This window comes from Erpetoichthys calabaricus, chromosome 4 (assembly GCF_900747795.2).
Source record: "Erpetoichthys calabaricus chromosome 4, fErpCal1.3, whole genome shotgun sequence".
NCBI lineage: Eukaryota > Metazoa > Chordata > Cladistia > Polypteriformes > Polypteridae > Erpetoichthys > Erpetoichthys calabaricus.
In genome coordinates this window covers 83,934,611-84,222,968 of record NC_041397.2, presented here as the reverse complement: position 1 = coordinate 84,222,968, position 288,358 = coordinate 83,934,611, and the positions used below count along the sequence as shown (strand labels likewise).

General features: G+C 38.4%; 2 protein-coding genes across 5 annotated transcripts; both read left to right on the top strand.

The window, feature by feature from the left end:
- The first annotated feature begins 30,061 nt into the window (after window positions 1-30,061).
- Window positions 30,062-107,382, top strand: scel (sciellin). The gene is made up of 33 exons (XM_051926600.1): window positions 30,062-30,268; window positions 49,016-49,076; window positions 52,532-52,637; window positions 54,109-54,171; window positions 55,115-55,180; window positions 60,668-60,700; window positions 62,157-62,180; window positions 63,142-63,174; window positions 64,694-64,759; window positions 65,751-65,819; window positions 66,467-66,529; window positions 69,704-69,781; window positions 75,965-76,039; window positions 78,424-78,492; window positions 83,530-83,607; window positions 83,828-83,905; window positions 87,634-87,666; window positions 90,179-90,247; window positions 90,451-90,519; window positions 90,742-90,810; window positions 90,925-90,999; window positions 92,381-92,449; window positions 92,808-92,861; window positions 94,939-94,971; window positions 95,055-95,135; window positions 97,747-97,812; window positions 97,895-97,975; window positions 99,419-99,496; window positions 100,907-100,972; window positions 102,986-103,057; window positions 103,170-103,278; window positions 106,642-106,744; window positions 106,841-107,382. The coding sequence occupies exons 1-33, from the start codon at window positions 30,062-30,064 to the stop codon at window positions 106,855-106,857; spliced, it is 2,313 nt and encodes a 770-aa protein (XP_051782560.1). The 3' UTR covers window positions 106,858-107,382.
- A 48,131-nt stretch (window positions 107,383-155,513) lies between these two features.
- On the top strand, window positions 155,514-268,409 carry slain1a (SLAIN motif family, member 1a). Of its 4 annotated transcripts, XM_028799582.2 has the most exons (10): window positions 155,514-156,188; window positions 210,206-210,345; window positions 242,266-242,412; window positions 244,285-244,401; window positions 244,656-244,805; window positions 246,704-247,051; window positions 254,207-254,239; window positions 258,459-258,605; window positions 265,830-266,112; window positions 267,448-268,409. In XM_028799582.2, exons 1-10 carry the CDS (start codon window positions 155,743-155,745, stop codon window positions 267,521-267,523), a joined length of 1,887 nt encoding a protein of 628 aa, XP_028655415.1. In that variant the 5' UTR covers window positions 155,514-155,742; the 3' UTR covers window positions 267,524-268,409. The 4 variants fall into 4 exon arrangements, with proteins under 4 accessions (XP_028655415.1, XP_028655417.1, XP_028655416.1 ...); XM_028799584.2 differs by lacking the exon at window positions 244,285-244,401; XM_028799583.2 differs by lacking the exon at window positions 254,207-254,239.
- Window positions 268,410-288,358: the final 19,949 nt, after the last annotated feature.

Below are 288,358 nucleotides of genomic sequence, written 5' to 3'. Positions count from 1 at the left end.
GAATAGATAATTTGCTTTTCTGCCTTGCCATTATAACCGATTGCGTTGAAGGGTGAGTTAGCACTGAGAGTGTCACGGGGTGGTATAGAGAAAGGATGTGCACAGTAGGAGTAATTATTGAGCGAGTGGTGTGGAGGGGAGTGGTCAAGGCTGAATAACATGTACACAATGGAAAACTTTTTAATATACTGGAGACATAATAATAATAAAAAACTTTTCCCAAGAGAAAAGTTAAGGGAAATTAGGGAGTGGTTTCCCCTATACTTTCTCATATACTCAGATATGGGGATGGATATTTGAGGAGTGAACCACAAGAGAATGATTATATTTTTATATTATGCACATTACAGAACCATCAAAAACTAATCAAATCAAATTAATAATATATTGAACAATCATTATAAAAGTAAAGTTGAATAAATCAGACTCTGCAGCTACATGAATAAGAGGTGAAATACCACTTCTGGTTAACAGAAAAAGCCCAAAATTTGATAGAAATCTACATTTTGTAACTAATACTTCTATTCAAAATTTGGCTGACCTAAGTGGAAGCTTACTCAAGTTATCATGTTTACATACACACACTCACACAGACAGACACACGCACACACACACAAAGACATAATTCTAAAAATGGTATTTTCGGACTCAGGGAAGTCTAAACAATCGAGATTTAAGATCTTGAAATAGAATTTTGGGAGGAATCCAATACTTTTCCTATACTTCACATACAAGAAAGTCAGGGAAGTCTAAAATGTCACACTTCATCAAAATCTCAACATCGAATCTTTGGACGATTACAATACTGTCCCTATACTTCATATAAGAGAAAGTAAAAACATAATTCCTCACAACCCACATTAATATTATTCCCAGGAGAGATAAGAAATAAAATTTTCAAACTTCACAACAATGTGATTGCAACAACTGGCATCCTACTTTTTGAAAATGAAATACGGTTCCTTAAACAAAATAGCCCACTGTAATCCATACTATTGCTAGTTCAGTCCTCACTGTATAACCCTGGCCTGGTCACATAACATTCTCTGTCAAATTCAAAACAGTTACAACAGAAGAATCCAATAATAAACCTTGCAATGAACCTTATGTTGTGCTCACTATGAACAGATGCTGGATAAAATACACTGTAGGTATTCTGAGTAGGATTGTCTAATATACTTCTTTTGGCTCTGTGTTAAAGTATTTTATTCTGATTGTCTTAACCTCAAAACTTAGTCTCTGTGATTTTTTTCTTTTGTCTGAAACACAAAATAATAAAGTATTACAAAATAGTGAGAATGGCAAAATCAGAAGGGCTTGATTGTCTTCCTGGTGGAATTTCAGCTTTGGCGGACAGCAGCTAACTTGGCACAATAAATAAAATCTGTCTGTACTTGATGTTCCATTGGCCTATTGTGGATGTATTTTTATATGTGTATATCGTTCAGTTTATTTTATTTTTTTTTTATTTTGTCTTTTCAAATGACCTTTGGGGGTCAGAGTGTAGGGTCAGCCATTGTATATCACCCCGGAGCAATTTTCAGGTTAAGGGTCTTGCTTAAGGTCACAGAGCCGCCTCTTCACCGACATCCTACAAGAACAGAGCACAGCCTTTATTTTGTGTTGACAAATTTTGATTTGCTCATAACTGGATGACTGCTGTTGTTGTGTGCTTGAGCCTATGATTACATGTTTGCTGATTAAGAGTTGCCAACGGGAGGGCTGAGAGGAACAGATCTTTATAGTGTAAGAAATTAAGAAAAAATATTCAGGCTGCAATAATGATAATTTAGGATGGCACTGGAATTGGCAGTAATATTGGCTTGATATTGTATATGATGTATCATAAGAATCTATTCTTGGTCTGCTGCTTTTTTCAGTCTACATGTTTCCATTAGGCCAGATTATCTCAAAACACAAGGTGAGCTACCACAGCTATGCAGATGACATGTAGCTGTATTTATTGATACTACCTGATGACCCTGACACTCTTGGCTCTCTGATACAATGTCTTAGCAGAATTTCTACATGGATGAGCAGCAACTTTCTCAAACTAAATAAGGAAAAACAGAAATCTTAGTGATTAGCAAAACTGGAAATAGAAAGGGTGTTAGAAATAAAGAATTTAGGTGTAATCATGAACTTTGATCTAAACTTTAAATTGCACATTAACCATATTACTAAGGCTGCATTTTTTCACTAAAGGAATAATGCAAATGTTATTCATCTTATATCATTACAAAACACTGAAAAATTTTGTCTTTTGTTTTTAGTTGGCTAGATTACTGTAATGCTCTCCTTACAGTCCTACCTAAATAAGACATCAATTGGTTGCAACTAGTGCAGAAAGCAGATGGCAGAATCTCAACTAGAAAAAGAAAGTCTGAGCACATCTCAGCAGTTTTAGCATTGTTACCCATGTCATTTTGAATTGACTTTTAAACACTACTAATGGTGTATAAAGCCATAAATAATCTTACTCCTTCCGATAGGGAAAATACAGAAATCCTTATAAAACCAGCAGACAAAGGGAGTGTCTTAGTTATCATGAACACATCTGACTATATACAGGAGACAATTGTCCAGTACAATACATTATTACAAACTACAGGAAGAGCCCACAGATCTCTATAAGAAGGAACTGAAAAAGATAGTAAGTTGCTTTCCTCTTGTCATCAGAGATCATGTAAACAGTTTAATTCACGAGAACCTCAAAATGGGTTACTTCTACATGCTTACTAAGATCCACAAAGAAGGGAACGCATGAAGGCCTATAATTGAAAATTTGTTTCCCTACAGAAAATGTTTCAGGATGGGTGGAGCACATCCTTAAACCACTCATCCACAATACAACCAGCTACATCCAGGACACGACTGATTTCCTAAATAAACTGTCTGGTATAGGCCCTTTACCTGAAGGAACCTTACTGGTCGCAATGGATGTTGAGGCACTTTAAACAAACATCCCCCATGATGATGGCATATTGGCATGTGAAACGTACCTTAAACAACATAATTTACCAACGGAGTCAGTTATACAAATGATAAAATTCACTGTGACACAAAACCTATTCTCATTTGATCAAGACTTCTACTTGCAGCAAATGGGGACTACAATGGGCTGTCGGTTTGCACCTCACTATGCAAACCTATTTATGGCAAAATCAGAGGAGGATTCTATGTCAACGTGTATCTTAAAATCAATGTTGTATATTTGTTACATAGATGATATCTTCATAATGTGGACTGTCAGTGAGAAGGACCTCCATTTTCATAACGAACCTAACTCTGACCATCCCAACATAAATATGAACCTTAATTACTCAAAAACAGGAGTCAGCTTCCTTGACACCACCATTCAACTGAAGGACAACACCCTTGTAACTTCTGTTTTTCACAAACCAACAGACAGACGGACCTACCTGAGAAGTGATAGCTTCCACCCCAAGCATATAAGGCATTCCATTATTTTCAGCCAAGCATTACGTTACAACCATATTTGCTCAGATCTGACAGACTGGGATAAACAACTGATTATGTCCAGTAATTTGAGGCTGATGACAGGCAGACATTCAATGATAGACACTAAGGCCAGAAATTGTGTCAATTGCACAGTAGGTTTTTTACTGATAATCGACTCCAACAACTTGTACAAACATATGTCCCCAAACCCCACTGCAGCACCCCTGCTGCCTAGGAATACTGCCCAAACATTATTATATTTATTTCAATACATAATACAACTGTAGGAGCTTAGACAAGATTTCATCAGCCAAGGTTATACTCCCAAAACAACAGACACTCAAATAAGAAGAGCTATTGCCATACCCAGAGACCACCTTCTGGAATATAAAAACAAAGACAACAAAAACTGCATCCCGCTTGTTGTCACCTATAACCCACATCTTGAAGCACCTCGAAAAATTATAACAGAATTTCAGCCAATACTGGCATACAGACAACTACTAAACCTGCCGCAATTAATTGTCCGAAGCTCCCTGGGTGAACCAACAGAAAATGTCACATCTTCCTGCCTACAGAAAAAGATGCAAAATTTGTCTTTACATTTATGATACAGATCATGTAGTTATACCACACTTCTGACTAGAACATCGCATAAAGGGATCATTTTTCTGCAGGTCATCTAATGTCGTTTGCCTAATTCTGAGTATGAGATGTCCTGACATTGCTCTGTACAGTATGTGGGAGAAACTGAACAAACACTCCGCCAAAGAATGCATTTACACAGGTTCCACATTGAGAATGGCAATAGGGATGTTCCTGTAGCAGCCCACTTCAACAGCCATGGATACTGTGAGAGGGACTTTAAAGTCACAGTGCTTATGGGCAACTTCAGAACACAGCAAGAGAGAAAAGAATAGGAAGTTAAACTCTTGCTAAAATTTAACACATTAAAACAATGTTTAAATAGAGAGAAGAGTTTTATAAGAAGATATGAGGATTGTTTACATCTCTCGGATTGACACAGGCAACCCGACTTCAGCAACACATTGTATGGAAAACCTCATCAGAAACTTCAAAAGACTTTGTTGGGCAGTTATCTTATCCAACAATCTTGACTATACATTGTTCTCCTCTCTTGCTAAATGAATCTTAGCTTGAAGAGGTCTGTTAATTTTTTGATGTCTCACTTAAAGTTTTTCCAATGTTGTATCTGTCCTTGTGTCTATATAAACACAGGGAACTCCAGTTTCTGTATTACATCTTGCCTGAAGAAGGGGTCTGAGTTGTCTTGAAAGCTTGCATTTTGTAATCTTTTTAGTTAGTCAATAAAAGGTGTCACTTTGCTTGACTTCTCATTTTATCCGTAATGGCTAACATGGTACAACACCCTACTACTCCCTACTCCCTTGCAACTCCAACAGCCAAGCTTAAAAGAAGTGTTGAGGCGGCGTTTTGTTGTTCTAAAGATCTGGAATACTTTACCAGTAGAGATGCGGCAGTCTAATACTGTGAAACATATAAAAAAAAACTCCTAGGAACCCACTTTTTTAATTTGCCTTTTTTTTGTAGCTGCATTTTGGATGTACTCTTAATAAACTTTATAGGCATGGAATTATCATACTGTTCAGGGATTTGTAGCCTTTACTTTCACCACCTGACCGGGGTGTTGTGAGCCTATGATGTCTCTCAGATGAAGCCTGGAAGCAATGGGGAATGATTTAAGGAAATTAATGTTAGGTAGAATGCTCAGTGAGGGTTCGGTGATCTTTTGGCCATGAAACCCCTGCAGATTTTGTTTTTTCTCCAGCTTAACCAGAGTTCTTTTGGTTTTTTTTCTGTCCTCCTGGCCATCTGACCTTAGCATCATACTCATTTTTACAGATTTACATTGTGAGAGTGTAAATGAGGACACTACCCTTCTGTTAATTATATATCTATGTTTTTATAAGATTGTATGTTTTTTGGTACTTATTCATTAATATTCTTACTCAATCTTTTTTGAATTTTCTTTTTTGTAACTTTCTCTTTGACATCTTGTTAAGCACTTTTAGCTACACTCTTTGTATAAAAATGTGCTATATATACGAAGGACGTTCAAAAAGTTTTCGCACTTTTATACTTTCGTTGGAAACGGTGAAGGCGGGAGAAGTAGTAATTGGGCTTTAAAAAGTTGGTACGATGCTGGGAAAATTCCATCACAAAGGAAGGTGACTACGTAGAAAAGTGATGTAATTTGTTTTTGAAATTCTTAGTAAATAGAGTTAAAGAAAAGTGCAGAAACGTTTTGAACATCCCTCATATAAATGTTGTTATAAACAAACTAATTTTTAAGGGAACATGTGGCCACTGCAAAATATACCCAACAACTGGGCTATCTCCACTGATGGACATCACTAACATAGTAAAACAAAAATAAGAAATTAAGTGCAATTGCTTTCAAACTCAGTAAGTTTTATCTGTCTCTGTCTTTTAACAAAGTACCTTCACTTATGTTAAGTCCACGAGCAGGGCGTAATACATGTAAGTATACTTTTATATGAAGGCTCCCAGTTCTGACCGAAAGTCTACACTAAGAAGGAAGAGAGGTAGGTTTGTTTTTTTCCCAGCATATTTTACTCAAATTTAGGAGTCCTGTTATGCTGTAGATTCCTAATGAATGATTAATACTACAGCAAAGAAATTATTTGAGAATTAAATTTTAATCAATTTAATGGACAGTGATTAAGCAAATTAAATAAAGCTACCATTACTCTTACAAGCATACCAGCCAGTTGCCTTCCTTGAAGCATTCAGTCTGCTGAGAATGTCTCATTTACATTGGATTGAGGTGGAATGATGATGCTATGTACACACAGAAGTGAACGTTTGTGATCTGTGAGCCACCTCTTTGAGAGCTGTATAAGCGTGAGCATGTATTTTATAAAACAGTATTGCAAGGTGGACTTCCAAAGAGAGTGATAAGGCGTGGCAGTGGAGTAAACAAGTCCACTTCATGTTTGTGGAGGTTCATGTTGTCTTCCCAAATCCTGAAGGTAAGGATGAAGAGTTAATTGGCACTTCATCAAAATTTGATATTTGTGGGGTTTCCTGGAAGAAGATCAACGTTACATGCATTTATAAAGCAGGGACCGTATATCTGATTTATTATTTCACAGGCTGATTTTAAAGTTGATAAGTTGAAGGTGAAATACTACAAGGAATTAACTAAATTTATGTGGAACAACAGAAACCTGATAACACCAAACCGAGTGTGAGTGCACCTGTCCAAAGCCATGTGGTGTCTTGTGCCTGACATGACTCCTCAGTATTACAGAACCTTAGAAAACTCAAAAACGCAGGCACCGCAATATCTTTCATAGAATGTGCAAGTATCCAAATTTAGATACATTTTTAAATTGTGTTCTTTACTCTTAGTATGGAAATCTACAAAATTTATTTTTACACAAAACGAGTTTAGCAAATAATATTGAATTGAAACTTCAGGTTATTACAGTACATATAATAGTGTCCAGAGCTCCAGCTGCTCATTGATTTTGCTGATGCTATTAAAATATTTCTGCTGCTCTGAGTCACACAAGTGCAGTTTTTAATATTTTTTTTCACACAGCAGCATGAATCATTTTGACTAAAGGAAACATCGGTCAATAATAGAAATAGGATTAGAACTGATTTTAGTCAGCACAATTGACATAAGCCTATTTTATGATTGTGTTAACTTAATCAAATACATTAAAAAACAGGTATCATAATTTTAAAAAAGTTTAAATATTTGTCTTTTATACTTTAATTCAGTAGATGGGTTTTATGAAACACCAAATGCTTTATTAAAAAGGGACACTAGTGTTTAAATTTTACTATAACACCTTGCACTGTTTTATTAAAATCAGGGAAATCTGCAAAGAAGACTATAAAAAATATTAACCCAGGACTGATGTTTTTCTCTGTTTTAGTTATTTATTCATTTCCATTGATCAGATCCATGACCGCTCACTTGGTTGCTTTTATTTCTGCAGGCTCGCACCATATTTTTGCAAATTCAAATAAAACTTAAGATCCTTTGTACTGAGGATGTTGCTGCATAACCATTGTTATCCACACCCGCTCAAACTATTTGGTCTGCATATTTTACTGTCATTATTATGTACTCTTCGAGATTGTTGGGTTATAGAAATATTTACAGGAAGAGGAATTTTAATTTCAATAGAAGCACAACCTTAACCACATATACCTTGAAGGAAAAAATCGCACTGTATGCCAAATTTTTTTTTTCTTTTCACGAGAAAAAACACTCAATCTGTGCATTCTTACAAAACTTTTGATAATACCAACAAAATATTTTGAAGCATACTGAAACGAGTAACTCATTTTATCTCAAAACAGACTGCAGCCATGGACTCAATGTCTACCTTAGGATCAGCAGTGATGTTCCATACCATTCAAGTGTTACTCTACTAATATTTAAGGACCCATCATACACCATGAAGAACAAACCCCACACGATTACACATGGCTGACAACAGGCATGATGGATCCATAGACTCGTGATTTTTGCTTTATCCTAGTTTGGCTGTCATTGTGAATCAGCAAGAACTAGGATTCATTAGAGCAGGTGATTCTTTTCCAGTCCGCCATCATCCTGAGCTTTTGATCCTTAACCCACTGAAATCACAATTTTTGTCTTTTAGCTAATAGGAATGGAACTCAACTGAGCTATTGGCTATTTCCTGTACATGACAAGGTGTAATGATTAGTCTTTTCTGAGCAGCTTTCACAGTAGGGTTCACATGGAACACATCTGGTGTGAAGAAGTTGCACCTTAATAGTCAGAAACTATATTAGTCATTTTAGTCGATAAAGTTATTCTTTGGTTGATTGCAGCATTCTGCATTCCATGTGCCATGTGGATCCAAGTTCATGCCTGGAGAGTCCAGTGGGGACGACCTGTTAAAGGAGCGCTCCCTGAACAAAGACATCCTGGTTACAAGTGCATTCAGCAGTTAGCTGAGTGATTGTGACCACTCTGGTACTCCATGTCATGCCATTTTCTCATCAACAGTTGTATGTCTATAGAGTCGATTTTGTAACACTGTTATGTGTGAAAACTCTAACAGGACTGCTGTTTCTGAAAACCTTCATGCCAGCATTTCTGACTCTCACTGCAATCAAGCATTCCAATGACTCTAAATCAACTGCACACACAAATAATCCAATCTTAAGAGCGTAATGTCTGCACATACAGTATGATGCTGCAACTGAAGTAGGAATAGCAGGCCACAGAGAAAAGCAGCTAACAAAGAGACTCCATCTCACCTTACACCTGCTTGTAATATGAATGGAAGGAAGAATTAATACAAGTAAGATATACCAACTATACAGAAATAACACAATCACTTTAAATTCAACTAATCTGAAGCAATCAGAAGAGCAAAACCTGAAAGGGTAGTAGTCTATCCCAGCGATTCACTGTAATTTGGTTCCATCTACTGGAAGTTTTTTGTTCTTGCAGTCATAAATGTTTACAGTATACAGATTTAAAATTGTTCCTTGTTAAAAGGTCTGTGCATCACTCTAAGATTTAATGCATTTTTTTGAATGCAACATTCAAAATCTTGACAAGGGCAACTGTTACAACAGTACACAGGTAAGTGGAATACAAAAATGACACTTTTTAAGAGGGCTTTTTTTATCTTTCATCCATTTTTATTAACCTTCTTCCTGAGTTGTTTTTAATTGTGTTTCTTTGTATTTCATGTTTTTTTTGTTTGTATATCATTCTGTGTCTTATTTATTGTGCCATACTTGTACTTTATTATATTGTACTTTGGGCTTATAGGTGAAATTATGCTTCACAATTATAAATGGAACTCTTTGGGGTTTGAGTGATTGAATGTGCTTCCCCTGAGATGGAAAAGTACCCCTGTCCAGGGTGATTTCCAGCTGTCTACCCAGTCTTTCTAAGAAAGTATAAGGCTCTCTGATACTGAATTGGATATAAGGCATAAGAATCTATATATAAATTGATTATTTTTGTTAACTGTAATCTATTATTGGCTTGTTTTACTTTTACACATTTTTACTCTTTCTGGTTTTATATTTGCTGTATAGTGCTTTTATTTGTATTCAATTGAAGTATGGCAATATAAGCATATTTTCACATGAAATGAAAGAATATGCAACAAAGTCATAACTGATCACTGCAGTCTCTACATATGGCAATGAAACTTGGACTTTGTATAATGTCATATTTTCAAACCTACTTAATCCAAATCAGGAGCTATTTCTGGCAGTAGTGGGCACAAAGCTAGAAACAACCATAAATAAAACAAAATATTAATCCACATATACGTATACTATATATTATATACAATTAGATACTATATATATATATATATATATATATATATATTGTGATGGATGGTCAGCTAAATATTCCGGCCCACCCCTCCAGGCCGCCAGGTAGAGCTCTCCCAACAGCATGGAGGTTCCCCGAATTCCAGCAGGGCCTCATGGACCTTGTAGTTTGTATGCGCAGCCCTGCTGGATACCATGGGGGCCACCAGGAGTCGCTGTAAGGGGGCTGTCAGACTGTTATGTGCCCTATAACCTGGAAGTACGTCCTGGTCACATGAACAGCAGAAATGACGTACTTCCAGGTTGAAGAAAAGGACTTTTACCCTGACCCGGAAGTAATAAGGACTTGTGAATTGTTGGACAGGAACACCTCCGGGTCAGGGGGTATAAAAGGACTCTGGGAAAGCCCAGACACTGAGCTGAGCTGGGAGGAAGGGTGGTGAAGTGTCTGGGAAAGGAGGATTGGTATTTGTAGTGATTATTATATGTGTAGTGTGGAGTGGAGGGTGCTTTGTGCACGTAATTATTATAAAATAAATAAGTCTTGGACTTTTACCTGGTGTTTGGCGTGGTACCTGAGGGTTCAAGAGGTCGATAAAAGCCTCTACTGCTACTATATACAACCCCAAATCAGAAAAAGTTGGGACAGTGTGGAAAATGTGAATAAAAAAAGAAAAAAGCAAGTTATAAATTCTCCTCAAATTTTATTTCATTGCAGACAGTATGAACAAAATAATTCATGTTTTTTTTTTGTCAACATCATTTGATTTGTAAATAAATATCCATTCTTGCCATTCAGGCTTGCAAAACATTCCAAAAAAAGTTGGGATGGGGGCAATTAAGGGGTAGTAATGAGGTATAATAACTAAATAATGATGTGATTTGAAACTGGTGATGTTAACAGGTGATTGCAATCATGATTCGGTACAAAAGCAGCATCGAGGAAAGGCCTACTCCTTTAGGAGTAAAGATGGGCAGAGGATCGCCAGTTTGCCACCAAGAGCGGGCAAAAATCTTTGAAATGATGAAGAAAAACGTTTCTCAAAGACAGATAGGAAGATATTTGGGCATTTCTCCCTCTACAGTGCATAACATAGTGAAAAGAATCAGGGAATCTGGAGAAATTACCGTGCGCAAAGGCCAAGGGCGCAAGCCTAAACTGAATGGCCGTGATCTCCGAGCCCTCAGACGGCACTGCATTAAAAACCGTCATTCATCAATAAATGATATAACTGTGTGGGCTCAGGACTACTTCAGGAAGTCACTCTCAAGCACTACAGTACGTAGTTACATTAGGAAATGCCAGCTAAAACTGTACTGTGCCAAAAGGAAGCCCTACATAAATAGTGTCCAGAAGCGCCGTCGACTTCTCTGGGCTCGGAGGCATCTGGGATGGTCCATTGTGCAGTGGAAACGTGTATTGTGGTCAGACGAATCGGTTTTTCACTTTTTTTTTGGAAGAAATGGACGCCGTGTGCTGCGGACCAAAGAGGAAAAGGACCATCCAGACTGTTACCAGATACAAGTCCAAAAGCCAGGGTCTGTCATGGTATGGGGTTGTGTCAGTGCCTTCGGCAAAGGTAACTTGCACTTCTGTGATGGCACCATCAATGCTGAGAAGTATATCTCAGTTTTGGAGGAACAAATGCTGCCTTCAAGACAACGTCTTTTCCAGGGACGCCCATGCTTATTTCAGCAAGACAATGCCAAACCACATACTGCGCGAATAACAAAGGCATGGCTGCGTAAGAAGAGGGTGCGGATGCTTGACTGGCCTGCCTGCAGCCCTGATTTGTCTCCTATAGAGAATGTTTGGCGCATTTTGAAACGAAAAATGCGTCAACGAAGACCCCGTACTGTTGCGCACCTAAAATGTTGTTTGCAGGAAGAATGGGACAAACTAACACCTGTAACACTTAGTCACTTGATTTCTTCAATGCCTAAACGTCTTTTAAGTGTTGTTAAAAGACAGTGGAATTGTACAAAGTGGTAAATGCTGTACTGTCCCAACTTTTTTTGAAATGTGTTGCAAGCCTGAATGGCAAGAATGGATATTTATTTACAAATTAAATGATGTTGACAAAAAAAAAACATGAATTATTTTGTGTTCATACTGTCTGCAATGAAATAAAATTTGAGGAGAATTTATAACTTGCTTTTTTCTTTTTTTATTCAAATTTTCCAAACTGTTCCAACTTTTTCTGATTTGGGGTTGTATATATATATACTGTATATATATTTATAGTTTTTTTTGTGCTACCTGTCTTAGACGAGTTGAAATCCAGCATTAACATTTGCAGTGCACAATGCAATGTATCTGTCTCTGTCATATGCTATTTGGATTGGGCCTCTTAAAAGCAACATTAATGTTTGTGATATGGCATCTATTAATAATAATAATAATTCATTACATTTATATAGTGCTTTTCTCAGTACTCAAAGCACTATCCACACAGGGAGGAACCGGGAAGCGAACCCATAATCTTCCACAGTCTCCTTACTGTAAAGCAGCAACACTACCACTGCGCCACCTGTGAGGAAATCCAATACAGTTTATTGCTAAAAATGTTTGTGATATGCCATCTTTTGGAATGGCAGAGAAATACTGTATCAAGTAGAAAGACACAGACATTTATCCTTTCATAAAGGTGGTGAGAAAGGAGAGTTGGGGGCAGCCACCCATATACTTGAAATTGCCTGTCAAAATTGAAGAGTTGGTTTTGCAAGTCTTTACAGACATCAGTCCAAAACAGAACTGGTAGGCAGACAAAAACATGGTGGTTTTAAAGCTGGGCAGGAAAAATTACTTCATCCGGGCAGGAAGCAGAAGTAATGTTATTGGGCCCAGAACCAAAGTGACGTCATTGAGACCAGGCAGAATTTCCAATGTTCGGTCTGGAGAGGAAAAAGAGAAAGGATCAGTGTACTCTGCCATCCCCTGGTCCGGTTTGGAATTATCCTTTTTTAGCTGCGCACGTGTGTGACAGTGGATATATATTGTCACACACATGTGTTTAGGAGACAACTAATAGGCTTGAGTACATGTAATTCCACGCCAGACCAGGGGGTGGCGAAGTGAACTAATTCTCCCTCTCGATCTTTTACAGACCATTCTAGGAAAATCCTGCATGGCTCTGGGGCAGCCAACAACGTCACTTCTGGTTCTGGTCCTGATGACATCACTTCCCCTACTGGCCTTTAAAGCTGCCATCTTGTGGATAATAAGGCAGTTCTGTTTTGGACTCGATTGTGTGAACATGTCAATGTTTTTGCAACAGTTTTGCAGCCGGGAAAAAATTATCCCAAACCTTCGCAATGTCTGATGGTCATTCTTCTTACAATATATATATATTACAATATATATGACAATATCCATCCATAAATCCATTATCCAACCCACTATATCATAACACAGGGTCACAGAGGTCTGCTGGAGCCAATCCCAGCCAACACAGGGCACAAGGCAGGAACCAATCCCGGACAGGGTGCCAACCCACCACAGTATATATATATATATATATATATATATATATATATATATATATATATATATATATATATATATATATATATACAGGTATATATATATATATATATATAGTAAGATGGACACTTTATAGCACCTGACCAGACACAGATTGGACACGGAAGGCACGTGTAAAATAAACAAACTTTTATTTTTCTTCGTCTGTGGGTTACACCTTCCCCATACCCAAAGACACAACACTGTAACAAGCACTTAAGCACACAAGTAATTACAAGCACTCATCGTCCTCTTTTCAACCACCACTCCTCCTCCTCAGCAAGCTTTGTCCTCCTTCCACCTGACTCTGGCCGCTGAGTGGTGGTCGCTGGCTCTCTTTTATTGGGTAACCCACAGAGCTGCACAGAACTCCAACCCCCATGAAGCCCTGGGGGAATCCAAGGCACCGCTGCAACCCAGGGAGGCTGCCATCTAGCGTCCAGGGGGAGATACTGGGCTTCCCACCCTTGTCCCCCCAGATGTGGTGTCCCGGCCAGGCATGGGCCCCGGCCATCTGTCACAATATATATATAAATGTGTGTGTGTGTGTATTTGTGTAGTCATACATGCCTCTAAGGTATGTGATACCAGCCTGAGTTGATAGGGGGCGCTGTTGCTAATCATGTCCTCTCCTGTTTCTCCCACAGCACAGATTAGACACCCAGTAAGGGCACCTGATTTGCTCCTTCCTTAACAACAGGCCACTGTACCATGGCAGCAAAGCAACAAAATGGCAGCACCCACGAAAAACAAAATGGTTTTAAAAAAACACAGAAATAATCTAGTGACCTTAAAACTAACTTGAAACAAAGAAATATTACATTTTAAGTCCTTGGGTATCAAAAACCTAGACATGAAGTAAAATTATTACATATAATTTCAAGAAGTCACAAGAAAAAGTTAAATAAAAATACTTTCTATAACCTTGCACTTTGCCTTGGTTGCAAAAATGATTAATCTTCCAGTTTTTATATACATAAAAACAGCCATATGCCTCACTCCTTCCACTGGCAGAATACTAATCTGCTGGCTAGAGGTGAGTTAGGAGCATGGGCACAACTTGTGGCGTTACAAGAAAAGCCAGATTAGAGAGAATTGGAAAGTAAGACTGAGAGTGAAGAGGGCATCTAAAGTGGGTGTTATTAGTTTGTTCCTTTTCTCAAATTTTATTAGAGTCCCTGTATCAATTTGGGTATTTTTACATTTGTTTTGTTTTGGTTTTTTTGGGTCTATTTTTTTGGACCATTTCATCCTACATTTTGTAAATTCCTTTTGCTAGGGCTAATGCATTAGTTGTTAGGGGTGTGTCCTTAGAGGTCATGATCTTTGACCATGATGCAATGGGATTAAAGTTCTCCCATAATTTCACTTTCACATCTAACCTGTGGATTTAAAAAGCAAATCTCTACTTATTTTCCCTAACTTTTCTATCTTTGATTCTGGGTATTTTTGACCTTTGCTCTTGTTTTTTGGCCTCAAATATGTGTCTCACATTATGGCTTAAGCGCTCATTATTATTGATCTCCTGGTATTGACTCTTTTCTGGTTTTGCTCTTCTCCTGGCTCATTCTCAAACCTTGTTTGTTCATAGGCCTAACAGTGGACATGTGGGTGAGGAACTCCATTTGGTGGACAGAGTTAAGCGCCTGTCTAGGTAGGCCTGCAGAAACTGCAATTATTTCTGCATTGTACTCTGATTATTTGCAACGTTGTACTCTCCCATTGTTTATTTAACCCCAGTGATTAATTATTTAATTAATGTCCTACTCTTTTTATTATTGTTTGCTTCATTAGCATTATTTTAGATATGAGAGCTGCTACCACAGAGCCCCATCTTCATGACACAACTTATACTGACATACAAAACAACTCCCTGCCGGGGTGAGGCCTATTTACTTTCCCGACTCTTTCAGAAGTGTAAATGAAATCATTTTAAAAAGCAACTATGGAAAAAGTTTATCTTTATAAATTGCAATGTGCTACTTTTTAAATATACAAATTTATTTTAAAATGATAATTCAATTCACATATCAAAGTTGCTTAATACAGTTTAGCATTGAAAGAGCCAAATACTAACCCAAGACAGGAACCAGCACTGGGTCAAGTGAAGTCAGGGCACACTCACTCCTGCTGAGTCACCAGTGATGCTAATTCAACAAAGATGGTGGGATTCAAACTCAGAAATCTGAATCAGTGTCACCCTGTTTCCCACAAAGCATTCCAAAGAGTTGAGGTATTCACATTTTTAAACAAAGCACACTAGTAATAGGAAAGGAGAGTGAATGCATCTGAAACATGCAGTGATCTGGGTGTGCCCTGTTTATTGTAGTCTGCCTGATCAGACACAAAAGATAAGGTTAAAGAGTGAAAAGTCAAAATACTGGAACTCTGAATATTAACTGGTTTCATTTTTCAATTAGAAACAATAATAGTCAAAGGTGTGTAATGTACTTAATGTATTTAATGCTATGAATAGCATAGGCCTGTACAATGCAAAATGTGCCTGGTTTTGACAACTGTGTTTGTGTGGTGATGGTGGGTTTTCTATTTTATTTTAATTATTCTCTTGCTTTTCTAATAAATGAGGGTTAAATATAAGTGTTTGCATGTGTTTGCAGTGCTTGTATATGCAAACACTTATCTCTGGATGGATGAAATTTAGGCAGTGGAACATAGGAGGGCTAATGTGATGCTATTTGAACACACAATGGGAGGTCTGAAAATCCAAAATACACCTTATGAGTAGGATTTAGAAGTCGTAGTGGACTCGACATTTTCAACTGCCAGACAGTGTTCAGACACCAATAAGAAGGCTAACAGAATTTAGGTTATATACCATGGTGTGTGGAGTACAAGTCCAAGGAGATTATGCTCTAGCTTTATAACACACTGGTGAGGCCTCATCTGGAGTACTGTGTGCAGTTTTGGTCTCCAGACTACAAAAAGGACAAAGTAGCATAGAGACGAGGCTTGTTTCAGGGCTACAGGGGATAAATTACAAAGAAAGATTAAAAGAGCTGAGCCTTTGCAGTTTAAGTGAAAGAAGATAAAGAGGAGACACGATTGAGACTGCTACTTTAAAATGAGTTCATCAAGAATACAGAAATTTCACACAAACATTAGGAAGTTTTACTTCACACAGAGAACCGTAAACACTTGAAATAAGCTACCAGTAGTGTGGTGGGACTTTTAAAATTAGACTTGATGTTTTTTTTACAAGAATTAATTAGATAGGACTGGCGAGCTTTGTTGGATTGAATGGTCTGTTCTCGTCCAGATTGTTCTAATGTTCTAATAACAGCTGCACAGAAGCAGAGTACAGTAGGTGTGCAGCTGTAAACGCTGAGTTGTATAAAAGGACACTCTATTATCTTATAACTGTACTGTGTATTTTGGCAGGTTTATTCAAAGTTCTTAAAAGTGATAGTAACAGTCTGGACTAGAATAAAGTTAAAGATGCAGGCCTACTTTTTTAGACAGTTTATCACTTTTGCCTAGAATATTTGGTCTTTATTATTCAGGACTCTTTGGGTGCTGAAATTAACAATCAGGCTGCATTTCTAAGAAGAAGAAGATATTTCTGCCTAAAATGTATGGTATATCTTGGCTGTCTAGATAACTTCTACGTATAGGGCTTGACAGATTTTATTAAAATGATATTGTATGTCTGCAGTGGGCTGGCGCCCTGCCCAGGGTTTGTTCCTACCTTGCTCCCTGTGTTGGCTGGGATTGGCTCCAGTAGACCCCTGTGACCCTGTGTTATGATATAGCGGGTTGGATAATGGATGGATGGATGGATATTGTATGTTTTTACACATTTCACATTAAGGTAGCACAAATTAAGCCAATCTTTTATAAGTTGTTTCCATTCCTCAGAGTGAGATATTGGGACAGCTTACCTATTAGCTGAACAAACAAGTTTAATACACTGAATGGTTTCCTCTCATTTGTAAAATTTCTTATGTTCTAACTGAAGTAGTGCTAATCTTCGCTGATCTTGTTATGACTGAACTAATGCCCAGTTGTTGTCTCCTCATTTACGCCTGATCTAGGACTTCATAAGTCTATAATCAGTCAGAATTATAGCCCTTTAAGACCTTTATGGTGATGTTTTCATTATTAAATATGCTAATAAAGCACCAGGAGTATATACAGAGGTAAAAAATAAAATAAACAGAAGGATGAACAAAAAAATTAAACATATGACGTAGGAATAAAAACAAAGGAATAAAAAGCAAAACAGTGTGATGGACACAGAATATGGAGTAAAATACAAGACATCCAAGGGTGAACACTGAGTAAAGAATAAAAACATGAGATTGATCGACTAAGCATATGAAATACAATGACAGAAATGAATGGGCACTGAATTAGGAATAAAACATAAAAATGAGGTACAGTCATGGCCGAAATTATCGGCACCCCTGGAATTTTCCCAGAAAATGCACCATTTCTCCCAGAAAATTGTTGCAATTACAAATGTTTTGGTATAAACATGTTTATTTCCTTTATGTGCATTGGAACAATACAAAAAAACAGAGAAAAAAAGCCAAATCTGACATCATTTCAAACAAAACTCAAAAACCGGGCTTGACAAAATTATTGGCACCCTCAACTTAATATTTGGTTGCACGCCCTTTGGAAAAAACAACTGAAATCAAGCGCTTCCTATAACCACCAACAAGCTTGTTACACCTCTCAACTGGAATTTCCAACCACTCTTCTTTTGCAAACTGCTCAAGGTCTCTCAGATTTGAAGGGCGTCTTCTCCCAACAGCAATTTTGAGATCTCTCCATAAGTGCTCAATCGGATTTAGATCCAGACTCATTGCTGGCCACTTCAGAACTCTCCAGCGCTTTGTCTTCAACCATTTCTGGGTGCTTTTAGAGGTATGTTTAGTTTCATTGTCCTGCTGGAACACCCATGACCTCTGACACAGACCCAGCTTTCTGACGCTGGGCCCTACATTGTGCCCCAATATCTTTTGGTAGTCTTCAGATTTCATGATGCCTTGCACACAGTCAAGGCATCCAGTGCCAGAGGCAGCAAAACATCCCCAAAACATCTTAGAACCTCCACTATGTTTGACTGTAGGTACTGTGTTTTTTTGTTCGTAGGCCTCATTCCGTTTTCTGTAAACAGTAGAATGATGAGCTTTACCAAAAAGCTCTACCTTGGCCTCATCTGTCCACAAGACGTTCGCCCAGAAGGATTTTGGCTTCCTCAAGTACATTTTGGCAAACTCCAGACTGGCTTTTTTATGTTTCTGTGTCAGCAGTGGGGTCCTCCTGGCTCTCCTGCCATAGCGTTTCATTTCGTTCAGATGTCGACAGATAGTTCGAGCTGAGACTGTTGCACCCTGAGTCTGCAGATCAGCTTGAATATGTTTTGAAGTTGACTGGGGCTGTTTATCCACCATTTGGACTATCCTTCGTTGCAGTCTTTTATCAATTTTTCTCTTCCGTCCACGTCCAGGGAGATTAGCTACAGTGCCATGTGTTGTGAACTTCTTGATTATGTTGCGCACAGTGGACAAAGGAACATGAAGATCTCTGGAGATGGACTTGTAGCCTTGAGGTTGTTGATATTTTCCCACAATTTTTGTTCTCAAGTCCTCAGACAATTCTCTGCTCTTCTTTCTGTTCTCCATGCTTAGTGTGGCACACTCACACACAACAGAAAGGTTGAGTCAACTTTTCTCCATTTTAACTGGCTTCAGGTGTGATTGCTATATTGCCAGCACCGGTTTCTTGCCACAGGTGAGTTCAAACGAGCATCATATGCTTGAAATAAAACAATTTACCCACAATTTTGAAAAGGTGCCAATAATTTTGTCCGGCCCATTTTTGGAGTTCTGTGTGACATGATGTCAGATTTGGCTTTTTTTCTCTGTTTTTTATGTTGTTCCAATGCACATAAAGGAAATAAACATGTGTATACCAAAACATTTGTAATTGCAACAATTTTCTGGGAGAAATGGTGCATTTTCTGGGAAAATTCCAGGGGTGCCGATAATTTCGGCCATGACTGTAGATGGGCGCTTAATAAAGAATAGAATAAGTGAATGGACAGAGAGAAAATGAATAAGGAATATAATACAAAAACAGATGAAGACTGAATATGGAATAAAACATTCACAAAAATGTATAGAAAAAGAATCACAAATAATATACAAGAAATGGGAGGACATTGAATATCTTTCATTATACTAAGGCTATTACCACTATACCCTTGAACACAGCACTCTATGCATGACATCATCTTTCTCCGAGAATAAAAACCAAATGAGTCTATTTTGAGCAAAAGTCACAAACTAGTGACACTGATGATATATATCTTCCTGCAGATATCCCAGGTTTGCTAAATGTGTACTTTTCAAATATTTTTGAAGTATTCAGCAGGCATACTATATAGATGCTCCACACCCTTTTAAAGGGAATAATGATATGCTAATCTTGTGAGTGTTTTGCAATCTCTGCATGCTGATTTATTGAAATACCAGAAATAGCACAGAAACCAAATTCCTGTCCACCCAGATGTTTGTAAAGCAAAATATATAATCATGAAAAGTAAACAAACATGTTCATAGCAATGCATCCCATAACTCTTCAAGATCTGCAGAACTGCATACTGAAGTAACCTGATTTTCTCTTTAAAGAATCTCCAATGCAGAACATATAATGATTTAAAATTAAACACACCCAGATTAACACACAAGACTCAAACACATACTAATATGGCAACATTATTAGGCATAATAAAAACTGGCAGGGTGGGTACACAAATAAACAAAGATAAAAAAAAAACCTGCCTGTCTGAGCTTGACTAAAACAGACTTTGAACCCCTGTCTTCTCAGTGGAGCAGCTCACCCTGTTGCCCATCACAGCACCTCCCGCCTCTTCCTGTCTCCTCTGAAACTTTGCATTCAGTTAACCTCCAGCAGAGTTTTAAACTTCTCCCTGAGTTACTTCCAGCCTATCCCAGCAATTAGTTCTGCAGTTGGGACGGCCCTCTATGCCTCCGCTCAGAAAAAGTCGGGAAGGTAAGGAAAACGCAAATAAAAACAGAAAGCAGTAATTAGTAAATGATAGTAAATTATCTTTGACCTGAAAACATTTTAGCAGCCCATTATTTGATTTTACAACTAATGAATTTTATTGTTTTTCCAAAAAGAAATGCTTACTTTGATTTTGATATTTGCAGCATATTTCAAAAAAAGTTTGGACAGCAAAGTATTTACCACTTTGTAACATTGCCTTTCCTTCTCACAACACTTAATATATTTTTTAGGTACTAAAAAAAAAATTTATTGACTATTTCAGGCATATTTTTTCCCATTCTTCTTCTAAATAAGACTTAAGGTATGTAACAGTATGGGGTTTTTGTTCTTGCATTTTGTATTTCGAAATATAGCACATATTCCCAAGTGGGGACAGGTCAGGACTGCAGGCAGGCTAGTAGAGCACTCGCACCCTCTTCCTATACAGCCATGCCTTTGTAATGTGTACAGAACGTGGTTTTGTACAGTCTTGCTGAAATATGCATGGGCGTCAATGGAAGAGTTGTTGACTTGAAGGCAGCAAAGGTTGCTCCAAAATGTTTTTGTACTTTTCTGCATTAATGTTACATTCACAGAAGTGCAAGTTACCCTTACCCAGGGCACTGTCAAATGTCAGTCCGAATGGTCATTTTCTTCTTTGGTCAGGAGGACATGATGTACATTTCTTCCAAAAAACCCTGAAATATTGATTTGTCTGACCACAGTAGACATTTCCACTGTGTGATGGTCCATCCCAGATGCCAAGTCCACAGCACTTCTGAACACTGCTAACATATGGCTTCCTTTTTGCACAGTACAGTTGTAACCAGCATTTGTGGATGTCACTATGTATTCTGTTACTTAATAATGGTTTATCAAAAAACTCCTGAGTCCGTGTGGTCATATCACTTATTGATAAATGGCGGTTCTTGATGCAGTGCCGTCTGAGGGATCGGAGATCACGAGCAGTCAGCTTAGCCTTGTGCCCTTGCCCTTTATGAACCAAAATATCTCCAGATTTCTTGAATCTTTTAATTATATTATGCACTGTTAATGGTGAAATACCCAAATCCTTTCTGATTTGTCTTTGAAAAACATTGTCTTTAAACTATAGAAAGAATCTTGGCGATTTTGGGCCCATCCTTGGTTCTAAAGGACCAGAAGCAGCTTTTATCATGATTAATCAAAGCATGATTACAATCACCTGTCAAACATCATCTGCTTCTATTCACATCATTATTTTCTTTTTTGAACTCATTATTGACCCTAAATTACCCTATCCCAACTCTTTTTGGAATGTGTTGCAGGTTCTCAATGGCAAGAATGGATGTATATTTACTAAAAATGAAGCTGACCAGACTAAACATTAAAAATCTTGCATTTGTACTGCTTGTGATGGATTACAAGTCAAAGTAAATTTTAAAATTAATGCTTTCTATTTTTATTTGCATTTTCCATAGCATCCCAACATTTTTCAGCTAGAGTTATATCTTCTCCTGGGACAGCAGGTTAGAACTTTATCAGGTGTTCCCTGATACCACAAAACCTCTGAACTTTCTGTTGGCTTTTCAGGGTCGGGTCTCCAAGGTGGCAGCCCAACCCATCTGAAGGACAATACAATCTGTTATATTCCCTTGTGGACTTTGTGTCGTCTAGTAGCCACAAGGTATTTCCATCTCTGATGTTTCCTCCTTGACCTCCGTCTTTCACTTGAAAGTGGGCCACCGGAATGCTAGGGTTCTGAAAGAATATATGCTTCCTTCTGGGCTGCTTCTCTCACCTCCATACATGATAGATAGATAGATACATAGATAGATAGATAGATAGATAGATAGATAGATAGATAGATAGATAGATAGATAGATAGATAGATAGATAGATAGATAGATAGATAGATAGATAGATAGATAGATACTGTTAATTATTGGGGTCTCCCACATATCCATGTTTATTAGCTGCAAGGCTAATAAAGAAACAAAAAAAACACAAAAATGAGGCTAATAAAGAAACAAAAACAATAATGATCATAACCAAGCATGGCTATATTTTAGTCAGGCATTTTCAGTGATTCTGTGGACAAATGTGGTGCCAACAGTATGTGTCTGAAACTGAATGCCTACTTCTGGCTATCATCCTCATTGCTTCATTTTGGTATGCGCCCCCAACCCCCAGTCCATGCAAGCATTGAACAAAGTAAGAGCAAGGACACACCAGTGATGAACCCTAGAATAAAATGGGAGAAATGCAGAGGTTCTGCCTCCACTCTGCACAGCACTCACAGTACCAGTGTACAGGTCAGCCATGATATCCAGCAACTTTGGACGGATCACGCAAAGTCTCAGGATGTCCAACAGGACAACTCGATCAACTGAGTCGAACACTTTACAAAATCTGACAAAGGCTGCAAAGAAACTCTGCCGATATTCATATTTCCATTCGATGAAAAAGGGGTGTGTGGTGCTCCTGGTATCTATGCGAAAGGGCGAAGGTCTAAGTCTTCAGAGTCCTGGTGCTTCCCATTTTGCTATATGGTTACGATGCATGGAAGCTATCCAGTGACCTGAGATGAAGACTGAACTCCTTCAGAACTGTGTCTAGTCAGAGAATCCTTGGGTACCATTGGTTTGACTTTGTGTGGAATGAGCGGTTGCTCACAGAGTCCTAAATGAGACACATTACGTGCATTGTGAGTGAGCGTCAGTTAGGACACTATAGCCATGTGACGTGATTCCCTCAGGGTGATCTGGCTTGCAGGATCCTCACTGTTAAGGACCCAAGTGGCGGGACCAGGCCAAGAGGACACCCACATAACACCTGGCCGTGGCAGATAGTAATTTCCAGAGGGTGGGACTAGACCACTTGCCAGCCTTGGAGGTTGCAAATTGGGATCCCAAGCTGTTTTGTTGTGTGTTGGGGGCGGCAATGCGCTGTACCAGTGCATACTTCCCAATCTGACCTAACCTGTATGGTGTTTGCATGCTGTCTGCAAGGTAGTGGTGCATTTATCTGGAAACTCTGGACACAAGTACGGACTGGAAGAAGGGCAGTCAACTAGCTGCAGTTGGATGAACTCCATACTTTAGGTGGGGGGTAAATGTTGAATCCAGTGGGATCAAGCCTACAGACAGTAGGACAAGTATAAATGGACTTCCTCAAAACACTTTAAGAAACTCTACTAGACCTCCCCTCCTTTAACCGTCACCTTATCGTGGTGGAGGGGTTTGCGTGTCCCAATGATCCTAGGAGCTCTGTTGTCCGGGGCTTTATGCCCCTGGTAGGGCCACCCAAGGCAAACTGATCCTAGGTGAGGGATGAGACAAAGAGCGGTTAAACAAACCTCCTATGAAGAAAAACAATTTTGGACGGCGTTTTCCCTTGCCCGGACGCGGGTCACCGGGGGCCCACTCTGGAGCCAGGCCTGGAGGTGGGGCTCGATGGCGAGTGCCTGGTGGCCGGGCCTGCACCCACGGGGCTCGGCCGGGCACAGCCCGAAGAGGCAACGTGGGTCCCCCTTCCCATGGGCTCACCACCTATGGGAGGGGCCAAGGAGGTCGGGTGCAGTGTGAGTTGGGTGGTGGCCGAAGGCGGGGACCTTGGCGGTCCGATCCTCGGCTACAGAAACTGGCTCTTGGGACGTGGAATGTCATCTCTCTGAAGGGGAAGGAGCCTGAGCTAGTGCGCAAAGTTGAGAGGTTCCGGCTAGATATAGTCGGACTCACCTCGACGCACAGCTTGGACTCTGGAACCAATCTCCTTGAGAGGGGCTGGACTCTGTACCACTCTGGAGTTGCCCCCGGTGAGAGGCGCAGAGCAGGTGTGGGTATACTTATTGCCCCCCAACTTGGAGCCTGTACATTGGGGTTTACTCCGGTGGACGAGAGGGTAGCCTCCCTTCGCCTTCGGGTGGGGGGGACGGGTCCTAACTGTTGTTTGTGCGTATGCACCGAACAGCAGTTCGGAGTACCCACCCTTTTTGGAGTCCCTGGAGGGGGTGCTAGAGGGCATACCTTCTGGGGACTCCCTCGTTCTGCTGGGAGACTTCAATGCTCACGTGGGCAATGACAGTGAGACCTGGAAGGGCGTGATTGGGAGGAATGGCCCCCCTGATCTGAACCCGAGCGGTGTTTTGTTATTGGACTTCTGTGCTTGTCACGGATTGTCCATAACGAACACCATGTTCAAGCATAGGGGTGTTCATATGTGCACTTGGCACCAGGACACCCTAGGCCTCAGTTCGATGATCGACTTTGTGGTCGTGTCGTCGGACTTGAGGCCACATGTCTTGGACACTCGGGTGAAGAGAGGGGCGGAGCTGTCAACTGATCACCACCTGGTGGTGAGTTGGCTTCGATGGTGGGGGAGGATGCCGGTCAGGCGTGGTAGGCCTAAACGTGTTGTGAGGGTCTGCTGGGAACGTCTGGCAGAGCCCCCTGTCAGAAGTAGCTTCAACTCCCACCTCCGGCAGAACTTCGACCACATCCCGAGGGAGGTGGGGGACATTGAGTCCGAATGGGCCATGTTCCGTGCCTCTATTGTTGAGGCAGCTGACCGGAGCTGTGGCCGTAAGGTGGTCGGTGCCTGTCGTGGCGGCAATCCCCGAACCCGTTGGTGGACACCGGCGGTGAAGGATGCCGTCAAGCTGAAGAAGGAGTCCTACAGGACCCTTTTGTCCTGTGGGACCCCGGAGGCAGCTGATAGGTACCGGCAGGCAAAGCGGAATGCGGCTTTGGTGGTTGCTGAGGCAAAAACACGGGCGTGGGAGGAGTTTGGGGAGGCCATGGAGAACGACTTTCGGACGGCTTCGAGGAGATTCTGGTCCACCATCCGGCATCTCAGGAAGGGGAAGCAGTGCAGTGTCAACACTGTATATGGTGGGGATGGTGCGCTGCTGACCTCGACTCGGGACGTTGTGGGTTGGTGGGGGGAATACTTCGAAGACCTCCTCAATCCCATTAACATGCCTTCCAATGAAGAAGCAGAGCCTGGGGACTCAGAGGTGGGCTCCCCCATCTCTGGGACTGAGGTCACCGAGGTGGTCAAAAAACTCCTTGGTGGCAGGGCCCCGGGGGTGGATGAGATACGCCCGGAGTTCCTCAAGGCTCTTGATGTTGTAGGACTGTCTTGGCTGACACGCCTCTGCAACATCGCATGGACATCAGGGACAGTGCCTCTGGATTGGCAGACCAGGGTGGTGGTCCCCCTCTTTAAGAAGGGGGATCGGAGGGTGTGTTCCAACTACAGAGGGATCACACTCCTCAGCCTCCCTGGAAAAGTCTATTCAGGGGTCCTGGAGAGGAGGGTCCGTCGGATAGTCGAGCCTCGGATTCAGGAGGAACAGTGTGGTTTTCGTCCTGGTCGCGGAACAGTGGACCAGCTCTATACCCTTAGCAGGGTCCTGGAGGGTGCATGGGAGTTTGCACAACCAGTCTACATGTGTTTTGTGGACTTGGAAAAGGCATTCGACCGTGTCCCTCGGGGAATCCTGTGGGGGTACTCTGAGAGTATGGGGTACCGGCCCCCCTGATAAGGGCTGTTCAGTCCCTGTACGATCGGTGCCAGAGCTTGGTCCGCATTGCCGGCAGTAAGTCGAACCCGTTTCCAGTGAGAGTTGGACTCCGCCAGGGCTGCCCTTTGTCACCGATTCTGTCCATAACTTTTATGGACAGAATTTCTAGGCGCAGCCAGGGTGTTGAGGGGGTCCGGTTTGGTGGGCTCAGGATTGGGTCACTGCTTTTTGCAGATGATGTTGTCCTGTTTGCTTCATCAGGCCGTGATCTTCAGCTCTCTCTGGATCGGTTCGCAGCCGAGTGTGAAGCGGCTGGGATGAGAATCAGCACCTCCAAATCCGAGACCATGGTCCTCAGCCGGAAAAGGGTGGAGTGCCCTCTCAGGGTTGGTAGCGAGATCCTGCCCCAAGTGGAGGAGTTCAAGTATCTCGGGGTCTTGTTCACGAGTGAGGGAAGAACGGAGCGTGAGATCGACAGGCGGATCGGTGCGGCATCCGCAGTAATGCGGGCGCTGCATCGGTCTGTCGTGGTGAAAAAGGAGCTGAGCCGCAAGGCGAAGCTCTCAATTTACCAGTCGATCTATGTTCCTATCCTCACCTATGGTCATGAGCTATGGGTAGTGACCGAAAGAACGAGATCGCGAATACAAGCGGCTGAAATGAGTTTCCTCCGCAGGGTGTCTGGACTTTCCCTTAAAGATAGGGTGAGAAGCTCAGTCATCCGGGAGGGGCTCAGAGTAGAGCCACTGCTCCTCCGCATCGAGAGGAGTCAGATGAGGTGGCTCGGGCATCTGATCAGGATGCCTCCTGGACGCCTCCCTGGTGAGGTGTTCCGGGCACGTCTAACCGGGAGGAGGCCCCGGGGAAGACCCAGGACACGCTGGAGGGACTATGTCTCCCAGCTGGCCTGAGAACGCCTTGGGATTCTCCCGGAAGAGCTAGAAGAAGTGGCCGGGGAGAGGGAAGTCTGGGCATCTCTGCTCAAGCTGCTGCCCCCGCGACCCGACCTCGGATAAGCAGGAGACGATGGATGGATGGATGGATGGATACTAGACCCTTATATATTGCTGAAAGAGCCTTGTAGACTTCTATTGTTTGACTAGACTTGATAAACCTTGTATCATTTTGTCTTTGAAAACATAGTTTGGTTCTTAAATCAGTTCTGTTTCTGATGGTCAGAGCACCCCTCATGATGCTGCAGTATTAAGAACAAAAAATGTGTACTGTGAATGAAAAGACAAACCTGTTGGGGGTCCAGGGGACACCCCATTAAAGTCTAGATTGACACATGTAATGAGATAGATGCTTATAAGGTACCTATTGTCAGCTCCGTGGTTATGAGGAGCACCACAAAATAATGTCAGTCTATGGTGGAGCTACATCTAGTTCGGCAAGGCTCTACTGGGTACTGGTTTAAGGGAGCACCAGGAAAACTTATGGTCATAAGTCCGACACCATAGATGACATATTACTGCCACCCAAGAGTAATTTTTTTGTTCCTTTTGAACATTTTCTTATTTTTGCCAGTTCAGCCTATTGCAGTTTAAATGGTGTTTTCAATCTGGGCTGCCAACATCTCTCAAAATTTCCTCCTTCTTTGTCTTGCATGCTCTATTCTGTTATGTCAAAAATGTACCTTTTAGCTTATCAATATCTGGATAGTTGTCAAAAAAGAATGTAGAGAACGCTGAGATTTATGGAATGTCAGGTTGTTTTTTTTTACATCACAGCAAGTCAACCAACCTTTGAACCGTAGAGGAAACTCCATTACAGTAGAGTAATCAGTACAATAAGAATAAAAACAAACAAATAAAAATACAATACAGCATAGGCAGATGCCATAAAGAGATAAGAACTGCTAATTTTGCCAGCAAACTGAGCTTTAGGAATAAGACATGCTACAATATGAACCTCTTAAAAAAGGAGACGTGACAGAGTTTACTCCACAAAGATCAGCATGTGTAGAACGTTCACGGCCAGCACACTGACTCAGAATGCAGCATGGTGGCAGTGTCATTACTACCAAAAGAGTTTTAGAATGAAGGTAAAAGTTAAGATTAATAGCTATAATGACCTACTTAAAGCTGCAGTAGGTTTAAAATGTATCAATCCACACATTTGCTAAAGTGATTTTTTTATCTGTGGGTCACAGAGAGTGTCACTCATTTCTTATCTTTGGCAGGATGGGGTGCAAGCAAGTACCAATCCTGGATGGTAGACTCTAATTTGGGCATCATGAAAAATTATAATGCTAGCTCTTATAATATGACAGGCAACCTAATATTGAGAAGAAAACTGAAGTTGAAATGTGAAGACAGGCAATGTGACAGGAAGCATTCTCACACAACTGTGAGGAAACAGAATTAATATCCCACCTAGATTGCAAAAGGGTTCAAAATTAACTTTAAATTTTCCACATAAGTAAGATTTTCAACACCCATAAAAGTTCTGGTAATCTTTTGTCTGCCTTTTTCTGCTCCTCAGCTGCACCATCACGGAACAAGCACTGCGATTCTTATGAAATAAAGTTCAATCACACCACACACTCTTCTCTCCATTGAACCTGCATAATCCATTTCAGGGTTGTGAGAAACTGGAGGTCATCCCAGCAGCCCTGGGGCTAAAAACAGAAATCAGGTCAGTTTGGAAATGACAAATAACTTTACAAGCACACTTGGGATTTGGGAAGAAACCGGAGTATCTGATAAAAATCCCACATTGGCTTGCAAAAAGTGTCCAGACACATCTTTAACACGTAAATGCAATAGAATATCCACCACAATAAAAGGATAAGTGTCTGTGTGTCCATCCTGTTGTTATGTCTCTGTCATTCCAACGGATGACACATCTCAAACGGTGTAGTAATGAACTGAATTTGGCATCACAAACATTTGTAGTATTGCATTTTATTATTACAAATGTTTGTGATACGCCATCTGTTGGAAAGAAAAGCACAATGAATTTTATTGTTATACTGTATGTCTTGTAATTTTCTAACCAACTTGATCCAGACCAGGGTCAAAGGAGGTGTTGGTGCCTGTCCCAGCCAAGATAAAAGGCAGGAACAAACCCTGGACAGGGTGCCCACCCATTCCAATTTTATTACTATATGAATTACAAAATGCATTCCAAAAGATGGTGCACTGCAACATTAATGCTGAGGTCTACGTTGATCATCTTAGACAGGTAGCACAGCTAGTGGCTATATAAATTCTTATTACTTTGTTGAGTTGCATGTTTTGTGTTTGAAGGGTCAGAGTCATGAGAGAGTAAAGTCCATTATTTCAGCCTGTTTACTGTCAGTATGAAGTTAACACGGTCTCCATGCCCCCTAGTGGACCCACAGAGCAGAACAGTTGCTAACTAGAGTGTTTGTTTTCCTGTCTTTTGTACTCAATAAGCTCAATTATAATGTTAATGGGCTTTCTTTCATTTGCGTAAATAATGGATAGTGTGAATGTTTTTGTCATTGCCTTATAGTTAGAAACTTGTGTGAATGGACTGAACCTGTACTCCTTGAAGCGAACTATACAAAAAAAAAAAATGTAATTGAATGGGATTGGCTACTCCAAAATAAGAACAAATGCAGTAGTATATTGCTGTGATTTTTGTTTTGTTGCACTTTGTTTAATTTTATTATAGTATATTTACAAATGAATGTAAATGGTTGTTAAAGAAGGAATGATGCATTGAAGTAAGTTAAGTTGAATTGAATTGAAGGGTTGTGTCTTCGGTATTCATGAAGTTACTGGAGAAGTGAACAGATGCTGGTGCACCCCTTATCGAGTGCATTCCTCTTTACCATTTACAAATTTCAAATTGTGGACATACTCTTGTCATGAAAATTGTATGTCCACATACAAGCCCAAGCAGAAGAACTACCCATTCTCATCACATTTGGAGCCTGACATTTTTCGTCAGTGACACATTGTTCTCTCTCTGTCTGTGTTACACAATTCTCTTTGAGTTAGCGTCCCCTTCATTACCCTGGAATTGTTTTATCAACAACATGACACCATTAATTTTGAGAGGTGCTACCAATTGACTTTGTCAGACTGTGATTTTCACTTGTGAATATTCCAAAGAAGAAAGATGTTTATTTGTGTGTGACGGTTGCTCACAGTGATCAGTTTGACACCTCATCAGACGACTTTTGCAGCAGTCAATGAGCCGGCATGCATCGATTCTCTGGAGTAGATGGTGTCTGGCAGGCGCAGAGAAGTGACATTTCAGGTTTGAGTAGTTTCAGGCACACCCATTCTGCTCCACCTCGTGCCGCCACCCTGAATGAGTCAGGTATCAAATTTTTAGTGGCAATCACAGGAAGGATTCCTGAGGAGATCGACACAGAGACTGTAACAGACAGGCAATTCTACAAGCAGGTGAGTTCTTGCTATCTCCTTTAATGTGATTTCTTTAATCTACCCTCAGTACTATTTGACACTGACTAATAACAATTTAGCTTATGACAATTTTGTTTTTTACTGGCCTTAAGGTTTCTGAAAATTGCACTGCAAGGTGTAAAGTCCAAGTTCCCAAACCTCAGGTAGACTGGGGTTAATGTATGTAATTATGAGTGTGTCCTAACAAGTGTGTTTTTCCAGTAAGTCTGTCACCTATTTTAATGTGACTTGATATCTATAATCACTAAGTGTCTTATTTTATTATTTTGTGTAACACTAGGCCTTTTCCAGATTTCTAAATGAAGGTCAATTTTGGCTCCGTTCTTGTTTGACAGAAGGGTATGGGGTATCATTGTTTTTTATAAATGAAAATGTATGAGAACAAGCAATAGAGTTCAGCTGACTTTTTAGCTTTTATGTAAGTGTAAACAGTTTGTGACAGTATCTGCGTGTTAAAGTGGCAGTTAGAATACCTGGGTGTACTCGGTCCCACCTTGACAAACCAGTCAGGGCTGCAGGCGTCACTGAGGATCCTGAGAATTTGTTTCATTGTTTTTGTTTGCACATTTCCTCCTGGGTGTTTCAAAAATCTCACATATGTACAGAATGACATTCCTACCTATCCATTACAGAGAGCTTCCATTAAACACTTCTACTTTTAATTCTGTTAATTGATGCACAGTTTCAGCAATTTAATATGTTTTGCAATTCTCTCAGTTTGCATTTATATGTATGTACAGCACTATGTGAGGAGAAACACGTTACAAGGAAACTTTTTATAGGGTAGCATGAATGTTGTTGTTAAGCCAAAGTTTTGTCCCAGGCTCAAATAAAGTTTTCTTTAATTTAATATTTTTGCTATTTGTGAAATAAAATTTATATATTTAGTTATTGATAATGTGTCCTCTTGTGTGTTGTGTGTACTGACTAAAAAGACAGTCGTATAAGAGAAAAACACTGAGTGAGGATCAGGAGAAAAAGCTGAATCAAATATCAAGCAAAGATTGAAACCAGAAGTCAAAACAAATCGTAAACCAAAATTCTGAGTCAAAAGACAATGCTTTGTTTCAATAACCAGTAATCAGAATATTAGAGAAAATAAATCATTAGGTTTGGTTCAATTTTGGAATACAAGTAGCTGTTTAGGGGGAATCTTTATACGTGTGCACTGATGACATCACAAATGGCACAGTCCCAATGCAGAATGGGAGAATCCCCACGGAATCAACAGATGCAAAAGCCACAAAATAGTTTCACTCACACCAGAATGGTTTTGGTAAAAAAAATAATCGACACTAATGTGGAAGCTTGAAATAATATTCCAAATAACACCAAGACAAGATAACTAAGCTAAAACATAATGTTTTGAATATTGTTTATTAATTATGTTATGTGTATATTATGTCTATTTAGGTTTTAATGCAGACTTAAAGTAGACTATCTGGTGACAGGGCCATGATGACAGTCAGCTTTATTTATTTGAGTGAGTGTCAGGATCCTCCAGACTGGCATTGTGAAGTAAAGTGTTGTATTATTGGATTTTCTGTTTTTTTCTGAATTTTTCTACTACTTATTGGATTTTGCTTTTGGTTTACGGATTGGATTTGTTTGTCTTGGGTTACCTTTTTAGGTAAACCGATTTTGCATTAGTTTTCTCAAGCTTTGCTATATTTGGTCTTCTTATATTTAATATTAATAAATAATTTATTTATAGGTGGATTGGCGATTCTAAATTGGCCCTAGTGTGTGCTTGGTGTGTGGGTGTGTTTGTGTGTGTCCTGCGGTGGGTTGGCACCCTGCCTGGGATTGGTTCCTGCCTTGTGCCCTGTGTTGGCTGGGATTGGCTCCAGCAGACCCCCGTGACCCTGTGTTCGGATTCAGCGGGTTGGAAAATGGATGGATAAAGATCTATCATTAACATAGTCCATTTATGCCAGTGATTTTAATAATTTCCTTTACCATGATTGGCACTTTTGATACATTTTGGACATTTAGGATATTTTTTTGAACTTCAAAAAACTCTTCCCCATTATTGGGGCCTGGCCAAGAAAGCCTCCCAATAGATTTTGGTGTCTGGATGCATGAGGTGAGGCCTATTTTGGGAGCAGGACTCCGTGAGTTCTGGCTTGTGTGTTTTAAAGCCTTAATACCCTTTTCACAATTTTGTGTTGCAGTGTTTACAACATAGGTGTCAATTACAGTATTTTAATTGCATATTTCCCTCATGCTCTTATCTGGGAGACCTAGAGGAATACAAGGGAGTTGCACAGTGAGTCAGAGCCAGAACTTGAAGTAGCAAGCTTGGGGTTTCAAGTTTGATGACTTAGACCTGAGAAAACACTACCTGGGTGGATTTTACATTTGTTGTACCAGTTACTCCTGTTCCCCTCCCACTTGCACATTGCATATTTGTTAGACTACCTGGCTCCAAATTTGCCTTTTTGGGCGAGTGTCTGTCCCACATATACAGTGGCCTATTTTCAACTTAGATCTAATGCTGGAAGGATGGGCCTTGGATCATCTTACAGTTGTAAAACTGAAATAGATTGGTTCAGGAAATTGATACATGAATGGATGCATTATTAGAAATTTTTCTTTGGCTGACACCTTTATCCACAGCAACTTACAACATTTCAAATACAACTTTTTACATTGCCAATTGGATCACACATTGGTGAAGTGACTTGTTCTTGGTCACATGGTGTCAGTAGCCAGATTTGAACCCACAGCCTCAGAGTTTGAAGTCCCAAGCCTTAACTAATATAATAAATACACTGTTTGCCTTGCCATGTATAGATAGACAAATTCCTATAATCTGAATGGATTTATTCTTATCATTTTGAGATGAGATGGTTAAGTGACTCGTTCAGAATATTAATAGCGGCTTGGTCCACCACCCAGTGACTGAAATATCTAAGCTACTGGCAGAATGTCTGGTCTGGTGGTCTTTTTGTTGCCCATTTGGATTGTTGTTAAACTATTGGTTTGCTTGGGAGCTAGATGCGAAATTACATTACAAATGATCTCAGTATAATTACAGAATCTTAACAGTTCTCTAGTATAATATTCCTCACTTTAGCATTAACTTGTCTGCTTTGTTTATTCAGATGTTAGCTGTGCTCACCATCTAAGACAAGTTGAAATCTAAGTAATCAAATTAGATCTCAGCGTTAATGCTTGCAGTGCATCATCTACTGGAATTTATTTTTAATGTATGTGTAATAAAATGCATTGCATTTGTTATTCCAACATTACTACAAATATTTGTGATGCACCATCGCATGATATGACCAATTCAGTGTATAAGTCTCTGTTGTATGTCTTTTGGTAAAAGATTCATAACAGCAGTGTTAATCTCTGTAATGCGCCATCTGTTGAAATGAGAAATGTAATGTATTTTATTACTACTAATTTTTGATATTTACCATCTGTTGTAATGAGATAGACATACAGTGGTGTGAAAAACTATTTGCCCCCTTCCTGATTTCTTATTCTTTTGCATGTTTGTCACACAAAATGTTTCTGATCATCAAACACATTTAACCATTAGTCAAATATAACACAAGTAAACACAAAATGCAGTTTTTAAATGATGGTTTTTATTATTTAGGGAGAAAAAAAATCCAAACCTACATGGCCCTGTGTGAAAAAGTAATTGCCCCCTTGTTAAAAAATAACCTAACTGTGGTGTATCACACCTGAGTTCAATTTCCGTAGCCACCCCCAGGCCTGATTACTGCCACACCTGTTTCAATCAAGAAATCACTTAAATAGGAGCTGCCTGACACAGAGAAGTAGACCAAAAGCACCTCAAAAGCTAGACATCATGCCAAGATCCAAAGAAATTCAGGAACAAATGAGAACAGAAGTAATTGAGATCTATGAGTCTGGTAAAGGTTATAAAGCCATTTCTAAAGCTTTGGGACTCCAGCGAACCACAGTGAGAGCCATTATCCACAAATGGCAAAAACGTGGAACAGTGGTGAACCTTCCCAGGAGTGGCCGGCCGACCAAAATTACCCCAAGAGCGCAGAGACGACTCATCCAAGAGGTCACAAAAGACCCCAGGACAACGTCTAAAGAACTGCAGGCCTCACTTGCCTCAATTAAGGTCAGTGTTCACGACTCCACCATAAGAAAGAGACTGGGCAAAAACGGCCTGCATGGCAGATTTCCAAGACGCAATCCACTGTTAAGCAAAAAGAACATTAGGGCTCGTCTCAATTTTGCTAAGAAACATCTCAATGATTGCCAAGACTTTTGGGAAAATACCTTGTGGACTGATGAGTCAAAAGTTGAACTTTTTGGAAGGCAAATGTCCCGTTACATCTGGCGTAAAAGGAACACAGCATTTCAGAAAAAGAACATCATACCAACAGTAAAATATGGTGGTGGTAGTGTGATGGTCTGGGGTTGTTTTGCTGCTTCAGGACCTGGAAGGCTTGCTGTGATAGATGGAACCATGAATTCTACTGTCTACCAAAAAATCCTGAAGGAGAATGTCCGGCCATCTGTTCGTCAACTCAAGCTGAAGCGATCTTGGGTGCTGCAACAGGACAATGACCCAAAACACACCAGCAAATCCACCTCTGAATGGCTGAAGAAAAACAAAATGAAGACTTTGGAGTGGCCTAGTCAAAGTCCTGACCTGAATCCAATTGAGATGCTATGGCATGACCTTAAAAAGGCGGTTCATGCTAGAAAACCCTCAAATAAAGCTGAATTACAACAATTTTGCAAAGATGAGTGGGCCAAAATTCCTCCAGAGCACTGTAAAAGACTCATTGCAAGTTATCGCAAACGCTTGATTGCAGTTATTGCTGCTAAGGGTGGCCCAACCAGTTATTAGGTTCAGGGGGCAATTACTTTTTCACACAGGGCCATGTAGGTTTGGATTTTTTTTTCTCCCTAAATAATAAAAACCACCATTTACAAACTGCATTTTGTGTTTACTTGTGTTATATTTGACTAATGGTTAAATGTGTTTGATGATCAGAAACATTTTGTGTGACAAACAAGCAAAAGAATAAGAAATCAGGAAGGGGGCAAATAGTTTTTCACACCACTGTAGCAACCAAACCGAAAGACAGATACACAGACACTTATTAAGGTGGATAACACCTTTACCGAATTAAAACATTCCTTCTTGACAGTCTATGTATTTGTATTGCTTTGGGTTGAAATCCAGTTTGCTTTATTAAATCTTTTTTTAATGTTATTTCTCACCAACAGATTTATATAAAACAAAAATCAATTGCTTGCTTGACTTATTTTAGTGGCTTTTAATCCTTTATTCACCATATACAGTTTGTTGTATTAGGAATGTGTCATTTTTTTGCATACCTCAACTTATTCTACAGAGAGTTTTGGGGTCAGAGTGCAGGGTCAGCTATTTGTACAGCACCCCTGAAACAATTACAAGTTAACGGCCTTGCTCAAGGGCCCAACAGAGTAGCATTCCTTCCGTCACTGCCAGGATTCCAACCGGCAACCTCTGAGTTACCAGCCCAGATCTTTTTCCTTGCTAGAAAGAATGTATTACGGTCGATTTGGCCCTGACAATTTTAATATGCCCCAAAGTGTATGATATTAATTATGCACATTAAGAAAATGCATCAGATCCACCATATGGGGTGATGGCAAGCTCCCTTAATTTATGCTTAGATTTGTTTCTGTTATGTGCTGCACACATGGCGTCACCTTGCACATGTAACAAAGCTAATGACAATGTGGCTAACACTCCACTTTATTAAAGCCAGATCCTCTTTGAACATGTTGCAAGTGTATGTCTCCAAATGTTCATCAAATGCCTTCAGTGTTTGGCTCTGGATTCCACTTACAATTGAAAATTGCTCTGTTCACCTCAAGTTCATAGTGACACTGACAATAAGGCTTGGATGTCAAGCAAAGGGGCATGCTTCAGGCACTTATATACACACCCATATACACTCTGGCCTCGATGATCCTTTTCTAGGATTTCTATCTCCACCCAAGAGTCCATCAACCCGGCATCAGATGAAGTAAGACAATAAATTGAAAGTATTTGCATTTTCGTTTTCTAGAAAAAACAAACAAAACAAAAAAAAAATCATAAACTCTTACCTATCATATAGCAAGTTGAAGTTTCATGACGTGAGGTGAATGATTATGTACGAGCTCCTCATCACCGTGCAGTGGTCTTCCTCCTCTCTGAAAAGAGTTTATCATTATTTTGTGGGCCAATCTTGGAAATGCTGTGTCTTTATGTGGCAGGCTGGTGTTAGGGGCGGCTAGTTGGAAATGTTAAAACGGAGAAAGATTTCAGTAGGATGTCACCTGTGGATGTGTCTACTGGGGATAACTGGGGGTATTCTTGAACCATCACAGAACCAAAATGAATGTGCCAAGATGCCAAAATTCTTGTAACAAAAAGACTTTAAAAAAAGGAAATAAAGCACGCAGAGCACAATGGGAGTTGCTAGACGAAAAAACTGGGATATAACATCAGAATCCATATATATATATATATATATATATATATATATATATATATATATATATATATATCTTCTTATATAATATGCTACCGTGGCTGTCCATTTGTCTGTCCAGGATTTTAAATCATCTGTAGCTTGCAAACCGTTTGAACTATTGACCTGAAATTTGGTACACATATACTTCGTGAGAACTACTATCCGCTTTCAGGGTGATGATTAACCTCCAAGGTTATTCCTCTTTTTATTTTATTTTATTGTAGAATCAACTCTTGGCAGCGGCCAGCAGGGCGGCTGTGCGGCACATTCATATGGCCGCTGTTCTCATCCCTACCACCTTTGCCATCACTTCCTCTACCTCTTCATATTTTAAATCATTCTTGAGACAGACTGAACACTTAAGTGCCAGCTTATGAGAAAAATGATTGCAACACGAAAACTGACTTAATCAGTGTTAACGCGAAAAGATGTGGAGAAAAGAAGAGCTGCTCAGGAAGCAGCAAGCACATCATCCTCTGAGCAAACGAATGCTAAATGTACAGAGAAAGAGTAAGAAAATTATAAGTCAAGTGCATTCATTGCAAGTTATCGTGCAGTCCGCCATTACTGGTATATATATATATATATATATATATATATATATGGGAGGACCGGGGGAACAAGAGCCAGAGCCAGGACTTCATGGGAGTTGGAGTTTGATATAAACCTGTTGGGATCCGCAGGTGCCGCAATGGGGGTTCCTGCAGCAAGAGTTGGTGAGCCATTATGGGCAATTCTTCCTCCACAACTGGAAGTGCTGCCGGAAATGCGTAATCAAACACCTGGAGCACTTCCGGGTGAACTATATAAAGGACCAGCAGTTTCAGTGCTTACTGGGACTGTGTTGTGCCTGTGAGAAACGGGGAAGGCGTTTTCCACATGGTGAAGAATAAATAAAAAACATTTATTTGTTTTATAAGTATGCCTCCCGTGTCTGTCTGTGTCAGGACAGGTGTTGATAGGCCTTTTTGTTTATATATATATATATATATATATATATATATATATAGTGATATGGTGGTGATCAAAATCAGTAACACTAACGGAAGATTACTGCTTGCTTCTGTTTAATATTGGTTTAACACAATAATATAACAGTCAAAAGAGAGCTATACTTGGCCAAAGAATGATGCAGTCGGGGTTTCCTGCAATGGGCACTTGTCCAGTCTTTGACCGAGAGTCGAATAGCATGTTGTCCTACACATGGGCAGGAGCGATGTCTTCCATCCCTCTGTAGGTAAGCTCTGCTGTTTTGGGCAGTGGCTAAGTATTTATACATTTCCTACAGTTCAAGAGTCTGAAACACGATCATTCAAGCTCCAAACATGGGTATGTTCTGGTTTGCTGGTTCATCAATCACAGAAAATAGAACAGCCACTTTAAACCAGAAACTGAACTTTTGGGTCACTGCACACTCCTTCTTTGCCTGAATATCCTGCTTTGATTTGTTTGCTTATCTTCTTGTCATATTGCTAACCTAGTGAATCTGTCTCCCCGTCGATCAACCAGCTTGTCTCGTGTGTTATGTGAGAGGCACATATCCTTTCTGTCAGCCATCTTACCTAAATATATCTGGTTTCTGTTCATATGAATAAAAACAGATACAATGAAATAAACTTTAAGTGTTGTACTTTAAACGTTGGCTATCTCAGCCCCACAAACAAATTCTAAAGTCTTCACTCCTCTCCTATTACTTCCTCTCATTATTGTGGCCTTTCTAATCCCCTCCATTTGAACCCTTGTCCTGACTCACCACCCAGAAGCCCATAATAAACAAGCTGCTTTAGACCTCATATTGAACTTACTTCTGGGGCAAACTCCAGCGATACATAGAGGGGTCACACATGTGTTGTGATACCCCTGAGAAGTAAAGAGGCCACCAAGTGGCTTGTATTCTGCTCTGTATGACAAAGAGGGCTCCTTGCTGTCATCTGGCAAATATTACATTTTGTGTTTATGGTGCATTTTTGTTTCACATATATATATATATATATATATATATATATATATATATATATAAGTATTTCTGATTATTGTGTAGTGCACTGGGCTCATATGTAGGAGTGGGTTTAATAAGTGTAAATTAAAATTCAAATCTACTGGAGCAGCAAATGTTTTTGTGTGTTACTTACGGTATATTTACCTGCTTCCAACTTCTTACATTTGTTTCCTTGGAGTCAATACTCTAGTGATATTCACTACAACAAAGGAAACTACAACCCCTGGTGGTATTCTGTCTCAGCCTGGCATGCTGATAAAAAACTGTTCCTGCCAGGGACTTTTGATCTGAAATTAGAAGGTTCTAGCATGGCTCTGCTCTTATCCTGAGGTGGTCTCTTTACCCTGCAGTGTAATTCCTGACTGGGCACTGCTTTACACTACTTTAAGATTTCATGTAAATGTCATGCTGTGTATCATCAAATTTAAAGAGTTAGCTCACTCTTTCGCTATTGTACTTTTTAATCTTTAACATAACATGTTGGTCAAAACCAAACATGTTTGCAGGGGTTCATTTAGCATTGAATTGTGATAATTATATTTATTTCATTAGACATATGTTATTACAAGACTGGCAGCTGTCTCCTCTGAAGAAAGACATAGATTAGAAATTTTTAGGCAGATCATATTATCCTCAGCAATATGAAGCAAGCGAACACTGCGTTCTGTACCAGTAAAAAGAAGTGGATAGTTGGCATGCAACACATAACACTATTTTGAATTTCTTAAATATCTAAACAGTTCTTTTTTGATTGTTTATTTTCTGTACCTCCTTTTTAAGACAGGGGAAATGAAGGAACCCACCGAGATGGGGTGGCTGTTCATTACTGGGCACATTTACTTGAGCAGTCTACGATTATTCAATGTAACCCTCATATCTTCGACTGGACAGGACTCCAGAGCAAACGTGTTTATGCTGCCATTACTACCCAGCTGTTTTGCTTGCAGGCACACATTTATATACAGTATATACTCTTCCCCTCTCTCTCCATATATATAGATATGAATGTGTGTGTGTGTGTAAAACTATCCAGTGTAAAACAAATCATCATTACCTAACTTAGTAAACAACACATAAATCAACAGACAAAAGGACAGATAAATGAAAATGGTAATAATGTGAGCCAGCTTTTTCTTGATGGTGCCACCCTATCATATTGCATTTCTAGGAGACAATATTGTTTTGTATTCAATTTTTTTTAGTTTTATCCTTGAATTAATAGTGCTATGATTGCCTGGAGGTATAATCAGAAGAATGAAACCAGGAAAATAGAAACCAAAGAACAAACAAGCAAGTATATAGTCAGGGAAAGGCAAGAGGGCAAAAACCAGAAGGTAGAAAGACAAAGATGATCTTCAAAACCAGGGCAATAAACTAAAAATGCAGTAAATGAACAAAAGTGAAGGTGGTAACACTAATATCTTCTTAGAAGTGCTTTTGAACTTCCTCTGCACTAGTAAAAGAAAGGGTAAAGTGATCTAATACTGGGATGCTTGTACAGCAAACATTTAAAGTGAGTGTGTGAAGACATCACAAGTAGCAACGATGGAGATGACATCATATCAACAGATGCTGCTGGCCCCAGGTGTCCCTCCAATCCTGAATCCCATCCTAAGGTCACTTGCCTATTACAAGGAGTAGGAGAAGGCCCTGTGTAAATAAAAGAAGACCTTTGCTGCCACCCATCAACATGGAGGTCACTTAATCTAAATCCTTCCAGTTCTTGTTATTCAGTGAGATCAGGGTGCTTAACAGGCAGAATCCTCCTATTAACAAAAGGTCAACCAACTCTTGTAAATACTGGATTGACTGCCCTCTGCTACCTCGGGGAATCGTATTGCTTACTTCACAAGGGCACACTTGTTTCTTCTGCTTATGGGCACCCTTACTATCAGCCCTTTGAAAGCACCCTATAAAAATAAAGTTCATAGCACTCCCTAATAATAGTAGACCAATATATAAACATGGCAATATACTAGATACTGTAGATAAATAAATAAGTAATTAATAATCAATACATATTTGTGCAGAAATAGCAAATTAAAGAGTATACGTATTTAGTCTGGGAAGGATGTCTTGAATTGCATTACAGTAGCAGGCAGAAAAGACCCTCAGAGGTGCTTCTTAGCACATCATGGTGGAGTGAGCCTGTGACTTAAAGTGCTCCAAGATAGCACCTCCTGGAGGGGATGGAGGAGATTTTTCATGATGACATTCAGTTTTGCCATCATCATTTTTTCTACAACAGTTTCCAGCATGTTCATGGTTAGGACTGTGATGGAGCAGACTTTCCTGATAAGATTGTCCAGGCATTATGTCTTTTAAACTCAAGTTGCTTCCCAGGAGACCACAGTATAGAACAATACACTGGCTACTACGGACTGCTAAAACATCTCAGTTGGCTTGCTGGATACATCAAAACTCCAGAGTCTCTTCAGGAAGTACAGTCTACTCTGTCCTTTTTTGCTGTTTAGGTGAACTCCCAGATACTTGTAGCTCTGCACCTCTTCCATGCCCTCCCTTTGAATGATGACTGGTCTCAGAGGCTCCTTGGCACATTAGTGGTCCGCCATCAACTGTTTTGTCTTGTTGGATGTTGAGCTGCAGGTTCTTCTCCCTGCACCGCAAGACAATGTCTTCCACAAGCCTCCTGTACTCTGTCTTTTTCATTATTAATGCAGTGTGTTATGGAGAAGTCACCTAAGAACTTCTGTAGATAGCAGGCACTGGTTTTGTACCTCAAGTCCATTGTGTAGAGGGTAAACAGGAAGGGAGACAGGACAGTTTCCTGAGGTGCACCAATATCACACACCCCCATTTCTGACAAATACTTGCTCATCATCACAAACTGATGTCTGTTACACAAGCAGTCCATGATCCAGGAGATTGTGGGGGAATCAAAATGCATAGTCTTCCCTAGTCCATAAGGCCGAATGGTGTTAAAGGCACCAGAAAGATCAAAAAATATTATTCTGACTGTGGTGCCAGCTTTGTCCGTGGGAGTAGGCACTGTGGAGTATGTAGATTAGAGGATCTGGCATACCATGTTTGTGAAGAAAAAGCTCTAACTTAAAAAATGCTAAACTTACCTTTTAAGGGATCACCCCATCCCTATAAAAACAAGCTGGGAATCGATGTCCTGGACTGCTCCTTCGAATGTGCACTGTGGTGGTATTATCATTTTCTTTGTTTTTTTTCAATGGTTCTTGACTTTTTGCTTCTTTCCTTGATTATTCTTCAGGATTTTGATTTGGATCCTTTTGTTGTATACTCTTATTTCTGTCAATCGATGCTACTTTTATGAAGATCTTTTACGACCTCGCTCTATACAAGCCAGGGGTTGATGGTGATCCCCACCCTCATGGAGCATTTTGAGAGTGTTTTTGGACTCACAAAATATTTTTTTTCTATCTTTGAGAGTGAAGCACATTTTTGCCACATGTAGGCTGAAGCCTGGCACTCAAGTAGACATGAGGCTGTCCTTTGTGTGCACATTTTCTGGACAGACCTTGCGACCAAATCAATTACAGCTATATTTTGGAGGTTTCAAGCTTACAAGTTTCATCAATGAAGAAAAAAACAAATAAATAATAATACTATGTTGGCACTTTTGATTTGTTATACTCAGTTTTTTTTAGCAAAATGTAGGATTTGACCAAGACTCAGCACAAATATCACTAAATTACATCTAATGGTGTTTTAAACTACTTTCTTCTCTTAACAGACTATGAAATCACACTGGTTTGTGTGATTGTGTGGTTTGTAAGCAGTGGCACTTTTTCTATGAGACTGTCTACTTCAATGTAATACAAAAGTGAATTTTAGTGAACAGGAATGCCCTTTTACTCTCACTGTTCAGTGCCTTCTTCGGAGCACAACAACTCTGGCAGCTCCTTTGAACTTGCGACACCTATAATCAATCATCAGATTAGCGACTGATTTTAGGTTTTAATGAAACTTCTTGCTCAATTAGGCAGCTGAGCATTGTGGACGCAATATCAATGAAATGAACTGACATGTGACTGATTTCATTGGCCTTTTATGTAGTTGTGTATTATTATGTACACATCTTTGTGAACCATTCACCATCTCGGAAATGTTCTTGTGGTTTTAGTGCCTTGCAGTGCACTAATGCTTTATCCTTAGACCCCCAATGTTCTATCTAACATTATATTAAGAAATAACCTAAAAGCCTAATGCAGCAGGAGGAAGTCTGTGGTTCTTAGGTTTTTCTTCGTGCTACGGACCAGTCATTTTATCAAGGATGTATTGGTCATTATTATCTACTAAAGACAATTAATATATCATTCTTAAATGGATAAGGTTTACAAAACAAAATGTAATTCAAGACCAATTATTTTTGGCCAGATGCATGTACAGTGTATAAAGCTGAGAACTGTAAAAAGTGCCAGGTCAGGGTCAAAGCTGCACTGAATAAGGGATGCTATGCCATAGAAAGAGGGCCCTACACATCCTTGTCTTTGAAACAGATAGTTTAGGCAAGGGTAATAGACATGGCTGTACAAGGAACATAAACGGCAGAGTGTAATGACAACTCCAGAAATGGATGACAGGTGGCAGCATCGCTCTTGTTATAATGGGCAGGTGACTTGGGGGGTGTCTGCTCCTTTTAGAGATCTGGGGTTCTGGATGGCATGGGAATGTACAAATATTTGTAGGATGGCTAAGGAAAGGGTCAGGAGCATGGCCTCAGTTGTTCTGGAGGGCAGTTCTGACCAAGGAAATGGTTACATGACTGATTAAGCTTGGAGTTGGGAAGACAAGTTTGGGGAAACAGAGGTCGGGGGGACACAGGCAGCCAACTCAATTCAAGTAACTTTATTATCATACCATTCATACACAGCATTGCATCCTACGATGGTAGGAAATAACATTCTCCGAGACCGCAGTGCAACATATACATAAATACAGGACAACTGCAAGACAACAAAAGAATTATACTATAATATAAATAGATAAATAAATCATTATTTGAAATAGATAGTAAAAATGAATAAATAATAACATCAAATAATAATAAAAACAACAGTAGTAACAAATGTACTACATATAGCAGGATATGAAAACAAGGGGACAGCACGGAGTTCAGAGTCTGGGTAGCCAAGGAGTAGCAGCTGTTGCAGAACCTGGTAGTACTGGTTTGGATGCTACAGTACCTTCTTCCAGATGGAAGTAGGACAAAGAGACAGTGGGAGGGGTAATTCATAATGCCATAGGCTTTGCAGATGCAATGCTTTACAGAGATACCCCAATGATCTCTTCTGCTGTGTGCATGATCCATTGTACTGTAGGACCTTACTGTCAAAGATACTGCACTTCCCTAACCAGACTGTGATGCAGCTGGTCAGAATGCTCTAGACAGTACCACTGTAGAATGTGATGAAAATGGAGAGAGGAAGAGCTGGGAAGGAATGTGTTTGGTTTAATACCGGGGTAAAATGTGAATCAGCAAATCTATCTAATAGAAAGTAGATAGTCCCAGAGGGCCATCAGATTTGTTTTACTTTGAGATACTTCATCCATTATAAACCCTCTTCATATGTCTTTACCTTTCAGCCACTTGGTTATTTGTTTTTATGGATGGCTCAAAGGTATCATAGGTGGGAATGGGCTCTTAGGAACTATGATGGTCACCTGTCTAGGCTAAACAAAAGCTAAGCAGATGTAAATTTCATCAGTGTATGTTGTTTTTGTCAGTATTTTTTTAGCATCATGGCTTAAACGGTGTACAGCATTAAGTTTTTAATTATTTTTTTATATAATTTTCCACAGAATGAATTGATTTGACCAGGATTAATGTCCTGTGGCTTTGTACTGGGGTCCATCTCCTGGCATAAGGGAGGGCTGTGTGCCCACAACCAATGTGGGCCCTCCCAAACCCTATTAGAGAACTGGGTGAAGAGGGATGGGACACCAAACTAGGAGTGATTTGAGGTCCTAAAAGGGCTAGAAATGGGTGGGGAGAATGATTTTCCTGTAAATGTAACCTTTCAGATTAGTATAACTTAGCATATCAGTGGTTATCACTGCTGCTTTAAAGTTCCCACAATGGGTTGCTGCCTTTGAGTTTGTTCATTCCATTTCTACATATGTAGGATTTTTTTGGGCTGTTCAGGTTTGCCTCCCTCATCTCAAAGACACCTAATATGTTAAACTGATGGCTGCTGTCTAAGCGAGTGTCTATGTGTGTGTATGAGTGTGGCCTGTGATGAACTGCAGTAAACACAGCACACAAACAACAGGAAACAGGAACAATCCCTGGATAGGTTTCCAGTCCAAAACAGGGTGAACACACACACACACACACACACACACATACAACTAAATAACCAACCAATGCCAAATCACCTATTTTCAGACTGTAGGAGGAAACCAGAGCACCCAAACGAAAGCCATGCAGACATGGGGAGAAAATGCAAACTCTATGCACAAAGCACTTGTGACTTGAATTCTGGTCTCCTTGTTTAGGAGGCAGCAGCACTATCACTGTGCCACTGTGTCGCCCCACCATGAAGCCAGAAAAATCAGATACTTACAGGTCCCAGCATCAGGGTGGTCCTGCCTCCTGGGGCTCTACCCACAAAGTACAATGACAATTAAAGATACAATGCATAAATACTAAACAATATTTAAATAGAGAAAATACTTCAAACAGAACAATGAAAAGGAAAGTAAACAGAAGGCAAGGAATAAACCCTGACTGTGATAGAACAGAATTATGGGGCACCAATACAGTAACCACCTTGCCACCCTATTATTATTATTACTAGCTGTGCTACCCATCTAAGACAGGCTGAATTGAAATAATCAACATAGACCTTAGTGTTAACATTTGCAGTGCACCATGCAATCCCTATTTTTGGTACACTGTATTCATCCCTCTGTTATATGCCATTCGGTATGGGAGTCATAAAAGCAGTGTTAATGTTTGTGATGCATCATCTATTAGAACGATAAATGCAATGCATTTTGCTGCTAAAAATGTTTGTAATGTGCCATCTTTTGGAATGACAGAGACTTAGCAGTCCTGCGGTGGGTTGGCACCCTGCCCAGGATTGGTTCCTGCCTTGTGCCCTGTGTTGGCTGGGATTGGCTCCAGCAGACCCCCGTGACCCTGTGTTCGGATTCAGCGGGTTAGAAAATGGATGGATGGATGGAGACTTAGCATCTGGATGGACACACAGAAAGACAAACAGACACTTATCTTTTTGTTAAGGTGGATTATCATTAGGGCGGCATGGCGGTGCAGTGGTAGCGCTACTGCCTCGCACTAAGGAGACCCGGGTTCACTTCCCGGGTCCTCCCTGCATGGAGTTTGCATGTTCTCCCTTTGTCTGCGTGGGTTTCCTCCGGGCGCTCTAGTTTCCTCCCACAGTCCAAAGACATGCAGGTTAGGTGGATTGGCAATTCTAAATTGGCCCTAGTGTGTGGTTTGTGTGTGTCCTGTGGTGGGTTGGCACTCTGCCCGGGATTGATTCCTGCCTTGTGCCCTGTGTTGGCTGGGATTGGCTCCAGCAGACCCCCGTGACCCTGTGTTTGGATTCAGCGGGTTGGAAAATGGATGGATTATTATTATTGCTTGTACTACTTTAATTATTATTAGCAACATATATGACATAATAACTGCAGAATCTGGCAGACAGGTGAATGCACTTTTTATCCACAATAAAGGAACAAAGGTTATTAAGTTCATTCAGAGAAAACTGTTTATTTTGCACGCAAATATAATCCGCCTATTACTTAATATAGTCGATAATGTAAATAATGAAAACAATATATCCGGAACATGTGTACAGAATTTGAAATGTTTGCAGTTCTGGGAATATTTTTAGTTAAAACTTGAGCTTTAATTAAACATTAACTATGGTGCCTATTAATCCCTGACAGTGTATACTTTTGCTAAATATGCTGCCTTTTTCTAAAGTGCTTGTGATTAGGGCTTGGTTCGAATTACTTGCTAAACCTACATTTTTTCACCATTCTTTGCTGTCTGTAAGTCTAACTTTATTAACTCTAAACCCAAGCCTAATATTATCCACTTTTGAAAAAACGGCATAAGTTCTCTCACAACCATAATTTATGAATAATTACAGGAAAACCTACAGGTACATTTTTAAATTTCCATGCCACTCTAAATTTTTACACTCCAATATTTCATCACTTTTTAAAGAAGTGTTCAGTGGCCCACTGAATGAAAAACAATCGCCTGCTCTTGTGCCCTGAGGATTTGCTTTCTTGACACTGATGTTGAAGACTGTCATTTGAGGCTGATGACTCCTCAGAGCTGATCTTTGCCTTTTGTTTGTGGAAACCTACTTATACTTTAGGAAATCTGATTGACAGATATGATCTGAAATAAAAAGGCCCAGATTTTTGTCTAAAAATCCAGACAGTCATTTTTCAGCTGGATTAACCTTCATTTAGTTACTTATGCTTTGTTAGTGTTTTAAATGGTTTAACCTTTGCAGCAATGCAGCAAGTTCATCACACAATGCAAGAACAGACTTGACGTCATTCAAAGATCAAAAAAGACACATTCAGTCAATAAGGAGCATTGTCAGGGCATAAAAGGCACTGCATAGCAGGGACTGCAAACAGAGGAGTTTAAAGTGCAGTATAGGGGCACCTGGGTTAGAGATGTACTGGATATCACAATGAGCCAGAACTTTGAATACAAACGTCATTTAAGTAGGAGCTAGACTGCCATTAATGGAATGTGATTATGATAATGACAGTTGTAAATCACAGTGCCTTGAAGGGTCCGTCTGTATGCCATACACTGTAGAGTGTAATTGCAATTGAAGTGGGTTTATGCATCCTTACTGTAACAGATTTGAAAACAAAGTCATATTTGTCATATTTTTGTGAGAATAGTAGTTTTGTCTTGCATTTTGCAGACTGCCTACTTCTCGGATGTAAGTAGTGCTTAATTTATAAATCACGAGGTGCCGGAGGTCATAGTGACTGTCAGGCAGCAGAATAGGGGTGCGCTGACAATGGCAACTTAGGTACTGCAGCACAGTGCTATTGCGTTAAATTACATCCTTGGCCTAATAAATGCATGAAATCAGTATAGTTTACGCTATTATATTGTCACACGCATATTAGCATTACATGTGGATATCTTGAAATCTTAAATTGCTCCACTGTCCGCACTCTCTATAGCACACTCATATGAGAGTTTCCGCTCTGCTCAGCCTCTTCTGATGCTTCTTCATTCTAAATTTCCTCACTCCTTTACCTCTTAACCTACATGTCAGTATTTACATCCACTACACTAGAGTCCATCCATCCATCCATCCATTTTCCAACCCGCTGAATCCGAACACAGGGTCACGGGGGTCTGCTGGAGCCAATCCCAGCCAACACAGGGCACAAGGCAGGAACCAATCCCGGGCAGGGTGCCAACCCACCACAGGACACACACAAACACACCCACACACCAAGCACACACTAGGGCCAATTTAGAATCGCCAATCCACCTAGAGTCACTCTTTTTTTCTTAGCTACACTGACCTGACAGTTTATTTTGATTTGCGCAGCCTCCAGTGGATTTGAAACACTTTTCTGCTTTTTCACATTATCTACGTAAAAAGGGCAGCACGATGGCACAGTGGTAGCGCTGCTGCCTCACAGTAAGGAGACCTAGGTTCGCTTCCTGGGTCCACCCAGTGTGGAGTTTGCATGTTCTCTCCGTGTCTGCGTGGGTTTCCTCCGGGTGCTCCAGTTTCCTCCCACAGTCTAAAGACATGCAGGTTAGGTGCAATGGCAATCCTAAATTGTGCTTGGTGTGTGAGTGTGTGTGTGCCCTGTGGTGGGCTGGCACTCTGCCCGGGATTTGCTACTGCCTTGCACCCTATGTTGGGTGAGATTGGCTCCAGCAGACCCCCGTGACCCTGTAGTTAGGATATAGCGTGTTGAATAATGACTGGCTATGTAAAAAACAGGAATACTGTTATCCAGACTACTTTTATAAAGTTTTAATAAAGTCTACATAATAAACTTTGTTAATTTAAACATTGTTGATTTTGGTGGTCCTGCAGCAGAGAAAGAACAAAATTAGAGGAGTAGAAGCTCCAGTATCACTGAAGCTGTAGATGTAACACAGCACCTTTACTGGAGGGTCATCTATTGCATGTTTTGTTCAGAACAGACAAGCAGCATTTTAATTGTTTTTTTCTTTTTCTCTTTTAGATCAGACGCCTAGCTGGAAAGATGTCTTCTATATTCAAAAAAACAAATGACTCTGACATAGGTAAGATAATTCTTTCTGAATCATTCAGTTTAGTTTACATTTTGTTAATTTTTCTATTATTGTTGTTCATTTTCTGTTAGCTTATTTTCTTGGTTTAAATAGGCTTGTCTCTCTTTTTTTTTTAATGTCATTAAATATTTTTGTGTTTTGATGGAAGAGGGAGCAATACTCCCAAACGGATCACAAGGCCATGGTGCTGCAAATCACCCTCCTTATTTAGGGGACTCGCAGCCCCTGCATGTTTGCAGTAGTATTAACATTGGTTTGTGTTCTTCTGCTCCCATTTTGTTCCCTTATGCATTTTTTGTTTGTAACTCTTTTGACTTTTACTTTCAGCTTACTCCTGTTCAGACTTTTAGATTTTTACTTAGGATTTTGATTATTGGATTCTGGACCCCTGGTTTGGTGTTGTAAATTGTTTCCCTTATTACTCTGTATATACACACACACACACACACGAGTATTGCGCAAAAGTATTAGGCACTTTAGTTCATAAACATACTTGTCTTAGAAGATTATTTTTTATTGTTTCAATAGAAAAAGTATATTTTAGAATTCCAAACGTTCCTTTTGGGGCGGCATGGTGGCGCAGTGGGTAGTGCTGCTGCCTCGCAGTTGGGAGACCTGGGGACCTGGGTTCGCTTCCTGGGTCCTCCCTCCATGGAGTTTGCATGTTCTCCCTGTGTCTGCGTGGGTTTCCTCCGGGCGCTCCGGTTTCCTCCCACAGTCCAAAGACATGCTGGTTAGGTGCATTGGCAATTCTAAATTGGCCCTAGTGTGTGCTTGGTTTGTGTGTGTCCTGTGGTGGGTTGGCACCCTGCCTGGGATTGGTTCCTGCCTTGTGCCCTGTGTTGTCTGGGATTGGCTCCAGCAGACCCCCGTGACCCTGTGTTTGGATTCAGCGGGTTGGAAAATGGATGGATGGAAACGTTCCTTTTGCAAAATGTGCAGTAATACAATAAGATATTTTATATTAAAGAAAGAAAAAATATTCATAGACAACTTTACAGTTAAAAATAATGAAATATTTGGAGGCATATAGCCCGGTGCTTGATTAACCTCCTTAGCATTACAGTAGACCCGAGTGTTACTTGGGCTGTGAAAACCGGGCTAAACGCATTAGTCCCGAGTGTCACTTGAGCAACTATACAGATGCATCTTGCGTAAGCATTAGAACCGAGAATCACTCGGGCTGTAAACGTGCTGTCAGTGCTGCCATTCTTTGGAGAAATTATGTCTGAGTGTAGGTTTTCATTAATTATGAAATATCTGCACTTTACCAACAATGAAGACTTTGATGAGAATACCCATCCAGCACCCAAAATGAAGAACATTTTGGAGATATACCAGACGATTGTAGTAAAATTTTGGAGCGTTTACATTCTGGACCATGATGTTAGGTGGCTTGTAAGGCCATGGATACAATACATTGCATCAAAAAAAGCAAGATTTGGCATAAAGCTTTACGAGCTTTGTGAATCTAAAATGAGATCGTATGGTCCTCACAAAGCCCTGAGCTCAACATGATTTAGCCAGTCTGGGACTACTTGCAGAGACAGAAGTATTTAAGACAGCCAAGGTCTATAGTGGAGCTGTGGCAAGTTTTTTGAGAGGCTTAGAACATAAAACTACTGTATGTCAGTACAATGCAATTTTGATCTGTGCAATTTTGATTTGTAGCATTGTTACACTATTTGATAAGGCAGCTACTGTATCTATATTAATAAAAGGCAAAGCCCTCACTGACACACTCATCACTAATTCTCAAACTTCCCGTGTAGGCAGAAGGCTGAAATTTGGCAGGCTCATTCCTTACAGCTTACTTACAAAAGTTAAGCAGGTTTCATTTCGAAATTCTACGCATAACGGTCATAACTGAATCCTACTTACGTACATATATACGTCCATAGCCTGCAGCTTGGTCGCCGTGTGAGGCAGGGTTGTGTCCTGCGTCCTGCATCCCCCGGCCTCCCACGTAGTTGGCTGCCTGCCTATATTGCGTCACCCATCCCATGCCTCCCACGTAGTTGGCTGCCTGCCTATTTTACACGTTTGGAGAACTGCCAATGCCTCTTAAACATCTTAGATTCACAGGTGACGATTTGAGTAGTGGACACTTTGATGTTTATGAATGTTTCAACTCTCAAAAGCTGGATGCGAAGTTATCGATGAAACCGGTTGTATGCTTACAACTCTTGACAGATGCCGAATGTCACTTCAACACAACAAGTCCTGCAAATACTAATGTAATTGAAACAAACCATGAAACTCAAACCGATTATGACAGCAGCAATCCAAGCTGTGAGAAAACAGTAAAAAGGAGACGTGTCAGACGTCACGGTACATTTTCTGATGCAGCTAGATGGAAACAACTTTGTGACGCTGCCGCCAAATACTCGCAGAAAAATCCACAAGTTAATAGACACGCTGTCGCTAAATACTCGCAGGCAAATCCACAAGTTCATAGAGACGCTGCCCCTAAACACTCGCAGGCAAATCCACAAGTTAACAGAGACGCTGCCGCTAAATATTCGCACGCAAATCCACAAGTTAATAGAGCTTCTGTTTCTAGGTACGATCCCAATAATAAAAAGCAGCTCATACGAAAACAACAGGTTTGGCTCAAAAAAGCCGATTGTGGATTTGCGTACAGCCACCGAAACTTTGTAACGGCACGAGACTTCAGGTCACGTGTCTGCAAAAGAACCTAATTGAGGCAACTATTTTTACTGGCAGTGGCTCAGGGGAGAGAGTTTTTATTCCTCGCATCCCAGTTATACCTTCTGATCTCCCATTTCAATTCTAACACTTCCAATTTCCAGTAAGGCTCTGCTTCGTAATGACAATTAATAAGTCTCAGGGACAAACCCTACAAAAGGTTGGCATTGATTTGAGGCAAGAATACTTTTCACATGGCCAACTGTACGTTGCATGCTCAAGAGTAAGCTCAGCGCACAGCTTGGTCATATTACAACCGGAGGGCCGAACTGACAACGTGGTATACAAAGAGATCCTTCACAAATAATTATTTATATATTTTCCCTCAGTTTAAAAATGTTTACTTTTCTTTTTAATAACAATTTTAAGGCAGTACTTCGCCGCTGCAAAGCTAGTATTGAATATATTGATTGGAGTGAGTAACTGGAGGGAGCAGCAGATGCTTATGTGCTAATAGTTTTGTAATTTCCTAAATTGTTTTCATCGTCAGCTGTTACTTTTTAGAAGTGAAATGTCATTTGTTTCGCAATTTGTTTGTGCAGTGAAACACTGAGTTTTGGTGCAAATTCATTTTTGCACGAAATGTTTCACTTCTTGTTGATTTCAATGTTTTTTTTAATTCTGTTAGTCCATTTGTATTAATTACTACATACCAGTTTAATTACATTTGAAGCTAAACTGTGCAATATTTGAAAACAGTGAATTACAGTTCAATGTTTTGTTTCCTTCTCTTGCAGACAAAAATAAAAATGACAGAAGCCGAGTCATTCAAGACAGCAAGAGGAAGACAGCTGTTCTTCAAGATAACAGCTGGATAAGGAATAGACAAGACGAGGAGGTTGTGTAAGTGCAGTATCAAGACAGAAACACAGAACCAAAACCTAATGCTTTTTGTATGTCATAAAGTCTGTAAATGCAAACATAAAAAGGTCAATTTTTTCCTCATTTGCTATGAGTTACCAACTTCTAATCTAACTGTCATTGTTTTCTATGTGACTTTTAGAGTTCTTATTTGAATGGACAATGAGTGGAAGCGATAAATGAAATAGAATTGGGTGAGTTTACATGCACATACAAAAAGCAAGATAAGTTCAGTAACCTGGTTAAGGCAGAAACTGGGTTTCTATTAAAAACTGGGTTATTAAAGTGCATGTAAACAAACTCATTGACTGATTAAATTAAGAAAAAAATGTAAAACATTCTTATCAAAAGTGAGGTCATATGAAAATGGAAAATTCTTTCATGCACACACAGTAACTGACCACATAAAGTCATGTAAATGATTTTATATTAATATACTGTACTATTCTTTTAGTGATCTCACAAGCAATGATATGAATCAAACCAGCCCAATCTATCCACCTCTCATTTTTTAAGTATATGTGTTGTATATTTTATACACTTTGAATACCTCCCTTTTTATGTCTTCGATGGTAGAGATCTATTTTCCTTATTCTGTGACGGTATATATATTATTGAGTTGACGGTGTTATGGATTAATAAAGGTTGATTGTTACATCTGTCACTTCATCTCATTTTCATTCCATCAGACTCAATGAGGTGGGGTGGGCAAAAAAACAACCCATCAATACTATGAATTACAGGAAACAGTGCTAGACAGAGTGTCAGTCTATCACGGGGCTGACACTCACAGAGGGGGTGATCTGGATTTAGCAGTTAACCTAACATGCACATCAGTGAGAAAGTAGAACCCATGCAGACACAAGAGCCACATGCAAACTACACATGGAGAACAAGAGATCATGGGATTCAAACCCAGGACATTGTATCCGTTCGGTGGCAGCACCAGTCTCTGAACCACCCATGTATGTTACTTATCATCTTCAGTTCTATGATGAAACTTACTAGCAGGCAGATAGTTGGTAGACTAGCAAGAAGACCCAGCTGTGAATAGTCACAGTTCAGAATAGATTAGGCGCAAGCAGGTTTCCATTTTGTTATTACTGAAATAATGCTAGATAAGATAGATACAGCATAAATAAATAACCAAGTTTGGGTTTTATAAGGAGTTTAAGTACAACACAAGACTTACTGGTCTTAATAAAAGCATATCAGCAAAAGTGGCTCTTGTTGCTTTACTTTACCATAAATTATAAACCATTGATGTTTGTTTTATTTATTTATATGTGCATGATTTAATTTCTCAAATAGAGATATATCATGATATGACTCTAAAAAAATCCAAGACATATGATTGGAATCCCCTAAAAAGAAACATTTTTAGCCCTGATACTCATATATGTCTAAAATTTGGGAAACCAACTTTGAGAGCTTTTTTTATTTTGTTTTGTAGAAAAGATGAAAACTTTGGAAAGACTATTCTTCACCGATATAAATCTGAAGATTCCCTTGGACAGTAAGTAAATCTGCAACATTGATAGTGTAGTGATAAGGGTGTCTAAAATATTCGCTTCAGTGGAAACAAATTCCTTCTATAACATAATTTCTAGCTTCTTAACAGACCTGCATGCTAAAATTCAGAAAAGATGCTCAACCAACTTGTTGAATGCTTCACTGATCCCTTTTTTGCAGTATAGCTCTTTTCAATGTAAACTTCATTCCACAGATGCTGATCATTGAAGGTTTTTACAGAACAAAGTTTCAAATTTATTCTGGATTTACTTCATTCTGTATTTTTAACAGGCTGTAAAGTAGCTGAGGTGCATATAATACACACTTTTTGTCATAAAATCACACTACGATCCATCCCAGAATGCACATTTTCCCTTTTTGTTTGTAGCACCGCCACTACCTTTAACCCATCCACAATGAAAATGCTGTCGAATACACCAAGTGTTCTATCATGCAACACCACAATCCATTCCAGGCCAAACAGTTTGCACTATGGCAACAGTGCCACCACTACAAATTATTATAAGGTTTTAGATATTAATGTCTCAGATTAAAAATGTGTCCTGCAAGACTGTAACAAGAGGAACGAGTTCAAAAAGGGAGACATATCTTGTTATTTTGTTGCTACAAACTGTCACAACAGAATACTATCCAGTTGTATTTCATTCAAAGTTAGAATCTTAAATGACTTTGTGTCACAAAATGATTCTTTTTGTTCTGTCAGTTTAAATCATTTCAGAATTATTGAACATTTTGCATGTGAAGAGCTTAACAGTCTGTTTCATTGCATCATGAAGTGAATATCAAATTTCTGTTTATGCAAAAAATTTAGTTTTCTTTGTTGATTTTGAAAGTAAATAAATTTAAGCTACACCTATTATGTGAGACTTAGTTCTATTAACATTGAAACCTATTAATACATAATATACACAATGTTCTTGACACAGAAACAACAGTCCCCAAGCTGATGAAAGAGATGGATCAACTCCATCTGTAACAAAATTAATGAAAAGGTAAGAAAACTTAATTTTACAAATTCTGTTACTCCTGGTTCTACTGACCTAAAGACCATGTTTTTTTTTAATTCACTACAGATTCCCTATTGTTTGTTTGAAATGCTTGTGGCCAGAAGTATTTTGGAATTTGAATTTTTTTATATTAGAACTAGAGGCCAGCGTGGGTATGTGTACAAGTAAGAAAATACCAATAACCCTGTGAGTATGGGTTATGAGACGCTCATAGGCAATGTCATGTTTGGGAGAAAAAGCTGTGGGTCTCCACAGGCATGGACTTAATGTTCATATTATTCCACAATAGTGTAAACTAACAAGGGTACTTGGTGCTGCCCAAGGTGGCGGTGTGGGTTCACAGACTAAATTTTGGGACAAAACATTACCTAACATTACAAATGGGGAATCTGTGCAAAATGGGTTCAACCGTGTGCACTTGCATACTGGTCAAAAACATAGAAGCGCACATTCAGTTTTATGTGATAGAGGTGCATTTCAAATGCATGTTCTATTCCAGTATACAGTAATATATACAATGGATATCCAAAAGTTTCATCCATTCAGGAGACTTTCAATTATTTTTAAATGGTGATGCATGCTTTTTGCAATCTAAGACGCTTATGACTTCTGTTTTACTACTAAGAAGTACAGGAGGCTTAATAATAATACACTCTTTATCCAACGAAAGCATTTTACTATACGCAAACACTCAAGTATAAATATGATTTATTTATAAAATAAATGTTGTAATAGAGGGTGGCGCAGTGGGGAGCGCTGCTGCCTCGCAGTTGGGAGATCTGGGGACCTGGGTTCGCTTCCCGGGTCCTCCCTGCGTGGAGTTTACATGTTCTCCCCGTGTCTGCGTGGGTTTCCTCCCACAGTCCAAAGACATGCAGGTTAGGTGGATTGCGATTCTAAATTGGTACTTGGTGTTTGTGTGTGTCCTGCGGTGGGTTGGCACCCTGCCTGGGATTGGTTCCTGCCTTGTGCCCTGTGTTGGCTGGGATTAGCTCCCCATGACCCTGTGTTTGGATTCAGCGGGTTGGAAAATGGATGGATGGATGTTGTAATAGACTAGTGTTTGATCTAGTGTTTTCAAAAGTTACATTATGATTTAACTTTGCCATTTCTCTGTATCTGTCCTAAACTGTTGATGCATTTTTTGGCCTCCCTAACCGTATGTGTGAGTCGTATTTGGTGATAAAAATACTTAAAAAATTTTTTTTTTGAAATTCAGGTATGGGATAGTGGAAAAGTGAAATAAGAGTGCTTAATGTCCAAGCCTTTCCCATATAGCAGCTTGCACCACACTTACTTAATGCCTCCTCTAACAGCCCTCTGATTTTTCCTAGAATGTGCTCTTCTCTAAAGCTAATGCCAAACAGTGTTGTTAGAGCCTCTGGTACTGAGAGACCACCAGCATCATTGGTAGCACAGAAGAAATTTCTGAAATGCATTCATGTTTTTGTGAGATATAATGAAAGACAATGAAAAAAAATAACTGAATAATGAAATGCAAAGAACAAAATTTTAAACTGGACTTGAAAGTAACAAGACTTCAAATCCAAGCAAAGTGCTGTTCATTAGGTGAACTTACTGGGGATGTTTACTTCCTTCTCAACAGCAGGTGGACAAACAAAACTGGAAATATACAGCTCTGTGCTGCTTAATGTCTGTTCGTGCAACATCGGACTGCATATATGAACATCCACAGTCCCATAAGGTTATAATAGAGTTTAGAAATCCCTATTGGAGAACAGGACATAGCAGACGTAACTGAAAGTAGCAAATGCAACAGCTTCCTGCATGCAGTATGTATATCTCATGTCTCTCATATACAAAGCGATTGAGCTGACAGTACTATACTGAGCTTTCTATCGTTATTTCTCTACAAATAAAAAGTTTACCATACAACAGTGCATGCTACAACTTGTAGGAAGCAGCACCCAATCATGCGTATTGCACTGCTTTGCAGTGTTGCCTCTCTGTATGAAAACAGGTACACTACAGTATCCCATATAACTTTGCTAAGTACTGTATAAATATGGTGTTTACACAACGTCCAAATCTCATAATATCCTATTTTACAGAACAGACTGAAAAAACTGAAGTTTGCTATTATTAAAGTAACACAGCATAATGATAGATTAAACACAGCATAATGTTCTTAAGTCTGTTGAAAATAATTCAGAGGTCCACTTCTCTCTGAACTGGATCTGTGAGTTAATCTGATCATTACAAGAAAAACTAATGCTAGGACAGGTCAAGTGATGAATGAAACTTGCAGAGTTCGCTTGCTGTGAGTTCGGAGAAATCATGGAAATGTTCAAAAACTTCACTGAACTCGGCATAATACATTGAAATCATAGATCATACAATGAATCCGTGCAGAACAACAATGTATTTTCATAATATTCACATTATGGTCAACTAATGACCCCTAAACGCATGTGGGGTGCAAACCCCGCTGAAGTAGTAACATCATGCATGTAAAAAACATATCAAGCAGTGACATGAAATGAGAAGTGGACTATGCTTACAGTACACCTGCGTGAAAGTTCTGTGGTTGACTGCTACAGCTCTGTGATGTCACAAAGGATTCGCAAAGCATCATCAGGCACTGAGAAAAATGTTTGTCCAAGCTGGCCACACAGTGAATTTCATTGAAAATATTTGATGAACAACGCCATTGGTGAATACAGCATATTCTCTTTGAAAAACACTTTGGTGAGGTTCACCGATCAACACTAGTTTGTATCTCATGCAGATACAGATATTTCATAAATAATTTCATAGCTGTGAATTACCTGAAGCTGACTGTATTGATACAAGCAGTTTCTGGATTATTGAGATTTGAAAAAGGACCAGAAGATGCAAAACACACCAGAATCATGGTCAAAAAGGCAGACAGAGGTCGTGAACAAGGAGGCACAAAGATCGAGACGCCAAAAACAAAAAGCAGACTAGGGCCTACCTGAAATCCAACAAACACTTCATTCTTCATATATTCCCTACATTTATTAACTGGGGGATAGCGAATGAAATGAACACCACCATCTTTATAGTGTCATATCCTCTGACATCAATAGCATGACCCAATATGTCACAGGATGTGTAAACAATGGAGTTGACATAAATTAAACTTTTTGTAATTCTAATCTAAATGAAAAATGAACTATAAAAATAGAATTCCTAACGTAAAAAATTATGATCAGACTATAATCATACATTTTAAATAATCCAAATACTACACTAACTAAATATGTCAGGGTAGAGATATACTAAATTTGGTTATGAGAAAACTTGAAGATGTGAAGTGAATTCTGTTTCCCTTGATTTCTACCGATTTAAATGAAACAATTCTCTGCAATCAACTTCATCAGTGTCTTAGAGAATTTTGAAGACCTGGATGCAGTACACAAACAGCCTTCTCTGTTTAGTACTAAAGAGTTGGAGTCCCCCATCCTGTCAGAGTAGGACATGATCCGTAGTCCCAGGCTGCACTTGGTTGCTATGACTTTTTGAAGTGTTACGATTTATTCACAAACCAGAGGGCCAAAACCACCAAAAACCTTGGCTCAAAACAAACTTATTATTTTAACCATTTATTAAACAACAAAGAAGAAAGAACTGAAATACCAAGTAGAAAATCTAAGTTACATAAATAATAAATCAAAGAAAGGAATGAAATACAGAAGTACTGAAAAAATAATATTTAACGTATACCTAACCAAGAAAATAAACAAAAACCTACTGAAAACTAAATAATATTAGCAAGTTCTTTCAAGAAGACTTTAAAAACAAAACACTAAATATCCTCAAATCCAAAACTGAAAAATCCTAATTACTAAAACATAAGTCCAAAGATGGAAAATGGAAAAAAAAATTAAAATGGACAAATGACCACAAATTATAATAAAAAGGGAACTGAAGAACACAAAGGAGTCTTACATAGGTCTCTCAGGTAACTGCTGCTTTATTTAACCGACTCTGGCCTTTCACCCTTTTCATCATGCCTGGAATTGTTCCCTCGTCACCACTCATTTTTCATCTGCATATCATATCTTGTAATTCCATTTTTAATTAATCCTTACCTCTTTTCCTGATGCATCTCAACACTGACTCTCCACTCTATATGCTTTATATTCATCAAGGCATATACAGTACATAGTATTCACAGCATATATACTAGACAATAATAGATGATGTAAAAAATGTCTCCTACATTTTATGAATAAAATTTGATTCAACTCCTTTAAGAATGAGTCTGAGTCAATCTCAAATAGCAGAAGGCCATTTGCTAAAAATTAATATTTGTATATTTTTTAGTCAATCAAAAATAATTCACCCAAAAATGTATTTTTATATGTTATTTACCCCATGTACTTCCCATATTTTGCTTTTAGCCTAATGTTTCAGGAGCAGAAGGCAAATACTATTTTACATTGCTTTGTATGTACTGTAGGTTATTGACCATCAACATTGTATAATGATATTAATAACTCTTAACTTAAAAACACCTCAACATCATAGTGATGTATCCAAGTTTCTTCCCTTGTTATGATATGCTTCTGAAATTTTTCCTAGTCTAAATTCATTACCTTCAGATTCTTAGTTGAACATTAGCTCCAGTGTTTTTTAGGTCAAACAATTACCCCTTCAATAAAGTTTAGGGTGATGCTGACCTCTTTGAATCTGTTATCTGATTCACCTACACAATATTTAATTGTATAAAGGAATACTCCACCCAAAACTTATATTTTTTTACATATTACTTACCTCTTGTAGTTTGTAGCGGTTACTGAGAAAAAAAAGTTAATCTTATATTTTCATAAAGAATGGAGAGAAAAAACAGTATGTTATAACAGAAGCCAGAAGTGGCAAATAATGTGAAAGCTCCTTTATGGGAGTAACTTTGTGAACTGAACAATGGACTCTTGACCAACGATGGAGTAAATCCCAAGAAGGTTTAGTTTTCTGTATATGATGTGCATTGATTATTCTGGAAGTAACTATTTAACAATGTTTTATCTAAAAAGCATGTGTTTGGTACATTTTGTGCATACCACTGGACAACTGATGTGTGGAATATGTGATACAAGCAATGTAAGATTTTTTTCTGTTTTCCTTGGAAGTTTTTCACACTGTCGAACAGCATTGGTCATTATTGTCTTCTATTATGTCATGCATTTTTTTCTCTCCATTCTGAAGATATGAGATTAAACTTTTTTCTCAGCCACTACTGCAAATTATATGGGGTACAAGATCACATCACATTCTGGGGATTTCTGCTGTACAACTCACCCTTTCTGACTTACAAGATTCAAAAATAAAATTAAAGTGTATTTACTTTATGTTCACTTTGACCAGAATCTGTTACAAGAACCTATAAAATGTTAATATTAAGCACATGCTATTCATATACTCATAAAAAGCCTCTTTATTATAAAACAATCAAACTAATAGTTCTTAATATTTCCACATTTATAGATTTAGTTCCAGTGAACAGCTTCCTACTGGAAAGTAAGTATTTTTTCAAAGTATATTAAATTGTATAGTTTTTGCTCATTGTATTTGTAATCTACATAATGTAAAGCTTGCAACAGCTATAATTTTAAATAATTACAACAAATGTAATCAATGGCATTTGAATGAGCTACAGAGAGTTAAAGGCAAGAATGAAATATTTACAGTTTGTGGGATAAAAAGCACAATCTCAGGACTGAGACTCAGTGCTGTAGTTGCAGTTTTCAAGTTCAAACCGTACTCTGGCACATATGCACATGCATCAGCTCAAAAAACATTATCCTCACAGTGAACTTTTGGAATTATACAAACTCAAGGTCAGGAATGAGTTCTGTAGGAGGTAGTCATGCAAAATGATAATAACAGCATTTGACCAAAGTTTGCTTCTCTTTTTAGATTTTTGCAACATGAGTAGAAAAATGGAATTCAGGCTTTATGTAGTTTTAGAATTACCAATATCGTCAGTTTTTTAAAATGGCTTTGGTAAAGCTTTTTTTTAATTGGCCTTGGTATAGAAGTAGAATTTTCCTGCTCATTTAGCTCTTTAGGTCTTAACAGCGTTAATGTTTCTTCAGTTCTTCAGTCTGTCATAATGGTGACTGTGCTTCATTTAATGACTTGTTTAACATCTGAAAGTTTTAAGATACAGTACTTATATTAAATAATATAAGAAATCGTATTGATTTATTCAATGGTTGCAGGTCTCAGAGCTTCAGGATTCATTTTTTCTGTGCATTGTGCATATTCCTGTAGTGTTTGTATGCATTTTTCCCCAGGTATTCTGGTTTTGCTTCCAAATCCCAATAAAGTGGAGATTAGGTTAATTTGTAACTTTAAAAAAGTAGAGTGCAAATGTGCGCACAAGTACGATATGCAAAAGGACTGGCATCTCTTCTAGAGTTCATTGTGGCATTGTACCAGATAAAGGGAAATAATTTTATTTGGTTACATTTGGGAATCTGTACAAAATTTAGTTATCAAATATTTTTTTCTGCAAATATAGTTTAATGGACAAATTATGAGAAATTATCAGTTTTTTAATTTACATAATGTAGCTTAAGATTTTAATTTAACTCACCTACACAACAGGCCACTTTAATGTCATCAGTCAACATAACCTGCGTGTCTTTGAGATGCGTGAAGAAAGTAGCGTACGCCAACCTACCTACAATATACGCGGGAGAATGTGCAAACTAAAGCTAAACAGAGAATATACTGGAGCTCGATCCAAGTGCTTTGGAGTTGTGACAAATAACCTTAACCACTGTGCTGCTCTCTTATATTACTGCAGTCATTTGGTTTTGATAAAGGAGGTTCTACTTCAGAGTGTATCTGCAAAACAGAACAAAAAATAGACATAAATGTTGTTTCTTTCTTTATTTTTTAGTGTGGAAATATTTTATATGTTCTCTTTTTTATTTGAAATATGTTTTTTATTTCTTTTTTTTATTAGAGACACAGATGACAAATATAAAAGGTAGGAGCATATTCTATACAAGGGTGAACATGAATTTTAATATATTGTATATCATTTAAAAATTATACAGACTAGCATACAAAGGTCATTTGATAAGTTTAGTAAATTTCTATGAGGTGGCACCACAATTCATTTGGTGATGTTACGGCTAGCAAGTATGACTCTTCAAACTGGTTCAGGCCAAATTTCAGCCATAAGTGACGCGTTGTTTACATTCTACACACGTTTGAAGTGATTTTTTCCAAAAAATGGCGTTTAACTTGCTTTTTTTAACATACCTATTTTGAAAATCTTACTATAATATTTCTAATTTTTACTTTTTTCATATATGTCAATCTATCTGTCTATCCTTCTCGCTCTCTCTCTCTCTTTATACACACACAAATACATATAACACCCTATGAAGCTGGAGTCTCAGTATGTAGCTTTGTTTAGTTATGCTAAAGTAGAGAACAAAAAAAAAAAAAAAAATAAGAGAACCAAGAGTAAAGACCATTGTAGTCATGGAGTAACAAAGTTTAATTTGCATCTGAGGCCCACAATTTGTCAACAAAAGCTACTGGTTCATAAATGAATGCTGACCTCTGGGGTTTTGCAGTCTTATGTAGTCATTCCAGCAGAAGAAGCAGGGTGTCCACCACAGCACAGGAGGTGACATCATACTTCTTGGGAATTATCCACCTAATCAGGTTTAAAGGGGTTACCATCTGTACATTTCCTTTCCCTGTGGACATAATGCCTACCAGCTTTGAGCCTTGAAATTGATCCAATAGCACTTGTGTATAGAAATAATATATATATATATATATATATATATATATATATATATATATATATATAAAACAAAACAAGCCGTGACAGAAGACTCTCAATATTGACATTAAGACTCATTGTTTTATAATATCAGCCATATAAGTAACTAAATACAAAAAAATGTGTTTTTTTTTTTTTTTTTACACAGGCAATCTTCAACGAAACTAGAGGAACCAAAGATGTAAGTGATTTGCTTATTAAATGTAAAAACCGTCAAGTAAAATTAGCAATTAATTAATGATAGCTTTAATTTAAAAAGACATATTGACACAATCATAATCTTTACCTTTGTATAAAGAACTTGCAATTTACTTGTGACTTTATTCTAATTGTACATTTAATCATAAAACCCCTTCTAAGAAACGATCAAGATTGTAATAATAGAAGATGAAATAATAAAACACATGTGTAGTGATTGGGAATTGTTATGAATTGTTTGGCTTTAATAAATGGTTTATAAATGGTTTGAAACTTCAGAGAATCTTTTGGGGTAATGATTTTCTTTAATGTTTTACTATAGAAGGCATTCATATTTTTTAATGTTATGTTTAATGTTTGCTGTGACTCCATTTTGTTTTCCTTGTGTAAGCCACCATCTTGCAATTTGGTTGTTTTGGGGTTTTTTTTTATTGTAAAAGCCGCTGTTGTTGCATCACAGGTGCAAACTTTGCAAGTCCTCACTGTGTGAGTGTTAGTAGTTGAGATTATGGACAGGATCTACACACTTTGATTTGCAGTATGTGATTTTAGTTGTGATTTCCTGGTAAAGTTTTATTGCTATGAAATTCTGACTAGTTTTTGGTTTAATCTGTTTTTTGGGCTTGACGAACGTTTAAAGAATTACAGTTTTGTCCTTATTTCGTAATTGTTACCATCCAAACCTGTGTCCTTCTTTTCTTCCTATTAAGGGCACTACAAGTCGCTTTTCTTTATTTCATTCACACACATATTCTGAACATTGGTCTACTTTTTATTCAATAAATGACCAAGTAAAATCTATTTAGGCATTGCTTGCCACCCAAAGTTAGACTTGTTTCATTATTAGGACCTTTGAGGACAGGATGATTTGTTTATTTGATGTTTTTTGAAGCCGTAGATGGTGAAAGACGGTTGATTTTTTCACATCGAGAGTTAGGTGAACAGAGACTCACAAGCTGTGATGGACTGAATAGTCCATTCTTGCCATAATCGTTGTGATGCTTCAGTCACTTTATAATGACTGCAGCTAAGATGTGAGCTGACTGCAATAGATGTTTCTTTGGCTGTCTACAGAGTATGATAACCAGAAGAATTCAATATATAGAAGGAAATATTTCCACCCCATTTTACTAATGTAAGCAGTCTCTTACAGATACCTTTAAAATACAAGGAATACAAATAAAAATGAATACAACAGACTGAGAAAAAGGGTCACGTGAAGCTTTTTAGGTAGTTTGGTGATCTTTTTGTTTTGAACATAGTGGCAGTTTAAAAATAAAACTAAAAATTAGTTCATTGAAACAGGAGCTGTCTGACATATCCAATCAGTTCCCTAGCATTCTTGAAACCAGGCCCCTGTGTTGACATAGCACCTTTATGTTTGGTTTCGTAAAAGACACAAACTCAGAGCATAATGAATAGTGAAAGAAAATAGTTTTATTTTTTAAATGTTTTAATATGAATCTGTGGAAACTATAATCATTTTTGTTTTTTAAATGTAGGACAATATTAACTTCTAACCCATTTACATCTGGATTGAAAAGTACAGAGATGGAGACAAAAACAAGGTACAATCATTAAACTACAACAATGTGAGGTAGTTTTTTTAATATCTATTTCATAGTAGCAAACTACTGTACAGTATAATGCATCGAGTCGCTCATTTATAAACCCGTTGTTTCCAGTTGAGCCATACAAGAAGCCTATATGAACAAAGTTAAAACGTATCATTGTCACACAAAAGAAAATTCAGCAAGTAACTGAACCAAGATATAATAATGGTTAAAAAGGTAGAAAAACAAAAAACAAAACACCAGAAAGTGATTAAAACATGACATAATCAGTAGGATTCCAGAGTTTTGCAACCTGATAGTCCACCTTAGTGGTAGGGGTGTTGTACCGTGTTAGTAATTATGGATGCAATGAGAAGTCAAGCAAAATGACACCTTTTGTTGGCTAACTAAAAAGATTACAATATGCAAGCTGATGAGGCAACTCAGGCCCCTTCTTCAGACTAGATGTGTCATTTTGCTTGACTTCTCATAGTCCACCTTAGTAAAAGGATAAGTGACGGTGTGTCTGTCTGTGTATTTGTCCGGTTGCTATGTTTCTGACATTCCAAAAGATGGCACATCACAAACATGTTTATTATAAAATGCATTACATTTGTAATTTCAATAGATGGCACATCACAAACATTGCTTTTATGAATCCCATACCAAATGGCATATACCAGAGACATAGGAATTGCATGGGGCACTTCAAATGCAAAGAAAAAAATAAATGACTAGCTAAAAAAAAAAGAGATCAATTCAAAATAAAATGACCAAGTGATTCTGATACAAATAGGGATGAAAATCAGCAGCCACAGTGGTCCTTCAGGACTGAACCTGAGAACCACTGACCAGAGGTTTTCTAGAAAAGAACACTATTGGAAAAGAAAAAGATTTATACATTACTGATGGTTTATGTACCTTTAATTTGAAGTTTTTATGTTTTAATTTTCCACTAGGTGTTTAGTTGAGATTAATTTATTTTAAAATTATCTTTTTGATTAAGCATTTCTTCTAGGTCAGCTCCAGATGGACAGAATGCTTCTGTAATGCCACAAGTGAAATCTCCAGTCAGGTGAGTGTTCTAAATACACATTTAAGATAAAGGAGGAATATATTTTATACACAGACAACAAGGCTTACTTTCTCTCTGTTAAATCAATGCATGGCTTTTGTTCATGCCATCATCTATCTATCTATCTATCTAAGGCATTAATTAGTAAATGAAAATGTATCTTTTTTTCATTTGCCATAAATTACTAGCTGCAACGAATATGGTTTGCTGAAACACAAATAAAGCATCAGTATAACAGCAACATTCATCAGAGGCCTTTCAAGTTATACAGCAAATAAACCAACAACATAGGGTTCATAAGACTCACAGGTCAAAATGATAGGTTAATGCACCTCACTGCTTGTGCCTCAAGTACTACTATGCAACCTGACAGGCTTAATCTTGATAGACCTAAGTTATTTTCTAGCTGGGAGAAGGTTGTACCGCCGGATATGAAGTCTCTGTATAGGACGCCACTTAGAATAAAGATTGATTTCATTGATCAATCAAGTGAATGATTGTTGGGTAGTGGGTGGCTTTTGCAGCACCTTGGCACAGAGTAATAGGAAGGAAATAACACTTAATAAAATCGGCAAAGAAAACATTCATTTAAATTATTGATTTGCTTTTATCCAAAATGAAATATGTATTTTTTTCTTAATTTGCAGATCCGACTCCACAGAAACCAAAAGGCCATCACTGTATGCTTCAAAATATGACAACGCACCAAGGTATGGGTTTTATATTTGACTTTTTTCAAGCAAAATCTCATCTCAAAATTCAATTTTGTCTCCTGCAACAACATAGACACACAGTTTGTGTAAAATGTGATGTCAAATGTATATAAAAAATTACTTAGGTTTCATTTTAAAAGCATAATGGATTTATATAATTCTTTATTTTATATATATTCATATTTTGGCATATATTCAAGTGTGTGTGAGTATCCTAGAGTGGTTTGCCTATGCTTTTGACAACACCAACAACCACAACATTTATTTATATAGCACATTTTCATACAAGTGATGTAGGTCAAAGTGCTTTACAAGATGAAGAAATAAAAAAGAAAAAATATGCAAATTGGGCAATACTAATTAACAAAGAATAAAGTAAGGTCAGATGGCCAGGGAGGACAAAAAAAAACAAAAAAAGAAATCTCCAGAGGGCTGAAGAAAAAAAAAAAACAAAATCTGCAGGGGTCCCAGACCACAAACCGCCCAGTCCCCTCTAGGCATTTTACCTAAATGATCTACATCAGTCCTCATGGTTTTCAGGCTTCACGTGGAAGAATTAGACGATGATGGTCATGTGGACCTCTGGCTCATAATTTGACTTATAATTTGAACATTTGTACAAGCTTTCTTGTACTTATTACTGGTTTACTCTGATGGGTTGCAGACTTCTACTGATATTATATATAATGTGCAATATTTACTGCTATTTCTTCAGAGATCTGTCTGAACATCCTTATTTCTATCTTTTCTAAAAATAAACAGTTTGCAGGTCATACCGTCTTGTTGTGCAGTGGAGATGATGTGTGACACAACAGAATTGAAATTGATTTTTGGATTTTGAACTTGATCTTCACTTTTATCATTTGAAAACAGCTGACTAAATAGGAATATAACCCCAAGAGTTTCCTCTACTGTATTTATTTTAGTTAGGAAATAAGAACAGCTGACTGTGAATTTAATGCTGAGCAGTTCGTGCTATGAAAAATCACGACTTTGTATTTCTGTATGTTTCTGTTGGCTATGACCTATTTGAATAAAAATCACTTTTTGTTCCTTAATGAGCAAACAAGTCAACTGGAAAAATAACAAAAACTGAACAAGAATGCAGAACACTTTAAATGTTAATGATAAAAAAGCTTACTAGATGAACAAGGGTTGAAAATATCTGAAAGCGTTACAAACCATTATGATTTTGTAAATCTATGCTTCCTTTGTTTTGCTTTAAACTTTCGTAGCTGCCTGCTGTATAAATTCATTACTGGTGAATTCATGCTTGATGAAAACCTATTTAACTATTTACTATTGGTTGACTTCCAGATTCTAGAGTAAAATGGCTGAGGCTAAGTAACACCCATAACAATTCTTAAATGTTTTCAGGTAGCTGTGTGGCAAGCTAATATCGGCGTGTGCCGTTTTCAGTAGAGGACAAGTGTTAGGATATCACGCTAATTGCCTTCTGAAAAGCCAATCACTGATGACTGAGCAGAAGGCAGCATATACTGTACTTGTTTTCCATTTTTTTTTTATCTGAGTCTCATTGCCAGAAAATACTAATTAACTGACGTGATGTCTATCAATTTAGAGATAAGCTCAAATTAATTCAATAAATTCAAGTTATTCTAATCAAATGCACTTCTATTTTTAAGGTCATTCTACTATACGCTATCAATTAAAAAAAACACACATCTGCATGAGTCAAAAACACAGGAAAAGTCAAATAAAGTTAAAAAATGAAAATGTCATATTAATCATTATAAATCAGTTCTTTACGGCACAAAGGCTGAATCCGAGACACCACTAGGTTATGACCATTAGATTATTTTTCCTCTTATGTCATATTGTTGCTGTTTTATTAGAATTAAGTTACACCCAAACTTTGTAAACTAAATCAGTGTATCCATTTTGAAATATCTTTAATATCAAATCCTATTTTCAGTGACATTTTAGGGTTTGTCTCCTAAATTAAAATGTAGAAATTATGAAATTATTTTTATCTGTGTCTTGTAAATGTATTATAGGTTTGCATTATTTCAGGTCACAAAAAATTAATTAATAAACGGAGACCTTGATTTACATTGCTGCAAATATGATGTGCATGCAATAGCTAAGAGAAAAGTATGCTATACTCCATTTATCTATTAAGTGTATTATAATTTACTATGTCACATTTTTGTAATTTTAGATTCATCATTTCCTTTGTATGGTTACATATAAATGTTTAAGAAATGAATTGCCAAAATGCTATAGAATTGCGAGTAAAAGCATGCCTGTTAATTTACTTTTCATGTTCTGATCACTGCATGTCATATATGGTAAACACCAAACATATTAAACATACTAAATTGTGCTCTTAAAAACTCTATAAAAACCATAACAATGAATTATACAGAATTAAATTTTATTGTGAAATACATATATGAAGTCAAAAGAGGCCGATGGACTGCTGACAAAATATGACACATGTGCTCTAACCTTGTATAACTTTTCTTTGATTGTGAAACTTTCTGAGATGCTGGAAATTGCAATTGTGCAACATCAACCTTTTGTATCATTGTGACAGCGACATCAAATGTTCTTTCTTCTGATGATTACATGATAGCAATGGGGATAACAACCATACACTAAGTCCTTCAAAAATGGAAACCCCCATAAGATAGTAAAAATAAAACTGAAACAGAATACTATAGAAAAACAGGTGAAGATAAACTGCAAAAAAAGACAAAAAAAGAAAAACAAAACCCCAGAGCGGAACCTGTGACTATCTTAGAGTGGTCTGTCTATGATTTTGGCTCAAATCTACACAGCAGGACCTACAACACAACATATAAAAAAATACCCAAAAAACTATACAAGAATTCTGGGGCATTGGTTTTAGCCATAGGTGTGACATGACTGAAGCAGAATAATGTTCTAAGGGAAATATGAAACACTGAAAAAGTCTCACAGGTATTTCGTAAAATGTTAAAGAGATAAAGGCACTTGATCAATGCAAAGCTTATAACAAACACAGCTTTGATTCTAACACATTTGTACTGTCTGTCTATAATTCCCATGCTAAGCATCTCCATTGTTTTTAATGAGAATGTGTGTATTTATATATAGAATACAATACTATTCCACTGTAAAAGTATACGACACAGGTTTAACCAAACCTTTTTATACTATTTAAAGAAAATCAGATGTTCAATCACCTGGTTATAGAGATGATTTGACAGATGTGACATCACCTACAGAGAAATTTGACAAAGGGTAAGAAAGCCTGTCTGAGCTAAATGCACGTGACTAACCCTTAGAAGTTGAACTATTTTCTACTAACAAATTATAGGGAGGAGAGTTGTGCATGTCTGTGGGGTGCATGCAATGTGTCAATGATGAATTTTTAGGCACAAATTGTAAATGCTAAAGGCTGGGGTTTATTGTTGGCAGAAGGTGAATATTTGAAAAGCCTATGGAAAGGAAGATGTGTTGTTTGCTTTACGTTCCATAGGTGGGCTTTAGTGGTACAATTTGTTTTTTTTTGTGGATTCTTAGCAGAAATAATATTTCACTGAAACTATTGCTTGTGGAGAAATTAAAATTAAATGAGTGAATGAAAAAAGGGAACACTTAAAGCAAAGAGATAAAGTGGAAATTATTCTAGAACAAGTATGAATGATGATACTTGACAGAAAGTACCGGCACAATTTAATAGTGAATGAGTCAAATTTTTCAGATGAGAGTCAGTAAAACTATTATTTATGTGGACATACAGATCAAAAGATTAAAGATAAATTTTGCATATTCAGTGTTTTTATATATACTTTGTGCTTTGGACAACCCTTTATATTAACAAGTGTAGAATACTGTAAAAGGGTTTATTTTATCAAAACTGCCAAAAAAATATTTAGAAAGCAAGAATAATGAAGTAAACACCTAATTTCCTTTTTTGTAAGTATGCAAAGGTTTTGGTTTCTGAAACTGGTTGGATCCCATATGAAAATGAAATATATTGCATTATATTATGAACCTATCAATATAATGTGAAATTCCATATGCACTAAACAAATGCATTTTCCTGCTCCTCATTTATTATTGTGAAACAGTGTGGCTTATATTCTGCAGCTTTATTAAGATGGGGGTTATCCTTTCATTTTATCATGCTTGTGATTTTGATCCTGTTCAGTCATTAATAAAACATAAGCAAGAAAAAGAGAACAAAGGCTGCTGGAAGGGCATGGCTGTCACAACCAGAAGGCATGTGAAAATAAAATAAACGTCTTCTGGTGGCAAAAAAGTGCCAACTAATTTAAGTTGTGAAAAGGAGGTACGGCATTTGCAGTCTGAAATCCCAAAGGATTCTAACATTAATGTATACAGCAGCACTATACAGAGAGGCTTCAAAGAGCATGCCTCCCCTATGGAGTCTGCACTGCACTGTCAGTATGGGCACCTCCATGTTTTAATGAATCTGTAATAGGTACAAACTCCACAGCGGTGAAAAAAAAACAAAGAAAGTGGCAAAAAACTGACTTAAGCCTAAAAATAAATAGATGTGAACAAAAACACAAATAAAAGAATGTACCAAAAATCTGGCAAAAAAGCAACACCTGCTAGGAACAACAACTGTCATAAACTGTTTGGATTTTTCCAAATGATTAGAAGACCTGGTGATTCCACTGTTTTGTACTCTGCTGTACTTTTGCATTCTTACTGTGCTTGGAAATATTGGAAATACTATCATGACGAACCTTCTGAGTGGTTCATCCCAGCAGGAGAATTTGGAGATTACTTTGTTACTCAAATTGACAATTTTGTGACATAGCTAACTGACATCTCACCTCATTTCATAATATAAAATAAATTATCAGCTCAGACAGAAATGGCACTTGGAGGTCTCAACACCAAATTTACGAGTTTCTTTTGCTTTTTATTTTTATTAATACAATTTAAGCAGATCTTTATTTTTGTACAGACTGAGCAGCAAATTAACAACAATCTGGTGTTTCTTCCAAACCACTGTCTGGAAGTGAAAGTGCACAGACTGAAGTGCAAGTTGTGATGTCACAAATGGGAATGTGAAAAATTCCCATAGCATGTGAATGTAATAGTTTAGTGGGCAGGCAAGTGTATGTGACTATGAAAAGTGTCACGTTAGCACACATTACATGCTGACCACTCATTGTGATTTCACCTTTGGTCCATGGAAGATCACCAGTCAAACAATACAAAAATGGAAAACCTGCTGATATATCTTGTCTCACAAGACAACGCGTTAAAAAAATTCTAGTGAATATCAGTGAAATCCTGTGCCGCAAAGGCTTACAGCCACAGAGCTTTTTCCCAAAACACCCGTCCCTAATCCCTTCAGTCCATGCATTAAACTAAACTGTTGAAATTTAGGTAGAGAGCAAATTAAACAGCATAAAAACTTGACAGTGAAAGTAAACAACAAACTAAAACTGCTCTTATTCATTCAGGTGCTCAGCGAGACAATGTAACTGAGGCTTAGTGATTAATTTGTACAGCGTATTAGAACAATCTAGGCAAGAACAGGCCATTCAGCTTGCCAGTCCTATCCAATTAATTCATCTAAAAAAACATCAAGTCTAATTTTAAAAGTCCCACCACACTACTTGGTAGCTTACTCTAAGTGTTTATGGTTCTCTGTGTAAAGAAAAACATCCTAACGTTTGTGCGAAAATTTACCCTGAACCAGTTTCCAACCGTGTCTCCGTGTTCTTGATGAACTAATTTTATAATAACAGTCTCAATACACTGGACTACTTCCCTTCATAATTTTGAACACTTCAATCATGTCACCTGTTGATCTTCTTTTGCTTAAACGGTATAGGCTAGGCTCATTCAATCTTTCTTCATAATTCATCCCCTGTAGCCCTGGAATCAGCCTAGTCTCTCTTCTCTGGACCTTTTCTAGGGCTGCTATGTCCTTTTTGTAGCCTGGAGACCAAAACTGTACACAGTACTCCAGATGAGGCCTCACCAGTGCATTATAAAGCTTGAGCATAACCTTCTTGGACTTGTACTGTACATCATGCTATATAACCTAATATTCTGTTAACCTTCTTAATGGTTTCTGAACACTGTCTGCAAGTTGATAGTATTGAGTCCACTACGACTCCTAAATCCTTCTCATAAGGTGTACTTTTGAATTTCAGGCCTCTCGTAGTGTATTCAGACCTAAAATTTTTACTTTACAATTACTCATCTTCTATAAATTAGACATACATTCACACATATATGTAGACCACCTCTGCTAAACTCATTTGAGAAATGTTTCTGTCTGCTATGATATCTTTCTGTCCTTTTGACTATTGCATTACTGTATGGCATAACAACAGAAAATTGACTTTAGATAGGCATTGTGGTCTGTGGAGATACAGCATGTTAAGAACACCACGGCTATTCTGGCATGGCATGTTTGCATTTACAATTAGATAGTGATGTTAACTTACTTTAGTTAATTGTTGGGATGTGCACTCAGAAGGCGGATGTTGTGCAGCCTTGTCCGTGCTTTACTGCTGTCGAAAGGTAGATTTGTTGATTCTGGTGTTTTGGCTACTGAAATCTGCATCTCCCATGGCTCCTCTTAACAGTGGTCGACTCCCACACTATCGTAACGCTGAACCACAGAGAGCGCACACAGCACTTAATTCAACGTTTTGTTGAGGTCTTCGGATGCCAATTGATTATCTGACGCTATTGAAAATTTTTTTGCTTACAACAGCCTACGTTTAATATTTTTGGACACTTTTGGACTGTTCTTCGTTAGTCGTTTCCCGCCTATTTGAACCATGTTAACTATAGCACTAGTGATTTGTCGTTCGCGAATTAGCCGGCTCTAAAGAGACGATTCTTTGTAGCGAACGAGAACAGCTGACTCCCGTCGGTGAGAGCCGAATCTTCAGCCGCTCCTGCTCAACTCTGTTGAGAATCCATGCAGGCAGGGGCGGGACTTTATTTTGATGGGCACACCATGCGGCCAATCACATGCAAAGAGAGAGTGTTCTCAAAAACAGGACAAATAATCACGGGGAGAAGAAATCGCATCAGCCCATCACAGCTGAGGCATCTGGTGTTTCTGAATACCAACCTGCACTAAAGACTTTTATCTAAAGTGTCATAATGTTATTACTTTGGCTTTTATTTATTGATTTGTTTGCTGTGGTTCTGTGTTCAGTTATTCATTTAAAAGTTTGATTAAAATGTTAAACAATAGTAACTGTATTTTTTATAACAAAAAATGCATAAAAATAAGGCTTTTATGAAAACACTGAATAAAAAATTGCTTACAAACACAAAAACCATTCATAATTGCTACATCGGGCTAAAATAGAAGGCTCCGAGTGATACTAAATTAAGAGCCATTTGGGAGCCGTAAAAGCCGTGCCAAAAGAGCCGAATCTTTGTAAAGAGCCGGGCCTCCCATCACTATAAAGCACCTCTGCTCATAACTATTTGAAATCACTGCCCCTGCTTTGAGTGCCGCCTTCTTAAGACATTGAATTGGCTTAGAAATGTGATACTCAGTGAGTCGTCAAATTGTCCCCCCCCCACCACCACCACACACACACACACACTTTTAAGCACAAGTGGATATTCTGACCGACAGTCACACAAGTGGGTGCTGCTGGCTGCAGGGTATCAGAGCTTCTTCCAACTGTTTAGTGCATTAAGTTAAAACCTTTTAGAATTTATAGACGATGCACTCCTTTATAGATCTTAGATTTAGACCTTTACGCAATATAAACTACATCAAGAGATTTCTAATAAATAAATGTGAAGAAACGCAGATAGGACTAAGCCTCATACTAAGTCACTGTCCAAAACAAACTTGTCTCCACCAACCAGTGATTCATCGAACAGGTGGTTAAAAATAAGGATACACAATAACAGCTGAGACTTTGACAGCAGTTTAAAAACATTTAAGACACAAATTCATCCCTTTCTCAAAATGATTTGTAGTTTGCTCTGATTTCACCTTAGAGGTTGTAGTCATTATCTTAGCCGCAGTATAAATAGAGAAATTATGCAGGATTAATAAATAAATTATCATCTCCATAAATTATCCTTTCCATTGTTTTTAGGTACAGCTCTGACAATATATTACTGGTAACTTTGGCTCTTAAATAACATTGTCTCGGACATGTCATCAATTTACACATGTGCAATGGTACTGTAGAAACGTTAAGGCATCTGCAGATGTGAAATGCCACATAATATAATAAGATTATCAATAAAATACCACAAAAGAAAGTAAGCCATAAATAAGGAAAATATCATACACTAAAAATGAGACAAAGGAAACAATATTTTAAATCCCCCAAATTGTTCCAAAATGGCTAAAAGTTTTTTTAGATATTCAAATGAGTTGTGGAGCTGAAAAAAATTGGTCTTTTTGTCCCCCTTTGACATATTTGTTACAGCTTTAGTTCTTTAAATTCAGTCCTTGTTTGGAAACCTTAAATAAATAGGCATACATTTAAACACTATAGAGAGAGTGGAGTCAATACATTTGAATAGTATGAAGGGTTCTTTTCTTAATGTCTAATTGACACATTTCGGTTAAAAGTTCTGTTCTGGAACACTGTAGATTCACCATAATGTGTTATTTGTTGTATTCCTATATACTGTATCAAAAAAGCAAATTCTTTGTCATTCAATGCAATGAGATGATTTATATGTATGTGTATTTTAAATTTATACTCATAAAAAGTGTATGAAAATTAGTTTAAAATGTATTTCAGTTTTCTTATAGAGTATAGTTACAGTGTCTGTATTTACAGTAAAAAGCAATCTACTGAAAAATACAATATTTTGATTTCCTGGAATACATTTTAAATACTGTATATATTTTCCTTCCAATAGGGCTTTCTTTAAAATGTTAGTGCATATGAAATATATTACATTTCCATATGGGAAAGTCAAACTTGCTTGCTTGCTTTTATTCTACAGTCTCCTATGCGGACTTCTAAATTTCTAATACGAGTATGTCCACTTTTTTTTAAAGAAATAAATTTTTCTGCTTTTTATTCTATGTACTGTATTTATATGACAGCAAGTGTTTTGGCATACAGTTTTAAGTGTGCAATGTCTGTTAGTATACACATCTCTGAATAAAACAATGATTAGTAAGTGTAGCATTTAACAAGTTAATATTTTCTCCAGACATATAGGTAGAATAAATGTTTTAAACTATGGTATTTCAGTTATGGGTCATTAAATCCAAGCAAGTCTGTTCACCTAAAACAACTGCAGTCAATGCCCAGGAAATTTATTTAAAATATTCGCTTTGTGAAACTTTTATTTTCAAATACACTAATGTTAATGCATGTGGACAAGAAATGATTTTTTAGTGCAATATTTAGCTTTTTGATGATTGTGTTTCTAAAATTGTTCAATATCTGATGACATAAACTGCATCTTTTTTTAAAGAAAACCAGCTCTTTTGAGTCCTAAACCTTCATCAGGAAGCATGGTGGCAGACATTAAGGGAAAATTCGCCAATGGGTAAGGATAGGTGCTGGTGGAAGGGGGTTTCAGTAGCCATTTAAGATTCTCGGGCATTCATATTGGGACTGATATTCTCAGTTATTGCTTTAATTAATGTAAATTGTTGGAAAAATATGTGGTAGGCACCATATCTGCAATGTGTGCTGTGTGAGACAGTACCGAATTTAAAATGGCATAATAACAGGTTGACACTGCCTGCACGTGAGTGAACAAACCTTCATTAGTCAGCCTTAGGTTTCACTGCATTGTAAGTGTGAATAAATCCCTGCCTCAAAATGGCCAGGAGTTCAAGCAAACAAAGAAATTTTTATTACTGTACATAATATAAACATACAGTATAGAAAAACATTTTCCACTTCCTGATTTCCCCTACTATTGCATATTTTAGACACTGAAAGATTTTATGTCTTCAAGCAAAATCTGACATTAGATAACAATCACCTAAATGAACAAATAACAAATAAATAACACTTTTTTACTTATGTCATTCCTTAAATAAACAACGTTATTCAGCACCAGAACCAATTGCCCCCTAGTTAAACTGGTTCAATTTAAAGGATAACTAGAGTCAGCTGATTGTGGAGTCATAAACGCTGAAGTTGTTTTGGCAATTTTTTTTTTACAATTATTCGCCTCTTACAATGCTCCCTTCAAGTCATTTTCACAGACTCAGCTACTCCTGGGAGGTCTGATTACAGTGTTTTGCATTTTGGAAGTTATGGCTCTTTCTGTGTTTTTGGGGAGACTTAGAAATGGCTCTGCAATCCAGTCAACACTCATGAGTAACTTTTGATTGTGGCATTTGTTGAAATTTGTATTGGGAGCCTGACTCTGGCGGTAAGGTTAAAAATAAATCACATTTATATTGAGTATGGCTGTGTTCAATCAGTTGACACAAATGATCCATTTAATTGTGCTGATTTAACTGAAACTAGTGATTCTGGTTGAAGACTAACAAAATTGTGTCAAAAATATACCACAGTAGAGGATATCAGAAAATTACAAATATTTTTTGTAGAAAGCTTCCTACCAAGACTACCTAAATATATAAAAATAGTGATTTTTACTGAGTAACTAAATACAAAGTTAGGATAAACATGGGGAGAATACTAAATGCAAATGTGAGCACAATTAAAACTTACAGGCACTCTTTGTCTATCTCAGCAGTTGTCCCCCATCACTTACCTCCTATCACTCACTTTCTTTTTATACTGGGCGGTCTTTTTCCTGCTTATGAGCTCTTGCTCCAACTCGCCCACAAAGCATACACTTAATGGACCTTCTGGCTTGAGACAGCATTAAACCCTTTCAAAAAGTCACTTCTGGTCAAACCCCAAAGCTTCTTCTGGAGCAGGGACACCACACAAGAACTTCCTCGAACTTTGACATTTGAATCACTGCATTCTTGGGCTCTACATGCTCCCAGATGTGCTTAAGCTTTAAGGCAGTTCCCTGGTGCCTGTCCTCTCAAAGAGAGATCCAATCCTTATTTTCTCAGGCTAAAGCCATGGACCTAAGAGTTATTTTATTCTTATTCCAGGCCTCCAGGTCCTTACCATTTTTCTATAAGGAGAGTCAGTTTCCATTAACTTCTGCCAGTTTCCCCTCAGGCCAAATTTCACTCTTTCTTTCCAGGCAAAGACACCCATTGCATTTTAAATATCTTACATGGCAACTCTTTCTCCTGCATTTAATGATGGCATGTGTCATCAGTGCTATGCCAATCCCCCTTTCTTTTCCTAGGGCTTTGCTGGGTCATGTAACAAAGTGTTTCTGCCAGATTTTGCAATGCATAGTGTACAAACTATAAACAGTCTACAAAATATCAAAGAGTACAGAAATCAGAAAGTGTCCAGAGAATGGGAAGGTGCCTTTCATCCTAGCCTTGTCCGCCGGTTCGTTTTTTTTCTTATTTTTTTTTTTAGTGTAATGTTGAGCTAACAAGCTTAGTTTCACATACTGCTGCTTTAATGAACATTCTTACAAATATTTTGCAAGAAACAAAAAGGCACTGCTGATGAGGATTCATTTGAGAGACACAAGGGTTTCCCAAAATACAATTTGGAGAGAGGCATGGTGGGATAGAACCCATGTTCATGTGAAGTTTGTCCAGGCGCTTGTAGTTTGCTCTCACATAGTAAAGATATGTAGGTTAGATGGACTGATAACTCCAAATAGGACCTGTCTGAGGGGGTTTTCATGTAGATGGATTATTTATTGGAATATTTACTGGATTATTATTTATTGAAAGCATACTTTTACAGTATGTTCAGATGTTTTTTGTGCTGGATAGATTTATTGCATGCAGTTGAAATATATAACCTCAGTATTTTTATTCAAAAATTCCACAAAGTTGTCTTTTATTCAATTTATGTTTTAAGAGCTGCAAGTACCCCATCCACTACTAAATCCAGTGAAATTGCTCTGAATAAGGCAAACTTGAAAGACGGGTAAGGGCTTTGTCATAGAATATTTTATTATTTATTGGAGTAATAACATTTACACGTTTCTAATCCTCCTTAATGGCAGTGCACCTTTTTTGTGCTTCAGCATCTTCAGCTTTTCTGCATTATTTGTCTATGTTTTAAATATTTTTCATATTTATTTAATATATTGCACTCTTAAGATGTTCTTTGTGAAGGTGCTGCTTTTACCAATTGTGTTGCTTCCCTTAGAAATATTCATTTGGACCAAATTACTTTCATAGCATAATACAATAGCTTTTCTCTACATGTAAAATTATTTTTTGGACTTCATAGTATGCTTGATAAACCTATACAGTTAAAGTAACCTGTCTCTGTTTGTTTTTAAAGTTTCTATGCACTAAAAACTAAAGCATTATAATGTTAGTGGCCATTGCAAGCCTCTTTCTCTAAACTACATTTCGTGAATCTTCTTTGGACTGTAAGGTCCAGTGACCAACACTCAAAGTTAGTAAAGCATTTTGACATGTGCACAGTATTAGTCTGTTTGGGATTACACAGGCTGCACTCTTTTTGTTTTCCTAATGGCACACAGTTTAAGATTAACTGACAGGCTACAGCAGCTTGCAAGCTTTGGTCCCTTCAGCGAATAACATAACAGATAAAATTTTGACCTTTTCTTAGTTTTGTGTTGGCTTTGGGCTTGTTTACTTTACAAGATATTAGTACTTCATTTTTCAAGATGTGATTTCACCAAGCTCACCAGTGTTTTAATTCAGAGGATTAGAGATGCGGACAACCTAAAGAGAGAAACAACCAACAAGCCAAAGTCAGTAACAGTAGCTAGAAATCAGGACAGAACCAGCATTCAAACAGTCAAACGCCCTGCCCGGGGTTTGTTTCCTGCCTTGCGCCCAGTGTTGGCTGGGATTGGCTCCAGCAGACCCCCGTGACCCTGTAGGTAAGATATAGTGGGTTGGATGATGGATGGAATTTCATTGCTTATCCCTCTGTTTTACACACAGACAGTGACACAGTGATTCTGGGGTTTGCACTGCTGCCTTTAATGATTTTGTGTGTGTTTGTCTGTGGAGTTTACGTTATTCTACTTGTGTCTGACAGGGTTTTTCAGCTAGTACTCTGTCTTTCCTCCCACAGCAACCCTGAACATGAGAGTAGGGTTATGCCACAGAGAACAGAGATAGGCTCCAGCCCCATGTTGTTATGAACCTCTGTGCAGAAGGAGCACAACTTGTTAGTATAGAAAATATATTGGAAGACGAATAACAAGTACAGAGAGTGAATTAAGCCATCATCTGGAAAAAGCAGTATAGTAACCTGAATGTCAGAGCCTAAATACTCAAAATGAGAGTCCTGGTCAAAAGCACAAGCACTGTTCCTAAAAGTATTTTTGTGTTTCTTATCCCTAGCTACAATAAGCAAAGGACTATTATTTGTTTTGTTTTTTTTTTTTAATAAATTTTGCAATGCCAGGACAATGCTCCTGTCACAACGCTTTCTTTAAAGGCCCCAACTGATGACATTGTAAAGTAATGATGCACATTACTTGACAGGTGCTAAGAAACAACATGACCATGTCCATGATCTGAAACACAACATAGTGATGTCCTACACCACAACAAAAGCACCCAGTGGGAGTAAAGCGGTCTTAAACTCTTATTGATAAAGATTGTTAACATTAAGAAAAACAAAAGCAACATGGACCAAACCTAGACAGATCATTCCATGCACTACAAAATTGCTCAGAATAACGACATCAGTAACAATGAGTTGGACTAGTGGATAAGAAGATAAATGGATAGATTATTGGTGACAAAATTATCATTGATAATATACCAATAAATTCTATAAATATACTCATATGTGGGTCATTTTAGTAACACAGAGCCCTAGAATACAATGGTTTCTCCTAAGTTGATTAAACTAATTTTTCAAAAACAATTATTCATGTTACATTTTTTGATTACATGCTCTTAACTAGGTTAAAAATTCTCTGAATAGTACAAGGGATTAAATAAGTAATTATTTTCTAAATTGGAAAATTAAAACTTTAACTCCTGGACACACTTCTTTCTTCTTCTTTTCTTATTATATATTTGGCAGACATCTCTACCCAAGGCAAGTCATAATATGTTAGCCTTGAGAGGCTTCAATTTAAATGTTTTCCGAATTAGTTAAACACTGTGTCAGATTTTGTTTAAAACCTCTCTCTTTTATTTACTTGTAGCCTCCAAATAGTGACATTATTCTGTGCTATTAAATGAATGGCTCCATGTGCCAGAGCAGTGCAATTAAACCACCATCTGTTTTATCTTAGCTCTGTCTTTCACAGCAGATTGTTTTAGTAATCAGGGTCTAATCCACCCACATGTATGGCTACTTAAAGTCATATCGGTCTGATAATCTGAGTAAAAAAATGTAGAGTGTTTTCTCAGAGACTAACTGCAGCATTCATTTTAAATAAACCTGTCCCATGTGAAGCATCTGTGGTGCTCGCTTTAGACCTGGATGAGTTCTGGTGGATTTTTGCTGGTCTGGTACGGGAACACATGTTGCAGTTACTTGGTCACCAGGTGATCCGGACTACACCCAATGGCATCACGTATCTTTAAGAGGTCACCTTCTGTTAAATAGCTTCATTCATTATAGCAGAAAACAGTTACAGTATATAGCAGTTCATCTCCTGTTTGAGTTTTTAAGGTTTTGATAGACCACCTATGGTCTTTAAATTGGCTCTGTTTGTAAACATTGCCAAGGTACGTGCTGCTGATGTTTAATTTAAATTACATTTGGAAATGCAACAAGTCTCTATTATTGAAGAAGTTACTGTACTTCATTTATCTAGCAGATATTATAATTAATAAAGAGATTATCACAGTGTGTGTAACCATGAAACTTTGCTCCTGGAATATCCAACCCTCCACCTATATTCTGAACCTGCTTAATCAGGTTTAAGCATCATAATTATTCAGAGTGGGCAGCATCAGGCACACATCAGAATCCAATAGCAAACCAAGCATTACTTCATTATACCTGTACATATTGCATTATGTGAAGAAAGCCATGTCAGCATGAGGACATCATCTGAACTCTATCGTGTAGATACCCAAGATAGAAACTGGACCGAGGTGACTGCATACAGTGCATTATATTACCACTTGCTTTAATTATCACCATTCATTAAATTATTTAGCAAATTTTATCTTTTTTGATACACCTACTTGAAATGAAGGGTATAGAATGTTAATTTATAGATATTACAGAATTACGAGTGGTGGTCACTAGGCCCTCTTTCTTTCTTTCTTTCTTTCTTTCTTTCTTTCTTTCTTTCTTTCTTTCTTTCTTTCTTAAAAGTGACACAATTCCTTTCAAAAAACATTTAGAAAACAACATTAAAAATGAGGATGCTGTAAATTTATTTGTAATATAATTGTTATGCATATGTTTTATATAAATTAAAGTTAATTAGCATTAATTACTACAAATGACCTGATGTTGCACTTATATTTATATATACTTGAGAAGGATACCTTAGGGTATCCTCTAATTTGAGATTTTCTTTTTAGTTTAGCCTCCTACTAAGTATTTCCCTTTGCTCCCTGCCAGTCTTTGGAACACCAACTTGTTCTTTAAGTACTTTTAGAAGAATCTGACCTGCTCCGTTTCTTATTATTTCATACGATGTATGTCATCATTGGCCATTAGTTACACACAAATAGCCCAATAGGTGTCACCCTTAAAATTTTACATATGAGACCATTGTTATCGTATGTACACTTGAAAATGTACATTCAAAGGTAGTTGAGTGTTTGCACAAATTAAAATAGTCAGTGTATCATTACTGATGTAGTAATTGATGACCTTCATGAGCAATAAAATCACAAGCTCTGCCATGGGGTGCAGAAATGTAGATCTTTTCAGACAATGACTGAATGTCATTTTGTACTGTAAGTTGTAGTAACTATTGGTTCACTTTTAATAGTACTATAAATCATATATCTTGTATATTTTTCTAGTTAGCTGATGGGGAACATAAAAAACTCTCTGGCTATCTTTTCTGTTAAATGTCGCCTGTCTTCATTAGTCTATGTTCATTATTACAGGTAACTTGTGATATTAGCCAACAATGTTCGACTATAAGAATAATAGTCAAAACAAAAGTGATATTGTTTATTATATGCACTTTCTCTTAATTCATATGAGCCTTGCTATCAGTTATCAAATGTCTGATAAATAGCATCCTATATGAATTAAGTGATCATGGGTTTGCATCTCGTGTCCTCCCTGCGTGGAGTTTGCAAAGCGCTTTGAGTAGTGAGAAAAGCACAATATAAATATAAAGAATTATTGTTATTATTATTACCGGTAATTAGTAAAAATGAACATACTTTATTTGCTGGAAATTCTCAGCCACCTCTCAAACTTGGCACACTAAACTTTTTCAGTTCAGCTCCTGGCAGTCACTAATTCCTCCTGTTCTCGTAAGGTTTCTGAGATGTAATTATCTATTTTCGGGATTCACTTTTTCTGATTGAATCAAGAAATTTTGTTTTACATGTTAAAATGAAATTGCATTGCAAATGTTAATCCTAATTATGCTAGGCCATTATTTCTTTTTATAATGTTGTAATTAAAATTAATGACATCAGCGGGAAAGGAAACAACTCAGAATATTACAAAATGAACTACTTCCTTGAGATCTTACTTTAAAGGATTTTAGCATTCCAATTTCTAGAAATGGGAGTTAAAAAAAGAATTGGTACAGTAGTTAGCGTATTTGTCCTACTGTTGGCCTGAATAACTGTTTGCTGACTGTCTCTGAAGGCACTCATGGAAGAAGCCTTCTTGTGCTCTTCTGATTATCATTCCATATAAGAAGCTTTTTTGCTACACTGTATTGCTTATCTGTGTCATTCTTATTTTTCTCAATTACTGTATATATGTTATCTGAATTAGTATTAATAATAATGTTAAATATTGTTATGTTTTAACATGTGTCACTAATTTTAACATGACTTCACTAATCCTCTCTTAAAATTAAAGAAAAGTGCCTCCAGTCTCCTCTGCTAAAACCAGTGAACTTATTGATGTATCCATGACCTCTCCAAGCTTGGAGAAGGGGTAAGGCCTGTTCTTCACTTATGATCTTTTACTAGATATTCATTTCACATTATTTAATCAAATACATGTAGTAGTCTTTTAAACCTTCTAATTTTAGCAATGGATGTTGATATTTATTAATAGCAAACTGTTTAATGTAAAACCTTCCTTAACAGCCTAACTCTCTCCTGTTACACTAATTTACTAAAACGTTTCCATTAATATTTTTTCCTCTTTAAAGCAATACTGGCTCTGTTTTAAATACTAAAACAGTTGGTCCCGCTGTTCAGTCTGCAACCACAGAGAAGAGCACAAAAGGGTAAGATCTGGTTTTTAACAGGCTCTTGTGATATGCTGAATCATTCCTTTCTAAAGATAAGGCTTATGGAACTTGAGGGGAATCACACAGTCTCTGCAATAAGATAATAAACAGAGTGTTGGTGAATTTGTTTTTCTTTTGACTACAAGCTGCTTTGGTGTGGTTTGGGAAAATAAACATGACTTCCTCTGTAAGCGTGCCGGTACAGAGAACAGAAATCTTGTTTATGGGTTATGTTTGCTATGAAAGCAATGTGTTTAATAACTCATGTGCCTTTAAGCATTTAGATTATTTAACATTACAAAAATCATTACTGGTAATTAAAAAAACATTTCAGGTATTAGAAATGGGGTGATTGACACTACAGGCATGAGATTGGTGAATGCAGAATGGTAAGCATGATACTTTGTGGCAAAGCATGGGGGAATCACAGGAGCAGGACATCCGAAAAGCATGAAAAATGCATGGTGAAATATAGTACTGCTTGACAGAGGCATGTTGGAAGTGTGACAGAGGCCCGGCCTGAACGGTGTTATTAAAGTTTGGCCAAAAAGTATCAAAGGACTCAGAGAAGCCTGAAGAAATGTGGTAAGGATTAAATATTAAACACTGCCTGATTGACCGTACAGTATTGCAACTATTTCAGGTTCTAATGTGGACCATTATCTGGCTATGCATTTCATTTACCTTGGTGGTCCAGAGTCTATCCTTGAGTGGAAGGCAGCAATCATCCCTCTATATGGTATACTCACTCATGCACATGGACAATTTAGTTTTCAATTAGATAATATTTTGAGGATATATGGAAAATTACGATTATTTCTCCACTGCTGACTCTCAGTGTATTATGTATTATAATACAGAGTCATCATCGTGTTGGCATACAATAATCTCCCTAAACATAACAGAACGGAACTTAAACTGGTATTAGGTAATGTCAGGGAATTTGGTTCTTCATCAGGAATAGAATTTCACTGCAAGAGGCACAGTGTTTAGTACAGCCGTTACAGAGGAAATGTAATATTATTCACTTTTTTATTCTTTCTTGAGATAATGGAAACATTTTGTTGGGGAAATGCAATATCATTAGCTTTTATATTTTTTTTTCATTGTTTTCTTGAGATAGCAGAATAATTCTTTTGTGATATTTAACTTTTGCTCCTGGCAAGCTTGCAAACCTGTGTGGACAACTTAACAACTGATAACAACAATGATAGCAGCTGATGAAATCACATAGAGATGTATTTTTGCTAGCAATGTAATTGTGTCGGGTGAGTTATTGTATGTTTGCTTTGTGCCAAACTAGTACAGCTAATGTAGGCGAATTTTCATTACCGAGATCTGATCTGACTATTTTTGGGTAGCCCCTTGAGTGCCCCGCCACTCACTACCACCACTAATGAAGTAAGCTGCAATAACTCCAGATTTACCTTTAGTGATGTATATTTGCATCCAGATGATATGGCGTAAGAAGCCATCAATGCATCCATTTACTGTGATATAAAAGGGTGTGAGTGTATCATAGCTGCCCATGTGCCAAATGTAATTTGGTCCCATTCTTCAGACTCTTCTGCATCTTCTTTGCAGAATGCCCTCTGAGTCCAGACATGAATGTACTTCATACACAAATTTTCTAGTGACCTACAATCCAGTCATTATATGATATCTAATAAGTTAAACATTAAGCTATATGTTTATCTTTGGGAAACGTTTTGATTTTCTCGAGATCTTGAGAAAATTATTGTATTTCTTTGAGAAAACAACAAAAGAAGTAATAACACTGCATGTCCTCCGCTTGAATTCCGTTCTAATGACTTTAATTTAACTGTGTAATGCATCCACTCTTCCTGTTTCTGTGTGTAGTTTCTCTGAGTACTCCAGTTTCCCTCTCATATCTCAAAAATTTCCACGTTAATTTAAAATGTGACTCTAAGTTGCCCAGTTGAGGGCGAATGTGCCCTGCGATGGGCTGGTGGTCTTGAATCCAATGCACCCTGAGTAGGATGCTACTTCCTGTGAACTTGCAATGTAAAACTGGTCACAGAAAATGGGGAGATGGGTGGAAAGAACTGCAAGAGGCACAAATGTCACAGTACATTTCAAACCGGGTACTTAACCCTCTGAAAGTTTGTAATTTTGTGTTTTCAAGCAATTTTGCATGATATACGATCTCGTATTTCAATGTCATTTTTAAAGTGTCAAACCAATTCCACAAATACAATTCATTTCAGAGATGGTCACTAAATTAATTTTTTGTGTCCTATTACATATTGAGTAGACATTGCCAAAAAGCGCAGAGAAATCACATTTAAGTGTCTTGTTATCCATATGTGAAAGAAAGATATGTAAGGTGAAGCTATTTGGCCTACACAAGATTGTCCAGATTGTGTTCTGACCTGTAAGCTGTACGGCAGTAGCATCCAACTGAGAAGGAAATGCCAGGGCAAACTCCAGAAAAAGACCATTCAGGTCATCACTTTTCTAGTAATCTGGACATGACCCACTGAAAAGGTCCAGGATTTTCTCTTCTAGGACTCATATAGAATACACTTTGTCCATTCTATGATTTCTTAATTTATAACCACAAAATATTTCTATTGAGCGTGTAACAGTGTAAAACATAAACAGAGAGTTTTTCATTATCACAGTAAGAAACACAGTAGCACTTTCATACTGTTTTGATAGCCCATGACTTGCTCTGTTGTTCCCAAAACTACTGTAATTCTCTTTGATGCCATGACTTGCTTTCCACTGGCCACAGCTTATTCAATAGTGCAGAACTTACGTGAGGCTGTGCCTCAGTGCTTCGTCTCCTTGAAGTTTTCATATACACATTTGTTTGGATCAAACAAATTAAAATCTTATTATTCCTGTCAACTTTCTAAAGCAGGGGTATCGAACTCTGGGACTGGAGGGCTGCAGTGGCTGCAGGTTTTCATTTTAACTATTTTCCTAATCAATGACCAGTTTTCACTGCTAATTAACTTCTTTTCCCTTCATTTTAATAGCCCTTTTTTAAGGATTCAGTCCTCTGAACTGATACTTTTCTTTGTTAAATGATAGCCAAACACAAATGAGATGTGAAACAAGCCAACAGATGACCAGCTAAATTGGGGCTTCAAACTCCAACCAATTTCACTCCAATCACTTTTTTAATGAGAAGCTGATTCTTGCTGTTAATTAAACCTGTTATTTAATTCCATGGCTTGCTGCTGCTCTTATTTTGCCACAGCCGACATTTTCAAAACTGTTGATTTTTAGTTTTTCCTTAGAACACCGTTAAAATGTTTTGAGGACCTGAGAGATCAACCTTACTGAGACCATCACCTTTCTTTATTTTCAGATACTATGAGATGGTCAAAGATGAGCTGGTCATGTGTTGGCTTGTTTTGTATCTCATTATTGTTTGGCTGCTAATTAAGGAAAATGAAACAACTAAGGGGCCTGAGTCAATTTAATTAAAATTAAGGCAAAAGAAGTTAATTAGCAGCAAAAACTGGTCACTAATGAAGAAGATGGTTAGAATGAAAACCTGTAGCCAGTGCAGCCCTCCAGGACCGGAGTCTGGTTCTAAGGGAAAAAGTCTCACCATTTTTATGAATTTCCCAGCATCTTAGTGTTTAATCCACATAACCCATTTCATCAAACCACATGTTACTGGGCCCAATCCAGGTTTTACATTTGTGGACTAATATTCTGATTGTGGAATTCATTTGTTTATGTTTCAGAACTTGGGAGCCAGTAAAAGCACCAGGCAGCAGGTAAGGATCTTTGTTTGCAATATTAGAGTACATGTTTGCCATATTATGAGCATGTGCAGAGTTCAATGTCCATCCAGCTTTTTGTTTTCAAGCCTACTTATTTTAATTCAGGATCACAGGGGGCTGGAGGCGATCTCAGCTGCTGGCTCAAGACATGAAGCAACTTTACATTCTGCATCAGCATTTCTAAACAGATCATATATTACTTTTCCCAGTCACTTCTTTTGAAAAGAAGGATATGGAAGTCTTCATCCTTATTAACATTGGTACTCAGGACATCCAGAGGTTAGGACCTATAATGTCACTGAATAGAGGATGTAAAGATCAAGGGTCAGGAACTTTCTGATTATCAGAGATTGAACAGAAACCTAAAAACTTTGATTTGGTCTGTATAGTCATAGTTTTCGTATTTATTCTTTATTTAGTGATTTGGCTTTACATTATGAGCTCTCTTGAATTTTGGTGAATGATCTTTTGATCTTTAGGAAGACGTCCCTTTAGTTTCTGCCACTTTATTGATGAATAAGGTTCATGTGAACTTTTATGGGAGATGGTACAGTATACTCAGAGCAGTGCTTCACATCATTTATATTTATATTTTTCTTCATATATTTTCCCCTATCCTTTATGATGGTGCAGGTCTTGTTTTCCGTTTTTCATTTTTCTCAGGTCCCTTTCCTTTATTGCTTTTTGTGGTTACAGAACTGAGTCCCATGAGTGAATTGCTACCCTCAGGTGATGAGGCCATTAAGGCCACATCTTTCTGGGAGATCTATTTAAGACACCTGCTGGTTACAGCTACTGGCCAAATGCTGTGGCATTGTCTATCATTTTGTGTTGTGTTCTTCTGCTTCCTTTGTACTCTGTTGTAAAATGTTTAGTGTGCTTAGAATGTTTAGTTGGGTATTTTTGGCTTTTCAGTTTGTTTTTTGATCTACAGGTCAGGTCAGGTTGATGAGCTTGCACTGGTACAGCACATTGCCACAGACACATGGTCCAGTCCCACCCTCTGGGAAAGACCCTCTATTTGCCACAGCCAAGTGTTACATGGGGGTCCCCTTGGTCTGGTCCAGCCACTTGGGTCCTCAACAATGAGGATCCTGTGAGCCGAATCGCCCTCTGGAAATCTCGCCACATGGCTGTAGTGCCATAACTGACACTTCCTCACAATGCAGGTAATGGGCCTTATTCGGGACTCTGTGAGCAACACAAAGTCAAACCAGAGGTTTCCAAGGATTCTCTGAAGAGGGACAGTATGGAAGGAGTCTAGTCTTCGTCTAAGGTCACTTGATAGCGTCCATGTCTCGCAACCATATAGCAAGACGGGAAGCACCAGGACTCTAAAGACTTGGACCTTCATCCTTTAGCATAGATATCGGGAACACCACACACCCCTTTCCAGTGATCTAATGACCACCGCATGCTATTCCAATCTGTCTACTGACTTCACAGGAACAATCACCATAGACATGAATGTCACTGCCGAGGTAAGTAAACCTCTCGATGAGGTTGACATCTCCTCTGCAGACAGACACATTACTGATGGCTGTGCCCAAGAGGTCTTGTTTTTTTTATCCAGGACACTCACAAGCCCAGACACTCAGACTCCTCACTCAGTCTCTCAAGAGTTCCAATCAGAGCCTCCATTGACTCTGTAAATATCACAGCATTGTTGGTAAAGTCAAGATTAGTGAATCCTTCTTCACCAACAGATGCCCCACAGCCATTGTACCCTATGACTCTGCCCAACACCCAGTCCGTGCAAGCATTGAACAAAGTAAGAGCAAGAACACACCCCTGACGAACCTCAGAATGAACTGGTAAAACAGAGAGTTTCTGCCTCCAATCTGCACAGCATTTACAGTACCAGTGTACAGGCTGGGCCATGATATCCAGCAATTTCTGGGGGATCCTGCAAAGTCTCAGGATCTCCCACAGGACAACTCGATCAACTGAGTCAAATGCTTTACTGAAATTGACAAAGGCTGCAAAGAAACTCTGCATTTGTGCTTGATGAGAACCATCAGTGCCAGGACACAGATTAATAAGGTGCAGTTCAGAAGGTGTTGGTTATAATTAATAAGGTGGGGTTTGGCATGACCAGCACATTTGAACCTCAACATTTAAATCCCCCTTACAAGTCCCCCCCACTTGCTACATATTGCCTTTGATTCCTATATTTCTAATAATTTTCCTCTGATGATGACACCTGGTAGGTTGTTGAAAGCTTAGGAATAAGAAAACTATTTTAAGATACTGTATGTGATTCATATTCCTTTGTGGATCTCTCTCTCTCTCTCTCTCTCTCTCTCTCTCTCTCTCTCTCTCTCTCTCTCTCTCTCTCTCTCTCTCTCTCTCTCTCTATATATATATATATATATATATATATATATATATATATATATATATATATATATACCGGTATATATATATATGTACAGATGTATAGATGCCAGGCTTTGAAGATCTCCTGTTTGTTAATTAATTAATGTCTTCACTTCTCATTTTTTAGAGATGTGGACATTGCAAAATCAGAATCTCCATCTAAGCCCTCTTCATCCTCATCATCTTTTTCTGTCAAGTAAGAAACAAATATTTTATCTCTCTCTCTCTCTCTCTCTGTATATATATATATATATATATATATATATATATATATATATATATATATATATATATATATACCGGTGTATATATATATATATATGTACAGATGTATAGATGCCAGGCTTTGAAGATCTCCTGTTTGTTAATTAATTAATGTCTTCACTTCTCATTTTTTAGAGATGTGGATATTACAAAATCAGAATCTCCATCTAAGCCCTCTTCATCCTCATCATCTTTTTCTGTCAAGTAAGAAACAAATATTTTATGAATCAACAAAATAATTGTCTCAAATATGTGAAAGTAAAATCCTAATTGAGTTCAAATCAAATTGAGTTCAAATCCCAATTTAAATAAGTTGAAAACTGCTAAGTGTGCAGGAATGTTGCTAATTTTAAAGAAGTCTGTTTGCTAAAGCCTAAAAATGCAACTCAGAACTTAAAGAATTTTTTGTTTCTTTATTCTCTACAGAGACATTGAATTTATTAAACCAGAGACTCCAGAAAAATCACCAACTTCCACTAAATTTTCTACAGCCAGGTAGGAATGAGATACAGTGAGATTTTCTGAGAGTATAAGTTTCCATTTAGAAAATCTCTGTGTTCTATATGATAATAATAAAATAATAATAATAATTTTCATTTTCATTTTTAGAGATCAAACTTATACAAAGTCAGATTCTTCGCCAAAGTCCTCTCTATTATCTTCATCTTCATCTTCTTTGACCAGGTATTTGGAAGAAATACAAATGTTTAATAAGCATGGTGTGAGAACAGATATACTGTACATTAACTTCAGTAAAAAAAAACATAACACTTAAAATGTGTGTGTGTTTTTATGTGTGTGTATATTTTATTTTATATAAACACAACCTCAAATCAGAAAAATTTGGGTTGGTATGGAAAATACAAATAAAAGAAAAACACAGCGACTCTTAAATTTACTTTGACTTTTATTTCATTGCAGGCAAATTTTTCATGTTTTGCCTGGTCAGCTTCATTTTGTTTGTTAATATACATCCATTCCAGCATTTCAGGCCTGCATATGTCAGAATAATCTTCAGATACAGGTGTAAATTTTTGGGGACCACAGCCAGCTAAAACCCATTTAAATAAGACTTTTCCAGCTCTATAGAAAAACAGCAGAGACAAAAGCAAGTGCCATTTGCACTGTCATTAACAGATCTGGTGCCGGGGAACTCCATCTCTTTTGCCTTCTTGGGTCGAATAACTTATTCTAGTCTGACTGTCTGTTGTGGAATATGACCCGGACACAGACAGGCAAACACATTTATTACAATGCTCCATAGTACAAAATCACTTCACAGACCCCAATACCCCAAAGTCCTGGCCAACACACACAATGCCTTCGCTCTATCTTCAGGCCGCCTTCTTGCCTCCTCCAGAGACCTCATCCTTCTTCCACCCAACTCAAGTCATCTTCTGAAGGGAGGCGGCCCCTTTAAATAAGCACCCGGATGTGCTCCAGGTGTGTCCCCGGCAATCTCCTACCGACACGCCCCAGTGTGGCAGAAGTGTCGGCTGTATCCCCGGAAGCACTCCGGGTGTCCCTGCTATTCTTCCCCCATTACTTCTAAGTTTGTGTGGCGGAAGTGCTGAGATCCAGGGTCCTACAGGTATTGGGGTGCCCCCTGGCGGTGACCACGGGCCCCTACAGGGTTGAGCTTCCCAGCTCTGTACCCGTGGCCCCCAGGGCGGTTGCCCCCTCGAGGTCTGGAGGAGGCACAAGCCCTCCTCCGGTCTTCTAGGGTGTCCCGGCTGGGTACCACCCCCATCCGGGTACCACACTGTTTATATGTGGCCTAATCCCAGAGGAGGTAGGATTTAGATCACTCTTTGGGGGTAGTGCCAGGCCTCTTCTCCAGGGAATGGCTCAGTGCTTCAGAAAAAGTAAAACATTTTGTTAGCAACAATGCACCCCCCGGCCTCAGTGTGGTATCAATGTGCTTACCTGAGCATCTCCAGCAGTCCCTATTCACACATGCGTGATTATAGATACACAGGAAAATGATGTCACTGAGTGAAAATGTCCATCACATCTTCATGTAGGGAATGCTACATGTTGGACACATTATTTTTTTTCTTTTCAGAGACCTGGATTTTACTAAACCTGAACCCCCACCAAGGTCACCTGCATCTTCCAATTCTTCCTCGCCCAGGTAAATAACAATCAGTGGGTAACATAAATTTCATTAACGATTAAATCATTCTCTTTGAAATGTAAAATATTCAATATAATTTATAAAAATGTATAATCAAATGTGTTTCCATAGTAATCAAACAACCTCAATTTCATACAGTGGCTTTTTCCCTTTAGAAGTACAGAGCTTTTCTTTGTTTAATTAAAGTTTGAGCTTGGCTGGGTTATGTGATTTGACCAGGAAACACATAGTGAGACTATGGTGAGGACTCAATGGATGGCTTTTTTGCTTTAGGTATAGTGGCAAAGAAACACACTATGTGCCAGTCGATATGTTTACATTTTTTCTATATTTTTTCATTTTTGTTTTCCTTCAGAGATCTGAATTCTGCCATGAGGGCCCAGTTGTCATCCATGCCCACGGTGAACAGGTAAACGAAAAAAATGAATCAACCAATATTATAACTTGGAGTTTTTATGTATGGATTTCTTTTATGATTAGTGATTATGATTATCTTGCCTGAAGAAGGGGCCTGAGTTGCCTAGAAAGCTTGCATATTGTAATCTTGCTTGACTTTTCATTACATTCATAATGGCTAACATGGTACAACACCCTAGTACTACATTTTATGATTAGGCAAAGCTATTTAGAACAATGAATTGAAGGCCATGCTTGCATGCACAGAATGACAAACGTCTGTCTTATTTTTTATTTTACATTTCTCTTCTGTTTTAACAACATGAGCTGCATGGAATTTGATTTAGTGAAGCTTATACAAGTAACACATAAATACACACATACTTGACATAAACATTGTAGTGGTAAAAATCCCTAATCTTTATATATAATACGCTACCGTGGCTGTTCGTTTGTCTGTCCAGGATTTTAAATCACCTGTAGCGCACAAACTGTTTCAACTGTTGACCTGAAATTTGGTACACATTTACTACATAACGTCTACTATCCGCTTTCGGGGTTATGATTGACCTCCAAGGTTATTCCTCTTTTTATTTTTATTTTATTTTATTGTAGAATCAACTTTCAGCATTGGCCGTATGGCGCATGTGTATGGGTGCCGTTCTCATCCCTACCACCTTCGCCGTCACTTCCCCTACCTCTTCATATCTTAAATCATTCTTGAGGCAGATTGAAGACTTAAGTGCCAGCTTAAGTGAAAAATTAAAGAAAACGTACTAAGTGACTGCAACACAAACACTGATTAATCAGTTTTAACATGAGAAGATGCCAACGAAAGAAGAGAAGAAGCGGGCTGCTAGGGTGGAGGAAAGAAGAGCTGCTCAGGAAGCAGCAAGCGCATCAACCTCTGAGCAAATGAATGCTAAACGTACAGAGAATGAAGATGAAAACTAGGAATGCTCAAGTCAAGTGTATTCACTGCTCGTTATCGTGCAGTGCGCCATTACTGGTTAATAATAATTCTGTTTTACCACATTCAATAGCCTGCTATTGACAACATTTATTGCTTAATTCAGAAAATAATCATTGGTAAATTAAAGATTTCTCAGCAGATGACTGTAGTAATACTTATATTTAAACTTACTTGCTTAGACTTAGTTCCTCTGCACCATATGGATATATTTAAACAAAGCATTGAAACTGTGAGATGTCTGAGGAGCCCAGTTTTCCATACACAATGGAGTGAATTTTTAAAAATACTTTGTGAAAGACATTTGTTTTTTTATTTTTGATTTATAGGTAACATTTGTACTCTTTTAAATAATGACCAGATCAATGTAAATTATTTGCTTTGCTTCAAATATGTATTTGTAGTGTTTCATTTTTCATAAAACAACAACAACAGCAGCACTAAAAATGATAATAATAATAATAATAATGCTCCAACCAGACAAGCATTGAAGACATGGCAAATTAAATTAAACAATCAACACAAAAATATAACTGTATCTCTCAGCTCTGAATGCTTTTCGAAATGCATTAAAACTTACGTTAACAATTTGTGTTAAACCTTAGTAAAAAACGATCCTCTGTTTTTCACTACCATCTGTGAGTCAAAAATGAAAGCAAAGTTTATTGTCACTGTACTATTTTGCAAATGCGTCATTCCTTTAAGATATCACAATCTTTTACAACAATATGATGTCATCACAAAAAAAGTTGAAAAAGTGCTTTCCTCATCAATTCCAATGCAAACATCAAACACTGACAATAAATATGTGCACTGTGATGTGGCTCTGTCTGTCACCCCAACACTGAACATATTTATGTAAGTCTTCACCTGAAGCCTGCAAGCAACTGACTGCCTGAGTGTGACCTGATTGTGATCATATCATTGACCACTGAAGTATGACAACTCATACAATAATCCTCAAATAAAAGTGTGATAATTAGAATACCCTTTTACTTTAAAAAGTGAAATAAACTTGCATAAAGGTTCCTGCATGCTGTGCCTTTGTATATTGAATGTATTCTCTTTTGACATTTTTTGTTATCAGAGAAAATAATTCAGGAAATTTGGATTCTTTCAGCAAATCTGGACCAGGCACAGCAACTACCATTAGGTAATTCTTCAAATGTACAATTGAAATGATCAGAATCTGTAATGTTATACTTAGTGTAAAGTGTATTTTTATTTCTTCACTAGGACAACTGAACACATTTATGACACAAATACTCCGTCCTCTACTACAACTTCATATTCCATCACCAGGAAAAGTGAACCAAGGTAAGGGCTCATTTATTCAAAAGAAATGTTGAGCTGTAAGCAAACTTCTCCAATACTTTCCTAAATCTGTACAAACAGTAAACCTGTCAGATAAGAGGAAATCCAACTACACAATGCAATGTTCAAAGGGATTTTTATTGGCCACAGAACATGGTAAAATGTATATAACTGGTCAAGTGATTGTTATTTATGAATACAGGCCAAATCTCCTGATAAATGAGAAACACAAACTGTTGTCAGATTGCATCCAGCCTCTTCTTAAAAGCTTACAAAATAGTGTGGCAAATGACCAAAAGATAGCAAGAAACATCCAGTTTTAGAATTGTGTCAAGTAGTTGCACCCTTAGTGAAAAAATGACAATGGAAATGGACAAGGATTGTTGCTTTGACATTGCTCTATTTACTCGATTTTGAAAATGAAACTATTTTGTAAACATTATAAAGATAACCTGACTACACAGAGTAATTGAGTTTACAAAGTTTGATCCCTCTGGTGGTTGTGTCTTGTGTGAAGAAACCTATAGTTCCTAAATTACAATGATCAGGTCTGGAAACTGAATCCCAACTGAACCAGAAGATTCTTGAACAATCTTAAATTCAGCTTTGGGCAGGAAAGCTCCCATATGATCTCCCCCAGCTACAAAATCAGCAAATCCCAGAGGCATGATTTGTCTTTCTATCTACCTCATTGTGTAAGCTGCATTAATAGACACAAACATCTATTTTCCCTTTCTGCCTTTAAAATATTGAGCTCCGTTGCTCCATCTGGGTTTCTAGATACTTATAATCACACATCCATCAAGAGTTGGGTTCCTTAACACTAGCAGGGACTCTCCTAATTGAGTTTATAGTTCTTTAACTTTAATTACATGTTTGCATTTGTTTAATTATTTCCTCCTTTTATATTCCTATTTTATTAATTTCATGTGCATTTTTACTTTCTCATATACAAAGTATAGGAAAAGTATTGGTATCCTCCAAAAATTCAATTTCGAGATTTTGATGAATCTCAACGTTTTAGACCTCCCTGAGTCCAAAAATATCATTTTTGGAATTATGTCTGTGTATCTGTCTGTGTGTGTATTGTAAAAATGTGCTATATATGCGCCCGACCCGACACAGATTGGACACGGAGGCACACGTATAAAATAAATAAACTTTTATTTTTCTTCAGCTGGAGGGCACGTCTTCCCTGTGTCCCCCAGCCACAACACAGTCCCAAGCACAATACAGCAATACCAAAACGCTCTCTCTCTCTCTCTCTCTGCACCACCACTCCTCCCAGGCAACCTTGTCCTCCTCCACCCGACTCTGGCCGCTGAGTGGTGGTCGCTGGCTCCCTTTTATTGGGCCCCCGTAAGTTTTCCAGGTGTTTGATTGCTGACATCCGGCTGCACTTCCGGGTGTGGTGGAACTAGAGCCCAGAAGGGTCCAACAGCTCCTGCTGCAGCACCCCCTGCGGTGCCTACGGAACCCAACAGGGCTGCACAGAACTCTAACCCCCATGATGCCCTGGGGGAGTCCGAGGCACCGCTGCAACCCAGGGAGGCTGCCATCTAGTGTCCAGGGGGAGATACTGGGTTTTCCATCCTTGCTCCCCTGGAAGATATCCTGCAGGGGTGTCCTGGCCGGGCGTGGGCTCTGGCCGCCTGCCACAGTATGTAAACACGATAACTTGAGTACACTTTCACTTATGTCAACCAAATTTTACATACAAGTATTAGGTACAAAACGTAGATTTCTATCAACTTTTGGGCTATTTCCGCTAACCAGAAGTGGTACTTTACCTGATCACATACTCAATTTTTTATTCATGCAGTTGCAGAGTCTGCTTTATTCAACTTTACTTTTATAATGATTGTTCACTATATTATTAATTTGATTTGATTTGTTGTTGATTGTTCTTTAATCAACAAAACAATAACAATACTGTATAATAAGACAATATAATCATTGTCTTGCGATTTATTCCTCAAATATCCATCCCCATATCTGAGTACCCTGTAAATGCTAAAGTTGCTCTGGATTTTGCTTGATCTAGCAGGATGAATGTTGGGCATGCGCTAAACCAAACACTGACAATTAAAAAGAACATAAGAACGTTTAGGAAGAGCACAAAGTCAGAATGTTTAACACTAAAACCTAATAAAAACAGCCTCATGATTTTGCCGTTTATTATTTTGCTGTAAAATATTGTTTCACTGATAAACTTTTGAAGCAGATATTTAGGGAATACTATGTGTTGATATCATCACATCCCATAATTGGTGGTGAAAAAGTGTTTCCTCATCAATTCCAATGCAAACATCAAACACTAACAATAAATGCATGCACTGTGATGTGGCTCTGTCTGTCACCCCTAGCACTGAACATATTTAAGTCTTAACGTGAAGCCTGCTAGCAACTGACTGCCTGAGTGGTGGAGTGTGACCTAATTGTGACCATATCATTGACCACTAAGTATGACAACTCATACAATAATCCTCAAATAAAAGTGTAATAATTAGAATACTCTTTTACTTTAAAATGTGAAATAAACTGGCATAAAAGTTTCTGCATGCTGTGCCTTTGTATATTGAATGTATTCTCTTTTGACATTTTTTGTTTTCAGGGAAAATAATTCAGGAAATTTGGATTCTTTCAGCAAATCTGGACCAGGCACAGCAACTACCATTCGGTAATTCCTCAAATGTACAATTGAACTGATCAGAATCTGTAATGTTATACTTAGTGTAAAGTGTATTTTTATTCTTCACTAGGACAACTGAACACACTTATGACACAAATACTCCGTCCTCTACTACAACTTCATATTCCATCACCAGGAAGAGTGAACCAAGGTAAGGGCTCATTTATTCTAAAGAAATGTTGAGCTGTAAGCAAACGTCTCCAATACTTTCCTAAATCTGTAGAAACAGTAAACCTGTCAGGTAGGAGGAAATCCAACTACACAATGCAGCATTCAAAGGGATTTTAATTGGCCGCAGAAGATGGTAAACTGTATATAACTGGTCAAGTGATTGTTATTTATGAATACAGGCCAAATCTCCTGATAACTGAGAAACACAAACTTTTATCAGATTGAATCTTTTTAAGAGATTTATCAGCCTCTTCTTAAATGTTTACAAAATAGTGCAGCAAATGACCAAAAGATAGCAAGAAACATCCAGTTTCAGAATTGTGTCAAGCAGTTGCACCCATAGTGAAAAAATGACAATGGAAATAGAAATGGATTGTTTCTTTGAGATTGCTCTAACACTTTTGAAAATGAAGTTCTTTTGTAAACATTTTAAAGATATATTGGCTACACAGAGTAATTAAGTTTACAAGGTTTGATCCCTCTGGTGGTTGTGTCTTGTGTGAAGAAATCTATGGTTCCTAAATTACAATGATCAGGTCTGGAAACTGAATCCCAACTGAACCAGAAGATTCTTGAACAATCATAAATTCAGCTTTGGGCAGGAAAGCTCCCATATGATCTCCCCCAGCTACAAGATCAGCAAATCCCAGGGGCACAATTTGTCTTTCTATCTATCTCATTGTGCAAAATGCTTTTTTAAGGACAACCATCAGTAAGCACATTCTAGAAAGTTGATTCTGTTCATCTGGACATAGTTTTTTTTTTCTTTTCCGATACGTTTCATCACTCATTCAAGTCACTTCCTCACTCACTTGGATGAGAGATGAAACGTATCGGGGAAAAAAACTATGTCCAGATGAACAGAATCAACTTTCTAGAATTTCCTTATCTGGATTATTGAGTATGCATCGAGACATCAGTAAGCACAGCTCTATTGACCTCTTACAGTGGTCCATCATAGGATACACACACACAAATTGTTAACAATCCACGTAGCAGCAAAGTTTGTGACTCTAAAGGAGATACAAGTCCAGTTTAATTTGTTTATAATATTGTTGAGTTACCCCTTTTATGTCTGAATAACCGTCAGCCCAGTGACATTTTACAAACTCTCTAAGGTTCATGAGCAAACGAAAACCTATCGAGGGAGCAAAGCAAATGAAAACACCAACATATTGTTGCATATTCACTGTCACAGACCCATTTGGCACATATTATAATATTAACTGCAAGTGCTGAAAACTCAGAGGCTGAGATAAAGAATATTTTTAGAATAATTTCTCAGTTTTGTAACTGGACTACACTCAGGTTAGTACCACTACATCGACAACTAATACAGTAGATTAACAGCTTTTATATTTAACCATCTATCTGTTCTCAAAGTGGCCATAAGACATTAAAATGCATTGTTTTCCTTTTTTAGAAGTGAATACAGTTATGACTTAATTGATGGAACAAGTCCTCGCAGCACTTCATATTCCAGCAACAAGTTTGATTCCAGGTAGGTAAAATTAACTTTGAGAAACCTTGTAAAATGGTGAGTGTCTGTGTGATGCGATACCACCATAATAAAATGATTAATAATTACATTTAGTGGCTACTTTATGATGACTCGGTTTTACAGTATCTATATTTGTAGATAATAAAGTTTTAGAACCCACATATTTTTTTTCCATTTTGTATTGAAATTTTGTATTGAACAGTTCACATCCAGTGAATAACCTGAAATAGTACAAATGTAAGTGGTAAACTGCCAGAGGTTAAAAAACCTAGTTTAGGTTAACAAAAAACTTTTCAGAATGATTCAAAAAAGTCGTTTTTTCAGGGAACAAGTAATATGTTAACAACATGACATTTTTCTGCAGCAGTGGAAGTTGATTAAGCTTTGAAAGTTAATGCAAGCAATTCCTACAAGTGTCCCAACTTTCAGTGATTACTTACAAACCCACTGTCTGTATAAAAAAAGTTCTGGAACAAAGGGTATTTCTACACTCTGAAGTATTATCTTGACAATATTGCACTGTATATATCGCTATGATGTTGGCAAGAAAAAGGAAATTAATAATGAAAGACAGACAAGCTTTTATAACCCTTAAAATATGGGTCTTTCCTTTAAAGAGATTGCAAAGGAAGTCAAGGTATCAGAGGGTAGCAGTTCATATTTAAACAATATCTTTGTTTTTTTGAAATGCAGAATTTCAAAGCAGAAATATCGTTGCTTTAAAATTTTTTAGAATCTATAGGATTTAGTGCTTTAATAAAATTCCTGATAAAATATATACAATACCCAATAACGGTATCAGAACTACTCTGACACCAGCATTTTACTGCCTTTAGAATGGAACATCTGTTATTCCAACAATACAATTGTCCACATGCCTTAGGTTGATATTAAATCATATTACAGAAAGATCTTTTATCTTTTGGCACATGGAGAATAACCCATTGACTGCCAAAAGGGTAAACATCAATACCCACCTACACAGAGTTTCAGTTCATTCAAAAGAAGTTTTCAGTTTTTGTACTCCAGGTCTTAAAAAATGATCAAGTTGAATATAACTTTTTTAATGTACAAATTATTTTGAGGGCGTCACAGTGGCACAGTGGAGTTTGCATGTTCTCTCTGTGTCTGCGTAGATTCCCTCCTGGTGCTCCAGTTTCCTCCCACAGTCCAAAGACATGCAGGTTAGGTGGACTGGCGATCCTAAATCATCCCTAGTGTGTGCCTGGTGTATGGGTGTGTGCGTGTGTGCCCTGCGGTGGGCTGGCGCCCTGCCCGGGGTTTGCTTCCTGCCTTGTGCCCTGTGTTGGCTGGGATTGGCTCCAGCAGACCCCTGTGACCCTATATATAGCAGGTTGGATAATGGATGGATGGATGGAAATTATCTTGATATTTCTTTTTGCATTACAGCTTCAATTTAAATTCTAGTCCTCCAGAAACATATGTGTACACGAAAACCTCCTTTGTGGAAAACAGGTATGGTATTTTGATTTTAACAATAAACACCCAGAATTGCATATCAATGGTAACACTAGCAGTACAAAATAGAACCTCATTGAAAATTTATGTAAATAATTTGTCATATTCTTCTCAAAAAAACAAATGATGAATAGCAAAGCACTTTGGAGACAAGTGTGTTTCTTGTGCTTAGCTTGCACATACAGTACATGCAATTTAATAATACTTCATTTTTGGACAGAATAAAAATGTAATATACTATGCAAAGGACAGTGTATTTACGTTTATGTAGAAATAATATTTAGGCATGTGAAAATAAAATAAAATTCTAGCTGCAGTATAGCACATGCGGCATGGGTGGGTGATATCTAGAGAAAGGCAGCATGGCAGTGTGGAGGGGCTGTGCAAGTCTGAAACAGGAGCTCCTAGATGAGACGTTCTTGTGGGCATTTGAACCAATAAGAAAGAGGCAGGTCAATGAACTCTTTGTATGCATGGCTCTAACGAGTATTGTATGTTTCTGCTTATTTGTACCCATGTATGCAATTGTGGATGCTCATTTTTAATTATTGCCATGTAAATGGAAGTTAAGAGATGGGGTCAAAAATTTGCTATTGCTTTAAACTCAGATTCTGATTGTATGATGTTCAAAACATTAAGTTGATTTTAGCATTTTATGTGTATGTGCGTCTGTGGAAACTTACGTACAATAATAACTTTAAAAAAATGTACATCATTTTTTCAAATACAGTAAGTTGCATCATGCTTGTCTTGTTACTGGTTTGAGTCCTATTGTTTTTTTTCTCCAGTTAGGTCCACTGAAAATATTTTCAAAAACTGTTTGACTTATGTTTGGCGATAACTACCATAGAAATTGTTTAAATTAACCTTGATTTTTATAGTCTGTTCTCATTTAGCTATAGGATCAGGGCCTATTGATTAAGAAAAAAACACTCCACAAGTAGTTTTTTGAGATAAGTTATTTAAATATACATGTACGCACTCATGGAAGCACACAGAGGCCCATGCAATTTTGCACACACATGCAGACACTCACACAATGAAATTTTTTTTTTTTTTGTTCTTTATTTCGTCTTATACGATTTCTCGTATTAGAAATTTGTTAGTTTTCGCATACGCCTTGGGGTCAGAGTGCAGGGTCAGCCATTGTACAGCACCCCTGGAGCAATTACAGGTTAAGGGTCTTGCTCAGGGGCCCAGCAGAGTAGGATCTCTTTTGGCAGTGACGGGGATTTGAACCAGCAACCTTCTGGATACCAGCGCAGATCCTTAGCCTCAGAGCCACCACTCCACCCTTAATTTATTAGTGAAGATAGCTGACAGCTTGTTTGTCTTACCAAAGTACATGCTGGATGATAAAGAGAAAGAAGAGAACACACAAACACACAACTAGGATTGCGACAGTGGACATGGACATAGGCATTTAGCCACCCCTATACCAATCTCGCTATCTGTGTAGCTTGTTTGTGTCATCTCACCAAAGGTGTTTTGTTTCAAATTAGATATTATTTAAATTGTTCACTTCATTTAATTTCCCGTTCATTTTACTTTGCATTTATTTGTGAACATAATAAGTGAATATATTTGATTGTATTATGTTGTAAAATCTTCTGTCGAGTGATTACCTGTGGTATCATTAAAGTGAGATTTACATGGAAATACTATATGGACCATTCCATACCATATTTTCCTGTTGTAATTGATTAAGATGCATACTGTACAATCCATGTTTGGATTTCCAGGGCTAGAAGTGGGAACTTCAAGGAGAAGCTACTTGGTGATGTGTTCAAGTGTAAAACTTGAAATTGGGTAACACAACAGATACAAACTTAAAGTAACTGACCATTAATGTAATGCATTCTGAAATAACTTTGGGATTTCTTGAGATTAAATTACTTAAACTTACCTGTAATTGCAGAGCTGTTAATTTTTTAGCCATGTACAATTAACCTTGTAAAGTCTTCTCAATCCTCATCGAGCTTAATATAAACATTTTTTTTTTCTTTATAGCAAACCACAAATAAATGTTAATGATAATGTTTCATCATCATCCATTAAGACAGTATATTCCACCTCTGACAGGTCAGTAATTTTTGACAATAATAGCAAAATAACATGTAACTTTATCAAATTTTAAAATACATTGTTAATGACATAATTAAAGTAAGAACTTTCCCTGATGTATTGCCTTCAGAAGCATCATTGATAAGGACTTGTGTACTTATTGCCGGAAACCACTTGGCATTGAGCCAAAGATGATCCTCAATGAGCTGCACATCAATTGCCATGCAACCTGTTTTAAGGTTAGTGACTGTCCACTCTTCAACATCACATGCCATAAGATTGTCATTTCATTCAGGCCTGAATTGTATCCATTGCCGGTAGACTAGGTTGTAACTACCCGTGACTCTGATGATAAATAAATGGGTATATTATCTGTGGTAGTCTACTGATTTTTAATACTCATTTCCAGCATAGTGCTGTAATGAACTCTAAGATGAAAATCATTGAAGCCACACTGAATTGATAGTTCAGCTCCACTTTTATTTGCAGTTTAAATAAAAACATCCACAACCTGTGAACTACAGTGTAAAATTCCCAACTGTTAGTATCTTGGGGAATTCATCTAAAACAACAAATTGAGCCCTCCTTCTGACTTTGTAACTAAAAAGTAACCTTTTCTTCTCAAGTCTATTTCTATTCACTCATGCCTATGACACTTGTTCTCCCTGCATGTTGCCTCTTCCTTGATCCCCCTCTCTCCTCTGACAACCCACAACCATTCACAGCAGCTCCACGGGATGTGTGACCCCAACAGAAAAGATCTTATACTCTTTTTGCAAAAGACCATTTATTTTGTCTGCCCGGGACAATGTAGAAAAACATTCCTTTTACAATGGCCCTATTTAGGAACTAAGTACAAAGCTTTGACAAGAAACATGCTTTCAAACCTGTTAAACTGACTTTTATACAAACACATCTTTTACGCTGCAGGTTGAACTAAATTCAATTTATTTTTTTCTAGCAGTGCTACGCTTAGAACTGCTGCCCCAAAGCTGCCATGTCCTGGATTGCATTCCCATGCTAGTTATTGTCTGCACAGACTTTTCAGTTTCCCAGTGTTCATGTGATTATTTTTGCAATAATCCAATTTTCTACCATATGTCAATGATATCTATATTAAGTTAACTGGTTACTTTACGGGCGGCACGCTGGCGCAGTGGTAGCGCTGCTGCCTCGCAGTTAGAAGATATGGGTTCGGTTCCCGGGTCCTGTCTGCGTGGAGTTTGCATGTTCTTGTGGGATTCCTCCCAAAGACATGTGGGTTAGGTGCATTGGTGATTCTAAATTGTCCCTGGTGTGTGTGTGGCCTGCGGTGGGCTGGTGCCCTGCCTGGGGTTTGTTTCCTTCCTTGTGCCCTGTGTTGGCTGGGATTGGCTCCAGCAGACCCCTGTGATCCTGTTTTATGCTACACCTGAGCACGACTGTATTCTTAAACATGGGATGCACTGCCATAATGTCCAGCTTTGGCTTCCACTTTAAAACTGATGCTGCCAGAAATGGTTCCAACTCACAATGAAAAAGCAGCTTCAGAAAGTGAAAGACTATACAAATGCTAACTGATAATTCTTCAGTCTTGTTCACCACCTCCATTTAAAGCAGAAAGGCACCCTGCCTTTCAGTTGCCCTGATTTGCTGTAGTAAAAGTTCAATCATCTGGAGATCTAAGAGGCTTCCAAGTGACTGGTGGCCAGTATCATTAAACAACCAATCATCCAATTAGTCAATAGATGTTTTTATACTGTGTTGATTCATTAGTATTCCACAAGAGAACAGCATTACAGTTCATAGTAAAATACGACAGTGTAGAACAACATCATTCACTCAGGATAAAACACAAGGAAACAAACATTGAAGAATCACAAAAGAAAGCATAAACTCAATCAATTAATACTAGGGGTGAGCATTATGTCAAAATAAGGATAACTAATTTACAATCTCAATGCATAATCATTCAAAATATTCCCATCAGTTAAAACCTACCATGCAGGTTGCAGCATCATTCAGTCTTGTTAGGATTTGCAAATTTGTTATTGCATGTTTCACAGATCTATCTATCTATCTATCTATCTATCTATCTATCTATCTATCTATCTATCTATCTATCTATCTATCTATCTATCTATCTATCTATCTATCTATCTATCTATCTATCTATCTATCTATCTATCTATGTTCTTCTCTGCTACATAATGAAATTTAGAGTAAACACAATATTGGTTTTACTTACCATCTTGAATTGATATGTTGGCTTTACCCTCCCATTGCAATATGCAATTATTCTGCTTTTAAAGTCTGAGTCCAAAATGTTGTGGAACTTACAGAAGTTGCCTGAACAATTAAGGCATGCCAAATTTGAAACTTCTTTTAAAAATTAAAACTCTGAAAAAAAAGCTGTGATAATGGAAAATACAGTTTAACCTCCCTTAAGTTAAAGGTAATGGAATGTTAGCTCTGTGTGACAATAGTATACCCTTACATTGAAGTTAGACAGCTGGAAAGAAACATGAACTGTAAGACAGAAGGACACGAATGTCATATAGGTTTCTGACTGTTGTGTATGTTATGTACATAAAAGCAGTGAATGAAATCACATATAGAAACCTTAAGAAATCTAACCTGGATACTTAGTCCTCATGCATAATAACCTTTTCCCCCATTTTGTGCAGGTATTATGAACTTTTTTTCCTTAATTTTTGTGTGAATTGTTTGCTTTGAGTTTCATTAAAATCTTTAAAAAGAAAACACTTTGGACTGTGCAGTTGTTTTAGGTACATTGAGTCATACTAGTGCTGGAATGCTCTTCTGGTAGCTGCATTTAAACTATTTTTGAACTACAGTATTTAGAAATCCTTGAAAAATGCAGGCTACACTGGGGTTTCATGCAGTTCCATAAGCAAAAAAAGTTTTGAGGGATGAAATAGTCCCACAGCTTACAGTTATGATATTTAGACAACACAATTCTCACCTAACAGTACCGGAAGTGTAGAGTCCACATAACGTGGATGGCACACACATTTTGGTCTTAATTAGAATGCTGTTAAATGAATGGTGAGCGAAGGGAGTGGTGAGCGCTTCCGTAGAAGATTACATTGGGGTGATGACCACTCCCAGGGATGAAAATGTCATGCCTGAGTGTTTTGACAATTCAGTTAAGTGGAAGGTTGGGGCATTTTAAGGTCTACTGAACAGTAGAGGGACAACTTAAGTCAGCAATATTGCACAAATACAGAAGATTGCATCATTTTGGTGGGTCAAAGATGAGCAAATCTTTGTGGTATAAGAACAAAAATTTCTAATAGGTACAATTTGGATGTAAAGGTTTATTTTTATTTGCTTTGTCTTGTGTGCTCGATCTCTAACGTTCTTAACAATACATAAATGTGTCTGTTAATTCTGTCACTAAATGTATTTGTGAAGATTTATTTTTATCATACTGCATCCTTAGTTATAAAAATAAATGTTGCTCAATTGAAGAAAGCAAGTGACTATTGCATGAGCTCAAAGTCATTGATCAAGTATTTAGCTGGTTACCACAAAGGAGTAGTGGTGATTTAGGGTATCTTCAGCTGCAGTAAAACCTTTTCATAATCCTCTTGTTGCAGTGTGAAGTATGCAGTGCTTCCCTGGGAAATATGAAGGCAGGTGACAGCTTATGGCTCTACAGGCAGACAGTGCACTGTGAAAACTGCTTTGGAATAACCAGAGGTATGGCAACTTGAGACAGTTGTATTGATTTAAGTGTTATAAAAATGATTTGCCTGGCAAAATTGTACTTTTTGTTCTTTTGCTGAATTTCTTTAGATAAATGGCGCATCTAGAAATGAAGAATGAAGTCTGTATGTGGAACTGAACTGAAACAAGCGCTTCATGGAACAAAACACTGCTTATGGCTGCACTAGTGAAGAAAATGTTTATTGGTGGTGGAAAAACTTACAGGTTCAAGGGTTTAAATACATAGTAGAGTGCAAATAATGCAACAGAGACAAAGGAAAAATATTAGGGTTTAATATATATGTTTTCTACATTTCTATGAAATAACCTTTGGGATTGTTAGGTAACAAAACATACTTGATTTGTTAAGTCAATAAAAGTAAATGTAGATCTATAGGTCCTAAGGGGTGAGGGCCATGAACACATAATATTGCATCTGCATTATCTTGCTTAATTTCCTACTCCAGTTCTATAAATGCCAGGGAAGTAAGGCTGTCATCACATACTATGTTTTTATTCATCTTGCTTGGAAAATTACTTTGTAACGCTTGTCTTGTGCTTGTATTATATATATATATATATATGTGTGTTCTCTAAAAATAATGATGTGCAAATAAATATTTTATGCATTCTTTGAGCATGTAAGATTCTTTATTAATATTGCTTAGTAACAGCATGCAAATACATTATTTCACTTTTTGCATTGTGAAGAAATAAAACACAGAACAAAAGGATAAAGAGTTGTGGGAATTCCCCCTATAATGTTGCCACTGGCAGAGTAAACACAAAGGACTGAAACTAAGGTCAATATTTGTAGAACAGACAACTGACAGCCAGAGATTTCTTCGTGGAATTTTTATGTAATAATGACAGGAAATGCAATATGGAGGAAATGGAAATGAGCTGACAGGAAATGATGTTTTTAACGGAAGTTGAAAGTGAAGTTATCAGAGGGGACAGAGGTGAAGTCATCGGAATGGGACCGGAAGTCCCATAAACCACTGATTACTCCAGTGGTTTATTGTCGTGATATTGAGGTGAGGGTGATTTTTATTCTTCTGTTGGTAAAAGCGTTAGTACTCTGTTCTAATCCCCCATCTTTTGTTCTTTCACGGTCTTTTGGGCCCTTTGGCTGTCCCCTAAATGCGCGTGTGTGACAGCATATAACATAATACTTCACATCACATCACTCTTGAATTTTCCCTTGGGATTAATAAAGTATCTATCTATCTATCTATCTATCTATCTATCTATCTATCTATCTATCTATCTATCTATCTATCTATCTATCTATCTATCTATCTATCTATCTATCTATCTATCTATCTATCTATCTATCTATCTATCTATCTATCTATCAAACATATATGTATGTTTGTCAGGCTATTTTTTTCAATTATACAGTAAACCACCTGAAAAATAAAAAGCTCATAGTCAAAATTCCTCCTTTCAAATTCTATTCACCTGGGGCTTACTTATTTTTTCACAATCATAGTCTTCTAATTGAGAACATCTTAACAAAAATAAGAAAAGCATTTTTTTACAGTTATTTTTTCTGTATTTCCTGTAAAGAAATAATTTGTGTTGTAAAATGGTGGCACTGTTTTAAGATGGTGATGTCTCACATCCTCAGTATATTGTGTTTGTTTGAAACTGACTTAGGGGAGATTTGAGTGACAGAGAGTATGCTTCAGTGTGTTTGGGGTAGTCATAAAACAGTCAGAGGTGAGGTGTCTTGGCCCTTGTCCAAGCTGACACACATTTTCTTGCACTTAGCACAATCTGGTCTTTGGCATTGTCCAATTTCTTTCCTGCCCTGGGCTAGCAAAGGTATTCATACTCTGAAAGATATTTTTGATGAACCAAGCCTGCAGACATCCTAGTCTCTAAGATCTTTCTTCTTCTTTTACTTAAAACTTAGATCTATTTTTAAAGCTCGTGGATTCTAATCTCGTCTGTTCTTGCCTCCCATCTTCTGTCTAAATTCTAGGTGTCCCCTATCCAGAATCCAATGCCAAACTTATTCTTTGTAAGACATCCCACCACCTTTTATCAATTAAGTCCATTTTGCACAAAGATCTTTCCTCTGCTTCTTCTATATCATGAAATTTAGTTTTTAAAAATGTATCCTTAATATCAAGACATCCTAATTATCAACAAACTCAATTTAACTTTCTTCACCCTTTTAATATTCTCCTCCATGCAAACAATATACCTGGGGATTGTCCTCTGATCGTCACTGTTACCTTTGCTCCCTGAACATGCCAGGCATATTCATGTACATGTTTTGGGACATCCCTTCTGTGTTCAGATTTCAGTTTAGTGTGTCTGATTTTCTTACTTCTATTCTTGCTGCTAACACCTCTTTGCTTCCCCACATTGGTCGTCTTCTAGACTTTTCTTCACTTCATTTGTTTGTTATCCAGTAAATGCTGTTTGCTTTTGGGACAACTGAAGCCACATTTCACTTACCTCTGACTGGAAATCTTCTGATTGCTTTTCTCTGTCTGTAAATCTTCTTTTGGTAACACTTTAGGTACTGCAAAAATGTATCTATTACTCATTTACTCTTATGAAACAAGACCTTAACAATGGCTTGCATTGGTCTTCATAACACTTACAAAAGATCAGTAGATAGGCTATTCATCTCTGTGTAGTTTGGTATTTGATATTCTTATAAAATTTGTTCTGAATATGAAGCATTCACAGGTCATATATTGAAATATGCAATATCAAGAGAAATATGTCTCACTTAGGACACTTTTGACCATTCCAAGGTGAAGTTATTTTAGTAGGCCACATTGCACACAAAAAAGCAAAAGACGCCTTCGTTAAGGTCTTGAAGAAGGGGTCTGAATTGCCATGAAAGCTTGCATATTGTAATCATTTTAGTTAGCCAATAAAAGGTGTCATTTTGCTTGACTTCTCACTAAGAGGAAATGAGTAATAGATTTATTTTTGTCAGCAAGGATCAATAGCACAATAGGTGTTTTCCCAACGAAGGACCTTTGTTTTCAATGACCAATGAGTTCTTGTACGATGTAGATCCTGGGCCATTTCATGTGTTGCATTCCCACCACACAACAGGAACTGCAAACTTTATGCAAAATATGTAACATACTTATTGCTTTGATGTGGTGTATGGTGTGGTGCACAAGGGAAGCAGCTATGAAGAGTGATGTGATGTGAAGTGTTATACAGTACAATTAGGAGTTCAAGGGTAACCCTGCACTTTATTGCTTCAAAGTGATCGCTACCTCATTATACCGATTGTTAGTTCATTGCAGTGCATGGTGCAACGCACAAAGGAGGAAGCTATGAAGAGTGATACAGTGTGAAGTGCAGTGCTCTGTCTTCACCAATAACTCTCCAAAATCCATACTAATAGATTTGTAAGGTGCTGCAAGTGCTTATGGTCAACCAATCAGCACAAATCCTCACCCAGGCTCAACCCATGATAGTTCCCGGTTGAATAAAAAGTACGTAACCATGGGGAGCAGCTATTAAAAGTAGCAGAAACCACAACAGGACCGATTTCCTGTGGTGGGAATGCTATGAAAGTCCAAGAATTTCTAAAAACTCCCTGGTTCCTGAAAAAAAGTTCTAGTGGTGGGAAAGTGCCTCGAGATAAATGATCTGATATGGTACAGCTAGCGTGTGCATGTAATAATAATAAATATAGCACTTTTCTCAGTACTCAAAGCACTATCAACACAGGGAGAAACCATGAAGCGAACCCACAATCATCCACAGTCTCCTTACTGCAAAGCAGCAGCACTACCACTGCACCACCTGTGATGTATACTGCATGGTACTGGCCACAGGAGTAAGGGGTTGGTGATCCACATGAGCTCTTTTTCTTTTTTTGTTGTTGTTTTCAATTTACAGTATTGCAGAGTTTAAAGGTTGAATTTTGTTAAGAGGTGGACGGCGGGCACTGAGTATAGGGCTATTTTTTCAGTGCATATTAAAATGGTTTATGATTCTCTTTTAAATGCTATGTTTGTTGGCTTTTGGTCTGTTCACCTTTGTTGTTGTCTCCTAGAGGTACTATTTTGTAAAGTCCTGGATTATTATTCTTGTTTTGCTGTTTGAATTCTTTTTGTTGATAAACTGTAATATTCCGAGAAATATTGTTTTGTTATTTGGGTTAGGGGGTTTCTTATGGTTCCCACCTCTCAGTTGAGGTTTAAAAGGTCTGGTTTTGAGTTAAGGGAAAGACGTCTTTTGTGTTTTGGGGAATGCCTTACTTTGCGTTTCACACCTTAGAGAAAGGGACCAAGCAAAGCAAGCCATAGAAAGAAAATACTGTAGATGACGGACACAGAGTAACTCAGACCAGAATCAGATTCACATATTTTAAAGGTATCAAATAAAAAGGGTTGGAAAGGTCCAATTCTTTTTGCTTTGATTTCTGAGTGGACTATAAATGTAATTTATTATTATTATTATTATTATTATTATAGCATTAATGGAAACTTCGAGAAACATGTACAGTATTTTAATGCATTATTTGGTTCTTTTAACATCATCATAATGCATTTTTTTTCTCCAATTGCAACTTATTTTAATATTTAATGTCAAAAAGAAGATTCTATATAGATGCATATCTGTGTCTGAGATGATAAAATTGAAAAATAACAGAAAATGAGGAATGCATAGAGAAGTCCTGCAGGAAAATCTGCTTCATTCCATAAGAGACCAAAAAGATGATGACACAGTACGTATCACCCAGGTTCATGGCATTAAGACCAAAACGTTTTCAGATACCTGTCCCACTGAGAACAAGTAGAAGGAGTGAAAAAATGTTGTTTAATAAAAGTCATCATTCAGTATGAAGGAACTTGAGCAATACTGCAGAAAAACAATATCTATGCAGAGGCTAATTTCAAGTCCTTCATTTTCTTTTCTTTTAAGGAGTTGGGATCAATAAGAGAAGAAAAACCATTAGAATTTGCATCTTTTCAGCATATAAAACTTAATAAAAAAGTGGAGTTTAGTCCTCTGAGATATTCACATCTCTGAAGGGTTCAAGAATTGGTTTAAAGCCAGATTCAAATTCAGTCTAATAGGAGAAATGCATATATGCACTACACATGAAGTATATTTGTGATTTTTTACAGTATGGCAGTGTGTGGTTTTAATTGTAATTTTTGTCCTAAGGCGCCTGGCTACTGATTGGCTGAAATTCCTTTAAGCCTATAAATGGCAGTCACTACAGCTGGTATCCATCTGTACTGATTTGAAACAGTAAATGCGTGCAGCCTCTAAACATTTTTATACTTTAATGCTTCAGTACACACATGTGCAGTATAGAAAATAAACTTGAGGGTAACAGACAGTCAGAGGTCAGAGTCATTCTGCTAAGCTTCTCATTAGATGTGCTGCCAGTGGTGCTAGTATAGGTCTGCACCCCTGATTGTAACTGGCACATACCTAAACAGAGTGGACACACATCTGCTTTTATTGAATGAATATTTTTTTATTAGTTCAGTGCTTCCCAAACTCGTTCCTGAGGTCCCAGTGTGGCATCAGGTTTTTGTTCCAAACAGCTTCTGTTTTTAATTGGACTCCTGGGCTAATTAAGTGGTAAAATATATATATATATATATATATATATATATATATATTTTATTAAAATGTACCAAGCAGTTATATGAGAATGGTGTATTTTTTTCTTTTTTACAATATTTTCATCTTGATTTTCATTCTACATTTCCATTTGTTCTAATTGTTTAATTAATCCATTATTTACTAATTATAATAGTTGCAGCCTTTCATGATTCAGTGTTGTCTGCCTGGGTGTCTGTTCTGCTCGTTTTTAATTGTCATTAATAAGATACAACGAAGGGGAAAACTGCATGGAGAAAGGGCAAAATACAATGAAATCAACAAAAGAGAGTTAAGCATTTAGATCTATAACAAAAACAGAAATATATGTCTTATAAATGTAAAAATCATGCTGCTGTGCTTTTCTGAATGTAGAATAAGAGAAAAAAATACCAGCTAATTAAATGAGATCAGCATTATCAGGTGTTGTCACTGATTAGGAATCTGGTTGGAACAAAAACCTGTAGCCACAGGGGGTCCACAGGACCACCGTTGGGAACCCCTGTATTAGACAGTTTGAAAAGTGTGAGCCTGTCTATACTATTCATCCATCACTAATGTCAGGCTTATTGTTTTAAAAATGATGCTAAAACAAACTGTTATTTTGTTTAAGAAACCAGTATAAAAACACACCTTGGGGTGTCAACATGGACTCTGGGAAATGTTAAAATGAACCTGGTTGTTAAAAATGATGAACTTCCACTAGTAATATCAAACCAAAATAAAAACAACACATCTCCCCGTCTGTGCCATGATAACACTGCAAAGACATTCATAAACCAAGGATAAGCCAACAGCATCAGGCCCAAGGCAGGCAACAATTCATCACATAGAACAACATTCAGTCCATCAATTGTACTACAAATGCTCACCTAAATCTGGACTATTCTTCGATCTTAATTATCTCACTTATAATATTAATGATGTTTTATTGTGGTAATGTTAAGTTAACCAGATTATTTTATTTTTCTTTTTTACTACTCAACGAAATTTGTGTATTCATGCCTTTAAAATATGTATGGTTTAATCACTGTGCTATGCTACTCGTCTAAGACAGGCTGAAATCGAAGTAATTAATGTACACCTCAGCGTTAATGTTTGCAGTACATTATGCAATGCCTGTGTCTCTGTTATATGCCATTATGCATTATAGAATTCATAAAAGACGTTTTAATGCTTGTGATGCACCATCTGCTGGAATGACAAATGCATTACCTTTTTACTAAAACTGTTTGTAATCTGTTGGAATGACTGAGACAATTATCCTTTTATTACAGTGGGGTGTTTTACAGAAATTTCTGCATGTGCTCTGAGCCTGTGACCCATGAAAAGCACAACAAAAAAAAATAAACTCAATCAAACTGAACTGAATCAAACTTGGATGCAATATAAAATCTACTTATGTACTAAGGATGTCCAGCTCTACGTGATTAACTCTCTTTAATGCATGTTGTTTACAGTTAAAATTACCTTATGTCTCAATAACATTAGTATTTGAATGAATTCAAGGCAAGGTGCCACAGTGGTAGCGCTTCTACCTCGCAGTTAGGAGACCTGGGTTTGCATCCCAGGTCCTCCCTGCATGGAGTTTGCATGTTCTCCCCGTGTCTGCATGGGTTTCCTCCCACAGTCCAAAGACATGCAGGTTAGGTGGATTAGCGATTCTAAATTGTCCCTAGTGCGTGCTTGGTGTGTGTGTGTGTCCTGCAGTGGGTTGGTGCCCTGCCTGGGATTTGTTCCTGCCTTGCACCCTGTGCTGGCTGGGATTGGCTCCAGCAGACCCCCGTAACCCTGTGTTAGGATATAGCGGGTTGGAAAATGGATGGATGGATGATTTCAAACTTCTTATAAACTAAATTCTTACAAGACAGACTTGCTTCTTCTGGAATCTCTTGGGCAAATCAAATAGCTTTGTTTCTTTTTGTTAAAATATTTCATTGTGTCAAGTCTTTCTAATTGTGGCACAACTTTACTTTTAAATCTGTCAGAATTTATACCTTCAATGCATACTTCATTTTAAATTCACAACAGGTAATCCCTGTCTCTTCTTGTCCAATGATGAGCCATAGATAGAGATAGATAGATAGATAGATAGATAGATAGATAGATAGATAGATAGATAGATAGATAGATAGATAGATAGATAGATAGATAGATAGATAGATAGATAGATACTGTAGCATTGCAACATAAGATAATTGTTCTTCTCTTTAATGGTCACTGTCTTCGTGGGCTTTGCATATTCTCTTTTTTGTTTGTGTCTTTTTGTCTCCTTACTTCCCAAAGACATTTATCTTAGCCCAATAGGCAACTCAAAAATGGGCAAGAGAGTGAATGTGTCCTACAATGGACTGGTGCCATTTCCAGGGTTTTGTTTCACCTGCTCAGATAAACATCAGATTTCTTTCACTCTGAAATGGATAAAGCAGATCTGAGGTTGTAATGTTTTGCTATGTTACATGTAATAATATTATTACAACAGGATTTAAATGGAACTTGTAGTCATTAGAATGAAAATTCTATTTGATGACCTCTCAGTGTCCCTGGATCAAAAAACACTAACATGCTCCCCTATATTTGTGTGTTGTGCCCCAGTTACCTGTGCAATGCAGGACTTTGATTGCATTCCTTTATTTAGGTTAAGACCCTAATACTGAACTTGTGTCTTATCACAATTAGTGTATGTACATTATGTGCTATTAAGCTATTAGTTGGGATTGTATTACCAAATGAGTGCTTATAGTTCAGGGGTACTCAACTCTGGTCCTGGAGGTTCTCAGTGGCTGCAGGTTTTTGCTTTAATCAGTTTTTTAATTAGAACCCATTTATTTACTGTTAAAGCAATATCTTATTTTTTGTTAACTTGTTTATTATGATTCAGAACCCTTAATTGCCTATCTTTGCTTTAAACAGCTGAATTTTGGTTTTAATTGATTGCCTGTTTTCTTAACTAGCCATCAGTTAATAAGGAGGTGCAAATGACAAAGGATCCACAAGCACTCCAGATAACTTTCTTCCAGGTAAACATGACTATATAGTCATAGATGGCACACTTTGGCTGACATCTCATTTGGGATGAATGGCTCCTTACCTGGAGGCCTATATCATGGAAGAAGAAGGACAGATGGGATCCTGACTGGGATGGTTAGTGGCATCTTTCCCAGCTAGGAGATCATTATAAGGTAAGGACAGAGGTAGATTGTCTCCCAGAGCCATGTGTTCCCACAGTACATTTCCTAGTGATATCCTTCTGGTATGGCTCCTGGTTGAACACCCACAAGGCTGCATTGATGTTGCAGCCATTTTGGGGTTCTTGGGTGCCACTAGGGGGAGCTGCAAAAGGCATGTTCTTCTGACACAGGGAAGTGCAATGTGGTAGTACCGGATGTTCTCCAGGTCTGGTATAAAGGAAGCTGCTCCACTTTACTCAGGAGAGTTGGAGTCATGTGGAAGAAGACAAAGCTCACCTGGAATGATTGGAGGAGAAAAGACAGAAGAGAATATGCTTGGCAGCAGATTGAGATAGAAGCCTTTGTGAAGGTATTTTGTTTAATAAAATACTCTATTTGAACAAAGGACTCATGTCTGTGAGGTGGTGGTTACAATATGCATCATTAAGTATGCATCATGCTAATAAAATTTTTTGAAGTAAATGAGAGAGAAAGGAATAGCCAAAAGGTACAAATCTGTTCTGGTCCACAAAATATATGGATAATGTTCTCAGAAAATTTAAAATGAAGACCATGTTATTCCAGCACTAACTTGAAGACAATCAGACCTGAAAGTAGTGGTTTGGATGTGTGTTTCCAGAGTGTGTGTCAGCATAGCTTTACTCCGTATTCACAGATTCAGATGACAGGTTCATCCTAGTACTTTATTTTCAAGGAAATGATCCTGCGGCTAACTCTGTCTTATTAGCAATTCAACTTATAAGAAAAGATGGTTGAATTATAATTATTCTTTTGATACTGTTTCAGATCTTTAGAATATACCTTAAATTAAAACAGCTAATGTTATGATTAGGTGCTTTATCAATTTTTTTTAGCTTTCCTTGAGATTTTACTAAAATTTCCCATTGCAGAATAATGTTTTGAAGATGAAAAAAAATCAGTTTTTAACATTCGTTTTATGCCTTAGATTATTTTTCACAATTTTCAAATTTTTTTTACACTCTCTTGTGAAGCCATTTTGTTTACTTTTGGATGCTGCCATTTTGTGGATTTTTTGTTGATGGTTGCTATGTGGTTGTTAGGCAAGGTCAGCTGGGAGTGTAGTGGAAAAGTCAACATCACACACTTCCTAGTTGTCTGAGATTGCGGGTAACACTTTCAAGAGGCTAATAAGAGTGATTTGTCTTTACTTATTTTTTGGTAATGCTTCTCTGCATGTACATTCCTAAGAATTTTGATTGATTTTTTTCAGAGTTAGAAGGCACTATTTATTGACTTATTGGTACTTATTGGCATGGTGTTTTGAAGGCATTTCATCTCCTGATCTTTCTTTCAAAAAAATTATACAGTTTCTGCCTGTTGCTTTGGGGGTCAGAACAGCTAAACATTTAAATGGGAAACAAATAAAACAGAATTAGGTAAATCCATTTAAGTTTTTGTTTTCCTTTTGCACAGACAAGTTCAGAAGAGTATCATAAGAACATAAGAAATTTGACAAACGAGAAAAGACCATTCAGTCCATCAGGCGTGTTTGTTTAGCTAATAGCTAAGCTGTTACCAGTATATCTCATCCACGTACTTCTAAAAGATTAAGCAGAGTTAAGCAAAGGTTAAGTAAAGATAAAAAGTTTCAGCATGATTTCAAACCTCTTATCCTATAAGAAAAATATCTTAGCTCCATTTCTTTTTATGAGGGAAGATATAGTTAATAAAACAGAAACATGCAATTCTCTTCCTGAAGAAATCCCAAAGGAATGTTCACACATTCTTACATAATTCACCTACTTTCTGGCACTTTTAAACTGATAAAAAATGTAAAAGTCATAAGAAGACCTTTCTTGTGGTCCACTTGAATCCCGGATGTTAAGGCTTAAACTAAGGCATGTTTTCATTCCGAAAGATTTTGTTGTCACTTTTCTATGGTTTCTTTTATGCTTAGTCTACCACGTGATTGAGGCACTGTGGTGTTCAAATGAAGGTGGGAGCCCCAGCTGTCCATGTGACCGACTGCATTGAATGCTCTGGGAGAAAAACAACAAGGAATGACTTACATTGTAGGTAGAATGTCCAATGGGGACTGAGTGGTCTTTAAGTCTTGGAACCCCTGCAGATTTTGTTTATTTCCCCAACTTTTTATTTTGTTATTTTTATTATTTGTGAATTTTTATTTTTTTTATTACATTTTTATTAAATGTGAATTTCCCCTTGGGATTAATAAAGTATCTATCTATCTATCTATCTATCTATCTATCTATCTATCTATCTATCTATCTATCTATCTATCTATCTATCTATCTATCTATCTATCTATCTATCTATCTATCTATCTATCTTATTTTTATTTCCTTTCCTCCCAGCCATCAGATCTTATCACTTGGGTGATCTTTAGAACAGTCCTCACAGGTGGCGCAGTGGTAGTGCTTGCTGCTTTGCAGTAAGGAGACTGTGGAAGATTGTGGGTTCGCTTCCCAGTTCCTCCCTGTGTGGATAGTGCTTTGAGTACTGAGAAAAGCACTATATAAATGTAATGAATTATTATTACAATCTATAGAATACGATATTATATATATGGACACTACTCCTACTACTCTTACTTACCACTAATTATATGTCTATGTTATTTACTGTAAACTGAAATTGATTGATTTTTTATTAGTTATCCATTATTATTCTTGCCTAATTTAATTTATATTTCTTTTCTTGCAACTATTTCTTTGACAACTTGTAAAGCACTTTGAGCTAAATCTTCTGCATGAAAATGTGTTATAGAAATAAATGTTGTTTTACTGTTGATTGCTAATTGGGAATCATTCATGCACACATCTGTTTGTGAATTTTATAATAAATGTACTATGCTGAATGTTTATAATCATAAAATATCTTAAAATTTAACTTAATTAAAAGGTTGCCCACAGCAAGGTGTCTAATGCATAATTTAATTGATAGTATAAACATAAAGTTTCAGATACAACACTATGCAAGCTTTCGAGGCAACTCAGGCCCCTTCTTCAGGCAAGGTGTACATGATGATTACATCTTGTCTGATGAAGACCCTGAGTTTCCTTGAAAGCTTGCATATTGTAATCTTTGTTAGTTAACCAATAAAAGGTGTCATCTTGCTTGACTTCTCACTGCCTTCATAAAAGCTAACACAGTACAACACCCTAGCACTACTAGATACAACACTCAAATTTCTATATAAATGTTGAGATTATTTTGTTGTCTACCTGGTAGTTCTGATGATTTTCACTATATAGCTATTGTGAAATGAGTAATGTTTGCACTGCCATATCTGTGTGTTCCAAGATGTCTAGAGGACATTACTGCTGAAGTCTTCCTATTTAAGGAACAACTTCAGTTGTAGAATTACAGGTGTTTCTCTTTTTAAGGAAGGAGTCCATGACCAACCCAGGAATCTTAAACTTCTAATCTCTTCGTTAGAAATCTGATAAAGTTGTGAACTATGGTGCATAATAATCTAGATGTAGCTACCTGAGACCAATTAGAAATCTACAGATTCCAAGCATGAAGTTCTCATGCAGTTTCACTTTGGGCAAAAGGCTGTGCTCTCTATCAAGAACATCTGCTGTAGGATGCTGACATGGAAGCTAGATCTCTAAATTACAAAAGTCAATAATATCACTCAGCGAGTGGGACCAGTCAGTTATAGGCTGGCATTTTCAGGTATTGTAAGGTAGCCTTTGGGTTTTTGTCCTCTCTTTTCACCTACTGGATTGTAAGTAGAACATCTGAAAACATAATGCAAATAATTTGTCAATTCACATCATCACGGGGGAACGCTTTGTGTCCTGGAAGAGATTTAAATAGATTAACATTTTGTAAGGAATTTGCATAGCTTGCTTCCACAATTAGCCTAAGTAAATGTATTTGGTAGCAGTGTTATTTGGTGGGGTTCTCTCTGAATCCTGTGCATGCATATGTAGTTTGTGTGGAGGCTAAAATAATGACTGAATTTTGCCTTTTATGCTTTTGCACTTTAATTGTGGCATGCCACATGAACCAGAAATAACATAGTTTTAAGTTCACAGCTGCAGAATTTGGGAATACTACTATAAAACCACTGCATTTTAAATTAGAAGTGCTTGAACCAAGATTTTGATTAAGAAAACAGCTATTTGGGAGAGTTTTGGATCTGGTTTTCCAGAAGCTAAATCTTGGATTTGGATTTTTTTTGGTCTTGACTGCTTGAAGGGAGAAGTGGGGTCACAAGCAATGAAATAACAAAAATGGGTTGTTGTTTCTAGGGGGCATCACATAGACGGCAGCAGGGTGACAGTGTGTGCTATACATGCCTCCTTGCTACACATTGGAAAGGTCAAGTAACTGGGGTCAAAAGCACTGCATGACCTGGTGTTACCAGAGGGAGCTCTAAGCATATGGCCACAGTGTTTCTGTATAGCCTAAACGATAATAAAAGTACCTGGCAATTCAATATGGCCTAATCTAACCATGACAGAAGACATGCTATAGTACTAAAAAAGTTTCATTCAGCCTAAAAAAACCCCAAACTTTTCCATTTTAGTTTCAGGATTGTATAATAATAACTGAGAGAAGTGAAGTATAATTAGTAATTAAATTCCGCAAACCCACATAGTAGCAGAGGTAGAAATATAATGGTCCTATTCAAAGGAGTGACATGTCATAGGAGTAACATAACAAAGGAGTGAAACCTCAGATATAAATTTCAAAGGAGTGACAACCATCCAACCAACCATCCAAGTGGTAGCAACGATTTTTTTTGGCGAGCGTATTTTCAGTTGTGTGTGGTAGGTGACTCAAATAAAATGTCACTCCTTTAATACGGTATTTATGTCACTCCTTTGATTATGTCACTCCTATGAAGTGTCACTTCTTCGATACAGACCCAAAATATAAACATCAAGAAATCAGACAGTGTAAGCTCTTTAATGAGAATTATTATTTTTTTCTGATCATAATCCTGGTGTAATACACTTATCTGTAAACAGGCTTTACTCCAAGAGTTACCCTAAATCTTAAAGTCCTGAATGTGCTCTGAAGATGCATGTGCATGTAAACTAGCCCTTGTTTACCTTCATTCAAAATTTGCATTGCAGTTGAAAACAAAGCGACTGACAGAGCCAATGCAAATTGCTGATTAGTCCAGTAGTAACACTTTGCATGTTTAAATTTGCATCCCATCTGTTCAAGTGTAAAAATGATCATTTCATATATCTCTGTGTCTGTGTGCATGTGAGCACAACGAGGCGGCATTAAATATTTACACATTTTTTAAAGAATATTATAACAATATGTATTGCTGTGTTGCTATTAAAAGTTTGTTTTATGTACACTTCATAATTGAGGTACTGCAGACAAATTCTTATTGCCTTCTTTTTCCACTGCAACTTTACAGACATTACACTAGACATTCTTTATATGAGATCTTGATATTTTTCAGGGTAAATGTAAGCTTCTTCTTCTTGTTCTTTTGGCTGCTCCCTTAGGGGTTGCCACAGCGGATCATCTTTTTTCCATATCTTCCTGTCCTCTACATCTGGCTCTGTTACACCCACCACCTGCATGTCAACCTTCTCTTAGGCCTTCCTCTTTTCCTCTTGCCTGGCAGCTCCATCCTTAGCATCATTTTCCCAATATACCCAGCATCTCTCCTCTGCACATGTCTAAACCAAGGCAATGTTGCCTCTCTAACTTTGTCTCCCAACCGTCCAACCTGAGCCGACCCTCTAATGTCCTCATTTCTAATCCTATCCATCCAATGCATATCTTAACATCCTTAAGTCTGCTCTCTCCAGCTCTGTCTCCTGCTTTCTGGTCAATGCCACTTTCTCCAACCCATATAACGTAGCTGGTCTCACTATCGTCCTGTAGATCTTCCCTTTCACTCTTGGTAATACCAGCAAAATAAAACTTAAGCTCACTTTGAACATGATGGCATCACAAGTATGCAGGTAGAGAACCACAGAGAATCTACACTTATGGGAGGTCATCTGTTGAGAGTAATGGAATTCTGCTTCCGTACTGACTATTGCAAACATTAAAATAACAAAAAATATTTCCAGATTTTTCAGAGTAGCTATCAGTGTTGTGGGCAAAAGATTTCATAAAATTCACAAAACAGGCAATTCATGCACAAAGAAACAAATCTTTATATATATATATAGTATTATTAGTATTTGTACTAGGACATTTTTTTTTAATTTAGTAATCCCAATTCAAGGTTTTGTGCATTGGGTGCAAGGTAGTCAGCAACTCTGGACAAGGTGTCAGCTTATTGAAGTTCACATGCTCCCAGACAGGACCAGTTTGGACTCACTAAGCAATGTAGTAATTACACCTTTGAGATGTAGGATAAGATGTTCTTAAATGTAAGGGCATATTTCAGTCATATGAAGTTGTCATTGTCTGCCTATGGAAAATTTCTTTTCAGAGTGAAACTGTTAGAATCTAGTCCATGAATATATGTGTATATACATTGTCAAACACACAGGGTGAGTGTCTTAAGGGGACTGGTTAATATGCGAGACGGGGAAGGTGGGCAGAGTGACACATTCTCTTATACAATTTCCGCTTTCACTCCTAGACTGGAGCAATGGGGTTGTGGCCATACTTATCTTCCCTGCAGAAAGAAAAGAAGACAACACAGTCCTGAGAGTAATGTTATGAACTGCCATTTGCAAATTAAATTTCATGTCCCTCTTTATTTTCCCCTTTTTGCCTAAAAAGGTTATATGTGATGTTTGAGCTAAGAGCCCAAACTTTTTACTTCACTGTGTGCTTTTGTTTACATCATATACACTATGTTTGCACATAGTGCATAATGTTTTATTATGTTTCAAAGTTATATTTTGCATTTATGTTGCATTTTTTATACTATTTGCAATTATTTTTTCATACAGTGTGTAAATAATTATATTCTGTTATTCTGTTTTTAATTGTTAATTATCTTCTTTTAATCTTTTTGTTATGGTGAGAACCTGCGGTACCTTAAACTATTTAAATCTTAGAAGGCCACAGCACTAGTGCAGTGGCATTAGCTTTAAGCTGTGTCATTCTGTTCCCATTTTGTGTTTTTTGTAAGTTTAGCAGTCTTTCAACCTTTGTTTTTGGCTTTTCAGGTTACTTGCTTTGTTATTTAGGATTGTGTTATTGGGTTTACATATTTTAGCTTAGTTATTATTTATAGATCATTTTGTGGTACATTTGAATTTTGAATTTCAGAATTTAGTCTTTTTATTGAATTAAAATTTTGAATGTAGTATTTTGCATTTGGTGGTGTCTTCTTATTGTTACAGTTTGTGACCAGCAATGGTACCAGAACCTATAAGGTGAATTACTGGCCCATGCTGTCACTCAGATGGAACAGGGAAAGGGAGAGATACCTTAGAGGCCTACCATTTAAAGGACAACTAAAGGCTCAGATAGGCTGAAACACTAGAGAGCCAGTACAGCCTAGCCAAATAGCACAGGAGAAAATGGAAATCCACCAGGACTTTGGATTTTTTTCCAGAAGTAGCCCTTGGATAGGGATGATACTTTCTTATGGTCAAAAGCTCTCCAGAGTTCAGATTAGGGATGAAAACAGACACTTAACTGGTGGATTGAGGGAGATAGAGAGAGAGAGAAAGAGGAGAAGATGGGAGGCATAAAGGGAAGTGCTTTGGTGTGGTAACATGGAGGATGTTCACCTCATCTGATAGACAGCATTTCAAGACTGATATATCCAGGCCTAGTGGTGATGGGGCTTTTTTGTTGTCCTGTTCTGATTAGTTGTATTTTGTCTTCTTCCTTTTGCGTTTCTCCTCCTTGAGACTTTTTCAAAAAAAGGTGGCACATTTGTGTACCTTCTTGGAGTATTTCTGGGTGCAAAATGCTTGCCTTTTTGTCAGAACCAGGTAAATATACATTTAGAGTGATTGGATATGTACCATTCAGCATTCAGATTTTTGCTGTGTTCATTTTTTCTCAATGCCAAGTTCAAACAGAATATTTATGTTCAGCACACATTGCTGTATATGGGAACAAATTAACTGTTATTTATATCTTACTATTAATTTCCTAATTAATTTTATTAGTTACAGACCATCAGTATGCTTTCAATATAACATCTTGTGATAAGAGGTCCATGGTGCAGTGTATATTTGTAAAGAATCTAGGTGGATTTGCCCCCTGCTCGCTTAACCCTAATGCCCCCCCCCTCCCCCAGCCTGTGCTACACGCCAGCCACTTTGCATCTCTGCCACTCTGAACACACACCAAGGCGATGCGGTCACTCCTCTGAAAACCCCTCTTAAACTGTGATACAATGGGGAAACAAATTGTTTTTTTTTACCTCCTCTTTGCTCGATCATCTGCTGGATTGCTGCTGCTGCCGTGCTGCATGATCTGCATCTGGCACGGCGCTTCAGACATTTAAAAGCCTGTACAGTAGCTGTTCTTTTGTCTCACTGCCTTGTCTCTCTCTTCTCCCCCAGACATCATCTGCTCCTGTTATGGGGTCCCGCTCCCGACGTGCCCATATGAAGAGGAAAATTTTCTATTCTTTTAATTGAGTGACGGAACTGTCCCCTCTGACTACACAGGGAGCTCGATTCACTCCTGAAAGAGACTTATGTTTGTTTGAAGTGTCTGAATAACGTTTCTGTCTCTAAAATCTCCTGTGCATCTGTGCAACTCTGTGACTCAAGTGTGACAGTGTATATAGATTTCACTTTCACCAAACAACAAATCTTTTAATTCTCCTGGATACGCCTCTTCATTGGGAAGAAACACTACTTTTCTCTGACCTAAAGTTTAAATCCAAACAATATATTCAATCTCTTTTGCTGAGTAATAATTTCCATTTGTTTGCACTAATGCGATCTTTACTATCATTTTTTGGAGACTTTTGAATTTTCGTACTTCCATTATAGCTAACCTGCTCTGCATGTGTATCGCGCCGACGTTTTTGAATTCTTTATAACGTTCTACTTTGTCATCTACTCTTTGTCTCGTGGGATGTGAAAGTGTCTCTCTGAGAAAGTCACATCTCGTCTCTCTGAAAGTCTCATCTTGTCCCAAGATTTTTTTGTTATAGAGAGATAATCATTTCCTGAGAGCAGACTAAGGGCAGGTGCAGGTGTGCACATGATGGCTCCACCCCGGGGTTGATTGTAGTGCTTGGCTGATCACACAATCACGTGAAAATGTGAGCAGATCAGTCAGGTACCTTATTCATACCTCAGTGTGAGTGGAGGGTGCAGATATACAGTATAAAGGAGCCTTTATGGCATGGCAAAGGTATAGGAGACAGAACAAAAAAGAACAGAAACAAGGAGAGAAAGACAGAAGAACAGAGAAAGAAACGGAGAGATAGACAGGATTGGGAGAACCCATGCAGACAGGAATGGAGTCAGGTAGCTGGGGGCGAGCCTCAGTGAGAGGAGCCTAGGGCTGATGAAGGTGCGCTCCAATTGAGCAATGATGGGGAGTAGTAGTGCCCTGTTATGTGGTGTCTCTCACAGACACCAAAGGACTAGTGATGAGAGATGTGTGTGTTGCTTGGCACAGCACCCCATATGGATGTTGAAGGCCTTGAAGTGGGAACCCAAGCCAGGAATTCAGGGTTAACTGCACCTGTCAGCGGGCATGTCCTCTTATTTTGAAGGTTTATTTAAGGTCATTTGTTGCACTGCATTTTCCTCAGCTCATCTTGGTTCATGACATTTTCAATAGTTTTGTGAGGGTCTGCTGGGAACGTCTGGCAGAGCCCCCTGTCAGAAGTAGCTTCAACTCCCACCTCCGGCAGAACTTCGACCACATCCCGAGGGAGGTGGGGGACATTGAGTCCGAATGGGCCATGTTCCGTGCCTCTATTGTTGAGGCAGCTGACCGGAGCTGTGGCCATAAGGTGGTCGGTGCCTGTCGTGGCGGCAATCCCCGAACCCGTTGGTGGACACCGGCGATGAAGGATGCCGTCAAGCTGAAGAAGGAGTCCTACAGGACCCTTTTGTCCTGTGGGACCCTGGAGGCAGCTGATAGGTACCGGCAGGCCAAGCGGAATGCGGCTTTGGTGGTTGCTGAGGCAAAAACTCGGGCGTCGGAGGAGTTTGGGGAGGCCATGGAGAATGACTTTCGGACGGCTTCGAGGAGATTCTGGTCGACCATCCGCCGTCTCAGGAAGGGGAAGCAGTGCAGTGTCAACACTGTATATGGTGGGGATGGTGCACTGCTGACCTCGACTCGGGACGTTGTGCGTCGGTGGGGGGAGTACTTCGAAGACCTCCTCAATCCCATTAACATGCCTTCCAATGAGGAAGCAGAGCCTGGGGACTCAGAGGTGGGCTCCCCCATCTCTGGGACTGAGGTCAGAGGTGGTCAAAAAACTCCTTGGTGGCAGGGCCCCGGGGGTGGATGAGATACGCCCGGAGTTCCTCAAGACTCTGGATGTTGTAGGACTGTCTTGGTTGACACGCCTCTGCAACATCGCATGGACATCAGGGACAGTGCCTCTGGATTGGCAGACCAGGGTGGTGGTCCCCCTCTTTAAGAAAGGGGATCGGAGAGTTTGTTCCAACTACAGAGGGATCACACTCCTCAGCCTCCCTGGAAAAGTCTATTCAGGGGTCCTGGAGAGGAGGGTCCGTCGGATAGTCGAGCCTCGGATTCAGGAGGAACAGTGTGGTTTTCGTCCTGGTCGCGGAACAGTGGACCAGCTCTATACCCTTAGCAGGGTCCTGGAGGGTGCATGGGAGTTTGCCCAACCAGTCTACATGTGTTTTGTGGACTTGGAAAAGGCATTCGACCATGTTCCTCAGGGAATCCTGTGGGGGGTACTCCGAGAGTATGGGGTACCGGCCCCCTTGATAAGGGCTGTTCGGTCCCTGTACGATCGTTGCCAGAGCCTGGTCCGCATTGCCGGCAGTAAGTCGAACCCGTTTCCAGTGAGAGTTGGACTCCGCCAGGGCTGCCCTTTGTCACCGATTCTGTTCATAACTTTTATGGACAGAATTTCTAGGCGCAGCCAGGGCGTTGAGGGGGTCCGGTTTGGTGGGCTCAGGATTGGGTCACTGCTTTTTGCAGATGATGTTGTCCTGTTTGCTTCATCAGGCCGTGATCTTCAGCTCTCTCTGGATCGGTTCACAGCCGAGTGTGAAGCGGCTGGGATGAGAATCAGCACCTCCAAATCCGAGACCATGGTCCTCAGCCGGAAAAGGGTGGAGTGCCCTCTCAGGGTTGGTAGCGAGATCCTGCCCCAAGTGGAGGAGTTCAAGTATCTCGGGGTCTTGTTCACGAGTGAGGGAAGAATGGAGCGTGAGATCGACAGGCGGATCGGTGCGGCATCCGCAGTAATGCGGGCTCTGCATCGGTCTGTCGTGGTGAAAAAGGAGCTGAGCTGCAAGGCGAAGCTCTCAATTTACCAGTCGATCTATGTTCCTACCCTCACCTATGGTCATGAGCTATGGGTAATGACCGAAAGAACGAGATCGCGAATACAAGCGGCTGAAATGAGTTTCCTCCGCAGGGTGTCTGGACTTTCCCTTAAAGATAGGGTGAGAAGCTCAGTCATCCGGGAGGGGCTCAGAGTAGAGCCGCTGCTCCTCCGCATCGAGAGGAGTCAGATGAGGTGGCTCGGGCATCTGATCAGGATGCCTCCTGGACGCCTCCCTGGTGAGGTGTTCCGGGCACGTCCAACCGGGAGGAGGCCCCGGGGAAGACCCAGGACACGCTGGAGGGACTATGTCTCCCGGCTGGCCTGGGAACGCCTTGGGATTCTCCCGGAAGAGCTAGAAGAAGTGGCCGGGGAGAGGGAAGTCTGGGCATCTCTTCTCAAGCTGCTGCCCCCGCGACCCGACCTCGGATAAGTGGGAGACAATGGATGGATGGATGGATGGATGGTTCACAGGTACTTAAAGGTAATAACTCTTTCAAGTTGACATCCATTGAAGACCAATGGTTGTACGTTTCAGCATTCTTTCTGAAGTCAATGAGCAGCTCTTTTGTTTTCCTCACATTAATTGGAGTTTCTATTCCTGGCACCACCTCTGCATCCTTTTAGCCTCTTCCACAAAATGAGGCACATTTTTAGAGGTGTCAATCAGTGCTGTACAATCTGCAAACGTGGCAGCTAAACAATTGCTGTCAGATCCACTCAAGCTTTTAGTATAGATAAAGAGCATAGGGACGATCATTGTGCCTTGTGGAGCTCCTATCTATTTATAATGGACTATAGAATTCTAATTATCAACCTTCACCAACTTCTCCCTGTTAAAGAGAAAATCCATAATCCATATGAACATTTAGGGGCCCACTTGTACCTCCATAGTTTATTGCTGGGGATATCAGGCTTCATGCTGTTAAAGGCTAAAGTTAAGTCAATAAACAGTATTCTCACAAATGTATAACTGGTATGGAGAACAGTCACAACAGCATCCTCTACTGAGCAGTTCTGTCTATATGCAATCTGCAATGGATCCAAAGAGGAGCTAACCTTTAATGTAAAGCAAGCAAGAAACAGCTGCTCCAGATATTTTGCTAAGAGTTTTGTAAGGGCCAATGCACAATAATCATTTAATTTAATTGGAATCAAATGATTTTTTGGAATTAGCTGATTTTCAGAGCTGTTCCAAAGCTTTGGCAATCTGTGCTCTTTGAAGGAAAATTTGAAAAGTTGACGCAGGATTCTTGAGAGCTCTCCAGAACATTTTTAGGGATCTTTCCCATAATTAGATCACTTCATGGAACTTTATGAGGCTTCACCTTCCTCAGAAATTTTCTCGCCTTCCCTTCAGCAAACCCTAACCCTAAGCCTAACCTAACCTAACACCATTCAGTGAAAGAAATTGGAAGCTTGATTGACGCTCTTCACTGGAGCTTTGTGCTTCCTGCTTTTGCAAAATTCTTTTGTCAAATTTCCTTCTGTGTTTTAAATTTTTATATTTACTTGAGATTTTGAAATTTTTGCATTTAATATTTGATTAATACTGTATTTTGGAACATATAATTACTAAATACTGAAGTTGTCTTTTATTACGTCATGGCTCTCACTTTATCAGCTTATCTTGTTATGTACTCCAATCAGTTTTTACATGGTGGCTAGTTATGCTTGTAGTGTGGCACCTTGGCATTTCCCTACAGGGAAGCAGATCCTGATGGCTTGTGTTGTGTGCAGTCCCAGCAGGAAGTGAACAGTAACAAAGATAAGACAAGCAAGATTGATGAGGATAAAGGCTGTGTCATTAAGAAAGACGATGGGATTTAACTGAGTCACCTCCTTTACCCGATACACAAAAAACAAGTCAAGGAATCACTATGTTCATTAAATCCACTAGAGCTATGGTCACTGTGGAGCGACATGCTCTAAACACACATTTGGTCTCGAGAAAAGTAATTTTTCTTTCATCTGTATGTTATATTTCAGGCAGAGTTCCCCCTATGGCTTAGAGTTAAATTCTTGTTTTGTCTTTTTTGTTCATTTTTAAATTAGTTTATTTATGGTACTCTTCCTTTTGTTAAACATTTGTTTCATTCCTTATACCTTTTGTGGTGTGTCTTGTGTTTTGTGGGCTGTTCCCCAAGAGGCGAGGACTCCTGCCATCACCACAACAAACTTCCCTCAGCCCTATAAAGCTGAGTACAACCTACAGTCCCCTGTGGTTCATTGAAATGCACTTGGGCATTGGTGAGTGTTTCTTTGAGCATTTAGCTGTGCTTTTTGTGATTTATTGGATATTTGACTTTATGTTCTGTTCTTGACTTCACTTTCTGTATTCTGTATTTTGACCTTGTTTGCTGGCATGTCTTGTGTTCAGGAAATTGCCTTTTGTGCCCCACAGAGCTTACTTTGTGTTCAGTTTGTTTTGTGAAGAATAGATTTTATTTTCTAAACATACCAAGTTTTTGCCATTGTCACTAGCTTGGGTTTTGATAATTTTCCCCTCTAGTAGGCATTTTGAGTAAAGTCAAGACTTGGTGTGCTTTGGGAACTGTCCGAGTTCATAACTCTGTGTTGACTACTTATTTTTGAGTATGGAAAAATAAACATTAAAAAGAGAATAAGTAAATTACCATATATACTCGCGTTCAAGTTCTCCCACAGATAAGTTGCGGCTTGATTTTACTGTTCAGTTTTCGGTATTTTATTATGTTGGTCGTATAAGTCGAATGCAGAAAACTCATGCTATTGGTCCAACTAAAACCCACCTGAGAGAGTAACCATGGAGCACACTGCCTTTTTTTTCTATGTATTGTGCCTACGTGACCACATGGTAATACCCAAACTATTCCAAAGCAACGTTTGCACTGTTTTGTGATTTTTGTATCTCACACCCTCAGGCACCTTTATTGTAAGAGCATCTCTTATCTACGATGGAATGTTTGATCAGAAGAACATCTGAAGTTGGTTTTAAGTAAAAAGTCGTTGAAGTGGTGAAAAAAATTGGTAACTGAGCTGCTGCAACAAAATTTGATGTGTCTGAGAAACTGGTATGAGATTGGAGGAAGGAAGAAGATGTAAAAAAAAAAAATGTAACTGTCGTATTTTTGAATGGGCGTATGAGTCGGTCTGATTTTGTGATTGGTTTTTCAGGTTTCAAGACCCAACTTATATGCAAGAATGTATGGTAGTTAACATTAAAATGTGATATTTTATATTGTAAAGCTGAGTAAAGATACAGGAAACGTAAAGTAGCTCCCATTTTCTTTAGGCAGGAAAGCCAGATAGAAGAACATGTTGCAAAGGAAAAAACTGCTTTATAAGGCATATAAGACTAATGACTGCAAAGTGAATCGTAGAGTGTATGAGAACATGAGGGCAACCATTAAGAAGGATATCAGGGAGGCTAAAAGACAGTTGGAGAGGAATATAGCAGATAAGGCGAAAGATGACCCTAAGAGATTCTTTTAGTATTTTAGTAGTAAAAGAACAGTCAAGGAGGAGGTCAAGTGCATCAGAAATAGTAAAGGGGAATTAAAAGATACAGACAGTGAAATAGCGGATGCCCTAAACTTACATTTTTCTGAGGTGTTTACAAGTGAGCAAGTAGATAACATCTCAGAGGTAACAGGGACTACTAAGGAGGTACTGAGGGATTTGGAAATTGTAGAGGTTAGAAGTGCTGCTCAGATTAAATAAACTGAAATCAAACAAATCACCAGGACCAGATAATATTTACCCTTGAGTTCTTAAGGAGGCTAGTGAGTACATATATAAACCCTTGACACATATTTTTAGGAAGTCACTTCGCACTGGAGAGATTCTGAAGGACTGGAAAATGGCAAATATCATCCCATTATATTAAAAGGGTGACAGATCACATTCAAGCAACTATAGGCCAGTAAGCTTAACATGCATCACAGGAAAATTAATGGAAGGAATTATTAAGGATAAGATTGAGCAACACCTGGCAAGGACAGGAGTTATTCTGAACAGTCAACATGGGTTCAGAAGAGGGAGGTCGTGTTTTACTAACATGCTGGAATTCTATGAGGAGGCAACAAAAGGATACGATCAGTATCAAGTAGAGCATATGATATTATTTATCTTGACTTTCAGAAAGCATTTGATAAGGTGCCGCATGAGAGGTTGGGCATCAAATTAAAAGAAGTGGGAGTTCAGGGTGATGTTTTTAGATGGGTGCAGAATTGGCTCAGACACAGGAAGCAGAGGGTGATGGTGCGAGGAACCTCATCAGAACTGGTCGATGTTAAGAGTGGTGTTCCACAGGGGTCAGTGCTATTTTTAATATATATAAATGATTTAGATAGGAATATAAGTAACAAGCTGGTTAAGTTTGCAGATGATACCAAGATAGGTGAATTAGCAGATAATTTGGAATCCGTTATATCATTACAGAAGGACTTGGATAGCATACAGGCTTGGACAGATTTGTGGCAGATGAAATTTAATGTCAGTAAATGTAAAGCATTACACATAGGAAGTAAAAATGTTAGGTCTGAATACACAATGGGCGGTTGGAAAATTGAGAGTACACCTTATGAGAAGGATTTAGGAGTCATAATGGACTCTAAGCTATCAACTTCCTGACAGTGTTCGGAAGCCTTTAGGAAGGCTAACAGAATGTTAGGTTATATAGCATGAAGTGTGGAGTACAAGTCCAAGGAGGTTATGCTCAACCTTTATAACACACTGGTGAGGATTCATCTTGAGTACTGTGTGCAGTTTTGGTCTCCAGGCTACAAAAAGGACATCGCAGCACTAGAAAAGGTCCAGAGAAGAGCGACTAGGCTGATTCCAGGAATACAGGGGTTGAATTATGAGGAAAGATTAAAAGGGCTAAGCCTATACAGTTTAAGAAAAAGAAGATTAAGAGGTGTCATGATTAAATTGTTTAAAATTATGAAGGGAATTTGTACAGTGGATCGAGACTGTTATTTTAAAATGAGTTCATCAAGAACACGGGGACACAGTTGGAAACTTGTTAAAGGTAAATTTCACACAAATATTAGGAAGTTTTACTTTACACAAAGAACAATAGGCACTTGGAATAAGCTACCAAGTAGTGTGGTAGACAGTAAGACATTGGGGACTTTCAAAACTTGACTTGATGTTTTTTTGGAAGAAATAAGTGGATAGGACTGGCGAGCTTTGTTGGGCTGAATGGCCTGTTCTCGTCTAGAGGGTTCTAATGTTCTAATGTTGCCGTGCGGCACGAACTCTATGAATCCTCTTGTTGTAACCACCAGAAATGGCTGTAAGGTTATTTTGTTTTTGTCTTGACAGTTTGAAATTTCATATTGATAAAGATTATTCCTTATAAAAGTAATTTTAAAGTTTGCAATATTACATGGCGGCTTGTTGCATAGTAGATATATGACATTAGACTTCTACTCATTGATACAGTATATTGCTGTGGAGCTGCTTACAGAATGTGCATTAGGTGACCTTTCTAATTAAAACTAATTGTCATATTTTTGTTTCTGTGCAGTTTGACTGGTATTCACCCAAGCTCTTTAATTCATTCTATTCCACTGGTACCTTTCCTGCTGTAGAAACAGATAATGGAGAGAAACGAATCAGGAGATTAATCAAAGCATTTGAGAGAGAAAAGCAAGTCAAAAACTGGATGATCAGCTAAATGTGTTATTAAAGCCTAAACATTAAGTGAAATCAAAGTCAAAAGATAATAGCTAAAAGCCAGAATTCACCATAATTACATGCACCAATAGTTTTAGCTTCTCCACAATCTCACTGTACTGCCTGATCTGAACAGAAAGATTTTTGCAAAGGATCAGAAAAGAAAACTTAGTCAGAGATACACAAACTTCATTAACCAGAAGGCAATCCTATCTTTCTTCAAAACAAAAAAGGCAAAATAAAATCATAGTCAAAAGTCAGAAAGAAAGAGGACCTTATAAGAAAATTCAACCAAAACATCTACAATGAGTTTATCCAATCCCAGAAAAATCAGAAGTAAAATCAGCAATCTTTAAATACTTGCATTGATGGCATCATTATCGCACTGTCCAGGTGAATTGGGGTAAATATTAAGCGAACAACATGAAATCCACAAAATAGCAGCACTCGTTGTCCATACAAAATGGAGTTTAAAAATAATTTATTTTTTAATAAAGCCTAGGTAGACTAGGGTACTGCGGTGGGCTGGCACCCTGCCCGGGGTTTCTTTCCTGCCTTGTGCCCTGTGTTGGCTAGGATTGGCTCCAGCAGACCCCCTTGACCCTGTAGTTAGGATATAGTGGGATGGATAATGGATGGATGGATAGACTATTTAAAAAACAAACTGCAAAAATGTATTCCTTGGGTCTGAAAACCCCTTAAAAGACATAGAAAAGACCATGATCATATTAGAAAAGTGCACAAAAAATGAAAGAAAAATCCTATCATAGTACTGTACTTGGATATGTCATGATTTAGGCTGAAAATTGATGCTTTGTAGTATTTTTCTTTAAGAGACACCATATTGTGTACCATTGTCAGGGTCATGTCCCTCATTTCTAGGGGCAGAATCTCTAGGGTTGTAACCTTGACTTAATCAACAACTGGCATAAAAGGTCATCCTTTCACTTGGAACCTTATCCAATCTGTGGATAAAATCCTTAATTTAATTTTAATCTGCTGTGTGTTTTCTCTTCTTGTATTGCCTGGTTTTGACTTATTGCTTTTAATTTGACCTTGATTTTGACTCTCTTATTTTTATTTTCTTTTGTTTTGTCTTTTGCACGCTTCTCCTGGCCAACTTGACAGCACCCCTTCTGAACACTTACTCAGGCTAATTAAATTGGCCAAGAAGGCACAGGAGCTGGGATTATTCATTTATATAAGTTTCTGGGAGTATTGTGTTTTCTGTTTTTTTTTCCACTGTTTTATTGAGCTCTGTTTAAAGGATTCTGATTTTTATTTTTTCTATTGGGTCTTTCTGTTTAGGATTGCATTTTTAGGCAACTCCATTGTGCTTCTTTTTGCTCTTTTGAGGTTTTCTTTGCATTTTTCCAATTTGTGTCAAATAAATTCTTTGACCTATAAAATATTCTTTGCTTTCCCTTTAATAGACGCTGAGGGTTTATAGTGACCCACCTATTTCATGGTAGTTGTTTGTCAATTCCCCATTTTTAGGTCTTCTCTAGTTGAAATCAGCAGGCACCCTTAGGAGTCAGCTTGAAGTCAACTGAACCTCTGTTGGCCACAACAAGTAGGATTCTGTCCTGCTCCTTGGCTTGTTTGAGGTGACCTCTGACCTATTTTGTCTTAAATAAACTCCAAATCACAACATTTTTAAAGATGCTTAAAGTGCAATAATGTCATGGTTCTGCTTGTTTATAGTTTTTTTTTTTTGTATTCTCTGTTTAATTTCCTTATTTGTGTCTTCTTTGTTCAATTTCAAGTATTGTCTATATCAGAGGTCCCCAACTCCGGTCCTGGAGGCCCCCGGTGGCGGAAAGGCTTTCATTTTAACCCTTTTCTCAATTAGTGACCTGTTTTTACTCCTGATTAACTTCGTTTGAATTAATTGTATTTAACTTGCTCTTAAAGACTCAGACCCCTTAATTGTTTCTTTTTCCTTTAGTTAGCAGCCAAACAATAATGAGATACAAAATGAACCAAAACATGACCAACATTGTCGATCATACAATATCTGAAAATAAAGAAAGGCGAAGGTCTCAGGAATGTTGATCTGCTCAGGTCCACAAAACATTTTAACTGTGCTTTTTACAAAAGAGAAAATCAACACTTTTGGAAATGTATGCTACTGCACAGTAAGAGCAGTAACAAGCCATGGAATTAAAGAGCGGGTTTACTTAACAACAAGACTCAGCGCCAAGCAACTGGTTGGAGTGAAATTGCTTGGAGTCTGAGGCCCTGAATTAGTTGGTCTTGTGCTGGCTCACTTGGTTCCCATTTCATTTCTGTTTGGGTGCCATTTAAGGAAAGATATGAAGCAATTCAGAGGAACGGTGAAGAAATTCAGGGGAACAAATCTTAAAAAAACAAGTCAATTAAAATTAATTCAAAAGAAGTCAATTATCAACAAAAACAGGTCACTAATTAAGATATGGATTAGAATGAAAACCTGCAGCCACTGGAGCCCTCCAGGACTGGAGTTGGAAGCCCCTGGTCTATATGTTTATTATATTTATAGAATACAGTATGTATAATTTCTCATAATTATGTAGGCACAGTATGCTTCTCTGTGTGGTTATGTGTTCTCTTGGGTCTTGTGCTTTGTGGGTAGTCCTTCAGGAGATAGGATCATCTGTTTGTGTTCATGTTTGAACTGCCCCCAGACTTATAAAGCCTGGGGAGACCCACTGATCTAATGTGGTTCATTGATATTCATGCTTGGTGTTCTGTTGTGTTTTTGGAATGTTACTGTTAATTTGATTATCTGGACTTCTGACCTCTGCTCTGTTTTTGACCACGATAATTGGATCCTGCATTGCGACTGTGTTTGCTATCAGAGTGCCTTCAGGTACATCCATTTTACTTTTTCGCACTCTTTTTCGCATTTTGGAGTTTCAAAGCTTTTTGGAAATAAAGATTCTTTTTGTGTCCATTATAAACTGCCAGAGGTTGACAGTTACCCTTTCTCTGTTGGGGGCATCGTGAATATGCGGGTTGGCTACATGCTGTGTTGCTTTTGAGGATCCTCTCGAACATGCCACCTTCGATAACGTAACCAAGGATGAGTTGGGCAAGGCAAATGAGGACACACATATGCAGCAAGGGGTAGGCACAAAAATGAATAGTGCTTTATCACAAACAACATCAAAGTGTCCAAATTAAAGTGCTCCATCCATCATAAATAAATAATCCAATAAAAAAATGTGCTGGTGGAGGTTAAAACAAGTCCAATAAATAATCTGTTAAAATGAGGTTAAAAACACAAGCAGGTATCACCTCTTAAAAATGCAGTCCCCGGTGCATCCCTTTAAAATGGACGTCTCCTTAGCTTACCCCCAAATGGGACTTCGCAGCCAAAAAGAGACACCTGACCGACAGTTCAGACAACCTTCTTTGCCAAATTCGGGTCACTGCAGCCCATGGCTCCCAGAAAGGCACCACACCGAACCACATTGCTCCTAGGTTTGGGTCCTGGCAGTCGTCTGTGGCCCCAGCAGGACACCATATCAAGCATATGACTCCTGGTGCCAAGCTTGCATCCCTGTGGACAATGGCTCCCTCACAGGACACAATATGGCAGCACCCAATGCCTCTCTTGAGGCTTATGTGGTGAGCCACTAAATCGAGGACCATGTCACTCCCTGAGCCATTCGGCCTGAGTAGCCTTCTTCAGTCCCGCAGTGTCAGCCACACGCTCTCCTAGGGACTCACCACCCCCACCCCTTCTGCCTGCCTTCTCTCTCACACCGGCTCTCTCCATGTTCTTCCTTCATCTCTCCTTTTTTTAACCTACGTGTCCAATAAGTCTCTGCTCTGTTCTTTCACCATTGAGGCACTTGATTGATCCACCCACCTCCACACATGTACATGGTACAATAAGCCAGCACCTCATTTAACCGCAGAGCAAAACACACTTGCGCACACCCACACTGGTTGGAGCCTTCACTTTTTTGGGGCATGATTTTATTTAAAATTTGCCCAATGCCACAGACCACCGATGACAGACATTTATTACAGTATTTTGGGACTTATTAGTGGTTGTGGCCAGTTTCCCTTATTGAGGGTCTGAACACCCTGAACTCAACAAGTCTCCTCTGGGAATTGACAAAATTAAGAGTGCCTCTGCTGGGTGCACCAGTGAAGAGCCTGGCCTGCTCTTCATCCAAGGTGGGTGGAGTGGTGGCTCTGAGGCTAAGGATCTGTGCTGGTATCCAGAAGGTTGCCGGTTTGAATCCCCGTCACTGCCAAAAGAGATCCTACACTGCTGGGCCCTTGAGCAAGACCCTTAACCTGTAATTGCTCCAGGGGTGCTGTACAATGGCTGGCCCTGTGCTCTGACCCCAAGGGGTATGCGAAATCTAACAAATTCCTAATACAAGAAATTGTATAAGGTGAAATAAAGAACAAAAAAAAAAAAGGTGGAGACCCCTGTAGATTTCACTTGTGAAGACCTCTTGTGTCACAACAAACAGTGCCTGTGTATTTTGGACAGCTCATTAAAGAAGAAATGATACTCATATCCTAACTTGTGAATGGAGTTTATCTCTACACATTTTTATCTGTAAAGTAACATGTACAGTGAACGTTGCAATCATTGTCTTCTTTAAAGCGACTATCATACTGGTACTGTAATGAAAAAAAAATACTGAATCATACAGGTTATACTGGATATTTAAAGATGCATTCTGTTCATTTACAAACAACTGCCACAATGTGGCCCTTCCATCCCTGAAAAACTGAATTATTACTTGCATATTATTTAATTAGATAATAGTTAGCACCTTAAATGTGAAACACAAATATTGTTTTATAGAAGACTGAATGACATCAATGCATTTTTTAACTGTGTCTCTCCTGAGTTTGGAGCACAATCATTTTCTTTTGTGGCTTCCATCGATTGAGAGTGATGAAGACTAATCTGACTTACCTGAAATTGGTTTAAAGATTTAGCTGTGCTTAAAAGACTTGTCATGCCACAAGTCACTGTCTTAAAGTGTTAACAGAACACATCCTGCTACTATCATTTTAGTATACTGTATATATAATATATGTATATAGTTTGGTGTTGTGGATAACTGGAGAATATCCCAGCAGCTTCGGAGGATAGGCAGAAATCAAACTTGGCCAGGGAATCTGTGTTTATTGCAGGGTGCACACATCCACACAGAGATAAATTAGGATCACCACAGCTGTAGCTGCGTTTTCCCCAAAATTACCAAAGTTTAGCAGCTCTAGCATACAAAATGGAATTCAGCAAAAGCCTGACATGTCGAAATGATTCCACAGAGAAAAAAATCTTGGTTTATAAAAGCTTTAGTAAAAATTCAAAGTAAAACAGTTCACACGAAAAAGAGAAATGTGATATAGCAAAAAAAAAAAAAAAAAAGTTCTTGTTAAGAAATTTTTGTTCAAATCTTACAAATCTTGCTTCATTTCTTTGACTTTGCTTATTCAGATATACAGTTTTCTGACCGTTTAGAAATGGTTTATCTATCTCATTTCTATGTTGAAAATGGATCTTTTAAGTCCCTCTGCACTGGAACCTGTTCTAAACAACTGACTCAATTAACACACTGTATCTTAATTATAGCAACAAAGTTCCATCTCATAATAACTTACAGGGGGTAAAAGGCTATGTCTATGTCTATTGTCTATGGCTCTGACTAAGCAAACACGAATATGAATTTCACTTAAAGCATTAGCTTTCTCAGATTGGCTCTTACAACAACATACAGAGAATTCAGAAAGTCTTCAGACTGTTTCACTTTCTGCACAGTTCATTGTGCTGTAGATTTAATTTTAAATGGAATTTGACATTTTTGCCCATTTACCTAACCCATATGTGATATCCTGTTTGTCTGCAGCTGGCATCAGTCCCTTGAACTATGGGCATTGATAGAGTTAAACTGAATTGGACTTGGCAATGAGGACACATAAGACAGCAGAGGTAGGTGCAAAACAGTGCTTTGTAATTTTTTTCAATAAAGTGTCTCAAAACAAAGTGCAGTGTGTGACACTAGGGGTCGCTGTTGCCCCGTGTAACCCACAGTCAACACGTCCAAACACCAGGTAAAAAGTCCCAATAATAATAATAATGTGCACAAAGCACCTCCACCTCCACAATACTCAATAATAATACAATAACAATAAATCAATCCTCCTCTCCACCCAGCAGCTCCATCACACTTCCTCTCAACTCTGGTTCTCCTGCTGGGTTTCCCACAGTAGTCCGTGACCCAGAAGTGCTTCTGTCCTTCAGTCCATGTGATTCCATAGCACTTCCGGGTCAGATGGAAACTCTTATTTTTCTTCAGTCCAGAAGTACTTCAGTTCTTCTGTCCCCGTGACTAGGGAGTACTTCCGAGCTATAGGGAAAATGACAATCCCTGTATCTCCCTGCAGTGTCCCCTGGTGGCACCCACGGTATCCAGTACGGCTGTGCATCTGAACTCCATTTCCCATGATGCCCTGCGGGGATCCATGTTGCAGGGAGGAATCCATCTAGCGGCCTGGGGGTGCTGGCCGGGATAAACTGCCAGCCATCTCTCACAAGTGCAAAAACCTTCCAATATACAAGTCAATAAAAACCCTATTATAAAAACAAGTGCTTGTGGAGGTTAAAATGCAAATAATCCAATAATAAATAATCCAATGTCAAGAAATAAAGAAGATTCCACAGCGGAAAAGAGTTGGGGACCATCCCCGTATAATGTCCAATGGACAAATAAAGCAAAAAAAAAAAAAAAAAAAGGCAAAATGTCATTCAAAATACTTTTTACAGCAATTGACAATGGAATTTACAAATATGGCGTTTTTATACTGAAGGAAATGGTGGGCAGAAATTATGTAGTAGGAGATGACATCGTAACTGGCAGACAGATATGACGTTATCAAAAGGAAAACGGAAGTAATGTAATGGTGGAAGTGATGTCATCATCTGGAGACCTGATGGGACATCATTGAGATGAAGCCGGAAGTGATTTCATTTGTGGGAGTCGGATGAGAAAGTGACGTTTGGCGGCCATCTTGGCAACCTGGAAGTGTGAGAGGTAGGTTATTTTTCTTCCTTTGGTCCGATGAAAAAGAGAGAGAGGCATTAGTACCACAGATCAACCCTTTGTCTCACAATGTTTCACTCATCTCAGGGCTTGTTGAATGCCTTCTAAGTGCACATGTGTGACACCAAATAGTTAAAAATCAAAGGTTAAAACAGTCAGGATCCATTTGTAAAAACTCTCATGAGCCTCTGTGCTTCCTTCTACAACTGACATCTACTCTGACTACCCTTTAAAGGTTGCCTTAACTAGACGAGATGTCCACTGACTGGCGCAGTCCCCAGTTCTTGTCCCCATCACCATCTCTTGGTATGCAGTAGGGGACCTCCACAAGCATGGCTCCTTTCTCAAACTGCCTTACCTCAGCATTTGGTGGGAGCCCACTCACTACGGGAGCCCACTAGATCTCCATTGCTCCTTCCACGCTTAGCAGGAGTGACCCTGCCTCTGAAAGACCATCTACTCACTCCCCTCAGAAGTCACTTCCAAACCGTCTGCCTCTGCCAGCTCAGCCACATCCCGGATTCTCTTCCTTACTCTTCTTTTCCTGTTAATGCCCTGTCTCTTTTTCTTTTCTCTTTGTTTGGTCTCCATCACTATCCTAATTTATGCTTCTTTTATTCCTAAGCGGATGCAGGTGCCTAATTGCAAACCCCAAATCACTAACGAGGAAACTGACTGAACTAAAGTCATCTGCATGTGAATGCAGGTCCAGCCAATCTCCCCATCAACACTCAGAGTCGGCTTATTCACACTACCATGTGCACCTGAGGCCTGAATGCACTGTTTTTAACTAAAACTTGCACACTGCCATAAACTCCAGCCTGTCTCATCACACCATGATGACAAAATGAAAACATGTTATCAAATAGGTTTGCAAATTTATTAAGCATCAAGACTTGCATTATTGAGTGTAGATTGAGGTGCAAAAAATTACAGATTTAACCAATTAAAATTAAATCTACAATGCAACAGACGGTGCAGAAAGTGAAGAAGTCTGAATACTTTCCTAATCCATTGAATGAATTTGGAATGTTAGAGAAAAACCAGAGTACCTAAACAGGGAAAGAGAGAAAAACAAAAACACGTAAACTCCACACAGACGAGGCAGCCATGCTAACTACCCTGCCGGCATGTCACCATGAAGTGCTCACCTTCTTTTTATTTATCTACTGTATAGTCATTAAGGAGGCACCATGTGGGATGGCTGGCTCCTTACAGATTATTGTAAAACATAAAATATCTTACTAAAGGTGTTATGATAAGTGCCAGCAGGGCAATGATTTCCTCAAAGATGTTCACCTTGATCCATGTTGAATGTTAGTGCTCCAGTTGTCTGAATTAGACTAATAAAAAAAAATCATTGAGGAAGAGAAACAATTAGTTGAAAGCAGCTCAGCCCCAGGAGAGGTGTTAGTTACCTTTAGCAGTCTTGGCCAACTGTATGTGGCATGATGCCAGTGGATGTTCCTGAAATAAAAGAATAAAGACTTCATTGTGTTGTGTAATAAAAGAGACAAATGCTTTTGGTTTTGTGAACTTTACCAGATTTGCGTATTACATGCTTCACTGGGTTTTACTTCTCTCTGCTTGAGCAATGTGAATGTAAAAGAAACCCCTTAGACTGAGAACAGATCTTATACAAATAAAAAAAAGGAAACGGCTAAGCTGCACTTAAAGAGCTGATCATAGTAAGAACTGCATGTTAGGATCCATTGACAAGGTGAAATTAAAGGACAAGAAATCAACAACAAGAGAAGCCCTAAAAAACTGTAATTTACATTGGGAATAGCATTGCTGCAGGAACCTCCATTATCTGGATGCTTACTTTTATTAATATTATTATTAACATAGGGACCTCAAAAATCAAGCCTCATTTTGTGAAATACAGAAACGTACATCATGGTGCAGTTAATCTTTATTTCATCTGTTTCTCTTCACACTTCTCAATATTGCAAGGTGCTTTACAAAGTAGACGTGACTTTAATTTAAAATGATGATGTGAAAAGTTTTTTTAAAAGGTATTATGTAATGAAAAAATAGACTGTTAGACAATAAATTGAATAAAATTTTTTGACCACACCCAAACTGCATTAGGGAAATGGCATAAACCCAACCTGAATGGAGCACCAGGCCTTTGGAGAGCACATCCACACACACACACACACCCCTACCCTGATCACTTTTAAACTTATCAATCAGACTAATGTTAATGAGGCTGTGATAAAATGGATTAGCCCAGCGGTTCTCAAACTGTGGGGTGTGCCCCCGTAACAAAAAAGGGGGTGCGAATGTTGCCTTATGTGATGTAATTTCACTATTCGTAGGGAAATTTTAAACTTGAAGCAGTGTATTGGCAGCGAAAAATATAGGAATAAATTTTATTAGGGTTTCAAAAAAACGTTAGGGGGGCACGATTAAAACTGTTATGAAAACTCGGGTCGCAAATACTTAAAGGTTGAGAAACGCTGGATTAGCCAGAGAAACTCCAGACACCAGAAAGAAATGTGACCCGACAGAACCAGCTTTTGAACTATGGACTCCATGCCACCATGATGCCCAATGAAATTTATTTACTTTATTTCTGATGAATTAATGGGACAAAAGGGGTAAAAGAAATAAAAAATACTCAATAAAGCTGTATCTAGATTCAAGTGGAATTACTCATATTTTTATCCCTACATTCAGTTCAATGTAATAAGTTATGTACAATAAAGATACTACGGGCAGTGTGATGTAGTGGCCAAGGCTTTAGACTTCAAACCCTGGGGTTTTGGGTTCAAATCCTGCTACTGACAAGTCACTTGACCTGCCCGTACTCCAATTGGGAAACCCAAAAAGAAATGTAACCAAGTGTATCATAAATGTTGTAAGTCACCTTGGATAAAGGTATCAGCCAAATGAGTGGATTAGATTGCTTACCCATGCTTAAAAAGTGAAATTAATAGCGTATAAACACATAACTATACAGTACAATATATATACATATATTTGCCCACATTTATTAAAGAGAACAGTATTGGAAAGATCAATAAACCTTAACTAAGAATGATAGCATTGCATCCATTTCTTAAGCCCACTTATTGCACAATGAGTCAGAGGCAATCCAGGCATGGTTGGGCAAGAAATAGAAACCAAACCTGGATGTAGGACTGCATTAAGCATTAAGCAAAATGATGATGTGCTTAGGGCATTAAGGGAACGAGGGCACCAGAGAAATTTTCTATTACCAGATTTACCATGGACCATATGGTGCAAAATTGAAAATGGTGCAGCTGAACCAGGTTCCTCAAAAAGGGGCTCTCACAAAAAAAAAAACCATACATATATACAACAATAATAATAATAATAATATAGTAATAATAGAGGTTAATGATATATATTATTATTGGGAACACATCAAAATTAAAATCTGGTAACTGGCACACAGTCCACCAAGGCTCATGTGATCATTCTTGTCTTGGTCATATTGGCTGTTCCATTCAGTCGTCTACTGAGCGTGACTTCAACTCATATACAGTATATGGGGAACCAAAATCTTTTAAGTGCTTATGGCTTCTAAAGATCTTAATCTGACCCTACCTGGATGGGACATCAGTCCACTACAGGCCACATTCACTCACATACAGAGTACAAGGTCGATTCCAGGCTATGAGTTAATTTTGAATGAGGAAAGAGCACCATAGCACCAGAGGAAAAAAAATACACAATAACATAAGGTGACTCTGCAAACATTACACACAAATATTGGAGCTGGGAGGCAGCAATACTAATCTGAAACCCAGAGCAGAATCAACATGATTGCAGTTCTCAGCAGAATTTATAAGATTTCTTAAACTAGATGAGAGATATTCAAAATGTCATGACAATGAAGCGTATGTGTTGGTTTTATTTTTAATCAGATGCCTTTAACTGAACTATCCATCTGTCACGGATGAGCGGGGACACTGCCTGGTCGGGACGCCTGGATAGTCCCCGAGTTGGACAATACTTCTCCTCGGCCACGGGAGGGCAGCCGCCCGGGCCTAATTGGGGGCCACAGGAATGGAGCCAGGATACTCACCACTGTGAGAGGACGTGGCCACCGCCAGGGGGCGCCCGGACAGTTAGGGAGTCCTGGATGGCAGCACTTCCGCCACACCAGGAAGTGCTGCCGGAAGTAATCCCAAGGGCACCCGGTGTACTTCCAGGTGCTCTCCTGACACTTCCGCCACACCAGGAAGGGATGTCATGGGGAGCACCTGGGGCTCATCCGGGTCATAATAAAAGGGGCCGCCTCCCTCCACTAAGAGAGCCAGAGTTCGGAGGAAGAAGACAAAGCTTGTGAGGAGGGTGAGAGGAGGTTGAAGGTGAAAGAGAAGAAGAAGGAGAAGAAGAGAAAGAGAAAGAGAAAGAGAGAGAAGGGTGAAGGTGAGAAGAGAAGGTAAAGAGAAAGAGAAGAAGAAAGGGTTGGTGATGGAAGGCATTGTGGTGCTGTAGGAAAATAAAGAAGTGTGTTTTGGACATTCTGGTGTCTGTCTGTCTGTGTCTGGGGGTATGCTTTCCACACCATCCATCCATTATTCAACCCGCTGAATCCGAACACAGGGTCACGGGGGTCTGCTGGAGCCAATCCCAGCCAACACAGGGCACAAGGCAGGAACCCATACCCGGGCAGGGTGCCAACCCACCGCAGGACACACACAAACACACTAGGGCCAATTTAGAATCGCCAGTCCACCTAACCTGCATGTCTTTGGATTGTGGGAGGAAACCCACGCAGACACGGGGAGAACATGCAAACTCTACGCGGGGAGGACCAGGGAAGTGAACCCAGGTCTCCTAACTGCGAGGCAGCAGCGCTACCACTGCGCCACTGTGCCACCCTTAACTGAACTATTCAATTGCAAAAATGTAACATTAAGAATTCATAATCCTTTAACCTCCTTGTTTGACTCGGGTTTGTACTTCTGTGTAAATATGGTAATTCCAAAGTCAGACTTTGGTAACGTGTAATGGTCCATTTTGCAGTGTTAAGTCCAAAAAACTAGGGACATATTTTTCTAGCCATCTAGTGGAAATAATCACCATACTGCCAAGAATCATGAATATTTCCATGCATTTTTACAGTTTTAGGTAATTCACTGATATTCGTGAGTGAGGTGGAGCATTCAACCAAAACACAATGCCATGTGAATGAGAACCTGTAAATCCAATTTTAGAACAAACTGAAACTGAAGCATTAGTTGAAACAAGCGATAGTGATGACAATGTGAATTGGTCATCAGACATTGACACAGATAGTGAAACTGTTGCATATGGCACTGTACAACCGAACTCCTGTGATATGCTTGGTGAATTCGGCCACCTAAAGGTTTGCAGTGGTGCAGGTAGGACTGTGGCAAAAAGGCAAATTTATTGTGATCAAGTAGAAGAAAAATAAAAATGGAAGGAGCCTAAGTGCTGTTCAAAACACATCAACTGCTGTTTGTGTCAAGTAAAATTTCCAACCGTAATTATATTGCTGTTTTGGTATTTATATGTTTCTTTTATAGGTAATAATATTTGTTATTGTTGAAAACAATTCACAGTTTCTGACTAATCTTTCTGGAGGTTAACATAACCCTAAAGAGGTTTGAAAGTTTAACTGACTAGACAGCCTGATTGTAGAGTTCCTGCCGCACAGTGTTTAAACACAGTTCTTGGCAACAGGGGCTTCCAGTGTGCAGTTTGCATGATCTCTCCACTTACTTTACCACACATCATTGTCTACCAATGCACACCCAACTCAACACAACCCAACACAGCCCTGTAAGAAAACAGAAAAAATATAAAGGATAAGAGATTGTTTTAACTTCCCAGGGAAAAGGAACCCACACATGCACAGGCTCTGTATGGGAAAAGTAAATGAAAAAATAAAGAAAAAGTCAAACATTTAGGGCAGAGTCAATGCAGACTTCCCCTTTTCAAAATTGGGGCCAGATGACCCCAAGTAACAAGTAAAGTATAAAAAGAAGATTTCCATAAAGTAAAAGAAAGAGTCAAAAGATTTCCAACGAGATGCTAATTTGTTTTTTGCAGCGATTGTACCTAAAGAGAATAACCTCTGCTGGGTAACAGTAACATGAAGAGAATTAATAATTTAAGCACTAGCGGTATATTAGTAGAAGGAATGGAAGGCAGAAAAGCAGATAGCAGACAAGAAAGCTTGAACCAATGGTCCTTCCCAGAACATGTACAAACAGTTAGGATCCATAGACAGGCCCATGGTCTAATGCTTATGGGGGTTGAGATGGTGTACTGGAGGTGTTGAAATGTTTGATTCTTAGAAGAAAAATAATTATTTTAAAAAGTGACCTTGATGAGAGGAACACAAGGGAACAAAGCACTGCCAGACTGAAAAAACGGATAGGGTCCTGAGTATACTTTACAAAGAGTTGCATATAGTGCTATCATCCATCCATCCATCCATCTTCCAACCCGCTGAATCCGAACACAGGGTCACGGGGGTCTGCTGGAGCCAATCCCAGCCAACACAGGGCACAAGGCAGGAAACAATCCTGGGCAGGGTGCCAACCCACCGCAGGACTATAGTGCTATCATCAACTTCAAAATAGGGAAAAGATAACAAAAGAAGTCTAAAGTGGACTGAAGGAAGTGGAGAAGATAATGGTACACCACTCACCTTATGAGCAATCCTACACTGAAGGTTGAAGAAAAAAGAAGGAACAAAGGGGACTTTGTAACTAGACCTCAATGACCAGAAAGTTCAAAGTCTGGGTTCATCATAAATATCCCCAAGAATCAGAACACTCTGATACTTCCAAGATGGGAAAGAGTGGGGATTACAACCAAATACACCTTTAGCCAAATTGAGGAATATAGCGGTATGAGACTGGTAATCTTAGACATGAACCAAGAAATGACTTAACCCCAAACAATATGAGATAAGGGGGTCAAATTTCAGACCTGACTTTAGTTAAAGGTCAGAGAAAGGAAGAACAGAGAGGAATCTAGTAGTCAATGGAAAATGGAAAATCAAGGAGGGGTTTGACTCGTGGGGCCTAGCCAGATCAAACTATATTTAGATCCATGAAAGAATTATATTTTTGTCTGTATCCTGTGCTAAAAGAGGACTTTTTTGTGAAGAAACATTTCAGTGGAAACCCAAAAGGTACAGAGCTACAAACCAGAAGTCTCATTACTCTGTCTGCAATCTCTTCGGTGAAGTTATGCCCACTAAAGAAGCAGATTTAAGAAACAATGAGAAAAGAGAGAGGAAGATGAAAGTCTGAAGCAATGCTTATTTTCACTGTAGGTCACAGGAAATATTTAGGAAATATTTCAATAACCAAACAAAATCGACTTTATCTTGTATGAAAATTGTGTGAAATCTCAGTAACCCTTTTTTTCATCTTTCACTGAATTACAGTATCACCTGCATATGAAAGTGACAATTCAGGATAATGAAAAAAAAACTAAAAATGTTGGAGTCGGTCCCAACCCCAAATAAATAGGGAGGGTTGACTTCACGAAAAGGCATCCAGCTCTAAAAATCACGATGAACCCTCTATTGGAGAAGTTATGTCAAAAAAGGAAAAAAAAAAAAAAAGAAGAAAAACCAACCCCATATAAAAAAGGGAATAGCTACGAAAGAAAGAAGGAGAAGACACCACTCTCAAAATAAAAAATAGCAGTACGGATCAAGTCAGAGCATAATAGATAAGAGGGTGATGGAGAAAATATGAGGAGCTTCCATGCAGCTCTTAGTTATACAAAACACAAAGGAACATTGAACAAAGAAACAAATGATACATACAGTACATCTTTGTCAGCTTACATTCTGTAAAGCATTAAACCTTTTCTTTTGTCCAGAAGGCCATGTCAGTTAGCAAGGTGATCAGACATAATGTGTTACATTATTAGAGTCATGGTGTTTTGCATAATTAAGCATTTGGGTCTTCTGAATACAAGACCAGGTTACAGCCATACATTTTCTGAACCTTCTTTTCAAGCACTGGACCATTAGCAGCTAAAACACTTGGACATAGACTCTTGGAATAAGCTGCTAGGTAGCGTAGTAGACAGTAAGACTTTAGGGAATTTTAAAACTTGACTTGATGTTTTTTTAGGAGGATTAAGTGGATGGGACTGGCGAGCTTTGTTGGGCTGAATGGTCTGTTCTTGTCTAGATTGCTCTAATGTTCTAATAGTCTAAAATCCTATGCCAGCTATACATTGGGCACAATGTAGGGACTAATTCTGGATAGGTCTCCAGTCTATCATCCATACTCACTTAATCACACTAAATGAGTTTAAATATGACTCTGAACCCTGAAATGGTGTTTGAAAATGGATAGATAAGTCATAGCATGTCTTTGTAATGTCACAGCATGAACTCAGTTGATGTACTGTATACATTCAGTGTCTATAAATAATATTGACCCTCTTGGAAGTTTTGACATTTTATTATTATGCAACATTGAATCACAGTGGATTTAGTTTGGATTTTATGACACTACCAGAAAAAAAATGAAAACATATCTTTGCAAAGTAAACTAAATTAATTACAAATACAAAACACAAAATAATTGATCACATTAGTATTTACCCCCCTCAAGTTAACATTTAGTAGATGCACCTTTGGCAGACACAAGAGCTTTGGGTCTGTGTGCACAGGTCTCTCTATCAGCTTTGTAGAGACTGCGGTTCTTCCCCATTCTTCCTTGCGAAACTGTTCAAGCTCTGTCAGGTTGCATGGAGATTGCGAGTGAACAGCCTTTTTGAAGTTCAGCCACAAATTTTCAGTTGGATTGAGATCTAGGCTATGACTCAGCCACTCCAAAACACTAATATTGTTGTTTAAAAACATTCCTTTGTAACTTTGGCTTTATCCTTGGAGTTGTTGTCTTGCTGAAAAACAAATCTTCTCTCAAGGCTCAGATTTCTTGCAGACTGCATCAGGTTATTCTCTAGGATTTCTCTGTATTTTGCTCCATTCATTTTACCCTTTACCCTCACACACCTTCCAGGGCCTGCTGCAGAGACGCATCCTCACAGTATGATGTGGCCACCACCATGATTCACGATGAGGATTGTGTGTTTTTGATAATGTCCAGTGTTTTGCTTAACCAAGACATAATGTTTAAGCTCAGTTTTGGTCTCACCAGACCATAGAACCTTCAGAGTCTCTCATGTGCGTTCTGGCAGACTCTAGCCAACATGTCATGTGTATTTTTTTAATGGTGGCTTTCTCTTTGCCACTCTCCCATAAAGCTGTAATGAGCGAAGCAATCAGGTAAATGTGGCGGTCTGCACAATCTCACTACTCTGAGTGACAGTAGCTTGTAACTACTTTTGAACTATCAGAGGTTTCTTGGGATCTTCCTCACCAAACTTCTTCTTGATCAGTTTGTTTTGAATGGACTACACTAGGCAGATCTGCAGCTGTGCCAAACTCTTTCTATGTCTTCATGATTGATTTAACTGGACTCCAAAAGATATTCAGGGAATTGGATGTTTTCTTGTATCCATCCCCTGACTTGTCCTTTTCAGTCATCTTTTCACAAAGTATATGTTTCAACTTCGCTGTGTAGGCTCTGCAATGTTACTGACCACAAGTTGGACTAATGTTTCATGTATACTACAATCATATGAAACCCCATGGCCACAGACAGGTCATCTCCATTAAACTAATTATATGACCTCTAAAACTAACTTGCCTTCATCGGTGATGATTTAGGTATGTCATTTTATTGGGGGTGATCAATTATGTAATTACTGTAATTGGGAATATGTTGCACATATCGGTTTTCTCTTTGACATTAGAGTCTTTTTCTGTTGGTTATTGTTATAAAAGCCAAATTAAACCACTGTGATTCAATGTTGCATACCAATATGTGAAAACTTCCAAATGATATTTTTATTAGGTACTATATAACATTCATATACTAATTAATGTATGTGTATCTTAGTGTTAAAATAAAACACAGATTGGAAAACGGAAATACACATGCTACAGCAAAGCTTGGTAGAAGTACCTGGAAAAACATAAAGGAGTTTACAAGCTAAAATGAGACAGATGCATATTCTAATTGGACTGGACTAAAGATGGGGAAAGGGAAGTGGGGTTCAAACACATAGAACAAAAAAACTGGACATTTTATCCATTGGAAAGAATGTGTGTATGTTACTGCAAGTTAATGTTAAGCTTTTTGAATATGTATAGATACATAATTGTAGCTAGAGATCCACAAAGGGAGAAAATGAGTCACATATCTTAAAATATATATATTTTTTATTCCTAAGCTTTTGCCAACCCTGCCAGGTGTCATCATCAGAAGAAAAGAATTAGACATACAGGAATCAAAGGCAATATATAGCAAGTGAAGGGTGGAGGTGGAGGGGGGAGGTAGTAAGGAGAGGGTGGTGGAGGTGGTGGGGTCATAAAGTCTTTTTTATTATTTGGATGTTCTTCTTTTTAAGCCTGAATCTGCTGGGTTCAATTGCAAATGTCTGGTAATGGCATTTTCATTAGAAAGCCAAGATTCAGCCTGCTCTCTGGAACTCTTAGTATTGGCCCTTAATTCTGATTTCACAGTGTCCTAGTTAAATGTGTGTCCGATGGAACTTGCATATGTGTAAATTAGAGACCGTGGGTCTTTCCTTCTGACAGCATTGCGATGATACATAATTGTATGATTGCTTTGAAGCAACATACTGTACTTCGGAAGCACTCTCTACGAGACGTTGGAAGCCTATCAACGGATGAAAATAATAAAAATGGCCAATTTATGAAGACATCCATTCCATTCCCTGCTGAAATATCATCTGTTCTTTTGTCACTCTGTTAAAGAGACCATGTTGCAGTCATCTGTTTTCAATGTGCTTTTTTGGCTGTGCTTACTGGTGCAGCATTAAAAGACATCAGGCTAAGTGCAGTCATTCCTTTGTTTGGTTTTATAATATTTTTACTTCTTTGTTTCTTAGAAGGATTTCTGTTTTCTATGTTTTTTTGGTTACTGTCCCTAAAATTGGGTAACACGGTGGTGCAGTGATTAACACTCCTGTCTCACTGATCCAGCATTCTGGGTTTGAATCTCAGTCATAGTCATTGTTGGAGTCTGCACATCCTTACCGTGTCTACACATATCCAGAGATGTGCTGATTCGGCTAAATGTTGATTCCAGATTGGTCATGTGTGTCATGATTCTGTTTATTTTTTTTGGAATTTAATCTGAGTAAGACATTATTTTTTTATTTTACCATTATTATTTTCATATTATCACATTGTCTTTTTATTTTTCTCAGGTGCCTCCATTTTGTGTAAGTTTCGATCATCTGTTGCTAACAGCACACTGCCCAGAAATCACAGTTTGTGATACCTTTGGACAATTGACCTGTCCAGGGCTGTTTCCTCTCCTGTAACCAGCTGTGCCTGGAGAACCTGGCCCCCTCAAACCTGAATTGAATTAAGAGGGTCTGAAAATTTTATGTTATAAAACGTTTTTGCTTTGCTTACACAATTCTTTCATAGTTTATGGCATTCATCTAATATTTATTGTTGGAAGGTCTATCTAAATGTACACTTTTCAAATTGTAGACTCTAACTGCACTCAGATTCATATGGGTTTATTATGTGGCTCTTCTCTGACTGGATCCAGCTCATTACATCATCTTATTCCATTACAGATCATCGTTCACAGAAGAAAACCAAATTCCAACATAGCACACATAGAGGATTGGCGTTCCATGGCACTTGTTATGTTGCTAACCTGTATGCAGTTAAATTGCAATTTGTACAATTTGAATGCTGCATACATATGTAACAGGCAAATAATTTACCAGTCACTACAGTATTTACAATAAATCCGATTGCAGGTGGCAATTTCATTCCTTCAAGGATTGTTCCGCTGATGTGCACATGCCCAGTGTAGATAAACATCTATGTCACATGCATTTTCAGTTGTTTTAGTGTGATACATTTGTAAACGATGTGGAAATGCTAGTCTGGACGGAGATCGCTTTTGTTTAAAAACACCATTTGTAAATGAAAATGTAGTAGTGTGGACATAATCATGGAGATGAACTATCGTATGTCACTCCATTTAGGGAATGGGCACTAAATAATCTGAGAGACTGGTCCTTTAAAAGTCCTGAAGAGATACCAGGAGTATGTAGAATAACTTCTAGGTCTGTGCATCCTGTAAAGGTTACAGGCTAAATAGAAAATCACAATACTGAAACTGAAACAGGTCATAGAATTAGCTTAAATAAATGCGGTTTCTTAAATGTGCAGTTATACCTTGGTTATCAAGAATATCAATAATATGTTGAAAAGTAGTTAGAGATGTATACCTTCTTTAAAATGTTATCATTTTATTCTTTCCCTCATTACATGATTACATTGGTGATATTTTATTATAAGACCAAATAAACAATGTATTTTAAATATTATAGATCTATAAGTCTTGCTAGTTGTGCCTGTGCCTTCAGGTTTCCACATATCATGGTGTGCATCTACCCAGGTGGGCATTTACAGAACATCCTAATGCACAACTTGTTTTCTGGCTCACAGCATCCACGATTTCTTTTGCTGGCTTGACTGTTCTTGTGCATCTTTATCTTTACATGTAAGAAATAAATGATGCATAACTTTAATGCAATATTCTGCTTCCTACAGTGCTGACCCTAAAGGCAGCTCTTCTATTAACTTGCATTCTTGTAGATTTTTAATTTTATTGAATTCAAATATACGGTGGCGCAGTGGTAGCGCTGCTGCCTCGCAGTTAGTAGACCCGGGGTCCTCCCTGCGTGGAGTTTGCATGTTGTCTGCGTGGGTTTCCTCTGGGCGCTCCGGTTTCCTCCCACAGTCCAAAGACGTACAGGTTAGGTGGATTGGTGATTCTAAATTGTGATTGGTGTGTGTCCTGTGGTGGGTTGGCACCCTGCTTGGGATTGGTTCCTGTGTTGGCTGGGATTGGCTCCAGCAGACCCCTGTGTTCAGATTCAGCGGGTTGGAAAATGAATGGATGGATGAATTCAAATATTTTTTGCTTAATTAATTTTATGCATGAATGGCATGTGAACAGTACAGGTGGTGCAGTAGTACAGTGGTTACACTAATGGGACTTGGGCTTGTGAGACGTTTGCCTGTTCTGCATGTGTCCAGATAGGTTTTCTCTGAGAATTGTGGTTCCACCCCACTTATTAATTAAATATGTGGCTGTTATAGTTGACCGCAAATTCTACTGACTGTGTTTGAGCATCTGTGAGGGTGAAGCCCTGTACCAGCATTTTCATGGATAACCTCATGCTCACTGTAATCTTGTAAATGAAAACAGCAGGTTTAAAAAAATGGATGAACAGGTTTTCTACAAAAACTAAAGATATGCTTGTTTGTCAGTTCTATATTGGCCCAGTGTTTGAATGTACTGAAGAACTGATATTAAAAAACAAATCCCTTAGGCTTCTACACACAGAAGCATCCCTATGCATGTGAATACCCATCACTGTGCTCCATGCTAAATAGTGTTTTAGAGCATAATGTAGAAGATTACTGTTGTACTTGATGTTCAGATCCAAATGATTAACTTTTATCCCTCCATCTGTAACTGAAAGTATTTTGGTATGGAGTGCACCATCAAAGTATCTGCATAATATCAAGACAGGCTGGACAGCTGGAGTTTTTCCTTAATTTCACTTTAGAATACAGAACAGCTAGGCTGCCACAGTGTCTTTACAGCTTCGGGGACAAAGTATTGCTCTCTGTGAGGTGCTCAAAGGTTTATTAGGAATGAATATGAATGTGGATGTGGAAATGTTTGGTGTTGGACTGGCATTCCATAAAGCGCCACTTCCCACTTTGTGCTCAGTGCTACAAAAACTGGCCCCACTTCTCCAACTTACATTTATTAGTTAAGACCAAAGCATGCATAATGCATGCTGATTCTAGAGTTATCCATCCATCCATCCATTCTCTAACCCACTGAATCCGAACACAGGGTCACGGGGGTCTGCTGGAGCCAATCCCAGCCAACACAGGGCACAAGGCAGGAAACAATCCTGGGCAGGGTGCCAACCCACCGCAGGACACACACAAACACACCCACACACCAAGCACACACTAGGGCCAATTTAGAATCGCCAATCCACCTAACCTGCATGTCTTTGGACTGTGGGAGGAAACCGGAGCGCCCGGAGGAAACCCACACAGACACGGGAAGAACATGCAAACTCCATGCAGGGAGGACCTGGGAAGCGAACCCGGGTCTCCTAACTGCGAGGCAGCAGCACTACCACTGCGCCACCCTTTATCCTTAGCATCCTTCTCCCAATATACCCAGCATCTCTCCTCTGCACATGTCCACAACAACACAATCTCGCATCTCTAACTTTGTCTCCCAACCGTCCAACTTGAGCTGACCCTCTAATGTACTCAATTCTAATCCTATCCATCCTCGTCACACCCAGTGCAAATCTTAGCATCTTTACCTCTACCTCTACCACCTCCAGCTCTGTCTCCTGCTTTCTGGTCAGTGCCACCGTCTCCAACCCATATAACATAGCTGGTCTCACTATTGTCCTGTCTGTCACAAATTACTCCTGACAATCTTCTCCACCCATTCCACCCTGCCTGCTCTCTCTTTTTCACCTCTCTTCCACAATCCCCATTACTCTGTACTATTGATCCCAAGTATTTAAACTCATCCACCTTCGCCAACTCTACTCCTTGCATCCTCACCATTCCACTGACCTCCCTCTCATTTACACACATGTATTCTGTCTTGTTCCTACTGACCTTCATTCCTCTCCTCTCTAGAGCATATCTCCACTTATTATTATATTATTATAGGGTCTCCTCAACCTACTCCCTACTATCGCTACACACCACAATGTCCTCAGCAAACATCATAGTCCATGGGGTCTCTTGTCTAATCTCATCTGTCAACCTGTCCATCACTATTGCAAATAAGAACGGGCTCAGACCTGATCCCTGATGTAATCCCACCTCCACCTTGAATGCATTCGCCACTCCTACCGCAGACCTCACCACGGTCACACTTCCCTCATACATATCCTGTACAACTCTTACATACTTCTCTACCACTCCCGACTTCCTCATACAATACCACAACTTCTCTTAAAGCGCCCTGTCATATGCTTGTTCTGGGTCCACAAAGACGCAATGCAACTCCTTCTGGCCTTCTCTATACTTCTCCATCAATACCCTCAGAGCAAACATTGAATCTGTGGTAAATACATAAAATGCATTATTATTATTATTATTATTGCAAAGAATTACCCAAGGTAGGGGGTGTGGACCTCCTTCTGTCTTCTGTCTCAGAGGCATCTTATGTTGAACATTTTCTAAGCCACGCTATCGTTTAATTTTGGGATTATCTAAATACTTCCCAGTAAACTATGCCCTGAATAAAAACTTTGTGCCCTGCCATGGACTGGCTCCCAATCCATGCGCATGGGGCAATGTCAGGATAAAGTCCACTCTCTCAATTAATTGGATTAAGCACATTTGAAAAATGAATCGATAGACGAACCCTTTCTTTTGAATATTAAGTGAACTTTTCCAGAAATGTATTGGACATTGGTGATGTTGCTGTTATGGTGTAACTGATGCAGTAAATTCAAGGAATCCTGCCAGCTGCGTAACCGTCTTGGCGCTTTAAATAGTAATGCAGCAAGATGTGGCTCACCGATGTAGGTCAGAACAAAATACGAGCAAATGACTGAAATTGTGTACCGCATTAGTTTCAAGAGCAACCGACTCAGACGGCCTACGAGTTGAGTGAAGGATCGCGCCTTGATGTGCGGCCGCACCCCGCAAGTTTTTAACACTCCCATGTGCACCTGAGCCTCATTCCTCTTGGCTCGACACTCGGCTTTCTCCTGTCATTTGCATTGTGGGTGGAGAAGGGGGCTGGCGCAGCATCTCGGCGCAACAGTGCCAGCCGGAGCCTGTGTAGAAGAGAGACAGAGCGCAATGCGTGAATCTCGGCCAAGAATTGGGAGACACTGGAATCATCGTTTCGGCCACCATATTTTGTCATATTAGTAAACTTATTTTTTTCGTATGATTCCGAAATGGAAGCTACGTTGCTAAAGCCGCAAATGATGGGGGACGTCAGTTGCAACAATGGTGCAGTGAATGCGGAGCTGGAGGTGAAAAAGCTGCAGGAGTTGGTCAGGAAACTGGAGAAGCAGAATGAGCAACTGAGACACCGGGCCAACGCCGTCAGCAGCTGCACGGTGAGCCCGCATATGCTGCAGCCTTCGCCGGCCTGCTTGCTCGGCAGCCCGGGTGGCGGGGGAGTCGTGAGCCCCGTTTTCACGGCGAGTTACTGCATTCCCAGCCCCGTACCGGCTCTGCTTTGCCCGACGGCTATTGCATCCTATTGCCCTTCCGAGGAGCAGTTTCTCTTCTTCAGTCCGCATCTTGCACCTGAATGCAGCGGCTCCAGCGAGCCCACTCTTCTGGACGAAGTGGAAATATTAGACCTAAGTGACGGCGAGGAGGACGAGCAAACCTGGTAACGTGGCTTTTCTTATTTACGCCGTTATGGTTCGTTTTAATAATTTCTTCAAAATGTGCCAGCAGGATCTCATTGATCGGCTTCTTTGGATGCCACTGACTATTTTGTTTGCCTGTAAGGAGATGCGGGCATCACAATCCTGTTTTGAATCCTCGCCGCTTGTGCGGGGTGGCAATCGCGATAGCTTGGGTTTTGTTGTGGATGCTTACTTGCGAACCTGTCGTTTACATCCTCGAGTCATGTGTCTGTCTTTGACGCTTCCAAAGATAAGCCGTGTCAGGAACCCAAAATTGGAAAAGTGGGCATGTAAACTTATTACCAATTATGCTAAGAACCGTTTTTGATATGGGATCGTTAAAAAATTAGGAAAAACGGTGCGTCTGTTGAAGCGGAAAAAAAAAACGAGCCTGAAAGTCCTGACACGAATTTGGAGCAATTCCAAAAAAAAAAACGCTTTGTCTGGCGGACTAATTTGCACAAGCTTATTCGCTATTGGGGAATTGAGTCGGTGGGATCAAACGGATTATTGTTTTAAGGCTTCCCTCTTTACAATAGTAACATGAGCAGCAGCACAGACCTGGCCACCAAGTGGCGATCGGCAGTTTTTCCGACCCTCATTAAGTTTTCGTGCAGTCTATCAAAGTAAAAACTGCACGTTTTGCATTGAGAGTTGCTTTCAAATTGAAATTTGAATCTTATCTATGAACAACGCTGCAGAAAATTGATCTGGCAAATAACTGAACAAAATGCTGATCATGAGTGTGGCTTGTCTCTCTCTCGTGAAGGGAAGAGGGGTTGTTGTAAATTAGATCCAACAACGTGCGGAGATGATATTTTTTTTTGGGTCGGGGGTTGGGTAGACTCCATATAGTAACGTAAAAATAGTGATCACCCTTCAGTACTGTTCCGGCCCGTAGGTCGGATGTACCACTCACTCACTGATCGACCCAGTTTTCAGCACTCTTGCTTCTATTTTCAGACACAATCGATCAGGATCCTCTCCCGCGGTGAAGACAGAAATGCAAGTGAGCAGGGTTGAGTAAAACTGCCAGTCGGTCCAAGAGAGGACTCTGCGCCTTGTGGTTACCAAAAGTTGACCCAAAGACTAAATTTATAAACTGACTTCATTGTTCCCGCTACACAGTGCCTTGATGTGAAAGGTGACTCTGTTGAAAGGATTTGTAGTGAGTTATATAATTAGGTTTTAATTAACATTTTCGCCAGTAGCTATTAGAAAAGCAGCTTAGCATTAAGAGATTTAGCAGGGAATGCACCCAAATGCAGAGCCTGTCTGACCTCATTAGCTTTTTTTTTAATGTAAATATCACTTTTCTGTACCTGGGATATCTCCATTCCAGGCCCAATAATTAATGTTTTCAAGATTAAGGCATTTTCTGTTCTACTTTCCTTTCAAACTTATACTGAATGTACTGATAGCAGTATGTTACTCTTAGTCAGGGCTGGACTGGGAAGCTTATTCAGGCCGGGAATCCCAAGTGTAACCCAGGCCACACAGTATACATCAGTTTTCTTGTACAGTCACAGACTCAAAAAACCAACAAACACTATTTTGTCTTGGAATTTTTTATGAATGAGGAGACGGCAGATTCAGCTTTTACACATGCATTTCACTCTTAAATATTATTCTCAAGACAACCTTTGATGAAGTGTGGAACAAGACTTCATAAATGTAAACACTTCATAAATAAATAAACCATGTAGTTCAATCATATCAAAACAAATGTGCAAAAAGCATTGAACCACAAAAAGTAGTTGTCAGTGGAATCCACAGTGCATAGATTATGTTTGCAATTTCAACTGTGAGTCTGGAATCTACACCGCCACTGTCAGTGTCTGGATGGTAATGCTAAATACTCTTCCACAAAGTTTGAAGTGTTGTGTAATAAAGACCACTTTGAATTTCTTCAATAGGCAAAAGACTCAAAAAATCTCTCGGTGCCACAGAATTCTGTCAAGCATTTTTTTAAGAATGCACTTAGTAAACAAAAAAACTATTAAACATTTCATGTAGCCTATTCAGTCACTCTCTCATCATACCGCTAAGGTTTAACTGCCAGAGTGCGAGAGACTTTCTTTAAAATATTAAAGTAAAGTAAAAACAAGACACGTCCATTAACAAACTTATCATGAAATAAAGAACAGCAGGTACATTTAAAAACACAAATCATCTCGCATATGTGTTTCATTAATAAAAAAAATAAAACATTTTGTGTAGCCAATTCAGTCACTGTAAAGGGAAAAAGGAAAAAAAATGTTAAAAATGAGACCATATGCTACACTTCATTAAATATTTGAAACAAAAATAAAACAAAATAAATACACAGTAACAAATACCAAAACCCATACAACATCCAAATATAATTCAGTTTACTCATATATATATATACTAGTCATTAAGCCCGTTACAATAACGGGCGCTAGAACAGTAGTGCATAAACATTAGTAGGAACAGTCTATATTAAATGGCAAAGGACTTTGACCTCATTCTGTTTGTTGGTCGTATTTTTCTTTGTCTTTCAGCCTTTCTTTTGTTGATGTTTACTTGCTGAGCTGACCGTTCTTCGTGGGCTGCCGCCGTGTATTGTGTGTCTTTAATTTTCTTTGACAGTAATACTGTCTTGTGCGTCCGCTGGCATGTACGTCCGTAATATACCTTTAATTTTCTCTGGCGGTAATACAGGCGTGCGCGTCGGTAATATGCCTTTAATTTTCTTTGTCAGTAATACTGGCTTGTATGTGGCTGTAATATGTGTCACTGTATTGTGTACCTTTCATTTCCTCTCGCAGTAATACTGGTTTGTATTTCCGTAAAACGCCTGTAACTTCCTCTAACAGTAATATCGCGCATTGCACCGTGCCCCGCGCATGCGCACTTCACCAGAAGACACACACACACGGACACCTGGACGCACACTGGGATTTTATTAAAGAGGATATATAAAATCCTAAGTCTAAAAGTGCAACAATTTTATGTGACATTTTCATGTCACATTTTTTGTCATGCTTTAAATTGGGCTTATTTTAAAACCTACATATACGAGGGGGGACCCAAAAATAACCGGAATTTTGTTGTTGTTAGGTTGGTACTTGTAGTACGTGGTTGGGCCGCTAGTTACACTCCTCACAAGTCAGTCTGCCAAGTGCCATCAGTCTGGAAGGTTGTGCTTGTGTTCAGTGAATTTTTTTGTAAAAGTAGGTTGCGCAACAGTGTGAGAAGGAAACGCCCTGATTTGTGGGAGTCGGGCGATTGGTTCTTTCATCATGACAACGCTCCATCTCACACTGCTCTCAGCATTCGCCAATTTTTGGCAAGAAACGGTATGACAACCCTGAACCACCCACCCTACTCATCGGATTTAGCTCCATGTGATTTCTTTTTGTTCCCACGGATGAAAAAAGACTTGAAAGGAAGGCGTTTTGCTGATGTCGAAGAGGTAAAACAAGAAACAACCAGAGCATTAATGGGCATTACTTCAGACGAATTTAAAAAATGTTTTGAACAATGGAACAAATGGTTAGATAAGTGTATTTCCACCAATGGAGAGTACTTTGAAGGAGACTAATTGTAGTTTGTACAGAAAATTAAATTAAACACGTTTTAAAAATATTTCCGGTTATTTTTGGGTCCCCCTCGTATATGTTTGGTATCATTCTTTTCAGAATTTATCGAACTTTAATGTGATGTTGTTAGATTTTCAGATCCTTATTAAGTTTTTAATTTATAAACTAAAAAATATCAAAAACTCATGTCCCGCAAGTTGAGATTTAGTACCAAGAGATTTAACCACACCCGGGGCCAGACATAAAAGACAAAGAGTAGGACAGTTGCTGTATAGGCTTTCAAATATTCAAAGTGCCATGCGAGATGCTAGCAGCTGATCGAGCAAAGAGGAGGTAAAAAAAAAAAAAAAAAACCTGTATTTGTCTCCCATTGTATCACCGTTTAAGAGGGGGTTTCAGAGGAGCGACCGCGTCTCCTTGGGGTGCGCTCAGCCCCCCTCTTCACAACACGAGCGGCAGAGACGCGAAGTGGCTGGCGCGTAGCACAGGCCGGGGTGGTTGGCGAGCGAAGCGAGCAGGGGGCAAACCCCCTCGTGTATATTATAAACTTTTAAACAATCTTCATATATAACTTTAATCACAAAAGCACCAGACATGCACACCTCTCATCATTGCGGTCCTGTTTAACTGTCAGAGCGCTTGATGCACGCAAAATCAAAACTTGACTTGAAGAAAAACAAGCAACCATCCAACCAGAGACCAGAAAAGAAACCCTCCAACGTTAAACTAAAATGATTTATGCCCAGTATAGAGCAATAATGCCTGCTCGTTTTCCAGTATAATAACATTATATAATTTCACAATTAGTTTATTTCACTGGTTGTTCTGAATGCCAGGTCAGGCAGCAGGTCACCAGGTAAGCTCCCTCTGATTGTTAAACGTCAGTCCAGCTCTGTTCTCAGTTGATGGACCCCATATGAACATATCCAATAAGAATGTCTTGAAAACTGCTTCAGCCTCCCAGAATGTTAAGAAGAAACGTGGGCAGCCGGAGATTCTCACTGTGTTTTGTTTTTAAATCACACTGCTTGAATCATTTTAGAGTTTTGATCATACAGTAATCCCTCCTCCATCGCGGGGGTTGCGTTCCAGAGCCACCCGCGAAATAAGAAAATCCGCAAAGTAGAAACCATATGTTTATATGGTTATTTTTATATTGTCATGCTTGGGTCACAGATTTGCGCAGAAACACAGGAGGTTGTAGAGAGACAGGAACGTTATTCAAACACTGCAAACAAACATTTGTCTCTTTTTCAAAAGTTTAAACTGTGCTCCATGACAAGACAGAGATGACAGTTCAGTCTCACAATTAAAAGAATGCAAACATATCTTCCTCTTCAAAGGAGCAAACAATTCAATAGGGCTGTTTGGCTTGTAAGTATGCGAAGCACCGCGGCACAAAGCTGTTGAAGGCGGCAGCTCACACCCCCTCCGTCAGGAGCAGAGAGAGACAGATAAAAAAATCAATACGTGCCCTTTGAGCTTTTAAGTATGCGAAGCAACGTGCAGCATACTTAAAAGCTGCACACAGAAGGTAGCAACGTGAAGATAATCTGTCAGCATTTTTAGACGAGCGTCCGTATCGTCTAGGTGTGCGAACAGCCCCCCTGCTCACACCCCCTACGTCAGGATCACAGATAGTCAGCGCAAGAGAGAGAGAGAGAAAAGTAAGCTGGGTAGCTTCTCAGCCATCTGCCAATAGCGCCCCTTGTATGAAATCAACTGGGCAAACCAACTGAGGAAGCATGTACCAGAAATTAAAAGACCCATTGTCCGCAGAAACCCGCGAAGCAGCGAAAAATCCACGATATATATTTAAATATGCTTACATATAAAATCCGCGATGGAGTGAAGCCGCGAAAGGCGAAGCGCGATATAGCGAGGGATTACTGTATATCACTTTTGGTCTTCGTTATTTTGTGGAGTGCAAATTGAGTGTTCAGTCTTATTTTCTTAAGCACTGTTGACTGCAAGCATGACCATAAGGCACTTTACAGAGCAGACCTGGTAACAATAGGTTCAAATTGACAAATGGATTGGCAGATTAAAATCAGAGCTGCAGTACATGTAGAAGCAAGAATGAAGTATTGATAGACACACAAATAGTTTGGAAAAGACCTAATATCAATAAGGAGTAATGTATGGTTAAAGAAGAAAAATCTGTTAAAACAAGCAATTCACATGTACAGTTGATGCCATTTCAGTGAGTTACAGCTGGTGGAGCAACATAACACATAGAGCATCAGAAAGAGTGTTAGGATGTAGAGTACATAGAAGTAAATACACATTGAATATTGCAGTAAGGCCTGAGGACAGGAAAATACCAGAATCAGTGTAAGGTTCTCGCTATCATCAAGATAAGCAACGAAAAGCTTGTAGTGTGTAATTGTATGTATAGTGTTGCAGGCATTGTATGACAATTATGCTTAATCTACATAATGTGGAAGTACACCTTTTCCCATATGGTTAACATAATATGTAGTCCCTTATGGGAACTTGTGGAAAATAAATACAATATCAGTCTCTTAGACTAAGAAGCTTTCCCTATAGTAGCTCTCAAGTGGTGTAACACCAGTAGGATTCAAAGAGCATATTGACTGACCAGTGGAATACAGATAGATCAGTGGTAAACCTTAGCAGGAAAATGTGAAAAGGCAAGAGAAAATGAGCTGTGGCTTGAAAATTAATTGGTTCATTATTATTCATCCATCAATTTTCAGATCCTCTTAGTTCAGGATATTTGAGACCAGGGTTAATTCTGGTGACATTGGATGCAAGACAGAGTGGCACCCCATCCTGGGTTAGTTCCTATCATAGAAGTGGCTAAAAGCATTTTTACACTCGTGGTGCATTTGCTTTGTGCCAGAACAGATGATGATTAGTTAGTTTGTTTCAATGTCCAGTTAGTTTGGTTGTGTTTCACACAGAGAACTTTCAGGCAATAACAATACACACCTACGGAGCATGCCATGGTCTTCTTTCATTGGACACAGTTGTTACCTGGGAAAAATTATCATGGAGGGTTGTCGAGAGCTGCATTTGTACACCATAGCATTCACAAGAATTATGTGGTTTGTTTACTGAACACAGGTCTGTGACCAGAATCTGATAACTACAAGACCACTTGAAAATGATGTGCAGTTTTACATGCTATAGATAGGATACATTTCATCTAGGTGGCTCTTCAGATTACTTCAGTGTCCTTTACAGGTAGATAGTAGACGTATCAGATAAATTTAATTCTGCTGTATGTTGTTGCATATTTATTCTCGGGCAGCCCACTATATGAGCGTGACCTCTATTTAGCTTATGTCAAATCACATGTTTTCTTTCTTGACTCTTTATTGTTAATAATGTTCACTTTGGAAAGTTTTATTCATGTTTATTACATAATATCCCAGTTTAATGGCACCATTGTCTCCAGAAGAAAGATCGCACAGAGAACTCCCCACCTGTGTGCATCACTTTTGTGGTGTACAATTCTGTTAGTTGCATAGGGCTTTTGTTTCTCACCACCTCAGTATGTGGTTTGATCAACATGATCACAAGTGAATTTGCAATATTTTTTTTTTTTTTTGGTCAACTTCTATCCGATCATGAGAGAAAGAGGCCTTTACTTAGAATCAGGTGTTAGAATTCAACTGATTGAGTGGTTCTTGGGTGTGCTGTTTTATTTGATTTTGCATGCATGTGTGGATTTATTTTGGCACTTGTGTACTAAACGGACGGCTAGTACCCTTTTCTATTATCGTGACGCAAATCGGATTTTCATTTTTAACATTAGGCACCCAAAGGGGGCATTAACATTAGGGACCTATAGGCAACTATGCTCCACCCCCACTAACATTAAAGTTTGCATTTGTGGTTGGGGTAGGTCAGTCTAATAATTTAAACTCCAAAAATTAAGCAACCGGGGCACCTCCCCCATGGAGCCCAATACTAGAATGGGTAGGAACTGCCATCCGTTTAGTCCACAGGTACCTTTATTTTTCTCATTACTGGGAATAGAGTAACATGGCAACTACAGCTCACACAAATTTTTCTTACGTCTTTCCTGTCTTTAAATTGGTCCCATGTCAGAACACATTCATACCTCATGTAAACTGCTCCAGGGTTCACTTGCTACTGCACCAAAACCACACTTTTCAAAGGTACCCAGTCCAGTTGTGTTGTTCACATTTACCTAAGTGGACCTGACTACAGGGGAAATCTCTCCTGAGTTTGGAAAAAACTGTTCCAAACAAACTAGAAGTGAAAACACCATATTAATACACCCATATTCAGACATACAGAGCTGATTTAGTGTCACCGTTTAACATAATGTGCACATATTTGGGAGGCTGTGGGAAAACACCTGTAGACATGAAGAGGGCGTGCAAACTCTGCTTATCTATCTAGGACTCTGGAACTGTAAGGCAATAGTACAACTACTGAACCATGTTACTGCCCATTCATTATAAACACCGAAGTGAAATTTTAAAAAGTTGTCTTTGGACAGCATTTGATTTGAATTTTACTGCTGAGAAGCTTGATTCTAAAGTTTGGGTCATCAGTTGGCAGTCTGCAGACAAAGGAGACGTCTCAATTGAACTGAACTGAGTCTGCTCCCAGTGTATGGGATGAAAGGATTTTTGAACACTTTCCCCTGTTTAACTGGAGCCATATGAATTCAGAGCAACATATGCATTCATCTGTCAAATATACTCCAGCTAATCTCTGTATTTCATTGTGACTGGAAGGAATAAAAGCCACAGCTTTCAAAGTTTTGGGGCACTCTTTTGCAGTAGTTTCTCAGTGTTTATGTATTAGTGCTTGCTAAATATTTTTGTTTTGAGTATATTGTTTGTTATCCAAATTCAATTTAGTTATATGAGAGTTGAATATATTTCATGTGTAGCGTGTTTATTTTGCATATTTGTAAATGCTATATTGACTACTAACTGTGAGGATACATACAGGTGAGAATATGCAGGGGGATGTAGCTTTGTTTGCTGGAGAGGTAGGTTGAAATGGAAAAGAAGGAGAAAATTGACAGCACACTGATAAAAGCTTGCAAAGGTAGGAATTCCCCTGAGGAGGTTAAAGTTTTTCACCAGGGGTTTCCTGGAGCCGATAGTGGGAGTTAGTCTGTGTCCCCAGAGAAAACATCTAATACATGATCCTTCCATGGGTCATTAACTGCTGCTTGTGTGTATGTCCGTACTTCTTTAATCATGCTTCAGTGTTGTACCATTATTTTGAACCTGTTAAAGTGGTTATTGATGGCATAATAAAATATAATTTCATTAAAGAATCTGACTGAATTTATAATACCAATTTTTAGCACACGATATTAGTTGTAACTGCACAGCTTTTTGGGTCTGAAAGTGAAATTAAAGTTTCACTTGGGTGATTTGAATAGCCCAGTTTCGACTGAAATATTACAGAGTTTTGAATGCTACTTCTTGGCTAATGAGTAAAAGTTATGCGAATGGGCATAACCCTTGTGGATTTTTCATGCGAAAAACTGTGAATTTAAATGACTCGGCTTGCTCATCTGGAATGATAATAAAACTGAATTAAGTGCAATATATTCTTGATGGATCCTTATCTTGCATACATTATCATTGCATATTTAACATGCATGATGTGGATGAATGGGTACTTGAATGAAAGTCCAGGAGTGAAGGAGGGAGTGCACATCTTAAAGTGTCTGAGCATTTTGTGCAAAGGGTAGGTCTGAGGGAGACACCTACTCTAAAGGATGTTGAATATGTCGGTCAAGTTCTATTGTACAAGCTGTTCAAAGTATCAGCAGCAAAGTTGGTTGGACTTTAGAGAGATACACTGTGAGAGAACACTGGAAGTGTCATTTAGTAAAATTATATAAATAATTACAAATATGATTTAAAATTGCTAAATGCAGAATTGCTTCAATATCTTATGGAATTCAGTAAGTGTTCACCAACAAGAAACAATAAAAGTTACTAGTTAATATTTCCTTTTCAAACACATTATTCAAAATTGTACTCTTTCTCTACCAAAACAAACAAGTTTTCCTGTGGGATAATCAGGACTACCTAACATAACCATATTATTAAGGTTTAAGGTTTCTTTATTTAGTCATGTTTACACAAGAAAACATGAAATTTGCCTTCTCAGTTGCATCTAATAACAGACAGAATGAAATAAAACAGACAAATAGAAACAAGAAAGGTTAAGGTAAGGCAGTTAGATAATACATACTGTATTTACACTAAAAAAAAAAAAAAAGGTTACAGGATATATATAAAAACCTTAATCATTATCGCCGATATTTCTTATTGAAAAGTCGTATGGCACTAGGAAGAAAGGAGTTTCTGGAGCAATTTGTGTGGGTTTTCAAAGCGACTATTTTTCCTGATTTACTGAAGTTTAGTTCTACATGTAATGGATGTCTGTCATCAGTTGAGATGTTTTCCAGTTTCTTTAACATTGCCCTCTGACACACACTAGTCAAATCATCTACATCAGCCCCAATAACTTTAGCTGCAAACTTCGTAATCTGCTGGCGCTTTTTTGGGTTTTGGTTTGTCAGACTATTAAACCAGGCAATGAAACTGAAAGTGATGACAGACTGGATCATACTGTGATAGAAGAACAACATGAGGTCCTTGTCTACTTTAAATAGTTTGAGTTTATGGACGAGAAGTAAGCGCTGGTTGCATTTAGAGAATAATTTTTTTGTATTTCTATTCCAGTTAAGATTTTTATCTAGGTTAGTTCCTAAATATTTATAGTCAGTCACTATTTCTACCTCCTCTCACAGAACTACAATGGGTGCAGGGCTCGCAAAATCGCTAGCCCGAGGGGGCTATTGTGTCTTCCAATCGGGCTACCAAAATCTATCTCAGCCCTGCCCGTCGGGCTATCATAGGAAGGAAAAATATATGTCAATGCTTTTGCATTCTTTCGCAAATGTAGCTGGGTAATTATGTCATTTTCGGGCATCGATGAGCCACTGTCAATATGTGAAATATTGAAATCATGTTTGAATTCGCGCTTGTTTTTTTACTTTCACTTTGCGATCGCGCGAACTGTGTATAGAGAGCGGCAGTACTGATTGGTCAGTGACGGATTAATTGCGCACCAATTCCTCTGACATCGTCTTATTACTATTCAAACATGACAAGTGAAATCTCCCGCAGCAAGCTTAAACATGTGATAGAGGTTGATTGCGCAGAGAATTTAAAAAATCTCTGACCGTTATATGTGTGCATGTGTAAAAATAGATGGATTTACGCAGGTGTTTTAGTTCTGCTGAGCCAAATAAGACAGGTCAGGGTGAAAAAGGGACAGCCAAAGAAAAGCCTACCACAAAGCAGAAAAGTTATGACAAATCAGACTATGAGGCAAAAAGAAAGCGCAGCTTTTTGGTTTCATGGACAAAAGAATTTCTGTGGCTGGAATATGACAAGCTAAATAATATAATGTTCTGCCGGGTGTGTCGTGAGTTTCCCTCGATTTCTGACTCGACAAGCGCCTTTGTTACTGGGACCAGTAATTTTAGGAAAGACCCCATCAGAACCTATGAGAAATCTCTGCATCACAAGAATTGCATTGGTGCTCAGTCTGCAGCATCTTTCCCAGAACAAACACCAATTGCAAAAAACATACTAAAAATAAACCAAGCACAACAAGAAGTCCTGAAAAAGCTGTTTAGAACAGCGTACCATGTTGCAAAGAGTGAACTACCATTGGCAAAATTTAGCAGTCTTTGCAAACTTCAAAAAGCAAATGGCCTAGAGATCTTGGTTTCACTTACCTCAATGACCATGCTTGCAGAGAGTTTATTGGAGCAATAGCACAGATCGAAAAGGAAATTCAAGAAAGCAGGTTCTTATCCATTCTTGCAGATGGCAGTACAGACACTGGTATAATAGAACAGGAGTTGGTTCATGTCAGGTGTGTGAGAGATAATGGTGACATATCCACATACATGATCAAATGTCAGCCAGTCAAGAGTGCAAGTGCTGCCTGTATTTTAGAGGCTATTGATGAAGCAGTGAACACCATGGGTATCAGAGAATACACATGGAAAAAGAAAGTAGTGTGTGAAAATTTTGATGGTGCTGCAGTGATGATGGATGAGAAAACAGGAGTAGCTGGGAGTCTGAAACAGAGGATACCCCACATCATAACAATCCACTGTGTGGCACACAAATTAGAGCTAGCCGTGCTGGATAGCGTGAAAGGCTGTGAGTACCTGGTGAAATTTGAAGATACACTGAAAACCATCTTTAAGATGTACTACTATTCCCCAAAGAAGCAAAGAGAACTGACAAATAAGTGAACTGCTAAATGAGAAACTGGCACATTTCAGTGGCCTGAAGAGCACACGGTGGCTTCCAAGCTGGCTGAGATGTCTGAAGTTCTGTGGAAAAAAATTACACTCCCACTGTTGTTCATATGGAGAACATGGCAGGAGGAAGTGATGTCAAGTCCGAGGATGCAGCCAAGGCTAAGGGGGTGGTGCAGGAGATGAAGACTGAGAAATTTGTTCGCTTCCTGCATTTCATGTTGGACTACAGTACCATCTTATCCAAGTGCTGTACTGATTTTCAGCATGATAACCTAAACATCACACAAACAAATCAGTTAGTTGAGAGCACCACATCACGCTTACTCAGCCAAAAAACAAAACCAGGAGAATACCAGAAAACCTTGGACACAAAGTTCACAGCGAACGAGGATGGTAGCATTTGCTACTGTGGAACTCGGCTCACAAAAAGTCAGCAACCTGCTAGAAGAGGTGAGGGCACAGACAAAGACACCTTTGGTGCAGAGATTCAGAAGATTATTGAGAACACAGTCAAGTACATGGACAACAGATTTAAAAATCTGCGTGAAAAGCCTCTCTCTTGTTTCAAGGTTTTTGACCCTTCTACTCTTCCCTACCCCAGAGAAGAGCTGGCAAATTATGGGGATGAAGAGGTAGATTATCTTGTCACATATTTTGCCAGTTTGCTAGATGAGGAAGAGAAAGAGAAAATTCCACAAGAATGGATGGATCTAAAAATGTGGCTTGCAGAACACCGGGGTAGCAAGGTAGATGATTGCTTGTACAGCGATCTCCTCTCTGGGAATCCAGAACACCTCTCTCATATCTTGTTGCTGGTGAAATTAATGCTGACACTTAGTCCATCAACAGCCATCTGTGAGAGAGGATTTTCTTGCATGAACCGAGTGAAGACAACACATTGTACCTCTCTACACCCTGAAACACTGAATGACTGCATGCAACTCTCCATTAATGGGGAAACAGTTGAATCTTTTTGCCCTGACAAGTCAATTCGTTTCTGGATGTTTTCTGGAAAAGGTTTAAGGCACCTGGATCATAAAACCCCGACAAGAACAAAGAGCAGTGAAATGGAGGCTGATGCACAGGAAGAGAAAGCTGATGAAGGAGATGCTATGCCCTCAACATCGAGTGGCATTTTCTCATCCGTGACTTCAGTGGAAATTTCAGATTCAGAATCTGACACAGACTGATTCATGTTCTACACAGTTCTTACAAGTTCATAGAAATTTCTGTTCAATTAGAACCAAATATTTGAGTTGATGATTGTAATTTTTATACAGTTGTTGTAATGTGTGTTTTAACAATTTTTTGATTGATATTTTGTTTCCTTTACAATATTATACATTAAAAAATAATCTCTTTTTTATTCGAGCTACTTAAATTTATTTTGGGCTACCAAAAACTGAAGAGTGCCTGCCCGAAGGGCTACCAGGGATTTTGAAATTTTGCGAGCCCTGCGGTGAACATACAGATTTCTGTCTCTTAAAATCAAATATCAACAAGAGTGATTAGGCATACACTATAACAAAAAAAAATTGTAATTGGTTTGTGGTGTTTTTTTTTTTTTTTTTTGTTCTTTATTTCGCCTTATACAATTTCACGTATTAGGAATTTGTTAGTTTTCGCATACCCCTTGGGGTCAGAGCGCAGGGTCAGCCATTGTACAGCGCCCCTGGAGCAATTACAGGTTAAGGGTCTTGCTCAAGGGCCCAACAGAGTAGGATCTCTTTTGGCAGTGACGGGGATTCGAACCGGCAACCTTCGGGATACCAGCGCAGATCCTTAGCCTCAGAGCCACCACAATACAGATTACGCAATTTAACCTAATTTTTTTTTATTCCCGTTTCCTCAGTGTTTTTTTGGATCATGCTTGCATGCGCCATGCCACCGTACAATGACTACAACCAAGTGTTGATTGGTATTGCAAACATGACCACATGCAGGAGGTCAATGGCATTGGTGCTTTAAAAAATATAAGATACTGATTTGGCAAAAAGTTTAATACAGTGTATCCAGTACAGATTATTGTCAAGTGCACAGAGTACAGTGAAATTCTTTATTTGATGCTTGACCAACATGCCCCATCTGGACCAGGGTGACCAACCTGGTTCTGTAGTTCATTGTAGTGCTGGGCGGTATACCGGTTCATACCGAAAACCGTTTTTTATTTTTGTTATGATATGGATTTTTCTTATACTGCAACACTGGTTTAAATTGCCTAAACAACGTTCGGAACATGGTGCAGTGGGAAACTTTTTAAGGGGGACCTTTTTCACTGCTACACCGCTAAACAAGCATACAACAGAGTATATGCGGTAGTGGAGGTATTGCGTGGTGAAAATGGACAGAGAACATTCCGAAACTGAAGCTGTAGCAGATGATGAAGTTGAACATGATGACACAGAAGAACTTTTATTGGAAAAAGGAGTCACGTAGGTTGTCTGGAGATACTTTGGATTTAAAAGGTCGGATGTGGACCATTATGTTCAAATGTGTGAATACTGTTTCTATACTACTGGATAATACTGCAAGCCAAGTTGTATTTTTTTGAATACTGTGTAATGTACCTGGGTACTGTGTAAAGTGTGACATGTTGTCTTTATTCTCGACATTTCCACTTTAATCTCGACGCTTATGACGAGAAAAAAGTCGACATTTCCACTTTATTCTCTCCGTTTGTCGAGATTAAAGTCGGCATGTTGACTTTTTTTCTTGTAATTTGTTATTAAAGTAGAACATCGTAAACTAAAGTTCATGTTAAAATGAATATTTAATTTATTAGATTTTCTCAAACCCCATCATAAGTTATGTAGCACATTAAATGCTTTGTGTTGTGTTCCCGGAGCCATGTTAATCGCTACATGCTTCTTAAACTGACTTCCTCTTGCACTAAGAGGAGGCACAGACAGCACACAGAATACATTAATTTCATGATATTCCTGCTCCCAGAACATTTAGAATGCTAAGATAAGTGGAACCTCGGTTCACGAACGTCTCGGTACACGTACAACTCGGTTTACGACCAAAAAGTTTGCCAAACTTTTGCCTCGGTTCACGACCACACACATGGTATACGAACAAGCCAGGTTCCCTTTCGGTTTGTACATGTTCAGTCTCTCCCTGTGCATTTCCTGTGCAGCGAGTAAGAGAGAGAGCGAGAGCGCGAGACACACACACAGAGGCAGCACACACGCAGGCAGCGAGAGAGAGCCGCACACACACAGGCAGCACAGAGAGAGAGCCACGCACACACACAAGCAGGGAGAGAGAGCTGCGCACACACACAGGCAGAGAGAGAGAGAGACAGACCCGCACACACAAAGGAGCGCTAGAGAGGCACGCACACACACAGGCTCACAAAAGAGAGAGAGAGGGCGGGCGAACGAGAGAGGGAGGATTGGACACATAAGGTAGAGAAGGCTTGTTTTTCTTTTCAGTTCTGTTTACAGCGATCGGTTCGTAGCCTGCATTGTTGCAATGTTACTTTTCTTGGTGGTTTATTAAATTATGGATTTTTCAAATGTTCATTTTTTCCCCTGTGCTTAAAACTCATTAAAAAAAAAGTGTTTTTAACGAGCGGTTCCTAGCACTATAGCGTGAACTATTACAGTGTTAGTTTTCTCTGTTGTTCAAGGTTTTCTCAGTGTTATTCCATGTTTTTACATTTAGTTTACTATTACGCTGTACATTCTATGGTTGGTTTAACTATATTTGTGCTTAAAAATAAAAAAAAATATATACATACAGTTCGTACGGTCTGGAACGGATTAATTGTATTTACATACAATCCTATGGGGGAAATTGCTTCGGTTCACGACCAAATCGGTTTACGACCAGAGTTTTGGAATGAATTATGGTCGTGAACCGAGGTTCCACTGTACTTGATATAATTTTCATGATGAAGTGCATTAAAGCATGTATTAATCATATGGTGGCGTGGAGGTTGCACTGCTGCCTCGCAGCAATGGGGACCCGGGCGTTCCCTGCTTTAAATTTGCAGTTTTTCTTGTGGGTTTACTTGCCGTGCTTCAGTTTCCTTTCAGAGTCATGGCGGGTTTTGTTATGATATATTAACCCTGCTAGTGTATGTATTGCTCGTATTCACACTGTGATGTGCTGGCACCACGTTCAGGATTTCCTCCCGCCTTGCATACAATGCTTGCTGGGATGGGCACAACCCTGAATGGACGGCATAATTAAACATGTATAACGAAGATTTTTTTTTTTTAAGTTCTGAACACTCCGTGGTCTAAGTTTATAACTAGTTTTAATTTCACAAGGACGTTTATCGTGTGGCGATTGGTTATGTGGAGGAAGGATAGGAACTGGGGGTTTAATACATCAGAAAGAGACAGCACGCATGCAATAAAGAAAGCCCACTCAGAAGAACATCCATTGAATTCTGTGTTCGTGTCTTTGACCACCAGTTCACAAACCCAACATTTACACAATATTTAAGTTAAACCTGTGCAATACCCATTCATACATCCAGTTTTTTGGAACCTTGTCACACCTGCCATAAAGTTCTCTACACTGAACGTACACCTGGGGACCTCTTACTGTGAGGAAGTAGCACTACCACCACGCCGCTGTGCATGTTTAATACCTGCTTTAATGCATTTCATCATGAAAAATTATCTTAGCATTCTACATTTTCAGAGAGCAGGAATATCATGAAGTGAATGTATTCTGTGCGGCGATTGCTGCCTCTTAATGCAGGAGGAAGTCAGTTTAAGAAGAGCGTAGCAGTTAACAACTGGGTTGGGGAACACTTAACAAAGCATTTAATGTGCTACATAACTTATGACGGGGTTTGAGAAAATCTAGTGAATTAAACATTGATTTTAGGATGACGTTTAGTTTACAACATTCTACTTTAATGACGAAATAAACTATGAGAATAAAGTGGAAATGTCGAGAATAAAGTCAACATGTTGACTTTATTCTCAACATATAGTGGTTTTTCTTCACTGTGTCAGTATTTTTTTTTCTTCACAGTGGCCCTAATACGATTCCATAGGGCTATACCACAAATAGCATTATAAATGCAAGTTGCAGTTTTATTATTTATGTATAGCTTAGCTTGAAGCAAGGTCCATATTAATGCAGTTTGCCTTAATGATGGTTCAGTTGGTAAAGATGTCATCACCAAGTTGCGCTTGTTTTATTTTATTTTATTTTTATTTGGTGAATACTGTGTAATGCACCTGGGCTTCAAGTCTTGGAAGTAATAGTATTATTACTGGAAGTTGCAATATTATTTATTTTATTATTATTTATTAGTTTAAATATTATGCAGTTTAATGATGGTAAAGTTGTTTAAAAAGTCACTTTAACATGTCAGTGGACAGAGATTGCTTACATTAACAAAGTGTAGTTGGTTTACAAAAAATATTTACTATTTATTCCTTTTCTAAGACATTGTTCAGTGCAATACAACTTTTGACAAGCACCTCTGGATATTTTACTAAGTCTAAATGCCTCTTTGGATGGTTGAAAATATGTTGTCAAAATTTTAGTTTAAGTTGTTTGCAAATATTGTTCAATAAAAAGGCTCTATATTTTGACTGCCTCTGTCCTGCAATGTGATTCCTTCTCTTCATTAGTGCCACCCCCTTGAAAAGTATCACTTTATGGGGCCGTGCAAACCTTGTATTAATACTTGTGTGCACATTAAAATATTTTTTTGTACAATGTACAATTCTCATGACAGTGGAATAGGTTATTCTTAGCCAGTAATTGTAGTGGAAATATGGTTAACATCCACTCATGCAAGGGGAAAAAAATACCGTCCAATACCGTGAAACCGGTATAATTTTGAAAAATACCGTGATATAGAATTTTGGTCATACCGCCCAGCACTCGTTGAGTTGAGTTTGAGTTGCCAGCTCTGCTTCTATCTGAGAGATGGAAACTAAGGCTGTAGTCCATTTTCTTAGAGACACACAGCTTGCTGATTATAAAAAGTTGAATAGTGGTGGTTTATATACATCTTTCTGCTGTTGGATTATTTGGATTACATTTGGAGATGCAGATTAATTCAACCCTTGTGTTAGAAGTGACAAATAAATTATGTTGCATGCTGAGATATACAAAAATTTACTTTAAGCAGTGTGAAAAATATGTTGCCGTGGGAGTGCTGGCTGTACTATGTTTAATGCACTTGTAATTGAAGCTTTGTATATATGGGGAAAAGTGTATTCAGTGTGGTGCAGTGTCCTGCTGGAGAACTTTCCTCTGAGGAAACAGCCTGTAAGTGGCCAACTTGTAGCAAGTAAAACCACAGGACAAAGTGTATTAATTAATTCTGGAGTGTTTTGGAAGTATTCAATTAACATTGAAACATAATTTTTAAATACCTAAATGGAAAAACTATTTAATATGGTCATCCTTATTTTTTTCAGGAACTACCTAGTATTCATTTGACATTTGTTTTATTACACTGTCATTATATGAAAATTGTCCCTAAGTTGTTCTGAGTGACCAGGATTCCAGGCTTTTTTTTTTTTTTTTTGTATTCCACATCTCCATTTATGCATGAGTAATTTATCTTTCCATTTAAATAAAACAGGTGCTCCGTTGTTGGCTAATAAGTGTTTAGCAAGTTTGAAGGAGGAAATTAACCTGTGAAATCGTGTGACATCATCAGGTCATCATTGTACAAAGTGTTATTAAAAAGGTCTGGGGATGACTTTTAGGGGATGTTTTAAGAGTGGGCATCATAGTGAGATAAAATTTGTGCAGTATCTTTGTTGACAAGTAATCCAATCTCCTGTTTAGCTGCAGCTGAACAAAAGCCACTTTGTGTGTGTATTTTTTTCCTTTATAAATAAAAGAGAAAACTTACTGAGCTTTGGTGTACCAGCTTCAGGCTATGCTTCTAATGTGACAGTCTTGAGGCCGACAATGGTTTTAAATATAAAATTTAATTTTTGGAAGATATGACCATGTCTGATAAATAAGACAACAGCAGTCAGAAGTAAGCATTTAACTACAGTAATCCTTTGTAAGCAAAATGAATAGTTGTGCAAAATTTTATTTCATATGTCCAGTTTTTGGTCACAAACACTGAAGCTTACTGCTGGTAGCAGGATCCAGGTCTTAACACAGTAGCAAATCAGAGTCACCAGTTTACCTTACATTTTGAAATGTTGGGGGAGGACTGTAGTACTCCGAGAAGAAAGCACAGACAGTAGGGAACTGACACAGAATTCTAACCCACAGCTTTAGAACAATCTCTTTAAAGTGTTTACAAAACTATTGTGCTACATACTGAAAAGTGATATCTAACCTAGACACCCTCTGGCCTATTTTTCAAAAGGCAGAATAGTCCACACCAGTATGCTGGTTTAAAATATATATGCAGTGGATTCATAGTGTATTCTGAACCTTTCACTTTTTCACATTTTGCCATGATGCAGATTTGTAATAAAATCATTTAATTTTTCCCCCACTTCAAGCAATTCTCCATACCCTATAATGGCAAAGCAAAAACAGGATTTTAAAATATTTTGCAAATGTATTCAAATAAAATGTGTATAGTAGAGTCTGTGCTGAGATACCCAATCTGATGACAGAATTTTTTCATCCTCTGATTCCAATTCTCCCAGTATCTCCGCTCTCTTTTCCATGATGGGAGTAGAGCTACAGCAGGATACAGAGAAGACAAACCACATAGATGAGGATAAGTAGCAGATGTTGCTGTAATTCAAATTTTTAAGCATTAAAAAAAGGATGCAAGGAAAATCGTAGCTTAGAGGAATTTGCAGTAGCCGTTTGACTGGTAGGAAATTCAGGAATTAAAAAAACAAAAAAACAAACATGCTGGGAATGTAAACTTGCCTTTCCATCACATGCTGCAATAATGGAAGTAGCGTATCCTGATGCTGCTTCACCCCACCTTGACTGGGAATTAGAATTACTGGGTTTGAGAATATATGTATTTGTGTATGATAATGTAGTATTAAAATTAATTTTTGTTTCTTAGATGACTGCTTAAGGCATCTAGTACTGTTTTGACTATATATTTGGAACTTGTAAATGTAGGCCAGTATTGTAAGTCTGTTTATTTCTTTTCAGAATGATGTACCTTTATGTTTTCCCTAATTTTTGGTTTTATTTCATAATGAAATGTACATTTGTAATATACTGTAATAGTTAATTGAGTATAATTTGAAAAATCTAAAAAAAACAGATTGTGTTCTCAGAAATACAGCAAGACATCCTATTTTGGCAGTGATCGTATACCTGAATTTAAGAGTGAACTGTATGTTTGACCATGAGGATATACTATATTTAAACATGCAAAATACTGTAATAATTAGTCACTCTTGTATATTGTGTGCATTTACATCAAAATATGTTTTGACTCCCTTGATCATGGATAGATCTATTCCAACTCTAACAGCAAACATAACATTTTTACAATTTTGTTATTTTAAGAATATGAGTACCAAATGGACATGAATAGTCTATTCAATCAACCCAACATGCTTTTCAATTGCATTCACCTAATTTTTCCAAAATAACATAATGTTGAATTTTAAAGTTCCCCAATGCCCTTCTATCTTCAGTTTGCCATCTTAATGTATCAGATATTGGCATTCGTTTTTTCTCAGGAGTGTAACATGTATATTACTTGCTGCTGTGTTACATGGGCTTCATGTCTGGCTAGCATGGCAAAAACTCATGTTCTTAGAGCTGGCTGAAGTCCCCTTTACACATGGCATTAGCACATGATTTTGTATATCTCTTGACCACATTAAAAACCCCTTAAGTGCAATTGTGAATGGTTTACTCGGGTCACATTTGGAAGTGGTCAGAAGACAAGCATAAATGCAAAAATATTTTTTGTATGCAGAAAGAAAATGCAGATGGAAGCTGGTTTAGATTTTGTATGTGGAAGCAGACATTGGATCTCTATTCATACACAACCCTGATACAATATATATATTAATTTCTACTGTAAAGTGTTCCTTTCATATGGAGGCACCATGAGATGTATTTACAGTATAGTTTATATGCTGTTGCTTTTGTACTTTTGTAAACTGTTTAGTTATTAAGAAGCATCACCTGCAATGCTGTTGTGAAACACAAACCACAAATAAGTTTAAAGTGATGACCTAATGCATTTAATCTATTAAAAATATAGTAAGAAAATAAAGTCCAACTGTCTAAAAATGAAAATGAATGTCATTTATTCCATTTTCATTTGGTATGGGAGTTACCACTTATCACCTTGAAGTCACCTGTTGTGTGGCAGCACAGGTGCTCCCTCTCTCTTTCATGCACTTTAATGCTCCAGATTAAGTAATTAAGTTTTTTTTTTTTTTTTTTTTCTCAATAGACCACTCTTTGGCTTCTCTTTGAGTTCTAATCTTGGTTTAAACGCAGTCTCTTTGTACCATGTAATGCATTTACTTTTTAAATAGTTTTTTTTTTTTACATAGGACACACTATTAAAGAGATCAAGCATGTGGTTCTGTAAGAGTTTGCATCTCGTAGAACTGTACTGAAAGTATTTATTAAACTTTTTATTCATTTGTCAGATTTTGTTATTGATTTTTAAAAACAAATTGGACAGTTTGACTCTTCATAAAGACAGAAAATCCTGCATTCAGTCCTTTTTTTTTTTTTTGTCTGTACAGTTGTGTTGCAACTCAGGCTTGTTTTATTGTTCAGGAACACTCCGAGTTAAAAGTTTGGTTGGTTAAGGCAGCACCGAACACTAGATCTGCTAGCAAGAAGTTCTTCTATTTATTTTGTGCTATGACTAGAATGCATGTGAATGCTACTGTCCTGTTGGTGGCCTGTGTAGCACTCAGTAGAGATCCTGTTGAACGTAAAAAACTGATATTTGCAGTTTGAATTTGTACATTGCACATTGTTCAACTGGTGAAATACATTATGATTTGCAGTGGCCCAGTTTATATGAAACGTCAGGATGCAAAAAGTATTTTAGTCTCTAGAGTTTAAAGAGCAGCGTAACTGTTTAAAAAAAAGTGATTAACAACTCTATGTAGCATCTTCAACCAACCTTTAATTGTGTGAGTTTCTTTACCTGTAGAAATTTCTCTTGCCATGAGACGGCATTCTTGACTTTCCCTTTGATAATTTCTTCTGCTGCACAAAATGACATTAACCTTGGCACTAAGTATAAACTATTCTTCAGGTGGCAATATTCTTGTTGGCTAGAGGGTAAGAATTATAGAGCCAACCATCAGCTGTACTGCAAGAAGTAGGCTGCTATTTCTAATTTAAAAGGAGCATGGCATTTTAGTTAGCAGTCGAAGCTGTCCATCCAAAAATATGTTTGGCAGTATTCTGGCTACATCTGGTTGAAAAAGAAAAAAAAAATCCTGCATAATTGTACAATATTGTCTTGAGTAACAAGAGGATAGAGAAATTTTAAGTTTTCATATTATTTTTATACATGTGAATATATTTAAAGTTAGATATGAATGTGATAGTAGTGACTCGTGATGTAATCGCATTGTGTACATCTTTAACAGATACTCAGCCATTCAGACAACTTACTGAAGAAGTACTCGTTCTCACAGTGTTGACCCTGAATTTCAGTTCTTTTATCATAATACAGCAAAGTCCAATGTTGTTGAAGATTTATTCCCAAATTGAAACATTTTTTAATGTTTTAATAGACTTCCTCACTCATCCCTTAGCTGTTTCAAAGTTATTCTGCACTATACAGGTCAAATACTGAAATAGCGAATACTTTTTCTTGGCCTAGAAAAGCATTCATACAACATCATGTTTAGCAGATTTCATTTTAATGAAATGTAAATTTCAGTATGGATGTTTTTTCAACAAAAATGGTCACCAAAGATGATAATTCAATGCAAAAAATACTTAATTCCATGCCTATACTTTTGCTAAGTCTGTGGAACCCTGCAACAGGCTGTCTCTTTCTTGTTAGACCAACATTTTGTGAAATTCGTGTTCTTGGGCAGTCTCGGTGAGGCTTGGCGGGAGCGTAGGAGCAACATCATACAGGTATAGCAGAATTCTGAGTCAGTGCTCCACTGAGCATCTGCGTGGGTAGTTGTGTCATGTGCGGATACTGTACTGTTTGAGTTTCATAGTGTTTCTCAAAATTTACTTTACAATGAACAAATAAAGTGAGAAACGGGGTCAGTTTACGCTGGAAAAAGTTACATTTAACATCTCATTTTCAAATAAAATACTTTTTGCAATTTTATTTGGGTATTGTCAAGCTTGGGTCACAGAATTGCATGTAAGACAGGAAGGCGAGTCCATGTTTCCAAGGAAAATACAGGTATAGAGAAGGCATATACACTCTCAAGATTTCATTCAGAATAGGAGCAGTTACTTCAGTACTCAAGCACACTAGATAGGATCTTTGACACGGGTGCAATTATCCTAATTTAGTTCCCATCTTCAGATTAGAAGAACACCAGTGGCATGGAATTGACAATGTGGCAGACCTGGGAGAATGCGAAGAAGAGCAAGTTAAACCCCCGTGTCAAATGTTCTAAACTTTGTGTCATAAGCATGTTACGCAGCGAACCTGATCTTGCAGAGAACAACCAGTGGCTTTGCCTTTGGTTTACTATTTACCAGACACAGCAGAGTAGTTATGGAGTTGTCCTTGCACTACTACTGTTAGAGATGGGGAATCGCTGGTCACCCCAATCACAATAGTACAGTAATCCCTCGCTATATTGCACTTCGACTTTTGCGGCTTCACTCTATCGCGGATTTTATATGTAAGCATATTTAAATATATATCGCAGATTTTTTGCTTTTTCGCAGATTTCTGCGGACAATGGGTCTTTTAATTTCTGGTACATGCTTCCTCAGTTGGTTTGCCCAGTTGATTTCATACAAGGGACGCTATTGGCAGATGGCTGAGAAGCTACCCAACCAGAGCACGTATTATGTATTAAATAAAACTCCTCAAATATATTGTGAGCACTGGGGCTGTTCGCACCCCTAGAGGATACGACCGCTCCTCAAAAAACGCTGAAAGATTACCTTCACATTGCTCTCTTCCTTGCTGGGCTTACATGTGGCTGCTTTGTCAAGCGATATGATTGTTTGCTTTTCTCTCTCTCTCTCTTTCTCTCTCTTGCTCTGACATTCTCTGCTCCTGACGGAGGGGGTGTGAGCAGGGGGGCTGTTTGCACCCCTAGACGATACGGACGCTCGTCTGAAAATGCTGAAAGATTATCTTCACATTGCTCCCTTCCGTGCAGCAGCTTTGTCAAGCGACATGCTTCCTGCACGGTGCTTCGCATACTTAAAAGCTCGAACGGCACGTATTGATTTTTAATTGTTTGTTTTTCTCTGTCTCTCTCACTCTCTTTGACATTCTCTGCTCCTGATGGAGGGGGTGTGAGCAGGGGGGCTGTTCGCACCCCTAGATGATACGGACGCTCCTCTAAAAAATACTGAAAGACTACCTTTACATTGCTCCCTTCCTTGCAGCTGCTTTGTCCGGCGGTGCTTCGCATACTTAAAAGCCAAACAGCCCTATTGATTTTTGATTGTTTGCTTTTTTTCTCTCTCTCTCTCTCTCTCTCTCTGACATTCTCTGCTCCTGACGCGCACTCCTTTGAAGAGGAAGATATGTTTGCATTCTTTTAATTGTGAGACGGAACAGTCATCTGTCTTGTTATGGAGCACTTTTTAAACTTTTGAAAAAGAGACAAATGTTTGTTTGTAGTGTTCGAATAAAGTTCCTGTCTCTCTACAACCTCCTGTGTTTCTGTGCAAATCTGTGACCCAAGCATGACAATATAAAAACAACCATATAAACATATGGTTTCTACTTCGTGGATTTTCACCTTTCGCGGAGGGCTTCTGGAACGCAACCCCCGCGATCGAGGAGGGATTACTGTATACATATTTTCCCCCATATTTGTTATAACAAAATTTCCATTCCATTCATTTTGTAACAGTGCCATTCTACCTGTATTTTGTATTGTAGCTCCTCTTTCTGAAGCAAAGCAAGATTTGTATAAAGAAATACAACTTTATGAAATTACTGCAAAATATAATGAGGAAAAAATATGAATATAAATCACAACTTACACAAAATAATAGCACAGAAGCAAAAGATATGGCAAATAAAACTGCCAAATATGCCCATTTTACTGTATAACGTTTAAAAAAACTGAGCTAGGAGAGGAGGTTCATAATTCCTTTTCTGATTTATGTACACTTCATTTTGATTTCTTCCATTAAAGGTCTTTTGCATTGATAACATATAATCAATGTCAATAAAGGTTATTTTCTTTTTCTTTTCTTTTTTTTTTACCTTTTTCCAGTCCTGTTAAATTCCTTAAATGTACACTGAGAAATACATTATGCTATTCATTTGCAGCTCATTCTTGTACTAGGTGATGTACCTTACAGTGGAAAGCTTATGTAACAACAACATTTACTTGTATAGAACATTTTCATACAAGCAATGTAGCTCAAAGTGCTTTACAAGATGAAACAAAAAGGAAGTTAATATACAACATAAACAAACAAGATCAGGCAATAATAATTATAATAATTATATAGTAATAATAATAATAATAATAATTATATAGTAGGGCGGCACAGTGGGTAACGCTGCTGCCTCGCAGTTGGGAGACCTGGGGACCTGGGTTCACTTCCCGGGTCCTCCCTGTGTGGAGTTTGCATGTTCTCCCCGTGTCTGCGTAGGTTTCCTCCGGGCGCTCCGGTTTCCTCCCACAGTCCAAAGACATGCAGGTTAGGTGGATTGGCGACTCAAAAATTGGCCCTAGTGTGTGCTTGGTGTGTGGGTGTGTTTGTGTGTGTCCTGCGGTGGGCACCCTGCCCAGGATTGGTTCCTGCCTTGTGCCCTGTGTTGGCTGGGATTGGCTCCAGCAGACCCCCGTGACCCTGTGTTCGGATTCAGCCGGTTGGAAAATGGATGGATGGATGGATTATATAGTATGTAACAAAGAAAAAGGTATGGTTGGATGGCCAGGAGGACAGAAAAATATATGATATTGACCACAAATTAAATCAATTGGTTAGAAAATAAATGCTGCATCTGATTACCCATTTTTACATTCTGCTAATTCCATTCAAACAAAGTTGTAACACTATCCAATTTGGCTGGTCATTTGGATGGTCAGGGTCAGGGTCCATCATACCACATCACCTTAGGTACAGGCAAGCCACAATTGTGTGCCACATTATACAGCCAGTTATATGAATGCACAGTGTGACACACTTTGTGTGCTATAGTGCAGCACTTTAATAGAGTGAAAACGCTTTCTAATTAAATAAGCGTACAGTTGACCTCTCTGGAAATACGGCTGGCATGGCGTGACTCGATGATAAATCAGAAATACCTGCTCAGTCAGCCAGTTCACACTGAAAAGCTCCTGAGGCTAAAAACCCAAGGGTCGACAAAACTTGCAAAGTTACAGGTAGAGCATAATTACAATACAATACAATACAGTTTATTTTTGTATAGCCCAAAATCACACAGGAAGTGCCGCAATGGGCTTTAACAGGCCCTGCCTCTTGACAGCCCCCCAGCCTTGACTCTCTAAGAAGACAAGGAAAAACTCCCAAAAAAAACCTAGTAGGGAAAAATGGAAGAAACCTTGGGAAAGGCAGTTCAAAGAGAGACCCCTTTCCAGGTAGATTGGGCGTGCAGTGGGTGTCAAAAGAAGGGGGTCAATACAATACAATACAGTACAGTACACAGAACAATTTCTCAATATAGTAAGAAATAAAAAAAAAAAAAATATAAATTTTAGAAGTACAGAGTAGAATTTAACAGTAGATGATATATCCCATAATAAGATTTGTATTTGTATAGAGTCCTGGAGACCTCATCCTTCAAGCTGCCTCCCCCATTTGGCCATTCCACAGCTGAAACAGTGCTGGGCCAGCCAATCCGATGAAAGGACCCCTCTCTCCCACGATTCCTGCGATCCTCCATCTGGGATGACTTTTCCTTAGGCAGGCAAAACAACTTGGCAGGTGGGCCATGGCACCAAGTGCCACATTTGAGTACCGAGAAGAAAAACAGAATAAGTGAGGGTTAGTATACAATTATAACTGTCATGTTACTTATGTTTAAGTGCTAATGACTAACAACAGAGATGCAGTCTGTACAGTTAATCAGCAGCTCTAGTCAGGATATGCTAAACTGAAGTAGTGAGTCTTCAGCCGGGATTTAAAAGCTGTGACCGAAGGGGCATCTCTTATATTAGCAGGCAGACCATTCCACAGTTTAGCATCTCTCAAGGTCACATTATAATGTGATGTTAGCTAATCTAAATTGTTTCCTGTGTTTACATTTGATGTTAACTGATCTAAATGGTTTTCCACAATTACACTCGACTTACTCAAAGTATCTATAAATTTTGAAGCAGAATTACAATCTAGATGCCGCACTGTCTTTGTTTTAATCTGGGAGTGTGTTCGCAAGGGCAGGACCAAATCAAATGTAATTAAGTAGTGATCAGAAATAACTTCATTTAATGGAGTAATAATTAAATTTTGAATTTCAACTTTGTAAGTTATAATTAAATCTAATGTGTGGTTATGATTATGAGTTGGACCTTTGACATTCTGACAAAATCCTACTGAATTTAACAAATAAGTAAAACATTTGCTAAAAGTGTCAGTTTCCACATCAATGTGTACATTAAAATCTCCCATCAGTACTACGTGATTATAATTTATAGCCAAGTCAGATAAAAGGTTGCTAAATTCAGACATGAACAATGAGTACGGCCCTGGTGGTCTATAGACTAGCACTATAATTGTGTTGGAATCTGTTTTAATATTTAAAATGAATGCTTCAAAGGATGTAAAGTTGCCTAAATTTTTAGAAGTGAGTTGCATTTTGTTACAATGAATTATTCCAAGGCCCCCTCCTCGACCTGAATCTCTAGACTTATGAAGGAACGAGTATCCATCTGGTGACGCCTCAGCTAGGGGTACAGTGTCACATTTACTAAGCCAGGTTTCGGTGAGAAGACACAGATCAGATTTTGTACTTAATATAATATCATTTACCAAAACAGCTTTAGTGCCAAGAGAGCGAATGTTCAATAAGCAGCATTTAAAACTGTATGCTTCTTTCTGAATTGGTGATATACTTTTTGTTTTAATTTGTAGTAAATTTCTATTAGAGATGCCCCTGGTGGAGGGTCTGGTTTTATCCCTTGGTCTAATTATACACCTTATTTTTTGGTTATCAATTAATTTAAGGTTTGTATCAAGACTAAATTTACTGGATGCCCCAAGACAAGGATTATGGGTAACAGCTTCAGGAAAGTAACAGGTGGGATAAACAACAGCCTGTGATTTAAGATCACATGACTGCTTTTGCCAAGCCAGTCCCATTTCAGCACACAGCTCTAAGAGCATAGCTCTTGATAATCTAAATCAACTTAGAAGCTAGTCCCTATCATTGGACAAGAAATCCGCATGATCTATGAATATGTGCTCTCTTCTAATTCTTTATTTGCAATGCCTTCTAATGATGCTAAAGCAATTTTAGTAGTTGGAATAGTTTGTCCATTTCGTGCACTCTTATATTGTTATGGATTGATTTCAATCAAGTGCCTTAAATTTGTAAACAATCTGCAGTTAATTTTGATGTATTTGCTAAAGCCAGCTTCTTGGATGCGAATCTGAAAAAGAAAGTGAAACCACAAAGAAACAGTAGCACTGCTTTGATGCTGGGTGCCATCTGTTTACAAAACTGAGCAGAAAATACTCCTTAATATCCTGTTTGTACTGGGTTGCTGTCTAATAACATTTGAGTAGAGCACATCTTATTTCCACGAGTGAAACATGACACAAAATGAAGGAAGCTTGCAATTGATACTTCCAATGTCACATGATTGCAATTACCACATATTAACTGCAGGGTCAGAATGATTCATCATTAGAGAGTTAGTGACAGAGTAAAATCACTTCCATGGCCTGGTCATCATTTGCAGAGGGTAGAATATAAACATTAATAAGAATGATGTAAGTTGTCTCCCTGGGCAAATAATATGAATGAATTTTGACAGCCAGAATTTCAGTGTCTGAGTTACAAATTGTAGTTTTAACTGTAATATGCTTCCTTTACACCATCACACATTCACATAGATGTGATTGTAATGCTGCAAAATTGGGTGGAGAAGTGAGGGAAAAACACATCCAAAATAATATGATATGGACAAATGTGTATGGATAAATCATTCTAAGGAGACAGAAATTTTTCTCTGAATATTTCACGCATAGAACAGAAGGGAATGTTAGAAAGATCAGTGACTTAGAGATGAAGAGTTGCTTGGTTTTCCTTTTAACAGATATATTAAAGGTTCATATGTAACAGGAAAAACAATTAAATATGTAACAATGAGAAGATTCCTCAAAGTTGTATATACTTGATTTAAAGTTTGCAGTCTCTGGCTATAAAATGAATGCTGTGTTTCGTCTTGTCAGTGTAAGTAAGGATTATATTATCAATTGGGTTAAAACTAGATATGTGGAAGAAAGAATTCTATGCTATTTAAAGTGTATTATTCAGAGAAGTAGATACTTTTGTTACCTGTGACAGAACACTACCACAAATTGTGGATGTGGTACATTTTTCAGTACAGATGAAATATAATATTTAAAATATTTATTAGCCATACTCTTAATTAATGTGAGGTCTTCACATCTGACTTAACATTCATTTCTAACATTCATAGTATATCCATGTATTTATTCCTGACATTACTTAGTATTTGCCTCTGATTATTACATATTTCATTTTTAAAAAACAAGTTAACTACTATTTCTAGCATTCAGTTCTAAATTTCTGTTTCCTTTTTAAGGCATTTGTACTCTTAAATTCTGAATAGTTCTTTCTTGAGTGTGTAATATGGGGCATGTTCTCAGTATGTTCACCCCAAACAGAGTTACCGTCAACAAGCAAATCATGCTGTTCATTTCAATCTGTCTTTCAGCTTTTATAACAATAATAAATACATTTTATTTAAAAGGACCTTTCAAGGTATGCATGGGTACTGTACATTTGAATTAAATAAAACAATTTACAATACTGACAAAAAAGCATGTCCATTCAAAATACGCACGTGCATACACACACACACATTTCTACTTTTATATTCACACACACGCGCATAAATACCATAAAAGTAAAAATATTATAAATCCAAGAAAAAGAACATTACAATTTCGAAGGCAGTGAGAAAATTTGTTTATTAAGATACATTTTAATATTTATAATACTTTTTTTTAAATACCCAGTACACGTACTATGTTATGTTGCTTTTGTCCTTCATGCAGTGGTGTTTTTCGTTTGACTGACCTATTATTGTGTCTTTTCTTGTTGTTCGATCTTGGGAGAATTGAGCTCAGATGATGTCTGTATAGGGTCTGAAATTATCACTGAGATGCTTAGTTGTAAGACACAAAAGCCCTCACCACACTGTGTCTTTTCCAGTGAGATATTTTTTTTTTCTCTCTTTCCAGTTCTAGCATTCATTTGCATAATTGCAGTGAGTGAGTTGACAGCCTGAGTTTGCCCACCAGGGTTTATGTGTACACACAAGAACCATACCGTCCCATATTACAAATTAGTCTATGTACATCTTCAATAAATGAGAGAAAATATAAAAAAAATAACACCTGCCAAAAGCATGATCTGGGCATGATTGAAACTCGCGTTCCTTAAACTGTGGGTAACCACAGCTTAGTACCTCCCTCAGTCAAGAAATAATGAACTGCCTGTCTGGGTATGATACTTGTATGTTGCTAAACAGTTGTTTGCTTCTTAATGTAAAAAGGTACAATCTACAACAGTTTGTAGTAACTGTTTGGACTCAGTTACAGTGCTATTTACAGGTTTAATGTATTTTTCTCTTTTTCCATTTGCAAATTGGTTATCAGGGTGCAACATTTTTCCACTTGTTTATTTTTTAAGAGTGGCTAATACCTAGTCTAGTAAATGTTTAATTTCTCAAGGTATATGGCTGTATGAAGGACTTGCACTTAGGAGTGGGAGCTTCTTCCTGGAGATTTTGAAGTGACAGTGCAGCAGGTGTAGGCTGAGTATTGTTGCTGGAAGACCTCTCTTACCCTTACCCTTACCCTCAGAGCTTGGTCTGCATTGCCGGCAGTAAGTGGAACCCGTTTCCAGTGAGAGTTGGACTCCGCCAGGGCTGCCCTTTGTCACTGATTCTGTTCATAACTTTTATGGACAGAATTTCTAGGCGCAGCCAGGGTGTTGAGGGGGTCCGGTGACTGAGAGTTGTAGTGTTTGTGTTTTTTGTATGCTTTTCAAAGTATCATTTTCATGTTATGGAACACTTTTATGGAATTGGGTGTGGTGTTTTCAAAATCAGCTTTGAAAATTATCAAGTCACTAGACCATTATGATGATTTTGTTCATTTATATGGTTCTTGCTAGATAATTCACGATTGCCTCTGTTTATTTAAATTTGGCAAAATTATACATGATTATTTGGCCAGAATACCATGAATTTCACACACACACATTGAACGCAGCAATGGCTTACTGGCAGCTGTTGTCATTGGGCCTTGGCATGTCTATTTTAACAGGCTGGAACATGAAGCAGTGCTTCCGAGTAGAATTAGTTATCTCAGATTTTTTTTTATGCTGTGTCTGAATTGTGACTGTGTTCAGCAAATACTGTCATTCTTTTAACAACATGCATCAAATTAACTGTCATTTGTCACTAATTTTACAAATCTCTGGACTGGATAGGTGAATATACCTATTCTTAATTCTTATAAAAGTATTTCTGATGCTGTACGAGTCACAAGGAATAAACAGCCACAACTTTCTTGTGGTCCTGATGTAGTCATGACTAAGAATTAATTTCCTGCCAAAAATGACATGTTTTTATATACAGTACATAGATAATTTATGTGAGTAAAGGCATTCCTGTTCTGCACTGCCTTGTAGCAAAATCATCTAATTCCAGTATTAGGCCACGCCTACCTAAATTTAGTTAATTTAACAGCTGTATTTTATTATCCATTCTTTAACATTTTAACATAAATATCCAAATAATGTGCAAGCGTTTTGTAAAATAAAATTGAAGGTCTGATGAGCAGACTTTATCCTCCCTTTGTGTGTTATACGGAGGTACAGAAATAGAGACAAAACAATTCTGAGATCTGTATACATCATGTTGCCTTCTGCTTCACATTTGAGCTCACTCAATAAATTGGCATTCTGAGGATTGAATGCTGACATTTATTATTCAATCTTGTTTTCTTAGTTTTTATCTGTGAAAGGCAATTTTGTTTAAAGATACTGTAACTAACAGCTTCAGCAATAGAGGGTAACAATGGAAGCAGATAAACAGTAATCATAATGTTCTTTTGAAATGATTTATTCAGGTATGTAGTGATAAGCTGTAGAGCTGTCATTACTGTATTGATAATAATTAAGTTATTAGGTTTTGTTCATTATGTCAATATCTGAAAAATATAAGGTTTTAAAGACAACAGTTTTAGATATTCATCTGTAAAATTGGTAGTATTTTTAGGAGCATCATGCTATTGTTTTTATTGTCTTTGTTAAAATATATTTTGGATTTTTTTACCGTACAAGGTGTGAGACTGTTTTTTTGATGTAGGGTTTTTATAGTTAAAGAACGCCGAGTAGCATAAATTATTCCCTTTCATGTTAGTTGTTGCTAACAAAGTGTAGCCATGCTATATTATTCTCACTGCAGACAGCACCTGCTTGAAAATATTCAGTAAAGTGTACTACACTCATATGCTGTTAGTGTGCACTTAAGACTTGTCATATAATCAAATGTCTGCTGTCTAGAAAAATAAGTTATTAATGAATGTTTTGTAAATTTTCTTTGAAAAATGCTCATTTTTTTAATGCTTGTTCAATGATTATTTTTAATTGTAATATTAAGAGGTGGCTGCTTTGGTGATGTTATGAGACTGCTTATGGGGGCATTGTGTGTGTGTTTTTCCCCTCTTCACATGATTGTTAAACAATCCCTTACATTTTAAGCACATTATGCAGTTAAAGGCTGTCTAGATATCATACAAGAGTAAATCAAAAAGTAAGAACAATTTGCAAATTACTCGGCAACTGCAAAAGATAGAGTGTGGCACAATAAAGTTTTTTTTTCGATGGCTTATGGCTAATTCAAGCATAAGTCAACTTGAAGCCATGATCAAATGAACATGGGACACTCTGCTGCAGGATTGTACCATTGAGGAACAATAAGCCATAGTGACATTTCTTTGGACAGAGGGAGTAAAACCTGGTGAAATTCACCAAAGGATGTTGGCTTTTGATCAGTAGGTTGTTTGGGTATCCATCTTTTGCAAACTTTATAGTACCCTGTCATCATGCAATACACAGATCCATAGCTGATATGCAAATGTGTAGAAATAGCGGACAACATATTCAGTCTGTCTTCTCTGATGACAGCATTCGCCATGTCGATATGGGCTTGTGTGCGCAATGTTGATGACTGACCAGATTGTGCTTCGTTGGTTACACTTATTCCTGCTTTAAACCATACTACTCATTCATAAATGTTTTGCTGGGTCCTGCTATTTTCACTTCCTTACTGAGCCAACATCCTTTTGGTGAATTTCACTCTCTCTGATCAAAGAATTCTCATTGTGGTGTGTTGTTCAACAATGGTGCAATCTCACAGTGGATCGTCCTTGTTCCTTTGACCTTGGCTTCGGCTAGATTATTGATAGAGCACTGCACTATGCACATTTGAACTACCCACAAGTCATTGCAAATGTGTTATATCGCGTAAGCTTCTATTCATGGAGTTAACCTCGAAATTTTCAAATTGCATTTACTTTTTGATGTTAGTATGTCTATAAGGGATGTAAGGCCAGGTGGATCGGTTGGTTCAAATTGTACTATCATGGTGTAGATGAGAAGAGAGATGGGGTAGGAGTTATCCTAAAGGAACAGTATGTCAAGATTGCTTTGGAGGTGAAAACCATGTCAGACAGAGTGATGATTATGAAGCTGGAAATTGAAAGTGTAATGATGAATGTTATTAGTTCATATGTACCCCAAGTTGGATGTGAGATGGATGAGAAAGAAGATTTCTGGAGTGAGTTGGATGAAGTGATGGAGAGTGTACCCAAGGGAGAAAGAGTGGTGATGACGTTGGAGATCAAGAAGCGAAGGAGAGTAAGTGCATATCCAGGGATCAAATGGTGGAAAAAGGAAATTCAGTGAGGAGGTAAGACAGACACTGGGTGGCAGTGAAGAGTTACCAGACAGCTGGGTAACTACAGCAGAAGTAGTAATGGTGACAGCAAGAAGGTTGCTTGGCGTGACATCTGGACAGAGCAAGGAGGAAAAAGAAACCTGGTGGTGGAATGGTGAAGTACAGGAGAGTAAACAGAGGAAGGAGATGGTGAAGAAAAAGTGGGATAGTCTGAGAGATGCAGAAAATAGACAGGAGTACAAGGAGATAAGACATAAGGTGAAGAGAGAGGTAGCGAAGGCTAAAGAGAAAGATGCTGAACACTAAGGAGGGAGTAAAGGAACTGTACCGATTGGCTAGACAGATGGACCGAGCTGGGAAAGATGTGCAACAGGTTAAGATCAAGATGGAAACATACTTGCGAGCGAGGATGGTGTGTTGAGCAGACAGAATGAGTACTTTGAGAAGCTGATGAATGAAGAGAATGAGATGTTGGATGATGTGGAGATAGTGAATCAGGAAGTGCAACAGATTAGGAGGGAGGAAGTAAGGACCACTATGAAAAGGATGAAGAATGGAAAGGCCGTTGGTCCAGATGACATACCTGTGGAAGCATGGAGGTGTTTAGGAGAGATGGCAGTGGAGTTTTAGGCAGATTGTTTAATGCAGTCTTGGAAAGTAATAGGATGCCTGAGGAGTGGAGAAGAAGTGTACTGGTACCAATTTTTAAGAATAAACGGGATGCGTAGAGCTGTATTAACTATAGATGGCAGAAATGGATGAGTCACACTATGAAGTTATGGGAAAGAGTACTGGAAGCTAGGTTAAGAAGAGAGGTGATGATTAGTGAGCAGCACCATGGTTTCATACCAGGAAAGAGCACCACAGATATAATGCTTGCTCTGAGGGTGTTGATAGAGAAGTATAGAGAATAGGGCTGCAACTAGTGATTATTTTGGTAGTCGACTAATCGTTCAATTTTTCTTTCGATTAGTCCATTAGTCACGATTATTTCATGCTTGACTATTTTGAAGCCTGCGACCTGTGGTTGCACATCCTGTTGTGGGCTCCAGTGCATGTCTTACCTCATCTGCTCACGTTTGTCCACCTGTGAATGTCACCCTGATGTCTCTGCATTAACATGATTAAAATTAATAATAATCAAATTAAAGTACTTGGAAAAGGTGTTCGACCGTGTCCCTCGGGGAATCCTGTGGGGGGTGCTCCGGGAGTATGGGGTACCGGACCCCCTGATAAGGGCTGTTCGGTCCCTGTACAACTGGTGTCAGAGCTTGGTCCGCATTGTCGGCAGTAAGTCTAACCCACTTCCAGTGAGAGTTGGACTAAACCAGAGCTTCCCTTGGTCACCGATTCTGTTCATAACTTTTATGGACAGAATTTCTAGGCGCAGCCAGGGTGTTGAAGGGGTCCGGTTTGGTGGACTCAGGATTGGGTCACTGCTTTTTGCAGATGATGATGTCCTGTTTGCTTCATCAGGCCGTGATCTTCAGCTCTCTGTGATCTTCGCAGCTGAGTGTGAAGCGGCTGGGATGGGAATCAGCACCTCCAAATCCGAGACCATGGTCCTCAGCCGGAAAAGGGTGGAGTGCCCTCTCAGGGTTGGGAGCGAGATCCTGCCCCAAGTGGAGGAGTTCAAGTATCTCGGGGTCTTGTTCACGAGTGAGGGAAGAATGGAGCGTGAGATCGACAGGCGGATTGGTGCGGCGTCCACAGTGATGCGGGCTCTGCATCTGTCTGTCGTGGTGTAAAAGGAGCTGAGCCGTAAGGCAAAGCTCTCAATTTACCAGTCGATCTATGTTCCTACCCTCACCTATGGTCACGAGCTATGGGTAGTGACCGAAAGATCGATATTGAGAATACAAGCGGCTGAAATGAGTTTCCTCCGCAGGGTGTCTGGGCTCTCCCTTAAAAATAGGGTGAGAAGCTCAGTCATCCGGGAGGGGCTCAGAGTAGAGCTGCTGCTCCTCCGCATCGAGAGGAATCAGATGAGGTGGCTCGGGCGTCTGATCAGGATGCCTCCTGGACGCCTCCCTGGTGAGGTGTTCCGGGCACGTCCAACTGGGAGGAGGCCCCGGGGAAGACCCAGGACATGCTGGAGAGACTACAGTATGTCTCCCGGCTGGCCTGGGAACGCCTCGGGATTCTCCCGGAAGAGCTAGAAGAAGTGGCCAGGGAGAGGGAAGTCTGGGTATCTCTGCTCAATCTGCTACCCCCGCGACCCGACCTCGGATAAGCGGAAGAGGATGGATGGATGGATGAATCAAATTTAAAATAACAACTAGTGAAACATATGAATTTGAAAATAATCAGATGTTTTTATATTAGTGAGACCATCACAATAAAAAAGAAATACATTAAACAATACAAACTAAAGTGCATTTAACTTAACCAAAAAATACATCATTAAAACAGAAACGTTTTTCATATTTTAGTAATAAATGACAAAATGTAGACAAACTATATGATGTGTAAAGCCTGAAGTGCAAAGATCAAATAAACACTTTCACAAAAGGTTCAAGGATTATACAATAGCTTCCGTGGAGCAGCGGTAGGAATTACTGACTTATTATCAAGAGTCCCCCGGTTCGATCCTGACTGCCTCGTATATTTACCGTTTTGAGTAGTGAGTTGCTCTTATTGTTCATATTATACTATAAACACATACATTTGATTTGCATCTGTAACAGTCACTGTAAATGTATAGTACTTGTAAAAGTTACCTTTTTTTTTTCACTTTTATTCTCTCAGTCATGATCACGATACATAATACCGCCCCTCCAGGGATCTGTCGCTGTTACTTTTTATCTGAAACTGGGAATAACTGTAGATGTGAGTGGTGTTTTGAGACAATCGAACTGGAAATTCTCTGATCTGGATGGATAAAAGCTGACACACAAACGCTAGCGAATCTGCTTTATTCTTAATCTCATTGTCACTTGATTTTTTTTTATTCAATTTTATTGAGTGTTTCTGCTTACGCTGAATTAGTATGCACCTTATGGCCCATGATGTCAAAGCCACACTGACAAAAAAACAGAGACATAGGTATATATGATATTTGGAATTATTCATTTTATTACCTTATGATACATTTTGGAAAACATTGTGGCACAGATGCAGCATTATTCATATTACAGTGGAACCTCGGTTCACGAACGTCTCAGTACATGTACAACTCGGTTTACGACCAAAAAGTTCGCCAAACTTTTGCATCGGTTCACGACCACACACTCGGTATACGAACAAGCCAGGTTCCCATTCGGTTTGTACATGTTCAGTCTCTCCCTGTGCATTTCCTGTGCAGCGAGCAAGAGAGAGAGCGAGAGTGTGAGAGACACACACACACACACACAGAGGCAGCGAGAGAGAGAGAGCCGCGCATACACACAGGCAGCACCAGAGAGAGACAGACGCACACACACACAGGAGCGCGCTAGAGAGAGACAGACGCGCACACACACAGGCAGAGAGAGAGAGAGCCACTCACACACACAGGCAGAGAGAGAGAGAGCCGCGCACACACACAGGAGCGCGAGAGAGAGGCGCGCACACACACAGGAGCACGCTAGAGAGACACACACACAGGCGCTCCAGACTCGCAAAATAGAGAGAGAGAGAGAGTGAGTGGGCGAACGAGAGAGGGAGGACTGGACGCATAAGGTAGAGAAGGCTTGTTTTTCGTTTCAGTTCTGTTCACAGCGATCGGTTCGTAGCCTGCATTGTTGCAATGTTACTTTTCTTGGTGGTTTATTAAATTACGGATTTTTCAAATGTTCACTTTTTTTCCCCCTGTGCTTAAAACTCATTAAAAGAAAGTGTTTTTAACGAGCGGTTTCTAGCACTATAGCGTGAACTATTGCAGTGTTAGTTTTCTCTGTTGTTCAAGGTTTTCTCAGTGTTATTCAATGTTTTTACATTTAGTTTACTATTATGCTGTGCATTCTATGGTTTAATTAACTATATTTGTGCTTAAAAATTTAAAAAAAAAATTATATACATACAGTTCGTACGGTCTGGAACGGATTAATTGTATTTACATACAATCCTATGGGGGAAATTGCTTCGGTTCACGACCAAATTGGGTTACGACCAGAGTTTTGGAACGAATTATGGTCGTGAACCGGGGTTCCGCTGTATTCATATTCATTCGCGTACCTTTTTGTGGTTGTAACCAGTGACCGCGTTTTTTTTTTTTTTCTCTCCCAACCTTGCCCAGTCTGCACAGGACTCCAGGACATGCAGAGGAAAGAATGTTCCTCTGCAAGGTGAGCCATGAACGCTCTTCTTTTCTCAGTGGACCCCATACATGCCTTGCACAGTACATGTGCTTTGATCACCGCCAGGTCAAGCAACCGGCCACCTGCGTGCTCCTGCTAGCACTGAATAAGCTCACGCCTTCTGGTGTCAATGAGCAGCACCGGGGGGAAAAAAAGAGACAAATATATGTGACATTTTGAAGAAATCATTGTATGACCTGAATAGTGTCAATCAGAAAACATCATCGCACTAATGCAATATTATTTGAAAACGAACAGATCGGGTGTAAATTTGTTACTTGTAAAAGTTAGCTTTTTTCACTTTTATTTTCTCAGTCTCGTTCATGCTCTCCCTCCCCTCCTAATCTGACCCTAGATATAACTAACTAACAGCGCCAGCATAAATTCTCAAGAGATGGCGGCATCACAGCTCCAGGATGCTTGTGTTTCAGATGCTCATGCATCGAGGTGGTGCTGCCGAGAAAAGAAAGCTCTGCTTTGCATAATCTGCATTTAACTTTTTTTTCTTTTTCGGTGAACTGCTCCTACACTATAGAAAGTTTCTGTCTCAGTTTTTTTCCATCTCCCTCCCCCTCCTTGCCATTTCAACCACGTTTATTTTCCTCTACATTCTTCTCCTTAGACGTTCTTTCTTCGTTGGTAGGACTGTGTGCAGTCTTGACAAACAATAACAAACGATACTGCCCCCAGACGTTCATGTAGTGCATTGTAGTTACAAAAACCAATGTGGTTCTTTGTGACTGGAGCCTCTATTGAAGGTTCTGTTTATGACGCGGCGACAATTTTTTGTAGTCGACGTTATGGATTACGTCGACTAATCATTGCAGCCCTAATAGAGAAGGCCAGAACGAGTTGCATTGCGTCTTTGTGGACCTGGAGAAAGCATATGACCGGGTGCCTAGAGGGGAGTTGTGGTATTATATGAGGAAGTCGGGAGTGGCAGAAAAGTATGTAAGAGTTGTACAGGATATGTACGAGGGAAGTGTGACAATGATGAAGTCTGCTGTAGGAGTGATGGATGCATTCAAGGTGGAGGTGGGATTACATCAGGGATTGGCTCTGAGCACTTTCTTATTTTAATGGTGATGGACAGGTTGACAGAAGAGATTAGACAGGAGTCCTCATGGACTATGATGTTTGCTGATGACATTATAATCTGGGCTGAGAGTAGGGAGCAGGTTGAGGAGACCTTGGAGAGTTGGAGATGAGTGATGGCCAGTAGGAACAAGACAGAATACATGAGTGTAAATGAGAGAGAGGTCAGAGGAGTGGTGAGGATGCAGGGAGTAGAGTTGGCGACGGTAGATGAGTTTAAATTCCTGGGATCAATGAGATTGCATTGGTCTGAATGTGTACAGAGTAGAGATACTGGATATATTGGGAAAAGGATGCTAAGGATGGAGCTGCCAGGTAAGAGGTAAAGAGGAAGGCCTAAGAGGAGGTTTATGGATGTAGTGAGAAAAAAAGGGCAGGTGGTGGGTATAACAGAGCAAGATGCAGAGGACAAGAGGATATGGAAAAAGATGATCCACTGTGCCGACCCCTAATGGGAGCAGCCGAAAGAAAATGATTTTACTTTTTGATTTATCCTCGTGTTATGCATTATAAAAGCTTACGTATGTAGGAATGAGTGATGGTTACACTTATCAGTAATATTTCATCTACAGTTTTGTGTAGTGTTTCCAAAATTTAACTCCTCTAGCTATTTGAACCTGCCTTCACATATACTTTGCTTAAGCCAGTTGCAAGTTTTGAAAATTCATTTAAAATTAACTCAGTAAGAGGTTTAAGGTGTTCATTGCTCTGAACATCACTTTTGGGGAAGTTATTCTAATGCAAAATATACACACACATGCTTGTTGAATATGACTATCATTGCAGAACATACAGTAATTGAAGCCATTGCACCGCACGTGAACATACTATTGTATACTGAAGTCATATAAGCAGTAGCTGACAGACATCTGGCTTTTCATACTAATTATGCTTTCTGAATAAATCAATCAGGAATTAAGAGTTCATTTGGTACTTGGAACCAAAACGACCAGTTATTGTGGCTTTCAAGTTTTAGCAGCTTTGTGCAGATCAACATATGATTGATAACAGATGCTGCTCAGTCTGCTCCATGTTGATATCAAAGCTGCTTTTAAGATGACTAGTCGATAATTGCTACAGTGGAGGTATTCCTGTATATAGTAAAGAATTGACTTGCTTTATTCGTTTTGTAGGAATTTAATCTAACTCCTAGACTAAATGCAGATGTCCAATATATTATTTGTATTAATTCTTGGCTTTTGTACAACTTACATTTTTAAAGTGGTGCTTTATTTCTGTTTTGTGACATGGTATCATGCAGCAGTTGAACTGCTATCGCACAACACTTGAAAGATTTAATACACTGCTAGGGCATAGCATGTATAGAGTTTGTGTTTTCTCTTTACTACTTTGTTAAATTTTAGTTTCCTCCAGCAGTTTCATTACACGATGGCAAGTGAACTCATTGACGTGCTTGTTTTAGCCCAGTAACCACCCAGGGCATGTCAGTGCTTTATGTTTACTGCTGCCACTGAGTGACTTCCAGCATCCTAAAATCTTAAGTTTGATTTTGGGAAAAATGTAAGCTACACAAAACTAATCTTTAAGTTTAATTGTTTGACAAAAATAAAAAAATGAATCAGATATATATAAATGGAAATTGTTGTTTTTCATGTATTAAATATCCATCCATTTTTAGAGCATGTCAGTACATTTCAATTACAATGAGCTGAACAGACTGTGTTATCAGGCAGAAACTAACCCTACCATACTAAAGGCACAGTCACTCACATAGGAAGATTTATAATTCCCTGACAATTTTTTAAGATGAAATTGTATTTAAGACATTAAAAACCACAGAAAATAAACCTCTTTATTACAGTTCTTTTTCAATATATTGACTTTTCTTTTTTGACTGACCTATTGTATCTGTTCTTGTAGCTTGATCTTTGGAGAATTGAGAACAGTTGATGCCTGTTTAGTGTTTGAAAGGATAAACCAAGGTGTTTGGTTGTTGGAACACATGAAAGCCCTCATTGCACCATAGGTTTTTTTCCATGCTACATGGTCCCCCTAAGTTTTTTTTTTTTTAGCTTTCATTTACATAATTGCATTATGGACACTCTCCTGGGGCAAATGCACACACATAAACTGTACTTCAATGTTCCATCCTTTCAATCATTTTTAGAGAAATTAGTCAATGTAAATCTTCAATAAATGAGAGAAAATGGTGAGGGGGGGGGGAGGGGGGGCGGTGGAATAGGAGTACACTTTCCAAAAACACGATCGGAACATTAATGAAAACCAGGTTCCTCAAACTGTGAGGTAGCTGCACTAACTTCATTTTGATGCTTCCCTCAGTCAAGAAATATTGTTAGCTTTCTGTCTGTGTGTATAATGCTTATACAGTATGTTCACGATACAGGTGTAAACTGTTGTCTGCTTCTTGTTGTGAAAAATGTAGAAGCTACAGACAGTATTTATTAAATTGTTTGGACTCCGTAGCAATGATATTTACAGTTTTATGTAGTTTTGTGTCTTATCTGGGTGCAACATTTTTCCTGTTATGTTTAAACAAAGAATTTAGAATTTTAACAGAGGCTAATATTTAATGTCTATTAAATATTACATTTCTCAGGTTATGCAGGTATGTTGAAATCTCTCAGTCATTTTCAGAAGGCCATATTTCCAGGGCAATCTGCTCTATTGTCTTGTCTTCTCCATGGTGGGTGTGTGTGTTTTTTTTCTTTCTTTTTTTTGTGCGTGGGTTATGCGCTGGTTGCTGAATTGTCTGCCCACTAACACTCCGCTGCCTGTTTCATACCATCTAAACTGATGTGTTGACCATTTTCTGTATTGTTCATGAAAGTAGAGGATGATATGTTTTTATATTAAACTTTTCAGTTGAGTAAGGTATGATATCAAATTTAATTTATTCAGAATTAAATTCCACCCACACCTTGAAGCAGTACTTGTAGAGAAGGGCTGACTCATTATTTTAAGTGAATTTGTTGAATGAAAAAGTAATAAAGGTCTGTGTGTTATGTATAGATCTAGGTGATATGGGGGTGTGAGCCTCACTTGTGCTTTCTGTGAAATTCTTTTTCTATTAAATCCATTAATGAACTCAATTGAGTCAACTCCGCATCATGGGGTATAAAGCACATCTCACCTGTAAGGGATAAAGAGATTACCAATCCTGTGTATTTTATGATATTCTCATTTTAATTTCTGCATTTAGCCAAAAGAATGCTTTTTGATAGTGGCTTGAATTTGCCATGAGTCTTGCTTTGCATACCACAACAACAAATTTAAATGTCTCCACAGTTTTTCCTGTCTTTATTTCTTGCTAAAATGAGTTACATTGCTGTGCCTCAGATGAATCTTGCATTCTGCAGGTTTCACCCAAAAAGATTAGTGGGCTTTATTTGATAAAGGCATGACGTTGAAATTCATCACACAGCATGACTTTGTTTAGTCCACATTGGACATCTGAGATGTTTGATCTTTGTGGATTTGTAGTATTCATTTGAATTTCTGTACAATGCAACACAGTGTGAAGTTTTGCCTATTTTCTTTTATTTTAGCTACATCATTACCAAAGTAGTTAACAGATTCACACAACAGTAATAAACAATTGAAAAAATTCAGTAAATCAATTGAACGGTTTTGTGAACACTGCAGTGAGTTCATTTGTTTTATGTTTTAATAGCAAAAAATATACTATATAGAAGGAAATCTTTTAGGTTTTTATTTGTAAACCTCTGTCAAGCAACTAGTGTTAAGTTATGTTGCTTAGTTTTTACATTTTTTTCTTTTGAATTTTTATATTTCCAACATTTTACAAGTAATTTAACTGGATCATATGATAACCTTTCTAAAATGTAATATCAGATCTAGACCAGCGCAGGTTACGAATTGGAGTCCATAGTACAAGCATATCTGCCCATTCATTCAATATACTGTAGTCCTGTTCAGCTCTTTAAAACATGTTAAATCATAGTGTAACTGGGTAGAAAGGTCAAAGCATGTCAATGTTGAACTTTTATAAGACATCAAATTACCACTCCTGTTTTTAATTCCACACTTTTATTTATTTATATAAGCATATTTTACTGGTTTTGCCCAAATATTGGATAAACCTAGCATTACCCGAGTAAAGCTTGTGTTATCCAGCTTTACACAGGTCTTTTGGATAATGCAAGCTGTTCTCAAATATATATTATATAAGCATTTATAAGAGTCAGGCACCTTTTTAACTTGGTTCTCACTCCTGCTGCAAATTATACCATTTCCCTCAGGCAATCCTACCAAAATGCTCTTCAAAGCAGATGGCTGCCAGCTGTAGGCACAGTGTTATTTAACATCAATGCAGCAGTAAGAGAGGAATATGTGTGTAAGGGCATTCTTAATTTTAGCTACGGCTAAATTATACCAATTACAGTGTAATCCCTTATTGCTGAATGACTAATTATTAACAGCTAGTAATTGACAAAAAGATAAAGCCAAGGTGGGTGTCTGCAGAGTATCAGGAAGCTTGTGCCAAAGTATTGAAATGATGAAACTGCCAGATGTGAGATGGTCTACTCTTCAGCCTGGTGTACTGTTCACCTAATGAGTAGCATCAGATAATATGACATTTAAAGGAAGCAAGCATTAATGTTTATATATTAAAAATACAAAAAAAAACCTCTAAGGCTACATTTCCCCAATAGCAAATCCTTATGCCATTCATCAGACCAATTGGAGGCTTCAAGCTATAATTAAGTTCAATAAAGTGACGTAGTTGAGACACAAATTAAGGCAACAAAATCCTAAATTTAGGTCAGAGTGGTTCAAAACTAAAAATGGTAACACAGTCTTGGCAAAGCAAATAATTCCACAAATTGTTATTATGAAAAACCTCACAATCTTCTCAAAAGGCTATGTATGTGTTTTTGATGTTGGGGAATTTGTAGTTTTAAGTGTGGTTAAAGCCTATTTCACTATTTTTTTTCCTATGTTTATTTCTTAGGAGACGGTCGATGATTTTGTACATTTGTTTTTTCTCTAATGTTCTATATACGAAAAGCTTTTATGAGAACAGACCATTCTTCCCCAAATAGTTTTCCAGACATCATAGGAATATAAGTAGTCAAATTAAAATTAGGTACAGGGGTCTGTATTCCCATGATGTGTTATGTTTTTATTTGTGGAAGTGATTTTCACGTTAGCACCTAATTTACCAACTCCCTTTTGTTATATATTTTTAATCACTTTTTGCAGAAAGTGAAAAGGTTGAGTGACATCATTATTTTCTTATAGCTTATTGCTTGTAGCTCCTTAATAAGTCAACTCTTTGGTGGGCTTTATGCAGTACTATTATATCCTTCTTCAGTACATATTGTAATGCCATATAGGTAGATTGTCAAGAAAGTTTGAAAAATGTGTATTTTTATTAATGTTCGGAGAGTTACACCTCAGTAACATAATTGGATCTTTTAGACTGCTTTGTTTCTGTATTACCGAAGTGATTGATATATACTAAATATGTGCGTTATGCAAGAAAAGAAGTACGCCATCTTTCATTTTTTGATTTTACATATTGAACATAATTAACAGTTGTCTAGTCGTAGGTTATTTAAGTCCTAAATGAGATAAATCTAGCCTTGTGTGACAAGAAAAGTGAGTCATAACAAATTTTACTTGGTCATTATTTATTCAATTAAAAAAATTAAGTTGACATGCAGAAGACAGTTTAACTATCTTCAACAGTATACCTTAGATAAATCACTTTCTTTGTGAATTTTGGCACACTCTTCCTTACAAAACTGCTTCATCTCAGTGATGTCTGAGTGTATTAATTTATGCACAGCCCTCCTAAGATCCTGCCACAGAATCTCAGTTGGACTGAAGTTTAGACTTTAATGTGCTTATTCCAGAAGCTTGATTCTTTTCTTTTTCAGCCATTCAGTTGTAGATTTGTTGATGGGCTTATATCATTGGCCTTTTGCATGAGGCAGTTTTGACCAGTCCATAGTTGTCTGTCAGATGGTCTCACATTTTCCACTAGAATACTAAGTTTACAGAAAGGGCCTAATAATAGGCTAAATGTTTACCCAGGTCATATGCCTGCAACAGCCCCAAATCATTGCTTCTTTTCCACCATTCTTAATATTTCATACAGTATATGTTGATTTTTATGCTGTTTCACAGTATTTGCATTTTACTAAGCATAGTGATATGGTCTGGTCTGGGTTGTCTAGAACATTGTTTCTCATCCACAGGGCCAATTGGGTCCAACTTGGGTTTTGTCTTATTGTTTTGGGTCTAGTTATTAAATAGTTTTTCAAGGTAAATGACTTTTGCAACTCCATTCTGACTATGATCACGGTTAAGCGCTCTGGTTAGAAAAATGTATTTTGCAGTTAGTGCTGGGTGGTATGACCAAAATTCTATATCACGGTATTTTTCAAAATTATACCAGTTTCACGGTATTCAAGGTATCTTTTTCCCCATGCATGAGTGGATGTTAGCCACATTTTCCACTGCAATTACTGCAGTAGGCGAAGAATAACCTATTCCACTGTCATGAGAATTGTACATTGTACAAAAAAAGCATTTTAATGTGCACACTAGTGCTGGGAGGTATACTGGTTCATACCGAAAACCGTATTTTATTTTTGTTATGATATGGATTTTTCTTATACTGCAGTACTGGTTTAAATAGCCTAAACAACGTTCGGAACGTGGCACAGCAGGAAACTGTTTAAGGGGGGACCTTTTTCACTGCTACACCACTAAATATGAATGCAACGGAATACATGTGTTAGTGGAGGTATTGAGCGGAGAAAATGGACGGAGAATATTCTGAAACTGAAGCTGTAGCAGACAATAAAGTTGAACATGATGACACAGAAGAACTTTTGCCGAAAAAAGGATCCGCGTCTGTTGTCTGGAGATTTTGGTTTTAAAAGGTCGGATGTAGACCAAACAACTATTTACTGCAAATGCTGTGAAGCTAAAGTTGTCGCTGGAGGCGGCAACACAAGCAATTTGCTGCACCACCATAGCCACAAACATGCTTTGGAGTACCATGAATGTATGGAACTAAGATCGGCACCCTCCACATCCTCAGGTAAAACTGAAAAAGCTAGAGGGCACTCGAGTCAGACGTTGCTTGTAGACACATTTGCTAGAGGTACTGTCTACGACAAAAAAACAAGCGGTGGATTGAGATAACCAATGCCATTACAATCCATATAGCTGTCAGTAGACAGAGATTGATAACATTAACAGAAAGTGTAGTTGGTTTACAAAAAATATTTACTCTTTATTCCTTTTCTAAGACATGTTCAGTACAATACAACTTTTGACAAGGACCTCTGAATATTTTACTAAAGTCTAAATGCCTCTTTGGATGGTTAAAAAATATGTTGTCAAAATTATAGTTTAAGTTGTTTACAAAATTTGTTTAATAAAAAGGTTCTATATTTTGACTACATCTATCATGCAATGTGATTCCTTCTCTTCATTAGTGCCACCCTCTTGAAAACTATCCCTTTATGGGGCTATGCAAACCTTTATTAATACTTGTGTGCACATTAAATTTTTTTTTTGTACAATGTACAATTCTCATGACAGTGGAATAGGTTTTTCTTAGTCAGTCTACTGCAGTAATTGCAGTGGAAAATGTGGTTAACATCCACTCATGCATGGGGGAAAAAAAAAAACGTTGAATACTGTGAAACTGGTATAACTTTGAAAATTACTGTGAGATGGAATTTTGGTCATACCACCCAGCCCTAGTGCACACAAGTATTAATGCAGGGTTGCATGGCCCTATAAAGTGATAGTTTTCAAGGGGGTGGCACTAATGAAGAGAAGGAATCACATGGCATGACAGTTGCAGTCAAAATATAGAGCCTTTTTATTGAACAAATTTTGCGAACAACTTAAACTAAAATTTTGTCAACATATTTTCAACCATCCAAAGAGGCATTTTGACTTAGTAAAATATCCAGAGGTGCTTGTCAAAAGTTGTATTGCACTGAATATGTCTTGAAAAGGAATAAATAGTAAATATTTTTTATAAACCAAATACACTTTCTGTTAATGTTAACCATCTCTGTCCACTGAAACATTAAACTGACTTTTTAAACAACTTTACCATCATTAAATTGCATAATATTTAAACTAATAAATAATAACAATAAAATAAATAATAGTGCAACTTCCAGTAATGATACTATTAATTCAAGACTTCAAGCCCAGGTGCATTACACAGTATTCACCAAATAAAAATAAAATAAAACAAGTGCAACTTGGTGATGACATCTTTACCAGCTGAACCATCATTAAGGCAAACTGCATTAATATGGACGTTGCTTCAAGCTAAGCTATATACATAAATAACAAACTTGCATTTATAATGCTATTTGTGGTATAGTCATACAGAAGCGTATTAAGACCACTGTGAAGAAAAAAAACTATATGTTGAGAATAAAGTAGACATGTTGACTTTAATCTCGACATTTCCACTTTTTTCTTGCCGCTTATGTTGAGATTAAAGTCAACATTTCCACTGTTATTCTCATAGTTTATTTTGTCATTAAAGTAGAACGTCGTAAACTAAACTTCATCCAAAAATCATTGTTTAATTTACTAGATTTTGTCAATCCCCGTCATAAGTTAATGCAGCACATTAAATACTTTGTGTTAAGTGTTCCCCGACCCAGTTGTTAATCACTACGTTTCTTAAACTGACTTCCTCTTGCACTAAGAGGAGGTGCAGGCAGCGATCGCCGCATAGCATACATTCACTTCATGATAATCTTGCTTTATCAAAATTTTTGAATACTTGATATCATTTTCATGATGAAATGCATTAAAGCAGGTATTAAACATGCATGGTAGTGTGGCGGTAGTGCTGCTCCTTCGCAGTAAGGGGTCCCCAGGTGTACATTCAGTGTATAGAACTTTATGGCAGGTGTGCCGAGGCTCCAAGAAAACTGGATGTATGAATAGGTATCGCACAGGTTTAACTTAAATATTGTGTAAATGTTGGGTTCGTGATCTGGTGGTCGGAGACACGAACACAGAATTCAATGGATGTTCTTCTGAGAGGGCTTTCTTTATTGCATGTGTGCTGTCTTTGTCTGACGTACCAAACCCCCAGTTCCTATTCTTCCTTTTTCTTTCTCCACATAACCAATCACCACATGATAAACTTCTTTGTAAAATTAAAACTAGTTATAAACTTAGACTACGGAATGTTCAGAACTTTAAAAAATCTTCATTGTACATGTTTAATTATGCCATCCATTCAGGGTTGCACCCATCCCAGCAATCATTGTGTGCGAGGCAGGAGCAAATCCTGAACGGGGCGCCAGCACATCTCAGGGTGAATACGAGGAATATATACACTAGCAGGGGCAATATAGCATAACAAAACCCCACATCCTACATGACTTTGAAAGGAAACTGAAGCATGCCGAGTAAACCCACCAGAAAACATGCAAATTCAAGGCAGGGAACACCCGGGAACCCCTTGCTGTGAGGCAGCAGTGCAGCCTCCACGCCACTGTGCCCCCACATGATTAATACATGCTTTAATGCATTTCATCATGAAAATGATATCAAGTATTTATCTTAGCATTCTAAATGTTCAGGGAGCAGGAATATCATGAAATTAATGTATTCTGTGTGCTGTCTGCGCCTCCTCTTAGTGCAAGAGGAAGTCAGTTTAAGAAGCACATAGTGATTAACATGGCTTGGGGAACACTTAACACAAAGCATTTAATGTGCTACATAACTTATGACGGGGTTTGAGAAAATCTAGTAAATTAAATATTCATTTTTAGATAAAGTTTAGTTTACGATGTTATAATTTAATGACTAATTACTAGAATAAAGTCAACATGCCGACTTTAATCTTGACATAAACGGCGGGAGAATAAAGTCAGCATGTTGACTTTATTCTCGTAATAAGCATCGAGATTAAAGTGGAAATGTCGAGAATAAATTCAACATGTCGTCACACAATTACACAGTACCCAGGTACATTGCACATTATTGAAAAAAAAAATAAAACAAGTACAACTTGGCTTGCAGTTGCAGTTATCCAGTAGTATAGAAACAGTATGCACACATTTGAACATAATGGTCCACATCCGACCATTTAAAACCAAAGTATATCCAGACAACAGACACAGCTCCTTTTTTTGGCAAAAGTTCTTCTGTGTCATCATGTTCAACTTTATTGTCAGATACAGCTTCAGTTTCGGAATGTTCTCTGTCTATTTTCACCGTTAAATACCTTCACTAACGTACGTATTCCGTTGCATGCGTGTTTAGCGGTGCAGCAGTGAAAAAGGTCCCCCTTAAACAGTTTCCCGCTGTGCTACGTTCTGAACGTTGTTTAGGCTATTTAAACTGGTGTTGCAGTATAAGAAAAATCCATATCATAACAAAAACAAAAATTTGGTATGAACTGGTATACCACCCAGGACTATTTTCAGTCTTTGATAAAAAATATTTTTATTATGTTTCAGAAGTAAAAGCAAGCATCTTCTGAGTAGCTTCATTAACAATCGTGTGAGTGAGGAACTTGGAGAGGTTGGTTTGGGAAGAAGGTAGTGGGCAGTTTGGAAAACAAGATGGGCGGTGGGCATACACTTCACACGTTTTGTGTTTTTCATTACTGGTATAACATACCATCTTATCTTATGGTGAATTTGGAGAGATGCCCAATTCTTTGACAATTGGTCACTGTTTTAAAAATCCTCAGTCTTGTGGTGGACATCACATTGTCTAGAAATTTACAATTAAATTTATTTGGCTGACACCTTTATCCAAATCGACATACAATATTTGAGATAGTTACCTTTCTTTTTCCATTTGGAGCACAGATTGGTGAAGTGACTTGCTTAGGGTTATACAGTGTCAGTGGTGGGATTTGAATGCACAACCTCGGCATTTCAAGTCCAAAGCGTTAACCACTGCGCCATGCAGTCTGCTGGATAAATGGATTTATAAACTTTAATAGATTGAACAACAAGAAGTGCTTCTGTGACACATAGTTTAGCCAAAAGAATTTATGTCTGGGGGAAAATTATTAAAGTTTCTGGTTTTTATGAAAGTGGTAGGACTTTGTCATTAGCTAATCCAATGCGGTTGATTAACTGTATCTAACAGGTCCTTAACCTGCAATTGCTTTGTCCTTGGTATGACATTAACCTGCAAGCAGGTCCTCCAACTTGCGAGGAAAACTTGGGGGTTGGTGGCAAGATTGGCACTCCAGCCACTATTCAGTTTCATTTGAACTAGTGTGGTGCTGAGGTGTCATCCGTTGCACGGCTGCACTCGGTTCCTGATTTTGGATCCTGAGGTGGTTCGTCATGTGGTGGGTGCTGTATCAGTGCATGCTCCCAAACTCACTCTCTCTTAGACATATCCTGATATGCATATCCAAAAACTGAGGAGTTGAATGCGTTCTCTCATATCATTATTTTTTCAAAACATAAACTGTGTTCTCTGTTCCCATAAAGTATTTGCTCTAAACTAACTTTACTATGTTCTTATTTTTTTTGATTGTTCATTTATAGTGCTGTTCTTTTAATTCTGGGATTACATACTGCTTTATTTTAAATTAACTTGTACAACATCTGTGACTAATAACTATATATTTGCATGGAAAATTTACTTTTGCCAGAAGTATAGTGTATTAAACAAAGATGTGTGAATTGTTGAAGAGCGCCAAAAAGCTCAGAATACCTCAACACAGATACATACACTAGCCAAGAACCTGAAACCCAAGCTAAACCATCTTTAGGATTCTGGAAACCAGACGAAGCTTACTTATTTCTTAATCAAGGAACATTTTTACTTGTAACAACCTGAAATTGATTGATCAATTAATGCATCTAAATTTATTTTAATACTATCCCCAAAACAGGGAGAGAAATGTGGATGGCAGAGATGTATTCTACAGATTAATTGACACATCTGAATGAGGTAGGCTGTGGTTTTACAGCAATGCTATTATAGATTAAAGGAAGAGGAACGTTCAACTATAAAAAAGTATTACATTTCAAAAAAAAACTAGAGCAGGAACATCTTGACTACTAGATTAATTTATCATAAAAACAAAATTATTAGACTTCTGCCTACATGAATTTCAATGAGAAATGAGAATGTCATACCTGGGAAAGTAATTGAATTGAATTATTTAATTTAAAATCCAGTACTTTTTGAGACAGCCATCTGCTTAAAATGATTTTAAAGTTTGAATTTTCCATCTCTAAAACTCTAGAAGGAGATATTGTAAATAAGCAAATGAACAGAGACAAAGCACAGAGATTAAAATAGTGTGCTTTGCTATTGCTTTACTTTGTACTCCCAAAGTAGATTAATATTTGTGTGATAACCCATATCACAGGGATAATTTTGTTAAAGAAAATAGCTAATTATATCTATATTTTTCTTTGTTTATACAGTAGTTCATTATTTAAGGTCCACTTACTATACCTGCAAGGTGGCTACATGAGAGAGATGGCAGGGCAGTGACACAGAAACATGCCGCAGGAGGAAGCTCTGCTGGCTGTGCAATTTGGGAGTGAGAAGGCCTGTCACTTCCGTTAAACTCTCAAGCACTGGCACCCCAACATCTCGGAGTTACTTTGTGCTTACTGAGGAAAGGACTTCTGTTTAGATGCATGTGTTGCAGAGGTTCCTGAGAGAGTGAAAGAAAATTTCAGGAAGTTAGTTGAAAGTGGAGGATCCTTGTACGCATGCATGTCAATGGCTAAATGTTTGCATCAAAGATACTGGGATGTGGGGTGACATTCTACCGAAGAGACACCGCATCAGGTGGATTGTCATGACAGTGTCTCCAAATGATTTTGCTGGGCTGACGTGTAATGAGTTCAGCTCGAAAAACAGGGCCTGGCATATAAAACAGAGAAAGTAGCAAGCAGAGGTCATCATTTGTATATTTTGTAATTGGAGAACTGTAGAGCAAGTGTGATACAGTTTTTTGGGAACGCATTCCATGAATATATTTTGAGTTTCCACTGATTGTTCCTGTGTATTTTGCTCTTGTGCCATTATTTCACTTTTTTCTTTTGGTAACTGCCCTTTTGTCATCATGGTTGATTTTCCTTTGTTGGAAAGAGAATGACCAGTTTTTTTTTTTTTTTTGCCATTTTTTGTCATTGTACAGGACTGCATTTACTTTGAGTGCATGTCACTGAAGTGTTATTTTTCTGTTAGTTATAAATAAAGATATTTTTTCTTTTTGAACTTTTACCTTGGTCAGTGCGGTCATTTTCATCCACCACTGATCCGCTTGGGTATATATCCAGATGACAGAGTTTGAACGTGTGTAGAGGTGCCAGTACAGTGGGTATTGCAATGTGAGGTAAATTGGATAAAACAATTAAGTATATGTATGAATAGAAACAAAGAAGAAAGAGTGTAAGCTATAATCAGCGAGTCCCTTCATTGATAGCATTATTCAAATAAAAAGGTTTGGTGACTTTTGTGCTTCCAAACTTTGATATACAGTATGTTAGGTCATGGCTTTGATCAAAATGATACTGCTTGTGCTTTAACATCAAGTTAAAACTGTGTTGACATATATGGTTGTAATTTGCTTAACTTGCATCAAAAGGTATCTCAAGAAGTACTTATTTTTCCTGGCATCCACTCACACAATAATGTAATGGATGAATGCCAATACAGTGGAGCAAGTAAAAAGCTCTGAAGAACAGTCTGAATTAAAGTCATTAACCCTTTGAGTTGCCATGATTGAATATTTTTCTCTCAAGCAGATTTGGCCCAGAAATGATTTTCATACTCTAGATTTTGAAATAATTATATCAGCAATTACTATTATTAAATGAAAATTTACAAAGGTTAACTGTCAGGTTTATGAATGTGGTTAGTTTAATGTATAATTGTAATGTGCAGGATTCTGTCCAAGGACCATTTTATAGACAGGCATGAAATTATTGTTTAATAAAGAAAGACTAAATGGATAGTTGAACATAAGTTTTCTTAAACCAAAAAAATAACAGTTTAAATGTATGTTAAATGGAAGATGTCAGATTTCACAAACAATAGCAAGTACAAATATGAGGTTTAAATTTGAATGTACTGTAATTGTATTTATAATTTATTTAACTGCAGTATATTATCAAGAAAAGGTGAATTTTTTTTTAATGTGGATGCTGCTGAAGTGTTGACGGACAGTGACATCTAAACTTAATATTGAGAGATGGAGTGCATGATGAAAATGTCACACTGTCTCAGTCTTAGCCATGGATCAAATCCATTTCAGTGTTTAAGCCCAGGTCTTTATATTCTTAAGAAATGGTTTCGCAATTATAGAGAAAGCAGGGTCTTCTTTTTTCCTTAGTATTTCAGGTAAAGATTATTTTTTTATATTTATCTAATCCTCATATTTGGGGGTGAGGGGAATGGCGACTAAGGTGTTTGGCTTAGAAATGCTGCTGACAGATTTACTGTGTAAATTTGAATATTGTAGCTGTTAATACATTAAATTGACTTAATGTTTTTTTTTTTTCTGTGTAGGTTATATGTTTTACCAAAGTCAAAATTTGCACCACAAAAGAGGAGCCTTAACCCTTTACAGTGGTGCAGGCAAGTGCTGGATAACTTGCCATCTGATGTAGAAGCTGCCAAAAGATCCCTCTGCTTGAGGCTTGAGCAAGGTAATACATTTCTTCACACAGCTATAAATAAATTCTGTCATTTACTGGTAGACTTAAGCTCTAATAAGCAAATTGTTATTAGTTATTATTGTGCATATGTATACCATAGTGCTGTGGTTTGGTGTTTTTATTCCAAAGCTGGTATTAACTTTCCCTAATTTAGGGTCTTAAAATGTGCCAGTTATTACTGATGATGTTGTGTAATTAATTATTGAAGTAATTATAATATACTAGCCAACCCGCGGCGTAGCATACGCCACATAATCACGCTGCTTGTTTAATGATTTTCAAGCACAGGGAAAGAAATGAACATTTGAAAAAAATCCATCATTCAGAACGCACTACCTGCTCATGTGCCCGCCCCCAACTCCTCACCTGAGTCGTTTTCGTCTGTGTACAGTCCACATGCACGTCTGAGCCACATTGACTTTTCATTGTTCTTTGCGGTTCCGGCTGCTTTTCTATATATAATCCACCAAGTCACCCGACCATGGTAGTAGCGAGGGGGGGGAGGTGTGTACAAAGGGCAGGGACGTTATCAGTGGGAGCATATGAGCCGCACTTACTGGGAATTCCTCGTTTGTGGGGAACAATTGCAAGCCCCGGTTTCCATCACAAATGGGGTTCAACGGCTTACCCACGCCTCTCTGCGCCGGGTAGACACACGTTTATCCATTCAGTGTAGCGCGCGTGCAGTACCAGACATCCAAGGGCATCACAGACCTGTTAATGCTCAATCTCACGTGGCCGAAAGCCACTTGTCCTTCCTCGTTTTCGGAATTAACCAGACAAATCGCTCCACCAACTAAGAACGGCCATGCACCACCACCCACAGAATCGAGAAAAAGCTATCAATCTGTCAATCCTCTCCGTGTCCGGGCTGGGTGAGGTTTCCCATGTTGAGTCAATTTAAGCAAAAGGCTCCACACCTGGTGGTGCCCTTCCGTCAATTTCTTTAAGTTTCAGCTTTGCAACCATACTCCCCCCAGAACCCAAAGACTTTGGTTACCCGGTTGGCTGCCAGTTGGCTTTGTTTATGGTCCGAACTACAACGGTATGTGACTGTCTTCGAACCTGCGACTTTCATTCTTGATTAATGAAAACATTCTTGGCAAATGCTTTCGCTCTCGCTCGAATTGTTTGTGCGCGTGGCTCTGTTGTGCATGTGCCATGGTCGGCTGCTTAGTGAATTGTTGGTGGGCTCGGCTCTGTGAGTTCGCGGGTGTGGCTCTGTCTTGCATGCGTCTTGCTTGCCATGGACTTAGTGAATTCTTAGAGTTGGTGGGCGTGGCTGTGTGCGTATCCTATGGTTGTCTTGCCTGTTTTGTCGGCTTAGTGAATTATATATATATATAGATTTTTTTATGGATGAGTGTATTCATACAGTAAAAGTCCCTTTCTGTCTGTCTTGTTTGTCGATAATGTTATTGATCTGTGACATTTGTAAAGCTCGCCATTTCTCTTTTGAAGATGCAGAGTGTAAAGTGTGATACATATGAGGCTATGTTGTCTCCACAGTGCTTCCTGTGTTCCACTTAGGGAGTTTTGGGTTAATTAGTTATTCTATGCTGGCTCCGTCTAAGAGTTTGTCGTTTTTTTGTTTTTTTTTCCTGCATTGCACTCAGTGGTGCCTGAATAGGCTGTGTCCCCCACAACCCTAAATTTTATTTATTGGGCCTAAGAACATAATGTTTACTATATAAAAATGTGTGAATGAATGAAGTCTAAATGTGCCTTGTCTGTATATCTTATTTTCCATACTTATCAAGTCTAATGTAAAATATTTTTTCAAGGCAAAAAAGTGACATAATCCCAAAAGGAACCATTTTTAATGTTCTTGATTTAAAATATTTAGCTTTTTTTATTTTAATGAATATATAATGAAAGAACAACAGAAGTAGTCAGGGCCATTATAATTTCAAAGGGATTAGCACTACATTATAGCTACAGAGGTTGGGATTCATAGTTTGCACATTCTCTCTCTGTCTTCTTGGGTTTTCTTCACTCAGGACAATAACGTGCAGGTTTGGTTGGCTGGTGACTCAAAATCAGTGTGCTCTGAGTAAATGTGCTTTGTGTTGAACTGGTGCCTGCCTCCAAGTTTCGATCTTGGTGGTGATTGGATATTTTCTTTATAATGCAGTAAGCAGGTTTGAAAAATGAATGAAAGGTATCTTCTTTTCAGTAATTTTCAAAACAGGCTTAGTAAATAACAGTTTTGATAAGATGGATGAGCATGCCTTGATTTCTTCTTTTTTCCCATAGCCTTGCCTTTTGCTTAATATGTTTTGAATGTTTAATTACTCTTTTATTCTGGAGAATTGAACAAAAATGTTTTTTGGCTAGAAGTAAAAGATTATGTACGTAATATATAAATTGATATTTGAGATTAATATACATTGCACTCCAGAAGAAAAAAACAATATACAAATGATGTATGCAACATTTAAAATAAGTTGCTCATTTTATTAATTTAAAATGAGTTCTCTTGCTAAGAAGACAGTGACTGTGTCTTCAATGGAGAGAATAATTTAAAATTATAGTGTGTAGTAGTGGTTGCTATAGAAACTGAGTAAATTAATTCACCCAGAGCCAGCAGACAGTTGTTATGGAGACTGGTTTTCATGTATAAACTGTTTGATGTCCTTTTATTTATTTATTTTGAGACATATGCTCTTGCCACAATATCGAAAGGCTGCAATTGCTCCAATTTTACAATTAATTTCCCAGCTTTACTTTTTTTTATTATTGTTTGTTTTTAATGATATTTTCTGTATTTAGAGAGATGGTGTTAAAGAACCAAAATTGTAATCAAGAAAAAATAGATTTATTTGCATTCTTGGTGCAACAGTGGAGTTCATTCAGTGCCATTAAATATTTCGTAAGTCCTGTATATTTTATGTTGCAAAAAATATTGATTTACATGCACATTCTAATCATATTGTACAGGTAAGATAAATTTCCTTTGGATTTTGCTTAACAATGCCACAAAAGCCATAGACACGTAGAACAAATTATTAAGTAGTGTGGTGAAAAGCAGGACTTTAGGGACCTTCATATTTTGACTTGATGTTATTTTGGACAATGTAGACGAATAAGATGGTTGAGCTTGTTGGGCTTCACAATGTTTTAATGCTCATGTTTAGTTTTATGGTACTACAGTACATAACAGGTGAAACCAATGATATCTGAAAACTCAAACTAAGAATCTGTTACATACAATATCAGCAGTATATATTTATTAAAATGTATGCATCAAAATGAGTAGTAATATTTGTGCTAAATTTCAGCATAAATAAAAATAACATTTCATAAACAAATAGTCACTTCAGTTGCTAAAGAGAAGATTTTGCTTTCACTCTGTGTTGTAGTGAGGCCTAGAATCTCCATTCCTTAACTTGTCTGCTTCTTCATACATGCTTAGGAAAACTGGGTGTGGCAGGGTGTAATTATAAAATAGCATTGTGCTGTGATCAAAATTATCATAAAACCAATTACTGGCTGCCAAGAAGGTTTTGTATCATATTATTCAATCAAGCAAAAATAGTGTCTTTGACTTATATTCTTTGGAAGAAAGTTAATGGTTTATAGAAAACAGAAGCTAACAAAATTAAAAAAAAAATGCATTCAATGAGGACATTTTTTTTAAGATCAGAGAAATATGCTTTATGCTGGTGAATTTCACACTACTTCTCCATAGTTTACCTTACCAGCAGCTCATACAATAATACTGCTAAATACTGATACATGTAGATTTAATGAATACATTTCTTTTAATTATGATTTTTCAGTATGCTTCACCCATAGCATACACATTTTGAAGCGTTTACATGACATTTATTTAACAATAAAATGCAAGTCGCTACTCTGCACTGAAAGCATGAATGTTTCTGTGGTGTTTTCTTTATTTACATTGAATAAATGCTTGGATCTTGGTAAGAAGTGTTTCTTTGTTAACGGTTCAGTGTTACATGTTTCTAGCATATTTGTTAATTTGTGACTAAATTGTTAGCTGGGTTACACCCAAAACAATATGCATATTTTTGCTTCTTTGTATCATTGTAGCATTTACTGAAAACATTTATAAATAACAGTTTATAATATTACTTAATAATAAAAAGGTTGGGAAATGTCAGTCTGGGTCCATTCATTTTTGATTTGGAAATGATAAATATTGGAAACATTTATTTAAAAAAAAAAAAAAACTAAATTCTACCCAAAATTAAAATTGAATTAAAAAATGGAATTTTACTGTCAAAGTAACATTGCTGTCTTACAGTACGGTACTTAGTTTTGTGCTAACTAATACAAACCACCTTTATTTGTATATCATGCCTCTGGAGTAGAGATGTCTATTTTTAGACTAAATCAGGCCATGACTTAAATATCTATTTAAAGATTGCTTGACCCATCTGATTTTCTTGTTGATTTTTATTTGTGATCATGTGAATATTTAAGCTTAACCTTCAAATCTTTCATTCTGAGGAAAAAAAAAAAAAGATATTTTAATGAATATGACAGTGTTGCCACTGGATTTTTTTTGTTTATCACACCATTCTTTGTAAAATTCAAGACTAGGGCTTGAAAATCCCTTGAGTACAACTATTTCTGAGATGCTACAACTACCACATCCGGCACCAGCACTTGTGCTATTGGTCAAAGTCACACAGATCACTTTCTAATGTTTTGTCACACAGTCAACTTGACCTTTTTATGTATGTATGTATGTATGTATGTATGTATGTATGTATGTATGTATGTATGTATGTATGTATGTATGTATGTATGTATGTATGTATGTATGTATGTATGTATGTATGTATGTATATGTGTGTGTGTGTTTGTGTGTGTGTGTGTGTAAAATATACTTTATACAATTCAGTCAGGTCTATAACTATTTGGACAGTGACACAATTGTAAAATTTTGGCTCTGCACACCACCACAATGGATTTGAAACAAAACAATCAAGATGTAATTGAAGTATAGACTTTCAGCTTTAATTCAAGGGGTTTAACAAAAATATTGTCTGAGCTGTATATAAAAGACAGACTTTTTATACATTGTCTCCCAATTTTCAGGGGCTTCGTCAGGCACCACACTTTTTGTCTGTCACAAAAAGGGGTCAATACAATTGTGCTAGAAGGTTGGTATGATGGTGCAGGTCAGCTCCATGCTACTGTTTGCATCCCGGGAGCTATTTGAACCTGTCACCGCCTATAATGTACCCTAGGGTGAGCCAGCGGATGAGAACAGTCACACACACAGCAAGGGGTATATGCATAAAAGTGCAAAAGTGTTTTTATTAAAGACATTCAAAAACCACAGTGTCCAAGTAAATAGTGCAGTGCAGATCTTCAATAAATAAATAATCCAAAAAATCAAAATTAAATAATCCTTTAAAATTGAAGCTAAAAACATGGCAAGAATGTATTCTTAAAAATGAAGTCCCTGTTGCATCCCTTTGAAAATGTACATCTTCTCAGCTAACCCCAAGCGGGTCATTGCAGCCGAGGAGATGACTAACCAGCAGTTCAGCCCCCCTTCTGCATCTTCTCCGAGGCTTAGGTCCCTGCAACCTTCTGTGTCTCTGGCAGGACAGTAAGCCAAGCCTCCAACTCCTGCTGCCAGGGTCATGCCCCTGTGGTCAATGGCTTCCCTGCCTTTACTGAGCCTTATAATTCTCCTGGGGGACTTCCACCTGGCTGAATGCCTTCTCTCTCTCTCTCTCTCTCGTTCCCCCACACAGGCTTCCTCTGCCTCCTGCCTTTCTCTCTCCATCCCTATCTTTAATCTCCATTTCTTTCTTTTCATTTTTCCATTTCCCCGTGCCAGCTCCCCCTTAAATGCTTCCGTGGGCACATTCCCTCAGTCACACACTGCAGAAAGCCAGTGAAGCAACTAAGACCGACTGCACACTCAAGTGCAGATGGATTTCGCTTCAATTACCAAACTAACCTTCCGCAACTACGTGAGCACTCACCCACAGAGGTTGAGCCAGGCCTTCAATTATTTCTCTCTATTATAATAAAAAAATCTTGGGAAGAGAGACGAGACGTGATTTTCTCAGAGAGACACTGTCACGTCCTGCGAGACAAGACTTTCTGCCAAGAGATTTAGATTACAAAGCAGAACGTCGTAAAGAATTCAAAAACATTTGCGCGATACACTTGCAGAGCAGGTTAGAGATAATGGAAGTACGAAAATTCGAAAGTCTCAAAAAAATGATAGTAAAGATCGCATTAGTGCAAACAAATGGAAATTATCACACAGTGAAATAATAGAACAGCAAAAACAGATCGAATATATTGTTTGACTTTAAGTTGTAGACTTTATGATCGTCTAATTCGTGTTGCCATCAGGGAAAAGTAGTGTTTCTTCCCAATGAAGAGGTGTATCTGCGAGAATAAAAAGATTTGTTGTTTGGTGAAAGTGAAATCCAGCGAGAGAAAATTTCAAGCCAAGCGAGGCAAGATTTTATGCAAAGAGATCTGGAAAAGTCCTGCCCACATCTAAAACATTTACAGCCACGCACAGGGTTCAATCATTTCTCATTTGTGTGAATGCTATTGTCAGACACAGTTCATGTAGAGAGAAAGAAATGATATTCACTCATGGGCAGTTATACATTGTGTTGTCAAAATTCAATGCGATATTGACAAAAAGGTAAAAGCAAAAAGAGATTGAATATATGGACATAGGTGATATGACAGAAGTATGTAGATATTGTTTGGCTTTAAACTTTAAGTCTGAGACTTATAGATCGTCTGATTCATGTTGCCATCAGGGAAAAGTAGTGTTGCTGGCACGTAGCACAGACAGGGAGGTTGGCGAAGCCCCCTAGTATGCATTTAAAAATGGGCTGCCTTTTTCTGAATCGCAGACCCGCTATACCAAGTTCGTAATCACTAAATGTGACATGCCCAATGATTTTTAATTATGTAAATTAACATGGTTCAGCAACAAGATCAGCAGCTGGAGTTGGCAAGTCTGATTGGAAGTCACATTATGTGACATTGGCTAAATGTAGTTAAAAATGTTTACTTCATTTATTTTGTGGTAATTTAAACCATCAGTTCATACGGAAGTTTGTTTGCAATGTAAATAAAATTAAAATGTATAAACATTCATTGGAAATAATAAATGTCAATTTGTATATTGGATTTAGCAGAAATTATACAAAAAATAGTTTGTATCAAATGTGGTAGTGTTTGTGTATGTGGTAGTGTTTGTGTATGTACACTACATTAACTGGGTATCTTCTCCAGGGTTCCTGCTATGTGTTTGCCTCAACCAGGATATGCTGCTGATCTTTTTAATTCTGCACTGAAGAAAATAAATTAATATGGAGAATGGCTAATTATATGATAAATATATCATGTTTTCTGCAGTAGTTTCACTGAATCACCTCTTGCCATAAAACCATATAGCCTACTATAGATTCTACAAAGAAGCTGTTAATTTGAGCCTTTTTTATTGTTTGTAGCTGCTACTGTTTGTACACAGGATAGCACAAAGCACACACCTTTGCTGTGTGGCCATGGATTTTTTTTGGTATTTGTGAGTGACTAAAACTGCCTGAGTCAATTAATTTGAGTCATGTTTGATATTTAACAATTAGCAGCTTTTTAATACTTATTAAAATCATGAAGCTTGAGATGTTTAAGCATTTCAAATTGGACAATGTGAAAATTATGAATTTCACTTTAAACATGCTTGTACTCATTACTCTTGGTATTAACACTGTCTAGCACAGTTGAAGTTCATCCAGAATCACGTTAACACATTTACACCATCCTTGCAAACATGAGTGCCAGATCCAGTCCCATAGAAAGACTCCTGTGCATCATGAGTGTCCTAATAAATAATCCTTTAAATATTATTTATGTTTTTATAATGATTTAACATGAACAATAAGGCTATTAATAAACTGATGAAAAGTGTGTTCACTTAGCACTGTGATGTGCAGAGAGTTACTCAGCCTCTCCAACATGAACCCTGCAATTACAGTACATTAGTTTTTTGGGCATATCAAACTGTTTATGCAGTGTCAATAAATTCCAAACTCTAACGCAGAACTGTACTTAATTGCATCGGGTTTGTTTGTTTATTTATTTATTTTTTTAAATAAAATGTAACTCTTTCATTGTTTGAAACTATTGTGTGTCACGGCTTGCTCAATAATGGACAATAGCATCAGAATCAGAAATTTGGCTATAGATATTATGTGTCTTATTAATTAAAAAAATCAATTAATCAATCAGTCAATATGAGTGAATACATATGCAGTGACACTCACTAGCCCTCATTTTTCATGATGCTACAGCAGTTTCCAACAAGTTTTTTTTATATATTCCCTTTTTGAAGGTACAGTTACACATAAGGGCTGTAAATTAGGGGGAGGCAGAATGCTTATGAGCTAAAAAGCATTTAAATAAATTTTTTTTCATCCAATCAAGAAACACTAATATCCCTGACTGGAAAAAGCGAAAATGTGAATTTATAAATGTTTGAAAATGTGTTAAATAAGTGTATCAGGAGTAAATTGAAATAGCATATTGGCACAAGGAGTCAGAACCTTTGCTATGATATATTAAATATGGCTCAGGTGCATCTCAATGACAATCAATAAAGTCAAATATTTCTACACGTTTGGAATCCACATGTCATCAATTATATTGATAGGGACACTATTAGGAAAGGCATACGCCTGTCTATGTATGTCATTTGGCTCAGAGTGTGTGTGGGACCAAAACCCAAGCCTTGGGTTTAAAGGAAGTGCTTTCATAGCTTATAGATGGAATTGGGGAAGGCTACAAAAGAAAGCAATCCTGCAGCATTCAATGTTCCCAACAGCACACCAGGCTGAACTGAACAACCATGCGAGGAAGGCCAAGGTGTGGGGCTGGTGATCAAGGACCTGCTGGTCACTCCGGCTGCACTCATGTAGAGGTTAGAGAAACTTGTTGTAAGACAACCATCATTGCAACACTCCATTAATCTGTGCCTTTTGACAGCGTGGCTATGCAGAAGCCTCTTCTCAGTCAAAGACACATGGAAGCCCGCTTAGAGTTTTCAACAAGTCACTTAATGGACTCTGACTGTGAGAAACAAGATTCCGTGGTGTGAGGAAACCAGGCAATTTGTGTCATCTATGAAATACCATTCCAGTTGTGAAGCATGGTGATTGCAGCATCAGGCTATGGCGTTGTTTTTCAGCAGCAGGGACAGGGAGACTAGACAGGGTTGAGGAAAATGCAGAAATGTCCTTAATGAAAGCCTGCTCTAGAGCACTCTGGAGCTCATACTGGCTGAAGGTTTGACCTTCCAACAGGATAATGACCCAAAACAAAAATAATGCAGTAGTGACTTAGGCACAACTCTGGGAATGCCCCTGTGTTGCCCACACTTGAACCCAAATAAACATCTCTCGAGAGAATTGAAAATAGCTATCCACTTACAGTCTCCAACTCTCCATCCAACCTGACCAAGCTCCAGGCATTTGAAGCTAATAATCTAGAAGACTCCAGGCTACAAGGTGTTTGTTCTTCAAATCAGGACTCTAATGTACTTATTGTCTTGTGGAGCTGTGCTATACAGGTATATAAAAAGACACTAATGCTCAAAAGTTTGGAATCACTAAGAAGTTTTGATGTTTTTGATATAATTTGACCTTTTTATCAAGGTACTATTAAATTGGTGTAAAATATAGCCAAGACATTAATAATGTTGCAAATGGATATTTCTGCTTGAAATGACTCATTTATAATTTATTTGTATTCATTTCACTGTAAGGCCCCATTTTCAAAAGCCATTACTTCAGTGTTCTAATGGTAAACACTTTTTAGCTCATCCCTAATAAATCATGTGTGAATGCTAATTGGTTATTACATAATCCTTTGAAATCATGTTATCACAGATTAAATTTGTTTTTATAGTCAATTAAGCATGTAAATTGTCTTTCCATGGGTTGCAAAGTACTGGTACTTATAAAGTTCAGTTCTGTGCTCAAATATGGCCAAAACAAAATGGCTTTCCCAAGAAACATGTTAGTCTGTTGTTGATTTGTGAAATGAAGGTTATTCCTTGCAACATATTAGCAAGAAACAGAAGATGTCATACAAATGTGTCAATTTTTGTCTTGAGAGAATGGACAGTGCCTCTAACCAGAAAAGAAAAAGCAGCAGAAGATGTAGATGCACAGCTCCCCAAGACGATAAATACATTCGAGTCCTTAATTTGAGGAATAATTTGAGGAACACTTTACATATCCTCAGGTGGGTACTTCCTTAAGTAGTACACAACAAATATCAGTGTCATCTGCAACTATGAAAAGTTAAAGTGGGTAGAAGAACACAGATAATGGATGATGGGTTTTTCCAAACTGATGATGGGTGATGGGTAATTCCAAACTTTTGCCCATTTCATCCTTCATCTTTTTATTTGCCAGTTTCAGATTCAGCTTTTTCTTTCAAACTCTACTTCAAAGGCCAGCATCATGGAATCATCTTTTTATGGCGGTGTGTGTTTACATGTATATACAGAGTAAAGGACTCAGCTGAAAAACTTTGTTTCATGGTGCAAAGAGAACTGTTCACAACTTAACATCAATAATACCAAGGAACTGATTATTGACTTTTGCTACATTAAAGAGCCGCTATGCCTGGAGTTGATGTGGAGGTGACGTGTAGGTGATGCACTATTACAGATACTTGGGAGTCCACACCAATGATTGGTTGAGCTGGTCTCGTAACACAAAAGAACTAAATATGAAAGGGCAACAACAAAAACATTTATTTATATAGCACATTTTCATACAAAAAAGTAGCTCAAAGTGCTTTACATAATGAAGAAAAGAAAAATAAAAGACAAAATAAGAAATTTAAAATAAGACAACATTAGTTAACATAGAAAAAGAGTAAGGTCCGATGGCCAGGGTGGACAGAAAAAAAAAAAAAAAAAAACTCCAGATGGCTGGAGGAAAAAAAATAAAATCTGCAGGGGTTCCAGGCCACGAGACCGCCCAGTCCCTCTGGGCATTCTACCTAACATAAATGAAATAGTCCTCTTTGTATTTAGGGTTCTCACGGAAGGACTTGATGATGATGATGGTCATGCAGACTTCTGGCTTTTAATCCATCACTGTTGGAACATCACGGTGCTTTGAGTAGATGGTGGTGGCGCAAGTCACCACCAAAAGGACACCGGAAAAGGACACAGAAGAGAGAGTACGGGTTAGTACAGATTTTAGAGCCACCATAAATAGTTATTATAATGAATTGGATATACAGAGTATCAGGATTAAATTACAGTGAAGTTATGAGAAGGCCATGTTAAAATAATGTGTTTTCAGCAGTTTTTTGAAGTGCTCCACTGTATTAGCCTGGCGAACTCCTATTGGCAGGCTATTCCAGATTTTAGGTGCATAACAGCAGAAGTCCGCCTCACCACTTCTTTTAAGTTTTGCTCTTGGAATTCTAAGGAGACACTTATTTGAGGATCTGAGGTTGCGATTTGGAATATAAGATGGGGCGAGATTATTTAAGGCTTTATAAACCATAAGCAGAATTTTAAAGCCAATCCTGAATGACACAGGTAACCAGTGTAGTGACATCAAAACTGGAGAAATGTGCTCAGATTTTCTTTTCCTGGTTAGGATTCTAGCAGCTGCATTCTGCACTACTTGCAAACTATTTGTCTTTTTTGGGTATTCCTGAGAGGATTGCGTTACAGTAATCTAGTCGACTGAAAACAAATGCGTGAACTAATTTCTCAGCATCTTTCAATGATATAAGAGGTCTAACTTTTGCTCTGTTTCTTAAGTGAAAAAATGCTGTCCTAGTGATCTGATTAATATGCGATTTAAAATTCAGATTACAGTCAACAGTTACCTCTAAGCTTTTTACCTCCGTCTTGACTTTTAATCCTAATGTATCCAGTTTATTTCTAATAGCCTCATTGTATCCATTATTGCCAATCACTAAGATTTCAGTTTTCTCTATATTTAGCTTGAGAAAGTTACTATTCATCCATTCAGAAATGCAAGTCAGACATTGTGTTAGTGAATCAAGAGAATCGGGGTCATCAGGTGCTATTGATAAATACAGCTGTGTGTCATCAGCATAGCTGTGGTAGCTCACGTTGTGCCCTGAGATAATCTGACCTAACGGAAGCATGTAGATTGAGAAGAGCAGCGGACCCAGGATAGAGCCTTGTGGAACACCATATAGGATATCATGTGTCCTTGAGTTGTAATTACCACAACTAACAAAGAATTTTCTCCCTGCCAGGTAGGATTCAAACCAATTTAAGCCACTACCAGAGAGGCCCACCCATTGACTAAGGCGAATTCTAAGAATATTATGATCAATGGTGTCAAATGTGGCACTCAGATCTAAGAGGATGAGAACAGATAAATGGCCTCTGTCTGCATTTACCCACAAGTCATTTACTACTTTAACGAGTGCACTTTCTGTGCTGTGATTTGTTCTAAAACCTGACTGAAATTTATCAAGAATAGTATGTGTATTGAGGTGGTCATTTAACTGCATAATGACTGCCTTCTCTAGAATTTTACTTAAAGGCAGGTTAGAGATGGTTCTAAAATTTTCAAGAGCAGAGGGGTCAAGATTATTTTTCTTAAGTATGAGTTTAACTACAGCAGTCTTACAGTCTGGGAAGACCCCCGTATCTAATGACGAATTTACTATGTCAAGAATATTATCAATTAGCACGCCCGATACTTCTTTGAAAAAATTTGTTGGTATTGGGTCAAGGACGCAGGTGGAGGGTTTCAGTTGAGAAATTATTTTATGTAAATCCATCCATCCATCCATTTTCCAACCCGTTGAATCCGAACACAGGGTCACGGGGGTCTGCTGGAGCCAATCCCAGCCAACACAGGGCACAAAGCAGGGAACCAATCCCGGGCAGGGTGCCAACCCACCGCAGGACACACACAAACACACCCACACACCAAGCACACACTAGGGCCAATTTAGAATCACCAATCCACCTAACCTGCATGTCTTTGGACTGTGGGAGGAAACCGGAGTGCCCGGAGGAAACCCACGCAGACACGGGGAGAACATGCAAACTCCACGCAGGGTGGACCCGGGAAGCGAACCCGGGTCTCCTAACTGCGAGGCTGCAGCACTACCACTGCGCCACCGTGCCGCCCTTTATGTAAATCAGGTAAATCTATCCTAATGAAATAGTTTAATTTGTTTATAATGGAATACTGGGGTTTAGGAGGATCCTTAGTTTTGGGGAGATATACTATGTTATTTCTAATCTCATTCATTTTTTGATTGAAAAATACAGCAATAGCCTCACAGGTTCTACTGGAAGTACTTAGGAGGCATTCCTTTGAGTTACTTTGGTTTAACAGACGATCAATTGTTGAGAATAAGACTCTGGGATTACTAGCATTGTTATTTATAATCTTAGAGAAATAGCAGCGCCTCTCAAGACGGACTGTGTTATTGTATTCTGTTATTTTAACTTTTAATATTTCATAGTGGATAGTTAGTGTAGTCTTCCTCCATTTATGCTCAGCTCTGTGGCATGTTCTTTTTAAATCAGACACTCTTTGGGTTTTCCATGGTATAACAATGCTAGAAGATTTTTTAACTGTCTTTTCAGGTGCAACTATGTCAACAGCAGCTCTCACTTTAGTATTAAATCTTTCCACCTTATTATTTACATTATCCTCGCTATTATAGTTGGCATTATAAACGGACTGATTGCTTAGAATGTTTGTAAGTTTTAAAGCTGCTGATGAGTCAAAGAAGCAATTTTTAACAATATGCTTCTCATGAGTGTTTTCTATCATTATTTCTATATTAAAAAGTAGAAGAAAATGGTCTGATAGACCCGTATCAATGACCTGCTTTATATCAACTTTTAGTTCTTTAGTAATTCTAACGTATGACCTGCTTTATGTGTAGGCTGATTAACGAGCTGTCTCAAATCAAGAGAGTCCAGGAGGTTTATGAATTCTTTTACTTTTTGGTCACACTGATTATCTATATGAAAATTAAAGTCGCCAACTATTAGGAGTGTGTCATAGTTCGTAATTAAAATTGACATTAAGTCAGAGAATTCCTCAAAGAAAGACGTGTTAAATTTAGGAGGTCTATACACGGATAATACTAGAACATGAGAATCTCCATGAATAACAACGGCGAGATACTCAAAGGACTTGAATTTACCAAAACTGACATCTTTACATTTTAACCAGCTTGAGTAAATGTTTGCTAGTCCACCTCCTCTCTTTCCTTGGCGATCCGCACGAGTAAAACTGTAATCCGGTGGCACAGATTCGATTAAAACAGCTGCGCCATCTGAGCTAAGCCATGTTTCACTTAGTGCAATAAAATCAATTTTTCTATCACTAATAATATCATTGATAAAAAAACGTCTTGTTAGTTAAAGCTCTAACATTTAATAGTGTCATATATTAATGTTTTGGAGGAGCAGAGATGAATACTATGTGCGTTATTGATATTTGGAACAGGAACTAAGTTATTTTTATTAGCGCCGCTATGTGTGGCAGAGCAGACTTTTTTTTTTAACCTCAGGAGACTGCATTCCTGTAATGTGGTGCAATTTTCTGGCATCTTTCTGGAAGGTTTTTATTGTAAGAGGTAAGGTTTCTTCATGATTACTATACCTGATAGACTGAAGTTGCAAAAAACGAATTAATTGCTTGAAAGTAGGGGGTTCCCCCTCCTTACCCGTTTCCAAAGTCCACTATTAATTGCACTTTGAGCATTTTCTGGCCTGGCACAAATACTGTTGATTTAACTCAATCAAATGCACTGCTTATTGTGCTTTTTTGCCCAGCATACTATATATTAAGAAGCATTTTATTTGCACCTCACCTCAAAATATGCTGTATTCTTCCATATAAAAGAAGCAAAGTCATTGTGTGTGTGTGTATGTGTTTGTTAGTGTTTTTTTCATCAACACTTGTCCCTTGATGGATTTAGACCCCACGTTTAAATTCAAAATGATGCTGTATGCTTCCAGGAACTTTGAAATGGATAAAGGTTGTTAGGTAATTGAATAGACAAACTGTACATTACAGGCAATGTGTGTCAGATTATTTTGCATTTTCTTTTTCTGGCCACGTTGAGCATTTACTTATTTCTGGGGTACACATGCATTTAAAAGAGTCATAGTCGTTTATGTGAGTATTGTGCTTTTCATCCACAGCCATGTTTGCCAAACACTGCTGTGAAAAACCACTGAAGATCATTCATGTCTTAAATGTTCACTTGGTTCAAATTCTCTTGAGAAGTCAAGCAAAATGACACCTTTTATTGGCTAACTAAAAAGATTACAATATGCAAGCTTTTGAGGCAACTTGGGTCCCTTCTTCAGGCAGCTTGCATATTGTAATCTTTTTAGTTAGCCAATAAAAGGCATCATTTTGCTTGACTTCTCACTACATTCATAATTGCTAACACAGTACAACACCCTAGTACTTTAAATTCTCTTGAAATTCTCCTAAAATCTACAACTGAATAGGAGTAGTAATAATAACAAAATAAACCTCTATTCTTTAATTGCTTTTTCTGCAAATCAGCAGTGATCTTAATTATACATATGGTGGTGTTATGTGAAAGGCAAAAAGTAATTGTTCAAATCTTATTCTGCTTCTATATATAACATAACCGTGTGTCTGGTTATGTACTGTACTTGTAGTAAATAATTTGTTTTAACTCAGATTTTATGACACACATTTAAACTTTTCTTGCCACTATTCTGATATAATTAGTTTGTTTTTTTCCTAAGCCATAAACTAAATAAGTGGAGCACAGCAAATTATGAATTAGAATACTAATGAAGGGTTGTAACAGGCGATGCAAAGGTCTTTATTCTTCTTCTAAAACAGTCTACAGTCATTAGTTTGAAAAGAGCTGCTTTAATGTCAGATGTGATGAATACATCTTTGTGCTAGGTAGTGAACAAACAGCTGATAGTAGTCAAATCTGAATGTACTTTTTGTTCTAAAAATGGAATACACAGTTTACAAAGCAGTAAATAAGTAAAGGATAAAAACAGAAATTTAACAACTGATGACTGTAGGTTATGAGAAAGCTTTGTGCATATTTCTCATAATTCTCGGCTTCATTATCATTATTACTAATCCTACTTTTGGGGGTTGTAACCCTAAAATTAAATAAATATACACGTTTTAAATATATAAGATTTGAAATGCATTTCCCATTTTTATGAACCTTTTTTTTATTATGGGGTAAAAATCAGTAAAGTGCAAACAAATTGCTGTGCTGTATTGTTTTATGTATTTTGGATTCTTGGATGTAGATTTTGCAAGTGATATGTTTTTATATATTAATTTTTTTTATATGATAGGAGGCTCAACAAATTGTTCCTTAAGATGACCTGTGGAAGCAATGTTATTTTGTGTACATGTATTTTTGCATTGTCCATTTTTTTCTATGTTTAGGTTCCATTGATACCACAAACTTTTAAAACTCTTAAAGTTCCTGGCCTGCCTCATCATGTAGTATTCTTAAACTATAAACTGGATCACACATTTTATGTCCTTTAATGTAGATTTGCATTGCTTTTGTAATGACCCAAAATGAATACTTAAAGAATAAGTTCCATATTTTTCAAGCCAAAGTTAATTCTGTCCTGGGTATGACGTTAAACTGCATCCGGCCCTGCAAATGATTCTCCAACTTGCAGGGAAATCATGGGGGTTGGTGGCAGGATTGGCACTCCAGCCACTGTAAAAAACAAAAATTCACAAAGCTCAGAGACTACAGAAAGGACTCATTTTTTGCTCTCTGCAGGAGTAGCTCTGCTGCAGCCGCCAATAGGAAGGCTGTTTGCATCATGAAGGGGATGGGGGAAAGCCCTTGGGACCCCCATCCCCGGAAGAGTCGAAACCGTTGGAGAGACAATAGGGTCAGGTCTGTTGGGGATCGGAACTGGTGTGGTGCTGAGGTATCGCCTGCTGCACGGCAGCACTCTGGTCCCAATTTGAGGCGGCCCATACTGGCGGGCGCATGGAACGTCTCGTAAACTCCGCATTTCAGTGGCAGCACTCTCTGAGGTGCGCAGACCGGGGACTGGCCAGATCTCTGTAGGTGGATACACCTTGTATTGGTCTGGTCAGTCTGATGGCTGTCATACTCGGGGAGTAGCTGTTGCTGTAGCAGATTGGCTTCTTCCGATGGTGTCCAATGTCACTCCTTTCAACAAGCGTATTATGAGACTCAGATTACGGCACTCTCTGGGTGCCTTGTCTCAGTGCATGCTGCGACCGCGGTGAGTGATGTCTCGATGAGGGAGACATTTAATTCACAGCTTCGCTCGGTGGTTGATGGGTGCCCACGAGGTGACACTCCTCTGGTCATGGGTGACTTCAGTGCAGCCACTGGCAATGACAGGGCTGGCTATGAGGATTGTCTCGGTCCCCATGGGTCTGGTGACCATGGTGAATGTGGCTTCATGTTCCTTGACTTTGCAAAAGGTCAGGGGCTGTGAATCACTGGATCCTGGTTCCAGCACCCTGAACTGCATCGTTGGACTTGGTACTCCAATACTAGTGGTGCGGTGGAAGAGATCGATCACATCCTCGTGGGCAGCACGCTGGAGGCTCTTGCAAAACTGCAGTGTCTACAGAAGTGCCCAGTTTGTGAATTCTGACCACAGACTTGTTGTTGCTACTCTTAGGATCCAGCTTAGGTACAGTACCGCCTGCTAGGAAAATGAGCCTGGACTTGGCCAAACTCCAAGATCAGGCTGTTTCTAATGAGTTTGCATGCAGTTTTTGTGAGGAACTTACAGATTTGGGTGCGACTGCCGATCCTAAAGTGATGTGGGAGACCTTCCGTGACAAGTCCCTGAAGGTTGCTGAGGGTTGTGTTGGTGTTACTGGTGTTACCGATGTTCCCAGAAGGAGGTGTTTCATCTCGCAGTGCACCCTGGATATCTTTGAGAGGAGTTGCAGCGCACAGTTCAATGGCAACTCTGGTCTGTACTGGGAACTGAGAGGGATGGCTGCGAGGGATCTGAGGGCAGATAAAGAGGCGTTTGTTAGAGGAATATGTGAGCAAGTGACACACCGTCAGTGGTCTAGTGACCCACGTCCTGCTTACAGATGAATCAAAGCATTACGCACATCTGAATCTGTTCGTTGGAGAGTCGCAGTCAGGGCAGCTGATGGAACGGTCCTTACGGATGACACTGCAGTTGTGACCCGCTGGGCTGGCTGCTTTAAGCAGTTGTTCAAAGCTGATCCTCCGGCTAGGATGTTGGATATCTCTGGGCCCAGGGTTCTTGAGGCTGATCCTCCAATTAGCTGTGAACCACCCAATCTCACTGAGATTGCACAGGTGGTGAACCAGCTGAGGGGTGAAAGGCTGCAGGAATCTGTGGTATCTGGGGTGAACTTCTCCAGGCTGGTGGTAAGGCTGTCCTCCTGGCATTGCAAGCAATCTTTGCTTCCATTTGGGAGACTGGCATCATCCCAACCAACTGGAAAACGGGACTTGTCGTCCCTATCTGGAAAGGGAAGGGTGATCGCTTGGTTTGCAGCAACTACAGGGGGATAACACTGCTCTTGGTGCCAGGTAAGGTCCTTGCTAGGGTCGTCCTTAATAGGATCCGTGATCACTTGCTCACCTACCAGCGACCGGAGCAGTCTGTTTTTATGCCTAAGAAGTCTACCACCGACCACATCCTGGCACTGAGGGTTCTCATGGAGCGCAAACGCGAATATCAGCAGAGTTTCTTTGCAGTCTTTGTTGATTTTCGCAAAGCATTCGACTCAGTTGATCGAGCTGCCCTGTGGGACATCCTGAGGATTCGCGGGATCCCCTCGAGGTTGCTGGATATCATGTACATTGGTACTGTGAGTGCTGTGCAGAGTGGAGGCAGGAGCTCTGTGTTTTTCCCAGTTGATTCTGGGGTTCGTCAGGGGTGTGTTCTTGCTCCTACTGTGTTCAATGGTTGTATGGACTGGGTGTTGGGCAAGGTTGTGGGGTCCAGCGGCTGTGGGGCATCTGTTGGTGAAGAAAGGTTCACAGATCTTGACTTTGCTGACGATGCTGTGATCTTCGCGGAGTCAATGGAGGCTCTGATCGGGGCACTCAAGAGACTGAGCAAGGAGTCTGAGTGTCTGGGCTTGCAAGTGTCCTGGATAAAAAACAAGATCCAGGCCTTTAATGACCTCTTGGGCACAGCCTCAGCAGTGTGTCTGTTTGCGGAGAGAGTGTCAACCTTGTTGAGAGGTTTTCTTACCTTGGCAGTGACATTCATGTCTCTGGTGACTCTTCCTATGAAGTCAGTAGACGGATTGGGAAAGCATGGGGGGTCATGAGGTCGCTGGAGTAGGATGTGTGGCGCTCCCGATATTTATGCAAAAGGACGAAGGTCCAAGTCTTTAGAGTCCTGGTGCTTCCTGTCTTGCTATATGGTTGCGAGACATGGACGCTATCCAGTGACCTGAGACGAAGACTGGACTCCTTTGGTACTGTGTCTCTCCGGAAAATCCTTGGGTACCGTTGGTTTGACTGTGTTGAATGAGCGGTTGCTCATGGCGTCCCGAATGAGGCACATTACCTGCATTATGAGGGAGCGTCAGTTACGGCACTATGGCCATGTGGCACGTTTCCTCGAGGGTGATCCAGCTTGTAAGATCCTCATTGTTGGGGACCCGAGTAGCTGAACCAGACCAAGGGGTCACCCACATAACACCTGGCTGTGGCAGATAGAGGGTCATTTTCAAAGGGTAGAACTGGACCGCGTGTCTGCCTGGGGTGTTGCAAACCGGGATCCCGAGTTGTTTCGTTGTGTAGTGGGTGCGGCAACGCACTGTACCAGTGCATGCTCCCCAACTTGACTTGAAACTTAATTCTTCACAATAATGGTATATATTAATTTGCCACATTAGATTGTGTTCTAAAGTGAAGCTTTTTTGTCTTTTTTAAAATACATTTTAAAAATACCTTGTCTGCCTGCTCTTGTAGCTTATAATGGGGTTGAAGATCACCAGGGTCAATAGGTAAATGAAAAAGCCTTAAAACTTACAGAATATGTAGACATTGAAGCAGCAAAGATTTCTAATTAAAACAGCATGCCCTCTCCATTCATGAGGCATCCTTGTGATAACAAAAAAAAAAACAACTAGAAATAGTTCTAAGCACCTGTGATAAAATAATTATTTCTTTTGAAGTAAGAATTTTCACTTGACTGCTGTCATGGGTGGAGATATGACAACCCCAACCAGCCCCTAGCACCAAGCTAGATTGTGCTTGTAAACCTACTTTTGCTTCTGTAATTCTGTTTTTTCAAGTTATGTTCTGTCATGGCTTATAATAACAGACAGATGCACACTCAGGTGAATAGCACATACGTTTTGCCCATTACATTCTGTGTTTTTGTTTTACATAGCTTTACATAGTGAGATTTACACCAAGTGACAGCATTTTGAAGAGCATACCTTGTGCTTTGTTTCATTGTAGTTTGCACAAATAGCTATAAATCTGAAGTGAACGGATTTCTGTGTTGTATATTTATTAAGTTAGATTTTTGAAAAAGCCAAGCCCCTTGCATGTCGCATATTCCGTGGTATGATCATCCATCCATCCATTATTCAACCCGCTATATCTTAACTACAGGATCACGGGGGTCTGCTGGAGCCAATCCCAGCCAACACAGGGTGCGAGGCAGGAAACAAACCCCGGGCAGGGCGCCAGCCCACCGCAGGGCGCACACACACACACCCACACACCAAGCACACACTAGGGACAATTTAGAATCGCCAATGCACCTAACCTGCATGTCTTTGGACTGTGGGAGGAAACCGGAGCACCCTGAGGAAACCCTCGCAGACACGGGGAGAACATGCAAACTCCACGCAGGGAGGACCTGGGAAGCGAAACCCAAGTGTCCTAACTGCGAGGCAGCAGCGCTACCACTGCGCCACCATGCCGCCCGTGGGATGTTCAGTGCATGCATAATGAAAAAAATGAAAAGTGCAGGTTGAAGCAACACAAACCAGTTATCAACGTTTTTAATTCTTAATAAGACATTCTTCAAGAACTTAGGGCAACATATTTGAATGATTGACTGTAACTGATCCATAAGTACTTGGGGAAAACTTGAAAAATTCAGACAGATCCTGGTACTGTGAGGCAAGAATGACAGCTCTGTGCTACTTGGTGAAGCTGGCATAAAAGAAGTTTCTTGAGTGGGTTGGTCACACACAGACACAGCACTTAGAGCACTTCAGACGTGTCTCCCAACTGCTAAAGTCCATTAGCCCTGATGTGTAGCCACCAGCAAGGAGTCTGGGGAAAAACTAGCATATAGGTTACCTCTGACCCTGGTTGAGCTGAGTGAGGTGGAGCAGGGCTGTATGTAAAAGAATGAAGGAGCTTGGGAACGTGTGTTTCAGCATGGTGGGAGTGGCTGCTGAAAAAACCATAAATTCCTTTTTAGGTGCCACCTCTCCAGCAGTTGATGTAAAGTGGCTAATTCCATTCCTCCGTCTTTCGCATCCATGGGGCACTACAATGTTATCTCTCACTGAAGCACACCTTTGCAATATCAGTCTAGAAACAGCAGAGAATATCTTCCTGAACTAATGAAATAAGCTTCTGTATAATGAAAGAATATATACAGTATATATATATATATATATATGTTTATCATTTTGTCACTGCCAACAGAACATGGCATTTTTAATTGTACCTAGTCAACGCTGGTTATTTCTGTTAATATCGGCATATCTTCATGGTATTCAAATTCATGTTGTATGACAGAAAACAAATGTATGGTGTGATAAATGCGTTTAGGTCTATGGCAATGAGCAGTTTTTGTAAATAAATAATAGGAGTGCTCAGGCTTTGGAGAGATTCAGGTGTGCATGGTAATGTGGCAGGCAGCTCTGGAGTATTGATTAAGCGATCAGGTGATCGTGCATTCACATGCAGATGCATGCAGTTTGGTAGATTTGGCTTGTTAGTTCTCTGGGGGCTGTAATCCGCACCAGCACACCTGCATCCCTAGTAGTAAATGGAGTTTGAGCAGAAAGCAGGGGTAGCGGCAGAAAAATAAACAATTGGAGAGAAAGAAAGATGTTAAAATGATAAACAAAAATGAGAGGAAGGGTAGACTCGTGGTGGAGCCAGTGCATTGGAAGAGAAGAGAAGAGACAGGCTGTTGGACTTGGCCCCAAAAGTAGAATGTGGCCAACGTTTGAGGGGAAGGGTTGTTGAGCAATCAGAGAGTAGAAGTATCCCACCACTCTTACTGGGGCGCTAAGGATGCAGTGATGGACATGAGTTAGGTTGTAAAGGTTGACTGCACCAGTCAGTGGACGTCTCCTCTTGCTAAAAAGACCTTAAAGGGTAAGCAAATGAGAGGTTGATTTTAAGAAGGAAGCACTGTGGCTAGTGATTGTTTTCAAAATAAATTATTCTTCCTGGGATTTTAACCTGGTTTTAATGAATGGACATTCGGTATTTACAGTCATTTACTGAGCATTTTCACCTGACATCTATTTTTATTGATTGATTTATTTATTGACTTTATTTAAAGATCACTGCACTATTTTGTGCCCAGTGGAGTTTTGAATTCTTATTTGGTGTTTGTTTTAAATTAACGCACTTATGTACTTTGGCAACTATGTTTTTCTTCTTTGTGTCCTCATTTGCCTGGCTCATCTTGGTTACTGGGTTCGAGGATGTTGCTGCAGCTGTTGCCATCCTGGATCATCATATATGGGGCAATGTTGTTAGACTGATGGCAAACAATTTTCTTCTTTCTTAGGTACATTGTAGTTTTGTGACCTATGATCTTATGTCTTTATGTACAGGGTTCAAATTTCACTTTAAACTTTCCTGTTTTTTTTTCCCACTGTTTTTATGGTTTGTACCTTTTAGTATCTGTTGAGATGCAGTATGTTAATTAGATTTATCAGCTATGTTGTGAAGGTTTTGTGCAAGATGAAGGTTGTGCTGTAAGTTGTACTGCTTGACCTTGTTGCCATTTGTTTGTAAAATGTAAAATGTGTAATGAAAAATTTGCTTCCAGCTAATATACTTTGTCTAAATAGTGAACTAGCAATGAGCACACCAGGATAATGTATATTTTTGGTATTTGGTCCCAAGCTACACTGTCAGAATGTTATTATTAGACTTAAATAAAATGATTTCTAGATCATACCTTCAAATAACTATTAAAATAAAGGTGGTACGTGACTTGTCATGTCTTTGTGAAGCATCCAAAAAGACTACTTGCGTTGCCTGGGATATTTTTCCTATTTTGCTTGACTCAACTCACAAACCAGTTTATCAAAGAATGGTAGCATTTGAATGGCATGCCTGCAGCCAAAGCACAGTGTTAACACATATTCCTAAAAAAAATATTCACTCCTTTCCTGGTTAAGAAACCAGGGATCATAAGTGAAAGCTTGCATTAATATATTTCAGGTTAACATTTTCAAAATATAAGAGCAATGCAGGAAAGCAATCAAAGCTGATAAATGTCAATAAATAAATAAGACATAAACTTAGTAGCATATATGATACAAGTAGATGTAAGATGCTGAAGCATTGTGTGATTCAGCTTCCTCTGTTCCCATTGATGACATAAAGAGGTGTTTTTAAAATGAGTTAATGTCTGTGGAACAGCTGGTCTAGATGAATTGTCGGTGGGCTTTTCTGAAATCTTTAGTAACCAACCATCTGGCAGTTTTATAGACATTTTTAACACATTACTAATAGAATCTGTGGTTCCCTTCTGTTTCTAAAGACACCAATTATTATTTTACCAAAGAAAACAACATTGAACAGTTTAATGGTTCTGACCAACAGTACTTGCTTCCATTAGCATAAAATGTTGCGAGAGACTGGGGATGTGATACACCTTCAGTTTGCATACTGTTACAGCCAGTCCACAGACAGTGTCATATCCTTTGCTTATCATAACATTTTGGTATATCTGCTCTGCCATGCTGTACCCCTTCTTTACCCATTACTGTGTGGCCAAGTGCAGCTCCAACCTCATCACTAAATTTACTGATGACACTACAATCAAAGACCTGGGGCCTCATGTATAACGCCGTGCGTAGAACTCACACTATAACATGGCGTAAGCACAAAAGCGGGAATGTGCCTACGCACAGAAAAATCCAGATGCAGGAATCTGTACGCACACAAACTTTCACTTTCTTCCACTACATAAATCCCGATCAGCGTGAAAAGTCACGTACGTGCACGCGCCTTCTGTCCCGCCCCAACTCCTCCCAGAATTACGCCTCTTTGAATATGCAAATCAATATAAACAGCCTTCTGTGAAAAGACAATGGGAAAAGCACAGGGGAAAATATAAGAATTTCAGCGAATACGAAGTGGAGGCAAAGGAAAAACGTACTATTTGTTGGTTTAAACAGTGATATAATCAACAAAAAAAAGTTAATCGAGTGACAGAGTGTCGGAGAAACTCGAAAGATCCAAGTTCACAAAGTCGCACAGTGCCCAAAATAAAAAAGAAATCACATATCAAAGTCGCCGTGAAAAGGCGAGTCGTAGCCCACCGTCTGAGTGTCATATGAAAGCTTATTAGGGTACAGACAAAACAAATAGGCACGAAATGTCAACTTTAATCTCGAAATTTCCACTTTAATCACGTGGTTTATTTTGCCATTAAAGTAGAACATTATCTTAAAATCGTTTATTTTACTAGTTTCTCAAGTAGCACGTTAAATGCTTTGTTATGTATATGATCTTCTATGTGCTCTATGTGTGTGAATCACTACGTGCTTCCGTTCTTTCTCTTTCTCCGACAGGACACAGAATCCATTACATTCGTGATATTACAGCTCTCTGAATAATTAAAATACTGAGATGTATACATGATATCATTTTCATGATGATAGGAATGAAAGCATGTTATTAAACATGGGAACACGGTGGCAGAGTGATTGTTCATATCTCACGCAAGAGTCTTGCTGCGCCATGTGCAACCTTCGATTAAATAATTTATTACAGAAGTACTGTCTCTTTCAAACGTACTAACCTCCAATTCCTGTCCTAACTTTTCTTTCTCCAAATGCCCAATCGCCACACAAGATTAATAGACGTTAAGCAATCTGTAAGCTTAGAACGCAGATTCTTCAAAACTTTTAAGGAACATTGAAATATCTTCGTAGTACATGTTTAATTATTCTATCCGTCTATCTTTCCAGTGCCGCATCAGCGCAAGAATACAACGCAATGCAGGAACAATCCCTGAACTAGCTAGCGCTGCAGCACCGTGTCCTCACATGTTTAATTATTAACAATACAGATTATTTAATTGAAGTTAAAGTTTTAGCTGTATAATATAATCAACATATTTTGCTGCATTTCATCTTAAAAATGATATCATCATATGTAAATACACGCTTCATAAAGTGGTGCAGGTTGTGCAATATTATAACTGTAGTGCAAGTTTACAGTGAGGTAATTGTACTTATCAGTTCAAACAGTTCTACAAGGAGCACTTGATGGAGTGATTGAGTGCGTTTATAGTTATTGGGATGAAACTTTTTCTAAACCGCGAAGTCCGTACAGGGAAGTCTCTGAAGCGTTTTGCCTTGGCTCAGGCAGCGTCTGCTTCATGCTGTGTACCGATAATTCTCTTTCCGATCAGCTGCTGCTGTGAGTCCCCACTCGGATACAGTGATATAAATACTCCGAGTGGTGCAGTGAGAGTAATATGGAAAAAGATGATCTGCTGTGGCAACACCTAACGGGAGCAGCTGAAAGAAGAAGAAGACGCAGTGAGAGATGCAGTGAGAGTTACAACGCTAAAGCAGTTATGGTATTTGGAATACTATGGCTATTTCCTGGACCATTATATTGCTGCAGGTTAATTACAATCAGATGCATTACACTAATAAACAATATGCAGTTAGTTTCAGTGTATTTATAAAACCGCGTCAGGAATGTGGATCTAAGAAAGAGGGTGATCACACAGGAACAGTAGCACTGCTTTGACGCTGGGTGCCGCCAGTCTGCAAAACTGAGCGGAGAAATTGCGTACGCCAAGGTATGACTTACCGTGGAAATGTGCGTGGCTTTACGCCAAGTTTAGGTTTTATAGACCGCGATTTGAGCGTGGAAAGGTCCGTACGCAACATTTCTGTGCGTACGCACCGCTTATACATGATGCCCCTGGTCATCAACAGTGATGGAACAGCGTAATGTGAAGAGAGTTGCCCTCTGACACAGTGGTGGCAGGGCAGCAGACTCTCTCTTAATGTTGGAAAAACCACACTCCCATCTACTTTTGCTGCAGAGGTACAGTGGCATGCAAACGTTTGGACACCCTTGCTTAAAATGTCTGTTACTATGAATAGTTAAGTGAGCAGTAGATGAACTGATCGCCAAAAGGCGTAAAGTTAAAGATGACACCTTTCTTTTCAGCATTTTATGCAAGATTAGTGGGTTGATTTTTGTTTTATACAATTGTACAGTGAAAAGAGGAAAGGAGCACCATGCAAAGTCTCAGATAACTATCTCGGACCTTAATTAGCTCGTTAGGGCTATGACTTGTTCTCAGTCATTGTTAGGAAACCCCAGTTGATGCAAATAGCAAAGCTGTATAAATTCTCTGACTCCTCAAACCTTTGCCCAGCAGTCAGAAGTGATGGGCTCCACTAAGGAGCTGCCTAGCACTGAAAAATATTGTACTAAAAATAATTCATGCTCACAAAACAGGAGAAGACTACAAGAAGACAGCAAAGAGTTTTCAGGTAGCTATTGCCTCAGTTTGCAATGTTATTAAGAAATGGCAGTTGACAGGAATAGTGGAGGTCAGACTGAAGTCTGGAAGACAAAAATCTTTCTGAAACAACTGCTGTTTGGATCGCTAGAGAGGCAAATAAAACCCCTCATTTGACGGCAAAAGACCTTCAGGAAGATTTAGCAGACTGTGGACTTTTGGTGTACTGTTCTACTGTGCAGCAACACTTGAACAAATATGACCTTCGTGGTAGATTCAGCAGAAGAAAACATTTCCTACATCCTAGCCACAAAATTCAGCACCTGAAGTTTGCAAATGAACATCTAAACAAGCCTATTTCATTTTGGAAACAAGTCCTGTGGACTGATGAAGGCATTGGCCACAATGTGCCGAATTCCAGGAAAAAACACCTCTCCAACTACAGTGGAACCTCTGGTCACGACCGTAATTCGTTCCAAAACTCTGGTCATAACCCGATTTGGTCATAACCCGAAGTAATTTCCCCCATAGGAGTGTATGTAGATACAGTTCGTACAGTCTGGAATGGAGTAATTGTATGTAAATATGTTTTTTTTAAAGATTTTTAAGCACAAATACAGTTAATTAAACCATAGAATGCACAGCGTAATAGTAAACTAAATGTAAAAACATTGAATAACACTGAGAAAACCTTGAACAACAGAGAAAACTAAAATTGCAAGAGTTCGCGCTATAGCCTTACGAACTGCTCGCTAAAAACACTTTTTTTAATGAGTTTTAAGCACAGGGAAAAAAATGAACATTTGAAAAATCCGTAATTTAATAAACAACCAAGAAAAGTAACATTGCAACAATGCACGGTACGAACCGATCGCTGTAAACAGAAGTGAAGTGGAGGTTAAAATCCAATAGAAAAAAGTCTTCATTAAATACAACGAGGTTAAAACAATACTCGAATCAGTCTCTTTAAAAACAAGCCCAGTACATTTTTTAGCTGCCTTCTCAGCCTTATGCGGCCAGCCCTCTCTCTCTCTCTCGCTCGCTGCACAGGGAGAGACTGAACATGTGCGGAAATCATTGGCGCGCACAAACCGAAAGGGAAACTGGCTTGTTTGTATACCGAGTGTGTGGTCGTGGGCAGTTGCAAAAGTTTGGCTGATTGATCATACTTTGGGGACTTGTGTTGTAGCCAGTGGCACAGGGAACAAGTCTTTGTTAGAGGGAAGAATGAATTGAAATAAACATCAGAAAAGTCTGGAAGTAAACCTCAAAAAGGATGGGTCCTTCAACAAGATAATGATCCAAAACACACCTCAAAATATACAATAGATCACCTCAAGAGGCAAAGCTGACAGTATTGGCATGGCTCTCACAGTCCCCCGACATAAACATCATGGAAAATCTGTGGATAGATCTCAGAAGAGCAGTGCATGCAAGACTGGCCAAGAATCTTGCAGAATTAAGAAGCCTTTTGCAAGGACGAATGGGTGAGAATACCCCAAGTAAGAATTGAAAGACACTTAGCTGGCTACAAAGAGCATTTATAAGCTATGATACTTGCCAAACAGGGTGTAAACTGAGTACAGTGATCCCTCGCTATATCGCGCTTCGCCTTTCGCGGCTTCACTCCATCGCGGATTTTATATGTAAGCATATTTAAATATATATCGCGGATTTTTTGCTGGTTCGCGGATTTCTGCGGACAATGGGTCTTTTAATTTCTGGTACATGCTTCCTCAGTTGGTTTGCCCAGTTGATTTCATACAAGGGACGCTATTGGCAGATGGCTGAGAAGAAACCCAACTTACTTTTCTCTCTCTCTCTCTTGCGCTGACTTTCTCTGATCCTGACGTAGGGGGATTGAGCAGGGGGGCTGTTTGCACACCTAGACGATACGGACGCTCGTCTAAAAATGCTGAAAGATTATCTTCACGTTGCTACCTTCTGTGCAGCCGCTTTCTGAAGCGACATGCTGCACGGTGCTTCACATACTTAAAAGCTCGAAGGGCATGTATTGATTTTTGCTTGTTTGTTTTTCTCTGTCTCTCTCTCTCTCTTTGTCTGCTCCTGACGGAGGGAGTGTGAGCTGCCGCCTTCAACAGCTTTGTGCCGCAGTGCTTCGCATACTTAAAAGCCAAACAGCCCTATTGATTTGTTTGCTTTCCTCCGTCTTTCTGACATTCTGTGCTCCTGATGCGCACTCCTTTGAAGAGGAAGATATGTTTGCATTCTTTTAATTGTGAGATGGAACTGTCATCTCGGTCTTGTCATGGAGCACAGTTTAAACTTTTGAAAAAGAGACAAATGTTTGTTTGCAGTGTTTGAATAACGTTCCTGTCTCTCTACAACCTCCTGTGTTTCTGCGCAAATCAGTGACCCAAGCATGACAATATAAAAATAACCATATAAATATATGGTTTCTACTTCGCGGATTTTCTTATTTTGCGGGTGGCTCTGGAACGCAACCCCCACGATGGAGGAGGGATTACTGTATTGACCATGTTGGGTGCCCAAACTTTTGCTTCAGGCCCTTTTCATTTTTTGCCATTTTGTACCTGTGAATGATGGAAAAATGTAATTTTGATTAAATATTAAAGAAATGTGTAATCTTTTACTTTATGCCTTTTGGTGATCAGGTCACCTTCTGCTCACTTAACTATTCATAGTAACAGACATTTTAAGGACGTGTGCCCTAACTTTTGCATGCCACAGTAGGTCACCAGCTTTGCATTTCTTGGAGTCAGCATCATTAATAACGTGGGCACAAAGAAAATGGCTATCGTGAAGAGGGCTCATTAGTTCCTTTACTTCCTCACATATCTGCAGAATTCCACACCAGCTTCCGTAGAAAAACAATGGAGCCCATCTTTACTGGCTGCATAACATTTTGATACTGCATTTGTTCAAGTTCAGACAGGAAATCACTATAGATGGTGGTGAAGCCAGCTTAAAATTTTACTGGAACAATTTACTTCTGTCTAAGACATACTGTATATGACATCTATTGCCTTAGAATGAAAAAACATATTATTAAAAGGTCTTGGCCATTCTGCATGTTATTTTTTCTCTCTTCTCCACTCTGGCAGTTGTGAAAATAGATTCAAGCACCATTTTTAATCTCTTAAGTCTCATGGCTAGTCAGCAGCTGCCTGAAGTGACACCCTCGTGAGTGTACTAGATGTTGATTTCGTGTATTATTGAATGGTCTTGATTGACTGGGTTTGTATTACACTGTCACTTATCCTTATAAGTAACCATCTCATTGTACTCTGTTCACAGGAAAGGTGACTTGAAGTTGAACTTGCATGGTGCTATTTAGTGCTGTTCTTTATAACATAACATCCATATCACGTATGCAGGGGTCCAAAGCCTACTGCAGAAGCATATGGTGTAGGACAGGCTACAATTCCATTGCAGGGACCATTCATGCACACACCTGAACTTACACTTACATAAGACCAATTTAGAATTGTTATTTATAAATTTCTTAAATGACAATTTGTACAGAAAGTCCAACCAAGTGACCATCATCCATGCAGACAAAATGTTTTTGCCATTAATGTGCATCTCTCCTGTCAAGTAAATAGGCTACTGTGATTTATAGAGTGAAGCAGCAACACATTTATGAGGGCACAACTTGTGGATGATGATTGTTGAGGTGAATCATTTCTTTATCTTCATTTTACTGCGATAATGGGCATGTACCTTTGATATCAATGATATCAAGTACTCTTTAAAATCAGTGCAGTGGCAGTGCATTTCAAGAGGCTGTATATCCAGGAGAGTTTCATGTTTTTTATTTAGAATTAATTCTGTGAATAATTAAAACACATTCATGTAATCATTTTTTGTTTTATAAATTAACAGAAAAATGTGATTTGATAATTGTTTTAATAAATACTTTAAATGTATTTAGCAATAATGTACACAATATTTAGGCTGCCTATTAATTAAGCATTATGTCACTCGAACAACAGAAGTTTCCATTTATTAGAATGTAATATAACATTCCTAGTGCTGCTTAATTCAATTCAGAGCTATGTGGGAGCTAGTGCCACTTTCCGTAAGAAAGAGCTCTGGAAAAGTAGACAGTGTGCTAGTAAATTGCAAGGTCCACTTGCAAACAAACACATTTCGAACCATCAGTCACATTAACCAACATTTATTTGGGGATGTGAGAGGGAAATCGGAGTACCTGTAAGAAAACCCATGCAGACACAGTGGAAAAAAATACTTAAACTCACCACAGATAACAACATATTCAGAATTTAGAATAAAGCCCACCTGTCCAAATATTTGATATTATCATTTTATGTTTAAATATGTAATATTCACACAATATCACCACCTTATTTGTTGTAATTTTACTTAGCTCAATATGCTAAAATCACATAAATAAAATCATTACCATTATTTTGCCTGTTAAAAATGATTAACATTGTGTTAATGAATGGATTAGGTTGTGATGAGGAGGCTGTTGTGGTAAAGCCACTCTAAGGCAGCTTTCTCAGGCTCAAGCCATGCTCCCTATTGACAAGTTACAGCTGCGGACACATGGTGGATCACATATATCATTAAGAAAACTGAGCAGTGATAGCAGAGTTAATACACCAATTGGCTTAAAATCTTTTGGGCCTCCCTGTGCTGGTTTAAATTCTGGCAATCATGTTGGCTCTTTAGTTTTTTGAAAATATTAACAGTTAGTTCTTTTCACCACAATCCCGAAATCCTTGTTAGATTTAACTTATGCAAAGCTCCTTGCTGTGGCAAAAGTATTCTGATTTCATTAAATTACAGACTGCAGACTTAAATTGTAAGCATGTTCTTGGATATTTTTGTACTTAGTGTTTGAATGATATTGCTTAATATTTCACCTTTTTGACTTATAACTGAACCTATGGAGTAACGTTTTTTTTGTTGTTAATACATTAATTCTGAGACCTTTAAAAAAAGTGATGACATATAGTAACTTAAACAATAATTTTAGTAATCAAAACTTGGTGTTTATTATGGAATGTTTCTAATTTAGTTGAAATGTCAATGGCTAAATCCCCAGTTTGTCTTTAACTGTGTATTGCTATGTTATCTAAAGTTCTCTTAACCTGTTTTTCCCCCCATTGTCTATCTAACACCGATTTTTGTGTTCTTTTTGTGCTTACTAACAGCAAATCGGTGGAGGAGTCTCTTTCCCAGTCCTGTATCTCCAGGTTTTTCTTATAGTCCTGCATCAGGAATCAACTCTTACAGCAGTGGTTTTCAGCCTTCCAGCCTCTTTAAAAGCTCTACTAAACAAATGCTAAGTGAAAAAAGAGGTAAAGTGCCAGATTCCTTTCAATAACCATTTTAAGCTGCCATTCATTTTCATGTATTTCAACTTTTAATAAAAAAAAAAAAAAAAAAAAAAGAAATTAATTACCTGTGTGGATAGGCCATTATGTTAAATCCTGAAGTTTTTGAGTAAATGTTTTCTGTTGTCACATAAAAAAGGTAAAAGGGTAATTTCGGTATCCTCTAAGCTGTGATGACTCCTAGCAGCTAAACAAAGTGCTCATCATCTTTTCAGTGTAGTTGTTTCAGGCATGATCAGTGTTCATTCTGGGATTCTCAGCTAATAGTTGTTGACTTAAATAGCATGCATGTTGGTAATACGACAGATCTCTGCAAATTTCAGCATTAAAACAAGCAAGACCTGTGTCAAGCTTTATACCATAGTGAGGTAACATGGCAGAAAATTGTGAATTATACAAGTACAAACTGCTATTAAGGTCAATAATGTGGATCAAAACTGCTTTTTGAATAACAAATGAAATATCCTACTAGTACATCAAATGAAGATCTGGAAAGATAAGATTGTGGCCTAAGGCAGGCCTACTTAACATTGATTTTAAAACTCCTGGCAAACTTTGTATAATGGTGTCATTGTGTTTGGGGTAAACCCTTGCTGCTTGTCTTGTTGGTCTGACCTAACAGTTCAGTTATCAGTTTGCAGTACCTGTAACACAAATATGTTTTAAATCGAAGCTTTTGGAACACCCTCAGCTCTGAGAGAAAAATCCCATAGGTGTTATGCAAGCCTTTGCAAGAGAAAACTTCACAGTTACCAAAATGAAACAGAAATGCTCCTGGGACATTTACTGTAAAGGCCCAATATGTAGACCAGGCAAGGGCATGTACTGTAGCTCTCAATGAAAGCGAGTCTTCTGCCTCAAACATAGTAGATGACTAGGATGTTCAGTCTGTTCTCCTTTTCTCCTCTCTCTGTTCTGTTGAGCCTTCTTGCTGTTTCAGCAAATGCTGATCAGTATAAGTTGGTCTCTTATATAGTCAGTTTTTCACTCCCTTTGCTGTATGGCACACAGTCCAAAAATGCCAGTTTGTTGTCTTGTATATATCTTCCTGTGAGAGCTTAATTTTGCTGGTCACAACTGTGTGTTTGTTGAATGCTTGTACTTCATGGATTTTGATCTTGACTTGGGTGTTGTCCACCTACTGTACATACTGTATCTGTTTCTGAGTTCCAGTTTTTATTATGTTGAAAATCAAACAACACAAGTATATGTAAAATACTAACTAGAAAATAAATCTGTCAACCCAAATTAAGAAAATATAATTAGAGCCATACTGTACTGGATAGGTGGCAGATTGCCAACACAAACCAAAAAAAGTAGAGATTTAAAGATTAGTCAAGAGACCATATCCAGATTCATTAGTGTAATCGATGTAGTAATTTTGTCACTAGATTCACTGAGAGCCACAACATCAATAGCTTCAGGAGGAGGAGGAGGAGGACATAAAATCTAGCCTTCCGAAAAATGCTTCAGAGACCTCCAGTGCTCAGAAAAGTGTTTAGATTTGTTAACAGATGCAAACATTGTTACATATTTACCTGACTAGAGTATATTATTATTTCTGCTTGGAACACAGTGTTTTAGGTTTTTGGATTGATGGGTGAGTTGTGGGGTATATAATATATAATATATAAAATGATTTTTTATAGATAGGTGGATAGTGCTTGTTTTGTTGTTTGCATGTTTATTTTTTTCAATGATACATAAAGTATTTCTCTTGTATTTAATTTGTGATTCTGGACAAATCAAGCAAGGCAAAGAACCAAATTTACTTTTGTAATCCAAAGGTGATTCCTCTTGTGTATTCGCTTCACTAAATAAACCATTTTATTATAGCACCGTTGTTTTCAACAAGTCAGTCGCCTCATCCATTAACAAGGATTCCTTCAGGGAAGAATGGTTCTGATGGTGCTGCAGACTCCCCTTCCTCTCCCAAGTTGCAAACACTGAGAAGTAAGAATCATTTTTGGCTCTTCTCAGCACAAGAGGACAGCACATCTTTTCATTTTTTCGCATTGGGTTTAATGGTGTGGGAAGGCATATTGCAAATCTTTTTACTTATTTATTAACATTTACAATTATTACCTATATCAATGAAAAACTGTGTGCCTTGCATCTTTCTCTGTAACTTTTACATTTTTAATTCAAAGTGTTGTTCTGATTTTTTTTTTTTAACTTTTCTTTATTTTTTTTTGTTTTGTTACAAGGTTTTACAAGCAGAAATCTTCCTATTAGTCCACAGTCTTCAATTGACAGTGAACTGAGCACTTCAGAGTTTGACGATGATTCGGTTGCTATGGGTTATAAACTGCAAGATCTTACAGATGTTCAAATAATGGCTCGGCTTCAGGAAGAAAGTATGTAGCATGAATTGAGTGGCCTGTGTTTCCATTCATATACTAGCTGTTTTGTCAAGCCTTAGTTTAAAAAAAAAAAATCGTAGGTATCCTTGTAGTATCCTACGTTGCAGTATTTTTTCAATGAGTTATTTTCAGATTAATTTTATATGCAAGTTTAAACAAAGTTTAAAAAATCATATTCAACTAATACACTGTACATATCAATATATAACTTTTGAGGGACATCTCTGTACAAATACTTATTTTTGAATACAAATATCTAATACTGTATTTATTTCTTTAAATGTTTTTCTCCCTAGGGACTGGTCTGTCTTAGGTTAGAAATTTTAAGGAACTACTAATGACTCCAAGAATCCCAAAGTTTAGTGACACACATTATGCTTTACTGCATTAATTACCATGTATAGTTTGGCCAACTATATGGTTAAATATTGATACTGAAAAAAGCACTCCAGAATATGAGAAAGTAGAATCTAAAGTATAGGTTCAATTAAGTTTACTGTATTTGCCTTAGCATAAAACAATTTACCCATGATTTGTGCTTAAAGACTTTAAAGTTAATTTGCACAAGGAGACAAATAAAATTCCAAAATTGTAGATTACCTCAGTACGTATGTTTTGGTTGTTGGTTTGTTTATTTATTTGAATGCGTAATTTTTGGGAGGGTTAAGGTCCACCCGACACATTTCCTGTATTTTATTTGTATGTGTGTATGTTTGTATTTATGATTATTTATATTTAAATATATTTATGTATATTTGTATGTGTGTGGGGGTGGCACGGTGGCGCAGTGGGTAGCGCTGCTGCCTCGCAGTTGGGAGACCTGGGTTCGCTTCCCGGGTCCTCCCTGCGTGGAGTTTGCATGTTCTCCCAGTGTCTGCGTGGGTTTCCTCCGGGCGCTCCGGTTTCCTCCCACAGTCCAAAGACATGCAGGTTAGGTGGATTGGCGATTCTGAATTGGCCCTAGTGTGTGCTTGGTGTGTGGGTGTGTTTGTGTGTGTCCTGCGGTGGGTTGGCACCCTGCCCGGGATTGGTTCCTGCCTTGTGCTCTGTGTTGGCTGGGATTGGCTCCAGCAGACCCCCGTGACCCTGTGTTCGGATTCAGCGGGTTGGAAAATGGATGGATGGATGTATGTGTGTGTATATATTACGTTTGTTTCCTTTTCCTACATGGTCTTCAATACACAGGTTGCTTTTGCTATTTATTAAATATCTATGTTTAATATTTTGGTAATTAAAAATGTCAGTTTATATATATATATATATATATATATATATATATATATATATATATATATATATATATATATATATATACTGTGTGTATATATATATATATATATATATATATATATATATAAAATTAATTAATAAGAGATGCAAACAGGTAATGATGTGTAAGACTGAATTTAAGGATTTTCCAAGGACTCTCTGCAGTTGAGTTATTAAGAACTTAGAGTAGATTAGATCAACTTTATTCATCCCAGGAGGAAATTTAGATGCATGTAACAAGAGAAACATAAAAACAAGGACAAATAATAGCCAATCAAACAATATGTAAATACAAATAAATAATTAAATATAAATGAATAATGAATGTATATTGTTCAAATATGTCAAAATAAACATAACGCATTTTCTGGGAGGAGGCACTGAAATACCTGATAGCAGTGGGCAGAAAAGACCACCAGAGGCACTTCTCACCACATTGTGGTGGAATGAGCCTGTGGTTAAATGTGCTCAAAGAGAGTGCTTCCTGGTGGGGATGAAGGGTATTTTTCATGATGTCATCCAATAAATTACTCTGTAATAATACAATGAAGGATAACATTTTATTGCAGTAGAAATTCTCTGTTTCATTAAAACTCGGTCTTTCTTTCTTTATTCATTCTCAGGCCTTCGTCAGGACTATGCTTCCACCTCTGCTTCTGTAGCACGGCGCAGTTCCAGCTTCTCTTCTTTTCATCCCGTGAGGAAAGCAGGAAGCAGTGACCTTGAATTTGATCAGTGCAGTTTAGACGATGATGAAGAATATGATCATCTTCCACCTCCACAACCTAGGCTTACACGCTGTACTCCTCTTCAGAGAGGACTTTCACATTCACAGACTTTTTCTAGTTTCCGAGACTGCAGAAGAAGTCCAAGTTCTCAGTATGTTAATACATATGGAACACATCAGTATTCCTCTCCACCTCCACCAGCTTACACTCCTGAATCACAGCAGAGTTACAAAGCAAATCCAGGTATGTACAATAATGTGTTGCACAAAATTCTTTGTAAGCATCACAATGGTTGTGACAGTGTTATATTCATATATGCATCAACATAATCTCTTATGGATCACAAATATATAAAAATGTCTAAGATTTTCAGACTAAACAACATGAGAAAATCTGATTTTCTTTATGTCAGATCTGAAATGAAAAAGGACATGACTGTCAAAGTTTCTGAGTTTTCTTGGCTTTGAAAATGTATTGATAAGACTATAAACGCCACTTACTCTTATGTTATAGTGATCACCAATTATGAATCATTTTGTTATTATGGAATGGAAGTATTTATAGCTGACTGATTAAAGTAGTCAACACACACAACATGGATGTAATGGTGCCTTTTTAATAATAAAAGCAAGATACACAACTACAATTTTGTTTTCATAATCTAACACAATAAAGACTGAGGAAGGGTTGCAACCAGGAAACAATCTGTTTACCCCCTTCTTCCCTTAGGGCGCATACAATTAACAAAATAATAATGCATATTGTTTATATAGCACTTTTCCAATGCCTGAAGAAACAAAACTATTTCACCCTCCATTTTCAAAAGTGCTTCTTCTGTTGTAGGATAGTCCATAGTGAAAGCCTATGCCAACTTCATTGGGTGTAGATCAGGATTTAACGTAGAAGAGGATGCCAGTCCTTTGTAGGGAACAGTCATACATACCCACACCCACCCTTACCCCATGAAGGCAGGCTTGTTTCATTTAGTTAGTAATTAACATTGGACCTGTCATTTAATTATTGAGAAACCAAGCACCACTTTTCATCCTTCACCCCGTGTGTAAATCCCATTTGTTAATTTGTCTTTCTATTTTATGAACCAACTCAGGAAGCCAGAGCTTTATTTTGACAGCCTAATGCTCAAGACAGGAACCTAGGAACTAGGAGCAAAGCCTCAGTTCATTTCACTGCACACTGCACTGCACAGAGGATATTTCAAGCTCGTTGTTACCTGCACAGAAGCTCAAAAATATCCCTCAAATAAAATCAGAGGCTTAGCACAGTATTTGTATTTTATAATTTAGTTGATGTCCACTAATCTAAAGAAAATAAGTTCTTTGGTCAGACTTTGTTGAAAATAAGGACTTAAATATTCCTCAGTATGTTTAATTGAACTAACCTGCTCCCTATTTGTACGGAGCTTCTCTTTCTTGCATGTGGAGGGCTAGTTGCCTTCATTTATTAAGCATTTGCCAGGTTTCTCTAGTAATATTATTTTATCCTATAAAAAAATGATTAGGTATGTCACTTGATCATTTTTTCCGAATATCACTGAGGTTTAATGGTTTAAGCAAATGGTCTGCTATGATACCCAGCCTGATGATAATTAGGTTAGCTGTGTTTGTTTATTTACTACCTTTCCTACATAATTTTGCTTTACAAATGTGCATTTTACATCACAAATACGTTTCAAAAGTCCATAAATTGGTTTATTTTCTACTGATTAATTCAACAACAATAACAACGTTTATTTATATACTGTAGTACGTTTCCATACAAATGATGTAGCTCAAAGTGCTTTACAAGATAAAGAAAGAAAAAAGAAAAATATAAAAATAAGATTAGGCAATACTAAGTAACAAAGTAAGGTCTGATGGCCAGGAGGACAGAAAAAAAAAACTCCAGAGGGCTGGAGAAAAAAAAACAACAAAATCTGCAGGCGTTCCAAGGTCATGAGACCGCTCAGCCCCGACTGGGCATTCTGCCTAACATAAATGATCTAAATCAGTCGTCATGGTTTTCATGCCTCCCATGGAAGATTTAGATGATGATGGTCATGTGGACATCTGTCCTTCAGTCCATTAATGTAGGGACTGTATGGTGCCTTGATCAGGTAGTGGTGGCGCAGATCGCCACCACAGAAAAACTGAAAAAGAACAACAGAGAAAGTAGGGGTTAGTACAGATTGCGGAGATATGATTAAAATGATAATTAAATGCATATACAGAACATCAGGGTTACACAAAAATGAAGCTATAAGAAAGACAAATTAAAATAATGGGTTTTTAGCAGTGTTTTTTAAGTGCTCCACCATATTAGCCTGGCAAATTTCTATTGGTAAGCTATTCCAGATTTTAGGTGTATAACAGCAGAAGGCTGCCTCACCACGTCTTTTAAGTTTAGCTGTAGGAATTATAAGCAGACACTCATTTGAAGATCTAAGGTTACTATTTGGAGTGTAAGGTGAGAGGCAGTCCAAAATATAGGATGAAGCGAGATTATTTAAGGCTTTGTAAACCATAAGCAGTATTCAATTTTAAAAGGCACAGGTAACCAGTGTAGTGACATCAAAACTGGAGATATATGCTTGGATTTTCTTTTCCTTGTTAAGATTCTAGCAGCTTCATTCTGCAGTAGTTACAATCGATTGAAGTCTTTTTTTGGGTAGTCCTGAAAGGAGTGCTTTATAGTAATCTAGTCGACTAAAAACAAAGCGTAAAGTTGCAAAGTTATAAAGGATCTCATTTTTGATATATTTCTTAAGTGGAAAAAATGCTGTCCTAGTGATCTGATTAATATGTAAGTTAAAATTTAGGTCAGTCAATAATTACTCCTAAATTCTCTGTCTTCTGTCTTGGTTTTTAAGCCTAATGGATCAAGTTTATTTCTAACATCCACTCAGAAACACAAGTTAGACATTGGGTCAGTAAACCAAGGGAGTCCGGGTCATTAGGCGCTATTGATAAATAAGTTGTGTGTCATCAGCATAGCTCATGTTATGCCTTGAGATAATCTGACCTAAAAGAAGCATGTAGCAGTGGACCCAGGATAGATCCTTGTAGAACACCATATAGAATGTCATGTGTCTTTGAAGTACAGTAAAATTACCACAACTAACAAAGAATTTTCTACCAGTTAAGTTAGACTCGAACCAATTTAAGACATTATCAGAGAGGCCCACCCACTGACTAAGGTGATTTATAAGAGTATTGTGATTAATGGTATCAAATGCGGCACTCAGATCTAGGAGGATGAGAACAGATAAGCGGCCTCTGTCTGCATTTACCCGCAAGTCATTTACTACTTTGAGTGCAGTTTCTCTACTGTGGTTTGTTCTAAAACCTGACTGAAACTTGTCAAGAACAGAATGTTTATTTAAGTGATCATTTAGCTGTGTAATGACTGCTGTTTGTAGGATTTTACTTTAGGATTTTTAAGAAAGGCAGGTTAGATATAGGTCTAAAATTTTCAAAAACAGAGGAGTCGAGATTATATTTCTTGAGCAGGGGTTTAACAACAGCAGTCTTAAGACACTCTGGGAAGACCCCCATATCTAATAATGAATTTACTATTCAGTTATTAATTCAATTCCCCTACAATTTCTAATTAAAAAACCTAAAGGTCTAGAGAAGCAGTAAAGTTAGTGTTTATCTAACTATGATTATTAGTTCACAGATGGCTATAAAATTGGCACTTAGGATCTGAGTTTTCTTTGCCTTGAAATATATTGTCAGTTATTTTAAAATTGGATTAAACATTTTTATTAAATTAATACTTCCTTCTCAAATGTTCTTGTGTTACACAAGTGTCAAAGTTGATTGGAAGCTCCTAATATTCGACTTTCCAGAGAAAGGAAAATACACTTGTAGTTTAAGGGAATATTTAACACCGATAGATGGCATCTTTTCAGTCAATATTACATTTTTGGCTACAGTTGTTTGTTACAGAAAGTCTCTTAAAAGCATGGACAAGAATGTGCCACCTTTCATAGTACCGTAACTAGTTTCTTATAAATGATGATACCTCATTTTCACATCCCTGTTCAGTAAAAGAGAAAGTATTTTCAATTTTGGCATAACTTTTTCAAAATTAGTATTCGCAAAATGAAAACAGAATAATTTTATATCTGGATGAAAGTGGAATATTGTGCTGACATTCATGTTTTAACGAAATGCTTGTATTTAATGTACAGTATATACATACTATGTGTGTGCTCATACTTAAATGTATAATCTGTTCATCCATCCATTCATTATTCCATGCTTGGTTTTTCAGTTCAGGGTTGGAGCCTTCTCCAGTAGTAATAAAATTCGAGAAGAATACAGTCCTTGAAAAAGATGCCAATTAGGACGGTTTAAAAGCCATCCATACAGAAAGCATGTACTCTTCACGAGAAATAACACATATAATTTTGTATGAAAAAGGCAATAGCAAATGAGCAATCCCAAATCAGATGAGATTTTCAATATGTTTTATTCAAACTATCACAGAAATTTGAAGAAACTGGCAAAGTCAGAAAAAAAAAAAAAAAACACTGGACATTCCCAGTCTGTTTTTACTTTTTAAGCATTGATGAACAGTGCTTAAAGGTCACTTCCATAAGATATGCAAGTACATGCTCAAAGTGGTCTTGTGGAAAAGAAATAACCAGAAGAGATTGCAGTATACAAAAGACCATATGTATTTTCACCATGGTTTGTGTTCAGAAAGTAAGATAGAAGGACCAGGAAAGATGTTAAAGTCAAAAGCAAAATCATCAGGCGTAAAGTTTGTCAAGTTGCACAGGTCAGCTTAGGTCAGTTTGGGGAGCATGCACTGGTATAGTGTGTTGCCGCACTCACCACACGACGAAACAGCTTGGGATCCTTGTTGTCAACCCCCCAGGCAGACACCCGGTCCAGTCCCACCCTCCAGAAATAACCCTTTATTTGCCACAGCCAGGTGTTACGTGGGCGTCCCCTTGGCCTGGTCCAGCCACTTGGGTCCTCAACAATGAGTAAGTATCCTGCAAGCCAGATCACCTTTGGGGAATTGCGCCACATGACCGTAGTACTGAAAACTGGCGCTCCTTCACAGTGCAGGTAATGTGCCTCATTTGGAATTCCATGAGCAACTGCTCATTCGACACAAAGTCAAACCAGCAATACCCAAGGATTCTCTGAAGAGGTACAGTACCAAAGGAGTCCAGTCTTTGTCTGAGGTCACTGGATAGCATCCATGACTTGCAACCATATAGCAAGACAGGAAGCACCAGGACTCTAAAGACTTGGACCTTCGTCCTTTTGAATAGATATCAGGAGCACCACACACCCCTATCCAGTGACCTCATGACCACCCATGCTCTCCCAATCTGTCTGCTGACTTCATAGGAAGAGTCACCAGAGACATGAATGTCACTGCCAAGGTAAGTAAACGTCTCGAAAAGGTAGACACTCTCTCTATAGACAGACACACTGCTGATGGCTGTGCCCAAGAGGTCATTAAGTGCCTGTATATTGGTTTTTATTCAGGAGACTCCAAGCCCAGACGCTCAGACTCCTCACTCAGTCTTTAAGAGCCCTGATCAGAGCTTCCATTGACTCTGCGAACATCACAGCATCATCAGCAAAGTCAAGATCAGTGAATCTTTGTTCACCAACTGATGCCCCGCAGTCACACAGGAAGAGCAGAGTATTCTCAAAAGAATCCACGATAGTCAGATCCGCTAGCATCGGCTTATAAACTGTCACACCAATCACGTTTTCCGACATGACTTCTGGGGACATGCCCCTAGTAATAACCAGTTACATCCTAACAACGGATACTCAAAATGGGGACATCGATAAATATTGTTGCGGTAAAAGTATAAATGAATTAAAGCAGTGCCAAAATTAAAGAACCAGAAAACATTTTTATCAAGAAAATAATATAAATTGAATACTTCACCCAAAAATATTTTTTTATATGCTACTTGCATGTTATTATCAAAAACCTTTTTTCATCTCTGTTCTGCATGAAAAAATGAGAGCTAACACTACAAACTACTTGTGGTAAGCAGCATATAAAATATATATAATCTTTAGGTGGAGTACAGTATTCCAAATTTACTCTAAAGAAATTTGTAGTGTCCAGAAAAAATAACATGTAATGAAACACTCTACAGCATGGAGCAGTAACCACTGCTGGGGATCTGTTCAAAATAAATACATTTGTGTATTGGCAATAAAAATCTTACCAGCATGATAATAACAGGAAATACACTGCCAAAACAATTAAGGCCTAATTGGTGTAAAGGTCTGCAGATGGAACAGTAACAGTTTTAGATTGGCCGCCGAAGAGCTCTTGATTTCAATATAATTGAAGCGTGTGATTGTTTGGACAGAGAAAATAACAATATTAGCCGCAGTCAGAAGAAGAGCTATGGCAAATAATGCAGGAAGTTTGGAAAACTTTATCTCAGGCTTGAAAATAAATTTTATTGCAATGTGTCAAGGTGGATTGTGTCGGTTTTGCATTTTAAGAGAGGCCACAAAATTGAGTTAAAAAATTTGTTTTTATTGTATCACTATTTATTTGTGTTTATTCCAGTGATTGGCAGTGTTTTCAGGAGCATCTAAACACATACAGTCCAAATAACTATCTAAACATTAATCTTTTTAGGTAGATTTAGACTCTTGTTACTTACTATGAAGTTAAACTTGGACAATTAAGAAAAAAGTGTTTTTTACACAGTATTTCATTAGAGAAGCATTTTTTTTAGTTTAGCTCCTATTTTAATACTTGTGCTGTATGTTATCTATTTCTTTGTGTATTTGTATGTGTTTTTACATATTAATGAAATTTTCCTCATTGTAGGATATTTTACTGTTGGCTGTGTTACATGTGTATGGCCAAATGTACCTCTTTTACTGTGTTGTCATTTCTTGTTACAGATGTTTTATAGTTTGTACCTAGCATTTAATGGGACTCATTATCTGTAGGCAGTTGCATTTCGTTGGATTATTTAAAAAAAAAAAAAGCAAATACCATAATTGACGGGATTATAAAAATACACCCAGATATGGTGTAAGAACCGTCTAGCTGTCTGCGTTTTGAGTAAATGCTAATGTGTTTGCTAACTAAGCAAATTATCTTCTGCATGTTTAGTTTAATGCCTTGTTTTACTAAATAGTTTAGAAATGCCCCACTATTTTCAATTTTTTTCTTAAAAAAGTCAATATCATCTGAAGTCACAGATGATTATTTAATTTTTTATACTTATTATAAGTATTCCATAGAAAAGTGATCATTTTTAAATTATATGTGCAGCAGAATATTAATTGAAATTTAAGAACTAGTTGCTGAGGCATTTATATTATGTTCAATGCCTTAAAAGTTTCATGAAGGTTTCTAATAAATGCTTTTTTTGGTAATAACTAGGATCTCCAGCTTGGATGCAAGCAGATTATGAGAGTAAGTTTGCATCATTTTCCTTTACACCCAACAAAGTCTGACTGCATGTGCTGTAAGTGCACTTTGGGGGTGGTCTTGTCTTGTGTAGCCTCATATCTTGCACTCAAGGACTACTTCACAATATAACTATTCCATGTCCTTTCTTTAATGCCTCTCCTAAAGCAGCATTTCCCACTTTTTGTCTTATCTTAATCATGTGCTTATGGGTTAAATCCTGATTTGACAAACTGCTGAATATTGTAAATAGAAAAAGCATTTTGCCATGAATAAGACTTTTCAAATAGGAAATGTGTTACACAGTGAAAGCGGCAGTTGTCAAGATTTTATGGACCAGTGAGACAAAAGCAGTAGGCCTCATATTGGGAATACAAACAAAATAGATGTACGGATGTAGATAGCATTTATGCAATGGTATTAGCCAAAGGGTGGCTTCTTAATGAAGTTGTTAAAATGGTGTTCATGTAAGACTAGGCATATGACTCATGCTGGAGTGGAAAACTTTCTCTTAATTCTGCAGAATGTAGAGAGTGAAGGTCAGAATAGTCCTTATCTCTACTATACCATTATATCACATATGACTTGCTATGTGACCCTGAGTAAATCACTTCAAATGAAAATGTTCAGCTGTTAACCTGTAAACACTGGCAATGTATCCTGAAACTATAAGTAGTCTTGGATAAAGGCGTCAGCCAAATATCTAATAATAGTACAAAGATGATGATGAACATTGCATTTCACTTTACAGAATAGCACTATGCTTTTCTGTCTATATGGTGTGCTTGACCTTGTAAAAATCAACACTTATTTTGAAAATTGTTCATGCTTTTGTGAGATAATATTTATGCACTTCTTGAATATATATTACAAATGTTAAAATAGTAATAATTACAAAGTAATTGAGTTATTGAATAGTGCAAAGTGTGCCTGGTGCTAGTCATAGATAAGATGTTACTCTAATCTTATTTTAGCAAAATTTTGGAAGCTGAGACAAACAGCCAAATGAACTGGACCAACAGAGATTATGCAATACTAAACAATGTATTTTATGATGAATAATGTAAATAGGGAACTGCACATTCCTTCACTTCCCGAAACAGTCTTTCAGGCAAAGACAGAGTGAAATGTCCCAGTCTGGTGGGAAGCTGGTACTACATTTTATGTATTATGCTTGAATCAGGTGTGAACAAATTATTATTTGTGTAGTCTTGTACAAGCAAAGCCTTGATGCTTCATTTGCTGAATACATGACTTCAAAAATGGATAGGAGCATGTGTGATGCTTCACTTACACAAGTTCATCTTTTAAGCTGACAAATTTCTAAAGATTTGCCATTATTGCTGCACAGAACTAATTTTCTTTGGTTGAATCCAAGCCTTGAAACTATAGTTTAATTTATTTTTTTACATTTTCAAAAAGCATATCATTACGATAGCATAGCACTTATTCAAACAGATTATGACAACAAAACAGGTACAAATGTAAAATCAGTATAGGGAAAACAATAGAAAAGTAGAAACACAAAAAGAAAGAAATTCAAGCTGTACTTAAGAGACAGCCTTGACACTATCTGTGTTGAATTTTCCGATTCATCCTGTCTTACTGTGTCTGTGAGGAGTGTTTCTTAGACATGCAGTTTTAACTTTTTTGCAGACACTGAATTGATTTGAGTTAGTGTGAGTTTGTGAGTCTAATGGATCAGCTTTCTACCCGGGGTTGGTTCCTGTCTTGTGTCCAGTGATGCTTCTTATGCATAAGGTTTAAATTGGGTTAAAGAAAACGTCATCAATCACTGTGGTAATCTATTATAATGCAGTGATATTCATGATGTTATCAAACCATGAATGACAGTATGTCATTAGGTTTCTTTAATGTCAAGGAATAAAACCCAGCCATTGTGGGATGTTGAGATAATAATCTTTCCTTTTCTTTTTAAAGAAAACACTACAGTGTTAGAAAAATACTCAGCTCAAGTTAATGAACAAGCTGAAGCTGACTAATCCATTATTTTTGTTTAGACTAGAAAATCTTAAGTCCTTTCATTTTTGCTCACTTTAAACCAGATTATTAAAAAGTAAAAAATATTATCAATCCTGAAATGGGGAAAAAAAGTTATTATGTTTTTTGTAATTTTACTATTTCATTTTATTGCTGTAAGTAATCACAGCTCTATGTGTTACTGATAAATGAATAACCTCAGTTTAGATTATTTTAAATAGCAAAGGATACATCTTCAAACACTGAAGTCAAGTACATAAAGCTTCTAATGCTGTTGTCTTGTTGCTTTTGACCATACATTAAACACTCAACATAATGAAGAATTCTAAAGCTGAAGAAAATACAGGAAGTTTTCTGACTGGAAAAAAATATTAAGGCAAATTGTGTCGTAAGGTATGTGGTGTTAAGCAGATTGGAATAACACTAATTTCAGTAGACCTGAAGAAAATCTGAGTAATTCTTGTTGTATTTTACCTGTAGCCTAAACATACAGAATGCAAATATCTTCAAATGTAGCTAAGTGCTGCATTCTTTTTTTCATATTGTATCTCATTATGGCATTCATAGAAAATAGTTTCTTACCCATTATTCCCTGGCATGATGCAATTAGTGAGTACGTTCAAACCTAAGGAATCATTCATACTGTACTTATAAGCAGACCTAAGAGATTTGTTCTCTCTTGGTCTCTACCTGTAGTGTTCATTGCTCTTGCTTCCAATTTGTCATTCTGCAACACATCCATGTTCTTTTCTGCATCTTGTAATTGAATGTAATTTGAAGGTTTGCTCTCTGCTCCTCCAGTGTGTCATTTTCTCAGTGAGGGGCTCTTTTTCATTTATTATTTTAATAATGCATATTTTGAATTTGCAAACTGAGAATCAAAATTTGATCTGCGATGTGCCTGACCATGACAATGAATGGGAAATGCTGGCTTATGCCATTTAGAGAGATATTGACAATGGTATGCCTTGTGTTGGATCGATGGTTTCAGGGATAATCAAGGCTAAGGCAATGATGAGCTTGCTGCAGTTACTGGCTAGATAACTGCATAGTCAACTTGAAGCAACTTTGGTTTGAATGGCATGTTTAAAGGAACAAAAACTACGCATTTCAGAGACTCCCTTTATTTTGCCTGCTTCAAACTGAGCCCATCATGGAGTTTTGCCAGTTTGTTTTGAATGCCATCTTAAAACTGCCTGAAAAACTGTGGTGTAAATTGATGGTGATGAAGCATACACTTGCTTGCTATTCATTTTTCTTTTATAAACTGCATGTTTTTTTGATACATTAATTATTTTTCAGTTCCCTGAGTGGTTAATCATTGTTATATGTATCAGGAGGTGTTGTGGTAGCAGTGGTTTATAGTGCTGCCTCCCAGCTCCAAGAGACTGGACTTGAATCTCAGTTGCTGACTGTGTGGTGTTTGCACACATCCTTGCCTCCCATATCCTAAAAATGCCCATGTTAGGTTAACTAATGATTTTAAATTGCCACCATATGAGTATATGTAGGTGTGGACTCTGCAATGGATTACCTCAAGCTGCCTGCTGTAAAACCTAATTGGTTTGAACAGGATAAATAGCTACTTTTTTATTGAATAAAAAGAATGACAAAGTAAAATTATTTAATGGTTGTCTTTGTTACATTTTGTTAAATTGATTTAATTTTACAACTTGGTGAGATTTTAATGATTGATAGTATTATCCTAACTTGTATACCATAGATTTGTACGTTCCTTTTCACAATTGTTAATTTAATTACTAAAAACGAGTACTTCTCCTAAACATATATATATATATATATTTTTTGTTGCTGTCCAGACATTTTCTTTTTTTAAATTGGTACAGTTCAGGTGTACATCTTTGTTTTTATTTTAACTTTTATATATGAATTCTCTCACCAATGCTTTTATAGGATTATATGTCTTCATTTAATAAGGGTTTTGATGGGTATTAGATACAGGCTTGTCTTTGACATTTTTGTTTGGTGTTCCATTTCTTTGTCATGTAGGTATTCTTTGTCACTACAGTTTGGCAAACTGTCATCTAAACTTCATCACAAAACATTGTCTACTTTTGTTGGTTGTTGTTGATTGATTTTTAACTTTGGATATTTACAATAGAAGTATATGGGGGATTCAAATCACCCTTTTTCCTGCATTGCTAATGTAACAATGTTTAATCTATATAGTATCTGGTTATTAAGATAAATTTTGTCTTTCTAGATAAACTTCGACGTAGCATGCCAAATCTAGCTCGGGTGCCAAGTACAACTACCCACACAAGCTCTCTGTCCACAGTAAGGAATAGTCAAAGCTTTGACTCCAATCTTCAGGGGGCCTCAACTGGTCCATCGAGGCTTCAGTCTTCAAGTAAGTGATCTTATGTATTATCTTATTTTTTTTCATGTTTTGTCCATCTTTCTCTTTATTTTTACATTCATGGAAAATCAATGAAACTTAAAGATCTTAAGTGGAAATAAATTTGCAGAGTACAATAAAGTTTCTATGACTTTTTTTTCTTTTAACAGACATTCTTCTGAACTGTTTGTAGATAGCTATTCTTATTTAATAGTTACATTGAAGAAAAAATAAGATTGGTTTGTCAGACTGTGCAGCTTCCAGATGTACTGTAATGTTCAACATTATTAACATATAAAACCATAATAGAAGAGGCAGATGTAAGAGGCAATTTTCTCTGTTACATTAACACACTGTGTGAAGAAGATGTTCCTGGTTCCCTTCTTAAATGGGCTTCATCTTATTACAGTATATACTCAGTATTTGATGATTCATCAAAATTATTTCAGTTGAATAAATAAGTTTATTGATGTCTTTGCACATTTTAAACATTGTGAATAGGTTTCCACACAGTCTTCTCTGCTTATTTTAAAGGGTTTTAATTATCCTTGTCCAATCTGACTAGCACATGTGCTCTATTCCCAGGTCACAATGGTGTATTGTAGAGTCTAAAAATAAGTTGCTGTTACTGGCCAATCACCCATTTGTGCATCAGATCCACAGTAAAATGAAAAACCTTTAAAGTAAAGCATTTTCTGTTAATTTCTTATTGACTCTGCATCCACCTTTTTCTTACAATTTGTGATATTAACTCAGATTTCAAATATGGTAACACTTTGATTGATGAATACAATAGGAATTTTAAAGAAACCTGGACTGTCCTCATAGGCTGATTAGTTCAGGTTTCTGTGCCATCAAAATGTGACAGTTTTGAGGAGAAAAAGGTGTTATTTTCAATTATTAAACATTTATTTTCTGGAATAAGGTCAAAGGATTCTTCTTGTAGTTCTCTTAATTTAATGAAAAGTAAACATGACCTTGTAATTATGCAGAACATATTCAAAACTAATGACAAGAATGACTAATGAAATGAAGCATATCTGCACATAGCATTAAAATTAGACGTCTCATGTCTTAAATATTGTTAAAAAATATATCTAGGTGCTTATCTGTTCTTTAGTAAATAAATACATTAAGTGTGTACACTGCTTTAAAAGGCTTTTAATCTTTTGATTTTATAAGACACATTTATAATCAACTTCTTCCCATGCAGCAGTGTCATTACTATAGTAGAAAAAGGGCTTTTGTGAAGTGTAGCTGTTTACCAGTGAAATAAAATTAACAGTTGACTCACCATTTCATAGTACATTGCTTTTTCCTGCTTTGCACTCTGAGAGTAACGGTCTTTAGAACTAACCCAGGTTTGTTAACTGACTGGAAACAGCAACTTTTGGGTGTCTTTGCCCTCCAATGTAAACACACGTGGTCTGTCTTTTCTGTTGATGATTTGGTTTCTTTTAACTTCTGTTCTATGATATTCTTGCAAGATTCTGTACTTCGCTCAGTCTACTTCCATGTTGTGCTTATAGAGCAGTTTCTCAAATAAAGTATACTCAATGACTTTATAGGCAACACCAATTTCTGTATTACGGGTAGTACTGATTGCAAATTAGATAAGCAGATTCCCATCAGACCTCATCAATTTTGCATTTTGAATGTTAGACACTTTAAATTACTTCCATCCTACTTTGTGTTCTACACTTGGCCTCACATGATTGTGGTTTGTGCTTCGACCATCACTTATTTTTAGCATACATTCTTTGCATTATCCATATCTGGTGGAGAAACACTATGCCATAGTTGAGTTATTTCTCAGAAAAAATTCTGCAGTCTGCACATGCATGTACAAACTTGCTTGCACTGTTGACAAATTCAGCTGGCACGGCCCCGTCTCATGCCAAATGGCATGACCACATGCCTCATCAGCTATTCAGACTTAGATTTGTGTCTGTTTCACGGTCCTCCTCAAGATTGAGGAGGCCAGCATATCCAGCATGCTGCTTATTTGGTATTAATCTCTGAGACAACAGATATTTCCTGAGGCTATCTGTCACACTTACCTCCAAACCACCTCATAGCAAATAGTCTGCTTTGTGCTAGCCATTCTCTGAAATTCTGAAGTGGTGTTTGTCTGTGATGCATATTTATTTAAAACCTTCTCATCCGCTTGCTGAAGTTGACATTGTTTTAGGTTTTGTATACAGTTTGTTTACAAAAATCTCTTATTATGTTTACCTTTGGAGAAGGGTCTGTCAAAAAGAAGAGTCAGTTTGGGTATTGTGTTGTTTATTTTTAGTGCAGAATGTATCTTGGAAGAAAAAAAAGTTTGTTTTTTTTTGCTTTAGTTTTTAAATTGTTTATGATGGTGATATGGGAGTGAGTCTGAACAAGTTGCTAAATGTGTTTCTATTCTGAAATATTATGAAGAGTAGCATTTTGAAACTGGAAAAAAGACTGCAAAGCTTTTTTTGAGCCTTTTAAAATCCATTCTATGTTTTGGTAGCTAAAGTCATTCAGAATGGTGACAGATTACATGTGGCAACTTTCGGGGGAATTCACTAGTATTCTTAATCCCTATGGGCCTCTGTGGATGCTGCAGTTCTTGTTGGCCAATGTTTTTGTCAGATGACCCATTTCTACTGTCTGAAATTCAGTTCACTCATTTAATTTTCATTAGCAACCCCCTTAATGTTGGTAGATGCACAACCCCCTCCCAAGTTTTTGAAATTCTACAATGAACTGCTTTGTTTGGTTGATAAGGAGCAGTTCCTTGTCACTGAACCATTATGTCAAATGTTTAAACTACTTGTAGCCCCTCATATTATTGTTGGTAATCAGGGAAGCTGCCTGTGTTGTTTGAAAACTTGATAATAGTTTGTGTGATGGTTGACAACACAGTAAGGGGAGAATCACAGTGAATTCAGCAAACAGCCCTGGATTACTTTGTTTTTTAAGACTGGGGCTGTTTGATGTGTGGATGCTGTTATACATATAGAGCTCAGACTTGAGCCTTTGACATTTCTAGCTAGATGCTGGGGGGTTAATGATGTTGAATTCCATAAAAAATAAAGTCAATAATTAATATCCTGTTTTAAGTGACCTTTTTGCCAAGATTGTTTTTGCTGTACAGAAGGCTGTGGAAATATGGAGCAATTTAAAGATTTGGAGAAATAAAAATGCAATTGGAGAGATGCATAGTTACTATCTGTGTGTAAGATTGTGATATTGTGTCACACTGTGATAGTCATCAATAAATGTTTGATCAATGTGTCTTATTTACATTTTAGCTGATTGTATCCACAGATTAAATAATCATTTATATTTTTTCTTTAGAAATCTGGTATTAAATGTAGATGATGAACTTGTTTAGAAGTGTTTCACTATCTGCAACATGTACAGGTGCATCCACCTTAAAAGACAAAGGAATTTCCTAAATTGTTATCTTCATAGAGTTTATAGTAATTGATTTTGCAAGATGTTCAGTAGAATTAAACCAAATGATATAGAGACTGAAGCTGTTGACTCATGAGTGGTGGACTCATTTATTCTGAGTCCGCATGTTTTTCTCTGAGCACCCCACTTCCACCAGCACCCCACAAATGTGCCTTTTGGGTTTGATTGATTGATTCAGGTGTGGGTGAGTGTGTCATTACATGGACTAATGTTCTTTCCAGGGATGGTTCTTGCCTTTCACCCGACTCAGGCCTCTGAGACCTTATGCTGGTTAAAAAAAATGGCCCAATGGAGAGGTTTATTAAATGGATAAATACCTAGGTTTGTCAAAGGAAACAGACAATTGATCAGCTGTTAGTTCATTGGTAAGCAATTCTTAGAGCCATGCCATACAGATGTTCTGTTTTTGTGTTCATAGCTTAGCCTGGAGTCCCATTAAAAAGGTTTTTGGCTCCCTCTAGTGATTTTATGGTGACTTGCTTTTTGTTCATTTGTGTTAAGTTGTATTTTGGATTCCTTTCAATTACTTGTTTCTGTAGTCTCCCTTTATCCCACCTAATAAATATATTAATAACTTCTGCCTGTGAAATGATGTTCTGTCCCCAATTCCTTAATTGATTAGTTTAAAAGTTAGACTACAAATTGTTTAGTTATTTTAATTGACTTTATTTTGTACTTCTGTACCTATGGAGTAAAATGTCTAAATCTAGAATGAGTCAAAGGAAATATATGATTCAGTTCTGAGTTACAGCAAAATGTAAATTATTCTGCTATAAATTAATTAATCGAATTGGAAAGTCTGTATCTGTATCTGTAATGGCTGACACTGCTGCTTCACTGGTTCATTTCAAAGCCCTTGCCACTGTCTATGGAAGAAATTACCAAGTAGTGGGGTAGTGGAAGGATCTTAAAAACACAACTAGATGTTATTTTACAGGAATTGAGTCGACAGAATTGACAAACCTTTTTTGGGTTGAATGGCCGCCTCTCATTGAAATAATTCAAATGTTTTCAGTAGTTTATCTTTATACCTAACTGCACATATGAGGTTTTTTCCTCCTACATCTAAAAGATGTTCATGTTAAATTGATTTAGGACAGGAATCAACCCCATGCATCTGTGAGTGTTATGATAATTGACAGACAGCATAGACCATTGTGGTCTTCAATGCCAGAATAACCTTTGGGTATTTGCAACCATCTGATGGAAAGTTTGATTTGTAAAATGAATGAATTAACCAACCTCACATGTTGCATGAATTAGGTTGGCCATTAATGAAATGGAATTGCCTGCTATTTTGTGCTCTCTACTGGTGAAGGTATAAATACCCAAATAATTGACAGAGACATGTGGAAAACTGCTAAACAGGTGTAACTGTTAATAAATAATTGTGGGCTTGTAGGGGACAGCTCCCACCACTGTGTCTGCTGTGATTTGGACTTGTTAATTGTCAAAGTGTTCTGGCATTGATGTACTATGTTGATCCTATCTCTCTATATATAAAAGGAAATCCTGGAATGGAAAGCAAATGCAAGGCTACGATACGTGATAATCTCGAAAGACATTTAAAAGACCCGCGAGACCAAGGAGACTTGCCACGGTGCGTCTCACGGGGACCATAAACATGAGACTTGGTGCCAAGAGATTGTCCCAGGGCCGTAGCAAAAAGGACAGCAGCTGTACAGGCTTTAAAGAGAGCGAAGGACAGCACAACAGCAGCTATAAACCCCTACCCCCCCCACTTCCAAACGTGAGCAGCGTTATACATCCTGCAAGAAAGAATTCAAACACGCCCGGGGCCAGTAATAAAAGACAGGTATTGCTTTAACAACGTCACGTGACACCAGGCAGTGAGCCATCATTTAAAACAATTCAACAGACCTCTAAGCTAGCAGTTGTTGGATTGCTTTTGGCAGACAAGCATCATGTGCTCAGAGCTCTTAAAACAACGACATGCGACAGGCAGAAGAGGCAGCTAGCAAGCAGCAAAAAGACAGCAAATGATCCAAAGGCATATCCTTAGCGTACGTTCAGCTGCAACACCTTTCACAACACGAGCAGTATTATACGTCTGGGAAGAAAAAGATGTAACCAGGCACGTGGCCGAAAATAAAGGACAAGTATTGTTTTTACAAAAGTTTTTAAAGTAAAAGTAAAAATATAATGCATATGTAACAATTCACAACAAAATAACAATCTCTTTAAATTGTAGATTGCTTGCCTAAGGTAAAGTCATCCCTGATGAATGGGGACGTGGGAATGAGGGGTCCTTTCATCGGATTAGCTCTATTTCAGATGTGGAATGGCAAAATGGGGGAGGCAGCTTGATGAATGAGGTCTCCAGGACTTAAAACAAATCCAAATCATATTATGTGATATCATCTAATGTGAAATTCTACTCCGTACTTCTAGAATTTTTATTTTTATACTGTATTGAGGATTTATTCTGTTCTATGTATTGTACTGTAAGGCTGAGAATTAAAAGACAATGAGTAAAATGACAAAGTAGAACTTCATAAACACGTTTACAAACGTTGACGCTAAACACATGCAGAGCAGGTTAGAGACTATGAAACCAGTGAAATTAGAAAGGCTCAAAAAAAAAAAAACGGCGCTATACACATGTGGAGAAAGTTAAAGGATATGAAAGTAGGAAAATTAGAAAATATAAAAAAAGAAAGATCGCAGTAGCGCAAACAAACAAACTGCCTCATTTAACTATGCACCAGTCTAACTTTGGTTTTGCACAATAATTACTACACTATTGTACCTTAACACTTAATTCTACTTTATTCACATAATTATACTTATTTATTATGTTCTACTATACTGTTATCTTTCAATCTATGACTTTTTGTAATTCTAACTGATATTCTTCTAACTTTGCACAGTTTTTGATAAGTGGATCAGGATGCATTTCACTGTGTGTTGTCCTGTATAACTATGCATGTGACAAATAAAGAATCTTGAGAATTTCAAAAATGGAGTTTACCGCACATGCATTTATTGGTTACTTTGTTAGTGTATATATATTTATCTGTCTGCTTATTTAAAAAGCTAAATTTACCCCAGGAGTCAAAAACATTCTGTCTAGCACTTGTACAAAAACCTAGACAAAAGCTGGGGTATCACCTTGGTAACCCCATGTACTTTTGGAACTGTGAGAGGAAAATAGCACAACTTTACAGACAGGAGTCCAATGCAGAACTCTACTTACTTTTTTACTTTGTAAAAAAAAAATTATTAACTGCTGATGATATAGATTGTTTTGTCTGTGCTGAAATTCCAAACAGAGAAACCTGTCCTGACCTCATTAAAAAGATTCAGCATATTGGGACTGGCAAGATTACAAATATTGTTTTTACAGAATTTCTGAAATAAAAGTGAAACTAATGAAATAGCAACAATTCAAAAAAAAAAATCTTAAAAGTGTGTATCCGGAAAACCAAACATGGGGGTTAGCGAGCAGGGGGCAAAGCCCCCTAGTTACTAAAAAGATAAGGACCTCATATCTAGTTTGTAAAGATTAATAGATATTTCTGTTTATAATTATGCATGATTAGTTTTGCTGGTTGTACTAATTAAAAAGTCTTAACTAACCCAGAATGCCTAACAGTGACCTGTGGTAGGTTAACACCTCATCCAAGTTTAATTCCCTCCTTCACCCCAGTGCTGTCAGAACTGTCACTGACTCCCTGTAACTATGGACTGAGTGAGCAAGTTAGAAAATGGATGGGTCATATGGATTATCCACATTTTGCTAATTAGCCTCCTTATATTTAGTTCCTTCTCCAGGTCAGCTGCAACACAGAATCCACAGTGTAGGAAACTTCCCTCTATCTCCTAAGCAGCCACTTAAAGCTACAGCCTATGTTAGTCCAACAGTTCAAGGCACAACAGGAATGTCTACTTCAGTGAGCCTGCATTCTATGTCCAGCAGTGGTATTCCTCTTCCAAGCAAACCAGTGACACCAACTACTCCAGGACGCAGTGGCCTACCTAGACCAGCATCAGCAGTTGGTGGAAGCAGTATACCAAGAAGTAAAATAGCACAACCGGTGCGAAGGTAAGAAGTACAGACCCATAAAGTGAACTTTCTGTTTTCAGATTGAAGAAACTTTGCTTCCTGTTTTAACTAATCAATTCATACTGTAAGTAAAATGTGTAATATGTGCAAGGTTCACTGACCAAGGTTCGTTCCTCTTTTTCCATTCCTAACACTAGAATTACAAGAGCCTACGAAAAAACTTGTAGATCCGGCCCACCTTAAATCCGTTTGCACCTCTCCCTCAGCATCTTTTGTCCTGTAAATGTGCCGATTAAGACAAGCAGCAAGTAGCTTGCTATTCCATCCCCCACCGCTGCAGACCATGCACAAACTTCTCCCAGCTCATGCCTTGTTTTAGAGTTTTAGAGTGGAAGTAATAGATTGTGATTTGGAACACATGCATTTCGTGTGTGTTTCGTTTCTATAATAATCTGTGTAAACGCATTGTTAAAACAGAAACGTCATATTTTAGTAGTAAATACATTATATAGTTTATGCCAGCATTTTGTCATTTACTACTAAAATCTGGGAGAAGTTTGTGCACGGTCTACAGCAGTGGGGGATGGAATAGCAGGCTGCTTGCTGCTTGTCTTAATCAGCATATTTACAGGACAAAAGACGCTGAGGGAGAGGTGGGCCGGATCTACAAGTTTTTTTGTAGGCTCTGGTAATTCTAGTGCTAACACCATTCTGACACAATATTCCACGGTGGCTTGATTACTTGCGTGTTTTCTTGACCTGTTGTAGCTTGCTGGAGTTTGCATATGCTGACCCATACACTATATTTTCAACCTTCCAGTTGTCTGATAGAAAAGTTGAGATAATGTAAAATTAAGTTGCCAAAGCAGGAAAATGATTTAACAAGTTCAGTGGAACAGAAACAATTTACACTTATGTCACCGCAGCCTCAATTTCGATGTTTTTTTTTTTTTAATGGTCATCGCCATTTTGTTTGTAGCCGCGTCTGTTGTCTGTCATGCATTCAGACATTTTGTCATGATGTCTGATATTATTACTGTATCCATATTTTAAATGGAGGTGTGATGGTGTGGGATCAAAGACATTTCTTTTTTAATGAAGATTTTTTTACATAGAGATTATGGAAAGACATTTTACACCAAAGACTGAGCATTTGTGATTTAGATTTTTAAAAAATTTCCTATTTACAATAATTGTACAAGAAGAACATCCTCCACAGTCAGAAGTATTTTATATAATCCAGAAGATATTTTTCAACAGTAAGTCAAAAGAAAGACTGATTTATGTAATTTCTGGATATATCAATTAGATGTCATTTTTAATTGTAATAAGAACATTCTATTTATTTGTTTATTTGTTTTGTTTTTTTTATAGTTTACTTCAAGCACCGAAAACATTAAGTACCCTTAGCTCTGTTCGAGATGGCAGCTGGCGTGATGGTTGTTACTGATGCCGTTTCCAGTACAGAGGATATCTTGATAATGCCGAGTGTTCAGTGCCCAGCTGGCTGGGTATTTACTCTACTGTACCACAAAGTGTTCTTCAGGTTGTGAGTAGATTTGGGACCGGTTTCTATAATGAATTCTGTTGAACTGATGTAAAAACTCCACACTTAACTGTATGCAGTGCAATAATGCCAAACCCACAGATGCAGTTTGTTTGATCTTTACAAGAACAGTATTTTAGCCAAAAGATTGTCATTTTTAAACCATTTACAGGGAGAACACAAGGTAATAGTTGACTTAAGGTTTTTTTTAAAAAACTTGATTTAGAGAAAAGAATGTCTTTTTTTTTTTTTTATATAACTGATCGGGGAAAATTTTGTAATGTGGTACCTCTTGTAATAGTGCTTTTTAACCATTTTGGGTTTCTTTCTGTAGTCTGCATGTCTATATTTGGTTGTTACTTCAACACCTTGACACCTCATGACTATTCTTATGTCTAAACTTTCTGTGATATTTACAAGTCACACGGATTATTTGTATCCCAGTTTTTGCTCAAGGTAGCACTTACTTAGGTCATATTTTCTAGAGGTTACAGCACTTTGGGTTTGAATTTATTTTGATGTACCTAATCTGAAGTTAAAGTAGCAATATCTCACTTTTTCTTGTTTCACTTCATTTCTAATGTATGTATTTAATGAAACATTTAATTTATTTTGACATTCATCTCAGCACTGTTAAAGCGTATTGCACTTGTCTTCTCAAATGACTTGTATTCTACAGTAAGATGCAGCTTTTTTTAGAGTGAAATAAAGTCATTGTTTTAATGTGATTTATTAATGTGTCTGGAATGAGCAAGTTTTAAGAACAATAAACTTTTTTTAATTATAAAGATATAGTTTGTGGTTCTTGACTATTATATTGCACATTTTTTATTGTCTTCATAAATGCATTTTCTTTTAAAAGAATCAAAGCTAGTCTGTCAATGCTACAATGAAGCCTGCTCTCCCCCTTTCAGAAAATGTGCGTTTTAGTGGAGGCATTGTGTATTATATATATATATATACACACACGCACATGCACGTACGCACACACACACACACTCACACTTCACTCTCTTCTTGGACACAAAACTGATTCCTGTTGGGTTAGAATTGAAAATTTACATCTTCTTATATACACTTTTCCTGGACTAGTTTTCCTACAATAATTTACTTTTCTTTGCTGTAGCAGTTTTGCATTTCCTGTGCCTCCATTTTTTTTTTTCTTTTACAGGTATTCCCTGCCCAAACCCACCACCTATCACCAATTTGTTGTGCCATCATTCGGACACAATGGTCAGTTGTTAGAAGCATGACCCCTGTGGTTGCCCGATATAATGTCACATAAGCAGTCCTTTAAAAGATGGTGCCAAATTCATTATGGTGTCCAAGATTGTGACTATTCTATAAACTTTTGTCAAAAAGTTACAGTAAACATTACTTGGTTACAGAATCCTTGCTTATTTTTTTATTTGTCTTTTTATCTTGTCTTCTATTTCTCATTTTCAAGTTAACACTAGTGCTTTTCTTGACTTCTGGTTTTACCATTCATTTGTTTTTCAGCCACATTTAATCTCCAGGGGACTCTTAAAAAACCTGAGTGAGAATATCCACACTCCAAAAAACAAGAAAATATGTATGTCAAAAAAAATCTGATTTGTAAAATGTAACGTACACACATTTCTATGTAATTTATCATTTGCAAAACACAAGCACCGTGTGTGTGTGTGTGTGTGTGTGTATGTATATTTATATAATATAGTAAAAAAGGCGCTATATAGGCGCCCGACCCGACACAGATAGACACAGAGACACGTATAAAACTAATACAGGCTTTTATTTTCTTCACCCGTGGGCGCACGTCTTCCCCATGACCCACAGGCAATACAGAGTCCATAAAGCACAATTATCACACAACACTCCTTTCTCCTTTTTACCACCACCCCTCCTCAAGCTTTGTCTCCTTCCTCCCAACTCTGGCTCTTCAAGTGGTGGTGGCTACCCTTTTTATATCCCACCCGGAAGCGTTCCAGGTGCTTGACCACCTGGTCCTAATTGCCCTTCCGAGTGGGCTGAAGATACGTCCAGCTGGGCTGCTGACTCCATGCAGCTCCCCCTAGCAGCCATCCGAACCCCCAACCAGGCTGTGGAGGACTCCATCTCCTATGGAGCCATGCGACAGGCTGGGGAATCACCGTCCGCCAGGGAGGCTGCCACCAAGCGTCCCAGGGGAGGTATTGAGCTGCCCATGGTTGCTCCCCCGGAACAGATGCAGAAGGGGCATCCCTGCCGGGCATGGGACCCGGCTGTCCGCCACAATATATATATATATATATATATATATATATATATATATATATACAGGGTAGGATTCAAAAGTAATGAGCCTTTGTTCAAAAAGACAAATTTATTGAGCAAATCGGTACAACTAATTAATAGTCTTCAAAATAGGCACCTCCTGCATCAATACACTTTTGTAGGCGGCTTTTCCATGACTCGAAAGCGTCCACGTAGGCCTGTTCCGGGATGGCTGCAAGGGCTGCCTTGACATTTGCTTGGATGTCCTCGATCGAGTCGAAGCGTTTTCCATTCAGCGCTGATTTTAAGCGCGGAAACAAGAAGAAGTCAGAAGGCGACACGTCCGGACTGTAGGGAGGCTGGGGGACCACCGGAACGTTCACCCGGGTCAGGTAGGCGCTCACGATGAAGGCGGTGTGGCTGGGCACGTTATCGTGGTGAAGCTTCCAGCTGTCCTTGATGTCCCTTCGCTTGCGCGCGACGCTTCTTTTCAGCCTTTTCAGGACTTCCAAGTAGTAAGCAGCATTCACGGTCTGTCCTTGTGGGACAAACTCGTAGTGGATGATCCCCTTCACTCCGAAGAAGGCAATGAGCATGGTCTTCGTCTTCAACGCGTACCGTTGCTCTAACGAACTTTCCATTCTGCCGTGTAACGCACTACTGCACAGGCTTTCCCGTCAAGGCCGATCCTACCGCTCCGAGCTTTCGGTAGGAGCTCCGTTGCGTTGTGAAGCCAACAGCCATCGTCGCCATCGCTGGCAAGTGGGGCGCACGGCGAGGTACATTCGCGTCAGAACAAAATGAGGCTCATTACTTTTGAATCCTACCCTGTGTATATATATATATATATATATATATATATATATATATATATATATAAAGAACACGGCACAAATGGTGCCCTGAAACATCCATATAGGAAGCATGCTAATCAACCTTGTATACTGTATATGCAATCATGATGCTGCAGAACTTCATTGGCTGGTAGAACAGCTTCATTCATGAGTAACAGGCTGTGCTCCGCAGCTGAGAGCGCAAGATTGTACATGGAATTGTAGTGCTTCTCCTCTGTGCTCTGGGTGCCCGGAAAAGGCATAAGATGCCAGCGTCTGAGGAGGTAGACACCATCATCTGGCACATGTAATGATGTGATTGACATTACAATGAATTCCTTAGGCCATATGGAACACTGAGAGTTCAGCCAGTTACCTTACCAACAAGCCATTCACCACATACAATATCTTCACATATGCCAAAACTACTTTGCCTCACAATAAATGAATTGTGGACTGCCCAGACCACTGAGACAAAGCATTTGCCAGCAACATCATTTAATCACAGATGACTTGTTCATTAATGGAATGTAACTATTTACAGTTAACACAAACAGTTTAATTCTCTCTAGTTGCCCTTATTGAAATATGAATGCAGTTAATTGCTCCAATTATGTTAGGAGAACTGGACACTACTGAAACTTTCCTTTTTACATTTGTAAAAACATGTTATGTTGTATGTACTGTATGTGTACCCACACCATATTAAAACTAGATGTAGCACCTCATTGGTCAGTTAATGGCTTCCAGCACAAGAAGCAACGACTGAGTGAATCTTGGCTGTGATATTTCTGACTTGTTGGCCAGTTACAGTATAAACTGACAAAAAAACAAAGATCTTCACTACAAATACATATTATTGGCCTTCTTAAAAACTAAAACTAAAATATAGTCTGTAAATCATATTCACTGCTTTTGAGGTGTAATATGTTTGTCAAATCGACACAAATTCTAACAACGGCTCTGTAATATGAATTATTAGATATGTCAGTCATCAATTAGCTGCATTTCCCGCTTGATCAAGGGTGTCGTCCTTTCTCCATTTCTCCAAAATATTGTGTATGTGTGAGTAAGAGTTGCTGTAAATATATGGATGTTTCCCAATCAAGTTGTCTTTTATAAACCACAAAATTGGTTTGAAGAAGTTGTGTATGTACGGTTTGGGCCTCTTTTTGTGCATACACAAGCTTTATAAATGAGGCCCCTGGTCCTTCAAAACATTAGCCCTAGTAAACTGCCTTATCATTTGTAATTGTGGCAGAACACTACCTCATTGTTGTGTCAGTAAGCTGAAAAGGACTGGAAAGTGTACCAGGAAATGAACAAAAGACAGAAAAAAGGGTCAAAATTGGGAGATTAAAAAACACAAAAGACCAGGCAGAACATGAGACGCATCATAATCATATAAAGTTTCATTAGCAATAGGTCAGAAGCAGAAATACTAGACAGAAAATAATAGGCAAAGGACATTTGGGGAAAAAAAGGGGTTTAGTATGCGCAACTCAGATGAGGAAATGACCTTTCAACAACCCTTTTACTCATTACCTAGATTAGCCGTTGTTCACGACCTCTGAGGACACACTCCTAGAAATGCCTAATGACAGGCATTCAAAATAGCAGTCAAAACGGAGCCAAATATTACATATCTATTAATCAAAGAAGAGACACCAAAACCAATGATGATTAAAATGAACCCATAAAAATACTCAAAAAGTCTATATCATAATGCTGATCCTAGCTGATCTCTGAATTAAAGAATAATTTCTTTAGCTACAATCCTCAGTCTTTCATGTGGGGTGTGAATGTCGGTGTAAAGTTCAGTGTTCCCTATCTTCAAACCATGCACAGAGATGTAGTCGCCCACTCATACACACTCTTGGCTAAGGAGCGGAGAAGCCAACAGTGCCACGTTGTGCTTGTTTAGGACAAGAGAGAACAGACATTGTTCATGTTTGATTTTATACATACACTATATGGACAAAAATATTGTGATGCCTAACTGTTACACCAACAGGGACTTAAATGACATTGCATTCAAATACATAGACTTTAATATGGAGTTGGTCCAGCTATAACAGCTTCCACTCTTCTTGGAAGGCTTTCCACAATTATTTTGGAATGTTTCTGGGGGAATTTGTGGCCATTCATTCTGTAGAGCATTTATGAGGTCAGGCACTGATGTTGGACCAGAAGGCCTGGCTTGCAATCTCCATTCCAGTTCATCCCAAAGGTGTTTGTTTGGGGTTGAGGTCAGGGCTGTATACAGGCCAGTCAAGTTCTTTCATGTCAAACTCATCCAACCATGTCTTTATGTTTCTTGCTTTGTGCACTGGGGCACAGTCATGCTGGAATAGAAAAGGGCCTTCCACAAACTGTTTCCACAAAGTCGGAAGCATTAAGATTACCCTTCACTGGAAGTAAGGGGCCTAGCCCAAACCCTGAAAACAGCCCCGTTATCCCTCCTCCACCAAATTTCATAGTTGGCACAATGCAGTCAGGCAGGTAATATTCACCCAGCTTCCGCCAAAACCCAGTCTCGCCCTTTTGACTGCCAAACTGAAAAGCGTGATTCATCGCTCCATAGCACATGTTTCCACTACTCCACAGTCCAGTGGCAGTGTGCTTTTCACCACTACATGCAACGCTTGGCATTGAACTTGGTGATGTGAGGCTTGCATGCAGCTGCTCAGCCATGAAAGCACATTCCATGAAGCTTCTGGCGCATAGTTTTGATGATTAGAATAATGCCTTCAAAAGAACTCTTCAGCTGTGGAATCAGCAACTTTTACACACCGTGCACCTTAGCAGTTGTTGACCCCACTCTGTGACTTTGCGTGCTCTTCCACTTTATGGCTGAACTGCTGTTGTTTCTAAATGCTTCCACGTTTCAATAATACCACTTAGTTAACTGTGGAATATCCAGCAAGGTTTAAATTTCACAAACCTTCTTATTGCAAAGGTGGCATCCTATCATAGTACCACGCTTGAAGTGACTGAGCTCTTCAGAACGACACGTTTTGTTTCACTAATGTTTGTAAATGGAGATTGTGTGCCTAGGTGCTTCACTTTATACACCTGTGGCAAGGGGTCTCATTGAAACACCTGAATTCAATAATTAAGGGGTGTCCCCCAATACTTTTGTCCATATAATGAATGTATATAATACACGTTTCATTATCATCAATCAGTCAGTTGCCCCCAAATCTTTTCCCTGCAGTCATGAGGATTCTTTGGTCAGAGACTCATTTTTCTTATTTTCTTATTAAAGGAATACTCCACCCAAAAACGATATCTTTTGAAACAGTCACTACCCAATGTAAAAGATGGTAGTGGTGACCAAAAAAAATAGCAGCTCTACATATTTTTTTACTCTTGTTAGATTTTGATAAGTTGCATGTAGATTCAGCTAATTAAGAATGTCCAATCAATCAAACTCTAAAATGTACTTAATATATTACTGAAACATTAATATATATTAAAGGTGTCAGTCAGTCAGCATAGTTCACAAACCAGTAATTTCATTTTAAGAAACCTTGTGAACTGCCATTCATTCATTTTATTGTGTTCACTTCATTGGTTCAGTTGAAATCTTAAACGATTTTAATTTTTTAATACCATGGTTACAGCAATTTTTAATCAATAACTTTAAAAACTTTTTTAAGCTCAAATAAGGGTGTTCAGTTTATTATTTGAGATAAAGACCCAGAATTTTCAAGATTCCTGGCTAGTGCCACGAATGCATGTTGGAGGATCTCCTCATGGGCTCGATCAAGGTGTGTGATAACCCGCCGGGGTAAGAAGGGGTGATGTCGCTGATGTTCTCTTCTCTTTCCCTCCCCACAGCCCAGGGAATCTGCTCAGTGAGGGCACTTAACCACCCCCCCCAACCCCCTTCAATGTGTGCATCTTAAGAAGCCTAGCTGCCTGGAAAAAGGCATCATCTCTACTAGGAGTGACCTGTCGGACAGAGCAACCGTGTGTGACCCTTATTTTGACAGCCTAGAGCTTGTAATTTGTCGTTTTGCCTGAGAGGCTATTTTCTTTATTACTTGAAGATGTGATTTTTTTTTTTTTTTTTTTTGGACTAAGCATTAAACTGGATGACCCAGTTGTTATCCCAACATTTCCTTAGTTGCTACGACCTGTCATTCCTACACCCGAACACACCCAAGTTATTGAGGGATCTGTTGCCGTCTGTGGTGTAGCCTTAATAGCTTTGTAACTTAATGGAGTTTTCACAGAGTTTCAGGAACTGGGAGCATAAATGAAATTGTGGCCTGCTGGTCTGTGTTTTCTGTTCAATAAAACTGCACATTTTCATTCATTTCATTTATTTTTTTAAATTAATATCATGGTGCCAGGCAGTGGCCATGTGGTGAATGTGGTTCGGTCATACAACTAAGAATTGAACTCTACTCCATACAGTTGGCATTACTTAGACTGTTTGTCCTCACACAGACAACTAAATGACACATGGAATAAATCATCAAGTAGTGCTGCATACTGTAGAAGTGTAGGGACACTCAAAACTCAACTTGAAAATACAGCTTTGTTGGAGCCGGTCAAAGAGGTTGCCATGATATTAATACATGTGACACTACTGCTACTTCCTGCCATTGGCATGAGAATGGGTTTCCTTTCTACCTGTTTTAAGCCTCTTTACAGGTACGAGTGGAATGGACGCTGGAGTCAGGAATATGTCAGGTAAACCATTTTGTTTTTTCTATTAATTAAAATGGAGTTATATGTTTTAATACATTATGTTGATATGTTGAAGGTTGGTCATGGATGCATTTCACTGTACTCTGTATACACAACAGCACTCCTCCTCCTGCTGCAGGCTGATTTCTTCTGAGACAACATTGGCTTTACAGTTTAAATCCAATTTAGGGCAGTACATTACAGGGAAGTTCATTTTTTTTAACCTGGGACTTCTCTAACAGTTTACCTGGACTTGTGTACACACCCCATTCATATGTTTATCTTTTGCGTGTATTCCTTCTCAAAAACATTTAATTGTACAGGTGTGCTTATTAATTTGCAGTGCATTGAATCTCCACATTACATTAAAAAAGCTCAAATGTATTCTTTGGTTATTTATTTATTTATTTCTTCTTTAGTGGCCCCTTTTCATACTTAATGAAAGTAACATCAAGCAGTAATTTTTACTGTTGATATTCAAAACATTAAAGAAGAGTGCAGCTAGTAGGTCTGTCTCATTCACAGTTCACCAATTAACATTCACTTATTTATTAACATATTTATCACATACTAATTAAGCATGAACTAGCCTGGGCTGCTGCCTAGGGCCCTATAGGATATATAGGCTCCAAAATTAAAGTGGATGATTTTTCAAAGAAATATTTTCCTGCCACCAGACTTCTTTAGAACATTAGATCAATCTATAGAAGAGGCCATTCAGCCCAGCAAAGCTCGTCAGTCCTATCCACTTAATTCTTCTAATACAACATCAAGTTGAGTTTTGAAAGTCCCTAAAGTCCCACCACACTACTTGGTAGCTTATTCCAAGTGTCTGTCGTTCTCAGTGTAAAGGAAAAACTCCCAAATGTTTGTACAAAATTTGCCCTTAACAGGTTTCCAACTGTGTCTCAGTGTTCTTGATGAACTCATTTTAGAATAACAGTCGCAATCCACTGTACTAATTCCCTTCATAATTTTAAACACTTCAATCATGTCACCTCTTAATCTTCTTTTGTTTAAACTGTATAGGCTCAGCTCTTTTAATCTTTCTTCATAATTCATCCCCTGTAGCCCTGGAATCAGCTTTGTCTCTCTTCTCTGGACCTTTTCTAGCGCTGCTTTGTCCTTTTTGTAGCATGGAGACCAAAACTGTACACAGTACTCCAGATGAGGCATCACCAGTGTGTTATAAAGATTGAGCAGAACCTCCTGTGACTTGTACTCCACACATCATGCTATATAACCTAATATTCTGTTTGCCTTCTTAATGGCTTCTGAACACTGTCGGGAAGTCGATAGCTTAGAGTCCACTATGACTCCTCGATTTTCAGACCTCCCATTGTGTATTCAAACTTAACATTTTCCTTCCTATGTATAATACTTTACATTTACTGACATTAAATTTCATCTGCCACAAATCTGTCCAAGACTGTATGCTGTCCAAGTCCCTCTGTAATGATTCAGTGGATTCCAAATTATCTTCTAAGCTACCTATCTTGGTATCATCTGCAAACTTAACCATCTTGTTACTTGTATTCCTATCCAAATCATGTATATATATATATATATATATATTAAAAAGAGCAGCGACCCTAGCACTGACCCCTGTGGAACACCATTCTTGACATCAGCCAATTCTGATAAGGGTCCTTGCACCATCACCCTCGTCCTCCTGTGTCTGAGCCAATACCGAACCCATCTACACTCTGAACTCCCACTTCTTTTAATTTTAAAAGTTTAACCCCAGTAGCATTACCCTTGAGATAACCCACTAGTCTCACACACGCCATCATCCTCGAGTTATGCTTGCCTCCAGTGTACTGCAGCTAGTGGCTATTGGGACAGCGTTTGTGGTAGCTGGCCAATCTGAGTATGGACAGTTGTGAATGTGTTCATTTGCGCTAAGAAGAAAGCAGTTAATCTTGTGATATTAGTGACATTTCTTTGAAAATGGCCAGTGAACAGCATGACAGTGGTAGTGAAGCTTACAAGGATGATGGTTTTAGTCAGAGTTATCTATGATGCCATTGCTACATTTGCCTGGTGTAACAACAGTGTTTGACAACTTTCAAAGGTGCTATTCACTGGATCTGTAGAGTGCAAATGCTCAAAGGAGCAAAAAAGGAGTTTCCTAAAGGGTAATACTTAGTGACCAAGTCTTAATTCACAAACTAAAGGCAGATATCAGAGAGAGAGAGCGAGCAAGAATCAGAAAGCCAGAATATCGAATAAAAAAAGCAAAACTGCCAGCAATCACCTCTGAACTACACTTAACAATGAAGCACGTGGGATGCTCTGTCCAGTATTCGTTTATGGCTTAGGGGGATGATCCCTAGCAGTCATAGAAGTGGTGGTCCTACCTCAAAGCATAGGGTCATAATTACATTTAAAAAGACGGTATGTAAATGTTCTTGAACATAAAATAACAAACAATAATACATTAAACATATCTACTAAATAATACCTGGACAGAGCAATTTTAACTAAAACTGCTGCAACAAATGAAAAGTACTGAAAATGAATATAAACATAAACCTGGAAATGGACACAGATTAAAAAACATAATGGCTACAGTATTTGGAAATGAGTCTTGAGTACTGTGAGATTTGGTATAGCCAGTCCTGTAATAAACGTTATGACTATTGCTGTCATGTCGCTGAGGACCCACTGATGACGGCTGAGACTCTGAGTGATGAGGAGGTGATGCTGTTAAATGTCTAGTTGGTACCACTTTCCAGTTTTCACTTTCTGAGACCTGAAACTCTTTATCTTATTTGTTGTGTTGTCTTCAGGGGTTTACTTGAGTATCGTTTATAATTCTTTACAGGATACAGAGTTTTGTTGTTTCATATATTAAGAAGAAATCCTTTCATCAATGAAACAATGAATGTGTTGTGTGGACTGTTACATCCAAGAGCATCGATAGCACTGTTCATAAAGAGCATCATCATAAGGCAAGTATAGAATTATTTCAGTCTTAATGATTAGAAAACATAATTACAAGCAAGTATAGTCTGGGTTTTGTAATTTTAAAAAAATATATCCTTAAAACACTCAATTAGCCCCTCTGCCTGTATCTTTTTGTGCCTTATTATATTGGCTACATGGTGGCACAGTGCCTAGTGCTCCAACACTGTCTCTGTTGAATGTACTCTTTCTCCTTGTGCTCATGTGGGCTCTTTTCAGGTACTGGGAATTTTCTTCTGTATCCCAAATATCTGTGGAGGTAACTTGTGATTGTAAAATGCCTTTGTGTCTGTGTGTGTGTTTGTGTGTGAGGGGTCCTTCCAACCGACTGCTACCCCAACAACATGAGCAACTGCTTTGTGCCTTATGCTGCCTAGCATTGTTATTTAGGAAAATGTTAAATCGTCCTTGAGTTACATAAAAATATATATGACTAGCTGTGCTGCCCATCCAAGACAGGCTGAAATCGAAGTTTCCAGTGCACCTCATATTAAAATATATTTTGCAATGCATGATGTAATAAAATACACTGCATGTTTGATTCCAACAGAGGGTGCATTACAAACATTAACACTGCTTTTACAAATCCCATACCAAATGGCATAGAAGGACGGATACACTGATACACAGCCACTTTATTAAGGTGGATGATCATTTTGGTACAATGTTAAAGAAATAATACTGTTGAAACTGTTTAACATACTGTAACAATTTCAAAATTCATCAGCACAGAACCATCCTTTCATTTTCAAACCTGCTTAATTCAGTTCAAGTGGCTATCATGACTACACTGGATATAAAACAGAAATTAAACCTGGATGGGACAGCAGCTCAGCATCCTTTCACACTTCACAATTCATGCATTTGGGGCCAGTTTAGAGTCAAGACAGTTGATCTAACTTCAGTGTCTTCAGGGTAAGAGAGCAAAAGCAGAGTACGTGGAAGAATATGCAAACTCCACATGGGTATGGACTGGGCCATGATTAGAACCCAAGTCCCTGCGAGCAGTGGTTCTAGGCACTGCCATCATCCCATCCTCTCAAAAATAAATAAATAAAACTTAAGAAATACTTCAGGACTGAGCGCTCATGACCCAGTTCTACTTCTTCTGCCTGTGTGGACGTGTTTTACGGATCACAAGATGCAGATATTTCTTGCTAATTCCAATTAAATACAAAATCCATCTTATACAGCCTTAGTAATCTTTTGCTAATTTTTTCAGCCCATTTATCTGTTAACTCCCCTCTACTGAGATAAGAATGACAGAGATGATGATGTTCTGAGCCAAGAGCAAAGACCATTTCCTCAGTGTTAGGCTAAATTTCCAAGCTTTTCTTCAAGATTTGACCTTTGGCAAAGTGGGCCAAATGTATGTTAATCAGCCTTGGTGGTAAACAGTGCGTAAAAGAAGCTCTTGTGGTGTTTGATCCTGAAGATTTATTACTGCCACCAGGTGGGAAGTAACTTCTGATTTATTTATCTAAATAAAACAAACCTTTACAAAACCATAATAACAGTGTAAACGTACTTAGTGTTATTTCTGTTCTGCTGCAAAATAGGATATCTCCTGCTGACGTGACTGGCACTATACGCTTTTGAAGTGAACCTAGGCAGTAGTTTCAGCTTTGTTTTTCTTCTTTTAATAACTTGTGACACTGTGTTACCACAGTTCATTAAATATCCTTTCCATCTGTCTGTTTTCAAACCCTTTTAATTCAGGTTTTGGGTCACGGAGGACCAGAACCCTTTCTGGCATTATGGGCCAGAAGACTGGAAGCCATCTTTGAAGGAGCAAATAGAAAACCTACAGAGCAGAAGTACAGCTGGTATTCTGACTCCTTCACTTTCTGCACACTTTATTATGTTGTTAGTTTAATTTTAAATGGAAACATTTGCCATTTTCTGTCTCCTTTTCTTTACCTTCCTGTTGTCTCTGTTGTTCCCTTATTTCTGTCATTCTTGTATTTTATAAGATTTCCACCCAGTATCTCCTGTTCCTTTTAAAAGCATTTCTTGTGGTGCTTGTGATTAGTAAGGACTTGCTACTCCGCATATCTCAAACCTAACTTTATATGTTCACAGTTGGTCACACTTTACATTTAAAAATTAACTTATAAATATTTCAACTAACTCCAGTAAATTTAGAAAGCATTCAGACCCTGTCCTTTTTTATCCATCAGTCTACACTCAACTCGTAACTGAAAAGTGAAATTATTTTTTTCAGAAAGGTCTTCAAATTTATCAAGAATCAAAAACTGAAATCTCTCATTTATAAAAGTATTCAGCTTAGTTGTGGCACTCCGAATTGTGATCAGATGTATCTTTAATTTGCATTGTGTGTCAAACTGAATCGATTGGCTATCGTTTTGAAAGGCACACACCTGCCTGTATAAGGTCTTACAATTCACACTGCATGTCAGGATAAAAAACAAGCTGTCAAGTCCAAGGAACTCTCTGTAGACCTCTGTGATAGAATTGTGGTGAGGACAAGGGTATAAACCGGGCTGTCTTAATGCATGGGCATGCTGGGCAGTTGCCCGGGGCCCCGTGCTAATCTATGTATGTTGTGACTTGCTGAGTGGTTGTGTAGGAAGGAGAAAGTTGGAAGAGTTTGCTACACTGAATGTTAGGAGAGTTAAAAAAAAATTAGAAGTAAGAAAATAATTTGTTGTGATTGTTATGAATAAGCTTTATATATCACATAAGTGGTGACCTTTCTAATATCTCATAATGTGCTGGTAATGTTTCATTATTGAATATGTTTCATGATCAATGTTAGTTGCTTTTCTTGATACATAATACATAAAAACTGATAATTTCCCACTAGCACAGTGTTTGAAAAAAATGCTGAAGACTCAGACATCTTCCATTGAAGAAGTTACATGGCCATTTGGCTTGAACACAAATGAAGAAAAGACCAAGGATTTCACTAGTGATGGATCACTTGTCTAATTTTACCTGAACAACATGCAGCTTGAAAAATCATGAGAATTTAAATATCTAGGCTCAATTGTGCAGCAGCAATAAAAGACAGCATCAATGGTAGGTATGCAGAGCAGAATGGGAGTAGCAGTGACAGGCTTTGGAGCGCTGGTGGAGTAAGTTGAGTATCACTGTCCCAGCAAAGATGTGTATCCTTCAGTCTCTAGTTATATTAGCATCACCCTATGGTGCAGAAGCTTAGACACTTGTACAGTGAGAAGTGAAGAACCTCAAAATGATCTATGTGAGATGTCTGTAACAGATCCTACTTGTTTCTCTATTAGATTGCATAAGAAATTTAGTGGTAAGATCACAAAGCTGCATTCTATCATCAAGACTTGAGAAAATACAGAAGTGAAGAGTGCACTGATTAATGTTTGTATGGCATAGTGAGGAAAATTGCTTCCCTTAAAGATGACTGTACTTGGAAGATCTCAACCAAAATAATGGGAAATCCAATCTAAGGCATGAATCTGACTGGGGGTGTACACTCCCTGAGAATATGTCCTTTAGAGATTGTAGCCATTTACTAATCTGAAATCTATCTATCTATCTATCTATCTATCTATCTATCTATCTATCTATCTATCTATCTATCTATCTATCTATCTATCTATCTATCTATCTATCTATCTATCTATCTATCTATCTATCTATCTATCTATCTATCTATCTATCTATCTATCTATCTATCTATTGTGAAGAAAGCAAACGACACAGCATAAAGTTTTGGGGTTTTGGCCCCGTATACTGTAACCAAAAAAGAGTAACGTCTCCACTGATACAAAATTATCAAGGTCAACATACGACATAGTATGAAGGGAATGGGGACAATTTATACAGGGGGACTGAATTAGAAGGTGGAATTCTGGGAAAACTGTGATGCAGGATGGGTTATTGACGTCATCAAAGTGGAACTGGAGGGTAGAAGGAAACCACGGAAGTATGGCGGCTTTTTGTTTTGTTCGGGCGTTGTTACGGCGGCGATTCCTCGTTCTGGCTAAGAAAACAAGAAAAGAAAGGTTAGTGCGTCGTCGTCGTCCCCCGGCACGACCTGTCGCGATGCGGCCCGGGTCCATAAACTACTCCCCATGCGCTCATGCATGACATGACCCCCCCTTCAGCCCAGACCCACTGGGTTGAGCGGCCCGAACCGAGAGGTCGTGAGCCCACGAGAGGCATCCGCGTTGGCCTGAAGGTTACCCCGTTGATAAGTGATGGTGAACTTGTATGGCTGCAGGTCCAAAAACCACCTTGTAACCCTAGGATTCGACTTCCTGTGAAGGGCCATCCACTGGAGGGCGGCATGGTCCGTCACCAGGGTGAACTCCCGACCCAGCAGGTAGTACCGCAGGTGAGTTACCGCCCACTTGATTGCCAGGGCTTCCCGTTCCACCGCCGCATACCTTGTCTCCTAGTCCAACAGTACATGACGGGGTGTTGGACACCGTCGATACTTTGGCTCAACACGGCACCGAGGCCAGTGTCCGAAGCATCGGTGTGGAGGAGAAAAGGAAGGGAAAAGTTAGGTGTTCTCAAAATAGGTGCCGATGTGAGGGCCAGTTTTAAGTCACTGAATGCTCGTTCCGCTGCTTCATTCCACACCACATGCAAAGGGGCCTTCTTCTTTGTCAAGGCTATCAAGGGTGCTGCCCTCTCCGAGAAGCAAGGTGCAAACCAGCGATAGTAACTTGCTAACCCTAAGAAAGCTTGCACCTGTTTCTTGAGTATCAGACGGGGCCATTCCAAGATGTCTTTTATTTTCAAGCACTGTGGTTTCACCATCCCCCCTCCTACCAGGTAGCCCAAATATTTGGCCTCGTTCAACCCAAAGAAACACTTCCGGGGGTTGATACGCAGACTGGCTTTCGCTAGCGTCAGGAGGACAGCATAAACCTGCAACACATGCTCCTCCCAGGTGCCGGAAAAGATGATGACGTCATCGAGGTAGGCGGCACAATAGGACTGGTGGGACCATAGCACTCTATTTACCAGACACTGGAAAGTTGCTGGCGTCCCGTGCAGCACAAATGGGAGAACCTTGTATTGCCAGTGTCCACTAGGGGTACTGAAGGCGGTTTTTTTCTTTAGCGGATGCCGTTAAGGGTATTTGCCAGTACCCTTTGGTCATGTCAAGTGTAGTCAAATACCGGGCCATTCCCAACCTCTCGAGGAGCTCGTCGACTCAGGGCATGGGATAGGCATCAAACCTGGAGACCTGATTAAGACGTCAAAAGTTGTTGCAAAATCTCCAAGAGTCGTCCGGTTTGGACACCAGGACATTGGGACTGGACCACGGGCTATGACTTTCCTCGATAATGTCCATGTCCAACATCCGCTGGACCTCCAATTCCACCTCAGCCCTTTTTGCCTCCAGGAGGCAGTAGGCTTTCCCGGATAACCACTCCCGGGTCTGTCACAATATCGTGCTGAATCAGCGAGGTCCGGCCTGGTGTTTCACTGACCACCTCCAGGACGGACAGGATTGGTCCTTCGAGCACCTGTCTCTGGTGGGATGTCAAATTGTGGCTGAGGTTAAGCGATACTTTTCTGTAGAAAAGGGAGAGGGTGGGTTCGGGAAGAGGTTGCTCCTCCCTGGCCTTCCACGGCTTTAATAAGTTCACGTGATACATCCTCTTGGTTGGTCGACGGTTTGGCTGGCTTACCAAATAGTCGACGAGCCCCTTTCTTTCTTTAACCTCGTACGGGCCCTGCCAATGGGCAAGCAGATTTGAGTGGGAGGTTGGCACGAGCACCAGTACGTGATGCCCCGGCTGAAATTCACACAGGGAGGAGTGCCTGTTATAATTCCGGGCCTGCGCTGCTTGAGCCCGAGACACGTGATCTTTTAGTATAGGCCGGATTTTTTCTAATCGATCGCGTAATTGCGTTATATACTCCAGCAGGTTTGTGGAAGGAAGTGCCTCCCCTTCCCAACCTTCCTTTAGTAAGACCACAATACCCCGGGGCTGACGCCCATAGAGAAATTCAAACAGGACAAATTCCCGGGGAGGCTTGTGGCACCTCCCGATAAGCAAAAAGTAATAAAGGCAGTAGTTGGTCCCAGTTCCTTCTGTCCGTGCTGACTACCTTACGGAGCATCTGTTTAAGGGTCTGGTTAAACCTTTCGACCAGCCCATCCGTCTGTGGGTGATAAACAGACGTTTTGAGATGCTTAATATGGAGTAACTTGGCCACCTCCCTGAACGTATCCGAAGTAAAGGGTGTACCTTAGTCCGTGAGGACTTCCTTAGGTATGCCCACTCTGGAAAATAACCCTACCAATTCCCGTGCAATATTTTTTATATTAGCAGCTCGCAGGGGAACTGCTTCTGGATACCGTGTTGCATAATCCACCATGACCAATATATATTTATGGCCTCGGGCCAAAGGCTGTAGGGGTCCTACGAGATCGACTCCGATCCGCCCAAAGCGAACGTCAATAAGGGGAATCAGGACTAGAGGAGCTTGGCCCCTCCGGGGAATCTGGCGTAACTGACAGACTGGGCAAGACTGACAGAAACGGCGGACCTCCTCGTTGATCCCGGGCCAATAAAACTGGAATTTAATCCTCTCTAGCATCTTTTCGGCCCCGAGGTGGGTGCCTAAGAGGTGGGCATGTGCTAGGTCACAGACCTCCCGCCGGTAGGTTCACGGCACTAACAGCAACTTTCGGAACTTCTCCTTCATGTTCCGCAACTTGGTACAATTCATTTTCTAGGACAAAGTAGGGTCCAGTGGTGTTGGAATGTAGCGATGCTAGGTCATCTACGGATACAACAGCATTTCGGGCAAACTTCAGGGAATCGTCGTTCCACTGCTATCTTTTAAATGATGCCGGCGTAGAGCGACATTGAAAGTCTAGGCCAGCTAATACATCAGGGTCCAGGCCCGGAGCGGCGCCCCCCACCTAACTGTACTTCCGGATTGGGGTCCATCTACGAAGGGTGTCCCCCCGGGCCGCCCACATCATCAATAGTTGCCGATGAGCACGGTGTGGGAGCAGTTTGGAGGGTCCCCTGGCCATCCATAAGCAGACCCAGCTTGTGTACAGGAGTGGTGACAGTTCTACCGCATTTAATTTTGGACCAGTCTTGTCCCAATATAACCGGATAGGGGGGCTCGGGCAACACCGCAACCAGAAGCTGTTTCAGAGTCCCCTTCCATGTTATAAAACACCTTGCAGACCTGTATGACCTGGTCTCTCCATGCATGCATGTTACGCTCATCCACTCCGAGCCATTGTCGCGGTAAAACATAACGGTGAGCAACAATGGCGATATTGCTCCCGGAATCAAACAAAGCCACCACCGAGTGCCCATTCACCAACACCACCCCCGTATTCGTGACCGCCAGAGGGTTCGACAGCGCACAGTACCTCTCTCCTCTCGCGTAGCTGCAGTCCATAGGCTTTGCGTTGAGGGGACAGGTGGAAAGGATGTGTCCCACCTCGCCACACTTGAAACAGTGTGGCGGGGTGAGCACCTGGTCTCTTGACTTCGCTGGTGGGTCCGTAGTGACAACAAGACAACGGGAGGGGATCCGGGGTGGAAACCCGTCCCTGTCGGGCCGTACAAGCAGGCTTCTCAGACCCCCCGATTTGGTTCACCACCAGTTGTCGCTCCAAGACCTCCAGGATCCCGTTCATATCCCAGAAGGGGTGTCTCAGGACCTGCTGGGCGAGGTAGTCCGGCATGGCGTAGATTAACGCCTCACAGGCTACCTGCTCAACCACCTGGCGGGCTTGATTGACATCTGGCCGTAGCCAGCGCCCGAGTTTGCCCCAGAACTCGAACGCCTGGGACCTAGCTGGGAGCTCCAGGTTGAACCACCAGTGCCGCCATACCCTCGCCTGCTGGCCGGAGGTGATGCCGTAGCGCTTGTATAATTCAGCTCTCAGGAGGTCGTATTGGGCAGCTTCCTCCTCAGGGAGGTTGTGATAGGCCTGCTGCGCCAGACCCTTCAGGTAGGGAGCCAAGATGGACACCCAGTCCGCTCGTGGCCACTGACTCCTCATCGCCGTCCTCTCGAAGATGGTCAGGTAAGCTTCCAGATCGTCGGCTTCTGTAAGGGGAACAATCTGGGGAGGTGGAGGACATGAGAGTTCTGGCCTCGCAGCTTCTGCGGCCGCCAGCCGTCTTTGTTTGTGCGAGCTCCACCTGAGTGGTGGCCTGGTCCACCTTGACCGCCTGGAGCTCATTCGCCAGAGTATTCAACACAGCATTCAAGTCCTGCCCTTCAGACATCTTTGGGCGTTATCCTGCCGACTATGCCAATCTGTGAAGAAAGCAAACGACACAGCATAAAGTTTTGGGGTTTTAGCCCCGTATACCAAAAAAGACTAACGTCTCCACTTATACAAAATTGTCAAGGTCAACATAGGATATAGTATGAAGGGAATGGGGACAATTTATACAGAAATTAGACGGTGGAATGCTGGGAAAACTGTGATGCAGGATGGGTGATTGACGTCATAATATCGGAACTGGAAGGTAGAAGGGAACCCAGAAGTATGGCGGCTTTTTGTTTTGTCCGGGCGTTGTTACAGCGGCGATTCCTCGTTCTGGCTGAGAAAACAAGAAAAAAAAGGTTAGTGCGCCATCGTTGTCCCTCGGCACGAACTGTCGCGATGCGGCCCGGGTCCTTAAACTGCTCCCCATGCGCTCGTGCGTGAATCTATCTATCTATCTATCTATCTATCTATCTATCTATCTATCTATCTATCTATCTATCTATCTATCTATCTATCTATCTATCTATCTATCTATGTATGGTATAGTATGCTATATATATATACAGTATATATATATATATATATATATATATATATATATATATATATATGCTGCACCTTTTCCTAGTAATACATTAGTAATTCTATGATGGCTTAACTTCTTTTAATATCGGCTGACACTCTTAATAAAGCATTGAAGGAAGTTCTGGCAAAGTACAATGCAGATATGGGGGTCACGGCAACTGTCCTTTTTGAGAGTGCAGGAGACATTTTTCTAGACACGGGTAGAAACAATGTTGTCCATTCATCTGTGGGTGAGCTTCAGTTTTCAGTGCACATGCCACAGCTTTATTCTTTTTTCACAGTCTTTGGTTCCAAAATAAGAACATGCAATTTCCAAACATGGGGCCCAATCTTTTGCTGGTACAGTTCAATTTTAAATAGCACCCAGTAACTGTGGACCATAAACTGACCATCAAACCAAGGGGTACACCTACTCTCTGTTAATTGCCTGCTTGAGTGGCCTCCATTTTTCATTTCTTATCTTTGTTTCACCTTCTTCCTGTCAGTTTACTTACTTGGCTTAAATGTGTTCTCCTTGTCAGCTGGCTTGCATGACTTTAAATGCTTCAGCTGTGTCTGTTCATGTACGATGCAGATATGGGGGTCCCAGTAACTGTCCATTTCGAGAGTTTGGGAGGCATTTTTCTAAGCACCGGTAGAGGTGATGTTGTCCATTCATGACCTCAGTAATCCATTTTAAGGAAAATATTGTAAAGTGGAATAAAACTTAATGGCACACTTCAAACCTTTGGCGAAAAGGCATCAAAGAAAATAAACAGTTACAAGAAATTGGCTGAAAAAACTGAAGATTAGCTCTTAACATTAAAACATTAACTCATTTGCTGTGCTTTAAGTGCTGAGGCTACACCAAATGGTGTCTAAATTGATCTGTTTTCAATAATGGCTCATCTTATCCATATACTGTATGCTGATAATGCATCCCTGCTGATCTACCTGAAAAAAAACACATATAGTTTTGAGTGAATTTGAAAATAAATAATTTTAAGCATTCTTGTTTGCCTATATTTTTGCTTAAAATATTATCATGCGTTCTCAACTAAAAAAAAAATAAAAAGTTTCCAGAGTCGTGCTGCTTCTTGGCATAACAGTAAAAAGCAAAACAACACTTTTCAGTTAGCTGTGCACATGACATAGAAACTAAATTTTATATATACCTAGTAAAATGAAAGCTGTACTTTCATATTTCACAGAATAGGTGCAGCA

Coding starts and splice junctions, on each gene's coding strand:
- slain1a (XM_028799582.2), top strand. CDS start 155,743: ATGGAAGCTACGTTGCTAAAGCCGCAAATGATGGGGGACGTCAGTTGC. Junction 247,052..254,206: donor GAGTTACAAAGCAAATCCAG/GTATGTACAATA, acceptor GGTAATAACTAG/GATCTCCAGCTTGGATGCAA. Junction 254,240..258,458: donor GATGCAAGCAGATTATGAGA/GTAAGTTTGCAT, acceptor TTGTCTTTCTAG/ATAAACTTCGACGTAGCATG.
- scel (XM_051926600.1), top strand. CDS start 30,062: ATGCATCGATTCTCTGGAGTAGATGGTGTCTGGCAGGCGCAGAGAAGT. Junction 54,172..55,114: donor TCTGAAGATTCCCTTGGACA/GTAAGTAAATCT, acceptor TTCTTGACACAG/AAACAACAGTCCCCAAGCTG. Junction 87,667..90,178: donor GTAAAAGCACCAGGCAGCAG/GTAAGGATCTTT, acceptor CTCATTTTTTAG/AGATGTGGACATTGCAAAAT.